Source organism: Saccostrea cucullata, unplaced genomic scaffold (assembly GCF_032062105.1).
Source record: "Saccostrea cucullata isolate Sc308-1 unplaced genomic scaffold, CSIRO_AGI_Scuc_v1 ctg5, whole genome shotgun sequence".
NCBI lineage: Eukaryota > Metazoa > Mollusca > Bivalvia > Ostreida > Ostreidae > Saccostrea > Saccostrea cuccullata.
This window is the reverse complement of record NW_026940631.1, coordinates 961049-1187689: the sequence shown is the minus strand read 5'-3', so window position 1 is coordinate 1187689 and position 226641 is coordinate 961049. Positions and strand designations below refer to the sequence as shown.

The window sequence follows — 226641 nt, the reverse complement described above, 5'->3', positions numbered from 1 at the left end:
TATGATAAGCGTGATAACTTTAACTTTTCTACCGAAAACTCCCCTTGTTCGTTATCTCCAAATCATGTAGCAATATACCCTTTACACCTACATATAGAGTATGTATCTCCCGAACTGATTCAATATGCAAGAACTTACTCTAAGTACGTACAAATTATAAAACGAAGCAAACTATTGACAAATAAATTAATGACACAGGGATATAAACAGAACTGTTTAAAGTAGGCATTTCACAATCTGTATGTTCGATACAATGACCTTGTCAACAATTGCAACATATCATTAAGTCACTTGCAGAGTGACGTTTTTCATTTCAATTGCTATAGGCCATTATTTTCACACTGAGAGGTCTAGAGATTTTTCGGTTTTCCAATCATGGTGAGGAGCACATGACAGTTGTGACCGGTGACATTTATTTTTTCATTTGTACAGGTCATGATTCTAAGGTTTTCCGAAAAAGTACAAAGTAATACATGTTCATAAAAGTATTATTCTACGAGTGAAGCTGGGTTGTGATAGTTTAATAACAATGGAAACATCTTCATCTAATAAATATTTTATTTAACCATGTGATAACAGCTTCAGTAAGTACAGGGCTGGTTTCCTAAAATAAAAATACCTGTGTATATTACTTAATATTAAAAAGGTCCTTCAATAAAAAGTTACTTATTGTTTTTGAGGCGATATAGTCATCTTTTGTTTCACTTTATTAGAACTCTAAATTCTTTAACATATATGTTCAAACAATACAAACTGGGAGCAAACCAAACATGAACCTCAATTAAAAACTTCAGAGGTTAGATCAGGTTACATGTAATATCCATGTATTATCAAAACTCGAAAGTATCAGAGTCCTAACGTTTTCTCTACGTGTTTTTATAAACGACGTAATGAATAAACACAACTCAACTCACAATTGCAATCATAACAATACAAATCGTAAAGAAATCAAGTACATTATACTGTATACAGGGAAATTTTCGCCCCCCGTTTTATTTTTGCCCCTTTCACCCTCTTCTTGATCGGGTGAATTTAAAACGGGGCAAATGCAAATTACACGGCACAATTTCTTAAACAGAACAATGGCTGGGCGAATTAAAAACGGGGCAAACTTGTTCGCAAGTGCAAAAGGGCGAAAATAACACGGGGCGAAAATAACCCTGTATACAGTAGTTTTGAAGTGATAGTAAAAATTAGTTTTAAAAAATCCCATAATAACATAATAATTCATTGGTACAGAGGACAGTAAAAATCGCTAAACATTTAGTAAGCGGTGGTAAATCTATAATTAACTCTCTATAGCTCCTGATTTGTATTGTTTAAATGGACTTGAACTTGAATGTTCATCGTTATCTCGGTATATTTCATTCTGTGGTTAGAAAAAATAATTAAAAATTAAAGTTTCTTTTATTAAATATCTCAAATTGAAATGTAAGGATTGATAAGACCATTGAGTAAGTAAACCTGGAGAAAAATAATATCCAGAATTCAAGCTCAAAAGTCCACTAAGCAATGCAAACAAGCAGCAGAGCAAACAGAACCTTTAAGACATAAGCGGTGGGATCAGGTACCATGAAGGAGTGAGCATCCTTTGCCGACCGGTCCCATCCGCCACGTGCCCCTTGTTATGATCGGGCAATAACGAAAACAATTTCTTTAAATTACGAAATCCTTTTTATAAATTATAGACAATAAAGCAATTTCGCCTTCAAATGGTACATATTTTAAATATAACGTCAAGCGGATTTCTCAGTGTTCGAAGTGAACCAAGTCTATAAAGTATGCAGTGGTCTATTTCTGTCTAAACTGAAAAAGTTTCTTTCATACCAAATTTGAAGCCTCTGTTTTTATACCAAATTTGAAGCCTTTGTTTTTATACCAAATTTGAAGCCTCTGTTTTTATACCAAATTTGAAGCCTTTGTTTTTATACCAAATTTGAAGCCTCTGTTTTTATACCAAATTTGAAGCCTTTGTTCTTATACCAAATTTGAAGCCTCTGTTTTTATACCAATTTGAAGCCTCTGTTTTTATACCAAATTTGAAGCCTCTGTTTTTATACCAAATTTGAAGCCTCTGTTTTTATACCAAATTTGAAGCCTCTGTTTTTATACCAAATTTGAAGCCTTTGTTTTTATACCAAATTTGAAGCCTCTGTTTTTATACCAATTTGAAGCCTCTGTTTTTATACCAAATTTGAAGCCTCTGTTTTTATACCAAATTTGAACAAAGAATTATGTAACAAATATGAAGACTTAGTATTTATACCAAATTTGAAGCCTCTGTTTTTATACCAAATTTGAAGCCTCTGTTTTTATACCAAATTTGAAGCATTTGTTTTTATACCAATTTGAAGCCTTTGTTTTTATACCAATTTGAAGCCTTTGTTTTTATACCAAATTTGAAGCCTCTGTTTTTATACCAAATTTGAAGCCTCTGTTTTTATACCAAATTTGAAGCCTTTGTTTTTATACCAATTTGAAGCCTTTGTTTTTATACCAATTTGAAGCCTTTGTTTTTATACCAAATTTGAAGCCTCTGTTTTTATACCAATTTGAAGCCTTTGTTTTTATACCAAATTTGAAGCCTCTGTTTTTATACCAAATTTGAAGCCTTTGTTTTTATACCAAATTTGAAGCCTCTGTTTTTATACCAAATTTGAAGCCTTTGTTTTTATACCAAATTTGAAGCCTTTGTTTTTATACCAATTTGAAGCCTTTGTTTTTATACCAAATTTGAAGCCTCTGTTTTTATACCAAATTTGAAGCCTTTGTTTTTATACCAAATTTGAAGCCTCTGTTTTTATACCAAATTTGAAGCCTTTGTTTTTATACCAAATTTGAAGCCTCTGTTTTTATACCAAATTTGAAGCCTCTGTTTTTATACCAAATTTGAAGCCTCTGTTTTTATACCAAATTTGAAGCCTTTTTTTTTATACAAAATTTTAAGCCTATGTTTTTATACCAATTTGAAGCCTCTGTTTTTATACCAAATTTGAAGCCTCTGTTTTTATACCAAATTTGAAGCCTCTGTTTTTATACCAAATTTGAAGCCTCTGTTTTTATACCAAATTTGAAGCCTTTGTTTTTATACCAAATTTGAAGCCTCTGTTTTTATACCAAATTTGAAGCCTCTGTTTTTATACCAAATTTGAAGCCTTTGTTTTTATACCAATTTGAAGCCTTTGTTTTTATACCAATTTGAAGCCTTTGTTTTTATACCAAATTTGAAGCCTCTGTTTTTATACCAAATTTGAAGCCTCTGTTTTTATACCAAATTTGAAGCCTTTGTTTTTATACCAAATTTGAAGCCTTTGTTTTTATACCAAATTTGAAGCCTCTGTTTTTATACCAAATTTGAAGCCTCTGTTTTTATACCAAATTTGAAGCCTCTGTTTTTATACCAAATTTGAAGCCTTTGTTTTTATACCAAATTTGAAGCCTCTGTTTTTATACCAATTTGAAGCCTCTGTTTTTATACCAAATTTGAAGCCTCTGTTTTTATACCAAATTTGAAGCCTCTGTTTTTATACCAAATTTGAAGCCTCTGTTTTTATACCAAATTTGAAGCCTTTGTTTTTATACCAAATTTGAAGCCTCTGTTTTTATACCAAATTTGAAGCCTCTGTTTTTATACCAAATTTGAAGCCTTTGTTTTTATACCAATTTGAAGCCTTTGTTTTTATACCAATTTGAAGCCTTTGTTTTTATACCAAATTTGAAGCCTCTGTTTTTATACCAAATTTGAAGCCTCTGTTTTTATACCAAATTTGAAGCCTTTGTTTTTATACCAATTTGAAGCCTTTGTTTTTATACCAATTTGAAGCCTTTGTTTTTATACCAATTTGAAGCCTTTGTTTTTATACCAATTTGAAGCCTTTGTTTTTATACCAAATTTGAAGCCTCTGTTTTTATACCAAATTTGAAGCCTCTGTTTTTATACCAAATTTGAAGCCTTTGTTTTTATACCAATTTGAAGCCTTTGTTTTTATACCAATTTGAAGCCTTTGTTTTTATACCAAATTTGAAGCCTCTGTTTTTATACCAAATTTGAAGCCTTTGTTTTTATACCAAATTTGAAGCCTCTGTTTTTATACCAAATTTGAAGCCTTTGTTTTTATACCAAATTTGAAGCCTTTGTTTTTATACCAATTTGAAGCCTTTGTTTTTATACCAAATTTGAAGCCTCTGTTTTTATACCAAATTTGAAGCCTTTGTTTTTATACCAAATTTGAAGCCTCTGTTTTTATACCAAATTTGAAGCCTTTGTTTTTATACCAAATTTGAAGCCTCTGTTTTTATACCAAATTTGAAGCCTTTGTTTTTATACCAAATTTGAAGCCTCTGTTTTTATACCAAATTTGAAGCCTCTGTTTTTATACCAAATTTGAAGCCTCTGTTTTTATACCAATTTGAAGCCTTTGTTTTTATACCAAATTTGAAGCCTCTGTTTTTATACCAAATTTGAAGCCTTTGTTTTTATACCAAATTTGAAGCCTCTGTTTTTATACCAAATTTGAAGCCTTTGTTTTTATACCAAATTTGAAGCCTTTGTTTTTATACCAATTTGAAGCCTTTGTTTTTATACCAAATTTGAAGCCTCTGTTTTTATACCAAATTTGAAGCCTTTGTTTTTATACCAAATTTGAAGCCTCTGTTTTTATACCAAATTTGAAGCCTTTGTTTTTATACCAAATTTGAAGCCTCTGTTTTTATACCAAATTTGAAGCCTCTGTTTTTATACCAAATTTGAAGCCTCTGTTTTTATACCAAATTTGAAGCCTCTGTATTTATACCAAATTTGAAGCCTCTGTTTTTATACCAATTTGAAGCCTTTGTTTTTATACCAAATTTGAAGCCTCTGTTTTTATACCAAATTTGAAGCCTTTGTTTTTATACCAAATTTGAAGCCTCTGTTTTTATACCAAATTTGAAGCCTTTGTTTTTATACCAAATTTGAAGCCTCTGTTTTTATACCAAATTTGAAGCCTTTGTTCTTATACCAAATTTGAAGCCTCTGTTTTTATACCAATTTGAAGCCTCTGTTTTTATACCAAATTTGAAGCCTCTGTTTTTATACCAAATTTGAAGCCTCTGTTTTTATACCAAATTTGAAGCCTCTGTTTTTATACCAAATTTGAAGCCTTTGTTTTTATACCAAATTTGAAGCCTCTGTTTTTATACCAATTTGAAGCCTCTGTTTTTATACCAAATTTGAAGCCTCTGTTTTTATACCAAATTTGAAGCCTCTGTTTTTATACCAAATTTGAAGCCTTTGTTTTTATACCAAATTTGAAGCCTCTGTTTTTATACCAAATTTGAAGCCTCTGTTTTTATACCAAATTTGAAGCCTTTGTTTTTATACCAATTTGAAGCCTTTGTTTTTATACCAATTTGAAGCCTTTGTTTTTATACCAAATTTGAAGCCTCTGTTTTTATACCAAATTTGAAGCCTCTGTTTTTATACCAAATTTGAAGCCTTTGTTTTTATACCAATTTGAAGCCTTTGTTTTTATACCAATTTGAAGCCTTTGTTTTTATACCAAATTTGAAGCCTCTGTTTTTATACCAAATTTGAAGCCTTTGTTTTTATACCAAATTTGAAGCCTCTGTTTTTATACCAAATTTGAAGCCTTTGTTTTTATACCAAATTTGAAGCCTTTGTTTTTATACCAATTTGAAGCCTTTGTTTTTATACCAAATTTGAAGCCTCTGTTTTTATACCAAATTTGAAGCCTTTGTTTTTATACCAAATTTGAAGCCTCTGTTTTTATACCAAATTTGAAGCCTTTGTTTTTATACCAAATTTGAAGCCTCTGTTTTTATACCAAATTTGAAGCCTCTGTTTTTATACCAAATTTGAAGCCTCTGTTTTTATACCAAATTTGAAGCCTTTGTTTTTATACCAAATTTGAAGCCTCTGTTTTTATACCAATTTGAAGCCTCTGTTTTTATACCAAATTTGAAGCCTCTGTTTTTATACCAAATTTGAAGCCTCTGTTTTTATACCAAATTTGAAGCCTCTGTTTTTATACCAAATTTGAAGCCTTTGTTTTTATACCAAATTTGAAGCCTCTGTTTTTATACCAAATTTGAAGCCTCTGTTTTTATACCAAATTTGAAGCCTTTGTTTTTATACCAATTTGAAGCCTTTGTTTTTATACCAATTTGAAGCCTTTGTTTTTATACCAAATTTGAAGCCTCTGTTTTTATACCAAATTTGAAGCCTCTGTTTTTATACCAAATTTGAAGCCTTTGTTTTTATACCAATTTGAAGCCTTTGTTTTTATACCAATTTGAAGCCTTTGTTTTTATACCAAATTTGAAGCCTCTGTTTTTATACCAAATTTGAAGCCTTTGTTTTTATACCAAATTTGAAGCCTCTGTTTTTATACCAAATTTGAAGCCTTTGTTTTTATACCAAATTTGAAGCCTTTGTTTTTATACCAATTTGAAGCCTTTGTTTTTATACCAAATTTGAAGCCTCTGTTTTTATACCAAATTTGAAGCCTTTGTTTTTATACCAAATTTGAAGCCTCTGTTTTTATACCAAATTTGAAGCCTTTGTTTTTATACCAAATTTGAAGCCTCTGTTTTTATACCAAATTTGAAGCCTCTGTTTTTATACCAAATTTGAAGCCTCTGTTTTTATACCAAATTTGAAGCCTCTGTTTTTATACCAATTTGAAGCCTCTGTTTTTATACCAAATTTGAAGCCTTTGTTTTTATACCAAATTTGAAGCCTCTGTTTTTATACCAAATTTGAAGCCTTTGTTTTTATACCAAATTTGAAGCCTTTGTTTTTATACCAATTTGAAGCCTTTGTTTTTATACCAAATTTGAAGCCTCTGTTTTTATACCAAATTTGAAGCCTTTGTTTTTATACCAAATTTGAAGCCTCTGTTTTTATACCAAATTTGAAGCCTTTGTTTTTATACCAAATTTGAAGCCTCTGTTTTTATACCAAATTTGAAGCCTCTGTTTTTATACCAAATTTGAAGCCTCTGTTTTTATACCAAATTTGAAGCCTCTGTTTTTATACCAAATTTGAAGCCTCTGTTTTTATACCAATTTGAAGCCTTTGTTTTTATACCAAATTTGAAGCCTCTGTTTTTATACCAAATTTGAAGCCTTTGTTTTTATACCAAATTTGAAGCCTCTGTTTTTATACCAAATTTGAAGCCTTTGTTTTTATACCAAATTTGAAGCCTCTGTTTTTATACCAAATTTGAAGCCTCTGTTTTTATACCAAATTTGAAGCCTCTGTTTTTATACCAAATTTGAAGCCTTTGTTTTTATACCAAATTTGAAGCCTCTGTTTTTATACCAAATTTGAAGCCTCTGTTTTTATACCAAATTTGAAGCCTTTGTTTTTATACCAATTTGAAGCTTTTGTTTTTATACCAATTTGAAGCCTTTGTTTTTATACCAAATTTGAAGCCTCTGTTTTTATACCAAATTTGAAGCCTCTGTTTTTATACCAAATTTGAAGCCTTTGTTTTTATACCAATTTGAAGCCTTTGTTTTTAAACCAATTTGAAGCCTTTGTTTTTATACCAAATTTGAAGCCTCTGTTTTTATACCAAATTTGAAGCCTTTGTTTTTATACCAAATTTGAAGCCTCTGTTTTTATACCAAATTTGAAGCCTTTGTTTTTATACCAAATTTGAAGCCTCTGTTTTTATACCAAATTTGAAGCCTCTGTTTTTATACCAAATTTGAAGCCTCTGTTTTTATACCAAATTTGAAGCCTCTGTTTTTATACCAAATTTGAAGCCTCTGTTTTATACCAATTTGAAGCCTTTGTTTTTATACCAAATTTGAAGCCTCTGTTTTTATACCAAATTTGAAGCCTTTGTTTTTATACCAAATTTGAAGCCTCTGTTTTTATACCAAATTTGAAGCCTTTGTTTTTATACCAAATTTGAAGCCTCTGTTTTTATACCAAATTTGAAGCCTCTGTTTTTATACCAAATTTGAAGCCTCTGTTTTTATACCAAATTTGAAGCCTCTGTTTTTATACCAAATTTGAAGCCTCTGTTTTTATACCAATTTGAAGCCTTTGTTTTTATACCAAATTTGAAGCCTCTGTTTTTATACCAAATTTGAAGCCTCTGTTTTTATACCAAATTTGAAGCCTCTGTTTTTATACCAATTTGAAGCCTTTGTTTTTATACCAAATTTGAAGCCTCTGTTTTTATACCAAATTTGAAGCCTTTGTTTTTATACCAAATTAGCCTCTGTTTTTATACCAAATTTGAAGCCTTTGTTTTTATACCAAATTTGAAGCCTCTGTTTTTATACCAAATTTGAAGCCTTTGTTTTTATACCAAATTTGACTACAAATTATAGGCCGTCTACCTGATCAATACATAGGGCTCACGGAGGCCCTGTCCAGTCGACAGCGGATGTTTACTCCTCCCAGGCACCTGATCCAACTTCTGGAATTTCCAAGGGTATTTGCCCTATTCACAGGTTTATTGTTTGTGTGTTTAATTATGGAATGAATTTAATAACAACCCAAATTATTTACTGTATTATCTGGGTGGGGGCAGTTTACTCTTTTTAAACTGTTTTATAAAAAAGAGTAAACTGCTCCAACCCAGATTGTACCAGTATAACTTGGGTTGCTTTTAATTCATTTCTTATAATTTAATTTGTTCATATTAATTTTAAACGTAAAGTCAAGCAGAATGATACGTTTTTGACGAAAGTTATTTTACGTAGGCAACCCAAGTTGTACAATATATATATTTTTTTTTATCCAATTAAATGACGCGTTACAACCAAAATTAAATTATTTGACATTAATCACTGTTTGTTATTTTCACCTTTTATTATGTGAACATGAAAAGTGATTAAAGTAGAGGTACTGTGAGCAAGGAGCTCACTAAATCATACAGCGCCTCCCATATGAATACATGTATAATGGCATGCATATGTCCATGTTTTGCAATGGGAAACCCAAAATATGTGTCGGATCAAAAAGTACAATAGGAGATGCACAATGGCATTATGTGTTATGTAATAAAGATTCTGTGAAAGTTGCGTCAAATTTCACTCAGTGGTATGAGAGGGGTTGCGGATAAGAGATGGGTACCTAAAAGAGTAACAGACGGACGAACATACCGATTACTATATACCCTCCCGCTTTTCAAGGGGGGGTATAATGGAAAAAAGTAAAGTTTCTTATAAATCCTGTTAAGAATATGAATCTTGAACAAGACAAAAACCCAAACCCTTGTAAACACCAACAGAGTTGTTTATCAAGTGTGTAGAAGTAAGAATCCCCGTCGACCGGCATCACCTTCCGTGAGCCTTGTGATCAGAAACCCTTGATCAAAATAAGTTTTAAAACAATAGTCGTATGGGTTGTGCACACACACAAGGTCATCTAGTCCGAAATATCTGACGTTTTGATATTTTATGTGCCAGGGAAAACGCCAGAACCGGCGCCATTACGTAAACTGGAAATTTTGCCGTCTCCAACGAGAGTTGATTTTCGATACTTGTGAACCGAATTAAATGCCGAACTCACAATTAATCAATAGCTCAATGCATCTAGTACTTACCAATAATGAAAAAAAGATATCACACTCCATATTTCGATATAGAAGTTGCAAGATTTTAAAATGCACGAAAAGAAAACAAATCTCGACAGTCAGATAAAATGTTTTCATCGCATTGTAAGTTTTATAAACGAACCATAAAAAACGATGTTGGCGAGTACTTAAAGGTACTTGGACACAGATTTGAAGTTATTTTTTTCTGTATAATATCAGGAATTATATGTTTTAATACCATTTCACACAAAAATTAATCAAAAATCTTATTTCAATAAAAAGATATTATAACTTAAAAATTTTTGGCGGGTTTGATTGACACATCCTTGCACTTTCACAAATTTTAACTTTACTCTTAATCCTTAGGAAAAGTGGCAATCTTGTTGTGTATTATTGGGAAATATTAAAACTTAAATCCAGAAAAATAATTTTATTCAGAGTAGAATTGTTAGAAAGCAAATCTCCTTCACAAGTATCGTCATTCCGTTGTGTACAGAGTTTAGCAAATCGAACACACTCGTGTTATGTACACAGTTTTTGTAAACAAGGCAAAAGCGTGTTATTGTTTGGTGTTTACGATTCACCGGGTGCGTTTAATTGCCAAAGTCTGCTCACCACAACTGCACGGACTGACAATACATTGTGTGTTTGTTTTGCTTTCGAACATGTCTACTCTTAATTTTCTGGATTATAGTACTAATATTTTTCATTAATACACAACAAGATTGCCATTTTTCCTAAGGATTAAGAATAAAGTTAATATTTGTGAAAGTGCAAGGACGTGTCAATCAAACCCGCCAAAAAAATAAAAATTTTAATAACTTATAAATGAAATAAGATTTTTAATTAATTTTTGTGTGAAATGCTATTAAAATATATAAGCCGTAATATTATAGAGAAAAAATTAACTTCAAATCTGTGTCCAAGTACCTTTAAAGTATTGCACTATTGATACGTTGTGGATTTTACATTAAATTCGCTTCGCCAGTTTCGAAAATCGTCCTGAGAATACCGTCTCCAGTTGGAAGCGGCAAATTTCCAGTTTTCGCAATGTGCCCATGATAAATTGTATTTGTTGACGAGGTCATTGTATCGATCTAAGAACTAACGAAATGATGACTTCAAACGAGACTGCTGATATGCTTGCTTCATCAACTTGTTTGTCAATAATTTACCTCGTTTTAGAAATTGTACATGAGTAGAGCATGCTAGCTCGTGCGTATCGAATCAATTGAGAGATTAAAACTCCTTAAATATTAAACAATACAAATCCGGCGAAAAGCAAACACAGGCCTCTAATAAGTGGGATTAGATGCCATGAAGGTGTATAGGTTCCTTGTTGAACGGACTCACCCGAGTATGCTACTTGTAGTGTAGTGTATGGAAAATTAGCGGGAAAATCGTAGACAATTCAGATTCTAAACAATGGACTTACATTGATAATGTAAAATGTAGATCAGTATTTGGCTTAATGATCGATTGTAATGGCTTACAAGGTCATTGTATCGATCCAAGAATTTGCGGATATGATGTTTTCAAATGAGACGGTTGATATTGAATTCGTGTTTGTCAATAGCTTGCATCGTTTTAGAACTCGTTGCTACTTGAGTAAGGAAAGCTGATGACAGAAAAATGGAAGTTATCACGTTTATCATGAATTTTTTTTATGTTTGATCACCATCTATGACTTTTTCTAGTATAAAAATATCTAAATACAAAAACGATGTGTCAGACTCTGATGTGGTATCTTTTATTTCAATTTTACTTGATATATCGAGTCAACATATAAATAGAAGTAACTATTGTTTGTTGATAATAACGTGGGGAATAGTCCTTACACATACCAACACTTTGGAATTTTTGTCCAGAGCACTGCTTCAAGAGACAGGCTTGATACACTACTAAGGGCTATCAGTTTTAAGAATTTATTAAATCATTCCTATGCTATTTCTCTGATAACATTGCCTTTTTGATAATCGGGATTTGATACCCATCGTCTGTCATTAAAGAGTCTTCCATATTGAGGTACTCGCACAAACTGTCATTTTCTTCTGTGTCACATTTTTCAGCATTTCCATCGATACTCATGTATTCCTGTATATCCTGATAGCAATGAGAACTCATATTGTCAGAACATGTAGCTTTGGACCCCACCTTCCTTATGCTTCTATAGGTGTTCATTTCCACGGGGGTAACCTTCTGTTGTAGATTTCCCTGATTATGACGTAACGTCTGCAGTTCGTGACCTTCTACATTTACATCTCGACTGGTTTGTTGTTTTCGAATGATCATAATTACAAGCAAAGCTATCGTTAGAATACAAAATCCGAGAACCATGCCACCGACAGTGAATACTATTTGTAAATGAGAACTGTCAATTATATTCGGCATCCATTTAACTTTTTCACTGCTTTTCTGTCCTATATTTATGGAATTCATTTCAGTCACACTAGCTGTTGTTTTTGTGATGTCTTTTGCTGCAAAATAAAATGTTGCTTTGAATTTATGTTAAAACTGTGTAAAGAACAATTTACACTACTATTGCAAGCAACTTGCAAATATTCCAGAAAAAATTACAAGAAGTGGCAAAGAGAAAATGAACATTGTATGACACCTAACATGTGTTCGGGAAATATCAGTTATTCAAATGTCATGTACACCAACAAGAGTACTTCGGTTCTGAAAATAAAATTTGAATAGAGGCCTAACAATAGTAATATTACATCTGTTTATGTACCCTGCTCGCTTGTGTTCATTAGTAAAATATATTATGATAACTTAAATGATAATAAAATTGTAACCTATATTGAACATTTGTTTTAAATAGATACTATAACAGGCACGTAGCATCGTTTTTGAAAGTGGGGGGGGGGCCAACCAAAAAAAAATTTTTTTTACCTACCTGAAAAAGTTGGCAAGCCAAAAAAAAACAAACAAAAACAAAAGAAAAAAAAAATTAAAAGTTTGCCAAACTCTAAAATCCTATTTCGTGGTGGTGGTGGTGGTGGTGGTGGGGGGGGGGGGGGGGTAGTGGCCAAATTTTTAAAAGCCAACTTACCATCACTTCCAATTTTTTCCCTACAATCCTTGATATCACTATACTATAGTAAAAAGTGGGGGGCCAACCGTCCTTGCAATGAACGTTTACTATAGTAAAGGTAATGTTGGGGAAAAAAGTGGGGGGGGGGGGCCTGGCCCCCCCCGGATGCTACGTCCCTGTATAATTACTTTAAATACCATATGTACTTACATGTTTATATATTTTTAACACTATTAAACTCAAGCAGTTCAATTGTTGAACTTAATAATACTACTTTAAAATACTATATTGCTCATAATGTGTATCGTAAATAAATATATATGCAAGAGTTATGTGTAAACTAGGTTTTTATTTATGAAAAAAATATGGTTGAAACATATTAGTAAATGGTTACAAATATTTAAGAAATGAATTTAATTTTTCAGAATTCATGAGGACACAATGCTTCACGCCGGTATATTTCATGTATTAATTAGCACATCATGATAAGCAGGCGTGGAGCATCGTAGTATAATTTATGTACTTCATAAATTCCCAAAAATTAAATTCATATCTTAAACAGTATTTACATTATATTTCTGGTGACCTGCTACATATTTTTGACATTCAACAATCATGTTCATTTAAGAAAAAAATTGCACTATCTTTAATTTACTACAAATACGCGTACGATGGTGATATTCTTACTTTTTTTTGTTTGGTAGTTCATAAGAATTTTACAAATTTACCTTGTGTGATGTGGAATTTATTTTGATAAACGGACTATGAATATATGCCAATCACAATTTTTATCTCTATAAAAATCAAAATGTTTCCCGTAAGTACTCATCCTTTACATTACGGCTGTTATGAGATATATACGATCACATACACTGTAGTAAAATGACAAGTACGAGCCGGAAGAGGAAGGTTGATTTGATACTTTGATGGAGACAAGAAATCTGTATTACGTGTAATTGAAATAAATAGCATCATTAGTTTTATTCATAATTCAATATTTTTTTAAATCACGAAGCAAACCTCATCTTTGTTGTTTAGTTCATAATATAATACATTTCCCTGGTAGTTGATAACATAAGATAGTATATGTTTAAAAGAGTTCAAAGTTTTTTAAAGAGTTTAACCAGTAGTTTTTTTTTAATCTATCTAAACCATTTTTCGCTTATATTACGCACATTAAAACTATTTGGTACAAGTCACTTTGATTCCTCTGAATTTTGATGAGTAGCAATTTTAACTTCTTTTTTTTTTAATATTTCGATTCAGTTAAATTGAGACAACAGTACACAACCTCAAAATCAAGTCAAACAATTCAACTCAGGAGCAGAGCAAACAACGACCTCCAAAACACGAGAGGTGGGATCAGGTGGCGAGGGGGAGTAAGCATCCCCTGCCGACCGATGTAATATCCGCCGTGTGTCCCTTGTCATGATCGGGAAGAAACGGAAAAATCGTTTACAATTCAGTGTGTAAATAATGGCCTAACGATTAGTAGGAGAAACTTCCAGCAGCATTTGACCGAATGGAATCTTTAATTTGTATCAAAGCTATCTTACTTGTACTTTCCTCCCGACAGCCTGTAACTGGATCACATAGATGCTTGTCGCATTCACACTTCTGTAAACACGTGAGACCAAAAAAAGGATAAACACACACATCGGAACAATTGTTCCCCCAGAGTCCGGGCTCGCATGCTGGAAAATAATAAATTTATCATCAAACCATTATTCTCCAGATAAATGTATATATATCAAGAATTGTTTTTATCATTTTTACGGATGAAAAGGATTTTAAAGGGACAGTTCCTTGAATGGCGTTGGGTAAGTGACAATACAAAAAGTTTTAAAGAACTTTCAATTAACTATTTTCCGGTGGTAATAGATCTAAAAAACAGTTCCTTAAAAGACTTTGGTAATAATATGAAAATTTTCATAGTAAAACTTACCAGAGCAATGTCCATCGACAAATAAATAGTTGATACAGCATTTTCTGAAAGATAATGGTTGATTAGTGCATTCTGTTGAATAATTTATATCAAAAAGACTCGTTAAATAATTTTCTAATCTCAGAAATGAAAAAAAGAATTACAAGCATTGACCATTCGATGCCTTTCCGCAACATCCTTCATCAGCAATAACAAACACGCCAGGCAGACAAACAGACAAGAACAAAAGACAAACAAATGCATGTAATTCCATTGCCGATTCTTCTATCCAGTGATATTGTTGATTAGATATCTAGGCAAATTAATAGATTTGATGAGTCACGTGTCAGTTTGGTGAAATCACAGAGTGTTCGATTATCTCTTACCCTATGTGAGTATTCTTCTATCTGATTTGACTTAACACAGACTCCTGGTTTAATTATCTCACCATTGCCGTTAAGTACCAGACACACTGGGCACTCAATGTGTATTGCATATCCCCTTTTGTAAGTACATTTAATTTAGTATTATTATTTCCTTCCAAATCTGTTTAAAATTCCTAATCAGTGAAATTATGTTTCCTTTTTGTAATTAACATTTCCATCACACTATAAGCACCAAATTAAGGTAATGATATTGGAATATTTCCTAATTAAGTACCTGGGTGTTCCTGTGGGTAGAGTGACGAGAGATTTTCAAATGTGTCCTCTTTTTTCCTCCTTGGCCTTCTATAGCTATTTTGAAGTTGCACTGTGAAATGTTTTAGACCGGGAACAAACTCCAGGAATCCAACCTACGATTATGCCATCATGACTTCATAAACTGTTAACATACTTCGTCAGAAACAGTTTCTTTAAGAAATCTCTACAAAATTTGCCTTGTCATAATAATTTTTTTGACTGTCAGAAACTATTGACCTATAAGTTGAACAGTTGTTTTAAACATGAGAAAGATCTTACAAGTGATAAGTCATCGACAAAATAAACCGTGAGAGGAAGAAACAACAGGATGAGTTAATAACAGTGAATTAATTATCATCCGACAATCATCTACACAGATGACGGTTTTTAATAGGATATGAAAATTCTATATCTATGATTTTTAAAACGCACATTCCTTGTTTTCTTTCCACAGTTGCTGATGATTATGACGTTTCCGCTGAATGAACTGCAGACAATATCTCTTAATTTTAAGACGTAATTAAAAAGTAAATATATAATCTTAATAGATGGTCTAGATGAAGTCATAAATTAAATATATTAATATCATATCACATTCTTTAGAATTGCGGTAAATTTAGTTATCGAGTGGTAGTAAATTCAACAACAGGCCCATGGATCAGAACACTCACTTCAGTTACTATATATAGCGCTTCTTCTTCATCATCAGCAGACTTTCCCCCCTAAATATGAATCTTTAATTACCAATTGTAGCCCTATCTTACCCCCAAGGTGGTCATGATAAACTTTAATCTACACTATCTGAGGATGCTTTCAAATTAATATGACTATCGTGGCTTTGTTGTTCCAGAGGAGAGAATTTAATGATTTTCCTATGTAATGAAGAAAGCAATATATTTTTTTAACAATGCTTGTTTCGTTGGTTTTTTTACATGTGTAAATTTATGCAAATAAAAAAAAAAACATATTACATTTATTTCACTTCTCTTCAAGTAATGCATTTTGCCAAAAAAATTCTCTTAATGTTAGAACAAGCATGCCCTTTCATCAGTCATTCCTCAGTGACCACTGTCTCACTGTCACTGTCACTCTCGTCAATGGCTTCTGGGATGTATGCTACATCTTCAACCAAGTCCAATCAGTTTTTGCTCATTTGTAAACTCACCCTTTCGTGTCTTGCGTAAGCCAATACCAGATGACACTTGTTATATGGGCGCATGTCCCTACTTCTCTTGCACCTGACCTGCATCGACAGTACCACGATGTTTCTACGTCTTCTGAATATCTTATCCAGCATTTATATCTGCAGTTTGATACGTGCCTACTCTTAAATTTCGCAACCAGAAGGCCCGGTAGTTGTTTGTCAATCCAGATCTCATATGTCCCTTCTAGGTTGGTGTGTTCCTGAGAGTAATGTTTTGCTAGTTTCACCTGGTATACTCCAAGGGTTAGTTCTCGGACTTCGTCTTCAGAGTACCTAGGGAAGTCATCTAGTAGGTATGTTCTTGCTTCATCTAACTTTATCCATCTGTGAGACTTTTTATCCAGGCCATGGGATTCGACTTCCTATTGCAAGAAATTGTTTTTTGATAGCAAATGTCGCATTTTTCCAGCCATATTAAGATCACTCTGTTCGTTCCCAGTGCTGTTTAAAAGTGGAATAAGTTCACAGCTAAGGAAATAATACATGTACATGTAATTTCATTCTTTATGTGTGCGACCGTTCATGGTAGCTCAGTCGGTAGAGCGCTCGCTCCGTGATCGGGAGATCGTGAGTTCGAATCTCGGCCGCGACTGACCTAAGTCGATAAAAATGGGTAGCAACTGTTCCTTCGCCATGCGCTCGACACTTTGAAGTGAAAGTTGCGGGTCCTTCGGATGAGACCTTAAAAACCGAGGCCCCGTGACAGCGGCAGGCGTTGGCACGATAAAGATCCCTCACTGTTCAATGGCCCTGAGTGCCGAGTAAAGGTCCAAATTTGAAGCCCTTCACCGGCATATGGTGACGTCTGCATATGAGTGAAAAATTCTTGAGAGGGACGTTAAACAATATACAATCAATCAATCTTTATGTGTGCGTGTGTATATGTATGTGTGCGTGTTATTTGTTAAAGCCGCTTGATCCGAAACAGGCACATATTATCTTACACAATAAAAGTACGTCATTATATAGATAAGATATAAAAATAAATTATAAGATTGATTTAATAGTTTAATTTATTGCAACAATCCTTACATGGAAACCATGGATCAAAAACCTTATTGACAAACAGAAAATTCCTGACAGGAAGTTAAGATCTGTTGTGAAGTCACCTTTGAAAAAAATAAACTTATCGGTTTTATCTTATTATGAAGATAATTCAAACCCGACTATTTTTTCCTTAAGTAGAAGCCTAAGTCATTGAATATATAATCCATAGTAATTTTTATATCAATATGTATATTTAAAGAATAAAGGAATATCCGATATTTTTTTAAAGGATTTTTAGTAATGAAGGCTAAAATATTGTCCGTGTACAGGTATAAGTACTTTGTTGTGAAAAAAAAATGCTCGGGTTCGTTCTTCATGCATGAGATATACATGTAAGCGATAAATTTAATTTTTCGAAGGGGATTTCACGCGTTATCAACATAAGATTATTTTTTGTGTGACCTAACAAAAATCATTTTTTTTAACTTTTGAATTTTGATATCTTTTAAAAGAAAAAGACTGGGGATATAATTTGTAAAGGTGATACAATTTATGGACAGTTATTTTTCAAGAAGAATTATTTTTAGCAATTAGACTCGGACCAAGCGGCTTTAAAAATGACTAAAAGTCTTTCTCATTATACTAATATGTTGACGGTGAGACCGTTAGAGCGAGCGCAAACTCTGCTATTGTTTTAATATTAGATCGGGCTCGTCAAACCGCACGTGACATTTGTGCGTCTAGACTCTGACGTCACATGACGTCGTATGTAAGTTACAAATTCCAAGAAAAAACTGAACAGTGCTGAAAGTTAATGAAAAAAGTTACGTTTACAATTTATCTTCAATATGTATCCATTTAATCGAGGCGAGTAAACTTTTTGTTGAACATTTGCCGTCATTCTCGCGAGAACGCAACTTTGCTAAGTGATGCATTGTGGGTCAAAAATTACTGCAGCAAAAAATTCTAAAGAATGAACCTTTGTTCTGGAAACATTATATTTACCTATATTTATTACAAATGGCGCTGACTATTCTGACATAGTCTCCAATGCACGGAAGTTGTGAATTTGGGAGCTGTTTACCAAGTTATCTCCATGTTTTAATTCGTGCATTCACTGACTCAACTTCCCATCGGATCTGTTTTTAAAATTAGAATATAAAAGTACATAAACCTTGATCCATACAATATCATATTTTCATCATTCAAAATACTAAAGAACTTTATTCGCATATTCGAATATTATTGGTAATAACCAATATTTGCCCCCCAAATCAAACTTTGATGGAGGTATAATTTAATTAAGTTCTTAAACAGAGGATTATATTGTGACCTCAAAGCACTGAATATTTTCATAAGTAATGACGTCATATGTACGTAATGACGTCACAAACATGACGTAAATTTCAGTTTTAATGAATTCTACAAAAAATGTACATATTTCATCGATATTTTGAGTAAAAGTCACCGAGCGCATGTGTGTTCAGGATCAATATTTTGATATAATGTGTAGAATGATAATATCAATGAAATATGTAAATATTAATCCTGAACAAACATGCGCTCTATATTTTTAAAAGCTAAAATTGTTGAAATTTTGTCAATTTTGTCCTCTTCCTGAAAAAAATTCTAAAATTGGACTAGTTTGTGACGTCATAAAAACAAAAATTGCGAATAAACTGCTTTGAAACTATAATATGTTCTGTTAATTTATATTTCTCATACAATTTATTGAATTTAGCACATTTCATGAAGTTTTCAAAATGTAACTTTTGTGGGGGCAAGTATATGCAATATACCGCATATAGTTCTTTGGAAAGGCATATGCTCCCACCTCCTTTCACATTTAAAAAAAAAATAATTATAAGAAAAAAACCTTCGTTACAAGTCGGGAACTATTTGCTTCTTCAGTTGAATGCTGCTTTTGACTTTTCTTTAAGAAGGACGGCATTTCCATGTTGATTCCAAGCTCAGATAATACTCCAGTCCCTGAAACCACGGTCTACAATCAGAATGTCATCTTCCTTGATCCACGATTTATTTCTTAAACATGTTGCAAAAATATGATTCAGGATCTTGGTATCAGAGTTCTTGCCATCAGCCAAATAGGGCCCATCAAGTCCTAATATTGCTTTCTCATCAGCAAAACTGGGGGCAAAAAGTTCCTTTGCGAGTGATCTTGTGTGCGTCTGGATGATGGTACCTCTGGTCACATGATGTTGGAATTCCAGGTGTTGTGGAACAAAGCTGTTGCACAGAGTTTTTCTTGTCACTGTATCAACCACAGAACTTACGAAATGATGACTTTAATCGAGACTGTTGAAATTCTTGTTTCATCAACTTGTTGTCAATAATTTACTTCGTTTTAGAAATTGTTCATATGTAGAGCATGCTCTTGTGTATCGAAGTAACTGAGAGATATAAACTCCATATGCAGGTGATGAAGATACCTGGTATAATGCTGCATAAGTAAGGGAAGTTGACGATAGAAAAATAAAAGTCATCACGTTTATCATAGAACTTGGTTGTTAGATTACCATTAACGTCTTTTTCAAGTAAAATATCCAAATATGAAACAGAAGTGTCGGACTCTGTGGTATCTTTTATCTCAAGCTCATCAGGATATAATATCGTATCGACATAAGAATGGAAATTACCTTTGTTAATTGACAATACTTCGTCGATACATCTCAATGTCGAGTTGAAGGTCGCAGCAACTGTTTTATTCTTTTCACGTTTAAGATTTTGGACAAATTCTGCTTCAAATGAATACAAAAATAAGTCTGCTAATAACGAGGCCCAATTGGTACCATGGGAATTCAAATAGCTTGTTGGAAGACCTTGTCTCCAGGAACAACATAGATACTGTCAATCAGAAACTCAAGCTTCTTTTTGATGTCAACTTCTAAATATATGTGTATACCACTGTACAATCAGAATGGTTTTTAACAAAATAATTTTGCAAATAACCAATGACAAAGTAATTAAATTTACGAGTTCCATTTTTATTGAAAAAGCAGCTATCAATGATATCAAATGAGTCTTGACTTTAATTTATCGTGGGGAATGGTTGTGTATAAAGTTGAAAAGTCAATGTTTTCTAAGCTGTTGATTTTGGTAAAATCTAGTGATTTCAAATTGTTCAAAAGCTCCTTGGAATTTTAAGATGCAGTTTATCATTTGTAAAATGGCGTCGGGCGTTTTTCATACTAAGTATTAGGAAATTATTTACAATGTCTACGTATTTGTCCGTTTTGTGGATCATGACATGGAGTAAATGACGACAGTGTCTGGTCAGCAGGGGATGCTCACTTGATCTCACCACTGATGTTTTCGAGGTACTTGTTTGCTCCGCTACTGATTTGCATAGTTGAATGGACTGTTAAGCTTTGGTCCTGTTTGTTTTTTCCATATATTTCATTGAAAATTAAACTGCGTCTGTGAAAACTTCAATCTTTGATTAATGTTTGTTTCCTTATATAGGAAATATTTGTTTAATTTTTTTTAAAATTATGTTGATGAACGTTATTGTAATCTTAGCTCAAAAAATGACATACACTTTTGTACAAATATTATATGTGTCCGGAAGCGTTTTGTCATTTCAATAGGATATGATGTTGCGTTATAAGGCATACATCTGTCACAATGAAAATGTTGCCAGACAAAATATTGAAATCATGCAATAGTAACGAACGTCACTCATGTCACCTTGTGCTATTACCGTTTGTGTGTGTTTAACGTTTGAAAAGTTTCAGCTTCAACACTGAAATCCCTGAACCTTTACCCTTTATCGTCGAAGGGGAACAAAAATTGTTGATTCAAGCCTCCTTATTCCATGTGTCCGGGGGTTGGAAACAAATCCATCAATCTTTAAAAAGGGTTCTTCTTTACTTCTGAATATCAAGAAGCCGATTCTGTTAGTCATGAATGGGATAAACATGGAACCCTCTACTTACTATAGTACATTATTAAATTCAAGTTCTAGATATTATACTGTGGCTCTATTGATGATATTGAGAAAATGCATCAATTCTTTGAAAGTATTGTCCTCTGCTCCTCAGTTTTAATTACACAAACTAAGAAAATATTGCTATTTTTTACCCAAAAAGTATCTGCGCCGATAATTCATCTGCACCGATATGTATTTATACCGCAATATGGCAATATTAGAGGTACTGGGCATTGAAAAAGTAAATTTTGTAACTAAAACCAAGACCAACCTAAATGGTCAATTTTTTTAAAAAATTTCACAATTTTAATAATAACTTCATCTCCTTGACTGATGAAGAAATCTCTAGGGCAGAAATACAGAAAATATGGGGAAAATGTGGTAATTTGGCGCTTTTCCAGCAAATTCCTTTATAGTCCAATAGTAAAATTTGACAACTTTTGAGATAGCCCCCTTAAAAAATCGGGGTGGTAAACATTCCAGTATTTAATCTTTTAAAACAATAAATATAACAGTAAAAATCAAGTAACGAAAAATTATCAAAATCCGTAGTGTAGAAATAATTAGATCTGCTGGAGATGTTTACTTCTCCGTGGCATCTTATCCCAACTTGCTGTTTTTGAGGTCCATGTTCGCTCTGTTCCAAATTTTATATTATCTCATGGACTTCTGAGCTTGACTTTTTTCGTTATCTCCATATATTCCATATATTTCATTTCATTTCTGTTTTATTAATTCAAGTCGATTTTCAAAAGAAAGCATTACTCATATTGGATTGTTTTGCCTGTTTTATTTTTAACCGTTTTATACTTTAAAACAATTTTAATCTGTTTTGAATTCGAATTAAATTGTTTTGTGAAGACATGTCTTCTTTGAATTCTTTATAAATTCGGCAACTTGTCATGAGGGCACAAGGATCAAAGATAACGGGAGTGAAAATACCCGGTATGTATGTAAACGGTATATACTGCTTGTTTTAACTGGATTTTCCATTATTATGACAAATCAATTATTAATAAAAGCACTAAAAGTGATAATGATAAGTAAAATGAACCATCTTTCAACAAGTATTCAACTTGTTATAATCAAATAAGAAACAATCAATAATTGATCTCCATTTAATGTATTTACAACCATCAGTGGTCCATCGGTTGATCAACTCTTACATGCTATAACATTATTTTTTTTTATCAAGGTTTCTGCAAAGAGAAAAAAACTTTAATGGGAATCTAATAATACTGCTTTCAATAAAAAATTATTGTTAGCTAAGTATCACGTTCGGTAAGTATGTGACTCTATGGTATCACTTCAACATACGAAGGGTTATCGACAATGGTGCGGAGTGTGACTCCCTCTCTAGTCACGGGTTCCATGTAAGTGTCAGTAGAATGGCTAGGGACGTCAGAACGACCTCTTTCGTCAGACTTCCTCAAAGGAGAGACAGCACAGAGGGTCTGATACTCTGATGATTCTCTATAACTCTGCTTTGTAAAACTGGTGCCCACCTCCGCCTCTGTCAAAGTCAACGCCTCCTTACTATCCATATGGTCACAACTGTACATGTTTGTCTCTAAGTCTTTTTGTCTGCCATCATGTTTTATGTATGATGACTGTCCTATGGTGCTGTCTTGTCTTTTCTTCCAGAGGAAGAGGCATACCAGACCAAGAATGACGACGAGGCTGACCCCCAGGGAAATTCCCAGGACTCCCACCACAGAAATCAGCCAGGACTCACTGGTCAGGTCTGGGACGCTCCCCGGGGGTTTCCTCGTGAACGGTCGGCGGATTCGGGACGTGGTCTGCTTAGTGTTGATTGTCTTTGGGACCGATGTTACCTCTGGTCTGTTGGATTTTGTGTTTTGTCCCATACTAATATGGGGGGTTGATAATTCTGTGTGCGTAGTTGCGACGATTTTCTCTGAAAGAATATACTAAATTTTGTTGTTACTTTTAAAGCTCTTTTGAGAACTACTATATGTGAAAACTCTTCAGTAATATTCTAATACTACATCTTTCCAACTGAATGACTTTTGTCTTTCGAGCATTTTCATGCGGGCAAAATTAAAGTTTAAATGTTTTAAACAACTGCTGATTCACATGTTGAAAATATAATAACATAAAAATTAACTTGAACATTCTAATATTACAATAAAAAGTAAAACTTAATTACATTGTAAGTGTTTACTGTTCACAAGGAATATGTCGCCAAATAGGCTTTAAACCCGAATTCCTTTCCTGCTTTTGTCAAAAAACGAATTTCCAATTTATGAAAATAGCAAGTTTGTTTCCTACTTACATATATAAGCTCTTTCAGTAACATGATTTAAATAATTTCATAAATTTATTAAACTTTCCATTTACCATTAATAGTGTGGTGTTGATTATTTCCCTGCGCTGAAGTCTCTTGTGATGAGGACATTATAACGGTCTGCGCTATGTACGATGTCACTGAGGTCTCTGAATTTATAAATAACAATCGTAATGACAAAAATCTTCATTAAAATCATTAAACAGCTGTCACATATTGATTTCATCAAGTATCTTAAGTACATTCCCCTCACACCCGAAAAAAATCCCTAAGAGGTTAGTTGCACAGCTTTATTGGACTTTGAATCACTGAGAGATAAGTGCAGATCATTGGAAGCGGTGGAATCTACTGACATGCCATCGCATGACATGCCTCCCATTAGTATTTGTCCATACCTTTCACAGTGCATCCTAATGCAGGGTCACAATCCTTTTCTGAACAAGTAGAGCACAATTTAATGCATAAATCTCCATAGTAAGGATAGCTACAGTTCATACTGCAGTTAACGCCCCATAATCCTGGATCACAAACTGTGTAAACAGATATACCGGTATAAATCTGAAGTACCACACAAATAGAAATCTATTAATTTTTTCATATTACTTCTAGAAGCAAGTTTTTTTTAATCCACATGTACATGTAGTTTGTGCATATCATAAATTAGGGTTCCGTTTAAAATAGATATATCCTAACCAAGTGTATCTAAATTTTATAAGTATTTATGCATGTACATTGTATTTATGGATTTTATATTAAAAATGTGTCGATTATAAAAATTGAATCAAGCATCACAATCATATTAATTGAATTATTATGAATTTAATTGAAATTTTATATTTTACCTCGACAGGTTCCATTTATGAGTTCAAAATTATTGCAGCATTTCCTGAAATGAATTCCACACAGCTAAATCTAACAAAAAACACTTCACCTCAGAGATTTCTTTTTCTTCTTTATTTTCCAACAATACTTTCAAAATAATTCCAATCCCTCATATATCAACATCACTTATAACCTGGGGAAAACTATCGCCTGTATGCATGTACAGTGTTTATGTCTCCAACTTCTTCGCTATTCAAGAGCACACTTTGAATTGATTTAAGGAATAAATCTTATTTTTCTATTTCATGATGTGATCAATCGATTGGCTTGCGTGATAATTTTACGCAAATTATCACGCAAGCCAATCGATTGATCATCGTCATGAAATATTGAAAAATCTGACAGTTATTCCTTATATTTACATGCTCTTGATTCCACCAATCCACGTGCTGCAAGCCCTGCTTCTGTCTAGCTATTTGTCGCGCCCTGCACGTGATTTTTTTTAACCGCGCCTATACCAGTACATCGATGGAGAAATAAAGTACATTGACCTTTTGTAATTTTATCTCGGACAAAGACACTGGAAATGTAAATATTAATTTTTAAACAGAGTCAGGCTACTCAGTTGATGTAACTGGGATAATGACCTTACTAGAGCTTTGTTTTGTTCTGAATTTGACGAAGTAATGTTCTGATACATAGGGTTTACGGTGAGCGTGATCGCGGTCAACGGGGGATGTTTACTTCTAGTACTGGCACTTGATCTAACCTCTGGAATGTCAAAGGGTCCATGTTCATGTTATGTTCACAATTGTATTTGCAGAAGTTTTTTTTAGATCGATCACAGCACATGTTCGTTATCTGTCCTCTTTTTCATATTCTGCATACTAGTGACATTAGCTCCGAGGATCATTTTTATTTGACCAGAAATGTGGAGATTTAAAGTAAAACTTTTAAGTTAACTACAGTATCATTTTAGTGTGTTTGTGAAACACTGATGCCCGCGTATGGCAGCTTATGGTGATGGTTGAAGTTTCTCAGATGCACGAACACCTCCAAAGTCAAAGTCAAAAGTGTTCGTATCCAAAGGAAGATCCTGGCATAATGAATACATCTGTGAAATATGAAAACCCTGGTGCTTATTGTTCAAAAGTTATGGCCAAGGTTAAAGTTTTTAAAAAGTGGGTAAAATTCTAAGGTCAAGGTCAGATTTGTTGGTGTCCAGATGAAGGTCTTGTCCCAATGAATATACCTATGAAATTTGAAAGCCATAGTTATAACTGTCAAAAAATTATGGCCAAGGTTAATGTTTGGTAATTGTTTTGCTAAATTGCGTCAAACTCAGTGTCAAGGTTAAGAGAGGTCAAATTTGGTGGTACCCAAGGAAAAGTCTATACGTGTGAAATATGAAACCTATAACCTGGCCCACTCAAAATCACGGGCGAAGTTAAAGTTTTTGTGGACAAAAAGACAGATAGACAGGCAGATCGACAGACAAACGAACGGATAAGACAAAAACTATATACCACCGAATCTTCGACTACGGGGGCATAGAAAGTTCTATGAAGGGAAGTCCTAATGATAGTTAATGAAAATACAGGTGTCAAAGTGTGTTCAGAAGAAAACTATATTTAACTACTAGAGTGGATTTTGCTTTTGATTTTAAGGCTGTTGTTCTGCATCCAAGGAATTTTCAGGAACCTGTAAAGGGCCACCCTTTGATTTTTGTCCCCTGCTTTAGCCAAAGCGAGGGTGCATTATATCTTATTCGCCCTTCAGTCTGTCGATCCGTCTGTCACAAAAACTTTAACCTTGGTCATTACCACTTTTGAATCAGAAAAGATACGGCTTGATCAGCCAAAAAAAATTGGTACAGTGTATGCTTTAAATTTTTTAAGAATTACAATTCCTATAAGAACTGCGACTTTAATTTATGGCCCAGTAAAAATCCTTGACACTTAAAAAAGAACCTACCAACAAGATCCATTGTTGTATTGTCCACAACATCCGAAGTCCGCATTACTGTGGCAAAATTCAACACACATATAAATAATCCAAACTTTTCTAATCATTTCTAATTAGAGAAGTGGGAAAAAAGCGCCTCATTGCGAGCCGTCTTTCCTCCCTTTGCTTGTATTTGTTATGCACTTTTCCCATTCGATACTTTTTTCCCCAATTCATCGTTTATTTCTATTTTCAACTCAACAGCGGAAACAAAATGGTCTGGAATACTTTTTGTTTCCTCGAAAATGCTTCGATCACCAGCACACTGTACCAATGCCAAAATACCAATCCTCCTTAAATTAAAACTTAAAATACGTGTAGTGTCATCAGGTGACTTCAGATCCGACGGTCTCAAGAGTTTCGCTGTGTGTGGACTCGTAATCTTTATGAACATGTCATAATTTATGTACAAAGTATTCTATATCATAAGGTATTTTACTTTCAATGATGCTTTTAAACAAACTTGTGCAGTCTTCCAAAATATGATTTACCAAAGCTATTAAGTATAATATTTTTGTGAAAATTCATAATTATACATTATTGTCAATCTTTGGAGCAATATGAATGTACGGTGGTATATTTAGGACACGCAATTATTTTTTTTTAAATACCAGAAAAAAATTATCTTGTGAAAACGACATAATTATCTTGTGAAAACGACTTATTATCTTGTGAAAACGAGATATTATCTTGTGAAAACGACTTATTATCTTGTGAAAACGAGATAATATCTTGTGAAAACGATATATTATCTTGTGAAAACGACTTATTATCTTGTGAAAACGAGATATTATCTTGTGAAAACGAGTTATTATCTTGTGAAAACGAGATAATATCTTGTGAAAACGAGATATTATCTTGTGAAAACGACTTATTATCTTGTGAAAACGAGATATTATCTTGTGAAAACGAGATAATATCTTGTGAAAACGAGATATTATCTTGTGAAAACGACTTATCATCTTGTGAAAACGAGATATTATCTTGTGAAAACGACTTATTATCTTGTGAAAACGAGATAATATCTTGTGAAAACGAGATAATATCTTGTGAAAACGAGATATTATCTTGTGAAAACGACTTATTATCTTGTGAAAACGAGATATTATCTTGTGAAAACGACTTATTATCTTGTGAAAACGAGATATTATCTTGTGAAAACGGGATATTATCTTGTGAAAACGACTTATCATCTTGTGAAAACGAGATAATATCTTGTGAAAACGAGATATTATCTTGTGAAAACGAGTGAAAAGGACTTATTATCTTGTGAAAACGAGATAATATCTTGTGAAAACGAGATATTATCTTGTGAAAACGACTTATTATTACGGTGGTATATTCAGGACACACAATTATTTTTTTTAATACCAGAAAAAAATTATCTTGTGAAAACGACATAATTATCTTGTGAAAACGAGATATTATCTTGTGAAAACGAGAAATTATCTTGTGAAAACGACTTATTATCTTGTGAAAACGACATATTATATTATCTTGTGAAAACGAGATATTATCTTGTGAAAACGAGATAATATCTTGTAAAAACGAGAAATTATCTTGTGAAAACGACTTATTATCTTATTATCGAATTTTCCCCGTCCCTAAGCACCTGTGGTAACTAAACATTTGTCTGGAACCTTTTTAATTTATGCGTAACAAGTAATTTTTATTTGCCCCCCCCCTCCCTCCCGAAGTTACATTTCTTTGTTGCCCCCCTCAACGGATATTAATTGCTTCATACAGGCCTGAAAATCTTTGTCACATAGCGCTTTCATTCTAAAAATATTCTAATATGAATTATTTCACCATAATTTAGTTTAGAAAAAAGAAAACAAAACTATTTTAAGTATACATTCTGATTTCATATGCTCTTGTGGTAACAAGTGGTAAAATAAGCACTGGAGGAAAACAAAACTGCGGGCAGAAAATTGAGGAACAATCACTTGCGTGCATGAACACTGAGGTTTTAATGTTTGAATAAATATGTTATGGAAACAATTTTGATATAAAAATTTTCTAGAAAAGGGACAACTGGAAGTAAATGAACGCATTCTTGAGTAAGTATTTTCTGAGACAGATATCATGCGCGGATTTAGAGGGGGGATTTCCGGGACATACCCCATCCCAACTGAGATTTTTTTTTAGACACGATAACTTGCCAGAAAATCAATTCCTTGTCTATTATACCGTTTTTTTGTCAATCGAATTTTAGAGATTGTTCCTCCACAGTATATGAAAATTGCTAGTATTTTTTTTACTCCAGCATGTTCGAGGTTTACGCTGAAATACATGTACTTTTGACTTGGCGCCGCGTAATGTTCAGTCATGTATATACCGAGTGCATGCTCTAATGTAAAGGGCCAATCTCTAAAACTTGACAAAAGCGGAAAATATAAAATATCGAGGTATTGGTATGACGAACAAGGAATTCATGTATATTTTGCTTAGTTTTATTTTCAGTAGGGGGGAAGGGGCAAAGTACATGAACCAGTCGTCAGGTACTTGTGATCTTGTTGAGTACTGTAACAAAAATAAAAAAAATAAAACTTTCCCTCAAAACGGTATTGCGGATATAAATACCTGAACTAACAAATTGAAAAATGCAATTTAAATTGAAATAAAACCAAGAAATTCGTGAGATAATTTTATAATTAATTGTAGCCTAAACTGGTCTATGTAAAATGTCGCTTACAAATATTTATAGTGTTTCGTTTTTATTGGGCTCAAAACCATCTCTTTTTAAATTGAATGTCCATATTTCCCTCAATTTCAGGTGCGTAAGAATTTAAACATATAAACATGTCTTGTTCCGATTTATTGGTACAGTTAAAAGCCCACATGGCAACATTTCGCAAACAATAATGTTCCAAACATGACAATATAGCATCTGTCAATATTTTTTTTTCTCGGAGAGCTACAGTTCTGCAGCTAGCACTTCCTATTTCACGCCATTTCACGCTGTCTCTGATGACGTCACGCAACAAGGGAGATAAGCGATTTACAATAAATGATCCATTTGCCTCACAGGTACGTTTAAACGGCTATTAGTGATGGAAATTGGTGACAAAAAATTAGATAGACCTCAGAATGTCATTCATACGGTGGTATATTTAGGACACACAATTATTTTTTTTTTAATACCAGAAAAAAATTATCTTGTGAAAACGACATAATTATCTTGTGAAAACGAGATAATATCTTGTGAAAACGAGAAATTATCTTGTGAAAACGAGATAATATCTTGTGAAAACGAGATATTATCTTGTGAAAACGACTTATTATCTTGTGAAAACGAGATATTATCTTGTGTAAAAGAAGATAATATCTTGTGAAAACGAGATATTATCTTGTGAAAACGACATATTATCTTGTGAAAACGACTTATTATCTTGTGAAAACGAGATATTATCTTGTGAAAACGAGATATCATCTTGTGAAAACGATAAGATAATATGTCGTTTTCACAAGATAATTATGTCGTTTTCACAAGATAATTTTTTTCTGGTATTAAAAAAAAATAATTGTGTGTCCTGAATATACCACCGTAATAATAAGTCGTTTTCACAAGATAATAGCTCGTTTTCACAAGATATTATCTCGTTTTCACAAGATAATAAGTCGTTTTCACAAGATAATATGTCGTTTTCACAAGATAATATCTCGTTTTCACAAGATAATAAGTCGTTTTCACAAGATAATATCTCGTTTTCACAAGATATTATCTCGTTTTCACAAGATGATAAGTCGTTTTCACAAGATAATATCCCGTTTTCACAAGATAATATCTCGTTTTCACAAGATAATAAGTCGTTTTCACAAGATAATATCTCGTTTTCACAAGATAATAAGTCGTTTTCACAAGATAATATCTCGTTTTCACAAGATATTATCTCGTTTTCACAAGATATTATCTCGTTTTCACAAGATAATAAGTCGTTTTCACAAGATAATATCTCGTTTTCACAAGATGATAAGTCGTTTTCACAAGATAATAAGTCGTTTTCACAAGATAATATCTCGTTTTCACAAGATATTATCTCGTTTTCACAAGATAATAACTCGTTTTCACAAGATAATATCTCGTTTTCACAAGATAATAAGTCGTTTTCACAAGATAATATCTCGTTTTCACAAGATATTATCTCGTTTTCACAAGATAATAAGTCGTTTTCACAAGATAATATCTCGTTTTCACAAGATAATAAGTCGTTTTCACAAGATAATATCTCGTTTTCACAAGATAATTATGTCGTTTTCACAAGATAATTTTTTTCTGGTATTTAAAAAAAAATAATTGCGTGTCCTAAATATACCACCGTAAAAAGGCATTAAATACAAATTACATGTATGTATATTCGTTAGCTTCTGCGATGATCCCTTGTCATTTGTGTTATTTTAATTTCCACTTTCACCCTTACCGGCTTCGTACGAAACAGAATCGGTCGAAGAAGAATCAATTTGCGTACTTTCTTAACTCAAATATACAAAGCCTATTCTGAAAAGACAGATCTACGCATTACTCTGATATATCAACATTTCTGTTCCCCAAAATTTGCCATAATTTTAGATAATCAAGAGCACTTTTTACTATACTAATGTAGATATATTTTGTCGAGTGTCTCTAATGACGTCACAAAAAGGGGAAGTAATTCTATTGATGAACGTTATTTTTAGCGATATTTGAACAGGTAAATAAAGAAAACAACGAGGTTTAAAATTAAACGAATATTGTAATTCCTTCTCTTTAATCATTGTTTACAACATATATTATATACAAGTATATCCATTTCCTTGATATTTGACCTTTAATTTACTTATTGTACGTTTACAATGCAATTGACAGATACTTGTATTCAGACTTTTCTACGTCAACATAGAACACGAGAAAGTCGACTGAAGTTTATTTTAAAAAATTCTTTTATACTTTAACAGTTCTGTAAAATTTAATTGTTCTGTAAAAACTCTAAGAAACAGAAAAGGAGATTTTTCATACGCCACAGTTCCGAAATATAGTTCCTGTTAGATTTCAATCTCAGTTTACTATTTCTATTCAAAGTTGTATAATTATAAATAAGGAAACTACTGTATATTATTTGAACAATTTAGAATCTATACACTTCCCAAGGATGCTTTCACATAAATTTACGCTTTTCTGGCCAAGTAGTTATAGTTCTTGAGAAAATTTTTCTAAACAAGAGGCCCATGGGCCACATCGCTCACCTGAGAAGCTTTGACCATTCTGTTCTTTACCAGATTTCCCCCTTTTAATACATAATGCATCCCCACCCTACCCCACTGATCATAATTTAGACATTTTCAAATTTACACTACCCCATGATCCTTCCATGTGCAAATAAGTTTCAGCTTTTCTGGCCCAGTGGTTCTTGAGAAGAAGATTTTCAAAGATTTTTCCTATATATTTCTATGTAAATCTTTGATTACCAATTGTGGCCCCGCCCTTCCCGCGGGGGTCATGATTTGAATAATTTAGAATCTACACAACCCCAGGATGCTTCCACATAAATTTAAGCTTTTCTGGCCAATTGGTTCTTGAGAAGAAGATTTTCAAAGATTTTCCTATATATTTCTATGTTAAATTTTGATTCCCCATTGTGGCCCCGCCCTTACCTGGGGGGTCATGATTTGAACAATTTAGAATCTACACTACCCTAGGATGCTTCCACTTAAGTTTCAGCTTTTCTGGCCCAGTGGTTCTTGACAAGAAGATTTTCAAAGATTTTTCCTATATATTTCTAAATGGCCCCGCCCTTCCCCTGGGGGTCATGATTTGAACAATTTAGAATCTACACTATACCAGGAGGCTTCCACATAAGTTTCAGCTTTTCTGGCCCAGTGGTTCTTGAGAAGAAGATTTTCAAAGATTTTTCCTATATATTTTATGTAAAAATTTGATTCCCCATTGTGGCCCCGCCCTTCCCCCGGGGGTCATGATTTGAACAATTTAGAATCTACACTATACCAGGATGCTTCCACATAAGTTTCAGCTTTTCTGGCCCAGTGGTTCTTGAGAAGAAGATTTTCAAAGATTTTTCCCTATACATTTCTATGTAAAACTTTCATTCCCCATTGTGGCCCCGCCCTTCCCCTGCGGGTCATGATTTGAACAATTTAGAATCTACACTACCTAAGGATGCTTCCACATAAGTTTCAGCTTTTCTGGCCCAGTGGTTCTTGAGAGGAAGATTTTTTAATGACCCCACCCTATTTTTGTCTTTTCTTGATTATCTCCCCTTGTGAGGAGACTTGGCCCTTTATTTTTAAAATTTAAATTCCGCTTCACTCAAGGATGCTTTGTACCAAGTTTGGTCAAAATTGGCCCAGTGGTTCTTGAGAAGAAGTCAAAAATGTGAAAAGTTTACAGACGGACAGACAGACGGACGGACGGACGACGGACAAAATGTGATCAGAAAAGCTCACTTGAGCCTTCGGCTCAGGTGAGCTAAAAAATAAAATTCTTTATATTTTAATGTAAAACTTACGTTCCCTATTGTGGCCCCACTCTACCCCCGGGAGTCATGACTTAGAATCTACACTACCCCAAGATGTTTCCACATAAGTTTCAGCTTTTCTGGCCCAGTAGTTCCTGAGAAGAAAATTTTTAAAGATTTTTTTTATATAGTTCGGTACATGTTAAACTTGGATTCCAAATCGTGGCCCCGCCCTACACCCAGGGGTCATGATTTAGACAATTTAGAATCTACACTACTTCAGGATCCACATAAGTTTCAGCTTTTCTGGCCAAGTGGTTTTGAAGAAGATTTTTCCTATATATTACTATGTAAAATTTGATTCCCTATTGTGGCCCCGCCCAACCCCCGGGGGTCATGGTTTGAACAATTTAAAATCTCACTACCCCAGGATCCTTCCACATAAGTTTCAGCTTTTCTGGCACAGTGCTTCTTGAGAAGAAGACTTTTTAATGACACCACCCTATTTAAGTGAGCTAAAAAAACATTAAACCAAACCAAACACGGACCTCTAAACAAGAGGCCCATGGGCCTTATAGGTCACCTGAGCATCATGCAACAACTTTCAAATGATTGAATTCATGTTCATGTTTTAAGCTAGATGCTATGGCATTCACAATTTTGAAAGAGGCACCACTGCTAATCAAAACTATACACTTAGCAATTGTTTAGTTTGTTTACTTAATACCAATAAGCAGGGTAGGGGAACAACAAGAGGCCCAAGGGCCTTGAATCGCTCTTCTGATAAATTGTACAACCTATCACTTGTATTTGAAGCCTCTAACCCTAAGTATCCTATTAAAGACCCAAGTTGCATCACCTGACAAAGTTTGATGATTCTTAGCCAATTAGAACTCCTTTTTGGTCTACATTCTTGGAAATCACAAAATGCATCAAGTGACAAAGTTTGATAATTCTAAGCCAATAAATACCTGAGATATTCAAAAGTAGGTCACTTTGACTTACTCTTTGGTCAACATTCTCAGAAAACCCAAGATGCATCAACTGACAAAGTTTGATGATTCTTAACTAATAAGTACCAGAGATACTTAAATATAGCCATAAAATGTCGAAAGTAGGTCATTGTGACCTACGTTTTGGTTGACATTTTTTAGAGTCCCAAGATGCATCTGCTGACCAAGTTTGATAATTCTAAGCCAATAAATACCTGAGATATTCAAAAGTAGGTCACCATGACCTACTTTTAGGTCGACATTCTCCGAAAATCCATGATGCATCAACTGACAAAGTATGATGATTCTAAATCGATAAGTACTAGAGATACATAAATATAGCCATAAAATGTCAAAAAGTAGGTCACTGTGACATACTTTTTGGTCGACATTCTCCGAAAACCCAAGATGCATCAACTGACAAAGTTTGATGATTCTAAGCCAATAAGTACTGGAGAATACTTAAATATAGCCATAAAATGTTGAAAGTAGGTCATCGTGACCTACATTTTTGTTGACATTTTTTAGAGTCCCAAGATACATCTGCTTACCAAGTTTGATAATTCTAAGCCAATAAATACCTGAGATATTCAAAAGTAGGTCACCATGACCTACTTTTAGGTCGACATTCTCCGAAAACCAAAGATGCATTAACTGACAAAGTATGATGATTCTAAACCAATAAGTACTAGAGATACATAAATATAGCCATAAAATGTCAAAAGTAGGTCACCGTGACCTACTTTTTGGTCGACATTCTCTGAAAACCCAAGATGCATCAACTGACAAAGTTTGATGATTCTAAGCCAATAAGTGCCGGAGATATTTAAATATAGCCATAAAATGTCGAAAGTAGGTCACTGTGACCTAATTTTTGGTCGTCACTATCCGAAAACCGAAGATGCATCAACTCACAAAGTTTGATGATTCTAAGCCAATAAATACCTAAGATACTTAAATATAGCCATAAAATGTCGAAAGTAGGTCACCGTGACCTACATTTTGGTCGACATTTTTCAAATTCCCAAGATGCATCTCCTGACCAAGTTTGATGATCATGGGTTTGAAGGTAATCAAAATATGCCTTTTAAACAATTTGAAAACAAATGCCTGCAAAACTCTAAAAGTAGGTCACAGTGACCTACTTTTTCTTAAATATGTTTTAAGGTCCCATGATGCAGCAACTTACAAGATTTGATGATTCTAACCCTTTCAGTGCCTGAAATAAAGGGATTAAATGTTTTGAAAAGGATAAGTCATAAAGTTCAAAAAGTAGGTCACGGTGACCTACTTTTAAGTTGACGTTGTTCAAGGACCCAAGATGCATCAACTGACTAAGTTTGATGATCATAGGCCTTAAAGTATCCAAAATATGCCTTTAAATCAATTTGAAAACAAATGCCCGCAAAATTTAAAAAGTAGGTCACCGTGACCTACTATTGAGTTAACATGATGTGAAGTCCTAAGATGCATCAACTTACAAGATTTGATGATCCTAGTCCTTATAGTAAACAAAATATGAACATTTTTATTAATTGTAAATTTAGGTCAACTTTAAAGTGACCTTGAGACCACGCCCTTTGCCCCAGGGTCATGCCTTGAACAATTTTTAATCTTCAACATATCCTGATCCTTGTATGTAAGTTTGGTGAAAATCTGCCCGGTGGTTCTGGAGAAGAAGATTTTTTAGCAACCAGTGCTTTTTGTTTTGTTTTCCTGATTATCTCCCCTTGATTCAGGGTCCCAACCCTTATTTTAGTATAAATGGTAGCCCTTGGGCCAAGGATACCCTGTGACAAATTTGACACTGATTGGCCAAGGGGTTCTTGAGTTATGGCCCATATTCTAAAAAGTTAACGCACACCGCACACCGCACGACGCACACCGCACAAATGGCCATAGCATTTGCTCTTTGAGCCTTTGGCTCAGAAGAGCTAAAAATGTATGTCAACTAATCAGTAATATTCAGCAATAATCAGGAGTGCTCCTTAACCACACATTAACCCCTGACCCAAGGTCTACACATTGCACAATTTTTGAAAAGGCACACTTGCTTATCAAAAATGTTGATTAATACCAAGGAGCAGATTTAAAACAATTCATTTTCAGTATATAAGTAGAGCCCCCCCCCAGCCCATCCCAATTTTGGTATTCCTGACACAGGGGCCTTGAAATTCACAATTCTGGAAGAAGAGCCCATCATAACTATGTAAATAGTTCATCTGCTTATTATCCAGGAGTAGAGAAAAAGAGTTTCATAGATGTAATGTATTTTCACCATATAATCATTAAAGAGCCACATCCTAACACCATAACCCCTGACCCTGGGGCCATAAAATTCATAATTTTGAAAGAGGTACTCTTGCTCATCATAACTATGTACTTAATTAGTTTATCTAATACTCAGGAACAGAGAAGAAGATTTTCAAAGAAATAATGCATTTTCACTATATAATCAATAAAGCCCGCCCTAACACCAGAACCCCTGACCCTGGGACCATGAATTACACAATTTTGGTAGAGGCATTCTTGCTCATCATAACTATTTACTTAGTTAGTTTATTTAATACTCAGGAACAGAGAAGAAGATTTTCAAAGAAATAATGCATTTTCACTATATAATCAATAGAGCCCCGCCCTAACACCAGAACCCCTGACCCTGGGGCCATGAATTACAAAATTTTGGTAGAGGCATTCTTGCTCATCATAACTATTTACTTAGTTTATTTAATACCTAGGAGCACTGATTAGAAGATTTTCAAAGATTTAATGCATTTTCACTATATAATCAATAGAGCCCCGCCCTAACACCAGAACCCCTAACCCTGGAGCCATGAATTTCACAATTTTGGTAGAGGCACTCTTGCTCATCATAACTATTTACTTAGTTAGTTTATTTAATACTCAGGAACAGAGAAGAAGATTTTCAAAGATTTAATGCATTTTCACTATATATTCAATAGAGCCCCGCCCTAACACCAGAACCCCTGACCCTGGGCCATAAAATTCACAATTTTGGTAGAGGCACTCCTGCTCATCATAACTATGAACTTAATTAGTTTATTTAATACCCAGGAGCAGAGAGGAAGATTTTCAAAGAATTAATGCAATTTCACTAAATAATTAATAGAGCCCTGCCCTAACACCAGAACACCTGACCCTGGGGCCATGAATTTCACAATTTTGGTAGAGGACTCAATGCTGATTACAATCATACCAACAGTTTGACTGCTTGATGTCCGGGAGTAAAGAAGAATACCGTGAAATTCAAACATTTTGTTCCCATATTCTATTGATGCTACATGTCAAAATTTGAGTAATAAATTGGCTCAAATGTTCCAGAGAACAAACTGTATGTTCAAAGTATGGCCAGCACACAACGGACAGATATAGATAGCAATTGACTTGGGTGACCTAGAAATGGGGACCCCTAGAAATGTTTTAAAATGATAGTACAAATGAATCTGTCACCCTTACAAACTTGATACTTCCTTTGAATCAAACTCGATTTTACTTCATACTTTATTGATTTGATCTGTAAATAGACCAATTAAGAATATATCAATAACAATTTGGCACCAGGAAACTACAATAAAAAAGATGCTTTGAAATAACCTCAGAAAAGTTTGGAGTACACTGTCACAGAGTTAGGTAACATACTCTCTTATAGAACACTACTGGTAATTACATGTACCTATATTTATTGCTTATTAATGGCAGTACCTCTGCTATCATCAAATGGAAACAATAGGCTGTGTAAAGCATTATTCAAGTAACAATGTACATTCATTTGGGTTTTTTCTCTTAATTATGTGTGGACTGACACTTTAAAATTGACTGAGCTAAAAAATAAAATTCTATATTATTCAAAAATTTTACAATTTTTTCATTGAATTCCACAACCAAAAAAAAAACTCCTGCAAGCAAAATCTTAATAATTCATTTTTCTCATCCGGATAATCTTTGGGTTAATCCCTAGTTTTATTGACCTCATGGCCATGGCCCGGTTAAAATGTCTCTGTGTCTTCACTTCTCCTGGATCATCAAAACTGGCTTCTATTGAGGTAATGACTCCAAAAATAACTCCCAAGACTAAAAACAAGATAATAAAGAGGGTATACTGTGTCACTGTTGGACTTGGAGTTCCTTCCATTTCCCTGAGATGAGCTTTTGCGGGCTGAAAACCTGGATTAAGGTCAAGGGCATGTGTAAAATGTAGTGCTGCTTCTTGGTAATGTCCATAGGCTTTCAAGATTTCTCCTAGTGTAAAATGTTGAAGCCATGTATTCTGAGTGGAGGTTTGCATGACTAGTGAACGTCTTGTCAGAAATATTGCGTCATCTAAATATTGGAGATTAAATAAGACCCGTGCCATATTAAGTAAAACTTCTGGGTTGTTTGGGGACACTGATAATGCTTTTCTAAAACATTCTATTGAATTCTGTGTGTTTCCTTTAATTCTCCAAAAATTCCCTATCTGGTTATACACATTTGCCGAGTTTGGATCCTGTAAAATATAAAAACATTTTATTTTTTAATCACAGACTCAAAAAATCTTTTACTTTCTTTTCTTATACATGTAATCAAAAACTTACATCTTTTTTCATCTTTTTAAGTTTTTCCTCTAGTTCATTAATATCTACATGTGAGCCTTTGCTGCCCTTTTTCTTGAAGATAAGTGCGACCTCCGGCTCTGGTATATGACTGTGTTCGTTCCGGTTTGCTATTCCCCGTAGGTGATCATACTGGGTGTGGTTTACAGCCTTCCCACAGCTTAGTTCTGTCTTCTTTTTCTGATCATCTCTAAAAAATTATGTGTTCTTATGAGAACCAATATTCCGGATCAAATTCATGAAAAATTATGTTTAAAATGACATTTAGAAATTCATTTGTCCTTAGTTGAAAATAAACAAAGTATCTTAATTATGTAATGTATCAGAATTACGGTAATTGTAGATATAACTGATCCAATTTTATTTTCAAGCTATCATTCATTGTGTCACAAACATTTTCAATGTAATTGAGGCCTAGAAAAAAAATATGTTTGTTTCCGCTTTCCCGACCGACCCTAATTTATAGTGCCGACCCTAAATATTTTTTAATGCTTTTGTCCCATGGTGTGCAAGATTTCACCCAGGGTACTGTAGTCTCCAACTTTGCAAGTTTTTCAAGACAGAAAGAAGTTTGGGTCACCTTTCTATTATCAATTTAAGTCACAGAAATGCTTAAAAACATCATTTCTTTTGTCATTAATGTTACTTCTGTACATGTTTTTAATTTTTGATTAAAGAAGCAAAAAAAAAATTTTTCCAAAAAAAAAAAAAAATTGCCGACCTACCTACCCTATATTTTTTCAGCCTGAAAGCGGAAACAAACATATTTTTTTTCTAGGCCTGATGTAAATTGCTATTTTCTTTTACAATTACAGATTTATCAACTGACACATTCAGTTACCATATGGTGTTCAAGCTTAGCTCTAAAGCTCGACGCCATAAAAATATTAAAAGATTGGCCATTTTGTACACTTTTTCAGGAAACAAGGAAAATGATGCAATTCATGATGGCATAATGCATTGACTAGCTAGAAAATTATATGTCATTTTTTGATAGATATGCAGTCATCAATGGTCTAAATGAATGATATGTAATGCATTAAGAAACTAATACTAAGCAGTTCATTCTTTTAGAGGCGGGTCAAAAGGTTTAAGTATGTGTTTTACTATGAAGTTACCATCGTTGAAGTTCAAATAAGTGGAAAGGCATAAGCGAAAATCAAAAACAAATACATTGACTAGAAGGTGTTACATTGGCTCTTCCATTAACTGTAGCTTACACGAAGGATATTACATGAGTTTAAAAACATAAATCGCATTTGCAGTCAAGGAAAGGAGTTAACAAATCCTTATTTTTTGAAAGATATAGTCTCATAACAGTGTGTGCAAACAAATTTTCATAAAACACTAATGTGCATTACTCAATTTGTTTGCTCACACCTTTGCAGTTATGAGAAAAACATAATTTATTATGTTTCAAAAAATAAGGATTCAATACTTAATTGAAATCAGACCATAAATGTAGGAGGAGTAGCATTTTGAAGTGTATCAGAAATATCCATTTTTAGTAAACATGGCGACACCATAATGGCATTCGTCAAAATCTAAAACCGATCTCTACAGAATATCTATATGTAACAGGAAAGGACAAGAGGTACGGCTGGACTGAGAATCGAATCCTTATCAAGAACCCTTGCATCTCCAGTCAAGTGCTCTGCCAATTGAGCTATCCGGGCCGATATCCATGGACCAAACCATTCCTCCCTCCTTATATGGTCTTCGCCCTCGAAGACGCAACCCAAGTTCTAATTAGCCCCTGGCAGGACTTTCACCTGCAATCCCAGGGGTGGTCAATGGCACCAAATCTGTAACAGGAAGGGAGGAAATGTATGGCTGGACCGGCAAATAAATCAGGGACCCCTGCATCTCCAGTCAGATGCTCTACCAACTGAGCTATCCAAGCCAATATCCACGGCTCAAACCATTACATATATAATTCTTTACTATAAGTTACTTCATCTTGTGTACCAAGTGACAGTCATATCAATTAATTGAAAAAATTATAGCAAAACTGTTGGAGGAGTAACATTGTTTACAGACGGACAGACAGACAAGCATCTTCATTTCTATCACATGGTCATGATCGCAGATGCTCTTCCAGTCTCTGACCAGTACAGCTTAAAATACTGATAACATCATCAGATCATGTTAGTATGATGATGATCACTCAACAGTTTTCCCGCGTTTTACACTAAAATAAACAAATAAAAATTGTCATGGAAGACTTTAAACTGTAAACAACTCCTACGTACTCGTTCGAGCAGTCCTTATACCGGTGTTTATCACAATGTTCTGTTTTTCTCATTATTCGCCACTGTCCGTTTTCTACCACTTTGTTGGTCAGAATGTTCATCAACTCGTCCGTCTCCCCATCTGTTTGGTCACTGCTCTGTATCACCTTTCCCTCGTCTGCGCTCAGTTTCCAGTGGTTTGACCCTGCAGAACTTCTAGAATTCGAATTTACAATTTGCATGGACACTATGTACAGTGCCATGTACGAGACACTAGGTAAATCGTAAGTCATTTTCACAGTTTTCAAGCTATGTTGACAGTTTACTTTCTGACAGTTGACATCGTGTTTTCGTCAATATGGCGGTCTTTAAAGCGCCATCTGTGAAGAATTTTTCCAATTTTCAAGGGGAGGTAAATCTTATATAAATTTCATCAAACCACAAAAAAAGGGGGGAGTCCACCAAAGAATGTGGATCTGAAAGAGGGTATCGGGGATAGAATCCCATTTGCATAGTTTTTTTATGAGGAGAAAAGAGAGGGAAAAACAAGGAAAGGGGGTCTCAGAGAGAGAGGGAGAGGCTACTGAGTTTGTATTAAAATACATGTGTTATCAATGCATGCATGCATGCATTTTTAGCTCACCTGAGCCGAAGGATCAAGTGAGCTTTTCTGATTACACTTTTCCGTCGTCCATCCGTCTGTCTAGCTGTCCGTCCGTCCGTCTGTTAACTTTTTACATTTTTGACTCCTTCTCAAGAACCACTGGGCCAATTTTAACCAAACTTGGTACAAAGCATCCTTAGGTAAACGTAATTTTAAATTGTTAAAACAAAGGGCCAAGATTCCTCACAAGGGGAGATAATCAAGAAAATACAAAAATAGGGTGGGTTCATTAAAAAATCTTCTTCTCAAAAACCATTGGGCCAGAAAATCTGAAACTTATGTGGAAGCATCCAGGGGTAGTGTACATTCAAAATTGTACAAATTATGACCCCCGGGGGTAGGGCGGGCCACAATAGGGAATCCAAGTTTTACATAGAAATATATAGGAACAAACTTTAAAAATCTTCTTCTCAAGAACCACTGGGCCAGAAAAGCTGAAACTTATGTGGAAGCATCCTGGGTTAGTGCAGATTCTAAAGTGTTAAAATTGTGACCCCCCAGGGGGGGGCAAGGTCAAACTGCAAAGGTATTATAATGGGGAAATTGGGTAAAGAATGGTATCACCAATGCTACTCAGGTGTGCGATGTGGCCCATAGGCCTCTTGTTTTTAATTATGAAAGACCAATGAAACACTGAATTAAATATACTCATAAACATATAAAAATCCATATTTATTCGATCAAAACAGAATTATAATTAATTGGATTGTATGAAATTCAGTTTTAAACAAAAAGCTGATTTTCAAGCAATATATATATATAAAAAAAAATATGAGCTGCATTTGTGAAGTCCTGAGCATCTTACCTTCCTTTTAAAATGCATATACGTGTATGTGCTGTCATATAAAAATCTGCTTGTAATTAAAACATGATGAAAAAATTATGAAGAATTTTTTTTTTTTAGATTTCTCTTTACTTTATGGAATTTTTTGCATTCTATAAGAAAAATACTTGAAATGTAAAGGATGACAATCATGGTGTAATTTTGCTTTATTCAAAGCTTATAAACAGTTCTCTCATTGCAAATATGAATAGCAGAAGTCTTAAAATAATTCATTTTGTCATTAAAATAGTTAATATGCAATATTACAAAAATCACTAAATGAATTACGTCCCCCGACTTCAATATGATTATAATGCCAAAGACCATGTTTTGCTCTGGAAGTGGGAGACGCGAAAAAGGGCAGATCAGATCGTAAGATAGGAAGTCACAATGGCTATATGCAATAATAATCAAAGTACTGAGACAGTACTGAAAGACGGGGTCAACCGTCAAACAATTTTCATGCTAGATTTTACAAATGTGATTTTTTAACGAGTTTTGATAATTTTTTTTAAATTAACAGACTAAAACCAAAACTGTGAATAATATAAATTTGCGTTTTTTATTTAATTTGAAGTAGAAATTTCAATAATTGGTAAGTCTAGAAACCTGTTTGAATTGTCCGAATTTCACCTGGTCCGAATTAATATTTCACCGGAAGTAAACAATGGATGATGCGTACGCAGTCGTAATACTACGCAGGAGAGTACTTTGTTTACTAGTGTGTTTTACAATTAATATTGAGTTTACGTTTACAAAATGCTTCATGAATTTGATTAAAAAAAAAGTTTATATCACTTTCTTCTGTTTGATACAGAATGTTTATTTTTTGATCAAAATAATTTCTGCGCTCTTTCATAAAGCGTAGATTTAATTCATGTGTTATCACCACGGCTTCCTTTTTGAGGGCTCTGACAGTAAACTAATAGACGGGACGTGACCCCGTCTGAAAATGATAAAGAATCTGTGAAGGTTTCATTAAATTTTATTCAGTGGTACAGGAAGAGTTGCTGATAAGAGCTGGGTACCCTTCAATATATTACAGAAAGAATAGCAGTGTCATTTTTTTTGCTATGGGAAGCCCAAAATATGTATCCAACCAAAGAGTAAAATAGGAGATGCACAATGGCAATATATAACAAAGATGTGATAAAGATTCTGTGAAAGTTTCATCAAATTTCATTCAGTGGTATGACAGGAGTTGCAGATAAGAGATGGGTATCCCAAAGTGTAAACAGACGGACGGACATCCCTTTTACCAATACCCTCCTGCTTTTCAAGTGGGTATAATAATAAAATGTTTTGCTACATTAATCTTTGACGATTACCCAAGTAGAACAGACAGTACCTGGACTTTTATACCACTGCTAGAAATGCAGGAGGATACATAAGTGATTGGGGTTTCTGTACGTCCGTCCGTTACGCTTTGGGGTACCCATCTCTTATCCGCAACTTTTCTTATACTAATGATTGAAATTTAATGAAACTTTCACGGAATCTATATTACCTAGTGCCATTGTGCACTTTTAAATTTAATTTTTGATCCGACACTTATTTCAGGTTTACCAGAGCAAAACCACAGGCCTTCAGATCGCTTTGATCTTACCGACATGTGTTTTTTTTTATACATGTCGGCAAGATCAAAGCGATCTGAAGGCCTGTGAGCAAAACATTAATTTCGCCATTATAATAATTTGGGAGGTGGGGGTATCATTTATAGTGAGCTCAGGTGTGTTTAGGACCGAACTTCTTTCAGTACCAAATTTTTTTCCAAACTTACAATTAATTACTTACCTTTTTTTGCAACGTGCCTGTTGAAAGTAGGGGGACTAAACCTACACCTTTAATACTCAGGAACAGTGAGAAAAAAATTTCAAAGAAATAATCCATTTTTAATATTATCTACAGAGCATCCTGTCCCATTTCCAATTTTCATGACCCATGGGCCAGAGTTAGTATTTGCTTGAACATCTCTATATGGTGCAATTAAGATAGGCATTGCATTTAACCACATTCACAAATGTCTGTGAAACAACAAAGATGATACCCAGTACTTTTACAGAAAATAAAAACTTTCATAAGATTTTAATGGTATTTATTCATCATCAGCTTCTAATTTGATATTGTTTCCAAACTTTGCATACAATTTCACTTTGAGATCTTGAAGTAGAGTTTGTATAGCTTCACATTGTCGCTCTAAGTCTTTCATCTCTTCCTGTGTGTTTTCCTTCGCTTTTTCCAACATCTCGTTAGCACTGTCTACTGTTAAGCTGACAAATACTTCTCCTATCTGATATGTAATTTATGAGTTAAGGAATCAACAGTCAAACAATGCAACTATGACAATTTCGCTGACAGTCTTGGCTATGTTGTTGGGAACAAAGATTAGGTAAACATTTATATAGATATGCTGACATCAAGAATAACATTTAGATCTAGATCTGAAATTGAACACTAGTATATCATTAATATCCCTGAGGCAGCTTTCAAAATCATACTGCATACTTTTCATTTAAATAAACACCTCAGAATGATGGGGCTGGCACAACTTGCGACCTCTCTTGCTAAATGATTAATTTCTATAAATACTTAGGTTTCACTTTACAGTTTACACCACATTAATATTGTTTGCCAGACTCGTGTGAGCATCAACATACAGTAAATCTTAAACACATAAAAATTTATAATAATGAGATCCTGTGCTTGCAAAATTTTAAATGGGATTTATTACTTTTTTAAGGTTACATACATAAAATAAACAGAATTTGTGGAAAAATTTTCATGCTTATAATTCATAAATACCATATAATTACATCTATCTTCAGTATCTTGTAAAAATAAATGTTGTCAAAAATTGGTTATCTTCAGTACTTATATCATTTTTGAGTGCAGTTTTTATGGGTTGGGTGGGGGGGTGAAGTGTAGGGCTGGGACGATACAGCTTTTTCTATATCGATACGTATCACAATATTTGAGCCACAATACGATATGTATCACGATATGTTGAATTTCTTATAAAATCTTTTGATGTATTGAAATAAACAATTTATTTCTTTGCATATAAGAATAATTTATTCAAAATAGTTGTTTATATGATGTAGAACAAAAATAATTTACTCAAGTGGTATTAATAATTATTCATTTCATATCTATATTTATATTTAGCTTATTTTTTTTATATATTAAACCCCAAATGTTAAATAAACAAGGAAAGACAGAAGTCAGATTTTTGGGGCGATATTTCGATATTTTTTAAAATGTATTGATATGTGTATCGTCCTCACATATATCACGATATCTCGATATATCATCCCAGCCCTATTGAAGTGGGTAGGGGTGGGGTGAAAAACTGCTTTAAAAAAGATCTCAAGTTCATCCTTACAATGTAAATATAAGTCCAAATGTCAATGCTTTTAATTTTAAGGATATGGGACTAATTCATCATCTAACATCATCATCTCGTCTCCAGCATCCTCCAAGTTCTGTAACTCTTTCTGAGGAAAAAAAATTAAAATATCCTACATGTTAAAAAAAATCCTTTTTCATTTCTGAAAATGTTAAGGTATAAATATTTAGTTTCCTTTAGAGTAAATTAAAAGCAATTTTGATTTGCTTTGAACATACATAAGGTGGGACAGTGTGTTACCTTTTTATTCTCTAGTTCATCCTTGAGATCCTGAAGTTTAGCGTTATTTCTGGCGAATTTATTGATTTTCTGTTGATCATCATAGGTGACCTGGGTATCCGGGTCCTACAACAGAGAGAGAGACTGTCATTATAGGTTAAACACAGAGCAAGATGTTCAGTAGAGTTAATTTGTCAGCAGTACAAACAATCTCCCGTGCAGAGTTGTCCTTCATTCTCTCTCAGACACCTCTGCAATGGGCTCACTTCAAGATTTTTGACATAACATATAAAACATGATATTTGCAGGATTGCTTCAAATTAAATCAATAGTTCTGGATTGATTTGAGTTAATATTTATCTCAAAACTTAAGACATAAGCATAAAAACTGAATTATAATGAATTAAAACTAACACACTATCATTTCTTGTGTTTATCACTGTGATAAACGCGAGCGAACGACAGAGCTGAATGTATGAGTTGATGGTAGTGAGTGCAGTACTTATTGCCCATTTTTAAGTTCTTTTCCTGCTAAATGACGCCATTAGTCGGGATTTTATTTCTGATAAAATAAGCATGTTAAGATAGTATAACTTTGGATTGAGCTGATTCAATATCTTCATGAATCAACTCAGGTGAGCAAATAAATAGGATTTAAATATGATTGATCATGGTGATGGATTAAGATTTCGTGGATTTCTCCTATTTATTCCTATGGAAAAGATTGATCCCTATATTTTGATTGTGTTGGACCTGCATGATGGATCAGTTATAATTATAACTCGAATTTCCTGTAGGGATTCTTTGGTTGATCAATTTATTTAGTTGATACATGAAACAAACATAAAATTCCAAAAAATCAATTTATTATTACTACAAGCATGCCCTAGTCATGATTTTTTTTTCCACAAGCCATGCTTGCAAATGAATGGCACTTCCCAATGCGATTGGTCCATCTTTTTTTTAGCAATTGTTATTTGTTAATGACAGAAAAATTCTTAACATTGATTAATTCCTCTGTAGTATACTTACTGAATCTTTCATCGAGTTTGCCATAGCAGTGTGAAAAATATTTTTCGACGACTCAAAAGGCGCACTTGTTTCATAAGCCGGGTCAAGCCGGTTAATATTCCGGAACCGGGCAAGTCACTTGTTTCAAATATATTTAAGCCGCCGGGCGGTCAGAAAGTAGCCCGGATCGCCCGAAAAATTTCGAGCGGCCAAATGAAAAGCAATATGGCGGAAAACGGAGGTAGAAATGTTATTCGTTTTTTATCATTTGTCGTAGTCTCGGTGTCAATAAACAAACATTACTGAGATAATAAGAGACTTTTGCAACATATTTGTTTACATTTGCACGACAATTTTTTCTTTTCAATTTTAAAGCTGCTTTTCAGTTCTGTGGGTAACGAGACCCCATATATGCTCCAAATTCACAAATTGTACATTGAATGGAACTAGTAAATAGATAGTTTTCGATAGGCCTGAATTTAGCGAAAGTTACCTCCCGTTGGCCGCCATATTGGAGGTAGACTCAGTGATTTTCCCTCTTTGTCTTACCAAGTTTAAGAAACTAAAGCAGAAATATTTGGTGGAAAATCTTTATCAAATAATTTTTCTTCAATAAAGGAGGCTTCCAAAAATTTATATACTTCAGAAAAATAATGATTTCTAATTCAGAATAGCAAATATAAAAATTTTAAATTGGTTGAACAATGAAGGAATATGAGTGTTTGGACCTCCAGTATGGCGGCCAACGGGAAGTAACTCTTGGTCAATCGAAAACTATCTATATTAAAACGAAATATATCCATTAAATCGTTGTTCTCGTGCGTTCAGATAATTTTTTTTACAGCAACAGCACCAATACCAGCCAATCCGGCTTATTTTTCACTCGTTTCAGCGACACTAACCGGGTCAATATGCCATGTGATAAAAGTGAACCGGGTCATCGCCCGGCTGTCTGAAACAAGTGCGCCCAATTGAAATCCAGAAAAGTACTATAACATTCAGACCGAGTCCGATGTAAAGGAATTGTTAACTCGGACAAGGAATATTGGAAATGTTTTTGATTTTTACAATTATTTAGCCAGTTTTCAACATTTTCTTGACATTTTTCATGACATGAAATTATTTTCTGAAAACAAGTTATCGCTTTTTTTTAAAATAGAAATTGTGTAAAAGATTTCTTAATCATGTTAATGTAATTTACGACATTTTCAAGATCGAATTGTCTGAGATTCTGGTCCGAATTTCCGAATTGTTCCTGCACTTAGAGGGAAGATGGATAAATTACTAAATTAGATATTAAAAAAAAAATCAGAATGTCTAAGAATTCTCACAAAGAACATCTGTCGTCATATTTGATGAAACATCGTGTGAAGCCTCGGGAAAATGAGTGAGTAAAATGAATATGAGATATGAACGGCCTTTTTGAGTTTTTCTCATTGTAACCAAGGAAGCTTTCATTTTATTTACCCATGAAAAATTGAGGACATTATTTATTGAACTTATTAAGTTAATTAATGGTGATTGAGCAGATACATATATATGTGACAATGTCTCTGGTTTGAGGAACTCTCATCAGGATAAAATGCTTTTTCAGGGGAGACAAATCTTTCAATAAAATGGCTGTTTCCCCTTTGATTTTTCCATTCCAGTCTTTCTGCGTGCATTTCACTTATTATAAATGTTATAATATTATTTATGTTCAAAGAATGTACTGTTTGGGAAATATTTTTATTAAATAGACCTCTGTTTCAATGCTATGAGGTGCTGAAAAGTTCGTATTTCACCTATTCGATTCATACTATGAGGTGTTTTGATATTTACTATCAAAAAAATGTTATCACTCGATCGAATAGTTGATATCACCTATTTGAGTAAGTGATATCATTCATTCAAATTGAATAATAGGTGAATATTTGAATATTCGAATATTAGTGATATCACTTATTCAAATAACTGATATCACCTATTTGATTTAAATTGGTGATATCACCTATTCAAAAAGGTGATATCACTTATTCGAATAGGTGATATCACCTATTCAAATAAATATAGGTAATATCACTTATGAGGCACCATTTTGGTAATTTACCGGCAAAAATTGATATCACCTTTTCAAGTAGGTGATATCACTTATTCAAATAGGTGAATAATTAGTGTTTTCCCTAAGAACCGACTACCGGCAAAAATGACCGCTTCAACTGACAAAAATGCCGCTTTGAAACAAAAATTTGTTGTGAGGTCCACAGAGATTCTGTTCATAAACCTTTGCCCAAAGCCTGTTATAATTGATCTCTAACATTTTACTTTGAAATAAAGGGAAAACACTGCACTCACTGATATCACCTATTGGAATAAGTGATATCACTCATTCAAATTGAATAGATGATGGCACAGTCAGAACCTTCGATGAATACTACCTCAAATCCAGTGAATGTGTAGTGTTAATGTGAACCATCGGCAGTTTTATAGTTTACAAGGGGACTACATGTATATATATATACCGGTACATGCAGATAAATAATAATAATTATAAGTATTATTATGCCCCCTCTCTGAAGGAGAGCAGGGTAATACTGTTTACCCTTCTTTGTGTGTCTGCCTATCTGTCTGTACAATTTCGTGTCGAGGTTTTCTCAGCAGCTACTAAATACAAATGCTTAGCCTTGAAATTTTAGCACTCTCTTTGTAAAGACATGCCACATTGTGGGATTTTTTTGTACAAATCTGATATCAACTTCTTGTTTATCCATGGGTCTGTCCATACCAAATTTCCATCACAGTTTCCTCAGCAACTATTCATTACAGATGACATTTTGTGCTACTTGATCATATAAGCTCTTTCTCCTTTGAGAGGATATTTTCACATCATAGTGGGGGTATTATTATTGAGCATTGACCAGTTTTACTGGGTCAGAAATCAAATGAAATGAACATCTTTTTTAGAGTACACACAGACATACACATATATTATAACTCTAATCCAATTAATTTTCTTATTAATAGAGCAAGGGGTAAAATGCCTTCCAAAGAGAGCAGGAAGATGTCAGCATCAGGAGAAAAGCTGGCTCAGACTAACAGTAAAATTACTGGACATAAACCAATAAAGAGGGGCAAAATAACAATCCAGGAGTAAGTACTGGATATAAAACAATAAAGAGAGGCAAAATAACAATCTAGGAGTAAGTACTAGATATAAACCCATAAAGAGGGGCAAAATAACAATCCAGGAGTAAGTACTGGATATAAACCAACAAAAAATGTATTACTTTATTACCAGGTACTTGACTGCCTTCAAATTGAAGCAGCTATAGCACCCAGCTGCTAGACTAGATATCTAGGTGTATGAACATAATATGAAGTTACATTTGTTACAGCCATGAAATAGTGGGGTGGGACTACCTGCTTTTCCAAACCTAACATTCATTGAAAGACTGGTTTCCCCCTTCTCCCACTTTATGCATTTTATGAATATTTTTGATGTATGTGTATTAATATAAATATATTCCGTGATACGAGTATTTGAAAAGAAATAAGCATAATGCATGTTAAATTTCATTGGATTTTATTGTCTTACAAAGCTTTGTGTGAGATTATGATAGGTCAAAGGCTATAATTAACATTCAAAAGCTACATGAAATTTTTTTCCATGCAGCATTCCAGGTGAGATCATGATGACCATATTTAGGTACCTGTCACCTCAAGATCTGATGCTGGCATCACAAGTCTGTAAATCATGGCACAGCCTGGCTAATGATAAGTATGATGGACGTCAACACATATTTGACATATATATGACATCATAAACTCTACTTTCATAAGAGTTTTAATTGTTTCAGTACAAAACAATGTTTAACAATAAGTGTCACAGATTGTTGAGGATTATATCAAGATCTTACAATCAACTTTATATTTTACAGTACTCTCTGGAGACCAATACTAAAGAAGTACTCAGGGACTAAATCAGATAGAAGTGACACAGAGGTCAACCCTAAATCCATTGAGAGCTTAAAAAGGGACTGCTTGACAAGGTGTGATTAATCATCTAACTGATTCAGACTTCTTGACAGCAATTTTTGATCCACAACATTTATTTTTTGGTCATTATATTTGAGACATGGATTGTTTCTGAGTAAGGATATATGTCCAGAACTTGACTCAGGGTAATTTAAACAAGGTCAAGGTCACTGATTTTAGAAAATTCTTAATTAGGCCATAACTTGAATTTTAAAAATAGTAGGTTATATGTACTATGACAAAAGTTGCTTGTGACAAGGACAGGAAACCAACCTGCACAATAGTCATTTAGTCAAGGTCATTGAATGAGATGTGTAAAATTCTAATTCATAGCATAATTTTTAAATGAAGTAATTTTAGTTCATACATACCTTCAGGATTGATTATGATCAATGAATATGCCATGACCCCTAAGGTCCTATCCTGCATCTACCAGTAAAGGAAATGCAAGTTATATATATACCAGTATATTTTTAAGAAATCAAATGAATATAGGTGATGGATGACATAAAATTAGACAGCATACTGTGGTACAAAAATCAATTTTTTTCCAAATTTGGAATGAAACATCCTTTAAAGAGAGGTTTGAGGGAATTTGTCTAATTCCAAGGTTCCCAAGAGGTGGAACCAAGGTCTCAACAAGTGCAGGGATAGACATTAACAGTTGCCTGATTGCTAAAGACAAATAAAAAACCAATTTCTGAAAGTCTCAGAATGCAAAAATTCCTTCTCCTCTGTAACATTATACAGAATCTAGGATAGATGCAAGTAAAACCTTTCTTCAGACAAAGTAAAAAGTTTGACATAGGTAATTCTTCTTGGATAATCACATCAAGATGTTTACATGTCAACGTAAATCTCACCAATTTCTTTAGAGTTTGTCATGTTTATACTTTGTTAACTTACAATGTCTGTGTTTCTCTTGTTTTTTTTGTTTGTTTGTTTTTTAAGATGTATTTCTGTTTTGTAAAGATGTGTTCAGCAGAGAAATAAAAGGGTCTTCAGGCTTTTGAGAAAAAGGAAGAGTCCCTACACAGGTCTCCCAGAAAGTAAGGAGGTGGAACAAGCACTCAGGTACGTGGGAGAGGGAGGCTAAAATAGCCCTCCAAATTTTGAACTATAAAAATACATGTATTAAGTATAACCTTGTTATATAGTTAAAAAGAGCAGGTCAACACATGAATGTAAACTGTGCTCCAGTAGTTTTAGTTAGGAGAGGTAGGTAGATATTATGGACTGTAAACGTGAAATAATGAACTTAAACTAATTCCTACCATTCGTGAGGTCCCAAAAATATCATTGTAAAATATTGCCTCCTAAAGATTTATGTGTTAGGGGAAATACAATTTAAAGATGTTATAGCTGAGAAATATTGAACCCCCTTTTAAGTAACACAGGTCAACTCAGTATTATTTTTTTCATTGTCTACATTTATGGTAAACTTTGGCATCTTAAGCTATCATATGTTGAATATAAGGTAAGTGGTACAGAACTGGAAGATTGAGGTTAAAATTTAAGCTACAATTTTAATATAATACAATTTCGTTAACCTTTCAATATTTTATCATTTTTATTGCTCCCTTATGATGTACTAATTCATGTTTTTAAATGAACACATATATTTTCTTTTTTATGTATTCCATCAAGAATTAAAAAAAATTAATGGACTGTGTTCTGACTAGACAGAACTACATCCAATCAAAATTTGTTTTAGGACAGCTGGTGTGATCTTTGAACTGGTAATGATAGATAAAGATGATAGGGAACATACATTAAGCCACCAGGATGTGTTTTTCCACTCCATGTCTGTCAGCATTCGGTGGTTTGCCTTGGAGTTGCCATCTATAAATAGCATCAAGGAGTTTCAACTGTATTCAAGGAATCCTCTCTTTTATAACCAAGACACTGGGAAACCTGTGAAAGAAGGGTACATCAGTACATCTTTTGGTGTTCTTCATAATTCTTCAAAATCTAAAATTTGAATTCAGGTCATGTTTTTAAACTGAAAATAACATATGCATGTCTTCTTGACATAAATTAAAAAGTTTTGTAAATAATTTCAAATTTCCAGACCATATCAGAGGTCCCTGTTACTCACACAGGAGGTAAAGTGGGAAGATTGGAGAGGAAAGGCAATAGGAGGGGATGAGCTTATCAGTCTATACAGCCTACCCCAGGGACTGACTATAGCTATGTATAAGGTATATAGCAGGGGCTGACTATAGCTATGTATAAGGTACAAGTATATAGCAGGGACAGACTATAACTATGCATAATACAGCTTACCCCAGGGACTGACTATAGCTATGTATAAGGTATACAGCAGAGACTGACTATAGCTATGTATAAGGTATGCAGCAGAGACTGACTATAGCTATGTATAAGGTTTACTGCTACAGGTTCTGACTATAGCTTTGTATAAGGTATACAACTTACCCCAGGGACTGACTTTAGCTATGTATAAGGTATACAGCTTACCGTAAAGACTGACTATAGCTATGTATAAGGTATACAGCTACAGGGACTGACTATAGATTTGTATAAGGTATACAGCTTACCGTAAAGACTGACTATAGCTATGTATAAGGTATACAGCAGGGACTGACTATAGCTATGTATAAGGTATACAGCAGGGGCTGACTATAGCTTTATATAAATATACAGCTTACCCCAGGGTCTGACTATAGCTCTGTATAAGGTATAAAGCTTACGCTAGAGACTGACTATAGTTATGTATAAGGTATACAGCTACAGGGACTGACTATAGCTATGTATAAGGTATATAGCAGGGCCTGACTATAGCTTTATATAAATATACAGCTTACCATAGAGACTGACTATAGCTATGTAAAGGTATACACTACATGGACTGACTATAGCTATGTATAAGGTATACAGCAGGGACTGACTATAGCTATGTATAAGGTATACAGCTTACCATAGAGACTGACTTTAGCTATGTATAAGGTATACAGCTACATGGACTGACTATAGCTATGTATAAGGTATATAGCTTACCCCAGGGTCTGACTATAGCTATGTATAAGGTATACAGCAGGGGCAGACTATAGCTCTGTATAAGGTATACAGCTTACCATAGAGACTGACTATAGCTATGTATAAGGTATACAGCAGAGACTGACTATAGCTAGATATAAGGTATACAACTTACCCCAGGGACTGACTATAGCTATGTATAAGGTATATAGCTACAGGGACTGACTATAGCTTTGTATAAGGTATACAGCTACAGGGACTGACTATAGCTTTGTATAAGGTATACAGCTACAGGGACTGACTATAGCTTTGTATAAGGTATACAGCGTACCATAGAGACTGACTATAGCTATGTATAAGGTATACAGCAGGGACTGACTACAGCTATGTATAACGTATACAGCAGGGACTGACTATAGCTATGTATCAGGTATATAGTTACATGGACTGACTATAGCTATGTATAAGGTATACAGCAGGGACTGACTATAGCTATGTATAAGGTATACAGCTTACCATAGAGACTGACTATAGCTATGTATAAGGTATACAGCTACATGGACTAACTATAGCTATGTATAAGGTATATAGCTTACCCCAGGGTCTGACTATAGCTATGTATAAGGTATACAGCTTACCATAGAGACTGACTATAGCTATGTATAAGGTATACAGCAGAGACTAACTATAGCTAGATATAAGGTATACAACTTACCCCAGGGACTGACTATAGCTATGTATAAGGTATACAGCTACAGGGACTGACTATAGCTTTGTATAAGGTATACAGCTACAGGGACTGACTTTAGCTTTGTATAAGGTATACAGCGTACCATAGAGACTGACTATAGCTATGTATAAGGTATACAGCAGGGACTGACTACAGCTATGTATAACGTATACAGCAGGGACTGACTATAGCTATGTATAAGGTATACAACTTACCATAGAGACTGACAATAGCTATGTATCAGGTATAAAGCTTACCCTAGAGAATGACTTTAGCTATGTATAAGGTATACAGCTACAGCGACTGACTAGAGCTATGTATAAGGTATATAGCAGGGACTGACTATAGCTTTATGTAAATATACAGCCTACCATAGAGACTGACTATAGCTATGTATAAGGTATACAGCTACATGGACTGACTATAGCTATGTATAAGGTATACAGCAGGGACTGACTATAGCTTTATATAAATATACAGCTTACCCCAGGGTCTGACTATAGCTCTGTATAAGGTATAAAGCTTACCCTAGAGACTGACTATAGCTATGTATAAGGTATACAGCTACAGGAACTGACTATAACTATGTATAAGGTATATAGCAGGGACTGACTATAGCTTTATATAGATATACAGCTTACCATAGAGACTGACTATAGCTATGTATCAGGTATATAGTTACATGGACTGACTATAGCTATGTATAAGGTATACAGCAGGGACTGACTATAGCTATGTATAAGGTATACAGCTTACCATAGAGACTGACTATAGCTATGTATAAGGTATACAGCTACATGGACTGACTATAGCTATGTATAAGGTATATAGCTTACCCCAGGGTCTGACTATAGCTATGTATAAGGTATACAGCAGGGGCAGACTATAGCTCTGTATAAGGTATACAGCTTACCATAGAGACTGACTATAGCTATGTATAAGGTATACAGCAGAGACTGACTATAGCTAGATATAAGGTATACAACTTACCCCAGGGACTGACTATAGCTATGTATAAGGTATACAGCTACAGGGACTGACTATAGCTTTGTATAAGGTATACAGCTACAGGGACTGACTTTAGCTTTGTATAAGGTATACAGCGTACCATAGAGACTGACTATAGCTATGTATAAGGTATACAGCAGGGACTGACTACAGCTATGTATAAGGTATACAGCAGGGACTGACTATAGCTATGTATAAGGTATACAACTTACCATAGAGACTGACAATAGCTATGTATCAGGTATAAAGCTTACCCTAGAGACTGACTTTAGCTATGTATAAGGTATACAGCTACAGCGACTGACTAGAGCTATGTATATAGCAGGGACTGACTATAGCTTTATATAAATATACAGCCTACCATAGAGACTGACTATAGCTATGTATAAGGTATACAGCTACATGGACTGACTATAGCTATGTATAAGGTATACAGCAGGGACTGACTATAGCTTTATATAAATATACAGCTTACCCCAGGGTCTGACTATAGCTCTGTATAAGGTATAAAGCTTACCCTAGAGACTGACTATAGCTATGTATAAGGTATACAGCTTACCACAGAGACTGACTATAGCTATGTATAAGGTATAAAGCAGGGACTGACTATAGCTATGTATAAGGTATACAGCTACAGGAACTGACTATAGCTATGTATAAGGTATATAGCAGGGACTGACTATAGCTATGTATAGGGTATACAGCTTACCACAGAGACTGACTATAGCTATGTATAAGGTATAAAGCAGGGACTGACTATAGCTATGTATAAGGTATACAGCTACAGGAACTGACTATAGCTATGTATAAGGTATATAGCAGGGACTGACTATAGCTTTATATAGATATACAGCTTACCATAGAGACTGACTATAGCTATGTATCAGGTATATAGTTACATGGACTGACTATAGCTATGTATAAGGTATACAGCAGGGACTGACTATAGCTATGTATAGGGTATACAGCTTACCACAGAGACTGACTATAGCTATGTATAAGGTATAAAGCAGGGACTGACTATAGCTATGTATAAGGTATACAGCTTACCATAGAGACTGACTATAGCTATGTATAAGGTATACAGCAGGGACTGACTATAGATATGTATAAGGTATACAGCTTACCATAGAGACTGACTATAGCTATGTATAAGGTAATCAGCTACAGGGACTGACTATAGCTATGTACGAGGGCCGTTCAAAAATTACGCGGACTTGTTGCACAGAAAAAAATAGTTGACAACATAATCGGGCAAAACGTCACACATAATATAAGAATCTTTACCAATATAGTCTTCAAAATTTCATATCAAAATGTTGTAAATTGGTATCAATTTAGAGTGATTTATCAGGATATATCATTAAGTCACGGAGCAGCAAAATCTTCGACGTCACAGGAATTATAAAAAAAATATGTAATTGGTCTTTCATTTTCTCAACCTTTTCCCAAGAGTTCATGTACAGTTTGAGTTACCTTATCCACTCAACATCTAATCACCATTTCTTGTCAAGCTTAAAATCTATTAAGCATGTAAAGAATATTCTTTTTTTGTTTTAAAACCAAAAACTGCAGGTATTTATGAGATATAGTGTGATATTGGTGACTCACAAACACGTTCTTTACAGTCCGACAAAGTTTTCGTCGATAATCTTCTTCCCGTCCTCTCGTATAGCCTTTAAACAGAGGTCTTACGGTCTAAAATTTCAATTTGCTTTTTTGTGGACTAATGTCACGAATACCCTGGTTTATTAAATGTTTTAATATGCATATTTTGGATCTATGTTGGCGATATCTCGAGCATAATACATAATTTAACAAAAGTTTGGTGCGCCGTTAATTCAGGAGACGTCATTTTCACAGTCGTTTTCACGGGAATCGCATCAGAGAAAAACCTCTATATTTCTGTTAGTACTTGAAATATCACGTCAGAAATCTAAATACATAATAATAGAACAATTCAAAGATATATTTGAGAAAATTGTCGAAAAATATCACGATTTAGAGAAAATGAATGAGTTAACTTATGGATTCCGCATGCTTTTGCCTCAGATTTTTTTGTCGTGCGCCGTACCTCTCCATCAGCGATATCAACATACCGATAATTTTAGTAGAATTTTTTTGAAATACAGAAATTTTGCCCAAAATTTATTGGAATCGATAAGATACATATTTCTGTGAAATTTCATAACAATATGACGTCTGTAAGAGTAAATAATAGCCGAGTCCGCGTAATTTTTGAACGGCCCTCGTATAATGTATACAGCTTACCATAGAGACTGACTATAGCTATGTATAAGGTATACAGCTACAGGGACTGCCTATAGCTATGTATAAGGTATACAGCAGGGACTGACTATAGCTTTATATAAATATACAGCTTACCCCAGGGTCTGACTATAGCTATGTATAAGGTATACAGCTACAGGGACTGACTATAGCTCTGTATAAGGTATACAGCTTACCCTAGAGACTGACTATAGCTGTGTGTATAAGGTATAAAGCAGGGACTGACTATAGCTATGTATAAGGTATACAACTTACCATAGAGACTGACTATAGCTATTTATAAGGTATACAGCTTACCATAGAGACTGACTATAGCTATGTATAAGGTATACAGCTACAGGGACTGACTATAGCTATGTATAAGGTATACAGCAGGGACTGACTATAGCTTTATATAAATATACAGCTTACCCCAGGGTCTGACTATAGCTATGTATAAGGTTTACAGCAGGGGCAGACTATAGCTCTGTATAAGGTATACAGCTTACCATAGAGACTGACTATAGCTATGTATAAGGTATACAGCAGGGACTGACTTTAGCTCTGTATAAGGTATACAGCTTACCATAGAGACTGACTATAGCTATGTATAAGGTATACAGCTACAGGGACTGACTATAGCTCTGTATAAGGTATACAGCTTACCCTAGAGACTGACTTTAGCTGTATGTATAAGGTATACAGCAGGGATTGACTATAGCTATGTTTAAGGTATACAGCAGAGGCAGACTATAGCTATGTATAAGGTATACAGCAGGGACTGACTATAGCTATGTATAAGGTATACAACTTACCATAGAGACTGACTATAGCTATGTATAAGGTATATAGCTACAGGGACTGACTATAGCTATGTATAAGGTATACTGCTAAAGGGACTGACTATAGCTATGTATAAGGTATACAGCTTAACATAGAGACTGATTATAGCAATGTATAAGGTATTAAGCAGGGATTGACTTTAGCTATGTACAGTGGAGCCTCATTTATCCGGACACTTTGGTCCCCTGTCAATTTGTCCAGATATGTGAAGCATCTGAATACCTGAATCACCAGTTAAACAAGACATAATAACATTTTAAAATTCTGTTCTGATGAAAAAGCGTCCAGATACTGAAGCATCCGGATATCTGGCGTCCAGATATCTGAAGGTCCACTGTATAAGGTTTTACTGCTACAGGGCTGACTATAGCTATGTACATGTATAAGGTATACTGCTACAGGGACTGACTTTAGCTATGTATAAGGTATACAACTATAGGGGCTGATTATAGTTTTGTATAAGGTATACAGCTTTAAGCAGGGGCTGACATAAGCTATATATAAGGTTTATAGCAGTGGCAGTGGCTGACTATAGCTTTGTTTAAGGTATATAGCAGGGACTGACTGTAGCTTTATATATATATACAGCTTACCCCAGGGACTGACTATAGCTTTGCATAAGGTATACAGCTACTGGGACTGACTATAACTATGTATAAGATATACAGCTTATCCCTGGAGATGACTGTAGCTATATGCAAGGTATATAGATACAGGGACTGACAATAGTTATGTATAAGGTATATAGCAGGACTGACTATAGCTATGTATAAGGTATATAGCAGGGACTGACTATAGCTGCGTATAAGGTATACCTTTAGCACATGAACTGACTATAGCTATGTATCAGGTATACTGTTTAGCACACGGACTGACTATAGCTATGTATAAGGTATACAGCTACAGGAACTGACTATAGCTATGTATAAGGTATACAGCTTACCATAGAGACTGACTATAGCTATGTATAAGGTATACAGCTTACCATAGAGACTGACTATAGCTATGTATAAGGTATACAGCTTACCAAAGAGACTGACTATAGCTGTGTATAAGGTATACAGTTTAGCACACGGACTGACTATAGCTATGTATAAGGTATAAAGCAGGACTTACTATAGCTATGTATAAGGTATACATCTTACCATAGAGACTGACTATAGCTATGTATAAGGTATACAGCTACAGGAACTGACTATAGCTATGTATAAGGTATACAGCTTACCATAGAGACTGACTATAGCTATGTATAAGGTATATAGCTATAGGGACTGACTATAGCTATGTATAAGGTAAACAGTTTAGCACACGGACTGGCTATAGCTATGAATAAGGTATACAGCCTACCATAGAGACTGACTATAGCTATGTATAAGGTATACAGCTTACCATAGAGACTGACTATAGCTATGTATAAGGTATATAGCTACAGGGACTGACTATAGCTATGTATAAGGTATACAGTTTAGCACACGGACTGACTATAGCTATGAATAAGGTATACAGCTTACCATAGAGACTGACTATAGCTATGTATAAGGTATATAGCTATAGGGACTGACTATAGCTATGTATAAGGTAAACAGTTAAGCACACGGACTGGCTATAGCTATGAATAAGGTATACAGCCTACCATAGAGACTGACTATAGCTATGTATAAGGTATACAGCTTACCATAGAGACTGACTATAGCTATGTATAAGGTATACAGCAGGGACTGACTATAGCTATGTATAAGGTATACAGTAGGGACTGACTATAGCTTTATATAAATAAACAGCTTACCCCAGGGTCTGACTATAGCTCTGTATAAGGTATAAAGCTTACGCTAGAGACTGACTATAGTTATGTATAAGGTATACAGCTACAGGGACTGACTATAGCTATGTATAAGGTATATAGCAGGGACTGACTATAGCTTTATATAAATATACAGCTTACCATAGAGACTGACTATAGCTATGTAAAGGTATACACTACATGGACTGACTATAGCTATGTATAAGGTATACAGCAGGGACTGACTATAGCTATGTATAAGGTATACAGCTTACCATAGAGACTGACTATAGCTATGTATAAGGTATACAGCTACATGGACTGACTATAGCTATGTATAAGGTAAATAGCTTACCCCAGGGTCTGACTATAGCTATGTATAAGGTATACAGCAGGGGCAGACTATAGCTCTGTATAAGATATACAGCTTACCATAGAGACTGACTATAGCTATGTATAAGGTATACAGCAGAGACTGACTATAGCTAGATATAAGGTATACAACTTACCCCAGGGACTGACTATAGCTATCTATAAGGTATACAGCTACAGGGACTGACTATAGCTTTGTATAAGGTATACAGCTACAGGGACTGACTATAGCTTTGTATAAGGTATACAGCTACAGAGACTGACTATAGCTTTGTATAAGGTATACAGCGTACCATAGAGACTGACTATAGCTATGTATAAGGTATACAGCAGGGACTGACTACAGCTATGTATAACGTATACAGCAGGGACTGACTATAGCTATGTATAAGGTATACAACTTACCATAGAGACTGACAATAGCTATGTATCAGGTATAAAGCTTACCCTAGAGACTGACTATAGCTATGTATAAGGTATACAGCTACAGCGACTGACTAGAGCTATGTATAAGGTATATAGCAGGGACTGACTATAGCTTTATATAAATATACAGCCTACCATAGAGACTGACTATAGCTATGTATAAGGTATACAGCTACGTGGACTGACTATAGCTATGTATAAGGTATACAGCAGGGACTGACTATAGCTTTATATAAATATACAGCTTACCCCAGGGTCTGACTATAGCTCTGTATAAGGTATAAAGCTTACCCTAGAGACTGACTATAGCTATGTATAAGGTATACAGCTACAGGAACTGACTATAGCTATGTATAAGGTATATAGCAGGGACTGACTATAGCTTTATATCGATATACAGCTTACCATAGAGACTGACTATAGCTATGTATCAGGTATATAGTTACATGGACTGACTATAGCTATGTATAAGGTATACAGCAGGGACTGACTATAGCTATGTATAAGGTATACAGCTTACCATAGAGACTGACTATAGCTATGTATAAGGTATACAGCTACATGGACTGACTATAGCTATGTATAAGGTATATAGCTTACCCCAGGGTCTGACTATAGCTATGTATAAGGTATACAGCAGGGGCAGACTATAGCTCTGTATAAGGTATACAGCTTACCATAGAGACTGACTATAGCTATGTATAAGGTATACAGCAGAGACTGACTATAGCTAGATATAAGGTATACAACTTACCCCAGGGACTGACTATAGCTATGTATAAGGTATACAGCTACAGGGACTGACTATAGCTTTGTATAAGGTATACAGCTACAGGGACTGACTTTAGCTTTGTATAAGGTATACAGCGTACCATAGAGACTGACTATAGCTACAGCAGGGACTGACTACAGCTATGTATAAGGTATACAGCAGGGACTGACTATAGCTATGTATAAGGTATACAACTTACCATAGAGACTGACAATAGCTATGTATCAGGTATAAAGCTTACCCTAGAGACTGACTTTAGCTATGTATAAGGTATACAGCTACAGCGACTGACTAGAGCTATGTATAAGGTATATAGCAGGGACTGACTATAGCTTTATATAAATATACAGCCTACCATAGAGACTGACTATAGCTATGTATAAGGTATACAGCTACATGGACTGACTATAGCTATGTATGAGGTATACAGCAGGGACTGACTATAGCTTTATATAAATATACAGCTTACCCCAGGGTCTGACTATAGCTCTGTATAAGGTATAAAGCTTACCCTAGAGACTGACTATAGCTATGTATAAGGTATACAGCTACAGGAACTGACTATAGCTATGTATAAGGTATATAGCAGGGACTGACTATAGCTATGTATAGGGTATACAGCTTACCACAGAGACTGACTATAGCTGTGTATAAGGTATAAAGCAGGGACTGACTATAGCTATGTATAAGGTATACAGTTTAGCACACGGTCTGACTATAGCTATGTATAAGGTATACAGTTTAGCACATGGACTGACTATAGCTATGTATAAGGTATACAGTTTAGCACACATTCTGACTGTAACTATGTATAAGGTATTTAGTCACTTTATACCATACCGCCAGTGTATTTGAGTTCCTGCAAAGTAGAGCAACACTAAGGGATTAATTTGCCGGGCATCTGTATTTAGTCTGCCCTTCTGTCACACCTTATATCTTGAAAAGTATTAGATGGAGGGGTTACATGTTTTACCCTTTTACTCCTTGCCCTTGATGGATAACATGCCCTCAACATCAGTCAATATTTGTTTAGTATCCCATGGGTGGATGTCATATTGGGAAGAGAATGCATTAACCCATCAGCAAAGTCTCTTGTTCATTGTATAGATTTAACCCTGAGCAATGCATTAAGGCATTTTTTGTAATATTTCTTAAAATGAGAACAGAAACCTATACTAAGACCTTAATTACTTTGTTTTTATCAGGGAGAGGAGGAGTTGGCCTTTGTTTCGTTTGCCCTGTCTTTGGATAATTTGGTTCAGAAGTGTATTTATGGAACACCAGAGGAGTATGTTTTTTTCGTTTATATATATACAAAATCATACTGCAGAAAATAAAATTTTCATAACACCTAATTTTCATAAGATAATTCTTTGGTTTTTAAATTTTAAATAATATTTAAGAATACAAACACGTGTTGTATGCAAGAATGAATTTTTGCAGGTCAGGTGTCACAGAATAATGTGAAATAAAATTCTTGCAAATAAAAAGTGAATTACAGTACCTTTTAAAGTTAAAGAGTAAATTTTGTATATATTTATTTTTGTTAATTTTCTAACAAACACTTACAGATGTATATACAAATCAATTTATGAGCTAACTTTTCTTTGCAGACCATTTTCAACACCTGATGATAAATGTGTAGATCCTGGAATGAGCACAAGGCATGGTAATTGATGTTCAGTATATGAGAAAAAGTTTAAACATTTGAAAAATTTTACAGAACTCTACTGTATACACATGTACTTGCCTGCTCCACAGTCTGTATGGGTACTCCTAAGGAATAGATGACCCCTATTGATCTTGAGGTCACAAGGTCAAGGATAAAACTTTTAATGAAATAGGAAGATACAGTAAAATCACAAATTTTCACTGGGGTGTAATTTTCGTTATTTTCAAGGCATGAAGAGACCCATATATTCATGTTAAACACGAAATGAAAGATATTACATGCATAACTACTCAACAATTCATCCATGAAATCAAATTCCCACAAACCAAGAGTTTTTCCTCAATCTACGAAAATTTGACCTCACGAAAATATATGATTTTACAGTATTTTAAGAAACCGGACAAACTTTGTAGACTGGCACCCTTAGAAGTATATTCCCATTGATTTTGTGGTTCCAAGTCAAGGATGAACTTCTCTAAATATATGAATATGATTTATTATTCCTTTGCTTGAAAAAAATCAGACTTGGTAATTTAGTACCTGCTATGAAGTAGATAACCAAGCCTATTGATTTTAATGTCACAGTACCAAAGGTAACTTCTTTGGAAATTTAAAGATATTGTTCATTCAGTATCTGGAGAAACTCTTGATAGTAATCAAACTTGGTACAAATGTATCCATAAAGAAGTAGATGACCTTACTGATATTGAAGGCAAACAGTCAAAGGTCAATGTCAAACTTGGATATAAAAATTTTGGTTCAGTATCTTAGTATTCAGGATCTTATAAAAGAACACTTTGCTTGACAGGAATTAAACTTGGTACACTGATATCACTAAGAATAGATTCTTTATTGATTTTGAGATCTCAAGGTCTGAAGTCAAGGTTAAACTAAAACTCTGGATGCATGAATACATTTTCTGCACAGTAATTTTTTATTCCTTTGCTATGAAAAAATCAGACTTTGTATATACTTGGACCTTTAATAAAAAGAAAATCATCCCTATTGATTTTGGGGTCATAAGGTCAAGGGTCGTCCTTCTTTAAACATAAGAGGATTTTGTCTGCCTGTGAACACAGCCTGTGACAGACAAACCTGGTACTCTTAAAGGGTAGATAACCACTACTGATCTTTTACCAGAAGGCATATAATGCCACAGTATAAGGTAAACATGTTTATACGTGTATATGGAATCTTGTTAATTGAATACAAAGTAAATTTGGAGCCAGCAAGAAGGGTGACTGTTGCATGCGTAAAGACTAATAATAAAATTTTTTGATATATATATTGAAGACACAAGTGGCATTCTTATTTAAATGAAGTGCCTACTGATCGATTTTCATGCAATAACATTATACAGACATTGAAATTTAAAGTTGATCCTTTTCAATACTGCCACATTACTTGTCAGTCACTTTATTATACCATTGTTAAAACTGCTTTTTTGTAGGTTTATTGGGGTACCAGTTAACTGTACAGCTTAGATCCCTGAGGAAGGCACATTGGGATGACCAGTTTAGGAATATTGACTGTAAAGATGGAAGCATAGATGGAGGATTTGCCATCTTTTCAGTTGTACGTCCTGACCAACGAATAAAAATAAATGTAGAGGATTCCTTGTACCCTTGGAAAACAGATGCTTTTAAAGGGAAAGTGAAAGTAAAGAAATTTACATTTTTTAAAAACTTCTACTACATAAATATGCATTCATGTGAGAATTAAGACTCTGAACTAATTTAATTTACATGAACATTGCACAGTTAATGTTGGGTTATAGATGGTAGACTGGGCTATGTGTGATAACATTGAATCAAGATCAATTTAGCAAAGTCAAGGTCCCAGAAATTTCATTGGAAATTGGAATCATAAAATTAATGTATACAGACCATATCATTGCAATGAAGAATTATGAGAAGAACCAGGGAAAATGGTTGCTTATGGCAAAGAATGGTCTTAACCTTGAAAACAGGGTCATCATAATTTGAGGCATAAAATGCATTTCTTGAACATTAGTTTTTAATGGAGAAATATCATAAGTTCATAATTAATAAAAAAAAAAAAAAACTGACACATGAAAGTTTGTTTTAAAAATAAATTTTAACACTTTAAACCAAGGTAATTTGCAAAAAGTCAAAGTTCAAATACAAGATTATTTTTGCCCTGTTTTATTTTCACCCTTTCCCATTATCAAACAATTTTACCTTGTTAAATTCACCCAGGTGTAGATGTATTAAAAAGGAGAATAGTGTAGTCTTTGAATTCACCCCAATTTAAATTCGCCTACTGTACATCCGATAAGGGCACACAAGCTTAAATTGAAAAAGTCATGGTCAAAGGAACTGCACATCTTAGACTATAAAAAGTAAATAAAACCAATAGAAGCTTAATTTTGATACAATATAGTACATGTAGTTAGTTTTGAGTGGGGAGTGCATTTTGGCCTTGACTTGATTCTGGCCTACTACTGTAAGTCTACTGTCAGGTTGAATATGTCCAGATAGCCAGCTTCACAAAAAACAGAAATGACCTGGAGTAAACAATTGTGATTTCAACTTATTAATTTTTCTCTTCACAGGATGTAATGGTGTTGGATCTAACCATGTTGGATGAAGGAAGCAGTGTTTTTTGGACAGCAAGGTACATGTTCATGTCTATCATATCTCACCAGCAGAATTAAGAATAGAATAAACATTGCCATGTACAATACTTAGAACAGTAGACCTTGGATTTTTTGGTATTTTAAAAGATGTATATTTTTTTCAGTTCTTTGGTGAAAATTGAAAGGAATAAAGACATTTCAAAAAGTATGTGATCTATTTACATTTGGATTTCTTTAGAAACAATTCTTACCATTATTTAAAACAAAAGTTTATTAAATTGTTGTATGTAACATGTTCTTAAAATATTTAGCACTCATTTGGCATAAGTATACAATAACTCTCAGTTTTACATATTTCTTCAATGTTTTTTTTTTTTTTTTGTATAACAAACAACGTACTTTCATCTTTAAAAACATGCCCTTCAATCCTCTAGCTTTGCAATACTTTTTTATAAACAGAATGTATCATTATCTATTTGATGTTTTCATTATGCTGAATAATTTTATTACAGTGTTTGATTTTGACTACCGATACGATGGAATCATGTCAATAGAATATGCAGATCAGAAAGGGAAAATATATCTTCAAATTTGTAAAGTAAGGGATTTTCAAAATGCATAAAATTTCATTCATTTTGTAAACTGTGTTAAGTGCCATAATGATTTTAACTTATCGGTTCTTTTTGTCAGATAAATATTTTAATAGAATGCCTTAAAAGTACAGGAAAATATCCATATCACTGATAAATTATAATACCATGTTAATCATGATATTGCCATTATGATACTATACCTATGTTTTGATGTTTTAAATTACCTGTTTGTTTAGATGGACACAGGAGAAATGTTTCTGACCAATCTGACTGTAAGAATTGCCTTAGAGATAATTAATGAAAGATTTGGAACAAACTATAAATCAACTGACAAGTGATCTGTGATAGATTCGGAACAAACTGTAAATCAACTGACAAATGATCCATGATAGATTGGAACAAACTATAAATTGTCTGACAAATGATCTGTGATAGATTTAATCAAATCATAATTCATCTCACAAATGATCAGTGATAGATGATTCGGAACAAAGTGTAAATCAACTGACAAATGAGCTGTGATAGATTGGAACAAATATAAGTCCACTGATATTTGTACTTATTTATTCTGTTATTTTTTTTTTATTTTACCATTAAATCTGTTTTTAAAATTGTTGTTTTGTGGTTTGCTCAACTTTAGAAATAATATATATAGCAAATTGTATTCTGGATATAAGTGCAAACCATGCAGTTCTAATTTTTATCAAGTCTTTGATCTCACTCGAGATGTCAGTTTCTGAGAGAACAAATTGTTAACAGGTCCAGTCCAAAGACTATTTCTACCTACGTAGCTATTAATAGCTACCTAGGTATTTAAAGCTACCCAAAGTAGCTATTTTTACCTACTTTTTATAATTTCTGCATTTTGCAGCACAAAGACCAAACGGCGCAACATGATGAATACCATATCTTTTGATACTGTCACACTAATGATGAATACGACAAAATTTTGGCCAAAACATGATTACTTCCTGAATCGGCAATTTTACATTTGTTTCTATGCAAAATTGATAATATACGAAGTAATCATTTTTTGGCCAAATTTTTGTCATATCCATCATCAGTGTGACTGTATCAAAAAATTTTGTGCTCACCATGTTGCGCCGTTCCTTCATTTGGCCACAAAATGCAAGTAACGCAGAAAGTAGGTAAAAATAGCTACTTTCGGTAGCTTTAAATACCTAGGTAGCTATTAATAGCTTCGTAGGTAGAAATAGTCTTTGGACTGGACCTGGTTAACAGTCAGTATTAATCTGACCATTATAACTGATTATTACTTTTTTATTTCTATCATGCTCAAAAAAGTGTGTTTTCATAAGATTAAATTAAATTAAAGACTGTCTGCAATCAGCACATTTCTATGGAATTGTATTGTTCCCAGTTGAAAATATGTTTTGCTATGTCAATGCATAGGAGATACCAAGTTGTATGAACAGGATCATTTTAATTATGAGATACTAGTAATACAAGCATCTTCTAGTATATGAGATACCAGTCAATAAAATAATAAGTCACATTACAAGATACAACTGAGATACATGTATATACTAAGTCATAAAACAAGTTTATAAGCAGAAATACGTACATGTAATTTGTTGTAATACCTGCACCAACAAACTAAGTTGTAAGAATGAGATTATATTTGTAATAAGTGATATGTACGAAAAAAGCTTCAATTATGTCAAATGTGGTTCATATGAGTTATTTCATGTGTGTGACTTAATTTCTTTTAATTACAACATATCTCATAACTTATGACATAGCAAAAAATATATTTTCCACAGGCAGCAATATCCTAATTCTCTTCATTTCTACCCGTAACATGTTGTGAATATTCAACGAAAGTATAACTAAATGTGTTGCACTTATGTTTTGTTAAATCATAAAGCTCAGACATCTGTTGATGGCATTAATAAAGATAAAAGTTTGTCACATGTTTCTTTTATTCATGTAATTTAAACATAAGCATGTAATACAACTTTAACTTTGGTTGAGACAGAAAATATAACAATACAAGCCACATGTATGTAAACAAACCCATCATATACATGACAATATAGTATCATAGATAGCTTGATGTCTCGTACAGATTGTTGTAGAAGTTTTTAAAGTTCTTGATGGTCAGCTACAATGCAGTAAGCAACATATTTCCATGAATATTAATAAATGATTTTGGAGAATCACAGCTCAAAATTGCATCTCAAGAGACAAGAGATCAGAGAGGAATTACTAACATTGTAAAGTTGTTATACATTGTTACAAGTAATGGCGTACAAACAGTACATGTGCAGCTGATATTGGAATACTTGACCTACGTCAAAAAGTCGATGAAGACTAAGCCTGGTCTCAGCATTAATTTGTTTTATATGAAGACTTTCTCACTAGATAATTCTGAATCTTTTCAAAGTGCAGCTTTCTTACTGAGAGAGATTTTAAAGAATTTATTTTCACCCAAATACGCATCTATTACGCATCTATTAGAAACTAGTCTTGTGAATAAGAAGTAAGACCCTCAATACTATTTTATATGTATGTGAAATACTGTATCAGTGGAATCTTTAATGAGACACAAATTTAATGTTTATTTAAAAAAAAAAAAAGTCATACATTTTAGTGAGAAGTAACTTTAGAAATTTTGTGATGCCTTGAAAAGTAACAGTTACTGTAACCTCATGTGTGGGAAGAAATTGTTAACAATGATTTAAGCAATCTCAATATACCCTTGTTTAAAATGCCAAAATTGAATCCTTGTTAAAACTTTCGTAGATACAATAATTTGCTGGGTGGTTTACTTGGTCAAAGGCACAACGAAAACACCTGCATATTATTATTAAAGATAAAGCACATAAACAAACTATGATAAAGATAGTACCATCATATATGTGTATTAAATTATAAAGTAACCTTTTCTATTCATTAATGAAACCAAAAATACAGAGAAGTAATGAATGCACTCTATTCACATAATTTTAAGGATTTATAAAAACAAGAATGACATTTATAATGTTTCTTTAATTCAAGACAAATTGCTGCAGTTCACAGGCAAACATTTATTATGTTGATTTCATCAGTTTCACACAAAAAACCATGTCAACAATTGCTTCTTCATGTGAAATTCACCTAGAAAACTCTCTTTTATTACATATTTTTTAAAAACTTTTTTTCCTAAGAAACTAAAGAGTTGAATTCTTGTGAGGTACTAGAAAAAGTGTACATAATAGCAAAAATTGTACAAATATTACAAAATTAAACAGTTTTATATAAAACCTTTATTATGTACAATCAAATACAAATACATGTAATAAGAAAATAGTTCATGTTTTCTTACACCTGTGTTATTATAACCCATCCAATGTTTTATAAACATAGATTTCAGTCAATCACAACGTAATCTCTCATACCTCGCCTGACAATTATTATGGCACATCATTCCAATTATGTATATATTTAACTTTTTTATTCTATTATCTCTATAAAAATTTTCATGTCTTTAAGTTGTGAAAAGAGAGAAGCACGTTTCCGACGTAATAGTCATGGACGTAGGCTAGGATGGCAATCGGCTGTCCCAGAATTAACGACAACCAGACGATCATGTTTCCTACCTGATGACGCCCTTTACAGAACTTTGCTGTCAGCATTGCTAGTGGTACCTGAAAGGTTTGAAAAATATTCAATATTTATGAAATTCATGTTGATAACAAATACATGCAAAGTTAAGGTCTAATCTATGAAATCCTTAGTAGGTGCGTATGCCCTTACCTGTCCAAGCATGGCAGTAAAAGCCCAGACCCGGAACATTCTCAGAGGAACACTAAGTAAATACTGTAAAGGAAAAAAAGGCTCAATGATCAACAATGCTTCAGAAAATGATAAAGATTACTATCGCTACAGTACACAAATGGTTCAGAATTATGGTACATGTCTTTGTACATAGTTAGGCTGATTGAAGAACTCACCTCATGGAAAAAAGCTGAGGTAGCAAACACTGCCACAGAAGCCACTTGTTTTGATACGCCTCGTGAAGAAGGGGTTTGTATAAATGTCTAAAAAAAGAGGAAGGCTGTATAGCTAGAAATATACATGTGAAATGTGAATTAAAGTTTCATTTTTATCTATAGAAATATCAATTACCTGAGTGCCCATCTGTGGACAGGTCACATTTTAACAAAAGACTTAGTAAGGTCAGAGCCACTCAACAGAGAATGAAGACTTTAAAGTAATGTCAAAATATCAGAAGGGGTTTGTATAAATGTCTGAAAAAAAGAGGAAGGCTGTATAGCTAGCATAGACTATACATGTATGAAATGTGAATTAAATTTTCATTTTTATCTATAGAAATATCATATATGGAAAGTTATTAATGTTTTGCTAATTACCTGAGTGCCCATCTGTGGACAGGAATATTCCAGTTTTGCCAGAATTCAGAGATTGAATCTGAGTTCCTGCCAAAGAAATCAGTGAGTGAAGACTCCATAGTAAGGTCACATTTTAACAAATTACAATCAAGAATGCCACTCAACAGAGAATGAAGACTTTAAAGTAATGTCAAAATATCAAAATAAGTTACAAAAGAAAGCACTTTTTGAGGGAGTGAAGAGTGTAAAATAAAATCAGACAAAGTCCAGTACGGCTCTCACCACCAGTCTTTGTAGAATTCTCTGTCTCCAAACCTCAGCAGTTCTGCTGTAACATTTAGGCAAGAATGGAAGAACCAATAGAAAAAGATCAGCCATATTAGGTGGTTGGGAATCTGGAACACAGAGTTATTTCATTATAGATGGAAAACTGACCTTGATAATCAATTAATACATGTGTATTTAAAAAAAGTGTTAAAAAACTTTTTTAGAATTCCAACCTTTGGATTGTTATCAAATTCAGCTAGAAAATCCAAATTCAGGATAGACATATGCATGTAATTTTCAAAACAACAGTCTGTGTCTAGCAGCTAAACATCATTTGTAAAAGGTGTGGTGACTTACAGATAATTTCAGCAGTCTTTCAATCACTAATGGAATTTCCATGTCAGTTAATGGTTTGAGGGAATTGTTTACTGTTGGAATGATCCACTGTAACAAAGAGCCAGTACTGAATGTAGACATTAAATTTCAGCTTGCCTCTCTTATAACTTTCACTTTATTACTGATGTCAGAAAATTTTCTTTGCTTCATTTAAAAAAAAATTAAAGATGAGTCTTTATTGCACTACTCTATTTGAAGTAAGGTAGATGTGAGATAATTATGTATCCTTACCTGTTGTACCAAGCCTGTCATCAGCTGAGCCAAAACCATCTGAAACGTGTAAGATACATACAAATAACATGTCAATTTCTCTGTAGATAGCTCTTAATTTATGTACTAGACATTTCACATGAAAGCCATTTGTTGCCTAATCTAATTAAAATTATATGTAAGATCTGCTTGCATACTTGCTACACTTACCGGTACATCTCATAGAGGGTCATGTCAGAGGTCGAATTCGGAACAAATTCTAGACTTATTAGCTTCAACAAATGTACCGGTACATGTACTATGATTTTGCAAGCAATGATTTGATTAGTTGATATAATTTGACCTCTGATGTCACCCTCTATGGGATTTTGTTAGAAGTTAGTGTAGCGAGTATGTGAGTGGATCTAACATCTTATTTTAATTAGATTGTTTGTTGCTTTACCATTTCTATGATTCTTTTAAGCAAAAACCTTTTCCTAATTCTGATAGTTCTGGGGAAGTTCAGTTCATAGCACAGAGTAGGTGCACAAATAAAGTAGTACATATCTGAAAATGAAAAAAATATTTATGGATAGTATGTGTGCTGAAATAGATAACTTCTTACATGAAAGCAAGATAATTGCTAGTAAACACGAGGCCTTTGATCCGCAATGCTCACCTGATTCAGAATGGCCCCTGCTGTCTTCCATTGGCATATTTTTTTTTATAATTCATGTACATGTTTATTTTCTTAAGTAAAATCATGATCACTCTTATGGCCCTATCCAACCCCATAGGTCATTATTTGAACAAACTTGAATTTATACTACCTAAGGAAACTTGAAAAAATGCCACTAAATTTCCACCAATCATTAATTACTTTCTCTTGTTTAAAAGAGGGTGTGGCTCTTCATTTGTACAAACTTGAATTCTATTTAACACGATGCTTGATGGTAAACATGGAAAATGGTTAAAATTGGCCAGTGGTTCTTGAAGAAAAGTAAAAAATGTGAACAATTTACAATGGGTTGACAAACAGACCACTGGGCAGTCAGATGGATGGACAGCAGACAAAATGTGATCAGAAAAGCTTACTTGAGCTTTGCGTGTAGACCTCTATGACCAGATTTTCAAACTTACCACTTAATGTGAGATTATCCGGGTAACTAACAAAGGTTGTCTTGACATCACCATTCACCATGTCTTTTGAATCTGTATATAACAAAAAGAAAGGTCAGAAACAAAGACAAATCTAAACTCTTTTGGAAGATGTGAAAACCCAGAAGTACTGTGAGTACTGAGGTACAAAATGAGGTGCACATTACAAGTAAGTAAGCTAGGACTATCATTTTGTGACTGTGATGCGTACAGTACTTCTACTTTGTATATTATGTATATCAATTACATGCTAGAGTTTATTAGCATTTATAAAAATCTCCATTTGCTATAATCTTCTATAGTTTTCTTTTTTTTATGTCAGGTCAAATTCACCTATCTTAACTATACTCAATAACTCAATAATTCATATGAAATATAAGATTGTTTATAGGATATAGTTTATAACTGTTACAGTTGAATCCTCGGAGACCAGACACAGATACCTACCCCCTGGTTCTGACATGCTGACGTGTCTACGGATTGTTCTTTTGACCTCTGACCTCTTCTGGCGACACCACATATTGACACAAACATAGGAGACCAGCTTCAGGAAGACCACACTGGAGACCCCACAGGTCAATACGGAAAACCCTGTATCATACAATTAAAAGTGATATAGCCTGTATCACACAATTAAATGTGATATTATATAAATATAGCCCTTTGATGAGGTTGATCCATAGATATATCCACTTCACAGAAATTCATATCAACTGAGCACAAAGTAAAAGGTCGATATGCTTTTCTGTGATGTCAATATACCTATGGATCGACCTCATCAAAGGGCTATATTTTTTAATATCATAAAATTAAATCTGATATAACCATGCTTGATGTACATGATGCAAGATTCATTTAAGGAATGCTTTTAAGTTTTGTGTGAGTTATTGGTGTGTGAATCACACAGACTTGTCACGTAGGCATATTTCATGAAGCACGCTAGTGCTTCATAAAAAATATGCCTATATGCAAGTCTGTGTGATTCATACACAGATAATTCACACTAAACTTCAAAACATTCCTTATATTTACATTTTATTTACATTTTACATGTTTGGAAGCACCAAAAGTATACTCAATATTTGAATTTCTTGCTGCCCTATATCGTTAAAGTTTTACTAACGTCGCTGTAGCCTTATTATGATGTCACGTTAACGCACGTTTCTCCATGTATATTTCTACACGTTAGTATACACAAAAATGACTTTCAAACCAATTTCACAGTTGGCTTTGTAGAAAAACACAGCGAATGTAAATATTATGGTTTTGTAGACTTACCTGGGTTAGGGTGGACATATAGAATCACGGTGGCTGGCACTATCAGACACAACAGGAGGTTGGTTACATTGAAAACCAGCCCCACCTTCTCTGGCAGCCATTCCTATCACAAGAGTATACAGTTATTGTCAAACAATTTTCATTCACAATAAAGATTTTTTTCCCTTATAGTTATGAATGCATGAAGCAATAATATTTTATTCAGAGTTATAAACAATGACTATGACTATTTACAAGTATTAATTCACATTGAAAATATATAGGTATGCAATAGCTCAAGTTTTTAACAAGTTTTCAGCATTCAACAAAACTCTAATTATATAAACACTTATAACAAGTTTTCAGTATTCAACAAAACTCTAATTATATAAACACTTACTTTTGATAACAAAACTTCCACAGTAAATGTTACCAATATGTAAATATTTGTACCTAAAAAAAAAATAGAATCTTGTTCATAATGTATAAAATATTATCTAATATACACTGTAAGTTGACAAATAATAGTTAATTTACTGTTACCTATTAGGGCTGGGACGATATATCGAGATATCGATATATCATGATACATGTGAGGATGATACACATATCAATACATATGAAGAAATATCGAAATATTGCCCATGAAAATCTTACTTCTATTTTTCTTTGTTTATTTAACATTTGGGGTTTAATATATAAAATAAATAAGTTAAATATAAATATAGATATGAAATAAATAATAATTAACACCATTTGAGTAAAATATTTTTGTTTTACAACATATAAACAACTATTTTGAATAAATTATTCTTATTTGCAAAGAAATAATTTGTTTATTTCAATGCAAAAAAAGATTTTTTAGGCAATAAACATAGAGTGATACATATCGTATCGTGGCTCAAATATCGTGATACGTATCGATATAGAAAAAGTTGTATCGTCCCAGCCCTATTACCTATGTATAGAAAGTACCAGGTAGACAAAGACTGAATACTCACATAACAGAAGCAATGCATTTGGCCAACTGTATGGCTCTGCTAAGAAATACTGGATAACCTTGAATGGGTCAATCAAAATTCCATACCTGCAAATAAAATCAGTTTTGATAATAAAGAATAAAATAATGAACTTCATTTGAAAATAAAGTTTTGAACATGATGAAAAAGCAATTACTAAATCAAAAGTGTACTATTTAAAAATTTCATACTTACTTCAACAAATTCTCAATTAACAATCTTGCATTGGACAGCACCTAATAAACATGATAAAAATTGTGTGTATATTTAATGGTATCAAAATCAATTTAAAAAAGTATTGATGTTGAAACTAGGTATATTATAACTAGCTGTACTTGTTATTATTTTAATTTTCAAATGTGTATATAAACTGCACTAGAAAATGTTTCTGACATGTGTCATATGTAAAATGTCCCTAATATTCATGTTCTACTGTGGGTGAATAAGTTGAGGCAAAATGTGGCAGTGAAAACCAAAATGTTTACAAATAATGTAAACCTTTGGTCTTAATTTTTGCTAGAGTATTATGCAGCAATTTTTTTTCTTGACATTAATCTTTTCACACAAGCCATTTTTCCCTCAAATGCAAAATTCACACTTCTTCTATTAAAAACATTACTTCAACAAAAAATTTATACTTTTCTCCCAGTCACGTTGACCTTTTGAAAATGTCCTTAAATCAAGCGTTTGTCCACTTTGTGTTGTTAGGTTCTAGGAGTATTCTATTTATCAAGGACTGACAAGGAGGTTTCAATTTTTCTCCATGTTTTTGCCCCATGCTTGTATTTTCATTGATTCCATATTCAGTTTGGCAACTGATCCCCCCTCTGATATTTTAGAGACATATGTTTCCTTGCTCCCAATTTCTATAGTTTCAATGAACTTTTGATTGTGAGTTTGTTTTCTCCATTTTTCATTCACTTTAATTTCAATGACCTTGGTAAATCAAGAAAAATGGAAATCATTTGGCAAAATGAATTGAGTGACATAGGAGGGACTGATTGTTTTCAGTAAACAAGTCTGTTGTTTTTCGTTTAGTTCTAAATCTGTTGTCCTTGAGTAAAATTTGACGGGCCAGACATATGCGCTGTATGTTACCTAATCACTCAAGGTAGATTATTGAACTGATTATTGAACTGATAACAGCCAGGATCTTTAAAATATCTCTCAAACTAAAATCTCAACAAAACACCTTAATCTGAAGTTCAAGATTGCAACCATAAATTGTATATCAACTTGAGATAGCAAGAACTGGGTCTAAAAAAAACTTAAGTAGAAAACATGCAGCTCAATCGGAGATATGCGTGACTTTGTTGTCCATAACACTTTAAACTTAACAAAATACTTTAATCAAATTAATATATTCTAACCAGGAAGTTGATCAACACTTATATGATGAGACATCTATAATATAATAGAGTTGCTATTTTTATACAATAATATGCAAAAGTATATATTGCATAAAATTTCATTAAATATTACATTGCATATGGGTTAGAGTTCAATGCCTATTACATGCACAAACATGACAAAGTTATATTTAATGTTTTGATTTGCAGTACTTATAATAAGATTTTAATTTTATCTAATATTTCTAATGATCCAGTTGAGTTAAAGGTAAATTCTTATCAATATGAAGGCCTCATCAGCATAATTTGTGTTGAGACCATTCAAAAATTGCACCTGTCAACTTCAAGGTTAATTTTAAAACCCATTGCCTTGGAACAACTCACAAATGTAATTTATTTCCTAAAAAGACTGTTCAACTTTCTATGTAAATAAAGTGTCTTTATTCTATGATAAAACGACCCTGACACATGTATAACCTCTTCGTCAGCTGTTTTGCTAGCTTTTTTTTCAAGGTCTTGTTTACGACTAAATCATTTTTAAAGTTAAAAGTGGGGATCATAATCAGTAAAGATCTTGACATTTATGCAAATTTTCTCATGCTACATTGTTTATCATTTTACATGCATTAAACTCCTTTTTTGTTTTGTAATACATTCAAGAATTTTCCAGAGAATCAAAACTGCAGGAAAACTTTAATCAATCTGCAGAGATCATTAATATTAAACTTATCACAGTAATTATATAAGCCTTAATTTCCTTAACCTTTACTGACAGGTATTATAAAATGCCTGCAGGTCAAGGCAGTGGTCAACCAGTGTTCACGCAGTTATCAACCTGTTACATCATGTTGATGCATGGGTATAGAATTCAATATACTCTAATTAAATCAACATAAAAATAACATACTTATATTTTATCACTTTTACCTGTTGACATATAGTCATTCTCATCAACAGTTGTCAATTTCTTAATACTAAAACAGCAGGTATGTGATTGCATGTATAATGTATTGTTGTATACTATCACTATTTAGCAGGTCCAGTCCAAAGACTATTTCTACCTACGTAGGTATTAATAGCTACGTAGGTATTTAAAGCTACCCAAAGTAGCTATTTTTACCTACTTTCTGTTTTACTTGCATTTTGTAGCCAAATGCAGGAACGGCGCAACATGGTGAGCACATAATTTCTTGATACAGTCACACTGATGATGAATATGACAAAAATTTGGCCAAAAAATGAAAACTTCGTATATTATCAATTTTGCATAGAAACTAATGTAAAATTGCGGATTCAGGAAGTAATCATTTTTTGGCAAAATTTTTGTCGTATTCACCATTAGTGTGACCATATCAAAAAATATGGTATTTACCATGGTGCGCCGTTTTGTTTTTTGGTCGCAAAATGCAGAAATTATATAAAGTAGGTAAAAATAGCTACTTTTGGTAGCTTTAAATACCTAGGTAGCTATTAATAGCTACGTAGGTAGAAATAGTCTTTGGACTGGACCTGTTTAGCACCTGACTAAGTATTTGACCCCCTCCCCCACCCCCTTCCAAGAAAAAAAAGAAATAAGGAAAATTTCTACCCCTGCAAAATAAACTGCATAATTCACAATTTATAGTAACTATGTTTGAGAAACTTTACCCAAAAAATCTTGCATTTACTTTGCCAGCATTTACTTTACCACTGCATTATCATTACAGTACTATTCATGTATAATAGAAAACAAAGTGCATTTTAATTTATAGCCCATATTTTAGATGGTGCAAATCAGTAAACTTTTAAATAAAATCTAATCACTTACCAAAAGGAGAATGCAAAGATTTAGTAGACCTCTGTAATTTGTGAATCCACTGTCAGTTGTAAATAAAGAGTCTGCATGCTTGTGGATTCTGGAAATCATTTAAAATATACCAATACTAGTATTTCAACAATTTTACAAGCAAAAATAAATTAACGAATGCAAACTTCATACAGTCTTTCATGCAGAAAAAACTTTTTTCTGGGTATTAGAAATAATTGATGAAAGTGATCATAATTTGAATATCACATAAATTTTGAAATGAGCTCAATGATTTAGAAACATCAATGCATGCACTATAAACACTGTATGTTAAACACTGCATGTATGTTGATTAATTGATTTACTGATTGGCTATAATTAATAACCAGAGTCTGAGGTATCTCTGCTTTACTTCAGAGTTATAATAAACTTTATGAAAATAAACACTGTGTGTAAAATACTCTGTAAGTGTAAAAGTGCTCAATCAAGAAGAACTTGGAATTTAAGGGAACAATTTTTCACTCTGTATTAAATATATTTGAAGAAATGAAGAAACAAACTTGAAACACCTGGAAATTTTGTCCATAAATCAATGAAAAAAAAAACAACTTAATTCCATTTTTTAAAAACATGACTTACAATCCCTTAACTTTCAGTGATGACAAGACATACTCTGGTTCCAGTAGAAATGATGGAGTCCACTTAGTCCAAAAATTAATGTATCTAACTTCATAATTTTGTTCTTCATCTTTTTCTTCTTTACTTATCTCTGATCTTTTTTCATTTAGTTCTATATGTTCTTCACATTGATTGTTAAGGTCATACTTATTTCCAGTTTTCTCATTAATATTTTCAACTTGATTTCCATCACATTTCTTGCAAGTTACATCAGCTGCAGTTGCAGTTGACAAGGAATTAATATGGTTCCTGTCTTCTTCTGAGTCACTGTGTTCAGATCTTTTTCTCTTGTAAACATTTTTTGAATTAATCTTAATTTCAGAATTATTGTTAACATCACCTATGGTAAATCTTTCGTGAAATTTGTAATTATCTGTACTCTCAAAAAATCTTCTTGATTTCCTCTGCAGTCCATCTGGAAGGTCACTGTCTGAAATCCTATGGTCTTCAATCAACATTTCCCTGAATTACACTCAACTATCAAATGCAGTAAAAGAAAATTCTAGTGCATGAAGTATGCAGACTCTTCTCTATTGTGCAAAATTTCAACAAAAGATTAAGTGCATTAATATTTCCAATATTCAAAGAGCTCCTTTCATAGTTTGTAGAAAAGTGTTCAATGGGAAACAAGACCAAGATTTAATATATGAGAGGAAAATTGTTTACATGATTCTGACAAAAGCATTCGGCATTAAGTGCACGTGCAGTCACCAGTGATTGGTCCTCAAGACACATGATACATGCGTGAGAGCTATTTATATTTTGGAATGGTCAACGCGTGGGATTTACCTTTGCCGTAACTGAACCGCGACGCGGTCAGGTGTCAACAGACAACACGGAGTAGGTAGCTGTGTAAACAACTAGATCTACGTATATTTAAAATTTTAACAAACTTACGGTTTATCTGGCTCGTTTTCCTTATGCCTTTGCTGTTCTTTGCTGACGGCTTCAACGTGATTAAAACTTATTGTTCGCCGAAGACGAGTACTTCCATCACTTCTGGGTTTTTTAATTCCGGACTTTGTTGCCATTTTTACCGGAAGCACTCATTTAATGCCTGCTTATATCATGTAAAATAAAAGGGAATATCATTTTATCTAAATCATTGACCATTGATTCCTAAACAGATACATTGTAATCATTAATATTTATTGAAAATTTCCACAAAAAGTATAAAATAAAACGTTTTACTTCCTCTGGGTTATTTATCAATCAGCGATTTTTCAATGATATAAGGGTCGAGGGAGAGCTGTCTGCTCATTGACGGTAGGGATATTCATATATGACGTGTAATAATAATGTTTACGAGCAGATATGGTGATTGAAAGAAGAGTTAGTAAATCAAAAAGAGACAAATCAATACGGAGAATCAATTCATTGGACGCAGATGATGCGGATTGTGTTCAAAGTTCAATTGATCATGAAGAAGGTATCTACAACGTACCTGAATAATACATTGAAAATCTGTGCTATAAGTTGTAACAGTTACATGTATTTTATGAGATACTGATAAGTATTGAATGTAGTGAGTTAATATAAGTCACTTGTCAATGACTTTCAGATTTTTTTTATGCCACTGATGATTTGCAAAAATGGCATCAACCGTACAAACCAATAAATGTACTAACATTGAAATTTAATTTTCCAATTTTACCACAGTTCCTAAATGAACATGATTAATTGAATGTAAGATTTTAAAAAAAAAAATATTACAGTCAACATCAAAGGGCTAAAAATAAGCTGGCCTTGGTACACCGGTTGGCATGGTTGGTTTTGCGCTGTAAGCATATACATCTACAGGACTTAATTTAACAATATATATTTATGATATTGGTTAAGATAACCCAGGGAGGAGGGGGATTTGGGAAGTCAATAAATTGTAATCAAAAGTTCTGGAAACTGTCTTTCATTCACTAAAATATAACCTTGAGTGCTTGACTGTCAGTGATGGCTACTGAGGAATCATTTAGATTTCGTGGTGGCGCAGTATTCATGGAATTTATGGGTACCACTATACATATCCAGAAAGTTACATCCTTCACAAATTACTATACTAAGGTTTGAAAGCTCTATTAACTTTTTAGTTATGAGTGAACACATTGAAATTACGTACCCTTGAAGTAATGTTGTATATAATTCAAGCAATTAAAGAAAATTGGCTGCCATGAATTTTGATGATTTCACAGTACATGTATATTGGGTTGATATAGAGAGGAGCAAATGTATGGCTTCAATGGGAATCAGAATGAGACCCCTGCATCCCTAGTCATGAGATCTACCAACCGAGCTACTAGAAGCTGATATCTATGACCCAAAACAATACATTCCTCCCTCCTTAAATTATCCTCGTGCACATTCAAAGATACAACCCAAGTTCTTATTGCCCTTGGTGACCCTTTTACTCACTCCTATTCCAGGGGTGGTCAACAGCAGCAAATCATGAAACAGGAAAGGAGAAAATATAGGACTTGACAAGGAATTGAATCCTAGATATCTGTGTCACTAGTTAGAGACACTTAACCAACTATGCTTCTTAGGACAATATCTTGGCAAAACCATTACAACCTACAGGGTTAATTGTTATGTTCAACTGAAAATCTTCATTGGTATATCCCTGCAAGTGATTCCCAAGTTCAAGTTTTGGAGATTTTTTTTCAAAAAAAAGTTTTCATGATTTATTTAAGATTTCATTGATTTCAGATTACAGTGAAAAAGAACAGAGTATCCTTAAAGTTTTGAGTAGTGGCATTGTCGACGTTGAAGGATTGAGAGAGTTTGCTGTCAGTCCAGGAGGACTACTTAATGATGATATACGAAAAGAGGTGTGGCCCAAACTGCTTAATGTTAATGTCACTGACATTCCCCAGAAACCAAGTAAGTTATCCTTTAAAAAAGTCTCCACAAATATCTTCTTTTTTTTTTTGGTTAACACGTATGAGCATTATGGTTGTATAGACTATATAGCAATAAGAATTAATGCACATTTATTTTTCAATGCAACTATATGAATAATCAGTTCTAATGAACGATTTTGAGCAGAGAGTAGCTGATATATAAATTAGTGTCTGAATACTTTTGTAGCAGTGGAGGTTTTACATGGACACAGGGATTATACACAAGTTGTTATGGATGTTAACAGGTCCTTAAAAAGGTTTCCTCCAGGTAGTATGTTTTATATAATTGAAAAAAGTGTTTAAATCTTTTTAAAAAGATGTTTATCTTCCAAATATTTTTTTGTAGTAGTCAAAAGATTCATCGACAGCTCCTACCAATATGTGAAATTAAGATTGATATTTTATTGGGGAGCTCGCTCAGTTCATTTTATTTCAAAGACTTAAGGATTTTAATTTCTTGTCATAAATTTATTTATGTTATGCAACATCCAATATAGTTTAAGTGAAGAGTATAACTTGATGTATAAGTAAAGCCTAGGGACATTTCAGGTATGGATGAAGATGTCAGGATGTCTTATCAGGATCAGCTGGTGGACCTGATCATGCGGGTGTTGGTACAGCACAATGAACTTCACTACTATCAGGGCTATCATGATATTTGTGTCACATTTCTACTGGTTCTAGGGGAGGATCTAGCTTTTGCCATTCTTGATGTATTGTCATTAAAACATCTCAGGTGGGTCAAGTGTGTTGAAAATGAAGCTTTTTCATGTACATGTACTAGCTGTCTTTTTTTTTTATCTCAAAAAAGTTAAGAATTAAATAATTGATTAACAGATATAAACTATAATAATAAACCGTTGTACATGTATTTAGTTGAATCATCTAGAAATACACATAAGAATATTTATATTTGCTGTGTTTAATCCTACTGAGCCAACTGTGAAATTGATTTCAATGTCATTTTCTTGTATACTCACATGTAGTAATACATCTCAATGAGGCTAAAGAGACGTTATTAAAATATGATGATATAGAGCAGCAAGAAATATTCAATTTTAGTTTGTATTATGTATTTGTTTCAGGGACTTTATGGATGCCAACATGGACAGAACAAAGCACATTCTGAATTACTTGTATCCAATTGTAGGAAGGGCTAATCCTACACTGAGAAACTTTATGGAAGAGTAGGTTAAATTATATTATTTTCTGCTTATTTTGTATGATTTTTATTTTTACTGTCAGTACGTGTGCTATATCTATAATTCCTACAATACATTTGAATAAACCCAGTTTCTGAGAAAGTGTGCAGTTAATAACAGGAGACAGACTTTGATGTGAGGCACATACCTCAAGTATCTGTATCATTAAGAATGTCATAAATATTCCCTACAATTTCAAAATATTGTTCCAAACAGCAAGAGAATGACAAAATAATTATTATAATGCTTTAAAAAGACAAGTTCATCCTACATAATTATTTCAAATGCAGCCTGAATAGTATGAACTGCATGTAAAATTTCCATTTTGTAGTACATGTATACACTATTCTGTATTTCTGTAGGTCTGAAGTAGGAACTGTTTTCTGTTTGAGCTGGTTGATCACATGGTTTGGTCATGTGTTAGGTGACCTAGATTCCATAGTGAGACTGTATGATTTTTTCATGGCATGTGATCCTCTAATGCCTATTTATATGGCAGCGTCTGTAAGTACATGCTAAGTGGATGTACAGTGTTTCCTTCAAAGTTTTGCAAGAAGTACAGACTTTTACAGTTAACAGCATATTTTGATATAGTTATAATCAAACCTGCATTATTTTTGATGACATAACATTGAAAATAATTTAGCTGCATATATAGTGGTTATAGGTACATGTACATGTATATGAATTGTGTTACACGGAGGCCCTTTTGTATATAGTGATTACTTACTGTAAGATCAAATATAGTACGTTATCAGCCTCTGTGATTTGTTCGGAATGCCAGCATGATTCACCTACATCAATCATCAAAAAAGATTACGATGGGAGCATGATAACATAGGTACATGTACATTGTAACTTATAACATATTATTTTGGAGGGTATACAATATCCTTTCAATCCAATTTTCCATAAGAATCAAATAAGTAATAAGAAAAACATTCATGAAGCAAAACTTGGCATGAGGTTGGTAAAAGTGGGACAGGAGCTAGGGTTGTGGATAGTGTGATTGCCCTTCCCTTCCTAGACAAAGTAAAGTGTGCTTTCCAATGCCCAATTTTTAATCTTTTAATTAACCTTTATTAATCAAAATTTTCGTATCACAAAATAGCTTCCTTATATTGTCCTAATATGAAAGTAAGCCTTTGATTGTGAAAGTCAGTGTTTCTTGCAAAAAATATTCTCCAATCAGTAAATGTTTAATATGTTGAATTTAAAAAGCATTAAACTTCTTAATAAAAAGCTTTTTAAGTGATCTAAGTGATTAAAATCATACAGGCAATATTTTTCTTTATTATGAAATATTCAGACAAATTTTATGTACTGTATTAAATCATTTGAATGGTTCCCACAGATTAATGTATTGGGGTATACTGTCAAACACCAAGAGAATTATAAATGAAAATTTCCTGAATTTTGAGATTTGTATGATATTTGTAGATTGTGCTGTACCGTGAAAAAGAAATTCTTGCCAGTGAGTGTGAAATGTGCACCTTGCATGGGATGTTGTCTAAAATACCAGACAATCTGCCATATGAACAATTAATTGTAAAGGCAAAAGATCTGTTCTCAAAATTCCCTCCAAAGACAGTTGCCAAGGAAGCATCTGAAATTCACGAACAGAAAAAGTATGTTTTGTGTTTATAAACTTCACACAGTTAAAACAAATTCTACTCAATTTCATATTTTGAATAGTTTCATTCATATATAGGGTAAATAGTGCCATAAACACATTATTAAAACAAGCACCATCCACACTGGGTTTCAATGAAAAACAGTGAACTTTATTTTATATAAAGGATAAATATATGGCATTTGTTATTTTGTTATAAGTCCTATACCACACTACAATATTTCCATGTTTTGCAGACGTGCTCTCTCGCAGCATAGAAGGAGAAACATTGAGAGGATGAGACAGGGCCATCAGAAGGGGGGAGTGTTGAAGAACTTGTTGTACCTTGATGGGGACAGACTGTTTATAAAGGTGACATTGTGGACTCTTGTAGGGGTGATTACAGCTGCAGGGTTAACATGGCTCAATCATTATTATACCCATGATTATAAGTCATGATGTTAGAGATTTTGATGAAAAGTCTGACTTTTTCTGTTGCTTTCTGATAGATCATTTAAAGAAACATTGTTTTGATTTAGGAAAATCTTGTTAGCTGGTCTTAGAGGATCTCTGACCAGATTTGTTGAAATCATCATGTATTGAGCTTTTGTGTCTTTATTTTCTCATTCTGTGCATTAATTTTCCAAATAGTCCCCTTGCAATTTTTAGTTCTTTTTAAAGTTGCAGGAATTTTTTTTATTAGTTATACATTTATCTATCATTAATTAAACATGTCCAATTCACTGCTTTAATGAAATTTTAGCTCTGCTCAAAGACCAACAGGGCTTAAATGTTGGTTAAGTGTATCTCTTTTTCAATGAATAATTTTTTGAATACACTTGCCTGTAACTCCTCGTACAGTTTGAGTTTGAGCTAAGTTAAACTTGGTACTCAAATACATTACACTAAGATGCATCATTCTGAATATGGAATTTTTAATTTGATTAACCATGATGCCAAGATTTGCTGAAAATTGAAAATTCACCAAAGTTCTTTCAAAACTACTTTTTATAGTTTTGGAGTGATTTCCATAAAATATTACAGAAGTAAACTACACAAAGATGCTCATTCAGGAGTTTTGGAGTGAGGTGAAGAGTTGTCAGTGTTACCAAAAGTAGATATTTCAAAAAATATATGTATTTCAAAACATTGCTCCAGCATGCAGTCTTGTTTACATTAATAAACCATGATACACAAGTTGACAAGAACAATACTAGTATGCAGATTTTGGTGTGAATTTGATTTCATGGAATTAAATGTGTAGGTTAAAGAGTGAGGATACATTATTCCACTATTACATTGTACAGGTAGAAACCAAAAGAGTTAAAGTTTCTCTGATCAACAGCTGCTCTATATACTTGGGTTTTTTTTTTGTATTTCTTTTAAAAATCTTTGAAATTACCGGTATACACTACATGAATTTTACAATGGTACATATTATTGCTTTTGTCTTCCATTTGTTTTGGCATTATAAAAACTGTATATCATGATGATCACTATCTATTCATTTTATTCAATTTACCAAGTTTACCCCTTAATAGTTACTAATTTTGGAAGCTGTGCATCTACAGGCACCTTACCAATGGATGAGGTAACCCCCTCCCTCCCAGCCTCTGAGAATTTTTATTAGATACAAAAACTTATCAAATATACATGAATTCCTATCCTTTCTTACCTATATTCAGATATCTGATATAATTTTCTGCGTTTGTTGCATTTTAGAGTGACCCTTTACCGTTTATAGAAATACTAGTATTTCTCAAAAGCTGAGAGGGGGTTTACATCATCTATTTATCAATTTGTCCAGTGCCCCTAGAAGTTGTAGCTGGGAGGGGACAATGAACTTGCTCCTCATAGCCAGTAAACACATGTATAGTAGGTACATATCTTCATCTTTAAAATTATCTAATTGTTACATGATGATTTAGGAAAATATAATCTCTGATATGAGATAAAGTTATGAAGTGTTCTAAATTGTTGATTCATTCTAGTCGCCATGTGGTTTTATCTTCTTATATCAGCTGGTGTACATGTACTTGTTTGTACCTGTAAAATAAAGTCGTTTATGGGCAGCAGTGATGTCTATATTCCTTGTTTGTTATTCCTCCCATACTCTGGTATTTGGTTACTGTTATCATTACTACGTGTGTCGTTGAATCACGATTTTGTCAGTTTTTAAAAAAAATTTCTAATTAAACTAATTGCACGTGTTAATAATACGGTTTTGAAATTTTTATGACAGATATTGATAAACATTTGACGGACATTTTGTATGTGTTTACCATTAATTTCCATTAAAAAAAATGAACTATTCTTTTTCATTGGGATAGCACTGAAAATATTGTATGTAATTTATTTTCATAATAAGCAGCTTCTAGGTAGTACACCCTATCTGTTTGGAACGTCGTCTCTGTTGTATCCATGTATTTATCAATGGAATAGACTGTAATTGATGCAGAATTTTGTAATATGAATTTTGTTGAATATAGAAAGTTTTAAATTAATTATTATCTATTGTTGTTATGTCACCTTTATGTGGAATTAAACAAAATAATGTTATAATAAAGTCATTATTGTGCTATGTCAAAGATGTAGACAATCATTGGAGAGGCTTTGGGGATATATTAGGGTCCTGTAAGTTTTAGTATACAGCAAAACTTGTTTAGTACGAACACAGATATAGCGAAGTTATTTTGGATCCCCAGCTATATAAATTTAACGAATTCCTTATATGAATATAACGAATTACGGAATTAGCGAAGTAATTTCATAGGTCCCAGTGACTTTGTTATAACCATGGTTTACTGTATAGGAAATATTAGATTTGATTCTAGGCTATGATAAGGTAAAGGAATATTTACTTCATTTTTTTTCTAGGTAGTAAATGTACCGGTATTAAAGTTTTTTAAAATGGAGAAATGTTTAAATGTTTTATTAAATTTAAATGTTTTATTAAAAGTCCCAATGGAGAAATGTTTTATTAAAAGTCCCCATGCAGACATACATTCTAGATTCAAAACAGGCATCAGCCTCTCCTTGTAGAATAATAATCAGCTATCAACATTAAAATGTCTCTGGTATTGAGCTATTATTAGATGTATGTAGAGACCGTAAAGAAAGAACTTATTTTAAATAAGGGCTCAGTCCTTTACAATCTGAGTTTAGAATGTTAAGGTCAAATTTTATCTAACCATATAGTCCCAGACCTTTAATAAAAGTGCAGACTTTTACAATTTTATGTTTGCTATGTATGTCTCAAGGATTTATTGTTTACAAGATAAACTTTTTATTCTCAAGGTTGAGAAAATTGTCAATTTTATGGTACATAAATAGACTAGTGGTTATTTGAAAGTCAAGGATATAATTGCAATGCAAAGTACATTTTGTAATTTGAGCAACTGTCACCTTGGAATTTTGGGCACAATTTTTGGGGGATAAAACATATTGGTGTTTCTCTTTCATTTAAAAAAAAAGGGTGCAAAAGGATGCATCTTTCTACAACTGTGGTACAGCATTATCTTGATTCAGTTATTATCACAATGTCAGGGGTCCTGGGTCAACACAAGCTTCCAGCTAAAAAAATATATAAACTATTATATTGCTTATTTTTTTAAATTCTGATTTAGGTCACCCAGCCCCAATTTCCTTCATAATCTTTCTGCATGGTTCGTTTTTCTAGGAAAATTTTTGTGATTTGGATTCAAGATATAATCATAATTTACATAATGGTTTTTGTTATTTATACTTAAAAATATCATTGACCCCCCTTTCTCGGACAGCTACTAATAGTATTCCATTTGTATACATTAACCTTTAGCTTCTAAATATGATAATAAACAGTATCTGCAGTATTTGTTTAGAAATTCTAAGCAAAACACATTTTGATAAAAAATTATTCAGATGAAGGCACAATGCAATTCATTCAAAGTTTACAGTGTACATGTGCAACTTAATTACTTGTAAATATGAGATTTATTCTTGTAATTCTTTTAGGGGGACTGAGAACGTTGTAGATCTTACTTAAAGAGACAGACATCCTCACTTTCTGACACAGACGTGTTATCTCACATCATTGTTGATTTTTATTTCATCTTTATTTGCATTGTTGATAAATTAGATAACCCTACATATGTTACATTACATGAAATCCTTTTCAAGGATATTTATTCTGTCTAATCTGGTAAGGAGTGGATCAGGCAAGTCCCATGCACCTTCCCTTTTTTGCCCACAATTTTTAAGTACTTTTAAATTTATAACTTGCACGGTTATGTAGGCAGAATATAATGGCTTCAACATCCCTCCTTCGAAGAGGTAAACCCATTCTGTAGTTCAAAAATATGTGTAACCACCCAAAGTAAGCCATGTGCCCCTTTCATGCACGTTTGTGTGTGTGCTGCTGGACTTTTTTTTTTTGAGAACGGGGAGGGGAGGAGTTGAAAGGAAGTGTGGCCCTTCATTTTGACAATTAAAATTTTCCTATTACCAAGGATGCTTTGTACCAAGTTTCGTTTAAAATTGGCCCAGTGGTTCTTGGAAAGAAGTTGAGAATGTGAAAAATTTCAGGAGAAGCAACAGGTGATCAAAAAAGCTCACTTGGGCTTTCAGTTGTTTGAAAGAGGCACAGTTGCTCATCAAGGAAATTTGGTATACAGATCATTTTGTGTTACTTATGCAAAGAAAATGAACAGAAACTGCAAACAATTGAGTTTTTCTTAGTCCAACAGGCATAAGTCTATCCAAAATGGCTCAATCATACCCAAAACAGAACTTAACCTAGATGCTCTTATGATAATTAAATCTGTATATCAAATTTCATTTCAATACGTGCAACGGTTTTCTGCCAAGAAAATGATGGAAAACTGATAATGGACCAACAGACAGCAGCAAAGCAATATGCCCTCCCTTCTTTGAAGGTCGGCATAAATATCATGTACTCGGTTTAGATTCTGAAATTTTTTCAAAATTAAGGGATTGTGATTTTTTTTCTGAAAAACGGGTATAGATTCAACTTCAATTTGTTAATGTTTTCCAATCAAAATCTTCAAAAATTCTCTTAGCAAATGAAAATTCAGTAAAGATCAAATCTTATGAAAATCCAAAATATTCTTTGTGATAACTTTAGGGTGAAGAACAGGGTGAATTAATGCAAGAAATTTCATCACCATTCACCCTGATAAATGGACACCGAAGTTAAAGCACCAACCCCTCTGCACCAAAAAGCAAACAAGCAAAATCTAAAGGCACTTAAAACCAAACTTGCCTATTTTCCCCTCCCTATAGGTACTACTAGTATTAATGAAAGGCCACATTTTAATGTTTCCATTGGGTTTATACAACTGCAATAGCCTTAAGGAATGTTTATATGATGTTTCAATTTTCAAGTTTCCATAAATAAAAAAATAATACTTATTTGAGCTACTTATGACCTTGAAATAGACACTTACTAGGCTTTAAAATTGCAAAGAACGAGGGCACTTTTGATTGGCATTCAGCAGGAATCTGGGTGTACTTGAAAAGTGAAAATTTTATCAACATGTCACTTGAAATTTTAACATTTTTTTATTTATCGGGTTCCTGTGAAATGGGAAAGGAAAATTATTTTCCTGAAAGTGAATTTTAATTAGCTAAGACCAACTACATGTACCAAGCTCCTTCAAAGGCAATAATTCGACAGGTCATTTCTCAGTCTGTCATATTAGCATTGTTTCTCATTACTGGAAAACCCAAGATTTATTCAAACCCAACTCGTTCCCCTATTAGCCAAGTACAATCTTGACCATATTACACAATTTGATGTTACATTGTATTTGCTTAAAAAACAAAAACTTGTTCTGCAAAAACTTCATAATTTATGAAGCTATGAATAGAGAAATAAGGACAAGTAGATCCCTCCCAGACAGGTTACACAATCTGCATACAGGGCAGCCTTGAATGTGGTCAACACAGGGTCATCTGGGGACACCTGTTTGTATAACACACAGTCAGCCTTGAATTCACATAAAGAGGGGCCTGATAACAATGTATACAAAACACTAGTTTGTATTACCTTGGCCCAAGTTGATCCCGGAAGAAAATTCTGTATTGATAAATTTAAACCCATAAAATAAACAAGTCACATTCAGGTATAAGTTTACTTCAATGAGTGGCATTAGCAGCTGTTATACCAGTTTATCACCATATATGCTCTAATTATGCTGATATTTAGAAAAACACTTCTACCCTGCCCAATACAACAAGAAACAGTAACTGGTATCAAAATCATGCCAATGATGGATGCACTTTGTTTTAAAACATGGTGTTGATGCACCCAGCAAAGGCTTTATTTAATAGTCCAAAATCTTGAAAATAAGTCACACAAGTCCAGAAAGAATTCAATTTGCAGCAAGACTTATATTGAATACTTAGTTGTAAAGTTATTCTGCATCTATAATATTATAAGAAATTAAGTATACACCAATAAGTTAATCTCAAGAGAAGTATGCAGGATATGTAAAGGGTGTTAAGAAAGTTCGTTCCACATATTTCTTTTATTTTCGAGAAGAAAAACGATAAGAAGATATTTACAATTTGTGATATTTCATGTTTGCAGAGTCCATTCTTGCTACTGATAAGGTTTTAACTGTCTTTTGTTGAATCAATAAGAGGAGGGCAGGTATTATAATAGATGAAGTCTGTTCAGAAAAATTAGAGATGGCGCATATTTGTGACGTATATTCATTACACATGTCAAAACATCCTTTCAAATACTATGCAAAAATTATCAGATCTGTGAAAAATTTCAAAATGACACAGCTGTTCTTTTGAAAAGTTATCTATCGTTTTTATACCTTCACTCATCAGCTTGTCTGACGCAATATAAGCTATGAAGAAACAAATGTAAATTATCCTTTATTTTTACTCAAAATGACCAGCATTTCTATCATTCGGGTGCTCTAAAGATGTTACATATATTTTCATATGGAAGAAAAATTCTATAATTTCTTACAAGAAATGAATTGCTACAAATCTAAAGCACAGTCTTGTGATTGTGTCAGACTTGAAAATTTATCTTTTTAGTTAACCACTACTTTGAAATTTTTGAAAATATTTCATGATGGAACGAACTTTCTTAACACCCCTTAGATCAAAGTGTGTCCACTTCTCTAGAGAATATTAATAGGTCTAGTGACTGAATTGTACGTCTGTACTTCTGACGCATGCATCTCATTTAAATTATAACTGGAACTAGAGGTACTGTGAGCTATGAACTCACTAAAGGATACCTCCCCTCCCAACTCCCGTATGGTTATCACTGAAAAGTCCATGTTCTGGGAGACCCAAAATAAGTGTCAGATCAAAAAGTAAAATAGGAGGTGCACAATGGCACTATGTATCAAAGATTCTGTGAAAGTCTCATTAAATTTCATACAGAGGTAAAAGAGGAGTTGCGGATGAGAGATGTGTACCCCACAGCATAACAGAAAGACGGATGCACAGAAAGACATATACAGACATCATGATCACTATACACTTTATATATACCCTCAAATTTTTCAAGAGGGGGTGGGGTATTATAATTTTTGGAAATCATTCCTCAGCATAGTATTAGTAACATATTTTGAAAAATTGCTTTATCTGTATTTTAATCACATATTATAACAATATCAAGAAGGCAATTCTGTTGTCTCACATTTTAATGTCATCTAACACCCTTCTTAACATCAAAATACTTTCATATCAATCCATCCTTATGAGCTAACTTAAGCCTGATTGAATGTTGATGTCTAGGAAATCAATCTAATCTGCACTATACGAAATATCTTATTTTGCTTATAAAATTATTCTTTCAAAAGAGCACTTATAAAGTTTGTCACTCTGAAAACAGAGCATTAATGTCCGAGACAATCCGGTGACCTTGAACAAGCATCCAAAATTTTACAAGTCCTAGCATACAAACATGTACATATATCTTCAGTTTTTAGGGTATCCTTGATTTATTTTCATGTCTCAGTCAGATTTTGGTGATCACCCCATTCTATTTATAGAATCACAATATCATCACTTTGATCCGAGCTGGCCTTCACTCTTTTGGCCTTGATCGCCTCAGGATCTTGGTCAGCTTTGCGTTTTGTTCCAGTTTTGATTGCCTCAATATCGTCCACCACCATGACATCGTCTTCTTCTGAAAAGTAGGGCAAAATGGTGAATGAAGTTTTAATCAAACATTTGAAGTAGTGTAGATCTAGCATGTGGCAAACACACATGTTATAGAATTTCACAGAATTTATTAAAATATGCCCATAGAACATGAATTGGGACCCACCCAAGTACACTACTTTCTTTTCTGCTCTAATCTTATTTAAGGAATATAAACTGTCTTATTTTTCGATTTCATGATGTGAGCGATTGATCATCGTCATGAAATTTAAAAATAAGACAGCTATTCCTTATATTTTCATTCTTTGATTCCGCCAGTCCAAGAGCTCCAAGCCCTGCTACTGTCTAACTGTTTGTTACGCACTGCACGTGGTTTTTTTTTTTTTGAGCAGCTCCAATACATTGATGGGGAAATAAAGTACATTTACAATTTGTAATTTTATCTTGAACAAAGACATTGGAAATGTAAATATCTTTAAAATAAAACATAGGTAATCAAAGATTACGAAGCTCACCTCCATGAATGTTATCAGTGTAAGTAATACAATCAGGTATTAAACCCTGGAGTCTCCAAGTTGTTAAGTTTCAAACCTAATTTTCATTACTTTTTAATTTACTTCTTTTCACAATTAATTAAGGAAATGATGAAAATTTCTATTTTTTAAAAAATGTCATATTTTTACTAGGTCTGTAACCTCCCCCCCCCCCCCTCCTTCCCAGGTGAAAAAAATATAAACAAGAGGACGTTTTCTGTCAAGAGTTGGCTGATATCAATACAATATCAAATTAATTGTGTAATTCCAACATTTTTTTTTCTTTTTTTAAATGGATACTACCATAAGCTTTAAACATTACAATTTTAAAACAATATCTGTGTCAGATAAACATAATAAAAAAATTGAATAACAAAAAGTGCATTGCATTGTTGAGAAATCAGATGTAAGTATGCCTTTTCTTAAAGCTTGTGTCGCGAAAAGTGGCGAAAAATATTTTTAGTCCAGTGGGAGCCCTGGTAAGTAATGCAAATCTCACATCATATTTTCTTAATATCTAGTATTTATCCCAACAACAATATTCTTGCAAGTTGTGTTTAACCCCTTATATTTACATTTGCAAATGTTTTCCTTTATATAACACTACTGAAAGCAAGCGTTTTTATAACTGTGTAAATACAGGTATGGGGTAATAGATGTGCGTTTGGATAAACGTTCGACGTAATTTCTCTGTGACGTCATAAAGGGTCGACGCGTGTTTAGTGGATTACATACATGCCGTTGGGTTTGAAAAATTACCGCATTTCACGTGTTAAAAGTAACAATCAGGCAAATATAAAGTATGAATAAGTCACAAATGTACCGGGGTAAATATAAGTAATAAGGTATCATTTTTTGAGTTTTATTGAGATGTAAAACGGGTTGGCACATGATCAAATCTTCCATAAAGCCCTTCGGGCTTTATGGGATTTGATCACGTGACCAACCCGTTTTACATCTCAATAAAACTCAAAAAATGATACCTTATTTCTTAAACATGGCATATACACATTTCTATGCATGTAGCATGAAAAACATGTATAGTGTAAACCAATATTCATAAATTTGTTAATACTGCAGATATGAGGGACTTCAAGTTCATTGGGATTAATCTGTTCTCAAAACTTTAATCTGGTCTCTTGTATGGAAAATATAGGTCAGATTCAGCATCCAAAGCAAGTCTGATAGTGTCCATCCCTAGATGCATCATCCATGCAAGTTTGGTTCAGGTAGGGCTTATAGTTACTTGGGAATGAAAATGTAGGTCAGATCCAGCATCCGAAGCAAGTCTTGTAGTGTCCATCCCTAGATGCATCATCCATGCAAGTTTGGTTCCGGTAGGTCTTATAGTTACTTGGGAATGAAAATGTAGGTCAGATCCAGCATCCGAAGCAAGTCTTGTAGTGTCCATCCCTAGATGCATCATCCATGCAAGTTTGGTTCGGGTAGGTCTTATAGTAACTTGGGAATGAAAATGTAGGTCAGATCCAGCATCCGAAGCAAGAGTCTTGTAGTGTCCATCACTAGATGCAACATCCATGCAAGCTTGGTCTGTTGAGGGCTTATAGTTCCTTGGAAATGGACCTGCTCCAAAAACTTTAACCTGGTCACTCATCTGGAAAATGTAGGTCAGATCCAGCATCCGAAGCAAGTATGGTAGTGTCCATCCCCAGATGCATCATCCATGCATGTTTGATCTGGGTAGGGCTTATAGTTACTTGGGAATGGACCTGCTCCAAAAACTTTAACCTGGTCACTCATCTTGGGAATGGACCTGCTCCAAAAACTTTAACCTGGTCACTCATCTGGAAAATGTGAGTCAGATCCAGCATCTGAAGCAAGTATGGTAGTGTCCATCCCTAGACGCATCATCCATGCAAGTTTGGTCTGGGTAGAGCTTATAGTTACTTGGGAATGGACCTACTCCAAAAACTTTAACCTGGTCATTCATCTAGAAAATGTAGGTCAGATCCAGCATCCGAAGCAAGTCTGGTAGTGTACATCCCTAGATGCATCATCCATGCAAGTTTGGTTCAGGTAGGGCTTATAGTTACTTAGGAATGGACTTGCTCCTAAAACTTTAACCTGGGACGCCAACACCGACGCCAACGCCGGGGGTATAGCATAAGCTCGTCTCGACTTTGTCGGGGTGAGCTAAAAATTAGAATAAGAAAAAGATTTAGGTTTTTTTTCACTGATACTGGTACCTTTAGTACAGTTGTCTTCTCATCTTCGCTAGCCAAGGGTTTCCGATCCGAAATCTATAGATCGGAAACCCTTGGCTACCAAAGATGTAGAGTAGATTTCGGATCGGAAACCCTTGGATAGCGAAGATGTTGTCTTCTTAGCATGGTATGTAATATTGATTCACCCTATACATATCTTTAGTTTCAACTTCATTCTCTCATACATCTTACAATAGCAAATTTAAACACTATCTCATATGCAGATATGATTACCCTCATGGAGATTTAGCTGTTTATAAAGGCGTTTAAAGTATTCCTTTATGGAAATTTTTAAAAAGGCTAAGAGAAAACTAAGTACAAACTAAGGGGAATAATCAAGATAAGGTTAACAAGAGATGTTTGTAACACACTTATGCCCCCACCCATAAATTTGATTTTTTCTTAAGTCCAAGGGGCATAACTCTATCCAAAATGACTCGATTGTACCCAAAACAGAACTTGACCTAGTTATTCTTATGATTAATCTGTATACCAAATTTCATTTCAGTATGTGTAGCTGCTGCAAAGAAAATGAATGGAAACTGATGGTGGACATCAAACAGCAGCAAAACTATATGCCCTCCCTTCCTCGAAGGCAGGCATGAATATTATAATAAATTCCAAAAGGTCTTGTCACAAGTATTGCATATGTGAAAAAAAGAAAAACCTGTCTCTTCTGGAGCAAAGGTTATGTCCAAAGAGCTAAATTCTAAATTAAAACAAGTGAAATCAAGGTCAAAGGGAAGGACAAGGTCAGAAAATCCTGATAATATTGAACTGCTCTTACTAATATTGTATCAATTTTTCAATTTGTTAAAAAATATGTTGAAAAGTTTCTTAAAAAGACAACATGCGGTATATTGCATAATTTTGCCCCCACAAAAGTCATATTTTGTCAATTTCCTGAAATGTGCTGAATTTTTATATATTGTATGAGAAATCTATATTAACAAAAAATATTATAGTTCCAATGCAGGGTGTTGACTTATATAGCCTGTGCCCGTTGTCCAATCCATTTATGTATTATTTTATAAAAAACAAAAAAGTCTGTGAGCCAGATAATAATGCTCACTAGTTAAAGCCCCACTCTGATGTGAACATACATTATCATGTTAATATACACAAGTTCAATTATGGGCAGATGCACAGATAAATAGGAAATTGAAATCAGAGACATATAAAAATAAATCCCACCATATGGCATGTCTCAACAAATTATGTACTAAAATTTTAAGCATCTGCAATGAGTAGTTGCAGAGAAAACTGCAACAAAAATTTGTTATGTATGGTACGGACAGACACATGAATAAACAGGAAGTTTATTTGATCAAAAATGAATTCCATTATATGTCATGCCTCAGAAAAGAATCTGCTTAAATTTCAAGCACCTGCAATTAGTACTTGCTAAGAAAATTGTGACCAAAAATTTGTTACACACAGACAGATGGACAGACAAACAAGGGTAAAACAGTAAACCCCATCCCACCCTTCTTCGGAGCAGGGGTACTGTATAAGTATGTTACAATCAAAACAAGAGATGTTTGTAAAACACTTATGCCCCCCTCCCCCACAAATTGGAATTTTTCTAAGTCCAAAAGGGCAAAACTCTTGTCAAAAATGGTGTGATCATATGATCATACCCAAAACAGAACTTGACCAAGATATTCATCTGACTAATCTGTATACTAAATTCCATTTCATTGTGTGCAACTTCTTGCAAAGCAAATGAATGGAAAGTGCAAAAATATGGAATTTTTCTAAGTCCAAGGGGCATAACTCTGTCAAAAATGGTGTGATCATACCCAAAACAGAACTTGACCTAGATATTCATCTGACTAATCTGTATACTAAATTCCATTTCAATATGTGCAACCTCTCCAAAGAAAATGAACGGAAAGTGCAAAAATATTGAATTTTTCTAAGTCCAAGGGGCATAACTCTATCAATTATGGTGCGATCATACCCAAAACAGAACTTGACCTAGATATTCATCTGACTAATCTGTATACTAAATTCCATTTTAATATGTGCAACTTCTCCAAAGAAAATGAGCGGAAACTGCAAATAATTGGAATTTTTCTAAGTCCAAGGGGCATAACTCTGTCAATTATGGTGCGATCGTACCCAAAACAAAACTTGACCTAGATATTCTTCTGACTAATCTGTATACTAAATTCCATTTCAATATGTGCAACCTCTCCAAAGAAAATGAGCGGAAACTGCAAACAATTGGAATTTTTTTAAGTCCAAGGGGCATAACTCTGTCAATTATGGTGCGACCATACCCGAAACAAAACTTGACCTAGATATTCATGTGATATACTTGTATACCAAATTTCATTTCAGTATGTGCATCGGTTATGAAGAAAATGAGCGGAAACTAAATGGACCGACAGACCGACAGACCGACCGACCGACCGACCGACAGACAGCAGCAAAGCAATATGCCCTCCCTTCTTCGAAGGGGGGCATAATAATAGAATTTAGTATTTTTGTAAAACTGTTTACAAACAGATGGATGATGGAAACCTTCACATCACCTTAGCTCTTGATTTTAACCAGAAGAGCATAAAATAAACAGTCAAGTTTAAAAATTAACTGAATAAGGAAAAATTAGCAGGCTAGAAAAATGTGCTTTGTTTGCCTGGGCTGAGTGAATTTTGGGGTCCAACTTAAAATTTCCTTCTGCCAAGTTTATTGAGGCTAAACACGATTCGTAAAAGGAATTGTCCGTCGAATTCGATTGGTATCTCGCTATAACTGAAGAACCCTATATATAGAGCTGATCACTTTGTCACTGTTCAGTGTAATTAATCGTCACCGGTGAAGATGGACTTGCTGAAAATCTGTTTATGCCTATTTACAAGTCGTGTTAATCTTTAAAATCTCAATATATCAGAAAGAACATTTTTTTAGGGATAAAGAGCCTTGGAAAAGAGAGCACTAAAGGCTAGGTATATATATATATATATATATACTGACCCTCTTCCTGGTCTTTGGTAGCTCCGTTGTGATTGGCTGTTTTTTCCTCCTCTGGTTTGGCCTGAAGCTCTGATAAATCTCCCACTACATCAAATTCCTTCTCCTCCTCCAACTTCTCCCTGTCAACAAAACATAAACAAAATACAAAAGAGGTTCTCTGTTGAAATAGACTCTGTAAACAGAGTGCAGACAGGCAAGGAGTAATTTAATATTTTTGAAAACAATACACTTTGGCCTTGCATCAAAGGCTTCAATGCAGAACATAATGAATTTGTTCAGTTATGAAATGGGTACATTGTGTCTGTATAATTTAAAGTATGACAAAATTTAAATTATAATATTATTAAAATAATTTTTAATCCTTATTTTAAAGTCAAAAATTTACATTCATCAAAATTCTTAATTATACAGTAAGTCTTTTTCATATCCAACTAAAAAGTTATCTTTCAAATCTTTTTTCAAAATTGGCAAAGCAGGGATTTACATCCTGTCAGACTAAAAATAGTAATTTTTTAAAATAATTACTTACGTGTGAGCTATTATCACTTTTAATTCATAATTTTGTAAAAAGTCATCACACTTAAGAATGCTGCCATTTCCTATATGGAATTCACTCAAAAATTTATCACTGTTTTCTGAAATGAAAAGCAATTCATCATTACATCATTACTTTTGAATCTAGAATACATTTTTCAGTAGTCTAATTATACTGATGTTGAACTTCATTCATCATTTCTTTACAGTAACTGTAAACCGACTTTTATCACGTGTGAGAAATATCCGAGAGTTTCACAACCTACTTTAAGTCTCAAATATTAATTCCCGGAAACAATTCATTTTGCTTTTATTTGAGAATACTGTGAAATCACAAATTTTCGTGGGGGGTTAATTTTTGTTGTTTTCGAGGTATGACGAGACCCACGAATTCATGTCCACCAAGAAATGTAAAATGTAACATACATAAGTACTCATTAATTCTTGATCCACGAAATCAAATCCCCACGAACTAAGAGATTTTCCTAAAACCACGAAAAATTTGACCGAGAAATAAAAATATGTGATTTTACAGTAATGTTTCCTCAGTCACTAAAAATAACTGTCGTGGATTGTGGAATGATTCCATATGGACGAATCACAAGTATTATTTAAGTATATGAAGGGCGGGGCTTGAGGCGAGAGCGATAGCTCGAGCCGGTTTACAGTGTATCTCTGATACAGAGAAACTGTATTCTAAATGACTTGTGACATGACCTTTCTAATGACCTCACCAATTTACATTCATATTTGGGTACATATCTCTCAACCAATCAGATGATTTTAGCAGAAAGTTGATTTAGTATCCCATTTTTAAGCAGTCGCAACTGAAATGCCGAGTGAGGTGGACGTGCAGGTAATTATTTACATTTATATCTTAAAAATAATTATTTGAGGGATGCATTATATAATTTGTTTTCCAAAAAAATTATTTAGATTTAATTGGGTAGGTTTCTTTTTTTTCTCAATTCAGCTCTTGCTGACATTTTTTTTTATTTAAACTATGAATTAATGCAAAACATTTTTAGATATAAGAATCATATTTTGAAACAAAAATGCTTCGGGATATCGTATACTGAGAGAAATCTCCGACAATATCCTCTAACCTGTAATCATATACAAAATTGAAATAAACAGATGAAAGAAAGGGGGGGGGGATTTTACTTCAAGTTTTTAATAAAATGTAGAGTCACCAAAGGGGGGTCAACACACTTGCCCCCCCCCCCCCCCCCCCCCCCCCCACCCAACTTAAATTTTTTTTTTATTTTTTCGCTTTTGTAAATTATTTTTGCCAATCGTATATACATACTATTTTTAATTTATCAACAAGTAACGATTTCACGCACATAGTGTCTTGTTTGATTACAAACCTACCCCCCCCCCCCCAAATACGATTTTCAGGGGTTTTTTAGGGGGGTCAAGGTAGTCCTTTTTGATCTGCCCCACTCCCTCCTTTCTAAATTTTTTGAATCCGACACTCATGTAAGTTTATTTTGTAAAATTTTATTCTTAATAAAATCACCTCAAATTTTGAGTAATTACTAACAGTGCTATCATGCGAATTGAACGATTGTTGTGTCTGAATATGAAAACAGCTTTCCGTCATCGCTAAAAATAAACCGTACTGTATCTTTGGTATTTTGCAGATACAGTACAGTTTCTGCTCATTTGCATAAGAAACGCCCACAAAAAGTGTTCTGTATCGCAGTTACAGTACGGTTGACTTCAAAGGAAAACTCGCCGGGTCATGTCACAAATAAAATATGAAGCAAGTAATAGTTGGTTTACAGTAAGTTTACAGAGAACTGTAGTATACCTTCTGTTTCTCCCTCCTCACTTGAGATGAGAATAGTTCCTAAAAAAGAAGAGCAAGAAAAAATTTGGCTTCTGCACAAGTTTCCAGATACAAGAGCATCATTTTAACTATTGAACTTTATCTCCTTCTAGATGCAGTATTTCTTGGAAAAACTAACCTTTTCCATCATCAATTTCTACATCTGGGGCCACCATCCCTATGGCATTCTTTAAGATCTGGAAATAAAGCAAAGGCAACACTAGAACTGATCATTACTCAGGTAATAAGTATTACTCTCCATTCAGATTACGATTACAACACTAGTTAAGATTTATCATGCACTGAGCGATTGATATATAATCTTTTTATTTCCTATGAAAAATTGCAAACAAGTTATTTATAATGTACTAAATCTACATGAACATTGACAGAATAAATCTACATGAACATTGACAGAATTTCTTCTAACTTAATAATCCTGTTAGCTGTCAATGTTCGGAAGTTGGTCAGTATACAGGGTGTGTATAAATTCATACCTTGTCTTCCAGTGTCTTGTCTGTATTTGTTTTAGTATGGAGTTGGACAGTATACAGGGTGTTTATAAATCTATACCTTGTCTTCCAGTGTCTTGTCTGTATTTTGTTTTTGTATGGAGTTGGACAGTATACAGGGTGTTTATAAATTTATACCTTGTCTTCCAGCGTCTTGTCTGTATTTGTTTTTGTATGGAGTTGGACAGTATACAGGTTGTGTATAAATTTATACCTTGTCTTCCAGTGTCTTGTCTGTTTTTGTTTTTGTATGGAGTTGGACAGTATACAGGGTGTGTATAAATTTATACCTTGTCTTCCAGTGTCTTGTCTGTATTTGTTTTTGTATGGAGTTGGACAGTATACAGGGTGTGTATAAATTTATCCTTGTCTTCCAGTGTCTTGTCTGTATTTGTTTTTGTATGGAGTTGGACAGTATACAGGGTGTGTATAAATTTATCCTTGTCTTCCAGTGTCTTGTCTGTATTTGTTTTAGTATGGAGTTGGTCAATATACAGGGTGTGTATAAATTTATCCTTGTATTCCAGTGTCTTGTCTGTATTTGTTTTAGAATGGAGTTGGACAGTATACAGGGTGTGTATAAATTTATCCTTGTCTTCCAGTGTCTTGTCTGTATTTGATTTTGTATGGAGTTGGACAGTATACAGGGTGTGTATAAATTTATACCTTGTCTTCCAGTGTCTTGACTGTAATTTTTTCTGTATTTAGCACCACCGTCACTTCAGGTTTGGATGAGCACACGTAACACTTTGGACTGGGTTTGTCAAGAGCACATGGCACCAGGAGTTTTTTCCTAGGATTTGGTTGTCTGTTTAAGTATATCTGTTAAAACAATATGGGATATCAATGATCTGTCAACACAATACCTGATATAATTGATTAGTCAACACAAAACTGATACCAATGATAGTCAATACTAACATTTTATAATACATTTATTTCAAAGATGTGTTAACCTATTGTTAGATATTAAAAACATATGCATCTGACGATAAAAAAAAAATGAAAATAAATGTCAGACCTATAAACACCTTTCTGGATATCAATAATTTGTCAATAGAATAATGGATATCAATGATCTCTAAAGACAAAACTGGATATCTATGATCAGACATCAATGTTCTGTCAAAACAATATTGGATATCAATGATCTTTCTTCACAATATTTACATGTATATAATAGTGTTGTGCTTTGCATGCACTATGCCTAAATAGTAGTCAGGATTTAACGACAAACCACCATAAACCACCACTGACAGACAATAAGCCATACATACTTGTTTACAATCCTCTATTCTTCCATTTAAAATTTTTAACCCCTCCATCACTATAAGAGCTGCTATGATTGCGTTTGTTGTTGCTATTGCAGGTATAATGTTCCCAGCCATTGCTGAAAGTTCAGGTCATTTCAAAGATTAACTCGTAAAAATAGAAGATGATTTAAGGAAGTCTCCAAATACTACCAATACTACCCCTTTTATATACCTGTACATACACTGATCATTTTTAAAGCACTTCATTAAAAAGTCTAACTTTGATAAAACATACAATGATAATTCTCAAAGCACTTCTTAAAAAAGTCTCTCTGATTAAAGCACTACAATACACCACTTTCGCTGTAATATTTTTTTCTGTATCATGACATTTTTTTCTATTCTATTATAATTTGCAGCTTAGTATTAAATACATAAATCAAAGGAATATTCTTTTTAAGGTTTTCTTTGAGCATTAACATTTTTTTTCATAACACATATACATGTATTATCTTCCATTTTGTAAAACTTACACTTGATGTCAAATCTAGTTTTCAAGTTGATACCAAATATGTGAGATCTAATGTTAGCTGTGCTTGCCACGAAGTCCATAGCTAGGTCATCATCCTGAAACCACAAAATAATAGTCCTATAGTATCTTCCCTGCTACTGAAACTGTTTTACATATGACCCATAGTGAGATAGTGACTGACCTTGTCCCAGATCAGCATCCCGTTCTTGCCCTGTTTAGCGAACTCCTTCTTCAGTCCGGCCAGACAGTCGGTGAAGACGTCGGCACACTCCTTCATCGACCAGACTCTCTGATCCCTCATCACACTGGACGGTTCTGAAGACTCTGTAAACATGTCAGGAATAAGGGTCTCATTATCACTGGTATTAATACTGCAAAATTGGAAATTTTAGTGAGAAGCAAATTTAGCAATTTCTCAATTAATTTTTAGAGATTCAATTTTAGCTATCTCAGCACCCTTGCTAATAGTGCCAAAATTAAATTCTTGCTAAATTTCCACTTATACGGTAGTTATTATTAAACAAGAGGCCCATGGGCCACATCGCTCACCTGAGCACTGTGGCTAGGAAAAAGTAGAAATTGGTTTATTATTGAAAAGTTTAAATCCAAAAGTAGTCCCATGACCAATCATGGATTTGCTATTCTTTAGAAGATGATTTTTAAAGAATTTTCCTATATATTTCTATGTAAAAACTTGGTCGGCCATTGTGGCCCCACCATACCTTGGGGTCATGATTTGAACAAACTTTGGTTGGCCATTTTGGCCCCGCCCTACCCCCAGGGGTCATGATTTGAACAAACTTGAATCTACACTATTTGAGGATGCTTCCATATGAATATGCTGAATTATGGCTTTGCTAATCTTGAGAAGAAGATTTTTAAAGAATTTTCCTATATATTTCTATGTAAAAGTTTGGTCGGCCATTTTGGCCCCGCCCTACCCCCAGGGGTCATGATTTGAACAAATTTGAATCTACACTACCTGAGGATGCTTCCATATGAATATGATCAATTATGGCTTTGCTATTCTTGAGAAAAAGATTTTTAAAGAATTTTCCTAGTATATATTTCTATGTAAAACTTTGGTCGGCCATTTTGGCCCCGCCCTACCCCCGGGGGTCATGATTTGAACAAACTTGAATCTACACAACCTGAGAATGCTTCCATATAAATATGATGAATTATGGATTTGTCATTCTTGAGAAGATTTTTAAAGAATTTTCCTATATATTTCTATGTAAAACTTTGGTCGGCCATTGTGGCCCTGCCCTACCCCCAGGGGTCATGATTTGAACAAACTTGAATCTACACTATCTGAGGATGCTTCAATATAAATATGATGAATTATGGCTTTGTCATTCTTGAGAAGAAGATTTTTAAATAATTTTCCTATATAATTTTTATGTAAAACTTTGGTCGGCCATTTTGGCCCGGCCCTACCCCCGGGGGTCATGATTTGAACAAACTTGAATCTACACTACCTGAGGATATTTCCCCATAAGTTTCATCTTTCCTGGCATTGTGGTTCTTCAGAAGAAGATTTTTAAAACATGCCACCAAATTTTCATTAATTCCCAATTATCTCCCCTTGAATGAGGGTGTTGCCCTTCATTTGAACAAACTTGAATCCCCTTCACCCAAGGATGCTTTGTGGCAAGTTTGGTTGAAATTGGCCCAGTGGTTCTTGAGAAGAAGTCGAAAATGTGAAAAGTTTACAGACAGACGTACAGACAGACAGCTAGACAGACAGACGGATGCTGGACAAAATGTGATCAGAAAAGCTCACTTGAGCCTTCGGCTCAGGTGAGCTAAAAATCCACAAGATTTCAATTCTATTCATTCTCAAAAACACAATTTAGAAATTTCAAATTTGATTGTGTCCCTGGGTCAAAAAATTTCAAATCACATCATAATGAACAAACCTGAATGAGGTAGTTTGTCAAAATCCAGAGGAACAGGGGGTCTCCTTTTCTTCCATAAGGTCTCCATTGACAATAGATACTTAATGTCATCCCTGAATAACTGTACATAAAACTTAATGTAAAGTCTTCATTCTTAGTTTTAAGTATACTTTGGGATCATTTTAATTTGTGTGGTGGGGGGTAGGGTCAATAATTGTGGCCAATGAAAATTTTAATGTTTGTGGAAACTTCATTTCATGGATGCCTGTATTTAAAGTAGAAACAATGTACTAAAAATGCTGACAAAATCATGAATCATCAGGATACATTCACATATGTAAGGTTTCCAAACAAAATCCATGAGATCAAGCCCCCACAAAAAAATGTGGATTCCACAGTAAAACATGTTCACTCACACTGCAATATTTATTTTATGCCAAATCCTTTTTTAAAGTTTGATATGACTGTACGATATATTTACCTTATTAAATATCTTCTTTGCATCGTATCCAGTTTCTGATGCCCAGGCTCTTGTGGACTTCCTGTCTATGCCCCCTGCAACATCAGCCTTCTTATCCTGTGTCAGTGCTGTCTGACCTGCCTCAGCTGTTTAATACAACAAGGTTGTACTGGTCAATCTTGTCTATAAAATACAGTACAGTCAACGCGGTTTATGCATTTACCGCGCACCCCCGCGGTGTGAATTTCATCGCGGTTAGTACAGGTGTCTCAGGTAAAAACCGCGTGCCCCCGCGGTTCAGTAATCCAGGTAAATCACACCGTCGCAGTGCATCTTACCTATTACAGGTGAAAAAACAGTCTTTGTCTAAAACGCGAGTTACCTCCCTTTGAAAATATCAACCAAAACAAAATAAAACGAAATTAATGATATTTTAAAATTTATAGTCGTTGAAATATTTGAAGTACAAAATGAAAATTTATTTTTCTTAAAAAATATACTCTCGTGTATCTAAATAATTATAACAATCGTCAAAGCAATTTTCAAATAGCGTTTACTAATTCTTGAACTACCTTTTTTTTTTAAATGTGTTCATTCTATTTATATCCAGGACTTTCGATATAAATTACTGTATGTGATATATTTATACGACAATGCAAGATAAAACACCCAGTGTGCTATTCATGATATTCAGTATTAATTTATATTTTCGTTGCGTTTTTTTTATTTTAATAGTGGATTGATTAAAGAAACGATCTATCGGAGTGTAAATTCAGTGGGACTATAAATGAAAGTGTTTTAAAATTATTAACCTTCAAATATAGGATTATAATACTCAGATTTTTATTTAATCAGCATTCTCCGAGTCGTCTGTAAAGTGTCGTTCCTTTATTCTGAAGCAATGTTCTTGAAATCAGTAGGGTGTGTATGTGTGTGTAATTTGATGGCCTACCAATCCGTAGAAGATAAAATAAAATTACATAATGTCTAGAGCTAGACCTGGTACGCATACTTGGTCCTCACAGCTGTACACTGGACAAGGTGCGATCCCCTGCACCAGCCCTACCCCTGGTGTACACGTGCGTGCGTAAAGCGGGTCAGTAAATTTCATCTGTCGTACATGTTTAACATACTTCACAATGACATTTACATTGATAATATAATTTAATATATATTTGAATTAATTATTTAAATTTACGATATGCAGATTTCCATGATTACTTTCGTGTAAAAAGTCAATTTTGATGTAACAATCATCCCCCCTTCCCCCATATTTACTTGCACTCTATTAATGTGTCTTACACAAAACTCAGCACAATCACAACTTTGGATAGGGGGTTATTTACCCAATATCAGTAGATAGAAGCTAAGTTGATTTAAAAAAATATTGTATTCATGTATGAAAATTCAACCAAAACAGTGCAAAAAAAACTACCATGCTTCTTACTGCAAAATTCTATTCTGACTTTTTACAGCGCGTTAACAATAATTTACTGAAAAAGAAATTCATAAACACCACAAACAATATCGGAACAACATTTTATGTGCATTTTGCATTGGTAAGTAATTTTTTTTGTCCTTGTTAGATCTAGTACATGTATACACAGTGTACGTGTAGCTGCACGGACTAATCGTGGTCTCCTTAGTAACTGGTGGATTCCTGTGTATTGTACGCGTTCAAGCGGAGAGGGATTTCCTGTCTCACAGTGACACTGTACTGGGTATAATTTCACACCTTTGCGGAAGATAAAGGATTTGGATTTTCGCAACATTTTGACAGTTTTGAAATATAAAATCATAAACCGGGTGGATTATAATTTTTGACACCCCCCCCCCCCCGCCCCAAAGATTCCCCTTCTGCCGTCTGCATGAACTTCATTTTTTTTTTTAAACATATGGTTGTATATTTCAAAAACATTAATTTTACATTTAAATTCACAAAGAAGAAAGACTGATCTTAATAAATTTAAATGACTTTCCCTGTATATGCATGGTCTTCTACAAATTCAAAAAATTGGAATGTTAACACCGAGGGCTGTTATATATGTACTGTGTACATGTTCCTACAAAATTACGACAAGCTAAATATTAATGTATTTCATTGCGTAGTTAATCCCATACGTTGACAGGGTAGGCTATAGAGGTGTACATGTAAATGGTAGAAATAATATTAATTCTTTTACATATACATGTATAGCAAAAGGATGATATATCAATTTATTATGAACGAACGTATGCACAACAAAGCACCCCGTTTCATCTTTATATCATTATTATACGGAAAGAAAACTTTAAGCTTTCTCTTATTTTATTTGCACATTGAGAGTTAATTAATTAAGTAACACTCTAAACTGCATACAAATATTTCTACTACTCGGTGTTTTCAGTTAACACGCTATTCTCATGAACATTGTTCGTACTTACAAGAAATTACTTGTATGCTTTCAAGCCGAAATGCGTTGCCGTTTAAAATGAGTTTTGCCGATTTAAAAGAACAAAACAAATAATGATACGAGAGAGAGAGAGAGAGAGAGAGAGAGAGAGAGAGAGAGAGAGAGAGAGATTTACCGCACATTGCCTATAAACATGTTTCAGAATATCTAGCTCTTCCATCCATCGAATATTTATCGAAAATGTATGCGTTTCATTGTGAAAGTGATACACGGTATATAGTCATTAACTGATTAATTTAGAGAAATAAAGTATATGCTTATGCTGAGGATATAATTATTTTTTTTAAAAACATGTTTTAAAAACTAACATATATCAAACATCAGAATAACTTGAAAAAACAATTATACGCTATTTGTTTTTTGTTGGGTTTTTTTTTTTAATTTTTTTGTTTGTTTTTTGTTTGTTTGTTGTTTTTTTTTTAATTCTTCGGGTAGTAGTTACATTGTATAATATTTCTAATAGCACCATTTTTTAAAACTCAAAACCTGCAATTTTACAGATCGACCGAACAATATTCAGTTATAGATATTATACGGCCGTACAGGTAAAATAAATCCGATAAGCCAGTCAACGGTAAGTCACACCGCCGCGGTCCATACCTGGCTACAGGTAGGACCGCGATGAAATAACCGTGGGGGTGTATCGCGGAAAGGATCAAAACACCGCGGGGGGAGCGCGGTTTAATGCCTAATCCGCGTTGACCGTACTGTAACTACCAATATGTATAATACAAATGAATTCTGGGTCCTCTGTCTCACTATACACTGAGATACTCACCTGTTAACTCTGGGTCCTCTGTCTCACTATACACTGAGATACTCACCTGTTAACTCAGGGTCCTCTGTCTCACTACACACTGAGATACTCACCTGTTAACTCTGGGTCCTCTGTCTCACTATACACTGAGATACTCACCTGTTAACTCAGGGTCCTCTGTCTCACTACACACTGAGATACTCACCTGTTAACTCGGGGTCCTCTGTCTCACTACACACTGAGATACTCACCTGCTAACTCTGGGTCCTCTGTCTCACTATACACTGAGATACTCACCTGCTAACTCGGGGTCCTCTGTCTCACTACACACTGAGATACTCACCTGTTAACTCGGGGTCCTCTGTCTCACTACACACTGAGATACTCACCTGCTAACCCTGGGTCCTCTGTCTCACTATACACTGAGATACTCACCTGTTAACTCGGGGTCCTCTGTCTCACTACACACTGAGATACTCACCTGTTAACTCGGGGTCCTCTGTCTCAATATACACTGAGATACTCACCTGTTAACTCAGGGTCCTCTGTCTCACTACACATTGAGATACTGACCTGCTAACTCGGGGTCCTCTGTATCTGGCGAGACATCTTGATCTGGGTCCTCCTCTCCAAACAGCTGACTTTAAAAAAATTGAATTTTATGACTTTCAGCTTTACTATATTATCAGTACAAATCATGTATAACTGTTTAATGATTTCCAATTTACATTAATAAAGAGAATACAGTACATTCACAGTGATTCATTCCTATTTGTAATTGAGATGTCATAATGAGTACTGTATGTTTCACTCTACATGTAATATGTAATACACTTAAACATCTGAACATTTCTAGAACTGGTATACAGGCCAAATACTCACTTAAACAGATGTTTTGCCCATACCACACAGTGGATGGTCTCTGAAGGTGTGTTTCTAATGGTGCATCCTGGGAATGTTTTCTGTGGAGGCTTTGGTTGGCATTCATAACATTCTGTTAAACCCTTTGAAGTAAAGATAGTCTTTATTTAATATTCAGAACCCAGTTATTTATGTTTGAGCTTAATAATATACTTATATGTTTTCTTGAAATTTGCATTTTAGGCGATTAAAAGTTTTTTTCTCTGTTTAGCGTCCACCCATCTTTCACAAAACCTACCTACCTATTCGCAAAAAACACACGAGCCAAAACATAAAACACAGGCTTAAAAGTCATAAAAATGATGCCCTTCAAATGATTTGATCTAACTAAACTGCTTTAATAGAAGAAATATCTATTCTTAAAGCAAAAACAAGAAGCAAAAAAAAAAAAAAAAAAAAAGCAAAAAACATTAAGCAAAAACAAGGGATTAAATTCTTAAATATATCCAATATAACTTACTGTACAGAATTATTTGGAGAAATTGACAAAATTCAAAAATTTCGACTAAATTAAAAAATTTCAGGACTCCTGATGTTGTGTATTTTTTCTTATATAGGGTGTCAAAAACCAAGGCGCACGTGGACGCTAAACAAAGACCAGAAGTCTCTGTCGAGACTGAAGCTCTACTGGTTTTTACTTTAAGCAAAGGAAGAGAAAAGTAGCAGTTGGGAATACAAACTTTACAACAGCAATAAACAGAATCAAAGTACTGAAAGTACTCATGGGAGTTGAACATGGTGATCTGAAAGATCTCACAGGAAGTAGAGGAACATTTTCATGCTTTCAGATTTAAGTCAGCTAGAACTAATTTGTTAGGGATACAACACGAAACATTAAAAATAATTTCAATTGCATTTGAATAGCAAAGATCATGGGACTGTTTTTAAATTAGCTGCTCAACACTCAACAGTATTATGATGTCACAATGAACATAAAAATTGAGAGGCAACGTCATGCAATAAAAATTGCGCCAAAAACACCTGAAAATATTGTGAGAGCAAAAATTGTACTTGTGTTATCAAAATTTTTATCATACAGAATAAAATAATAGAATACGGGGTATATTAAAAAGATGATTTTAAAGTATATATAAATGTATATCTGTAAAAATAAGTATCACAATGTCACAAAAATGTTCATAAATCCAATTCAAAGACAGAAGTGTTTCCTTTTGTTGATACCAAATGGTATATTTGTGTTCAACTTTTTCTTTCAAAGATTTTCTCTATATTTGCGGTAAATGTCATTCTTATACAGTTTTTCAATGCACATTATATTATAATCTTCTACTGTATGTACACCTGAATTTTAATGAGTAGCCACAGGATCATTTGTTTCCCTTCTAATTAAAGACAAATTCAAAACATATCAAAGACTTTAACATAGGTCGCGGGTTTAGAAGGCTTTTGAAAGTGTTCGAAAACATATCATGAAAATTTCCTATTTGATTTCTCTACCTTTGATTTCCATTCTCTGAAAATTTTATAAAATTCGTCTGCACCGTTTTTGTGTAATTGAACTCCAAAGATGTCATTGTTGTAGTTAAATTTTCAACGGTATTCTATTGAATTATATACTGTATAGGGGATTAATTTCACGGGTTGTAATTTTCACGTTTTTCTCTCATCTGACATGATCGCGGTTTCTTGAATTCGCGGAATTGGTTATATATAATAAAATTTACCTCCCTTGTCTTTATCCGTTTAATCCATACCATAGCATGTTAAACGACATCAATCAGCGTTATGTCTTTCTTTCACGAACAGCAGGGTAGGTTAATATAAAAATGTTAGATTTAATATTAATAATTAATTAAAACAAGTGCAGTTATTAACAGTTCTTCACTCTAAACGTCAATTGCAAATGACTTTCCTTTAGATGCTATTACGATGAGTACATGTGCACCCAAGATCTTCAATACAATTAACGCGGCGAAAAACCACTGGACGGAAATAAATGGTTTATGTAGTTCGATGAAATAATATCCTTCCACATCTTCAGTTAGTTCGATATTTATATGAACGATTTTTTAAAACCAAATTGTCGATAAAAACCAATATGCATGATAATACAGGTACCAAATACACGTGGTAACATTAGTAACGCACGGGTAATCAAAACCCATGGCCCACGTGTTTTGATTAAGGAAACATGTAGCGTTGGCTATTAAAACAGCTTTTGAATATCTGCTGATTTGAATTAAAGTAAAGCGTGATAATTAAAATAACTGAATGACAAGTACTACTCGTAATTACTGAAATGGCCATGTACTGCATGTACATGCACATCAACCTATCGTAGTCTATTCTCAAATTTCCAAATAAAACATGGAGATCATTGAAAATTTATTCACTGTTTCTTGAATTCACGGATTTATTAACACCGTGAATATAGCGAATATTTACACCGCGAGTTATTTTCCCCCTGTACAGTAGGAAAAACGTCGTTTTTGGCTTGTTTTCAGGCAAGGTTTTGATTAAAAAAGTATCAATAACTTTTAAATCGTGCAGACGAATTTGTTTATCCTTTGGTATTTAAAAATAGAATTGATTTGAAATAAATCTATGTGAAAAAAAATAATATGTCTTCGGGTTCATTTTCTCGTAATTTAATTGTAGATAATTGCTTTTATATTGAAAAATGTAGCATTTTTAAGAACAACGTCATAAAATGTCGCGACGTCACGCGTGACGTCGTGAATATCGATCCGGTATACAGAGCAAAAACAAAAATCACACAGATTTTAAGAAAGAGGAAATTCACGTATATCTGCTTTCAAATGACCAGTATCATAATAATTCAATAAAATAATTATTACACATTTTTCTCTTTAAGCTTATTACGTCTAATATTAGTGAAAATTCGCGTAAAAGGCGTAAACCAACAACCAGTCCTTTAGTTTCTCTTTTTATTTTCTTTAATGTGTTTATTTCTTAATGTTTCTTTTTCCCTTGTTTTGATTTTCTTCATTCGCCGATTCTCGCCGGAATTTGCAAAATAATAGTGTCCTTGTATTTACCTTCTGGAAAAGGCAGATCCCCCATCCCCGTTGAAATCGTAGATCTGTGATCTAAGTTTGTTTGAAAAGTCATAGGTATGAAGATAATTTATAAGTCAAGGACTACTAACCCCCACCCCCCCTGAAATATGTTTTTTACGCTTTCAATTTATATATCCTTTTCTTTGGAAAATTCAGCAAGGCTATCAAATCAACAATAACTTCTTATGAATCAATATCCGCCAGATAATATCCTCCCGAGTGTAAGTATTAATTAATGCATTCAGTCTATATATTGAAAATGTTTTTATTTAAGCTTACAACAAGAGGCAGCAAATAACTAAAATAAATCTTAACTTGATTTTATTTTATGCTTATACGTATAAGGATAGAAAACAAGAGGCCCATGGGCCTTATAGGTCACCTGAGCATTATTCAAAAACTCTCCAGTGATTGAATTTGATCCATGTTTTAAGCCAGATGCTATAGCATTTACAATTTGGTCATCATAACTATACATTTAGCAGTTCCTTAGTTTGGTTACTTTATACCCATAGGCAGGATAGGGGAACAACAAATGCATTTCAACTAAGTAATATTCAGCAATAATCAGTAGTGCCACTACCACACATGAACCCTTGACTCTTAGGCCTAGATCCTCACATTGCACTATTTTTGGAAAGGCATCCTTGCTTTTCAAAAATATTTGATTAATACCAAGGAGCACATTTCAAACAATTCATTCATTTTCAGTATATAAGTACAGCCCCCCCCCCCCTCTATGGTACAACTGACCCTGGGGCCTTGAAATTTTCAATTCTTGAAGATTAAGGAATACTCATAACTGTATAGGTAGTTCATATGCTTAAAACCTAGGAGCAAAGAAGAAAATATTCAAAGATTTAATGTTTTTTCACTATACATGTATAATCAATACAGCCCCGCCCTAACACCAGAATCCTTGACCCTGGGGCCATAAAATTCACAATTTTGGTAGAGGCACTCTTGCTCATCATAACTATGTACTTAGTTAGTTTATTTAAAACCTAGGAGCAGAGAAGAAGATTTTCAAAGAATTCAGGTATTTTCACTATATAATCAAAAGAGCCCCACCCTAACACCAGAATCCCTGACCCTGGGGCCATAAAATTCACAATTTTGGTAGAGGCACTCTTGCTCATCATAACTATGTACTTAGTTAGTTTATATAAAACCTAGGAGCAGAGAAGAAGATTTTCAAAGAATTCAGGTATTTTCACTATATAATCAATAGAGCCCCACCCTAAAACCAGAACCCCTGACCCTGGGGCCATAAAATTCACAATTTTGGTAGAGGCACTCTTGCTCATCATAACTATGTACTTAGTTAGTTTATATAAAACCTAGGAGCAGAGAAGAAGATTTTCAAAGAATTCAGGTATTTTCACTATATAATCAATAGAGCCCCGCCCTGACACCAGAACCCCTGACCCTGGGGCCATAAAATTCACAATTTTGGTAGAGGCACTCTTGCTCATCATAACTATGTACTTAGCTAGTTTATTTAATACCCAGGAGCAGAGAAGAAGATTTTCAAAGAATCCATGTCTTTTCTCTATATAATCAATAGAGCCCCGCCCTGACACCAGAACCCCTGACCCTGGGGCCATAAAATTCACAATTTTGGTAGAGGCACTCTTGCTCATCATAACTATGTACTTAGCTAGTTTATTTAATACCCAGGAGCAGAGAAGAAGATTTTCAAAGAATTCATGTCTTTTCTCTATATAATCAATAGAGCCCCGCCCTAACACCAGAACCCCTGACCCTGGGGCCATAAAATTCACAATTTTGGTAGAGGCACTCTTGCTCATCATAACTATGTACTTAGTTAGTTTATTTAATATTCAGGAGCAGAGAAGATGATTTTCAAAGAAATAATGCATTTTCACTATATACTTATTTAGCCCCGCCCTAGCACAAGAACCCCTGACCCAAGGGCCATGAATTTCACAATTTTGGTAAAGGACTCAATGCTGATTACAATCATGCAAACAGTTTGACTGCTTGATGTCCAAGAGTAAAGAAGAAGATTTTTAAAGATTGCATTAATTGTAGTGGTTTTGGCCTCACCCCCCAGGCCCCAGGGGGGCAGGGATCATGAAATTCACAATTTTTGTTCCCCTTCACCCATAGATGCTTTGTGCCAAATTTGGTTGAAATTGGTTCAGTGGTTGCAGAGAAGAAGCTGAAAATGTTCAAAAGTTTACGACCGATTGACGACGAACGACGTACGACGGACGACGACGGACAAAAACAGATAGCAATAGGTCACCTGAGTGACTCAGGTGACCTAAAAAGTGGAATTTTTAGTGGAGTAAATGGGAGGATGACTTAAACATTATTTTTATTTGGCGTAATCAAAAGGCAGATTTTATTTTGTTCTTAGACTTTCAATGTATACATATTACATTGATTCTACTGAATGAACATGGAAAGCAATGCAGCGAATAAAATATGTACATGTAACTAACAACAATGCATGCCATTACTTACAAAGGCAATTGGGGTACATGTATCGAACCCCCCCCCCCCTTTCTGTTTTTCTGGGGTTTTCCTATTTGGATGTTTAATATGTATTGCATGTTATTAATAATGTTACCCTTTTATCTCTTTACGCTGTTTTTAAATACATGTATTTCGCTTTCGACTGATACATAAAAAGAGACGGCTTGCAATTTGTTTTTATTCTCGATGTTTGCCTCAGTTAATCTTCACTTGATCACTATCTAAAGCTTAGAGAATCATGGAATATGCAGACATCGATAAATTTGAAACACGCTCTTCTTCCTTTTCAGATTTCCATTTATATAATTCTTTATGTGCCTCCGATTAGTAAATATTTCGATTAAATCAACATGCACATATAGGGTGAAGTTAAAATTCAAAAATAGGAAAAAGTTTACTCACCCCCGGCATTAGCAAGTAAAAAATGGAAAGGAGGGAGGGGGTCATATCGTACTTGCCTGTGGTTATTTACAAGAGGTCAATGCCGCTCAAAAATGTATTAGTTTATGTTTCATTAGTATTACCTCGGTAGTGCCTTAGCAGTTTTTAATTTGTGATCAACCTGTATCTCGATTTGTCCGAGATTAGCACATATACCGCTTCATAACTGAGTTCGACTTTCCATTGGTGCATGAGCAGAGTTTTGGCGCTGTTTACGGAGATAAATGAGAACAAAGACATGCATGCCACATCTATGGTTATGTAGATAAATTATTGTAGAAGACAGTGGTAATAAACAGTTTGTTAGCGCATTTCCACTAAAAGTGTAAATGAGTGCTTTTCTGAGGAGGGAGTACCGAGTGTAATTCGGAGTTAGATAACCTGTTTTATAATCATACTCATTTAATATTTATTAATCATATATATGATACAAGGGTTAAAATTTATTTGCAAAACAAGTACATATGTGCTCTCAGAATAGACCCGAGAAAATGCGATTGATAAAACATAATGAAACGCTTTCTAATACTTTCAGTGATGGTCAACGAATCAAAATGAGCCTTCATTATTTTTGATAACTTCAGCATGTTCTATGTATACTGTTACACTAAAATGCCATTTTCAACAAAAGTTATAGCCAGATAATGTACTGAATTTTCCCTTTCTCACCGTGACGTCATAATCAGATGTGCACAAGAAAGTCGCCCAAATCATATAGATTGCGTACCCAGTTTTAATGACGTCAGCAAACCCGCGACCTACGTTAAAATCATCTTCTAACTGGCTATGGAGATATACTATGCATCAAGATTACTTGGTTTTTAATGTCAAAATAGATTCAGAGAGAAAAGGGATGCACAGTTAATGTCAATTTGTAGTCAAGAGTGTAAAAATCAATCATGTCAAATAATGACGTTGATCATGTTTTTTAGCCAAATTGAACTCCAAAAAACAAATGCTGGCACAATCAAGCGAGGATATCCCCCAATGTATAAATTCATTTGCAATAATATATGCCTTGAAAGCTGCTGTACATGACATTATAAAGTTATATAAACAAGACGGATTGAATTACTTACTCAGCTCTAGAGAATCTCCTCAAAATAAGTGTACCAGGTAGAGGAAGCCGATATTGAAAAATTATGACGTTGTCGGACGTCATGAAACTAAACAGCGCCGGCGCCGGGTGATCATATAATGTCATTTCTATTTTATAATAATTTGGGAAATAATGAACGTATCAAGCTAAAATTTTTAATATTTCTTTATTTTTTGTTGTTTTATGTACCTTATAAATTTTGTAAGCTCAGACAACATAGTACTAATTTTATAGCCTCAGTCCACGAACTTTTTGATAACCCCACATATATATATAAAACCAGAAGTCTCTGTCGAGACTGAAGCTCTACTGGTTTGAACTTATAGCAAAGGAAGAGAAAGTACTTAAGCAGCTGGGATTTGAAACTCTATAAACAGCATTAAATAGAATAATGATCGTTGATAAAGTCTCTTTATGTTCTTAGTGTAGTCTACTTGTGTGCCAAGTTATACTGAAATCAGACCAAAACTGTAGGAGGAGTAGCATTTTGAAACAATTTTACAGACATTTCTATTTTTAGTAACCACGGCAACACCATTCATCAAAATTAAATTCGATAAACAGAATTATGTATCTTAGTGTATTCTACTTGTGTGCCAAGTTATATTGAAATCAGACCAAAACTGTAGGAGGAGTAGCATTTTGAAACAATTTTACAGATATTTCTATTTTTAGTAACCACGACAACACCATTCATCGAAATCAAAAACCGATATACAGAATTATGTATCTTAGTGTATTCTACTTGTTTGCCAAGTTATATTGAATTCAGACCAAAACTGTAGGAGGAGTAGCATTTTGAAAGAATTTCACAGAAATTTCTATTTTTAGTAACCACGGCAACACCGTTCATCGAAATCAAAAACCGATGCACAAAATTATGTATCTTAGTGTAGTCTACTTGTGTGCCAAGTTATACTGAAATCAGACCAAAACTGTAGGAGGAGTAGCATTTTGAAACAATTTTACAGAAATTTCTATTTTTAGTAACCACGGCAACATTGTTCATCGAAATCAAAAACCGATATACAGTATTATGTATCTTAGTGTAGTCTACTTGTGTGCCAAGTTATACTGAAATCAGATCAAAACTGTAGGATGAGTAGCATTTTGAAAGAATTTCACAGAAATTTCTATTTTTAGTAACCACGGCAACACCGTTCATCGAAATCAAAAACCGATATACAGAATTATGTATCTTAGTGTAGTCTACTTGTTTGCCAACTTATACTGAAATCAGATCAAAACTGTAGGAGGAGTAGCATTTTGAAAGAATTTCACAGAAATTTCTATTTTTAGTAACCACGGCAACACCGTTCATCGAAATCAAAAACCGATAATCAGAATTATGTATCTTAACGTAGTCTACTTGTGTGCCAAGTTATACTGAAATCAGACCAAAACTGTAGGAGGAGTAGCATTTTGAAAGAATTTCACAGAAATTTCTATTTTTAGTAACCACGGCAACACCGTTCATCGAAATCAAAAACCGATACACAGAATTATGTATCTTAGTGTATTCTACTTGTTTGCCAACTTATACTGAAATCAGATCAAAACTGTAGGAGGAGTAGCATTTTGAAAGAATTTCACAGAAATTTCTATTTTTAGTAACCACGGCAACACCGTTCATCGAAATCAAAAACCGATATACAGAATTATGTATCTTAGTGTAGTCTACTTGTGTGCCAAGTTATACTGAAATCAGACCAAAACTGTAGGAGGAGCAGCATTTTGAAAGAATTTCACAGAAATTTCTATTTTTAGTAACCACGGCAACACCGTTCATCGAAATTAAAAACCGATACACAGAATTATGTATCTTAGTGTAGTCTACTTGTGTGCTAAGTTATATTGAAATTAGACCAAAACTGTAGGAGGAGTAGCATTTTGAAAAATTGTTTACAGACAGACGGACGGACGCCGGACGCATTACTATCGCATAAGCTCTTCTGGTCTCTGACCAGTAGAGCTAAAAAAACTTGGAAAGGCCTTATGTTGTTGCTCTATAGAAATTGAAATATGGCGGTCACCTTTTTGATGACTGTCACTTGTCCGAGGTAACCGGCTGTCCCGCTCTCTATCAGGGGTATGTCTGCAGCCAGACACATTCTGTTAACATGGTTTCTGGCAGCTGTCAATGCCCAAGAGGAAAACTTAACAAGAAATTTTTTTAAACATTTCTGCAATACATCACACACAACAGAACTTTGGTATTTCAAACATTATCTGGAATACTAAGGAATTACTTTAATTCATGGGGGTCAATGTTTGTAGGTAAGCAAAAGTTTGTTGGTTGTGGGAATGTAGTTTTGTGGGTAACTGGTATATTCAGATGGTTCATTGAATAAAGTATACTGTCTGTAAAATTGTTCATGGGGATGTAAATTCGTGGATAAGGGTGACCGTCAAATTCTACACACACTGCATGTTCCTACACAACATTACTGATTCCACGGTATCAGGGATGTGTCAAAGTCAACTGGATGTTTCAGGATACGGTATAGTTCATTTACATTGTTATAACGAAAATTGGACTTCATAATTTAACATAAAGAATTCTTGAACAAGTGAGATAAATAGATGAATAGGATGTTAGGTTTTAATCAGTTAAAAATGTTTTTTTTTTTATATCTCAGTATTTGAGCCGTTGGCTTCCCAAAAAGTATTTGAAGTACATACCTCTGTTGTCCAAGGCATTCATGACCATGTCAAATTTCTTGAAGAAATCAACACCATAATCAGAGCTAAAAGATGAATATTTTAGCTATAAAAATTTCCAAAAGATAACGTTTTAGGACAAACTTTAAACTTAGTAAACTGTAATGGATCATGATGGATGGAAAGTTTAACAAGAGGCCCATGGGCCACATCGCTCACCTGAGCACTGTGGCTAGGAAAAAGTAGCAATTGGTTTATTATTGAAAAGTTTAAATCCAAAAATAGTCCCATGACCAATCATGGCTTTGCTATTCTTGAGAAGATGATTTTTAAAGAATTTTCCCATATATTTCTATGTAAAACTGTGGTCGGTTATTTTGGCTCCGCCCTACCCCCTGGGGTCATGATTTGAAAAAACTTGAATCTACACTAGCTGAGGATACTGCCATATAAATATGATCAATTGTGGCTTTGCTATTATTGAGAAGAAGATTTTTAAAAGAATCTCCCTATATATTTCTATGTAAAATTGTGGTCTGCCATTGTGGCCCCGCCCTACCCCCGGGGGTCATGATTTGAACAAACTTGAATCTACACTACCTTAGGATGCTTCCATATAAATATGATCAGATATGGCTTTGCTATTCTTGAGAAGAAGATTTTTAAAGAATTTTCCTGTATATTTTTATGTAAAACTGTGGTCGTCCATTTTGGCCCCACCCTACCCCCAGGGGTCATGATTTGAACAAACTTGAATCTACACTACCTGAGGATGCTTCCATATAAATATGATCAATCATGGCTTTGCTATTCTTGAGAAGAGGATGGCTTTAAAGAATTTACCTATATATTTCTATGTAAAATTGTGGTCTGCCATTGTGGCCCCGCCCTACCCCCGAGGGTCATGATTTGAACAAACTTGAATCTACACTACCTGAGGATGCTTCCATATAAATATGATCAATTACGGCTTTGCTATTTTTGAGAAGAAGATTTTTAAAGAATTTTCCTATATATTTCTATGTAAAACTTTGGTCGGCCATTTTGGCCTCGCCCTACCCCCAGGAGTCATGATTTGAACAAACTTGAATCTACACTACCTTTGGATGCTTACATATAAATATAATCATTAATGCCTTTGCTATTCTTGAGAAGAAGATTTTTAAAGAATTTTCCTATATATTTCTATGTAGAACTGTGGTCGGCCATTTTGGCCCCGCCCTACCCCGGGGGTCATGATTTGAACAAACTTGAATCTACACCACCTGAGGATGCTTCCATATAAATATGTTCAATTATGGCTTTGTTATTCTTGAGAAGAAGATTTTTAAAGAATTTTCCTTAAATTTTCTATGTAAAACTTTGGTCGGCCATTTTGGCCCCGCCCTACCCCCGGGGGTAATGATTTGAACAAACTTGAATCTACACTACCTGAGGATGTTTCCACAAAAGTTTCATCTTTCCTGGCACAGTGGTTCTTGAGAAGAAGATTTTTAAAACATACCACCAAATTTTCATTAATTCCCAATTATCTCCCCTTGAATGAGGGCGTGGCCCTTCATTTGAACAAACTTGAATCCCCTTCACCCAAGGATGCTTTGTGGCAAGTTTGGTTGAAATTAGCCCAGCGGTTCTTGAGAAGAAGTCGAAAATGTGAAAAGTTTACAGACGGACAGACAGACGGACGACGGACAAAATGTGATCAGAAAAGCTCACTTGAGCTTTCAGCTCAGGTGAGCTAAAAATTGTAATAAATACGAGGGCCGTTCAAAAATTACGCGGACTTGTTGCACAGAAGAAATATTTGACGACACAATCGGGCAAAATTTCACAAATAATATAAAAGAATCTTTACTTATATGGTCTTCAAATTTTCATATCAAAATGTTGTAAATTGGTATTAATTTTGATTGATTTTTCAGGACATACCATTAAGTCACGGCGCAGCAAAATCTTCGACGTCACAAGCATTATAAAAAATATGTGATTGAGCTTTCATTTTCTCAACATTTTCCCATGAGTACCTACACAGTTTGAGTTACCTTATCTACTCAACATCCAAAAACCATTTCCTGTGAAGCTTAAAATCTATTAAACAAGTAAAGAATATTCTTTTTTTTAACCCAAAACTGCTTATGAGATATAGTGTGATATTGATGACTCTCAATCACGTTCTTTACAGTCCGGATAAAGTTAACTTTTCGTCTATAATCTTCTTCCCGTCCTCCCGTATAGCCTTTTTACAGAGGTCTAACTGTCTAAAATTTCAATTTTCTATGTGTGGGCGAATGTCACGAGTAGCCTAGTTTACTACGTTTTATTATGCATATTTTGGATCTATGTTGCCGATATCTCGAGCATTACACATATTTTAACAAAAGTGTGGTGCGCCGTCAATATAGGAGACGTCATTTTCACAGTCGTTTTCACGGGAATCGCATCAGAGAAAAATCACTATATTTCTGTTAGTACTTCAAATATTACGTCCGAAATCTAAATACATAATAATAGAACAATTTAAAGGTACATTTCAGAAAATTGTTGAAAAATATCGCGAATTTTAGAAAATCAATGAGTTAAATTTTTGAATCCGCATGCTTTTGCTTCAATTTTTTTGTCACGCGCCGTACCTCTCCATCAACCATATCAACATACCGATAATTTTAGTAGAATTTTTTTAAAATACAGAAATTTTGCCCAAAATTTATTGGGTATCTTTAAGATACATATTTCTATGAAATTTTATAACTATATGACGTCTGTAATAGTAAATAATAGCACAGTCCGCGTAATTTTTGAACAACCCTCATATAAAGTAGGCAAAACATCACTTGATTCATCAATATATTCAAGGCTTAATAAGTGATATTTCTCATTAAAGTGAAAATTTTTTAAGGATTAACAAGTGTCACAAGAAAAGGCAATATTACCTCATTATACTGTCATGATATGCCACAATTTTTGCATTGGGATTGAAGCTCATAGCACTCTCTTTTGCAACCTATTGTAAAAATATGGTAATTCAAAATGGATGATTTATAAATGATTCAACATGTTAAATATTACTGGAATTTATACACACACTGAGTAGTAAAAAATGCTGATTCTTCTGTCTGAGATATGACTGAAGCCTCGTAATAAAGTCAAACTGGAAAACCCACATTAAGTATCATATTAGCATGCTAAAATTCATATCAAACCTCAAGTAATGTTTTAAAAAGTTGAACTAAACTGAGAAGCTATGTTTATATTTCCAATGTCTTTATTTCTTTACCTGAGCTTTTGATTTTCCAACATGTTCCTTCCGAAATAAGAACTGTCTGTTTAAATTGCTGACATCAATTGTGTCTAAATCAATCTACAAACGATAAAAATGTATTATAGGTATCTGATTAAATGTACATTTTGTATTGCATGGTATTTCAACTTCATATTGAAAATACTGAATTATTCTAATATCAGTATATATGGTACAGCAGTACAGTATGCCTTTTCTTTTGTTAATGTTTATATAATTATAAGACTGATCACCAAATGGGATCTTAAGGTTAATTTCATGGACCTATATAGACTACATCTGACTTATGCATGAACACCTGACACTCATGACTTGTATATGAGTATATTACATTATGACTATTGAAAATGAAATACAGTCAAACTTCGTTATCTCAAACCTGATGGGACTAAGAAAAAACTAGGGATGGGTATCACCAAAAATTCTGTATCGCGATATATCACGATTTTCCCCCCAAATTATCACTATAATATCTTGATATTTTTACAAGCAATTTTTACAATGACTTTAAATGAATAGTCTTTTTTTCCTTAAAAATATACCAGAAAAACAAAATTTCACTTTTTTGAAATTTTCATGTACTGTACATTAAATTAATCATGTTTGGATGGTAAGATGCCATTCTTTTCACCTTTTATAACATTTTTTTAGACTTACTGTAATTGTAATTTGAAAGATTGAACAAATAAATAAATAATTTCTGGACTTTATAATGTGTACCTAAATACCGGTATTGAGGTCTCCGTATCACGATACATATCACGCAATAAAAAATCGCGATATATCGGTATACTGATAAAATCGCACATCCCTAGAAAAAACTTCGAGATATCAGAGGATTCGAGATATCGAAGGTAAAATACTTTAAGAATTTGAGGTCGGGACTTCTAAATCACTTCGACATATCCATGGTATTCGAGATATCGAAGTTCGAGATGTCGAAGTTCAACTGTTCTACACTGTGGGAATCAGAATTTTTTTTATCAGGGAAAGTGATACCAGGTCGATATTTTAGCCAATAAGGTGTACTACATGTTTTTACCAAATATATGAAGCTATTTCTTATTTCCCAGTACTTCTCGGGAAATACCGTCCTGGAAAATGAGTATTTCCCACTTTTACGCCAACCCTGAAGACTGTGCATCATTTCAAGGATTTACAACGTCATTACATTTAATACTTTTTTAATAATGAAAAGAACAAGGGTCTTTTTTGGCCTTGTGAATTTCTGATAAAGTGAAATGAATTACATTTAGCTGTCAGACAATGCTTAAAATATCTTTTAGACCCTTGGATTACTGTGTATCTATAAAAAATTTAATACATAAGTTTTGGGCTAGTCATTGCATTACTAGTGAATTAGTGAATGGCATTATTTTCTTTATATCTGTGATAACTGTGTATCTATAGATATTAAAAAATTTTTAAAAACTGTCAGTCTAGTCATTGCATTAGCATGCCAAGAATGGCATTATTATTCCGCATATCTTGAAAAGTGGCCAATTTTAAAGTATCTGTGTGTTTCTTATAGGAGTGGCCTGAAGTACCACTCATCAATGCAGCACCTGGGTGAAGAGAAAATTCAGACTTTGGATATTGATCCAATTGATTTTTTTCCTCGCAGTTACATAAAGTGCCACATTCATTAGAGAAATGCATTTTGTCACAAACTAGGTTCTCATGGTAACAAGAAATTCCAAGAAAAAAATAAGCTCACCTTGATTTTAAATTTTAGCATATTAAAAATAGATTAAACATTATTGATTAAAATTACCACTGTGCAGACTTAGGTTTGGTAATGCAACATATAATTACATCATGTGACGTCAGAGTCTAGATGTAACTAATGTCACTTGCGCAGGGTTTAAACTTAACTGAAATTTCCACGAGCCATGTGGGCTCCTGACATTTCAAATTTAGTAGCCCACTGCTAAATTTGTTAGCCCACAGTCTCTGTGATTTTTTTAAAAAGCATAGATACTGGGACAAAAAGTAGATACAAATGAAATTTATATATAAATTCATCTGTTTAAAATTGGAGTTCTTACTTTATAAAAATCAGATGTCATATAAATATTTAATCAAAGGAAATAAAATTGTATTCAATAAACATTTTTTACGATTTTTACTTGGTAATACATGTATATAAATACGTAGCCCTGGTACATGTCTTCAACTGATAAATTGACAATGACACAATAAAATTTTCTAGGTTAAATATTTTAACTACAACATATCTGAAATAGGTGAAAACACTTACTATTCATATGACTGAGTAGTTGGGAGTTATTAAAATTGTATATCTCTCACGTATCAACCATTTACAGAGGGTTGGAGGAAATTCGGATTAGGAAAAAAGACGATCGTTTTAGGGAATTTCACAAATCGTTTAGTACTTTGAATGGAAAAGATGAAGGATATTTACGAACAATAGGGCCATACTGCTGTGATTTATTTCATTTTTCTGTAGTTTTAAATCAAAAACCTGCATAAAATGTCTGTTTTTCAGTAAGGGGACTGGGAATGAATTCGGCTCCCTGCAGAATTTTTATTCGCCACGTGGGCGAGCAACTTACAAATTTTATGAGCCCACACCAATTTTTACTCGCAATTTGCGAGTGGGCGAGCGTTAATTTTAAACCCTGCTTGCGGTTTGACAAGCCCGCTCTAACATAAAACTGTGCCCGCCCTAACGGTCGCACCTTCAACATATTAAAGCAATGTTAAAAGAAAATATTCTTCCTGTTGTTGACAAGTTTCATAAGTAGAAAATATCACAATGTAACAGGTCCAGTACAATCTCTTGATTTAGCTATATAGCTTTAAATAGCTATATAGCTTTATTAAGCTATTCAGTATAGCTTAATTTAGCTATTTTACTACACTTTTTTCTTAAAGGTGTAATTTTCTCAGTATGTACAAAAAAGCGCACCTTGGTGCAGTGACGATATACAACTTTGAAATCTTCTTAAAATAGTGCATGTAAAAATCACTCATCAAATTACGTCTCCTTGAGAGACTTTGTACTCAAAGTTCTACAAGTTTTGGGGCTATATAAAGCAATTGATACAGTTACTTCTGCAGTGATATTATAATGGAGACCAATTATGTTCAACAAGATAATTGATTGGTAACAGTTCAGCACAATGAGAAGCAATCATACTTATCCTTGCCTCAAGGCACCCAAGGTAGTGGACAGTTAGACTAACAATAGAAATTTTCTTTTTGCTTAAAAGTATTCAAAAGCTGCAAAGTAAGAACTATCTTTGATTTAGGTTGTTGTTTTGATAGCCCATGGTACAAATACGTAGAGTCAGATACATGCGACTTTTTGTTTATTTTCAGCAAAAAACATTTTTGTGAAAAACTGTACATAAATAGCTAAATAAAGCTATTTTGAATAGCTTAATAAAGCTATCTAGCTATTTAAAGCTATATAGCTAAATCAAGATATTGTACTGGAACTGTGCAAGGTAATTTAAGGGGGATGTCCGGCCACCCTTAGTGCAGTAAGAACAAAATGTAAACATTTCTTCAAATGGCTAAAATACATTATATTTTGATCAAATTTTAAGTCCTAATGATAAAGATACAATAAATATGCATAACTGAATGCATATTGTGCATGTATAATCTATACTCATGCAGAAAAATGCTTTTGATATGCTCTTTAGAACTGCGCAGCTACAGAATTCAGCAGAGCCTTAAAAAATCCAAAAAATATGCAAAGCGTGCATTAATATTCTCTCTACAACCATTTGTTGAGAAAATGTCTAAATTTTGCACTTTTCAATGGTAATTTCAAGTTCAAAACATGGTACTGTTGTCTTCAAAATGAGTGTAAAAAACCATGAAAGTAGTTCATGGATAGCAGCACGTGGTCTATTTTTAGCACAGAATTTTGTTTTCCAGACCTCTTCTTAATACGGAGGCACATAATAATCTTAAAAAGTGGAATAGAATTACAGTTGCAAAATGTTTCAAATGATAAGCACACTTTGAAATGAGGAAATGTGTTATAGTGTGGCTTAAAGTAATTAGTATTATTATCAAACAGTTGTTAAATACTTGTTGGTATAAAAAAAATTCTTAAACTCTTTGATTCCAGATAAGGAAAAATGAGCGCCATCAAATTTAAAAAGTCTGCCACAGATAACTTATTTTATCTATCAAATGAAACACAGAGAAAATTGGATCAGTCGGCATGGGATGCTCACTCCTCCATAGCACCTGATCCCACCTATGATGTTTCGGGGTCCGTGTTTGCTCTGTTCTTATTTTGTATTGTTTTATGGACTTTGAGACTGAATACTGTTTGTTATCTCCCTATATTCCTTCTAAACACAAAATCGATATGAATGACCTTGTTTTAGTACCTACTAGTATACTGTGTCAAAAAACATTTACAAATTTATTCACATGCATCGAAGTACCATTTGAATAGGAATGAAATCATTCAGCGTGGGTTAGGAGATTTACTGAATGAAAAATACTTTTTTTTCTATTTGCCCATATTGTCAAAATTACAATTTTACAGAGTAAAGAAAAAAAATCAACATGATTAATTATTTTAGACCATCTTTAAAATGACGCTTGATGGTCCTCCCAACTCAGGGGAAAATTATTGGGTCCGTATTTATAGGTGAGAAAAAAAAAATCTTCCTCAAAATTTAAACATATTTGTTGACGAAAAAAAAGGAAAAAAATATCTTGTAATGGAATGTAAACAAAAAAATTGAGTCGGGTCATTTCTGGAAGTAGGTCGGGAGAAAGGGCAACCAAATATTTTTATAAAACGTGGTCTTAACAATATACGGCTATAGTACATGTTCCATCACATACTTAGTAATGCAAAATTTCTGAAGCATTGGCACTATTCTGAAAAACAAACATAGGGTTTTCGGGGGGGGGGGGGGGGGGGGGGGGGGGTAGCCTCTCACGCTTTTTTTTGCGAAGATAGGCATAGCATAATGCAATGAACCTTTCTTTGTAAACATTGTGCTCGCTTCTAAATTTCAAAGAAACAACTCAATGTATTTTCCCAAACTTCGTATGTTAATGAGAGCTTACAACATGGTCAACATAATGAGACGTGATGTGTTTTTATGTCCAAACATTACTCCATACAATGTGTGGGTCATCGCAAACAATCTAGCTATTTATGTGAGGTGTCTGAAGGAAATCCTATAACTGACTATTTTTTCTATCTAACTGCTAAAAAACATTGACAGGTGTACCAACTTTTCGAATGTAATACATTTAATTACAATTTGTTTTTCATGCACGGCATATCGTTTAACATTTTCAAATTAAAAGCTAAGTATCCTCCTTGCAGAGCCCCATTTGAAAATAACTTCTATCGCCAGAGAAAAGAGACCGGCCGTAAACACATATGTTTAGGACATTTTTAATCTTTTTTCTTGAGTTTTGGAGAAACCAACAAATTATAAAGACTTGTTCCATGAAAAATTAAATATAATCATGGTAATAAACGAATCTATTCACATTAGATATATGCACATGCCAACCACGTGCTCAGTGGAATAATATGAGCGAGGAAACTCGAGCTTTAAACAGAACAGTTTTTCCCGATTTGCTGGTTTGGGGTTAAAATTGCATTTTTTCATTAATAATTTCAAATAATAATTTTCACAAATATAGTTATATAACCTTAGGATTATTACTTAGTAATTTCTTGTTTTGATGTTGTTATGGTCGCATTTATTCTAAATTCAATGTTTTTTTTTAACTCTGTGTGACAGAGGAATGGCGGACGCAATAAACATATGACCTCAAGAAGACCCCCATATGAAAAATGAAATTTACAAGAATTATGGATAATAACAAGAAAAAAGCGAAACAAATGGTTGTAGCCATATTATCAATGAACCGAACTGACATCATTTTCGATGCATTTATCATCTCGTGAATGCTGTAGCTGCGCAGTTCTAACCTGATTAATTTCCTTCTAATTAAAACAAAATAAACTTAATTATTTACTAATTTTGGTCTCTAACAGTAGGTTATGAGTACATTAGCACTTTGAGTAACTTTGGGCTAGTTTGGTAGAGTATTAAGAGCATTCTTGGTATTTCTTATTTTACACCAGACTTGATCAAATATGGCTTGTACATCCCCCTTAAGGATATTGCGAATAATTATTTGATGATATTGCAAATAATTATTTGAAGCAAGGACCTTTATACTAACAGGATAGTATAAAGGTCCCTTTTAGAAACTTATATACAATCTTTTGTTTCAGTGTAAACTACACACTTTACAGCAATACTAAATTTAATGACTTATGAATATTACTCTAAGATAGTGAATTACCACCGCTATATCTTGAAACCCTGTAAGAACTAAGTTCTTTAACAATTCACAGCCAATTCCACCAGCTCCTACAACAAGTAACTTGCAAGAAAGGACGTTTTTGCTTGTTGTTTCACCCAGCACACCTAAACTTGCCGCCATTGCTCTTGAATAATGGAATCTCGACCCCGACTCGTTATATGAAGAAAAAGCCCAAACCCAGCTTAAATGACGATAAATATCAGTAAATAAATAAATAAATAAAGAAAGAAATAAACCCTAAAAGTTTCTTTGAAAATGTTATACACCTAGAGATCTAACACAATCTAACTTGGCTGGCGAGATGGCGCGAATCACTGCACGACTTCCCTGTAGATGTCTCCTCAGAAGGTTATTAAACAGACACAATATACATGCAGATGTTGAAAATTTTTTACTCTTTTATCTAGATCTTAGTTTTTCCTAAATCATACGAATGTAGGCTAGGCTAATATTAATTTATCAAACGTAGCGATGCCCGTTCACGTCATTTGATGACGTAATAATAACGTTACGTTATATACCTATTCAGACGTTGTTCGAAATTACAAGAAATATCGTGCAGTTGCTCTTTTTTTTAACTTTTAGAGGGAAACATTGGCAAATTATTTTCTGAAAATAGGCGTTAGGAAGCATGGAGTTCGAACCCCATCTTCCAAATTCGGATGGACATATAATCCGATTTCCAGTAAAGCTGAGAAGGATCATTGATACATGTGGATCAGGAGCCATAAAGTGGAACCATGATGGAACAATCATAAGAATCAACAAGACATTGTTTGAAACTGAGTACCTAACTAAAGACCATAGACCATTCCAAACGACCAGTTTCAGCAGTTTTATACGTCAGTTGAACTTTTACGGATTTCAGAAAGTCAACCAAAGAACCTTTGCCAAGGGCAGTGAGAATGTGGATTCAAACGTGTTTGATTACAGACATCCACATTTCAGAAAAAATAACGCAGATCTGTCCCTGGTTCAGAGAAAGAATAAATCAAGGAGGCCTCGGAATTTTGAAGATGCATTTGCAAGAATCATAGAACCTTCTTCAAAGGTATGAAATTGTTTAGGGGGGGTGAAATAACAAGATTCGGGTATATTAATGTTCACAGTTATGGTTATAACATTGTATCAGTTTATTAAAAACACAAAAAAATATTAAATAATTGATTGATTATAATTATATGACCTGCTGCAGTTTTTAAAATAGATTGATATTATTTTAAATAAGTGTCATGCTGAAATATGCATTCGAAAAAGTCCACTGGTAAAAAATGATAAATATCTTTTTGTTGAATATATGTAATAGAACTTGACAGATTGTTCTTTCAGAGTCTTGGGACATGGCTGCCATTTCGATCTCTTCCAGATGACTTAAAACCGTTGCCAAAGGAAGGTAACATTTTTCACTGTGTACAAATTCTACTCGGTTATTTAGAAGGTATATTTATTTTCGCGAATACCATCATTAATGATTTAGAAACTCGTAAATACCTCCAATATTTGACAAGTACTATCCATAATTCAGAAATTCTTGATATATAGTTTTAAACATTGAATCCAAAATACTTAAATTTTTGGCGAGTTAGTATTATCCATAAAGCAAACTGTATTCGTAAAATAATTTTAATTCTTGAATCATAAACACTTTTAAAATTGAATTTATTTCTATTTTGGCAATGCATAGGAATAAAAGATACACTATTAACATGATTAATTTCGATTATACTTACGTATTTTAAGTTAGAATTATTTTTCCGGCATGCGGTCTTTGGTAATTAGAGAAGGGGATGGGCAGTATAGCTGTCCGTCCGTTTGTATATAGCTGTCTGTCTGACTTTCGTTTCCGCTTGATATGATCTCGAGAAGCTTTTGAGCTTTTGCAATAAAATTTTAAACAGCAATTAACTCCCTCTAAAAAAGAAACCTATTGATTTTGAGGTCAAAAGGTCAGGGTCATACATACATACATAAATTAAGCCTGTTTTGACACTTTCGTTAACGCGCGATATCTCCAAAAGCCTTTGGATTTTTGCAGTGAAATTTTTTACCATAACTTCCTATAGCTTACCCCTACTTACTTCGAGATCAAAAGGTGAAAGGTCAAGGTTGTGAATTCATGTATTCTGTGTGTGTGTGTGTGTGTGTGTAAAACTTTCATTTCCGAGAGATATCTCAAGATGCTTATAAGCTTTTGCATTACTGTTACCCCCTATGGTCCCGCTTGCCCTTTTTAAAGATTTACTTATTTTAAGATCAAAGTGAGTGCCCCCTTTACATCTGCGCATGCTCTTCTTCTTTCCTTAACGGAGGAAACAGATTCTCTGAATTAACTAAGTCTCCAAATATATTGCAAAATTATAGGGACCCCAAATGACAACTTGTTAACATGCGTCATGTTATTTTGTCTTTGTTTGGCAATTCCTATTTCCAAAGAATACTTGTAGTTTTATTAATTTTGATCAATACCTTACAATTTGTATGAACTTTTACACAAGTTATTTGGAGATTTTTGAAAGTACGAGATTGCGCCCTGCAGCGTTGTTTCAACTTCGAGAATACCTATGAAGGTAGCAGCATTTATAATATGCAAACAAAATTCGACTTCGTTTCCACTTTGAATTATAACAATCGTTTCAATATTGAGAAAAGGTTGAAAACAAATTTGTATAATTATTAATGTATATTTTTATATTCTCTCGATGGTCAACAAACACGCCAAACATGTGATATGGATTTTGAAAGGGTGAGGGACAAATGAAAACTTAAAAGTTACCTGAAAACATTTTAGCCCCCCTGCGATACTGCCTTTATCTTTATGCATGTTCAATGTGAGGATACACAAAATATGTATGTCGTTTTCACTGTATATAACTGTAAATGTACGAAAATCCATAGAAATCACTTTCTTTGGTTAAAAAAATATATATTTATATTTTCGCGTTATAACAGAAACTTTTTCGTAATTTTCGCGAATAAACATGAAACTTTCACGTAGGATCCTTTTTTAAAATAAACAAGTATGATGGGACACTGTTAATAACTAATTTATCAGGTGGAAGGGGTCTTGAATTTCCTGCATAATTTATATACATGTATATTAGGGAGGTATATAAAGGTTATGCTTTAATTTGCAAAAACTTTGCAGTTATTCGTGGTCTCACATAAAATTCTTGTCCTTGATTTAATTTTTAATGGGTACACCACTACAAAAGCATATTTTTATTTTAGGTATACTATATACATGTACTAATAATGAGATTTTACTTTCAATTCTGTATAAATGTGTACATACATGTAGTAGATAACAGATCTTACAAAGACCATGTCATCTGTTTCAAATTATTCTGAATTTTCATATCTAAAGGACACATCAATATACTCTGCTTCAGTCCGAAGTCCACCAGAAACATATCAGGTCCAGGTATATGTGGTAGGCCAGGACGGCATCCTTGTTCCTGTAGAGACAGCCACGGTACTGAGGGGTGGGGCTGTAACTCAGCCAATCCCAGACACTCCATGTGACCAAGCAATACCCATGCCAAACACGACTCAACTTACAGAGTCTCTGCCATCCATTCATCCAAGTAAATTAATTCATGATTTATTTATCTAATATCTGATCATTGAGAATCTTCTTTCTTTCACATACTTTTTTTTTTTTTACAGAAATCTTGAAGTCTATATCAATTGTCGAAAGAGAATATACATGATAATATTCTTTGGATTTGAAAAAATTATTTTAAAAATCTTTATTTTTTTCAGTTGAACCAGATGCCCACATTTCCTTGGAAACAAATTCTACAATTCTTTAGGTCAGGGAGCTCAGCTACTGGAGAGGCATCATGTATCAATTACCCTGCATAATCCCAGTCCTCCTAACATGAGTCACTGAACAGACATTTAGTGCCTTATAACAAAGAAACTTAGATATCAGACTGTTTGTAGAAAAGAAATTCAGAAAATTGTCAGGACAACTTTCTTCATTGAATTTAGAAATATCTTGTTCCAGAGGAGCAATGGGAATAAAAATATTCATTTCAATTTGTACATATATTGTTTTATTTTTGATGTATTTGCAATTAATATATAACATATTCTAGCTGTCACTTTTCTGTAACACAACGCCCACTAGCTGTCACTCTTCTGTAAAACAACGCCCACTAGCTGTCACTCTTCTGTAACTCGGACAACGCCCACTCCTTGTTGTCAATTTCCTCCTTCAGTCTCTGGTACTCTGTTACTAGGTCATCAAATTCACTCCCTAAGGATTCATAAGTTTGTAAAGTTTTTGTCACATAAGTCTTACTTTTATCTGCTTCTTCTCTTGCACTGTGTAATGTTTCTCTAAAAAATCAAAACAAAGAACTGAAAACAAGACAAATCAACACTCATACATGCAGGTATTTACATAATTTATGTCAGTAAACAAAATAAAGTATCATGAAGCAACCTTTACATAAAACATTTTTTTTTGTATTGCAGCATAAACATATGTTTACATTTATTTTTTTAAAATAAAGAATTTATAGAATACTACTATGTCCAGCTTTTTAAAAAACAATATATGTAAGAGTCCTTACTTTATTTTAAGCAGAGCTTTTGTAGTTTCCATTGTGTAGGTATCGCACAAAATCTGCAGCTCTACTAACCTGCATCAAATAACAAACGGGGATTTACATTCACTGCGCATTACAATACCGTATGCCCGTTTTTTTTTCACGATGATCTATTTTTCGCTTTTTCTGTGATCATTTTTAATTCACAAAATATTAAACACACAGAAATTATGTCAGCTTTAATGTGACATGAAAACATTAACATTTTAAACAAAAAATTTTCAATCATAAAAAATAACTTGTGAAAAATAAAAACTGTACAAATCAACCCCTTTTTCACAAAATTTCCAACACACGAAAAAACGGAAATACGGTAAAATTTTATCCAAATGCTTAATATACATAATTTTTAATAGATATGAGAGAGGGAGTTTTGGGAGGTGACCTACTTGATTTTGAGACACAGTCCGTCACACTTGGCCACCAGCCACTCAGCCGACACCGTGTCGTGTTCTGTCTGACTCTGGAGGCGGTACCTTGAGATCAACTCCTCCAACAGGTGCAGGGAGTCCAACAGAGTCTGAAGAACCCAAATAAACACAAGCATACTTATCTATTGTCAGAACATTTCAAGTTAACTGCCTCTGTACAGATTACTGGTTGGATGCATTGCTAAGGGAGATGTATGATAAAATCAGTCCAAAGCTTTAATGAACAGAGAACACAGATTTTGCTTTCATTCTACATTTTAATTGAGAATGGATTTAAACTGTTAACTAAAAATGTAACAAAGCACCAGGCAGGTGTATTTTTATAGATATGTCCAGCTGTCATTGTACCTGGTAATAAGTCTGAAACTGTTTCTCTCTGACGCTGTACAATCTCTCTAGGTGGTGTTTGTCTTCGTCTAATTTTCTCTTCCGTGACTCCATCAAGGCAGGTAACTGGGAAGATTTTGCTAAACTGGGACTGCCATCTAGCATAGAAATATCACACAGTTAAAAATCAATATACTTGTATGTAGTTATATTTTTTTTAAAAAGCATGCATTTTTTTTACACTGATAAGAAAAGGAACTCCTGTCAGATAATACAGAGAGTATATCTCTTGGACATAATACCATATAAGCAGAATTTTTTCGCCAGGATTTAATATTGGCTAAAAATTAAATACCATTTTTAAAGGAGAAATAGCTGAATTTGCGTCTCGCTAAAATTTCCACTTGTACTGTATGTTACCTAATATGTTTTCCGTTTCCTGGAAGTTCTGTAAATTTTCACATCTTGCAGCCAAACGTTCCTCTATCTGTGGAATCAACTTTTGTTGGAGGTATGACAGATTCTGAAAATGTAATAGACTATAAAGTCTTCTACAAAATATAATTTTTTGTCAAATTCATATCTCAGGACCCTAGTAAATTTAAAATGCGATATTTATTGTCATTGTACCATTGTTTATACATTTTTATGTAAGTAAACAATAAATCCTACTTTTGTATGGGGGTTCTGACTGTGTATGCTTTCTGCAGTCAGGCCCAGAAGGCTGACCTTACAGCTGGGATCTGGACTACATCTCAGGTAATCTTCTATCTCGGACAAGGTCAGACATTCCTGTAGCATTGTTTGAAACTGAAAGACAATTCAACACAAGGATTTGTTAAAATTTAGCTAATCTGCATACAATGCAATAATAATGTGATATATTTTTTATTTGAAACAACCTCCACACCCTTTTTTCTACTCAAAGAGGAAATTAAATATGCTGATCAGTTACATCATTTGCCCAGTTGTAGTTACCTGTTTGCCATCAGGCGACTGAGCCACATCTTGGCCCAGTTGTAGTTAATTGTACCTGTTTGTCATCAAGTGACTGAGTCCTATCTTGTCAAAGTAATAGTAACTTTACATGTTTGTCATCAGGTGATTGAGGCACATCTTTGCCCAGTTGTAGTTACTTGTACCTGTTTGCCTACAAGTGATTGAACCACATCTTTGCCCAGTTGTAGTTACTAGTACCTGTTTGCCTACAAGTGACTGAACCACATCTTGGCCCAGTTGCAGTTACTTGTACCTGTTTGCCTACAAGTGACTGAACCACATCTTGGCCCAGTTGTAGTTACTAGTACCTGTTTGCCTACAAGTGACTGATCAGAACCACCTCTTGGCCCAGTTGTAGTTACTATTTTACCTGTTTGTCATCAGGCAACTGAGTCATGTCTCTGGGACTCTTGTCTCAGTTCTATTAGTCACATCTGGGCCCAGTTCTAGTTACTTTTACTGGTTTGTCATTAGGTGACTAAGCCACATCTTGGCCCAGTTGTACCTGTTTGTCATCAGGTGACTGTGCCACATCTTGACTCTTCAGCTCCAGGTCTACCAGGAACTCCTCTATTTCTTTGTAAAGTATGTGTTGTAGAAGCCAGGTGTGCTTTTCATGTCTCAGCTCCTCCTCTGCCTAAAATTTAACATGTACTCCTATATTATCATTCAGATTTATTGTGAACAGTATAACTAAGATATACCCAACCTGAAAATTTAAATGAAAATTTCCTATCAAATTATATTACAAAATAATTACAGAATAACATACATTCTTCAGGATTTGTAAAAAGATTTAAAATATGTATTAACATGTATAATTCTAAGAGGTGTAGGTATTTGGAAGATGATCAAGCCTTTTCAGAATTGCATTTGAAGGAAAAATGAAAATCATAGGATTCTTTTTCAGTGTAATTTGATGCTCAGTACAGCTGTTATGTTGCAACAGTGTGTGATATCCACGAGACAGAAGTCCAATTTAACTTACTTGTTCAAGTTCCTGCTTGATGTGAAGACTGGTCCCCTCTGGGGTAATCCTTTGAGATAGTTGTGTAAGTAGATTGACCAGTTCTGGGTACTGCTGAACCTGAGCTGCTGTTATATCTATTGGGAGGGAGCTATTCACTTGAAAAATGGAGAATTCATTCATTAAATGTCACATATTGTATTTCTTCTACAATATTCATGAATTCACCAAGTGTTTAACAAGCCAGTGGTTATCTCTTTTAAAGCAGCACTTTTATTTACTATGTCCTTTGTGTATTGTTTCCTACATTTGTTTTACACATTTTGTAAAACTCAATTAAAATTATACAATGTCACCACTGGAATCAATCTTTTTCTATACAGTAATTGATAGAATGAATTTTGGCTTGAAATATTCAGTGTGATTATTACAATATATATAGCTATTGTTGTCTCTGTGACTACACATGCACAAGCAAGGGAGAAAATATGAAAAAAAAAAGATGGATGAGACCACAATTTAATTTGTACCAGACCCCCCCCCCCCCCTGAAAGGCCCTCTTGATAGTTGATAGGTAAGCAAAGTTCGACCTCCAATTATTTGCGATGGATTAACTTTCAATGTACTGGTAATATGTTTACTTATTGTATTTCATACTTAAAGTGATGTACCCACCATATTTAGCCTCAAATCCTTATAATTCATGTAAAAATTCGAATTTACTCTGACACTTTCAAAGTTCAATAGACGCAGACCTTATATGAAAATAAATCAAAATGAAAATACAAATATTCATATCTTATTGCAAAAAAATATAACAAATCGTATCATATTACATCTTTCCGCAGCCTTCTCAGATAAACTACTAGTTTGTGTTGACATTCTCAAAGCTTCAAAACATTCCCGCCATTTTTTTAGATAAGTAATTTGTACGAAGTGTATTTTCCCGTATTGTCTGATAATTATACATTTAAGATATAGAGAGTATAACCATTCAAAAAATAACATTTACGATAAGTTAAGTTAAGATTAAGAAACTTTAAACATATAAAAAAAAAAACAGTAATTCAGATATTTTTTCAAACGATTGATGTACGAGTTATTACCTTTTTACTAACTTTATTACCTCCGCATCCGAACTCTTTAGCAATGTAAACATTCTGACGTGGAAGGTTGGTCTCACCGGAGATTTACGATGGTTAGTAGTCTTTCGATCGAAATATAGTTGTTGCCAGTCATAGGAGGGATGGTATTTTTTGTTTGAAATAATGTCCTTTTACTATTTGAGAATATTTTCCTTGTTATATGAATATCTACGTTAAATCTACATATTTCGAATTCCCTCTGTTTTTCCTTGACCACCGTTCAATTGAAATGCAATCAATTCAGTTGAAATATAAGAGACATATAAAACCATTTCTTGAAGACATAGGCGTCGGAAGCAAATTGGAAGTGGGGGGGGCTAAACCAACGAAAAAGGGGAAATTCCAATTTTCAATGCCTATATGCCTATATTATGTATATATGTGCAAAAAAAAGTAGGAGGGAGGGTGGCTAAGCCCGCCCAAGCCCCCCCCCCCACCTCCTTTCCGGTTCCGACGCCTATGGAAGATAAGTTAATATTTATATATTGTGTTTTGCAATCTTATGTACTGAATTTATTTAATCGTTTTAATCTGTCTTATTCTTGGTATATATCAGGTCCAGTACAATCTCTTGATTTAGCTATATAGCTTTAAATACAATATAGCTTTATTAAGCTATTCAAAATAGCTTTATTTAGCTATTTATACACAGTTTTTCACAAAAATGTTTTTTGCTAGCAAAAAGTGGCATGTATTTGACTCTTCATATATGTACTATGGGTTATCAAAACAACAACCAAAATGAAAGATAGTTGTAACATTGCAGCTTCTGAATACTTTTAAGCAAAAAAAGAATTTCTGTTGTTTAAGTAACTATCCACTACCCTGAGTGGCAGTGAGTGCATTAAGGCATGAATAATTAGTGCTGGGTATCGCGACTGAAAAATCATATCGTGATATATTGCAATATTATATTTTGTATTGCGATATATCACGATATAAATATTTAATAATTTTTTGTTTTTCGTCAAGGTTAAATGAAAACACGAACTCAAATTACATGTATTTTTCGAGTTGATATTCCAATTGCCTGATCGCGTTATGTCGGCGAAAGTGGCAAAATAATTTTTTTTGTAGCACAACTTGTTGAATTCATTTAACGGGTAAGTTATAACTCTCAGATTCAGCTTTAACATGAAGGGGTTTAATATAACAGTTGTCGTCATTTCGGTTTTGAAAGAGACGTGTCTCTTGATCACACTTCACGTCGCTTGCCGCCATATTTTACCTTGAAAGGGGCAAATAACTCTTTTTGTAACAATTAATAGTATATTGAACCCCAACCGGTATTCACAAAAAAATACCGCGATACGTATTGTGAAGAATGAAATCGGGATACACCGGTTAACTAGGGGTGAAACGATACGCCTCCTTCAAGGTTCGATACATATCGTAAAATTTGGTCTCGATTCGGTTATTTTCGATACGATACATTTTGATAGAAGGAAACAGATTCAATGTTGTTTTATGCTACCTTTTACTTAATCTAGTAAAATAATTTATGTGCAAAATGGATAGAATGTATCAATTTAATTGATTTGACTGTTAAAAATTATTTTACAAACTTCAAGTCCACAAAAATTTACATTTATGAACTAATTATACAGAGGAGCATGTTTATACTTATGCCAAACCCGACTGAATGACGATCCCGACTGAAAAACGAACCAAACCGGAAATAGAGATTTTGTACCGTGTATCAAACCGACAAAAAATACTGCGATGAATTGATACCGCGGTGAACCATTTCACTCCTACGGTTAACCGGTAATATTGAACAGCACTATGAATAAGTATGATTGCTTCTCATTGTGCTGAACTGTTACCAATCAATTATCTTGTTGACCCTAATTGGTCTCCTTTATTATATCGTTGCAGAAGTAACTGTAATAATTGCTTTATATAGCCCAAAGACTTGTAGAACTTTGAGTGCAAAGTCTCTCAAGGAGATGTAATTTGATGAATGATTTTTACATGTATTATTTTAAGAAGAGTTCAAGGTTGTATATTATCACTGCACCATGGTGTGTTTTTAGCTCACCTGAGCCAAAGGCTCAAGTGAGCTTTTCTGATCAAAATTTGTCCGTTGTCTGTCGTTGTCGTCGTCGTCGCTGTCCTTGTCGTAAACTTTTCACATTTTCGTCTTCTTCTCAAGAACCACTGGGCCAATTTCAACCAAACTTGCTACAAAGTATCCTTGGGTAAAGGGGATTCAAGTTTGTTCAAATTTTTTCCAAGGGGAGATAATAATGAATAGAAAAAATAATGGCATTTTTAAAAAATCTTCTTCTCAAGAACCACTGGGCCAGAAAAGATGAAACTCATGTGGAATCATCCTCAGGTAGTGTAGATTCAAGTTTGTTCAAATCATGACCCCCAGGGGTAGGGTGGGGCCAAAATGGCCGATCAAAGTTTTACATAGGAATATATAGGAAAAATCTTTAAAAATCTTCTTCTCAAGAACCACTGGGCCAGAAAAGATGAAACTCATGTGGAATCATCCTCAGGTAGTGTAGATTCAAGTTTGTTCAAATCATGACCCCCAGGGGTAGGGTGGGGCCAAAATGGCTGATCAAAGTTTTACATAGGAATATATAGGAAAAATCTTTAAAAATCTTCTTCTCAAGAACCACTGGGCATGAAAAGATGAAACTCATGTGGAATCATCCTCAGGTAGTGTAGATTCAAGTTTGTTCAAATCATGACCCCCAGGGGTAGGGTGGGGCCAAAATGGCTGATCAAAGTTTTACATAGGAATATATAGGAAAAATCTTTAAAAACCTTCTTCTCAAGAACCACTGGGCATGAAAAGATGAAACTCATGTGGAATCATCCTCAGGTAGTGTAGATTCAAGTTTGTTCAAATCATGACCCCCAGGGGGAGGGTGGGGCCAAAATGGCCGATCAAAGTTTTACATAGGAATATATAGGAAAAATCTTTAAAAATCTTCTTCTCAAGAACCACTGGGCCAGGAAAGATGAAGATCATATGGAATCATCCTTAGGTAGTGTAGATTCAAGTTCATTCAAATCATGACCCCCAGGGGTAGGGTGGGGCCAAAATGGCCGATCAAAGTTTTACATAGGAATATATAGGAAAAATCTTTAAAAAAATTCTTCTCAAGAACCACTGGGCCAGGAAAGATGAAACTCATTTGAAATCATCCTCAGGTAGTGTAGATTCAAGTTTGTTCAAATCATGACCCCTGGGGGTAGGGTGGGGCCAAAATGGCCGATCAAAGTTTTACATAAGAATATTTAGGAAAAATCTTTAAAAATCTTCTTCTCAAGAACCACTGGGCATGAAAAGATGAAACTCATGTGGAATCATCCTCAGGTAGTGTAGATTCAAGTTTGTTCAAATCATGACCCCCAGGGGTAGGGTGGGGCCAAAATGGCCGATCAAAATTTAACATAGGAAATTAGGAATATATAGGAAAAATTTTCTTCTCAAGAACCATTGAGACAGGAAAGATGAAACTCCTATGGAATCATCCCCAGGTAGTGTAGATTCAAATTTGTTCAAATCATGACCCCCGGCAATAGGGTGGGGCCAAATGGCCGATAAAAGTTTTACATAGGAATTTCTAGGGAAACCTTTTAAAATCTTCTTTTCTGGTACTTTAAAGCCATGCTTAGTGATATTTGTAGGGAATCATCCTTAGGTAGTGTGGATTCAAGCTTTGTTCAAATCATGACCCCCTGGGGGGTTAAAATTCAAACCCCCCCCCACCCCCCCCTCAGTAAACTTTCAGTTCTGGTCTGATGTGTGCTTTTTCCTAGCCAATTGCTCAGGTGGGCGATGTGGCCCCTGGGCCTCTTGTTTGTACATACTGAGAAAATTACACCTTTAAGAAAAATATGTAGTAAAATAGCTAAATTAAGCTATTCTGAATAGCTTAATAAAGCTATATAGCTATTTAAAGGTACTTGGACACAGATTTGAAGTTATTATTTTCTCTATAATATTACGACTTATATATTTTAATAGCATATCACACAAAAATTAATTAAAAATCTTATTTCATATAAAAGATATTAAAGATATTAAAATTTCAAATTTTTTGGCGGGTTTGATTGACACATCCTTGCACTTTTACAAATTAATTTTATTCTTAATCCTTAGGAAAAGTGGCAATCTCGTTGTGTATAAATGAAAAAATATTAATACTACAATCCAGAAAATTCAGAGTAGACATGTTCGAAAGCAAAACAAACACACAATATATTGTCAGTCCGTGCAGTTGTGGTAAGCAGACTGTGACGATTGAGCGCACCCGGTGAAATGTTAACATCAACAAAAACAGAACTTGTGCCCTGTTTACAAAAACTGTGTACATAACATTAGTGTGCTCGATTTGCTAAACCCTGTATGCAACTCTTAGTTCGGAATGCCAATACTTGTGAAGGAGATTTGCTTTCTAACATTTCTACTCTGAATAAAATTATTTTTCTAGATAAAAGTTTTAATAATTCTCATTAATACACAACAAGATTGCCTCTTTTCCTAAGGATTAAGAATAAGGTTAAAATTTGTGAAAGTGCAAGCATGTGTCAATCAAACCTGCCAAAAAATTTGAAGTTTTAATAACTTTTGAAGGAAATAAGATTTTTAATTAATTTTTGTGTGAAATGCTATTAAAATATATAAGTCGTAATATTATAGAGAAAATATTGACTTCAAATCTGTGTCCAAGTACCTTTAAAGCTATATAGCTAAATCAAGAGATTGTACTGGACCTGTATATTTAATCCTTAAACCACTGTGCAAAAAATATTTGGGTATTGCTTGTACAGAGGCAAAGTAACAGGAAGCACGAAAATTGTTTATAGACAACACTGAAGGAAAAGAATCTAAAATAAAAAACAGATACCAGGGTATATTAAATTACTGGTATTTTGTAGGACTACTCAAAATTTCTTGATGATAATTTTGATGCAAAAGAATGGGTCAATGCAGCCTTTGGATCACAGAAGGACCCAAGTACTGCAAAGGATGTGGGTTTGACTTATTATATATATAAATCACTAGAAAAACAACAATATGATTTGTGTATGTCCCAATGTGTCGATTGTAGATACAAAGACACTAGTGGAAATTTAACAAAGCACCAACAAACATTAGAGATTGCGAAGTTTTTGGGTCAACTCTGTTTCTTTCTCAGATGAAAGAAAAAGTTAAGAAGTCATAAAAAAATGAAATGGAGAAAAAACTAGCTCTGCAACTTAACTTGTTATTTCAATTGCAGCAATATGCAACAACATTGGTTATGAAGCTTCAAATGTTCATTCAGGTATTTATTATTAGTCATTTGTGTTTGGAAATTTGTTGAATGTACATGTATAACCTTTTAAAAATATATTTTTAAAATTTTGGATTTCAAATTTACATGAAATATGAAACATGGACTATTTCTGCACTGTTTTCTGAAAATTTGTATCTTACAAACAGTGTAGTACTTTTACATTCTAATTCATTTATTTAGGAGGTGAACAACATCATAGAAGAAACAAGTCAGCAGGCTGTTCAAAATTTGCCAAGGTGTGTTTTATCATTATGTATGACATGTTATTCTTAGCTGATTTCATCATTTAGGAAAAAGCATTATTCTCTTTTATACGAGGGCTGTTCAATAAATAATGTCCTGAACTATATAACATACATTACAGATATCATATGACATTAAACTTGACTTTCTCTCATTATTGAATCTTTCATGAATTTATAACAGTTTATGTGACCACTTTTCATCACATAGTTTCATCGTGAGAAGCTGGGAAACAAGGGCTTTTCAAGACACTGCACTTAAAATGAATGGTAAAGAATCAGTAAACTAGAGTGAAAATAAAAGCTTCATTATAGCTGCCGTAAAACTTGTTAAAAATCCCAAAGAAATATTCACTGAAATTTACAGCAACCAATGCCTGTTTTATAGACAAAAGAGCAGGTGGACTTCAATGATAAAAAATTATATAATGGGCATCAAAAATGGGTACCCTCCTTGCCAACAAAAATTATAACAACTTATGTACTGGTTGCCAAATTTCAACAAATAATATTTGATGATGTATGATTCACTTTAAGACACATAGCAAATTTGATAGACATCATATCGGGAGTAGTTTACACTGTTTTCAAGAAACGTTTGATGGTAAAAAAGCTTGATACTCAAAGGTCACCCTATATTTTGAAAAATGAGTGAAAACGACAGCATATACGAAATTCTTAACAATTATTTTAAAATATCAGTAATTTTAGTTATCCACGTTTGTTTTCTTTTCAAACAGATATTGGAACATGAATCTATTGATTAAAACCCTCAAAACAAAATTTACCATAAGATGTACTCGATAAAAACGGCGAATGTTTGACAAGAGCACAGGTATTCAAGAGCACAAAGACAGATTTATATGTAATCTTCTTAAAAATTAGTGGTATTGTTGTTCAAATTTGTATCCGGGGAGACAGTTTAATTTCTGGAGGAGTCTAAAAAAGCAATTTTTTTGCAAAAAATCAAAAGGTTTATTAGAGGAAGGACACAGAATCAGGAATCCACTACATTGAATTTCTTCAAGACAGCGTCCAAACCTGCATGCCCTGAAGAGTAAAGGGGTTTTCGGGATAAACAGAAAGTTAATGTTTTTTCACATTAACAATATTCGCCAGATCTTTGACCTTTTGACTTGTTTCTATTTTCAAACTTGAAAAAACACCTTTCAAAGGGAAGAAACAAGTCCGGGAAATCACTGGATCTGCCATTTTCCAGTATACTAAGGGTCATACCCAAAAATGAGTTCTAAAAACAATCAGAAATTGGATAAAAAATATTACGGACATGTATTTTACTTAAAAGAGATTAATTAGTAAAATCATGAAGACTAAATCATTGAAAAGCGTCTTTTGCTTCTTTCTGAGCACCGAGGACATTATTTATTGAACAGCCCTCGTAAGTGTCAGATGCTTCCTTACAATTTTCTCACTTCATAAAAAAAAAAAAATAACAAAAAATCTTTATGGTTTGTCTGATATAACTGTAAATTTTATGATTTAGGGTGACTTGAGACTAATTTGTACACTTTTCTGATATAAATGTAAATTTCATGATATAGAGTGACTCAAGACTAATTTCTACGCTTTTTCTGATATAATTGTAAATTTTGTGATTTAGGGTGATTCGAGAGCTGGACGCGGTCAGACAGGAAGCTGCCCTCCTTCAGGATCAGATGACAATGGTCAAAGAAGACATTCAGAAGGTACAATTCATTATAAACACTGTTAACTTTTGGGGTTTTTTTATGCCTCGCCATGAATATGGCAGGGGCATATAGTGTTTGTCATGTCTGTCTTCCGTCCTTCCGTCACACTTTGCATTTAGCTCTGTTCAAAGCTAAGTTTCAAAGAAACTATCCAAGATAATTTCATCAAACTTCATATGTTGATAGATATTGATGAGAGCTATGCAACTGCTTCAACATTTTTTGACCTTGACCTTTCCTTTGACCTTGACCTCACTTTTCTTAAATTAGTGTGTTTAGCTCAGTTTTAAACATACCATTCAAGATGGTGTTATCAAACTTCACATGTTGATACAAATTTGCACGGATGATGCATCTCAGGATGAACAATACCAGACTTGCTTTGGATGCTGGATCTGACTTACATTTTCCAGATGAGTGATCAGGTTAAAGTTTTTGGAGCAGGTCCATTTCCAAGGAACTATAAGCCGTACCCAAACCAAACTTGCACGGATGAAGCATCTCAGGATGAACAATACCAGACTTGCTTTGGATGCTGGATCTGACCTACATTTTCCAGATGAGTGACCAGGTTAAAGTTTTTGGAGCAGGTCCATTTCCAAGGAACTACAAGCCGTACCAAAACCAAACTTGCACAGATGATGCATCTAGGGATGAACACTACCAGACTTGCTTCGGATGCTGGATCTGACCTACATTTTCCAGATGAGTGACCAGGTTAAAGTTTTTGGAGTAGGTCCATTCCTAAGGAATTATAAGCTCTACTTCGACCAAACTTGCATGGATGATGCATCTAGGGATGGACACTACCAGACTTTCTTCAGATGCTGGATCTGACCTACATTTTCATTCCCAAGTAACTATAAGCCCTATCTGAACCAAACTTGCATGGATGATGCATCTAGGGATGGACACTACCAGACTTGCTTCGGATGCTGGATCTGACCTATATTTTCATTCCCAAGTAACTATAAGCCCTGCCTGAACCAAACTTGCATGGATGATGCATCTAGGGATGGACACTACCAGTCTTGCTTCGGATGCTGGATCTGACCTACATTTTTATTCCCTGGTAATTATAAGCCCTTTCTGAACCAAACTTGCATGGATGATGCATCTAGAGATGGACACTACCAGACTTGCTTCGGATGCTGGATCTGACCTATATTTTCATTCCCTAGTAACTATAAGCCCTACCTGAACCAAACTTGCATGGATGATGCATCTAGGGATGGACACTACCAGACTTGCTTCGGATGCTGGATCTGACCTATATTTTCATACCCTAGTAACTATAAGTCCTACCTGAACCAAACTTGCTTGGATGATGCATCTAGGGATGGACACTACCAGTCTTGCTTTGGATGCTGGATCTGACCTATATTTTCATTCCCTAGTAACTATAAGCCCTACCAGAACCAAACTTGCTTGGATGATGCATCTAGGGATGGACACTACCAGTCTTGCTTTGGATGCTGGATCTGACCTATATTTTCATTCCCTAGTAACTATAAGTCCTACCTGAACCAAACTTGCATGGATGGTGCATCTAGGGATGGACACTACCAGTCTTGCTTTGGATGCTGGATCTGACCTATATTTTCATTCCCTAGTAACTATAAGCCCTACCGGAACCAAACTTGCATGGATGATGCATCTAGAGATGGACACTACCAGACTTGCTTCGGATGCTGGATCTGACGTATATTTTCATTCCCAAGTAACTATAAGCCCTGCTTGAACCAAACTTGCATGGATGATGCATCTAGGGATGGACACTACCAGTCTTGCTTCGGATGCTGGATCTGACCTACATTTTTATTCCCTGGTAATTATAAGCCCTTTCTGAACCAAACTTGCATGGATGATGCATCTAGAGATGGACACTACCAGACTTGCTTTGGATGCTGGATCTGACCTATATTTTCATTCCCTAGTAACTATAAGCCCTACCTGAACCAAACTTGCATGGATGATGCATCTAGGGATGGACACTACCAGACTTGCTTCGGATGCTGGATCTGACCTATATTTTCATACCCTAGTAACTATAAGTCCTACCTGAACCAAACTTGCTTGGATGATGCATCTAGGGATGGACACTACCAGTCTTGCTTTGGATGCTGGATCTGACCTATATTTTCATTCCCTAGTAACTATAAGTCCTACCTGAACCAAACTTGCATGGATGATGCATCTAGGGATGGACACTACCAGTCTTGCTTTGGATGCTGGATCTGACCTATATTTTCATTCCCTAGTAACTATAAGCCCTACCGGAACCAAACTTGCATGGATGATGCATCTAGAGATGGACACTACCAGACTTGCTTCGGATGCTGGATCTGACGTATATTTTAATTCCCAAGTCACTATAAGTCCTACCTGAACCAAACTTGTGTGGATGATGCATCTAGGGATGGACACTACCAGACTTGCTTCGGATGCTGGATCTGACCTATATTTTTCAAACAAGCAATTCAGCTGCATCACTATTAAAGATATTCTGATCAAATTTTATACACATACAAATTTTCATGTTGCTTTACTAATATATCCTCGGCGGGGCATTCTTGTCCTGTGGACATATTTCTAGTTAATAAGCATTTTAAACTTTGTTACAGAATCATTGTGCTTATGATAATCAAATTTATCTTGTAGGTGGAACATGACACATCAAAGTCTATGCAGACACTTTTGAAACTAGATGCTATCAAATCTCGAATGACATCAGCTGCTGAGGCACTTAAAGTGAGTAAATGGAAATCTATACCAGTTAAAAGCAATCTGTGCCAGCAAAAAAAATCTACATAAGTTAAAAGAAATCTATATTACTGGGTAGTAAAAAGAAAACTTCATCAGTAAAAGGAAATTTTCTTCAAAATACCGTATAAGCAGAATTTTTAGCAAGGATTTAATTTTGGCATTATTAGTGAGGGTGCCAAGATTGCTAAAATTGAATATCCCTAGAAAATTATATGTGCTTTATTTGTAATTACAGCTTTTTAGTGAGCTTTTTAAAATTGCTAAAATTACATTTCGCTAAAAATAAAATACCAGTTTTTAAGGATGAGTCACTAAACTTGCATCTCCCTAAAATGGGTCAACTCCAATATAAGGGTATGTAGTTCCTATGCGGAAGCTTGTATATTTATAAAAGTAGTGATTCGGTTCTACTGTCGACCGTGGACAGTTGACATTTAATCTTTTCTACTGTCAACCAGGGACAGTTGACAGTTGACATTTAACCATTTCTACTGTTGACCTGGGACAGTTGACATTTATTCATTTCTACTGTCGACCAGAGACAGTTGACATTTAACCATTTCTACTGAGGACCGGGGAAAGTTGACAGTTGACATTTAACCATTTCTACTGTCGACCAGGGACAGTTGACATTTAACCATTTCTACTGTCATAAATAAGTGAGATTAGGATTAGTCTCGCATAAATAACTGAGATTAGGGTTAGTCTCGCATAAATAACTGAGATTAGGCTTAGTCTCACACTAATAACTGTGATTAGGGTTTAGTCTCGCATTAATAACCTGTTCCCGGTTGAAAGAAGAACACATGGAAGTGTCAACTGTCAACCGTGGACCTGTCCCCGGTCGACTCTAGAACATATGGAAAGTGTCAACTGTCAACCGTCAACCTGTCCCTGGTCGACTCTTGAATATATGGAAAGTGTCAACTGTCGACCTGTCCCCGGTCGACAGTAAATCAATGTGTGGAATGTAGAAATAATACACCCAGTAAAATTACTACAATATACTAGTACAGGGATGTATGAATATGTTAATATTGTATGAGTTAAAGTACTACTTTATCCTTATATTTAACCATTTCTACTGTCGACCGGGGACAGTTGACATTTAACCATTTCTACTGTCATAAATATGTGAGATTAGGATTAGTCTCTCATAAATAATTGAGATTAGGGTTAGTCTCACATAAATAACTGAGATTAGGGGTAGTCTCTCATAAATAATTGAGATTAGGGTTAGTCTCGCATAAATAACTGAGATTAGGGTTAGTCTCGCATAAATAACTGAGATTAGGGGTAGTCTCTCATAAATAATTGAGATTAGGGTTAGTCTCACATAAATAACTGAGATTAGGGTTTAGTCTCTCATAAATAATTGAGATTAGGGTTAGTCTCGCATAAATAACTGAGATTAGGGGTAGTCTCTCATAAATAACTGAGATTAGGGTTAGTCTCACACTAATAACTGTGATTAGGGTTAGTCTCGCATTAATAACCTGTTCCCGGTCGAAAGAAGAACACACTGGAAGTCCACTTATACGGTATTTCTGTTGAGTGTCTACACTTTCAGTGTATATGCAGTGACTGGATTTTAAAAAAAAACACCCTCATGTTCCTGGATGGAAAATGAATTCAGATTTTATCCCCTACAGACAGAAAATTGGGGCATATCATTTGGACTTACTTTTTCAGAGATGTTGTCCATTATTTTGTGTACCTCTATCATATATTGGGGAAAGATGAAATCCTCAAATTTTGGCAAAAATGAAGATAAAAATTTTTTATCTTTCAAAGTCATGCTTTAACTTAAATGTTTGAGAAAGGGCTTACAAAAATTTTGCACTTATGAAAGGCTCTTTGAAGACATTTTGTTTTCTCTCTGTAGGAGGCTGATAATTGGACGACATTGAGCTCAGACGTAGAGGAAGTGTTCCAGTCCAAGGATATTAAAGCTGTATGGCTGTCTATCTATCACTTTAAAAAATCCTGAAAGAAGTTGTTAACTTAAATACAAAACACACGTCTGAAACTAAAAAAAAATTATTCAGATGGAGAAAGATCAGACATCATTAAAAGTAACTTGTAAGAAAAGGCTGAAGATAAAGTAATAGATCTTTCCTATATTAATTTAGAAATGTGTATGTAAAGACCTTACTGTATGTATGTAAGGCCCATAATATATCAAAATTTCTACTTTGCTCTACAGATAACCTCAAAACTAAAAGGAATGCAGAATAGCTTGGTAAGTTAACATCATTTACTAAGGTTTGCTTTCACATGGCATAATTGATGCTGAAGAGTATTCATGGAAGCTAGTATTCATTTTTACAGACCTTTCATTGCTACTTTTTCCGTACAGCTGATGCTGGTTGAAACCCCTGACTATGGAGACAGATGCCAACATCTGGAGACTTTAAAGAACAGACTGGAGGCCCTGTTAAGTCCCCAGCTAGTGCAGGCTTTTAACACCCAGTCCCTGGAGGCTGCTCAGATGTACACCCAGATCTTTACAGACATAGATAGACTACCACAACTCTATAAGTACTACACAAGGTGTCACAAGGTAAGTTAACAAAGTACAAAAGAATGTGACAAGTTCTATACAAGAATGAAGATGTCATAGGGAATATTACAAAATTAAAAAAATGAAAGTAACAAGTGCTTTTCAGGATGCCAAAGGGTAGGTTATCAAAATGCAGTGGTAGGTCACAAATACTGCATAAGTCTTCTCAGAGTAAGTTATGATAGAGGATGATTGAGGTACTTACTAGTACCATCAAAATTATCAAAGAACAAAGGGAGGTAACTACTAGTATCGTCAAACTTATCAAAGAACAAAGGGATGCACTACAAATGTTACAATTAAATCCCTTTGGTTCAGTGTCCAGACCATCTTTACAGTGCCAGGGGTCCTGAGTCAACACATTGCCTTTAGCCAGCATATTTCATTCAGTGTTCATGGGCTGATTGAAGCGACATATTTTGGAAATACATGTACTGAATACTTATCTAACTATTTATGAAAGCTTAAATTTGATTGGTGCTACTCAATGAAAAAAGCAAGTGCTAAAATATCTAATGAAATATGTCAGGGGTCCAACAGCAAGGTATTGACTCAGGACCCCTGGCATTGCGAGGATTTGTCCAGACTTAAAAACAGAATAAAAGTTTAGGAAAGTTACAAACTACAGTCAGTCATGTGTCTGTCTAAGATTAAGGACCCCTTGTTCTTAGGCAGAATTACTATTTGTGAATACGATTTATAAATTGTCATTTTTTGCAAATGTAGGTGGCATTGTTAAGTACGTGGAAGGATACAATGGAAGCGAATGCTGATGACACTCTGAAAGAATGGCTGACAGAGTATTATGACCAGCTCCTGTCAACATGGCACACACAGGTGAGGTCCTCATCTGTAGTGTTTTCTTACTTCATAGAGCAATTGCTTATCCTTTCAGTTTGAATATTAAATTTTTGTGAAATGTTCAGTTTCTTTATTTGTCTGAATTAAAAGAATTCAGTTGTGATTATAATGTATGAATAAAATTTTTTGTAAATTTGAAGATGAAGTGGTGTAGACAGGTGTTTCCTGATCCTGTCCCCATAGTCTGTAACCTGATCACAGAGTCCCTAAAATCCCTGGATCCTCCCCTACATTCCTGTGTTAATCTGTACATACAGCACAGAGACACACTGACTGGACTCACAGAACTCAAACAGGTAAGGATATAGCATGGAGACTCACAGAACTCAAACAGGTAAAGATATAGCATGGGCTCATAGAACTCAAACAGGTAAAGATATAGCATGGACTCATAGAACTCAAACAGGTAAGGATATAGCATGGACTCACAGAACTCAAACAGGTAAAGATATAGCATGGACTCATAGAACTCAAACAGGTAAAGATGTAGCATGGACTCATAGAACTCAAACAGGTAAAGATATAGCATGGACTCATAGAACTCAAACAGGTAAAGATGTAGCATGGACTCATAGAACTCAAACAGGTAAAGATATAGATAAATAGAACTCAAACAGGTAAAGATATAGCATGGATTCATAGAACTCAAACAGGTAAAGATGTAGCATGGACTCATAGAACTCAAACAGGTAAGGATAAACCACTAAAAGCATGGATGCAAGACTCAATATAGACTCAAAGAACTCGAGCAGATTAGGAAAAAACAGGGACTCAAAGTTGTCAAAGAACCTGAGCAGGAAGATAAAAAGCTTATAAAAACAGAAAGAAAAGCTAAGTAACTCAAATACAGTGCAGTAAAAATTGTTACTTTATATACATGTATATCTGTGAAACAAAGCAGGCATACGGCCATAAAATTGTAAATTTGAACCCAGGCTATCAGATGACTTAGGGCAACAAATCATGAAAATGCTTATTCAAGTGCAGCATAGAAAATCATTAAAAACCAAAATCCTATGAAAATGTTTATTAAAACTTTTAATGGTACAATACAAAAGGGAAATCAGTGCACAACGATAAACACTCCATTAAAAAAAACTGCAATTTAGTATTATTGTCCAAACAGATATTTAAGTTTTGATTTATAAAATTTGTACTTGTTTTCTTCATATAGCCAGAGCTGGACTCAATTCAATCTCAGGCCTATACATGACTTATCTTTTTAATATATAAACCAAAATGTGATTGAAGCTCAACTTTATTTACAAAACAATACAACCAGAGACACAGGTCTAGAACCAAAGATGCAAGATACTTTAATTTATTAGAGGTCATTTTTTTTTTTTTGAGTGAAGAGTTCCATTAGAAGAATGTATATATTTGTTTTGATATTTTATAGATAACGGAGAGATTTGCCAGGAGTATAGAACAAGCTGTGGAAGCCAATATGAAAGGTTATTTGATATTATCCCATTCTAAGAAATTTGAGGATCTTTTTTTACTTTTATTCAATGTATTAATGTTCTCCATCTGCAGCCGAAGATGTTAGTCATGTGACCAGCTTGGATCATCTGCTCCTGGAGTTATATGCCCCTTATCGTCAGTATATCAGCACCTATCAAAGTTTGGAAGAAGAGAAGCTTGGCAAAGATTTAGAGTCAATAAAAATGGTAAGAATATAAAGTCCTGAATAAATAAATCACAACTTACAGTCACTTACCTGACTTGAGAAATCCTTAATTTTTTGAGTGCCTCTGTGTTGCTTTCTTCTGCAGGACCATGAAGAAATATTTGAGACAGTCCAGTTGTTAGCCAGATCAGTCAATAAATTGTTTAGTTTTGCAGAGGAGGTAGGTGTGTGGGTGTGTTTCATGAATCAAAGAAGATGAATATAATATAATTGTGTATATTGTATGATGGGGTTTTTATTTAAATCTTTTGATTTTAACAGGCTAATAAGAGATGCCTGAATTTGACCAATGGCTGTGGATATTTGTTTATGATGGATGCAATAAAGGTAGACTGCTGTATGACCACAAATACAATTCCCATTCCAAATTATCTTAACCTTTAACACATTTTTCTTGGCATTTTTAATGTCATTTATCTGGATTCTAGTCTGAGTTGTGACATGTTGTACCTTACATACATAATATTTTAGTACGTGTAATTATTGGTCCTTACAGACATATTTTAGTAACTATTGTAAAGAATTCCGAAGGGTACTGACGAATATTAAGGAGAAATGTCGCACAAGTCGGAGAGCAGGAGAGGAGGAAGATTGGACGCACTTCCAGCACACACTCAGAATCATACAGACATGTGGTAAGGGGGAGATACACAATAAGAATCATACAGACATCATCATATGTGGTAAGGGGCACACACTAAGAATCATACAGACATGTGTTAAGGGGAGCCACACACTAAGAATTATACAGACATGTGGTAAGGGGGACACACTCAGAATCATACAGACATGTGGTAAGGGGCACACACTTAGAATCATACAGACATGTGGTAAGGGGCACACACTTAGAATCATACAGACATGTGGTAAGGGGGACACACAGAATCATACAGACATGTGGTAATGGGGAGCCACACACTAAGAATCATACAGACATGTGGTAAGGGGAGCCACACTTAGAATCATACAGACATGTGGTAAGGGGGGCCACACTTAGAATCATACAGACATGTGGTAAGGGGGACACACACTAAGAATCATACAGACATGTGGTAAGGGGAGCCACACTCAGAATCATACAGACATGTGGTAAGGGGAGCCACACTCAGAATCATACAGACATGTGGTAAGGGGGCACACACTTAGAATCATACAGACATGTGGTAAGGGGAGCCACACTTAGAATCATACAGACATGTGGTAAGGGGAGCCACACTCAGAATCATACAGACATGTGGTAAGGGGCACACACTTAGAATCATACAGACATGTGGTAAGGGGGACACACAGAATCATACAGACATGTGGTAAGGGGCACACAGAATCATACAGACATGTGGTAAGGGGGACACACAGAATCATACAGACGTGTGGTATGGGGAGCCACACTTCGAATTATACAGACATGTGATAAGGGGGAGACACACACTAAGAATTATACAGACATGTGGTAAGGGGAGACACAAACTAAGAATTATACAGATGTATGGTAAGGGGGAGACACACACTAAGAATTATACAGATGTATGGTAAGGGGAGACACACACTAAGAATTATACAGATGTATGGTAAGGGGGAGACACACACTCAGAATCATACAGATGTATGGTAAGGGGGAGACACACACTAAGAATTATACAGACATGTGATAAGGGGGAGACACACACTAAGAATTATACAGACATGTGGTAAGGGGGAGACACACACTAAGAATTATACAGATGTATGGTAAGGGGGAGACACACACTTAGAATCATACAGACATGTGGTAAGGGGAGACACACACTAAGAGTTATACAGACATGTGGTAAGGGGGAGACACACACTTAGAATTATACAGACATGTGGTAAAGGGGGAGGTTACACACATATAATAATAGATAATAATAAAGACTTGGTTAGAAGAAGACAAACACATTTAAAATTATACAGACATTTGGTAAAAAGGGGCAGAATCAGTCAGGTTTTAATTGTAAAAATTACAAGATTGTTTATAAAATTCTAACAGAATAGTAAAGTTTTTGCAGAAACTATTTTGATATTTATTAACAACAATTTCATGTGTATGAACTTTTATTTCTCTTAATCAGGTGATTTAATCATGCATATGGATGAGCTTGATGGAAATATTTTAAGTAGCATGATGCAAACAATAGCCCATTACACAAACCCTAGCTCTCCTATCAAGGAGATAGGAAAGCTCAGGTAAGTATCATAATTTATATTTGTATGAAATACTAATATAACGCATGTATCTAATATTACTGTGTTTTGTGAAATAATTTTGGAAATGGTAATTTTATAACCTCTAAATATATAAAGATTAACACAGGGTGATAAAAATACTGTATAAGTGGAACTTTTAGCAAAGCATGAATTTAGTGATTAAATGTCCTTGAAAATCGGTAATTGATTTTAGCGAGAAGTAATTTTAGTGATTTTTTTATGAACAGAACATTAATGTGGATTAAATTGTCAGCAATATTTTATTTTAGCCACATAAACACCCTCACTTAAATGCCAAAATTGAATCCTTGCTAAAATGTCTGCTAATATGGTACTCCATATTGAGTAGTTAATCAGAGTTTTTTTCAATATTAAGTTTTATTGAATGTTTAATATTAGATCAGATCTGAATGGGTAAGATTTTTATTTATTTTCTCTCAGTCTTATTGTCCCAGTTTACTGACTGTGGATGGACATTATTGACCTGTCTATCTGTCTTTCAATTTACAACTATCTGTGGGTTAAGTTTGAAAAATTTTAAATGTTTACAATTCAATTACCATGTCTGCTGATAAGGATTTTAATGAAAAGGTACATATTTGAGTGTTCAGTATTGGTGAGGGACAACACATTTATTAAATGAAAATTATGTTTTACAAATGCATTGTGTTTCAATCCAAAAAAAAAAAATGTTAAGATGCTTTTTGGGTGAAGAGGGATGGTATCTGGTTGCCTGGTATTGATAAAGTTGCTATAGTTACAGGACCCAGGATGGTACATGTATCAAAGACTTTAGTTTTCTGTAACTGTGTTTGACATGAAATTTTTTATAAGTAACTTTATCTCTCCTTTAATCTTGTGCAAGACCATGCTATTTCAATATTTCTATAGTAAAAATGCCATGTACATTGTAAATTTCAAGAATGTGTTTGTATAATCTTTTTGCTTGGCAATATCAAAAATAAGCATGAAATGTTATCTATATTTCTCTCATTTTAAATCTCTCCTTCTTATCAGTTCAGGAATATTTTTCCTTTTATTGAATATTAAGAATATTGATCAAAGTTATTTAGAAATTTTACAGTTTTAAAATAATTGTCCTGATTAATTTATTATACTCACATGGACCGGTACTATAGCGAGTTTCATCGGACATTTCGATTTTTTATCGGTTTTGCCGGTAGGACCGATAGTTTTCAGAAACTCTGTCATAATGTTTCATATAATTGTTCTAAAGGTGAATTTTTCCTTTAAAATGATTCAAATTCTATTTTAGGAAACTTTCAGATATTTGTTGTAAAATTTAGCGCACTTAAGTCTTGTATTCAGCAGAATGACAAAAAAAGATAGCTGTCTGGAGAAGACTTTTCTGACTGAAGTTTATCCACATCTGTGTGTCTGTCTGTTTACTGACAGTCTGATAGTTTTTCACGTTTGATTTCTTAACTAGAACCTATAGATGGTTTTTAACAAAATTTGCCACCATTCATTCATGGTAACTACAATAGAGGGAATTCATTTTTTTCTTTCCAAGGGCTACCAAGGCTACCAAGACAAATCAAGAGTTGAGTTATTTAAAATCTTAACTCAGCAAACTTGAAATTAAACAATACTATTAAGCTGGCATATTTGTTTTCTTCTTTTTTAACTTCAGTTGTGCTTGTGGATACTAAGAAATATTAAAGCTCTCTAGCATTTTGTATTTACAAGTTTATATTGATAAATTTTAGTATGTGGAGTAAACTACCAAACTTAACAATTTTAATTTGTCATGTCAATGTATGTTTGGAGTCATTAATATTAAGAACAATGTACACAAATATTTGCATGTTTGAAGACACATTCCATTTAGATGCATTCATGACAAGGTGTATATATATTCTGTATTACAGATTTTTTGGAAAAGTGTCAGCATTGGAGGCCCATGCATCTTTATTCCTGAGTAACCCTCATGACATTGAGAATTTGGAGGGCTTGGTCACCAAACTGGGTGAAGGTGAGAACAATAAGATTGCATTTCTAGTTCTACCAGGTGAAAATACCCCTGTATACAGTATGTTTGAAGGGAAATACTGTAAACCAACTTTTATTTGCGACAACTTTATTTCGCAATTTACCAGGGAAAACCTAGTTCCCGACGACTTATTTTCACGATCAAGCCTTTTCAGATATGTTGTTAATAGACACATACACTTTAAGGACCGATTTGTGGTGAGAAATATTCACGAGGCTCTCGCGAACCTTGTGAAAATTTCTCGCATGTGAATAAAAGTTGGTTTACAGTATACTGAATGTTATTTTTAGATTTTACACTGTAGATTGGTTCAAAAAATTAATAACCTGAAACAAATAATTGTTTTAGCAATAAAGTATTTAGTTGTCAGGGGTATTTTCATACAGATACTTTCAAATACTAACATATGTTAAATGTTTTTTAAATGTGAGTTTTATCTGTGACTTGTAGGTGACCTGCCCTCTGTATTAGAGGACACTAAGAAGGAGTTGTGTAAGCTGAGTGAAGACGTCCACAAGTTTTCTTTTGACATTGTGTTCGGTACTCTGAGGGGATATCTCGCTGACGTCAGCAATATGGAGGTCAGGCTCTAAAAGGATGTCAAGGAATTTAAGGCCAAACAAAATATCCTGATAAAGATTAACCTAAACACAAGACGCTGATAAATGGTTTACTTTGTTGTTAATTTTCTGTATTCAGTGATAACTGAAGTATTTTTTCTAGATATGGACATCAAAGAGTGCTGGCGGTGCCCTGACCTCTGACCTCCCCACATTTAGCCTCTCTCCACAAGAATATATTACAAAAGTAAGACAATCACTTAATGTCAAGCAACAAGTTTAGTAGAGTGGCTATTAAAATCTTTATAATTTGTAAGTAAACAAGATTTAATGTTTTGATATGATCACACAGGTAGGGCAGTACTTGATGACGTTACCCCAGCATTTAGAACCTTTCACCATGCAGGACAATCCTTCAGTATTGGTTGCTTTGAAGCATGGGAAATTGCCCTATACTGATGAAACAGGTATATATGTTGTTGCCATACTGATACTTATACAGAGTACTTTTCTCCTTTGAAAGTGCATTGCACTGTGAATAAAGGTATTCCAAATAAAACATTGTAGATTTCATGATTTTATATATTTGAAGTTAACAGACATTGTTGAAATCATACCTATTAAACAATTGTTATTTTTGGACATTTATGGCTTTAACAGAGCTCCCAGAACAAGTGGCAGACTTGTGGTTGGAGTCCATAGCCAGGGGGACAATGCACCTCTACAGTGAACAGATCTTGAAAATCCCAGAACTATCCAGTCATGCTACAAAACAACTCATAACAGACATAGGTACTAAATACTATCCTATAAAACTAAAAAAAAAACCTCAAAGCAGACATGGGTACTAAACACTATCCAGTCATGCTACAAAACAACTCATAACAGATATAGGTACTAAATACTATCCCATAAAACTAAAAAAAAAACAACTCATAGCAGACATAGGTACTAAACACTCTCCCATCATGCTACAAAACAACTCATAACAGACATAGGTACTCAAAACACTATCCAAACTATCCCATCATAGTAAAAACAACTCATAACAGACACATAGGTACTAAACACTATCCCATCATGCTACAAAACAATTCATGATAGAATAGATACTTAACACTATCCCATCATGCTACAAAACAACTCATAACAAATAAAACTAGTTCTAATTGTAACGGGGACCGTTACAGATGTTCCCCAAACGCTCCCAACTCCCTTTTTGTGCAAATTTCCTTTAAAACTTTTTTCAATGTGCTTAGTATCGCAGGATTTCATAAAAGAATTTTAAAAGCTACAATAATATCACTGTTTTGTCATTTAACGCATTGTTCGCAAACGCACGTTCATGCACATGCAAGGTGATCATAACATGTTGTCTAAACCATTAACATATCTTTATATTCCAGAAATCAATAAAAAGTCATAAAAATATAAATTTTACCGTTTTTCAAACATATTGTTCATTTTACGCATTGCGTGTGCGCATGTGCATGCAAGCACGTCCTTGCATTCAATTTTGATACCAATATCATGTAGGAATCCATAATACCTATTCATATTCTAAACTTCATTCTGTTTTGTTGAGAAACAAGAAAGACATAGGCATGTAAAGTTTCAGCCAATGAGATTGCAGCACACGTGGATTTATGTGCTTTCATGATAATTCTTATATATCATGCTGTAGATCTTCATAATATGTGACTAAGTTCAAAATTTCAAAGGATTATGACGTAAAACAAGAAAGATATTGAGACTTTAGTTTCAGCCAATAGAGCAAAGCGCACGTGCAAAGATCTTGCAATTTTGACCATGTCATCTTGTCCATACTACTTCTATATTCATGCATTGTGAGTTTCAAAAAATTCCATCAATAAATAGAAAAGTTACGACTTCATCCATTATCTTTGTAATTTCACATGTTGCACGTGCGTGCTCTTGCCAGCACACGCGCATGTACGAGCTTTCATGAAAATTATTATATATCATGCTGTAGATCTTCATATTGTGTGACTAAGTTCAAAATTTCAAAGGATTATGACGAAAAACAAGAAAGATATTGAGACTTTAGTTTCAGCCAATCAGAGCGAAGCGCACGTGCATGCGCGTGAGAACTTGCTATTTTGACCATGTCAACACGTCTATACTACTAATATATACTTATATTATGAGTATCAAAGCATATAATAAAAAAATAGAAAAGTTACGGCTGTATCACGCTCTTGCAAGCACGTGCGCGCAAAATCGTTCCGCAAATGTACATAACATGCCAAGGTTTCACTTAAGTCGGACGTGTAGTTTACAAGATCATTCGCAGAAAAGATTTTCCCAGGAAGAAGAAAAATAATAATAATAATAATAACTAGATGCGTTCTTGTTGCTAGGGCAACAAGTAGGTCTTCCGACCGACTTTTCTTTAGAGTTCTATGCTGCGTCATCCCATGAAATAGATTTCAGAATATATGTTTTCGTTTACGTTCATTTACAGTAGTTTCACAACACAGATCGTGATTGTTCCAGGTATTTCACAAAATATCTCCAAATATAGCTTTTAAAAATCAGCAAAATGTTCCACACATGTTATAAAAGAGTGAAAAGTAATTTGCAACTGAAAAAAGACAAAAAGAAAGAAAAAATTTAGGGAACGCCTCGAGCGAGATTCGAACCCCCGACAGTAAGACAAAGTTTGCTTCGGTCATATCTTTGCAATAATCAAACAAATGAAGAAAATGAAAACATATATAGATATCTTTGAAGACGCTCTATAAACCCTGTAAATCCGAAAAAAAAATATTGAAAAACAAAAAAGTTGAAAATTTGGACTTTTTGAATTCACTTCCGTTTGCGACCGGAAGTAGGTACGACAAAAAATGAAGGACGTTCGGCACTTCTACATGTGATGTTCTTTCATGTCCATAAGTTTCAATGTCATATCTTTAGCCGTTTTCGAGAAAAGTAGTGTACAAAAATCCATTTAAAAAATACAAATTTCCCCAAAAATCGCGAACGGACGAAAATTTTGAAAAAATGAAAAACACGTCTGGAGATATTAACCTGATGCATCTTTCCTGTAAAAATCTTTGAAATCCGTACAGTCACAGCTGAGATATCGCCATAAAAATGAAAAAAAGAATAATAATAATAATAATAATAATAATAGGAAACCGACGGAAAACAATAAGGTCTTCATCGGAAGACCTTAATAATAAGAAACAGAGTAAAAACAATTACCCCAACTAACATAATTACTAAACTCTTCTAGACTATCCCATCATGCTACAAAACAACTCATAACAAATATAGGTACTAAAAATTCATTGATTTTGTAAAAATTAACAAAGTGGTTTCAGTGAAAATTGTATTTTGTTTAAAAAAAAAAATCAAAGAAATGTAAATAAAAGTTTGTTACTTCTAACTTCAATTGTGATAATTAAAAAAATATATATTTCAGCAATCAGTGTATACATGTATTTCAGGTGGTTCTCTGTTAATATTACATTATGTTGTAATGGCTGACTTTGGTTTTTTTTTGTACAGATTACCTGTGTAATGTATTGGATGACCTTGGCCTTTATGCGTCAGAGACCTTGAGGAACATTGACACCCTTCTGAAGGCCCCACAAGAGGAATATTTAGACACTGCAGAGTCTATGCCACAGCGTCTATCACACGCCATAAGCAGCATGAGAAACATTGAACTTTAATCTTCATTTGTACAGTGGAATCTCTTACTAAGTAAATATATTTATCATGTGTTATTCTGGTGTTTTTTTTTTTAAATTAGATTCAATATAGATTCTTATTTTGCAGTATAGGGCCATCTTTAAAATTTTTTTGATTGTCCTCTTCCGACCAACTCAATAAAAATGGCTGGACTCAAAACTTTTTTTTTACATTCCATGGCCTAATGGGAAAAAAAAATCATTACAACATGCAATGTGAAATTGAAGCATATTCAAATTTAAATAATAGACTGTAATTTTAAAAATGTTTGATAATTCTTATTAGTTCAGTGTATTAGATTGTGAAGTGGAAAACAAATTTTGTAGGTAAGCCCCCCCCCATCCCCCGAAAAAAACTTAGGCCACATTTAATCTAATATTCACATGCAAGCATCCTCATTTAGTCTAAAAAGCTGATTCAGGTTTGTTCAAATCATGTCCCCTGTGAGTAGAATAGGTCAGAACTACAGGGGATCATCATTTTTTACAGGAATATAGGAGGAAATATTTAGTAGAAAAGCTCCATAGTGACTCAGGTCAGCATTTAGCCTCATGGGCCTCCTGTAGAAGATTTCCACTTCACTACATGGGGGCTGCTAACACTTGTTGTTTGATCTTATAAAAACCATTATGCATACTTAAATTCATATTTGTAAATTTATAAAGTGATCACATAAAATTGAGGTATGTTACTGGCCCCTGTTTCCTAGCAATGCCTTATCTGGTATTTATTTCTTTGAGTACAGACTTAAAATTCTGGGCACATCTGTGTCATTTACCTGTGCCTAATTACTGCTCTTGCAAAAAAGGCACGAAAGTTTTGACTAGGCTCCTTTGAATGAAGATTACATAGGAAGACTAGAGGGAACGGTCCCTCCACTTGATTTCACTTGTACTATACAGATCTGATGTCTGTAAACTTACTTCTGTGTAAACATTGATTGATTGCAAGCTGGATTGTGAACTGAGACCTGTTAAAAAATACAAAACAAACCTAATTACATACGCGGTTTCCATAGCAAGTTTTATTGCTTGATGGGGAAATGGCGTATTTCCTATTGATTCGATTGAATCAGACTGTAACAAATGAACGGCCTTCTATATACCTCTGATAATTGAGAATCAATGAAGTTTTTCATTGATGTTCTCCACCAACATTATTCATATATGTTTGTCTGCGCATATCTCATTTCAGTGAAAAATAATGCTTTTCAAATACTTTATATCTCATTTTAGAGAAAATAATCCTTTTAAATAATGAAACGTAATTTTAACATCATGCAAATTCAAAGAATGCTGATCCTTCACTTTCTGTGTCCTAGTGGGTGGTATGTCATATATGAACGCCCTATGATATGTCATTCAAAAGTATTCAACCAAAGTTATAATTTTTAGGTCACGTGAGTAAACAACTTGATGAAATAAAATTTATAAAATTTCCAAAATTTTTGAAAGATGTGGCCCCAGGGTCTGTGATTCCCTTGGGATTGGGTGCACAACTGATAAAGTGGAAATGGATTTTCTCTTTATTACTCTGATCTACCTCTTGGTATTAAGTAACCAAAGTAAGCATGCTAAGTGTATAGTTATGATAAGCAATGGTGCCTCTTTCAAAATTGTGAATTTTATGGGCTATGGTTTAATCAAATTCAATTGTTGGAAGGTTGTTACATGATACTCAGGTGACCTATAAGGCCCATGAGCCTCTTGTTGAAAATTAGGTCAAACATGAAGGCCAATGGGTCAAAAATCTTGCATTTAGCCTGCTTGGAAACATCTTGTTACGAGAAATTCACATGTCAAATATGCAACTCCTGTTGATCTCTTCTCGGTCAAAATTTGTAAGGAATTTTAACATTTTTGAGAAGTAGGTCAAAACTTCAAGGTCAATGTCACGGGGTCGTAAATCGTACCGTATTTGAATAGGTCTTGTCACAGATAATATTCATATGAAATATGAAAGTCATATCTCTTCTAATTCAAAAGTTATGATCATTGAAGGTTAAAGTTTTTGTGTCAGACTGGCAGACGAATGTGATTAATGTCGCGAAAGCCGGGGACTATTTCGCCTGAACTATTTGAGAAATACTCTACCGTATTCTTTATTACGTACAATTTTAAATAAAATTATTATACCTCTACTGATTTTTCCCCAAATCACATTAGATCAATAATATACAGTTCAAAAGTATATCATTGAGGGAGTTCCGGTTAGCAAGATCCAAGTGCCAGGACTATATGAAGTATTCAATTTATGCCATATTTATTGGGAGTAATGGGCGTCAGCCCTTATGCATCAAGTATTTGCTCAAAGAAATATTCATAAACAAGAAAAATGGTCATTTTCCGCCAAAAACTTATACAATATTCGAAAATTACTTCATTTCCCCTGTAGTATTTTTAATTTATGCTCAAATTAATATGTAGACAACTAAAAGAAGAAGATGTGTTTGTGAAACACTGATGCTCCTGTATGGCAGCAGAGACATAAATAACTAATGGCGATGGTTGAAGTTTCTCAAATACAAGTCAAACTCCAAGGTCAAAAGGTCAAAATTGTTGGTATCCAAAAGAACGAATACAACCGTGAAATATGACAGCCCTAGTACTACGGTTAAAAAGTTTTGGTCAAGGTTAATCTTTTTAAAATGGGTCAAACTCTACAGTCCAGGTCAATAATTTTTTATCCTGTCACAGTAAATATTCATGTGAAGTATGAAAGCCTTATCGCCTTTCTAAAATGCGTTATTACGCCTTTCCAAAAGGCGTTATTACGCCTTTCCAAAAAGCGTTATTACGCCTTTCCAAAAAGGCGTTATTACGCCTTTCCAAAAAGGCGTTATTACGCCTTTCTAAAAGGCGTTATTACACCTTTCTAAAAGGCGTTATTACGCCTTTTCAAAAGGCGTTATTACGCCTTTCTACAAGGCGTTATTACGCCTTCCTTAAAGGCGTTATTACGCCTTTCTAAAAGGCGTTATTACGCCTTTCTAAAAGGTGTTATTATGCCTTTCCAAAAAGTTATTATGCTTTTTGAATAACCATTATTTTGCATTTAACAGGCCCGTGCTTTTAATAACCCCCCCCCCACACACACACACACACACTCCAGTGGCCAAATTCGTGGGGGAAATACTCGGTAAAACTTTATTTAAATGCAATAATTTGTCACAGTTTTACATACTGCAACAAAATGTTCAGGAACCAAGAAACCAATAGTTAATTATGATATTTAAAATGTAGACTTTTCCTCAAAAGTGTGTATGTTTTATGTATTACTGGCCTACATGAAAAGGAAAAGGAAAAGGCGTTATCTTATGTTGATAAATATAGAAAGATTTAATAATTAAAACCATCTTTATTTATGCAATTCTCTGTATTCCTGCACATCTCACTGACAACTGTTTGCATTCGTATTAAGAGAAGGCAACACTCTACTTGTGAAGATCTAGAATATAGGCAGACTTATCTTGGAGCTTTGCTTGCCATGTACAGTGTATTAAAATTTATGTCATTTGAAGATATTTTTCTTTTTTCTTGGAAAAAAGCAGGCAACTATTTGCATGGCTATAATGAGCAATTGAAATCAATGACCCTTGGTAGAGGTGTGCCTGGTATGAAAGAAGGACTTAGTTGGTTCAACATTGAAAATATATGACGCATTCAAAAATCTTTTTTCCTGGAAATCTAATTGCTATCTGTTTAAATTATTTTTTGAGAAATTAGTCCTATATCTAATTGTGAAATTCATGTCATATGTTTAGCTATGTATTGAAAGTAAAAGGCGTAATAACGCATTTTGGAAAGGCGTAATAACACATTTTAGAAAGGCGTAATAACGCCTTTAACGCCTTTTGGAAAGGCGTAATAACGCCTTTTAGAATGGCGTAATAACGCCATGGAGAGGCGTAATAACGCCTTTTAGAAAGGCGTAATAACGCCTTTTGGAAAAGCATAATAACGCCTTTTGGAAAGGCGTAATAACGCCTTCTAGAATGGAAAGGCGTAATAACGCCTTTTAGACAGGCGTTATAACGCCTTTTGGAATGGAAAGGCGTAATAACGCCTTTTCAAAAGGCGTTATAAAGCCTTTTTTCGCGTTATTACGCCTTTTCGAAAGGCGTTATAACGCCTTTGAAACGCCTTTTTAATTTTTTTTTCTCTCTAGATTGATCCTAATAGGCTTTCGTAAATCAAAGACTAGTTAAAGCTTTTAAAAGATAAAACAAGTTTTCACCGGCATTAATTTTATGCATCAAGGCTCGCAAAATAATTTGATATTTCAATCATCCAATTACCGTCTAATAGAGGTCGGTAGCAACGGTTTTTAATGTTTGGGGGGGGGGGGGGGGCTCTGACAAAAAAATCTGAGTACGTCAGAGCTGTGCCACACGTGAACCATCAGATCTGTTTTACCATGATAGATTTCTTCCGTATAAATCGGAGATAAAATTATACAATTTTGCTTTGAGACTACAATCCATTGGCGTCGGAAGCAAATTGAAAGGGGGGGAGGGGTGGCTAAGTTTTAAAAAAAAACAACTATACCTTCAAAAAAAAAACAGACAAGCAAAAAATAAACAACAAACAAACAAAAAAAGGGAAATCTCCTTTTCCCAAACACCTAAACCTACGCAGAATGTTCAATGTCTCTACTAAGTTTATGTTTGGAAAAAAAAGGGGGGGCTAAGCCCCCCCCCCCCTTCCCGGTTCCGACCCCTATGCAATCAGTCACAAGTTGGCAGATCATTGTATTAAATGTGAACAAACCTACATGAATAGACACTCCACCTAGATTTTTTTTAATAACGAATTTCGATCGGTTAGAAACACATGCATATGGTCCACGTATTGCAGTCCTTTTTTAAAGGACAGCAACTTGTTTCACTATACGGAAGCGTATTAGTGCCACTTGCACACTTTACTTTTTTTTAATTTCGACACTTTAATCTGTAAATTTTACACTTTAAAGTGTAAATTTTACACTTTAATCTGTAAATTTTACACTTTATTATGTAAATTTTACACATTAATCTGTAAAATTTACACTTTAATCTGTAAAATTTACACTTTATTGTTTATCCACATAGTCAATTTAGCATCTTCACACATCCTCAGTAACACATTTTTAAGCCAATAAAATGTTAGTTTAAGCAAATTTTCTGAATTGATAGGATTTATAGATTATATAACAATTGTGTCATCCATATATTATTTATGTGAAATTTTAAACTTTAACAGGCCCTTTAATCTATATTTTTACACTTTAATCTGTAAAATTTACCTTTGATCTGTAATTTGTGCATATATGTCTGATATTCTTCACTTTATATTCAAAGAAAATTTTACTTTAATATAAAACATCAGAATTAAATTTTATCATGCAAATTTTACACTTTCTGTTGGCTTAGAATTGTGTTACATGAGTCAATGTGTGAAGATGCTACAATTGACTATGTGAATAAACAAATAAAATGTAAATTTTACAAATTTTCTGAAGTGTAAAATTTATAGATTATATAAAATTGTGTCATCCATATATTAATGTGTAAATTTAACAGATTATATGTGTAAAATTTACACTTTAATGTGTATAATTTACAGATTTATAGTGTAAAAATTTACACTTTAATATAAAATTTAAATTTAACATGTAAAATTTACAGATTGTGTTAGTGTAAAATGTGTGAAGATGCAAATTAAAGTGTAAAATATACAGATTAAAGTGTAAATTTTACAGATGAAAGTGTAAATTTTACAGATTAAAGTGTAAAATTTACAGATTAAAGTGTAAAATTTACATTTTAAAGTGTAAAATTTACAGATTAAAGTGTAAAATTTACAGATTAAAGTGTAAATTTTACAGTTTAAAGTGTAAAATTTACAGATTAAAGTGTAAATTTTACAGATTAAAGTGTAAAATTTACAGATTAAAGTGTAAAATTTACACTTAAAGTGTAAAATTTACAGATTAAAGTGTAAATTTTACACTTTAAAGTGTACATTTTACTGATTAAAGTGTAAATTTTACAGATTAAAGTGTAAAATTTACACATTAAAGTGTAAAATTTACAGATTAAAGTGTAGAAATTAAAAAAAAGTGAAGTGTCCAAGTGGCACTAATACGCTTCCGTAATAGTGATATACCACTATTATAGCGGAATTTACGTTTCCCCCCAACCTGTAAAGTTTCTCAATCGAGCAGGAAAAATAAGGTCCAAAATCTTGTAACCATTATCATCGGGAATGAAGGAGGTTATGTGTGTTTGTGTTGGTGAGGGAGGGTGTATATGTGTGTTTGTTTGTAAATAATACAAAAGCAGATGCAAATTCTTCTTAATACCGGGACATACATAGATGCAACTATCCATGGAATCAAACAAATGGAATATATAGAATCATATCCAGAATGGTTGTCTTTGGATTCCCTTTGACCAGATTGTCATATTATGAAGCAATGAGGTATTGTGTAATCACTTTCAATTAATCAAAATGTCAATCAATGTGAACCCTGGTCCACATCCATATATAGTGTTAATTTAAAGGCAGTTAGATGATCAGTTGAAAGGATCAATTCATCAAATATCAGACGCTATCGTCAGCAATACAATAAATATTTATCTGCATAAAAATACACCTTTGTCAACAGCATCATAGAAATAAACTTGTGATGGAGAATTTACGTGCAATGCACTCTTTCATGCCTCAGGGCATTATGTTTTAATGAGAAAGTTTGTTAAATGGTAATGGTTTAGTAATATCTCTTTGTCCATCTTTGTCCTGGAAATGATACCTTGATTTTTCCAACATTCATTTGAAAATTTAATTAATAGATTACATATAATACTCTACATGAGATTTACGCAAAATTAATGGCAGTAAGGGATATTAAAAAGAAACACCCGAGAGGCTAAAGCAGAAGAACTGAGAATGAGTGACGAAAATTAAAGGCATAACGACGTCATCTGTGCGCCGTTGGACAAAACAAACAAGTATATACTGACAAAACGTCAGAGATACTCAAGCTGTAGAAAGTCAACTAGGAAGTGTCATTAATATCCTAAAATGGTATAAGATAAGGGCTGTCGAGTAAGACTCGAGTTCAATCTTCTGTTGAATAAAATACATGTACATGAAACAAAATTCATACATTGCATTTAATTAGAATAGATATAATTAATGGTACTACTTTTTAAGATGAATTTACTTACTCACTTTTAATAATATTTTATAGACCATAGGTGCCGTTTCTTAATTTAATGAAATATTTTTTTATCCTGATACACTTCAAACTATATGTGCGTTTGTTTTCTATTTTTACTTTTTTTTTTTTTTTTTTTTTTGTGGCTGTGCGACATCCGTATGAATCCAAAAGAAGTTATATAGGTTCTGCTACCAAAGCTGAAGATAACTAGAACGATCTTTTGAAATAAAAAAAAAATACGAGGGGGAATTTATCATTGATGTTATGCTATAATTTTACTGTCCTTCAAAGTGCACATGCACATCATTCTCAGGCCCGTGAGAAGCAATTTCAATATGGGGGGTACAACCATACATTTTCTGGCCATGCATAGTAGAATTTGTTATTGGGGTGACCTGCGTCACCTTTCAGAGTAAACAGTGGAGTCCAATGATGCTTTGTCAGCGTCTGTAAAAGTTAGAGATTCCTACGCAAAGGAAAGCGCGAAATCTCTGTATAGAAACTGTTAAGCTTCACTCGTTGTTCATTCGCCATAGAAAAGAATCCGACATTTAACGCTTAGTATCTTTGAATATACAGATTTTTTCAAAATAAGCTTCATTTTTGTTTCTAGAAAAATTTTTATCTACAAAAATAATATCTTTTCGTGTATTTTAACTGAGTGAATCGATGACTTAGCATCGTTTTAGATAACTCAAGCCCCTCTAGGGCTTGAGTAATTACGTGGGATGTTTTTATTTTTAATAGTACAGTGTATATTATATAATTGAATGAAAGGATGTATTCGCTTTAACAAAAGAATTGACCTATAGGAGAGAACAATTTCCCGGAAAAAACGACATTTAAAAATCAATCTTTATTTGTTGTTTTCTACCGTATATATGTCTAAATTTTTCAAATTTTTATTTGATACCTCAAATGTATTATTTACAACTTTACAATAAACCTCCAAAGTTGATCGAAACACCATTTTGTCGATAAAAGCATTGATTTTTGCATGAATTTTGGCCTTGAAGTCCTTCAGGGCAGGCCTGCCCCTAAATAAAACTGTGATATTTTGATAGGTTAGGATGTAAGGAATAAATTAAGATAAGATTTTTTTAGGGGCACCCCTGCCCTGGGGTCGAAATTCATAAAAAACCTGTAAAAAAATAGGGAAACCTGATTTTCATCACCTGCTTGAAATTTATGCCCCTTATTTTTATAGTCAGACTAGCTCAGATGATATAAGCGCTGACTTTTGCACCTTGGATACTTTCTTTTTAAAGTCGGGGGTTCGAATCCACCTGGTACAACACTTTTAAACTTTTAAATTTCGTCTTTTCAAAGACTATTTAGATTTTTTATATAGATTTGTGTATTTTTCCTTCAATTATCTATCCTTTATGCATGCCCATTATTGATATATAAGAAACACTAAAGAGATATCAAATCGTAACAATCCAATGTACAGTTCTCAGTCAGGCGGAACGAACCTCAGTATAAGCACACTTTCTTCGAGGACAAGAATAACTCACTCTGTGTTACTCAATACAGGTATTCTTGGCAGCATTGAGCTGCAATGAATTTCAATTGTATATGTTCCTTATAATTAAATCACATTGATTTTGGCTACATATTTCAGTAAATGCACTCCCTTGGATTTCATTTAGGCCTATATAATTTGCACACATTAATGACATGTTTTATTATATCCACGGATAAATGGCCTAGACATGAAGAACAGAATTCAGAGACAGTAGACACTACCTTTATGAACCATGAGAAGTAAAGACAAATATCAATTAGTACATATGGAGATAAACTCAGAAAATCAATGAAAGGGTTCCTCCTACCTCTACTAACTGAAATAAAAATTTAGGAAAACAAATTATTATATGTATTTAGCCTAATGTCATTAATCGGAACGTAAATCGACAAGCTTTTTGTAGAGAAAAAAACCAAGCCCGGTCCTATAGGTCAGATCCCTATTTATAATGAAGTGATCCTTTCAAAATAAAAATCAAAATAGATAGGGGGATTGAATAAATATTTCAATTTTTTGTGATAACATTTCATTAATAAATGGCGCCTTTGAGTGAAATTTCAAAATACACTAGATTGTAGCATGCACTGTTACAACTCAAAATGTAACAAGCAAATTCAAAGAGCTGTGGTCCCCCGCTTTCCGTGTCTTTGTGGGTGAGTTGTCATTTTTTATGACATATTGTGTCTAATATAAACACCCTATCATATGTCATTTATACTCAACAAAAAAAGTTAAGGGCCACTTACTTTTTTGAAAGTTTTAAAAACTACAACTATTTTTTGTTGCACTTTTTTGTTTTATCTGGGTTTCCATACATTTTTATGAATTGTTATTCAAACACACTCTTGATTTGTGCTCCATTTCTGAGATTTTTGCTAATTGAACATTTTGCTTTATCCACATTTCTGTGATATTGGCTGTATTGTATACTCATTGGCAACCTCAAAAAGGAACAAGATTCGATAATTTGTACAATATTTGTTGCTTTTTGCCATTTAACACGTTTTCATGCCTGAAGGAAGACATCTGACGGTAGAAGAAGCCGCAAGGGCCATTGGAATGCTTCAAGCTGGATGTTCACAGCGTCATGTTGGAGCGCAACTTGGTGTAAGTCATTCTGTTCTGTTGGAACGATACGAAGAGACTAATACCGTCAAACGGAGACCTAAAAGTGGTCGTCCAAAAAGTACAACTGTTAGACAAGATAGACAAATATCACTACTTGGAAAGGGAAATCGAATGTCTTCAGCTGTTGCTTTGAACAGAGAGCTATCTGCAGCAACAGGTATAAGGATTTCCACACAAACCTTGAGAAACAGACTGCATGACGCGGGATTACGTACCAGAAGACCTGCTGTGCGCCCACCTTTGACCGTGGAACATCGCAACCGTCGCCTCCAGTTTGCTCAAGACCATATCAACTGGGACCATCATCATATCCAAGGAGTGTTATGGACTGATGAATCCAGATTTTGTCTGGATTTTAATGATGGTAACAGACGAGTATGGAGGAAGAAAAAAAGAGAGGTTTAAGGGCTGCTGCATCACTAAACATGACCGGTTTGGTTGTGGATCAGTCATGGTTTGGGCAGGTATCAGTTACGATGGTTCCACAGACCTTTATGTCATAAGGAATGGATCGCTAACAGGTGTCTGTTACAGGGATGAGATCCTTGCATCAATTGTTAAGCCTTACGCTGGTGCCATCCATGAAAATTTCATACTGATGGATGACAATGCCAGGCCCCATCGTGCGAGAGAGGTCAATCAGTACTTAGAAGAAGAAACAATCGAAAGGATGGGTTGGCCAGCAAAATCACCTGACCTGAATCGAATAGAGCATGCATGGGACATGCTCCAGAAGTTAATTTTAGGAAGGCAAAACCAACCAAGCACGCTCCGTGAACTCGAGTTTGCTCTTGTTGAGGAATGATCAAGAATTCCACAGGACGACTTCCGAAATCTAATCAACAGTTTTCCAAATCGATGTCGGGAAGTAATTCGGGCTAGAGGCGGTCATACAAAATACTGAAAGTAACGTTTGTACTTTCCAGGTTGTTTAAAACCCTGAAAACACGACTGTTGTTTCCTCATGAAATCCTGTATTGATGAAAATTCTTGTTGTTTCGACAGTTTAATGTTGTTACATGTTGTTCATTTGTTTATTATAAGAGATTTATAATTGTTTACATTTAAGATGTTATTTGTTTCCACCACCTTTACAATATATGTTGCAAAAATTAAAATTCTCAAGTTGGCCCTAAACTTATTTTGTTGAGTGTATTTAGAAATTATCACTAAAGTTGATTTTTTTTAAAATAAGGTCAATCGTGAAGGTCAAGGGGTAAGAAATCATAGCATGCTCGGAAATATCTTGTCACAGGTAATGCACATGTCAAATATGAAAGCCCTATCTCTTCTCAATATAAGGAACAAGATGTGTTTGTGAAACACTGATGACCCCGTATGGCAACATAACGAAGATTAAACTTTTCTTAAATGCAAATGGAATACATTATTACCCAAAATAGGGTTTTCTCACAAGAAATACGATTGTGAAATACAAAATCCCTAGCACCACCTGTTCAAAAGTTATGGTCAAGGATACATTTTTGAAAGGTAGGCCAAACTCCAAGGTGAAAGGGTCTGAGTTGTTGATTTCTTAAGAAAAGTCACAAGTAATACATAAGTGAAGGATGGAAACCCTAACGCTAACCGTTCAATAGTTATGGCCAAGGTAAAAGTTTTTGAAAAGTAGGTCAAACTCTAAGGTCAAGGTCAAAGGATCAATGTTCTTGGTATCCAATGAAAGGTCTTCTCACAAGGATTACATATGTGAAGTATAAAAGCCCTAGCTCTTACCATTCAAAAGTTATGGTCAAGGTTAAAGTTTTTTCATATCAAAATACAGAAATCTCCAAGGTACAGGTCAAAAGGTCAAAGTTGTTGGTATGCAATGAAAGGTCTTGCCACAAAGAATACATATGTGAAATGTGATAGTCCCAGTATCTACCGTTCAAAAGTTGTGACAAAGGTCAAAGTTTTTGAAAAATAGGTCAAACTCCAAGGTCAAGGTCAAAGGGTCAAAGTTCTTGGTATCCAATGAAAGGTCTTTGCACAAAGATTACATGTGTGAAGTATAAGAGTCCTACCCCTTACTATTCAAAAGTAATGGTCAATGTTAAAGTTTTTTCATAAGTACGGAAATCTCCAAGGTCAAGAGGTCAAAGTTGTTGGTATCTAATGAAAGGTCTTGTCACAAAGAATACATATGTGAAATATAAAAGTCCTAGTATCAACCTTTCAAAAGTTATGGCCAAAGTAAAAGTTTGGAATTTTGTGTTAAAGTGGGTCAAACTCCAAGGTCAAAAGGTCAAAAGGTCAAATTTGGTGGTATCCCAAAAAAGGTCTTGTCACAAGGAATACACATGTGAAATATGAAAGTCATAGCTTCACTAAATCAAAAGTTATGGGCAAGGTTAAAGTTTTTGTGACGGACTGACAGCTAGACAGACAGACGGACAGACGGGTGAGATTTAATGTCCCCTCGCTTTCGCAAAAGCAGGGGACAATAACAACGCAAAATGGGGGATTCCCAGTTTATTACATTTTGCGTTGTTATTCCCGGATTATTACATTTAGCGCTCGATGATCTCAATGCAAAATGTTTTAGCGCAAAATTTACGCAGTCATCCCGGTTTATTGTCCCCCGCTTTCGCGAAAGCGAGGGGACATTAAATCTCATTTGTCTGTCTGTCAGTCTGTCTGTCTGTCCGTCCGTCACAAAAACTTTAACCTTGCCCATAACTTTTGATTAAGTGGAGCTATGACCTTTATATTTCACACATATTTCTTTGGGTACCACCAAATTTGACCTTTTGACCTGAACCGTAGTTTGACCCAATTTTACACAAAAAATTTACACTTTTACTTTGGCCATAACTTTTGAAAGGTTGATACTAGGACTTTTATATTTCACATATGTATACCTTGTGGCAAGACCTTTCATTGGATATCAACAACTTTGACCTTGGAGATCTCCGTACTTATGAAAAAACTTTAACCTTGGCCATAACTTTAAAACGGTAAGGGCTAGGGCTGTCATACTTCACATGTGTAATCCTTGTGAGAAGTTCTTTCATCGGATAACAACTTTGACCCTCTGACCTTGACCTTGGAGTTTGGCCCACTTTTTAAACTTTTGATTGAGAAGAGATAGGATTTTCATATTTGGCATGTGCATTACCTATGACAAAATATTTCCGAGGTTGCTATGATTTCTGACTCCTGCACCTTGGCCTTTACGATTGACCTTATTCTATAAAAAATTCAACTTTGGTGATAATTTCTAAATGACATATGATAGGGCGTTCATATTTGACATCTCATCCACAAAGACACCGAAAGCGGGGGACCACAATTCTTTGAATTTGCTTGTTACATTTTGCATTGTTATTACATTTCGCGTTGTTACAATGTACATAGATAAATAGAATCACATCGGTTGAGCGTTTGACTCCATATTAATTTATCTTCAACAAGAACTTGTTTGTAAAATAAAATGTTTATGAAACTAAAATGCAAATGGATAATCACTTCGAACACTTTGTCAAAAACATTGAAACCCCTAGTGTGAAATGGTATGCTTTCATCTGACAATTAATTGTTCAAAAACTCTCTTGTGATTGATATATCTTTTGTTCCGCTCTTTCCTGGCACATCATATTTCTCTGTTTTTCTCCCTAATGTCTATGAATAATATATTTATTGAGATAGAATTCCATTAATTGTTCAATAATTTTACAAGTTTATAATAAACTGAAAGTTCTCAAAGGTATATGAAGCCGATATTGACTGAATTATAAAGAGGTTTAACCCACAGGCACTTGACGTTACTTATTTTTAACCTGTATTTTATTGTCTCTGTTATTTTTCTGAATGTTGAAGTTCCAAAACATTTTGCAGTACCAAAAAACCCGATAAAACCAATTAATTTGAAAAAAAAAAGACATAAAAAAAAAAGAAAAAATAAAAGTTGAAGACTGCAAAAAAATGTGTCAAGCTCTAATGGCAGTGATGAAACTTTTCCTTGAATTATTTCGATAATAAAAAGACGAAAAGAAAAAAGTCATTCGTAATCATCCCCCCCCCATCCTTATCAGTCATTTTTACACTTTGTTAAAGCTGAACACGACTCCTAAATAGGCATACGCCATTTTCGATATCATTATCTACGATATTATCGTTTTACAAACAGCGTGACAGTTTGCTTGATAGGGCGTGCTAAAATTTTATATGCCCATTATCATTTTACTCATCGATTGGACGATTGATTTCAATGGAATCAATAATACTTTGCATATGAAACAGAGAACCCAACAATACCACTGACAATACTGACCAATCGTTTTGAACGACATGTTTACGAGTATGCAGTAAACAACAATAACATGTGGACGGACAAAGCAAGTTTTACAACCTAAAATGATAGCTACATTAGTACAACAGTAGCCGAGTAGCCTTGCTTACTAATTCCATTCTTTGAGTTTTCTTATACATGCACGTAGGCCTACATAAAACCCCATGCGGTCAAATCAAAACAAATATAATACACGCGTTTTTTGAAGACAGAAAGCGATCTTAGACAGACCACGTGTTGCTGGTGAGTACAAATGCCGCACTGGTGAACAATCATTCAATGTGATTGGCCGATATTATCAGGATATTGTTGTATTCTGGGCTTCATATGCAAAGTATTATTGATTCCATTGAAATCAATCGTCCAATCGATGAGTAAAATGATAATCAGCATACAGAATTTTAGCACGCCCTATCAAGCAAACTGTCACGCTGTTTGTAAAACGATAATACATCAACACCAGGCTATACTCTTCAGATTCGTCACACCTGACTGCTTTATTGTCACGGCGACCCGTGTTCGTGCTGGTTATCTTGCATTACGTATACTACGCATGCATAAAAGTCAGTTCTTTTTAAAAATTCTTGACAATTTATTCATTTTACAACGCAATCCGGATATATATTCCTATGTTTCGGAATTTGCAAGATAAAGTTTCTCGTTAACAGGTAATTTTTGTTAAGCAATTGGATTTGAAGGATTTTACTCCAACCACTCTTTAAGCATTTTCTATGACATTTTCTGATGTTATTTTAAAAAATGCAACAGTTATTCTTTTGTGCGCAGGTTTCGAACTCAGAAGGATTTTACTCCAGCCACTAGCTCAAACAACGCGGGTCATAAATGACCGAACGAAATTATATATTCCGTTGGAATTTCGTGAGTGAAATTTTGTGCTAAAGGTGGAAAAAAAATGAATATTTAAAAAGCGTAAAGCCCAAGGTTTGTGTGTAAGAAAACGCATGCTTCTAATTTTTCTTTTGTGTCCCTTGGATTCTATGTATGTTCAGTGGATCAGTCATTGTGAAATGAATCTATTATAGCAATAAACGGTGAATTTTGGAAATTTACGATTGGAGCCACAAATGCGTCTACAATCATGAATGTGAGCCATTCAATTCGCTGTGGATTATTTGTGCCATTTCCAATAGGATTTTTTGTGAAATATTAACTTTTTATGCCACTAATTTCCTACATTTTGTTCATATTTTAAAAATTGTTTGATTTGTCATTGCCTTTTAAGTGCTGTTTATTTATTTGCCTCGCTCTTTGTTCTCATTTGAATGTTACCTGTACCTGTCCAATAAGTTCAATCTACAGGTAACTTACTGGACGGGGTGCAGGACAATAACAAATTTATTGAACCAGGTTTTAACAAAAGATGACGTCACAATTTTTTTTTTAACTTTGTTTACAATTTATTGCAGTTACGTGTACCTGTGTTTGTTTGCATACTGCACTGACCTGTACAACTATAAATTTCTTTGGTATTTTACTTTCCTGCATTAGACGAAGTATTACGTTATTATTGTCACTACCTAGTGCTGTATAGCATACATTCGTCTACACCGGTGTCGAATGATTACACTGAACAGTGAGAAAGTCCGACCCTTAAATATACATGTACAGGGGTCTGCAGGTATAGCGATTCTCCGAACAGAAATGGCGGACACATTCCTTTTACGAATCGTGTGCAGCTTTAATTATGTACATAAGACTCAATCCAAAAATAGCCGTACATGAGCTCTCTCCACCCAAACTTGTATACTTCACCTGAAGTAATTCATAAATATTGAATAGAAGATGAAAATCGATCTCGCCACTGTGAACAAAACATTGCAAATCTACTGCACTGTTAATAGAATCACAACTTTGTTGACCCTGATGTAGAATTATTGATTGTAAAGCAGAATTCTACAAGAAGTTTGGCTCAACGGCAAATCAGATTTACATGTTGTAGTGGGTCTCGACTTCAGAAAGGACAAAGAAAAGCAAGAAACGACACTTATCTAAGGTAGGTTATTTTAATGTTCTTTGCTTAGGAATGAAAGAAATATTTACTTTTTTATTTATTTAAGGCGATGAAGTTTGTTGATCACTACAGTTCTGCTAAATTTCTTCCACCAGTTAAAATCAAGCTTTTTCAACAATAAAGACCTTTAGAAAAAGGTTTTTTTTCGGCTTTAATTTCCTCGCAATTTCTTTGATTATTCATTCCAACGGTCCTTCGTATGAGATTGTACGTGTCGTGATAGGTGCTTGACACGAGAGAGATCCTTCACTGCGGAGACGAAGTTCTCGTTGCAGCTGTAAGCGTGTAACATCAGTGAAACAATCCCAAAAGAACGTAAACATACAAACAATCTAGATCCATTGCAAATAAATACATGTATAAAGAATTAGAAATTCTAGGAAACGCTAAGCAGTGTAACCAGTACCGCTTTTAGCTCACCTAAGCCGAGGTCTCAAGTTGACTTCTCTGATCACATTTTTTCTTGCACCCGTCTGCAAATTAATTCTATGAAATTCAACTTCTCAAAAACCTCTGGGTTGATATACCCAAAACGTGTCACAAACCATTTTTGGGTGAAAAAATTATTTTATCTAATAACACACCTATACCTATTTTGTATACTTGATACATTGTATTTCTCGTACTTAATTAAAATGGCGAGTGATCGGTCTGAAAAACAGCAGTTTTCGACATCCATTAAAAAAAACATATTTCATCGCCTCTTTCATGAATGAAAATTGATAATAACAAGGGGTCCATCAGACTTATATAAAAGCTAGAATGCGTGTGGTCATTCGATGTTTCAGGTTAATTATATATAAGCCAATCCCAAATACCAACAACAATATACTTTTCTTTTTTAAAGTGAAAAATAAAGAAAACAGAATAATATTTGAAAAAAAAACAACTTAACATATGCAACATTTACAAACAGATGAACAACCAAGGATGTTAACATTAATATCAATCACAAGTTAAAAAAAAAGATAAAACTGAAAAAAAGATATCTATTACTAATTTTCTTCATAATTATATAACATGCAAATATATCTTTAATAATGCTCGTAATAACCGTCTTTAAACTGTGTTAAATCATAAATTATCTATCAACAATCTGTCTGCTGCGTGGGTTTGAGTTTACTGGGGTCAAGGCCGATTTGCCGGATATATTGATAAAGGTCACTCTTCACTCCGTCCGTCACGCCACTTCTGTCACGTGTGAGAATCCAAAGCACCTCTACAATTACAACAACAAAAATGTCAGGACCAATTATTTTTCAAATAAATTCTTTCATGTGTAGAAATATGTGCGAAAGAGAAGCTTATTCAATGTCAGAGTCTATATCCTCCCCTTTGTTTGTAACTGATAACGAAAGCATATTAAATTTTAATCGCCAATTTAAAGACGCGTCACAATCTGACTTGTTTTACGGACTTTACTGTTGATCTAATATTTAAAGGAAAAATCGTAATAAACCGGTCAGTAGCATTGATTTATTAAATTGACTTACTTATTCTCTTCGACATCCAGGCACGTAGCAACGGGGGGGGGGGGGGGGGGGGTGGCACGGGGGCAGCCCCCCCCCCCCCACTTTTTTCCCCAACATTACCTTTACTATAGAAAATGTCCATTGAAAAGATAGTTGGCCCCCCACTTTTTACCACAGTATATTGATAGCAAGGAAATATAGGAAATAATTGGAAGTGAAAGGAAGTTGGCCTTGAAAAACGTTGTGCCCCCCCCCCCCCACCCCACCCCCCGAAATAGGATTTTCGAGTTTGGGCAACTTTAATTCTCGGTTTATTTTATTATTTTTTTTTTTTGCTTGTCAACTTTTTTCAGGTAAGTAAAAAAATTTTTCTCAGGTTGCCCCCCCCCACTTTCAAAAACGATGCTAGGTGCCTGGACATCACAAGAGTGCAATTGTAAAAGAGTGAACAAAATAGAGTACTACATGTACAATTATTCATGTGAGCAGCTAATGTTTAAATATTAATTTAGAAATTCTTACCCGTGTGTGCTTTTCCAAAGAAGATATTAGTACAAGAATAAACAATTGAATACTGGTCATAGTCGGTCTTCAACACCCAATAGGGACCATTAGAAACTGTAAGGAAGTGATGTTTCAAAACTTTAAAAAACTTAGACGTAATTGACAGGATTCAATAATTAAGAAAGGGTCAAACGTTAATTCAAACGAAAAAGTGACCCTTCAGTGGGCCTCATCGTAAGGTTTACTTACATCTCCCGAAGCTGACCCTTAGCTTGGCGGGGTCACCGGCGGCGGGGTCAACTGTAGCCGTTCCTGTCACGGAAGAGTTACGCCCCGTTCTGAAATAAGGTCAGGGTCATTTTTGAATTATTATTTCAGGTCTATATGCTTGATGATAAGTACCAAATAACAGTGAGGTAAATCTATGTATATTTTGCTGTGCAATTACCAGTGATTAGATTGCTGCTTTTAGAAGATTTTAAAGTATACGAAAACTTGTAAGAAATGCGATTAAAAGTTGAACTTACATAAAATTAATTCCTGAGTTGATGACCTCAATGGTGCCATCTGGTTTAGGGGAATAGGATGCTGCAGAACACCTTAATAATTCCTCAGCAATGAAAAAGTAACGCTCAAACTCGTACCAACTACCGTAATACTGCAAGATCAAAATGGTAAAATCTTTCAAGTTCTGCCTTCTCAGATCCGGTGTTTCTTTTTAAAAAAGAATTTAAATGATGTCATCAAAATTTCACTTTTCTTGTCTCCACCCTAAAGAACCCCTTTCACACATGGATGATTGGAGACAATTGAAATCGCCTCAGTGGTTCTGGGAAATAGGGCTTGTGAAGAAAAGGGTTCACAGACAAGATAATTTTTTGCATGATTAAATTTTGTCGCCAGTTGCGTATTTGCTTGAGAAAAAAATAGTGTTATTAAAAAAACTTTTGCTTGACCAGGTTGACAATGATTTCAATTTTTATTATTTATCGGTAACGGATAACTTGGTGGGGTTACAATTGCCATCATGGAACAGTTATTGTTACTCCCACTTAGGTTATTTAAATATTGTCCATGATTGACGATGCTGATATCACATGGACTATTGTTCTCTCTCTCTCTCTCTCTCCCTCTCTCACACTTAAAAGACAAAATATTTCACAATCAATACAACTTGCCTTCAAATTTTAGGATATTTTACACTGGTGTGTAATATTGTCATCTGTATTAAAACAAAGCCATCACACATTTTACCCATAGCAAGATTCAGTTAGAAGGGGAACTCCTCTTCGTGGGGGGGGGGGGGGGCACAATTCTTTGAATTTGCTTTTTTTTTTTTTGGCATGTCAGATTTGATATCTTAAAAATAACGTGAAAAAAATCTTTAGCGACGTTTTTATTTTCTTTAACAAAAAGAAGCTGTTTGTTTTATTTGCTTTGTTGTTGTTTTTTATAGTGATATTTTTAGATAATTTTAAACTACACATGTAATAGCAGCTTGTACTTACTTGATCTACATCGAATTCACTTTGTACTGGTACATCCGGGCACCCTCCCAGCCTAAATACCTGGGCCGAGGTATACCCCACAATGGAGAAAAGACAGGAAATAAGAAGAGTTTTCATAATTAACAGCTTAATTAACAATCTAAGGCGAAACAAAGACCCGTGGCCTTATATATAATGTTATCCTGCGTAGATTGTTCCACTGGACTATGATCGTTACGTCATCATGTTTATTTGTTTATCTGTTAATCATATCATGGCAAACATATGTATTTTATATCTCGAACCAAGAGGAAATTGCATCTCTTGCAAAATGCTAACGAATTATTTTTCAAAAACTGTAATATTAAAGATATTTGAAGTGTGTATATATAAAAGTGTTGATTTGATAGGAAAAGATGCAAAACTTGAAGCTGAAAAAATTAATACAGAATATAGAAAATCTGCCCACATGCATTATATTTCCCCTATCTCTTATTTAAACATTGAAAGATTTATGAAAAATCCAATAACCATATTATTAAAAAAATATAAATCAATTGCAGTCGAAAATATAATAGTAAAATAATGCTGAAATAGCTTGATTTTTTTTCTCTTTATGATCGAAACAACATATGTCATTTTATCATATTTCAATACGACGGGAATATCTGCTGAAATACATCCATCGACCTAGTTCAATTCTGAGTAAAAATAAATCTTTAAATTATTTTTTTTTATTTACTTAATTTAGCACTAGTAATTGGTCAAAAAAAATATGAGGATTAATATTGTGCATACTTGCTCATTTATTCACGTGTAGGGCCGCATGTCTAAATTGTTGTGGTGCAATTATTAGAACGGAACGAAGTAACAAAAGGAAGTGGTTAATCGTTTCCTCATATTAGAGAGTTGCGTCAGGGATGTACATCTATTGACCAAATAGTCCCTAAACGTTTTTTTTTATATAGACAGATAGGATTAGCTCATTTGATGCATGTGCAGGTTTTTTGTTTGTTTGTTCTATATGTCCCCGTAGTCGAAGATTCAGGAGCATGTACGTAGTTTTGCTTTGTACGTCCATCTGTCTGTCTGTTTGTCTTCCTGTACTGTAGATTCGATTTTGTTCAAATCATGACCCCCGATCAAAGTTTTACATAGGAATATATAAGAAAAATATTCTCACGAATAGCAAAGCCATGATTGGTCATATTTTTATGAAAGCGTTATCAGGTAGTGTAGTTTCAATTTAGTTCATATCATAACCCCCAGAGTAAGGTGGGGTCTTAATGGATGAGCAAAGGTTAACATAGGAATGTAAAGGGGAAATCTTTTTAAAAGCCTTCTTCTCAAGAACAGCAAAGTCATGATTAGTCATATTTATATGGAAGCATCCCCAGGTAGTGTAAATTCAAGTTTTTACAAATCATGACCCCCTGAAGCAGGACAGGGCCACAATGAATGATCAAAGTTTTACATAGATATATATGTGAGGAAATCTTTAAAAAAAATCTCAAGAACAGCAAAGCCATGATCGGTCAACCGGGGGCGGGCTTCGGGTAGGACCTCAATAAAAGTTCAAACTTAAAGGGTTAAAAAAACACAGTTAGTCAAAGAAATATGCAAGCGTCCTGAGTAGGTAGTACTAAGTGTAGATTTAAGTATTTAAATTTGTTCAAATCATAGCACTCTCCCCTCTAAGGGTAAGTTGGGACAACTATGAACTTAGATTTAAACTTTTCAATACTGAACTGATCAATGTTTTTTTTCTTAGCCACAGTGCCCAGGTGAGCGATGTGGCCCATGGACCTCTTGATTTTTTTTTTATTTTTGAATGGTAGTTTTGATATTCCTGAGATATTATATATATATATATATATATATATATATATATATATATATATATATATATATATATATATATATATATATATATATATATATATATTATTTATTTATTATATGATTGAATAATTTCCATCTCTCTGATTGGCTGATATCCAACTATTTTAGAAAAATACTACGTTGTTTTGACCTGCACGTGACGTTCCAGGTGAATACAAGGATTTATTTCCTCTACATTGATCTAAAAATAGATCGGGAAATTCCAAATTGATACAAATCTTTTTGGAAAGCTATTTCAACGACCATGACTTTTTTTCATGTGAACAAAACATATGCGAATATATATATTTTCGGGTGAGGGTGGTAAGAGGGGATGCAGGGACCCCCTCCAACACTTTAACTGAACAACAATTTTTACTGTTTGGCTGTCAGTGTTCTCTGATAATACTTCTTCATTTCAAAATCTATCCTATAAAAACTGACACATTTTTTTCATGGCAACTAAAATTGATAAAAAAAAATAAAAAACATTTCAAATTGCTACAACTAGTAAGGTTTATTTACATTTTAATTTTGCTTCTCTCTTGTATTTGGCTATGACTTAATTAAATGCAAACAAGTAATGAACTGTATAATTTTATCGGTGAATCATATAATAAAACAATTACTGCTGTTTTTTCGGTCAATCCAATGATTTAGCCATCTTCGAAGTACAATAATCACCTCGCCCTTCGGGCTCGGTGAATATTGTACTCCTCAGATGGCTAAATCATTGTATTGACCATATATATATATATATATATATATATATATATATATATATATATATATATATATATATATATATATATATATATATATATATATATATATATATATATATATATATATATATATATACCTATATATAATTCGGGCTCGGTGAATATTATATATATATATATATATATATATATATATATATATATATATATATATATATATATAGATATACTATATATATATATTTTCTCAGATGGCTAAATCATTGTATTGATATACCTCAAAAACAGCAACATATATATATATATATATATATATATATATATATATATATATATATATATATATATATATATATATATATATATATATATATATATATATATATATATATATATATATATATATATATATATATATATATATATAAAAATATATATATATATATATATATATATATATATATATATATATATATATATATATATATATATATATATATATATATATATATATATATATATATATATATATATATATATATATATATATATATATATAAGAAAAATCCAGTGTTTTGGTCCAATGAAAAAAAGTCAGAAATCACAAATCTCGAAAATCATTTTAGTACTATATATATATATATATATATATATATATATATATATATATATATATATATATATATATATATATATATATATATATATATATATATATATATATATATATATTTTCTATCAGAGATGGATCTAATATTTATTAGAGGACTTGAAGAGAATTAATGATCGATCCTGTACACAAATATTTTTAACTCGCGTTCATCCTCTCTCCTCCTACATGTATATCCTAGGATTTCCTGTTATTCAGATTTTCTTCTGTATTATTTTTCAACTTTAAATGAATGTTTCCAGAGTATGATATCAGAAGTTCGCGACCAGTGCAATATTTTTTAAAGTAAACAATTTTAAACTATAGTTTATGTACTCGCAGAATAAGTTGGATTTGACGAAGAATTTCGTCGTTGTTATATCAGTATGTTTTTTTTTCAATGGATTTTTTTCTAATGCATGATATCAATCAAATTTCTTCAGATCCCTTACGGTACGGTAATAGACATTTTTCCTTGAACCAACCACATGAACTATTTGCAATCGTCTCCAAAGTGAACCAACACACCCTTTTCTCCAAAATGCGCACATCGACTTCAAACAAAATGCGCATTTCGATTTTAGACAATCTTGCTGCAATGATATTTCTTTATCTTAAGTAAGTGCTCTTAGTAAAAGACAGGCATTACGGCATATAAAGTAGTGGACCCTTGACCATATTTCACACATTTTCCCTGCAGTTCTTGCGCTCATCTACTCTTGTGCATCGCAGGAAGAATATATTCATCCACTGGCTGACACATGCACGCGCAGTGAGTCTTAGTTCCTCTCTGTATACTAGTATTTTATCAAGTAAGAATCAGAGAAGTTTGACTGAGGTTTATGTTTGGTTAAACATTTGGTTCAATGAACTAAGTCTATTTGATCCTTTTTGCTTTTCACGGGGACAGAGACACCTTTTGGTCTTAAATGAAGCAGGAAAGGCGATTTTTTTGTCCCTTAATTAATACCCGGTATGTTAGTTCAAGGTCATGAAAGTGGGCATCTAAAGTTAGTTTCCACAGGGCAGAAACGTATTCTTGTTTCATCTGTTTGTTTATTCTGTGTAAAAAACGAAACTAGCTAATAATGTGATTGTCGTCCATTTCCTATTAAAGGATGGTTTTTGATCCAAGGTCATATTGAATACGTCATTGCAAAGTTAAGTACAAAAATTATGACAAAGCTGTAACTCTGAGACTGAGAAAAAAATCAATGTGTACAATATTGTCACCCCTGACCCAGAAGTTTTAGTACAATTCTCAGTTAACCTTGGACTTTCAGTAAGTTGTGGTATTCTCGACGTTACATAATCAACGTCTGAAATTTACACAGCCTTTCATTCACTGTTGAAATATACGTTCCGGCGAATGTCAACGAGTGTATCAATGATCCAATGATAGCGTTTCGGACGACAGAGAGGTGGGCTTAAGTCGACTCATTGTTCCCAACAACAATTTTAAGTTGCTGATGTTATTAATGTCTTAACCAATGAGAGTCTATACGCCATTTGAGAGACGTAAATTACGTAGTGTCGAGAAAGTCACGTCCTACTGAAAGTCCAATGGTTTTCTGAGAATCGTACTAATCTCGAGAGTTTAGGTCACGCAATCACAGAAACTCGTTTCGTATAGGGGGCATCCCTACTTATTTTTACCACAAGGTATACGTACCTAACTCAATTTCAGGCACCCCCGCTTCAAGCTTGTATTTTGTTAATATATCAAACATAACCTACTTTAAAATGACATCGTTCGCTTCGAGAGACTTTTTTCTTGTCAATTAAATCGTTTCAGAAGAATTTGATCGAGCCCCTTTACTGTAAACCACTCATTTTTTCCTCAAAAATTACCTCGATACAAAGTAAGACATTTCCGGTAGTGGTTATATAATTAAATAAAACCAGACACTTAATTTCTAGCATTTCATTCCATACAAGTATACGTACTTTAGAATACATACCTTTCCCAATGATATTTATACCCCCCGCTTGAAAAGTGGGAGGGTATATAGTAATCGGTATTTCCGTCTATACGTCCGTCCGTCCGTCCGTCTGTTACGCTTTGGGGTACCCATCTCTTATCCGCAACTCCTCTCATACCACTGAAGGAAATTTAATGAAACTTTCACAGAATCTTCATTACATATTGCCATTGTGCACCTCCTATTTTACTTTTTGATCTGACATATATTTTGGATTTTCCAGAGCAAAACATGGACACTGCCATTATATTTATATGGGAGGCGGGGGTATCATTTAGTGAGCTCATTGCTCACAGTACCTCTAGTTTCAAGATACCATGGCAACAGCGGATGCTATTAGACATTAAGATTATTATTCATCATCAGGGGGTTTGGTTGTATTTTGTTTAACATCCCTCTCTAGAATTTTTCACTCATATGGAGACGCCACCCTTGCCGGTGGAGAGCTGCAAATTTTGGAGGTATCTTTTTCGTGCCAGCATCTACTGCGACACGGGACCTCGGTTTATACGGTCTCATCCGAAGGACCGGTCTCCACGTTCCACAGTGGGATTCGAACCCGCGACGTAAGGATGAACTCCTTACTTCGCGACTCTAGAGGATACGCTCTAACCACTGCGCCACGCGGGCGACTTACGGGTTTGAAGAGATATCAAAGGATAATATCCTAGTGTTATTCTAAGAAAAAAATAACTTTTTTTTAATTATTAGAGATTATGTTATTTATGATACAAATCCTGTTAAGGCAATAATTCTTTAATCGTCGCACTCTCTATCCACAGTTGTTTTCCGCTATGGTTCCAATACCGTATTTGCCCGTGTGGCGCAGTGGTTAGAGCGTCTGCTCTAGAGTCGCGAAGTAAGGAGTTGATCCTTACGTCGCGAGTTCGAATTCCACTGTGGGACGTGGAGATTGGTCCTTCGGATGAGACCGTATAAACCGAGGTCCCGTGTCGCAGTAGGTGCTGGCACGAAAAAGATCCCTCCCTGCTCAATGGCCATGAGTGCCGAGTATAGGACAAAATTTGCAGCTCTCCACGGTCAAGTGGTGGCGTCTCCATATGAGTGAAAAATTCTCAAGAGGGACGTTAAACAATATACAATCAATCAATCAATCCAATATCGTCTGTGGAACGTAGCGTGAACGACAACTCTGGATAGAGAAATTGTAGCGGATGTTAAAAATAGGAAGGTGCCATATATATATATATATATATATATATATATATATATATATATATATATATATATATATATATATATATATATATATATATATATATCTCACTGATAATATGCTCGTTCTAGATAAGAAATGGGATGGGAATCCTTACAGAGACTTGCGTAGCTATGATTGCAGCTGTTGTCTGATTTTCACAGAGTAATATCTCTAATATTATATAGACAACCAGACTCTATCATAGGTGGATAGAGTAAACTTCATCAAATTTATGGTTACTTTCTAAACCCCTCCCTTAATTTTGATATGGATCAAAAGACAAAATTAATGCAAATTGCTATTTCAAACAATGAAATCTGCTGTCTCTGTGGTAAATCGGGATTTTTTTCTTAGGCCATATTTATAAAGTTAAACGTAGACCTTAGAAACAAAACTCCTAAAGTGCAAGTTCACCAGAACGCCTTACCTGAGAATCATAGCGGTAACATAAAATTATAATGGGGTCAACTGGTACTAGTTCAGGCAAGGTTCTTGGTTTTGTCAAGGCCTGGTATTCAAATGGTCAATTAATATTGTAAAAAAAAGAAGAGAGACAAACCGAGTTAAATTAACTAAAACATGATAGGCAGGTGGTACCATGAAAGAGAAGACACAAGCATCCACCCAATGTCTTTTGATGGAAATTATCAATCAAAGGAGTAACCCCCCCCCCCCATTTTGCTAGTTATTGAAACCCACGAACGTAATGCACCCATAAGTGGGACGCCTCCCATACGCACATACACACAAACACAAAACATTACACCCTTTGGTCTGGATTGTTTTTGTTTTCTCTTGATTTTCAATTGGCGTGTTTTTGTGCTTACGTATCTGATTTTCTGAGAATTGAAATTCAAAACTAGAATTTTCCATAATGCATTTCACTGATAAACTTATTCATAATTTCTAGTAGTATAGATGCAGTGAATTCCATTGGATGACGCATGCATATCGAGGTCGTTATGGGTGGAGACATCATCTCTTTGACTTTAATTTTTCATTCTAATTTCTATTTAATCTCCAGAGAGTATGTCACGTGGAAGCTTCTAAAATATGATATAAAAATGTAAATTCAGTGATCAAATTCTGTTTGCATTAGGCTTTGTTACAAAATACACTGTAAATCATATTGTACGTGAATGGCCTACCCCTTAGGTCACAGAGACAGTTGGATGTCCTGACGACACAGCAAAGAATCGTGATTGAATTCTAAATAGATTTTTTAAATGGACGCAGTATTTAATCGTATATTAGTTAGGACTGTGTTGATACAAGTATATTTACATTTTATTGAATTAATTAAACCGTGAGGAAATTCTATTCTCGGAGGAGTACTCGGTATGATCAATGCTCAGCCCTATGTAGATCGGGGTTAGTGTCAGCTTACCTTTTCCACATTTCAGGTGTGTATTTGTTAGTTGGATCCCTGTAGCCTGAACAGGTTAGTTTTTTAAATGTTATGTTGTCTAACAGTTTTCATGTTTGATAAACACAAAATAGGAAGGGCTGGTAACTTACATTGCTATTTTTTTTTACATAAAACTTTACCATTTTCGTGTGTTATATGTAAATAGGTAAAAATATTTTTGGTTGCGTAAATTGTAGCAGAATTGTTGCTGTTCACAGATGCTTGAGTGTCTCAACGTATAGTGGCGTACTATTTTGTGTGTTGTGTGTGGCGTGTATATATTGGAGTTTCTATGATATAATTATTACACAACGTTGAAAAAATTATGGCATTTTTACATGAAAAAAATATATTGAATATATGTATTCTGTTTTAAAGCACCCACTTTGTGATTATTTTTTTATGAGGTCTAGATATGATAACTATTTAAGGTCGAGATATTTAAAGAAATGGATGGTTTTATAGAATTAAATTAAAGATGCCATTTACGGTTTATATGGATAGCCATGTAATCATTGAAACGTGTTTTGTTGTAGAGTTATGTTAGCAATTCACTGCCATTCTTGCAATGTTTCATAAACTGACTAGAATCAAATAGGAGTATCAGGCACGTAACAACAGGGGGCAGGGGCCTGCCCCCCTTTTTTCCAAATATAACCTTTTACTATTGAAAGTGTTCATTGAAAGGCCAGTTGCCCCCTCCCCCACTTTTTGTAAGAGTAAGCTAGGGTCAAATAAGGGTAATGTAGTATATTAGGAAGAAAATTTGGTACTGAAATAAGTTGAACCTAACCCCCCCCCCCCCCCCCATCCACTTCTCCTCCCTAAATAGGATTTTCGATTTTGGTCAGTTTCCTTTATTTTCTTGTCAAGATTTTTTCAGGTAGGTTGAATTTTTTTCTCTGGTTGCCCCCCCCCTTTCAAAAACGATGCTACTTCACTGAGGTGAGTCTCGTAGTAGTACGTAAAGGGATTTTCAGAATCGTCTTTTACCATAGAATATATATATGCTTTCAACCAATTTGGACACAGTATATCCGTACCCATAGTAACAAGACTTTTCCCTGGGTATAATTATTTTTTACCTTGACCTTTGTTTGACCCACTTTTAAAAAATATTAATATTGGTCATAACTATTGAACAGTTTGCACTAGGGCTTTTAAATTTCACAATTTTTTTTTTCTGACAAGGCATTCCTTTTGGGTATATCAACAATTTTGACCTTTTGATTTTGACCTTAGTGTTTGAACTGCTTTTGGAAAACTTAGCCCTTTGCCATAGCATTAGAACAATTGGTGCAAGGACTTTTATATTTTGCATCCGCTTTCTTATGACCATTAAGGACTTGCGTTCCATTTAGTTTGGCTCTTCGATCTTGACCTTTATGTTTGATTCACGTTTAGAAAACATGAACATTGACCATAACATTAAAATGGTTAGTGTTTTGGGCATTCATATTTTCCAGGTATGTCCTCTGACTTATAAGTCCTTTCTTTGGGTAACAACATTTTCGATCTCTTAACCTTGGAATTCGATTAGCATTTTTAGAAACTTTAACATTCGCCATACGAGGGTATCAGTGTTTCGCAAACACATCTTGTTATATCAAGAGACATAAAAAGTACTTATGTCATATAATATACATTTTGCTTGTCAACTTTTTCAGGGGTATCTTCCTCTCACTTTAAAAACCGTTGCCTGACGTGTCGATGAATTCACTGTATTGATATACGATACCTAATACTTCAGGGATCCGGACAGGCATACTAAACAGATCGACCTTTGCCCTTTTCAAATTCACACGCATGATATGTATAGTTAATACATGTACTGTATGTCACGGGGGAGTGAATTTATCACATTTATTTTATCCTGTGTTAATGTCACATATGATGTTCTTTGGGTCATTTACTTCCGAAATTTTCAACAAAAGAAGCAACTTAGATCATGTTTGAGAGCTTTCGACTCTCGACTAAATATGTGTTTCTTGAGATACATGTGTAATATGGATCTCTTTTATGAAATAAAAATTCACCGATTTCATTTTAGGTCTTGTGGGTAACTCGGGGGATCGTCATCTTGCGTCGTTCGTAAAATTTGGAATATTTTTAAGCTGGTATGGTATGATTTGTTTTTTGAAATCACATAATCGTTGAATAATACTGTACATGTATTTAGTTCAGTATTACATAAACTGTTACATGTATCCTTGTTCTGGTCACGATTAACCGTGAAGTTCTCACTTCTCAACGACCAGTTCCTGAAGGGAAACAAGGGTAGACCAGGATACAGCCTAAGGGGATAGCATCTTATGGGTAACCATGGAACTCTATATATACGGAGTTATCAATTCACACACGCTGTCAGCCTTGCGAAGACTTTTCGATGTTTTACTATTGTTTAAGTAATTTTTGTAATATTTTTCTGACCCCTACATTGCGGGACGTCGGGCATGGTTCAGTTGTATAGGAATGTTCCAAGGGCCAGATGGATGAGTGCATTTACCGATGAACACAACAGCTTACCGGGACGTGTATGCTTGCTTTTAACACGTATATACAGAAGCCTACCGGTACGTTTGTGTTTTTTTTAAAGAAATGTATTAAATTGTTTTCCAACACATGAATTCTTGTTTGTAAGAAATAATAGATATACAATTTTATATACAATTTTATAATACATGGATATAAGTCAATCTATAGAACAAAAACAATTGTGTTTACTTTTGAAACTCTACCTCGTATCTTTGATAACTAAGTAAAGGCTAAAAAAAAGAACTAAGGCGAAATGGCGAATTTCTTATATACTAATGTATAAACAAAACTTGTACATGTTTTAGTGATTTTTAGTGAATCACAGTTAAAAAAAATAAACATATCTGTCATGTTGATTTAGTACGACATTTTCACTTGGAAAAATAACGATCTGGAAAGCAATAACTATTATGTACTTCCTGTATAAACCCAAGAACAACAAAAAATTGGACGGGCATTTTTTTCTGGTTTTTCCGTTTAAATTGTGTACATAACCTTAACAAACGTGGATGACACAAACACGTAAGTTAAATATTTTTTTTAAAAATCTTTTTAAACCCACGAATAAGGTACAGTGTATCTATAATTAAAAAAACAATGTGGTATAAACTTAAAATCTACATATAACAAAACCCCCAGTGTAACATTTAATACATCGTTTCCTGCTTCATCATGAATCAAAGCAAACAAAGAGAAGTCCTCTTCCGTATACACATGTATGATTACATACCGGTAATATGTAAATTATACAAAAACACGTTTCTTACATTTCTGTAATTTTTTAGGAAATCTTGGGTTTTATATTTGATGATATGACAAGGAATACACGGTGGGGTGTGACCGGTTGACAGGGGATGCTTACTCCTTTATTATTTCTGTGAGGAGCACACTGTGGGGCGTGACCGGTTGACAGGGAATGCTTACTCCTTCATTATGTCTATGGGGAGCACACGGTGGGGTGTGACTGGTCGACAGGGAATGCTTACTCCTTCATTGTGTCTGTGAGGAGCACACTGTGGGGCGTGACCGGTTGACAGGGAATGCTTACTCCTTCATTTTATTGAGAGGAGCACACGGTGGGGTTTGACCGGAGGATGTTTACTCCTTCATTATGTCTATGGGGAGCACACGGTGGGGTGTGACCGGTTGACAGGGGATGCTTACTCCTTCATTTTATTGAGGGGAGCACACGGTGGGGTGTGACCGGTTGACAGGGAATGCTTACTCCTTCATTTTATTGAGGGGAGCACACGGTGGGGTGTGACCGGTTGACAGGGAATATCTTTTTCCTTCATTTTATTGAGGGGAGCACACGGTGGGGTGTGACCGGTTGACAGGGGATGCTTACTCCTTCATTTTATTGAGAGGAGCACACGGTTGAGTGTGACCGGTCGACAGGGAATGCTTATTCCTTCATTATGTTTTCGAGGAGCACACGGTGGGGTGTGACCGGAGGATGTTTACTCCTTCATTATGTCTATGGGGAGCACACGGTGGGGTTTGACTTGTTTACTCCTTTTATGTTTAATGTCTGTGTTTACTCCTTCATTATGTCTATAGCACATGTATGCGTGACCGGTTGACTTTGTTTGCTTATCTTCATTTTATTGAGAGGCAACACACGCCTTGGACAAGTTGCATCAATTCTTTAACACGGTGGGGTATGAAGGTTACTAATGCTTTATTCATTTTATGTGAGAGTTCTAGCACACTAGTAGTACAATCATTTATTCTCTTTTCTATTACCAGTGAAAGGATGTTACAGTAACTTTAAATTTTGTTTCACATTTTATTATACCACACGGTGGGGTGTGACCGGTCGACAGGGAATGCTTACTCCCTTATTTAATGTCTGTGTTTGCTCCGTTCCCATACACTGTATGTATTGCTCCGAGAGACTTTGTTTATTATCTTCGTGTTGGCTCACATGCAACCACGCCTTGGACAAGTTGCATCAATTCTTTAAATGAGTATTAAGGTTACTAGCTTTATTAAGTATTTGACTGTGAAGTTCTAGTATACTAGTAGTACAATCATTTATTCCCTTTTCTATTACCAGTTAAGAAAGGATGTTACAGTTACTTAAAATTTTGTTTCACATTTTATTATACCTAACGCAACAAGATGCGGGAGGTATAATGTTTTTGACCGGTCCGTCAGTCAGTCAGTCAGATTGTCAGTCAGTCAGTCCGTCAGTTCTGTTTTCTTTTTTTGTCAGCGCAACTCCTCATAAACCGCTGCACAGAATTTGATCAAACTTTGCAGATACTAGTAATTAGGACACAATGTGTAGACGTGCATATTACCAGGAAATTTCGATTCCTTTATTTTTTCCGGGAATTTCCGCACTTTCCAACTTAGATTTTTGGCAATACCTTGATTAAAGATATGAACAGTTTGCAAGCGTATCCCCTCTTTAACCGCCGCACGGAATTTGGTCAAACTTTGCAGATGTGTAGATGTGCATATGATCAGGAAATTCCGATTCCTTTATTTTTTCCGGGATTTTCGGCACTTTGAGTTTTGGGGGAGCGTGGGGTATGTGAGCTTGCTCACTTTTTCTTTCATTGCTGAGGAACTGAGAAAAAAAAATTTATTCAGGTTTTTCTCCTGCTTGAATGCTTTATAGTAATATGAAGCTTACATGGTCCATGCATTCAAACCGCGCGAGACTATCAAATTAGAATTCCGCATTTAATCAGCCATAAAGAGTGAAACACGACACAAAGGTCAATGGCTGTCTTCTTTTTTGAATGTCTTTAAAACACGATGATTTTAAAATATTTGCATCGATCCCCCCAAAAGTTATTTATAACCCGGGAGGACCCATTTTACCCAGATTGAATGTGAAAAAAAGAAAGGTGTGAAACGGGCATGTGATTTAAGTAATCAGTTTTAGGAAAGAATATCTTAAACAAATGGTGTAATACGATCGCTCAGAAAATGCTGAAAAAATATTTGCTTGGAGTAGTTTAAACTTAGGGCGTCGTTGGGCAAGAACAAGTAACTTTTGTGAGAAGTTGGTACGTAAAATTATGTTTTGAATACACGAGGGATAAAACATTTTAAAGGAATACCAATATTTAAATGTAAAGAATTATTAATGGATTAATTCCAGGTACATGTGTGTAAAAGTGGTTCAATTTAAAAGAATGCTGTCCATAAACTAGTAAACGTATACATGTAGTTCATTACAAATGACTTCCGCATTGAGTATGATAATTTCGAAATTTACCTCAAAGATAAAAGCTTCTGTTTGAGAGTGATCGGATTGCCCATCAGTACACTGTACACTCCACGCCTCCTGTTGCTCAGCTTTGTTTGTTATCGAGAACAAAATAACTCGGACAACATTTATAGCAGCTGAGACCTCCAGTGATTGTCAAGTTATGAGAGTGAATGAATAGAGTGAGTCTAGACAGTGTGGTCATTACGATTCTTGTCAAAGTAAGTCATTGATTAAAAAGAGTAAATTAAAATTTTATCATTTTCTTCCATTTTAAAAATGAAAATGTTTACAGGGCCAGTAAATAATGTATTTTTATACCGCCCTTGGGGGATTGAGCTTTTGAAAACCAATAGTTTATTGTGATAGTACTGAAGAAAAAAATGACAATTTTAAATTCTTAGTTATGTGCAGAATGTACGAAGTTTTATTTTATTACCGAACATGATTACCTTGGTATTTGACCCATAATATGTATTGCAGGAATAAAAATTACAGTTAAACAGAACTTATTCAAAAGAGGAAACACGTTATAAAATGCATTCCACTTACGTGTATATATTCAACATTGTATATTTGAATACTGCAGAAACTAAACAACATGTATTAAGAGACCATCTGTCATAAGTGAACTTTTTTCCTTTCTTCGTTGGATGGTCTATTTTAAAATATAGGTATATGATTGTATTCTTTTTAGGCACTTTTCGGTTGCCCTGTGAATATGTGGTTGCATATATTGTATAAAGCTGTGCTTGGAGAAAATCAGGAGATGAACCCAGATGATTTTTAGTACATGCTAATTATTTTTTCTAAATATTGCAAGAAATGGCACCTTAAGGTTAATAGTAAGAAAACAAAAGTTGTAATATTTGGAAAAGGGAAAAATAATGGCCCTTAAATACATTTGAAGGCTCCAAGCTTGATATAGTCGATAACTTTAAATATTTGGGTGTTACATTTTGTAAAAGAAATTCTTTTAATCTAAATACCAAAGAATTATATGATAAAGCTACTAAAGCTATGTACTGTGTTATTGGTAGATGTAGAAATCATAACTTATCAATTGATTGTAAATTAGACATGTTTGATAAAATTGTCAAACCAATACTTTTATATGGATGCGAAATGTGGGGTTTTCACAATATTAAACCACAGTGTAATAGAGAAATTACACATAAAATTTTGTAAACATATTCTGAGCTTGAAAACATCAACACCAAACTTAATGGAGAACTTGGTAGACACCCTTTATCAATAATTGATATCAAAGTTAGAACGATCTCATTTTGGGGTAAACTCATTAATGCTCAGTGCTCTAAATTGTCAGCAAAACTTTTATGTACATTGAAATTATATAAGAATCCATGGTGTGACAGAAAATTTTAAATAAATGTGGATTGACTTATGTTTGGTATGAAAACTCAATTAATATATCTTGGCTTTAAAATAAAGTATATACCACTCTTTTAGATCAATTTAAACAAACATGGCTTAGTAAAGTGCAAACTTCCCCCAAAGGTTTGAACGATAGAATTTTTAAAAAATCATTAATCTTTGAAGACTATTTGTTGAATTTGCCTCCAAAACAATCCAAGAAATATTGTTTATTTAGAACTGGGAATACAAAATTACCAATGGAGACTGGTAGATGGTTTAACATCCTTAGAGAAAACAGAATTTGTAAATTATGTAACAGCAATGACATTGGGGATGAATTTCATTACTTATTTAAATGCACTGATGTGTCTATAAAGAACTCAAGAGTCATGTATTTGTCAAAATATTTTTATTTGAATCCAAATATTTTGAAATTTGAAATGTTTATTTTGAATGTAACCAATACTAATCAACTCTGCACGATTTGTAAATTGTTAGATATTATAATTGAGAGAGTTAGCTCTCTTGGTTGATATTACTCTGTTGTCCCTTCTTCATGCATTTAATATTTCATGTTCATTATACTGTACATATCTTCTCTTCACTGTTTTGTCAGTTATGAGAATAAAGTTCAAGTTCAAGGAGCCATACAAAGGTTGTAAGCCGCAAGAATACTTAAAACAATTAGTTAATTGGGTAAATTATGCAAACTAGAAGATGATGGTCTGCTCTAGAGCTGTTTCCCTTGTAGAAGTAGAGAGTCGGGTCCCGTATGGGCATTTTCACAAAGCTTTTTTCTTGTAATTGTATTCGAAAACTCACTCGGTTCTTACTCTATGAAAATAATTACTGTAAACTGATTTAACAATAAATTATAATTATATCCCCATTAGGTAAGGCTGAGACTTCCTAGATCCTCGCAATATAACTCTGCTCAAGATTACGCATTTAATAGTGTTTATATAGGAATTTAAGTCTGATTTTTATTTAGGTTGGATAACGCCCTTTTTGAGACAAGTACACTAATGGTAAAGGCCACACAATTTTTGCGATTGTGACGTTTAAGCTCTAAAATGTACATATATTTAGAGACAGTATATCCACATTTATTTAGCATTGTTTCAGATGAAAAGTGTGTGTAGTATAAAATAATGATTCCTTAAAATTTGTTTCAAGCCAAAGGAAACAATTAATGGAATTGATCAACAAAATGAATTTTTCATTAAATGAATAAAAAGGACTTCTTATTAAGTTTTGTCCATTCAAGCCCTATATCATAAACAAAGTACATGTACATATGTTAAAACTATCTTGTCCATTCACGCTCGAAAGATGAAGAACGCGTAAGAAATTAATTTAATTAATCTGTTTGTGGTAGAAAACAGTGGTTTAAAAACTAGAAAACCTTCACTATTTTCACAAGACCAGTCTTGACGAACAGCGGGGGGTATGTAAATCAGCTGCTAATTGTAAAATCGTTGTTAGAAGTTGTGTAATATCGACGTTGGGTATTATTATACATACAATCAAAGAACTTCAGTCGTAAACAGTTATTTATTGACACTGGGGCCAAAATAAAAAATACCTTTGTTTCCCCTAACGCGACCGACCCAGTTAAATCGCGCCGACTGAAAAGATTTTTTAAATAAGATGATTCAAATATTTTTTTTATTGTTAACCAAGTTTTATAAAATACAATTTCATCAATATCAGTTTTTATCAAAACGGCCGACATTGTTCTACTGTGATTTTCAAGCATTTGTTGGAAACAAAATGACGTCCAGATGTGATTACAAGGCATTAGCTCTTCATAAAACAATGGCGACGTCTCAATCTTATGCTTTTAGCTAATTGGAATTCTTCACTCTTGAAAACAATTCGATAATAGAATTTACCATGACTAATTAAGTGTGTTTCGGAGGTGCCTTGGCGTCTCCATGTGAGTGAATAAATTTCCGAAAGGGACGTTAAACAACAAACAAACAAACAAAAACCTGTCTTTGAATTTTAAGGTATGTAATACATGGTAAGACCCGCCTCATGAGTAGATGAGGGGCCCACCTAGTGAACACTTCATTCAATTTCACTGCATTTTATTTAATTTTGAGTTTTGATCTAATAAGCAGTTCATCTATATTCCTGTGTTTACTATATGCCATTATGGAACCATAGGAGTTGTTGTAAATATGTCTGCATATTCATCCTGATAAATATTATTCAGATGTCCTTTCTTCATGACTTTATTTAGTGGTAAAACGTCTTGAATATGACATTGTATAGCACTTTTATCATTTGTAGATTCGGTTTCGTTCAATTAAATATTGTTAAAATATTTTTTCCAAATAGTTTTAAAATTTGATTCAGCTTTCTGAGACGTCCAGTGTACTTTTCTTTAATTAGGCCCTTGAAGATCGGTTGTTTCTTTGCTTTTAATCCCTTCGAGATTTTTTAGGACGACATTTAAACATTTCTCCATTGCTCCAAATCACTGCAAATCTCATCGCCCTCAAAAAAATACATTGATCGTCTATAAGCTCTGAAGGCTGATGGAAGATTTGTCTTTGCGTATTTGAGAATCTTGTTTATTTTATCTTGTCTATTTTATTTCAATTGATATAAATTTAATGGCCTGAGATATTTCACAGTTCAACTAAATAACAGTTGTGAATTAATAAATCATGAAATTTGCTTTTAAACGGCATATCTACAATACTTAGCATTTTGTTCACAAATTGCTTTCTTTTGTACTATTCTTATTTATAAACTTAAGGTAATTTTCCATTAAATTTTAGAATGTATTTCAAAAGCTGCTGTCAGAAAATAAAATTGTTTACCTACCTACCGACCCAACTTGAGAATTTAGGGTCGGGTTAGGGGAAACAAAGATATTTTTAATTTCGGCCTGGGCTTTTACATTTTGACTTGTCAACAAGGCACACATTGGAAGATACAGGTGGGTATTGATTTAAATCCTATACGTACACGTGGTACAGAATGCAGCTGAAATAATGATTGTTGGAACATCTGGTCATTGTGCACTTCTTCTAAGAAATATTGCTCTTCACGTCGACTCTAGATTTCAGGTCTATACTTTATACATTTTCTGTTTTTTAAGGGTTTATTTAAAAAGTCTATATTCATGACACAACTGTAATTAAACCGAAATTTCTGGACAACGTCGCGAATTAGAGTCCTTGTGTTCAGGAAATGGAGGAAAATGTTAACGAATCTAAAACCAGGGGAGATGATGCGATTTTATTGAATTCAACGTTCGATACTTTATGAAAATTTGAAGTAAAATTATCACTGTAAAGTTATGATCAGCGGCGATCGTTGTCTTACCCCTTGGGTTTTATTCCACTAAAAAAAGCTTTGTATTTCATTGATGTTTATAAAAGAAAATTACCTGGAAGCACTAAATTGTTAGCGATATATCATGAATAGTCTATAATATGTACAAAGGATACGTAACTGTAGCTCCAAGAATGTATGTCTTTGTATCAATGGATAATTGATGGCTTCCATGTTTGAGTGTTTTAACACTATCAGTGGATAGTTGATGGCTTCTATGTTTGAGCGTTTTAACACTATCAGTGGATAATTGATGGCTTCCATGTTTGAGTGTTTTAACACTATCAGTGGATAATGATGGCTTCCATGTTTGAGTGTTTTAACACTATCAGTGGATAATTGATGGCTTCCATGTTTGAGTGTTTTAACACTATCAGTGGATAATTGATGGCTTCCATGTTTGAGTGTTTTAACACTATCAGTGGATAATTGATGGCTTCCATGTTTGAATGTTTTAACAGTATCAGTGGATAATGATGGCTTCCATGTTTGAGTGTTTTAACACTATCAGTGGATAATTGATGGCTTCCATGTTTGAGTGTTTTAACACTATCAGTGGATAATTGATGGCTTCCATGTTTGAGTGTTTTAACACTATCAGTGGATAATTGATGGCTTCCATGTTTGAGTGTTTTAACACTATCAGTGGATAATTGATGGCTTCCATGTTTGAGTGTTTTAACACTATCAGTGGATAATTGATGGCTTCCATGTTTGAATGTTTTAACAGTATCAGTGGATAATGATGGCTTCCATGTTTGAGTGTTTTAACACTATCAGTGGATAATTGATGGCTTCCATGTTTGAATGTTTTAACACTATCAGTGGATAATTGATGGCTTCCATGTTTGAGTGTTTTAACACTATCAGTGGATAATTGATGGCTTCCATGTTTGAGTGTTTAAACACTATCAGTGGATAATTGATGGCTTCCATGTTTGAGTGTTTTAACACTGGTTGGCTTGTTTTGTTATTGGTTTAAAACGTAACAAGTTTTGAGGTACATGTATATCTTCAAAGTGCAATGTTCCTCTATAATCGGGGATCAGGAAGGGGAATACAGTCTTTCAGTTTGTCTGTTGACCCCTATTGACCTTAACCTTGGTCATGACCTTTGAAAGATTGGAGCCAGTGCTTTCGTATTTCACAATTTATTCCTTGTATCAAGACTTTTTTTGTGGGATACCCAAATTTTTTACCTCATAATTTTGGATTTTAAACTACTTTTGAAAAACTAAAACCTTGTCTTGAAATATAAATGATTGGAGCTACGAATTTCATATTCCTTGTGATTAGATCATATTTACTACCTCTCAATTCATTTTGAAATTTCACATTCTTATCAAAAGATTTAAACTCAGCAACGAGGTGCCATGTGGCATGTTCACTGTCTTTATATGAATCAAATTGAATATTTAATTTCTTTTTGGACATAATATAATGATATACAATATCTGGACTGCAAGAATGTGGGCGGATAAATATGATACTCTTTTAATAGAAACATCAATAATATGTAACTTTTTTTTGTTTTACATACTGACTTATATGTGTAATTTTATAATTTCAGATTGTTTTCATGGTTCAGGCGATGAAAAGCTTCCTTTTTCGAGTGTTCCTGACGTGTATCTTTCTAACGTGTACGAGTATAATTCTGGTCACTAACACAGTGAAAACCAAATTTGAAGGACCTCGCTACGATCTGAAAGAGCCTTCCAAAGTCTATGGCATCACGAAAAAAGACATGACCCCCACAAACGCTTCTACCATGCTGAACGTGTCCAAGACAATAACCACGCCATTTTATGCACACGTTACCTATATAACAAACCCTTCTACAATCTGTGATTCTTTCAAAACTTATAATGGAACCAAAATATTAATGCTTGTAAAGTCTTCTCCAGAAAACTTTCATTTACGAAAATGGATACGTTTTAAAAGTCAATTCTATAAAGATTTCAAGGATGCTGTGAAGACGTTGTTTCTGTTGGGCCATTCCGCCTCTAGAGATCCTGATATCCTGAAGGAAAGCCGAGCGTACGGGGACATCATCCAGGGAAGCTTCCAGGACGCGTACAGAAACCTGACCTATAAAACGGTGATGGGATACAGATGGATGAGCGAGTACTGTAAGGACTCGGAGTTTGTCGTGTACAAAGACGACGATTTTAAGATTAATATTGTTAATCTGATGAAGCACATTAAGGGCCACAAAGCACCACAGACCATGTTTATGGGAAATCTAGTCAAAAAGGGACGCATGATATATCGTAATCCAAAACATAAATGGTATCTTTCCAAAGAAGATTATCCTCAAAATGTTCTTCCGCCCTATTTTCCTGGAGGTGTTTACTTAGTAAGCGCAACCATTGCCAAACAATTAGTTTCAAATTTTCACTCAGTGAAATGGTTACCAATTGATGATGTTTATATCGGACTTGTTGCACAAAAATTAAATATTACCCTCACGCATTCAAAACTATTTGAATTTAAGAACTGTGACAAATTCCATGCAAATTTGGCCTGTAGAGAGTTCACAAGACCCCAAGAGGTGTTGGATGCGTGGAGGACCATGACTATTTATGACATTGAACACAAGAAAACAAGCTGATGTAAACCGCATCTAGTACCATAACGCAATACCTCATATACGTGCAATATATATAGTTACAATACTATGCAAGTCATTCCCATCTGTTGGTCGAGTCGAAAAGCAGAATCAAAGAATTGCCCTTCAAAATGCCCGAGTCAAATGTATAACCCCGCTAATGACAGCCTGATATACCAGGTAGTTGAGGGCTACTCGAGCGGAGCGTGGTATTTATGGCAATAAAACAATCAAACGAACACTTATTTATTAATGTGAGCGTCATGAACTTGCCCATTTTCAAAATAAATCTTTGATGAGAACATCTTTAAAACATTTTTCTTTTGAATGTTAAAAGCTGCTGATATTCATAATTGCATACAAGTACACCACAGACCCACTTGGGCGCCATTTTATTAGCTCTCCTGAGCTCAATTCGCCTTTCTGATCACCCGTTCTCCAGTGTCCGCCCGTCTGTAAACTTTCTCAAGAACCACTGGATCAATTTGAACCAAAGTTGGCGCAAAGCATCCTTGGGTCAAGGGAATTTTAATTTATGCAAATAATTGGCATACATTCAGCTTACTTCTAGTAAGAGAAAATCAAGAAAAGGCAAATTAGGGCGGGGCTATTAAAATCTTCCTCTCATGAACCACTGGACCAAAAAAGTATGCCACAATAGGGGATAAATGTTGTACATTGAAATTTATTTTTAAAAATCTTATCAAGACTAGAAATATGAAACCTACGGAACCTTCTAGACATAATGTAGATTATTTATTGTTCAGTTTTTGGCGTAGGACAGGGGCCACAATAAAGGATCAAAGTTTAACATTGAAAAAATCTTCTTTAATATAACTTGTGCACAAGCAGAAACATATGGAAACTTCCTAAAGTAGATTCTAAACTGTTCAAACTATGACCACGGAGTTTAGGAAAGGGGCCACAACAAGGGAATTTAATTTTTTTCTGAAGAACGGTAGAGCTAAGGTAACTTAGGTGGGCGTTGTGGTCCAGTGGCCTCTTCTAGAGTTAGGGTTTAACTTGCATTATAAAGATGATAGTAATATTCTACCAAACTGGAGCTTATATAACGTGTAAAAAAGTCTTGCAAATTCACAGGAAGACTCAAGGAGGATCCGGGCACAAATGAAGTTTACCAGCCTCTGTAGCATCCTGGATGTCCAATGCATATTTGACGTAACGCCCTTAAGGAATGTGTTAAAAGAACGTATGAATTGCACAATACTAGAAGGAGCATAGAGGCTAGAGTGAATATGGAACATACGAAATGTTTTTGTTTTTTTTAAATAAGGAGCTTAGGCTAAGAGGCCCAGGAATTGTTATAGAAGTATAAAAAAGGCGTAGGGATTGTTATTGGGGTAAATTAGGAGCGTGAGGAAAGGGATCGTAGGGAGTGTTATAGGAGTTTATAATGAGCGTTTGGTAAGGGGCCAAGGGATTGTTGTTGGGGTATACATGTATAAGATGCGTAGTGTGAAGGGTAAGGGAACTAGGGATTGTTCCAGGTGTACATATATTCATTAAAGAGCGTAGGATAAGGATCCTAGAGATTGTTTCACGAGCCGAGTAAATAAGGAACATAGTGTATTGGGCCTAGGGATTGTTATATGAGTATAAAAAGAGCGTAGGGTAAGGGGGCTTAGAGATTGTTTTACGAGACGAGTAAATAAACCCCATAGTATAGGGGGTATATGTATTGTTATGTGAGTATGTAAGAAGCTTAAGAATTGTTTATAAGTAATCAAGGAGTGTAGGGAAGGAGTTTAGGGATTGTTATGAGAATATATAGAGCATAGGGTAAGGGCCGGCCTATGAGATTATTATAGGAGTAAAAACGGAGTGTAGACAAAGGAGTATGTAAGGAGTGTAAGGAAAGCAGCCTAGGGATTGTTATAGGAGTAAAAAAGGATTGTTTGGGAAAAAGTATTTGGGATTGTTATAGGAGAATATAAGGGTAGGTGGACTATGTTATTGTTATAGGAGAATATAAGGGTAAGTGGACTATGTTATTGTTATAGGAGTATCTAAGGGTAAGTGGACTATGTTATTGTTATAGGAGTATATAAGGGTAAGTGGACTATGTTATTGTTATAGGAGTATATAAGGATAAGTGGACTATGTTATTGTTATAGGAGTATATAAGGGTAAGTGGACTATGTTATTGTTATAGGAGTATATAAGGATAAGTGGACTATGTTATTGTTATAGGAGTATATAAGGGTAAGTGGACTATGTTATTGTTATAGGAGTATATAAGGGTAAGTGGACTATATTATTGTTATAGGAGAATATAAGGGTAAGTGGACTATGTTATTGTTATAGGAGTATATAAGGGTAAGTGGACTATGGAAGCCATATTATATAGGAAACTGTATTGACTGGCACTTGGAGACACAATTTACAGAAAAGTTATAAATACGTTTCAGTTTCACCAATGGGTGTACACAGGGATACTTAATTAGATATATATATATATTTTTTTAAATCAGTTAAAGCGCCTCGAGTTTTCATTATACCCCCCGCTTGAAAAATGAGAGGGTATATAGTAATCGGTCTGTCCGTCTGTCCGTCCGTCCGTCCGTCCGTCTGTTACGCTTTGGGGTACCCATCTCTTATCCGCAACTCCTCTCATACCACTGAAGGAAATTTAATGAAACTTTCACAGATTCTTAGTTATATATTGCCATTGTGCACCTCCTATTTTACTTTTTGATCTGACAGATATTTTTGATTTTCCAGAGCAAAACATGAACACTGCCATTATATTCATATGGGAGGCGGGGGGGGGGGGGTATCATTTAGTGAGCTCATTGCTCACAGTACCTCTAGTTTATTTATTACTTTTAGTGAAATTGTAGTAATTTTTTTTCTGACAAAAATTGAATGCTTAATTTAATATGATAGTAATATGGCGTAGGACAGGGGCCACAATAAAGGATCAAAGTTTAACATTGAAAAAATCTTCTTTAATATAACTTGTGCACAAGCAGAAACATATGGAAACTTCTTAAATTAGATTCTAAACTGTTCAAACTATGACCACGGAGTTTAGGAAAGGGGCCACAACAAGGGAATTTAATTTTTTTCTGAAGAACGGTAGAGCTAAGGTAACTTAGGTGGGCGTTGTGGTCCAGTGGCCTCTTCTAGAGTTAGGGTTTAACTTGCATTATAAAGACGATAGTAATATTCTACCAAACTGGAGCTTATATAACGTGTAAAAAAGTCTTGCAAATTCACAGGAAGACTCAAGGAGGATCCGGGCACAAATGAAGTTTACCAGCCTCTGTAGCATCCTGGAGGTCCAATGCATATTTGACGTAACGCCCTTAAGGAATGTGTTAAAAGAACGTATGAATTGCACAATACTGTAAATTAAGAAGGAGCATAGAGGCTAGAGTGAATATGGAACATACGAAATGTTTTGTTTTTTTTATGTTATGCCAATGCATATTTGAAGTAAAACAATTTTTTAAAATGCTATTGTTTTGGGGTAATTTCAATATAACTTGGCACACAAGTAAGGAATGTGGCACACAAGTTAAATAATTCTGTGTATCGGTTTTGAACCGTGGTTATGAAATTTCTGCGAAATTCTTGCTACTCCTCCTACAGTTTTGGTTTGATTTCAAATTATAACTTGGCACACAAGTAGACTACACATACTTGCAAATTCACAGGAAGTCAAGGAGGATCCGGGCACAAAAGAAGTCCAAGCAATGTATTTGACGTAACGCCCTTAAGGAATGTGTTAAAAGAACCTACAGTATCGGTTTTTGATTTCAATGAACGGTGTTGCCGTGGTTACTAAAAATAGAAATTTCTGTGAAATTCTTTCAAAATGCTACTCCTCCTACAGTTTTGGTCTGATTTCATATTACTTGGCAAACAAGAGAATACACTAAGATACATAATTCTGTGTATCGGTTTTTGATTTTGATGAACGGTGTTGCCGTGGTTAAAAAATAGAAATTTCTGGAACATTCTTTCAAAATGCTACTCCTCCTACAGTTTTGGTTTGATTTTATAACTTGGCACACAAGTAGAAAACTAAGATACATAATTCTATGTATCGGTTTTTGATTTTGATGAACGGTGTTGCCGTGGTTACTAAAAATAGAAATATCTGTAAAATTCTTTCAAAATGCTACTCCTCCTACAGTTTTGGTCTGATTTCAATATAACTTGGCAAACAAGTAGAATAAAGATACATAATTGTTATCGAATTTTAATTTTGGTGAACGGTGTTGCCGTGGTTACTAAAAATAGAAATGTCTGTAAAATTGTTTCAAAATGCTTCTCCTCCTACAGTTTTGGTCTGATTTCAGTATAACTTGGCACACAAGTAGACTACACTACGAACATAAAGAGACTTTATCAACGATCATTATTCTATTTAGTTTCAAATCCCAGCTGCTTAAGTACTTAAGTTCAAACCAGTAGAGCTTCAGTCTCGACAGAGACTTCTGGTTTAAATAAGGAGCTTAGGCTAAGAGGCCCAGGAATTGTTATAGAAGTATAAAAAAGGCGTAGGGATTGTTATTGGGGTAAATTAGGAGCGTGAGGAAAGGGATCGTAGGGAGTGTTATAGGAGTTTATAATGAGCGTTTGGTAAGGGGCCAAGGGATTGTTGTTGGGGTATACATGTATAAGATGCGTAGTGTGAAGGGTAAGGGAGTAAGTGGACTATGTTATTGTTATAGGAGAATATAAGGGTAAGTGGACTATGTTATTGTTATAGGAGTATATAAGGGTAAGTGGACTATGTTATTGTTATAGGAGTATATAAGGATAAGTGGACTATGTATTTGTTATAGGAGTATATAAGGGTAAGTGGACTATGTTATTGTTATAGGAGTATATCAGGAGCGTGGGGTAAGTGGCCTATGGAATAGTTATAGGTCTAGCTATGTTTACCTATACCTTTATCTGATGGTAGACAGACAAAATATTTGATCATTCAATCAAATGTTTACTATACATAGAGACCCTTATCGGACAAATCTGCAAATTTAAAGAGAAATGCCATTCATTAATTTTCAATATGAAAACTGTTAGACTTCAACGAGATTATCGAAGAACTGTCATTAGATTAGGTTATTTACGGAAGCCATATTATATAGGAAACTGTATTGACTGGCACTTGGAGACACAATATACAGAAAAGTTATAAATACGTTTCAGTTTCACCAATGGGTGTACACAGGGATACTTATTTAGATATATATATAGATATTTTAAAATCAGTTAAAGCGCTTCGAGTTTTCATTATACCCCCCGCTTGAAAAATGGGAGGGTATATAGTAATCGGTATTTCCGTCTGTCCGTCCGTCTGTCCGCCCGTCCGTCCGTCTGTTACGCTTTGGGGTACCCATCTCTTATCCGCAACTCCTCTCATACCACTGAAGGAAATTTAATGAAACTTTCACAGATTCTTAGTTATATATTGCCATTGTGCACCTCCTATTTTACTTTTTGATCTGACAGATATTTTTGATTTTCCAGAGCAAAACATGAACACTGCCATTATATTCATATGGGAGGCGGGGGGTATCATTTAGTGAGCTCATTGCTCACAGTACCTCTAGTTTATTTATTACTTTTAGTGAAATTGTAGTAATTTTTTTTCTGACAAAAATTGAATGCTTAATTTAATATGAGAGTACATTTTTCCGATGACATATAAAAGAAACAGGCTATAGCATTGATTTCTTTTTGGGTTCTAGACTACAACCTTTGAACAGGTCAAGAGAAAACAATGGTCTCGAAGTTGAATTACAACTTTGCAGCGGTGTGAACGAACGCTCAAGTAAAATTATCCTCTTTGTTCAAGTGTGTGTGTGTGAGGGTGTGCGTTTTGAACACAAGACATTAGCCATAAATATGACACCATGAATGTGTAACGTATTGCTGTACAAGGTAAATACGATCAATTCAGAGGGATTGCTCAATGGCCTGTTAGGTGAACCGTATCGATTTTTTTTAGGTTAGCTGTTGTGTTTAACTTCTGCATTTATCGGGTGTCCATCAAATATCCCCCTGGAATTCAGTGCTACCGTGGATTTGACTTAACATGGTTAGAAGGCAGGTATTCTTTGTAACTAGCTTAATTATTTAAGGTTTTTAACGAAATACAATGCATAAATATGGACTTATAATGAATATATAGATTGTGATCGTTATACATTGTAAAAAACGTGAATACATGTAAACACACCACTGCAACAATGGGGAAATCCCGGAACTGATCACTATATTGGGGGGGGGGATCCATGTTTACGATGTTTATTTGTACGTACCGTGACAACCACTTTTACTTTCATTTTCTTTCTTTAATGAAAAGAGATATTGATTTACCGCAAACATTTCCAAATTTTATTTAACCAGTGTTAATTGCATATTGCAATAGATTGAAAGAGCAAAGGAACACGGGGCATAAAGCTGCATGGATTTCTCTATATCCAGCCGTGAGCGTGCATATTCTATTTTGACGTTGAAGTCAGTGACTCTTTTGAATTCTTCATTTTTTATACCATTTAGGACATATGAGTATGAAAAATATGTTTTATTTTGATATAAAGAATTGTCGAATTGTTTCGTTTAATCAAATTTAATTAAGGAATCACTGTGTATTACGGGCGTTATGCATAAATTATCATCCCATGTTTCCCACTATTGTTGATGTCCCTGTCATACTATACTAACTAGACAGTGATTCCTTATATTTCCATTTCATTGTGAAATAAAATTGTAGATTTAGACTTTAAAAATGCAGACATAGATTTAAATTACACGAGGATTCCCATCCCAATTTCAATAGTCCTCGCCCACTGACGTCAAACACAACGGCAGCCGCACGAAATTTTCATGCATATTTGGCCTCCTTAGCATCAGACGCAGAGACAGATGTGCACAAGATTTGCATGCATATTAGGCCTCCTTAGCTCCTGACCTATTGACCTGCCTAATTTACATTCCGGTAAAATTATCAAAAAATTAACTCCGCTAACTTTCAAAGAGTTATCATAGAGAGAAAAATTAGAAATGGAAATACTTCGCTCTAACATTTTTAAATGAATTTGTGATAACAAATCAATCTTTAAAATTTCAGCAAAAAAATTGCTGGAATTTGTCATATTTCCACCCGATATATATAAAAAAAAATGTGTTTGTGAAACACTATGCGCCCGGCGGCAACAGAGTTCGGAAAGCTATTTTTAGCATATAGGTCACAGTCAAGGTCACAAGGTCATTGACTTTGGTGTCATTTGAAAGAGCTTAATTAGTGGACTATGCATACCAAATATGAAGTTTCTATCTCCTATATGGTTCAAAAGTTATGGCGAAAGTTTGAAAAAGCTGTTTTAAGCATATACGTTATAGTCAAGGTCACTAAGTCATTGACCTTGGTGTCATTTGAAAGAGCTTTATTAGTGGAGTATGCATAGAAATATGAAGTCTCTATCTCTCATGGTTCAAAAGTTATGGCGAAGGTTAAAGTTGACAACAGACAGACAGAAAAACAGCTAAACAGATAAACAAAAAGACGAAACACAGACAAGACAAAAACGATATACGCCTCGGATCTCTCGATTCGGGCGCATAAAAATACAATATACATCAATAGGTTACCCACCATGGCCGAAGAAAAAAATGTTCAAAGACAACAAAGATTTGACGAATAGAAATCACTGGTGCGTACTTAAATGGGAAGAACACATGCGAAGGAAGTATTCAATTACTTCAACATGGTCTAATTTGTCGTCTTTTCCAGAATAGTTTTAATATGAGATTATAATAAAACACACATTTCTCGTTAGTTTGAAATTTGCCCCAATGGCGAACAATGTCTCCCTAAATATGATACATTAACCAATTCATGGAATCCTGTCCAAAACTGGGTCACATTTTTTTTTTCAACTACTCAAAGATGTCTAGAACTAATAATTATCTGATATTACCTGTTTCACAATTACCTTATTTCGTAATCACGTAAAATCAGTGTGAAAATAATGGCCTAATAAGTATGATAAAAAAGTCAGTTGACGTCATTGGACTTTATGATTTATTGTATTTGCCGCCCGATGTCATTCTGTCTACCATACCATTAACGAAATGTCGACTTTAAACAAGACTTATTTGTCAATACTAGTAGCTTTCCTCTGTGTTTGTATGCAGAGCTTGAATTGCTCTTATATCGAATTGACTAGTAAACATATGCCATTGATAATCACATTTATCATGAAGTTTTGTTTTTAGGTTACCATCAAAATCTTTTTCTGGTAAAAAATTAAATTATGAAATAGCTGTTTCCGAAACTGTGGTATCTTTAATGGGATATATGTATGGGACTTGTCAACAGGTGATACTTACTCCTTCATGGCAGCTGATCCCACCTTTGATGTTATTAAAGGCCTACGATGACTGTGATTTTATTGTTTCAATCCTTCATCACTGTTCGTTGTCGCCATATTTCTTCAAATTGACATGAAAATGAAAATTGCATAATTTTCCAAAAAGTATCTGTAGAAAGAAATGGTCTTTAATTTTGATAAAAATCGAGCAATTTCGCCTCTCGTCTTGCTGAGCAAAGAGTTTCGATAAAAACTGTCTGAAGTAAATTTGATGAACAATTACAGGGGATACCTTTAATTAAACTTTATATTTCATTAGCATAAATCATCCTGACATACAATGTGTGAATCATAGGTACATTAATTATTACTATATAAAGAGATCCGAGAGACATTCTCAACAGGATTCGGAAACCAACTTCATCCGTATCCTAAAATTAACATGACAGTAATAATATTGAAGATAAAATTGTCTTACTAAATAAATTTTTGAAACGATGTGATATGTACATGTACTATATAGAGAAAATATTTAAAAATTGGAATCTTTCAACATATAAAATGATATCAAAATTGATCTTTTTTTCCTAAATAGAGGCTTTATGAAATATCGCTATATTCTCTTGCTTTTGTAACCGATAAATTATAAGGCAGACTTTATTTTAAAAAAAAACTTTTGTGGCTGTCAATTCGTCATTTGGATATATCAATTACGTTTTATCAGTCGACAATATTTTTATCATTTGTACATATATATCCCCACTTTTATTCAATATATCCGGTATCATAGGAATGGAGTATACAACATGATGGGGTGCAGTAGATCGTCTTTATAGGATGCTTAATATTAAAATTCTTAATAGGACTGAAGAATATAGATAATCTGAAGTATTACTGTGCACCAAAGTACATGGAATTTAAGAGCCATTCTCTGTAATGACTTGAATTTTTATATAGGAGCTGTGGCACGCATAGTCTCAGAATTTCTCTAAACTCTCTATGATAAAAGTTATTGATACCCTAAACTGAAATCAGGCAAAAATTGGTTGCTATGTTTTATAGTTACCATGGCAACATGTCTTAAAGTTCGAAAAATGGCATTTTTTAACATATTTAGAGCCCCATAGTTAACATTTGCGGCAAAGCAAACAATTGGCAATGACTGTTTCCAAAAGTTGAAGGTCAGATGTCTCAAATGCATGATAAACATGTTTGGTAAATCAGCTATTATATACGTTACTATGGTAACAAAGTATTCAAAAGTAAAAAAAAAATCATTGAATTTTATAAAGTCATACACGTAAAAGTAAAAAGCAATTATAGGATGAAATGTGACCAAATAATGGAAAAAAGAGCCTTGAAATATATACCAAGAACAAAATATGATATTTCATTTTGGATGGCAATGGTTGCCAAGGTTTTTTTTTTACCACAGAGAGCCTTCAAAGTAGCACTCTGTATGTTTAAATCTGATCCTATCTTTTAAAAAAGCACATTTCCTCATAACTAATGATCAATTTTCAAAGATGTTGGTGTGCTCCTAGTTTTCCCATTTTAAAAAATTCAGATTAGATTCTTTAAATAGAGCGTTGCTATGGAAATAAGCAGAAAATATATGGGTAAAAAACCTGAAAAATATTTTCTTTCCTTGGATACGTACCCTTAAATGTAGATTCCCAAAACTTTTATGATTGATATTTATTAACAGCTAACCTGACTTTTAATTTTGACTATCATCCAATCTCTAAGTGGATGAAAGAAATTGGCACACAGGGTTTAATATTGATATAAAGTTCACAAAATCGAACATTTTCCCTTCTTGGTAACCATAGCAACAATGTTGTTTTCTTCATCAAATTTTATCAATATATGATATTCAACTTCAGTTCTAACAGATAAGTACTATTCAAGCTGAGTCCTTTAATTTGTTTCTTGATTATATGGCAATTTAATTCTTAATGCAGCGAAAAAATTTCACTTTTAAGCACTGGTACTTTGTTTCCATGGTAACACTGCAAAGTAGCAATTATACCCAATTTTTCTTATGGTTTTGGTGTTGCAAGGTCCTAAGGATGCATATTTGCAAGTCTTGAATTTTTATGTTTTTCCTCAAGACAGTAGCATTAACCCAATCTTAGTTACTGGTTTTGCATGGTTACACTGTGTTCCCATGGCAACCATAAAAGTTATTTATTGAATAATATTGCTTATACTTATATAGGCCTACTGAAGGTCAAACATTTTCATTATTTTTCTTAAGTCGTTGATTGAGTTTGAGCATGTAACACCTACCATTAGTGAATATGGAGTGTTTTTCAGCATATTTCAGCATTTTAAATGTATTCCAAATGTACCCTTGATTACCACTTACTTAGAGATATATTCTAAACAGTTTCTTTACAGTATAAGTGACATCAAGGTGTCATGTTTTTGTGAGAATGGTTTGTTTGCCTTTTCTAGGTTTTATTAAGCCACAGTCAAGATTTAAAGTGGTTGAAAATTTCGATTTTTCAATTTTTTCCGGCTGTTGCCATAGCAACCGAGACACTTAGCAACGAAATTTTGTTTGATATTTGTTTCTGGTGTCAATTACTAACCATGGGTGAAGTTTCATCAAAATCGGTGACCATGCATGGCAACGAAGTTTAAGTAGTTACAGAGAATGGCTATTAATTAGTTTGTATTTGTAGATTAACCTACCTGATATAGATTATTTAAACTAATTTTATCGCACCTCTGAACTTTGAATGAATTCTCTTGATATTTTTAACAAGTTTTTCAGATAAGATCGTTTGATGTATTGTTTAAGATCAAGTCTGCGTATTCAACTGATCTTCTGTTACGTTGTAAATTTTTAATTTATCGAGTGGCTTTAAATACCAAAATTATCTAAATGCATGGCATAGATGTCGATAGAATGAATTAAATTAAATACAACCATGAGAAGAAATCGTATTTTCATTTTCATTTAATTGAAGTTTGGGACAGTGTAAGATATGAAAGTTTTTAAAAGAATCCTCGGTTGAAGAAAATGCTTGCATGAAAATGAGTAAAGGGTTCCTACTGCTCTAGAAAGCCCCCCCCCCCCCCCGAGACTTTTTCTAGTATGTATTATGTAACAAAACTGTCTCGAGCTCTCTATTAAGACAAAACACACCGAAAACTGAAAAAAACTTGACAAGTAAAAGATGGTGAACATGTTCCGTCGTGTTCCTTGCACTAGCCTGAAGTCCATGATTTGAACAAAATTAAAATTCACGTAGAAGGAGTATTGTGTTTTTTAACTTGCTCAGATGTCCTTTTATATTTTTCATTAAAAAATGCCTCCACTTTATTTTCTGTTAGAGGAACATCCATTGATAAGTAAAACTCAAAAATTGTCTCAGATCAGAAAAACCAGATAATGTATCCGTATTATCTGACAATTTAGTTGTGTCTTTAGAAAAAAAAATGAGAAGAATACAACCTGAAGCAGGCATAACTTTAAGTTATGAATTATTCATGAAATAAATAAAATATAAAATATTGCAAATATTATTGAAAACAATAAATCAACAAGAGGCCCATGGGCCACATCAATCACCTGAGAAGCTTTGACCATTCTGTTCTTTACCAAATTTCCCCCTTGTAATACATATTGTGACCCCACCCTACCCCACTGATAATAATTTAGACAATTTGAAATCTACCCTACCCCAGGATGCTTCCACATGAGTTTCAGCTTTTCTGGCCCAGTGGTTCTTGAGACGAAGATTTTTAAAGATTTTTCCTTTATATTTCTATGTAAAACTTGAATCCCCATTGTGGCCCCGCCCTACCCCGGGGAGTCATGATTTTAACAATTTAAAATCTACACTATCTCAGGATGCTTCCACATAAGTTTCAGCTTTTCTGGCCCAGCTTGAGAAGATTTTTCCAATATATTTCTATGTAAAACTTTGATTCCCCATTGTGGCCCCGCCCTACCCCCGGGGGTCATGATTTGAACAATTTAGAATCTACACTACCCCAGGATGTTTCCACATAAGTTTTTAGCTTTTCTGAACCAGTGGTTCTTGAGAAGAAGATGTTTTAATGATCCCACCCTATTTTTGTCTTTTCTTGATTATCTCCCCTTGTGAGGGGACTTGGCCCTTCATTTTAACAATTCAAATTTCCCTTTACCCAAGGATGCTTTGTACCAAGTTTGGTCAAAATTGACCCAGTGGTTCTTGAGAAGTCGAAAATGTAAAATGTTTACAGACGGACAGACAGACAGACAGACAGCTAGACGGACTGACGGACGGACGACGGACAAAATGTGATCAGAAAAGCTCATTTAAGCCTTCGGCTCAGGTGAGGTAAAAATGACAAATTGGAATTCACCATAAACTTTTCTTTTTTTGATGCAGAAGTGGAAAGTATCGCCGTAAACTCAACATCAGGAAATCAAGTGGAGATGGACCGGGGGCCGGAAATGTTTTCATTTCGTTTTTGCTTCTCATGACTTTTTCTGTTTTCTATCTCATCAGTTACTACAAAACCAAATCAAAGCCTCGTCCAGTACAAGTGGATGAAACACCATTGACAGAAGAGGACATAACAAAATATTATAATTTCACACAATTTAATAAAACCCATCCAAGACTTCATTACATCCTTTCCCCTCTTAGTGTTTGTGATGGGTTTAGGACGGAAAACAATTTCTCTCGTACATTAATTATTGTGAAGTCATCAGCGGAAAGTTTTCACATACGAAAATGGTTCCGATGGAATATAAAACAACAGAAAGACATAGATAACAATTTTAAGATAGTTTTCCTTCTAGGACAATCTCCATCTTCCTCTATGAGCGAGCTTATAAAAGAGGAAAGTAAACTACACAACGATATGATTCAGGGAAATTTTACAGATAACGGGAATATTACCACGTACAAAACTATCATGGGGTTTAATTGGGCTCTCAAGTATTGCCAAAATTCTCAGTTTCTCCTTCTCCAAGAAGAAAATTTTAAAATAAATTATAAAAACGTGATGACATTTCTGGAGAAAGAGGATGACCCGGAGTCTCTATACGTTGGAAAATTAATCCGAAAGGAACAAACATCTAGTAGTAACCCTGACCACGTCCGATACATTCCGAAGGAGGAGTACCCTCTTCCGTTTCTTCCGCCCTATATTGCAGGTGGTGCCTATCTTGTCAGCATGAACGTTGCCAAAACGCTTGTGTCAAATTTTGATTCTGTGAAAATGGTTCGCGTGGATGACGTGTTCATGGGGCTTGTTGCAATGTTAAGTGACGTCATTTTAGTTCACTCCAAAAAAGTAACCCTTGAAAATTGTGCCAAATTCACAAAGATGTTAGCATGCAGGACATTCACTTCCGCGGAGGATATTCTCGGTGCATGGGAGGAGTCATTTGAAATCAATTTCTGAGAGAGAGAGAGAGAGAGGGAATGTTCGGCATTATTGAGTTATGTGTATATTGACTATGTCATTTCCTCAGATAAACTATTATAGGCATTATAAAACATAAGAATACTTAATGCATTTTCTTATTTTAAAAATCGAATCAGTTTTTAAGGAAAACAAGATGTGTTTCTGAAAAACTATGCGCCCGGCGGCAAAAAAGTTCTGAAAAAGCTATTTTTAGCATATTGGTCACAGTTAAGGTCACAAGATCATTGACCTTGGTGTCATTTGAAAGAACTTGATTAGTGGAATATGCATACCAAATATGAAGTCTCTACCTCTCATGGTTCAAAAGTTATGGCGAAGGTACGAAAAAGCTATTTTTAGCATAGAGGTCACAGTCAAGGTCACAAGGTCATCGACCTTGGTGTCATTTGAAAGAGTTTCATTAGTGGAGTATGTATATCAATATGACCCTTGACTTAATGGACTTGCAGTATTTTTCGGAAAGATGCGAATGTTTTGTATGGCAAGCCCTTTTGCTATTTATTCGGTAAATAAAATTTATCTTAAGGACGCTCTAAACACTGCACACTAAAAAGCTATATTTATTGGGTAGTTTTATGCAGTTAGAGTGATCTGCCCTTAGATGTAAAATTAAAGAAATAGCTATTTACTGTTAATTACATAATTTATAAAAGATTAAAATATTTTTGGCATATATAAGACCAAGAGTATTATTTAATTAATTATTTTCATTTTTTCCAGAGAGATGATTCTCTTACAAATAGTCCATTGTCTTTGAACATTTTTTCTGAGGCTATCTCTCAACTTTATATTATGTATGTTTTTCTGAGTCCAAAAAACAGTTTCTGTTAGTGTTTAGAGCTTCCTTAAAATTATAGAGATATTTCTCATTTTAGAGAGATATCTCTTAAAAAATAGAGCTATCTCTCAACTTAAAGAGATATCTCTCATTTTTAAGAGATATCTCTATGTGAAAGAGATATCTCTTAAACTTAGAGAGATATCTCTTATACTGAGAGAGATATCTCTTTTTATTAGAGAGATATCTCTTCCACTTCAAAAGATATCTCTTTCTCCTTGAGAGATATCTCTTTCGTGAAAATAGAGATCTCTCAAGGTTAAAGAGATATTTCTTTCACCTAGAGAGATATCTATTTTACTTTTGGAGATATCTTTCCAAGTTAAAGAGATATCTCTGAAAGTAAAAGAGATATCTCTCTTAGTTTATCTTAAGAGATATCTTAAAGTGAAAGATATATCTTTCAAAAGTGTCTAAAAGAGATATCTCTCAAGCAAAAAGAGATATTTGTTTTCTCTCTTCATAATTTTTATTTGAATTCCATTTAAAATGACTTCTCCCTTTACCGGAAGTCATCTTTTTACTGACGGAAGAACATTAAAGTATTTTTAAATTCGACATGTTCATGATATTTTGCACTATAGCTTTACCAAACATCACAAGTAAATCAGTTTTGTCTTGATTTCAAATTAGAAATAGTTGACTATTTCATGAGCTGAGAAAATTCGGTCCTTTACATTTAAGATTATAGTATGTTTACTTTCGTTTTCCTGAGTATTAAACTTTTAGCATTTTTATCAACGAAGCTGCCATTATTGCAGCCCGGAGGACCGGGCTGCTCTATACATGTAAGTTTAAGTGTTGGTATTTGGGGATTGAGGTGGGAGAAGTTATTCAGAATTAAAGGTTAAACATTCTTAAATTAATATTATACATTTTTGAAAATAGGTGATGCATGTGTCTGGTTTCAATTTATATTTTATGCAGCCAACATTTACTTGAGGAATTGATAAAGTTTAAAAGGGTATCGTTTTTGTTCGATTTTCATCCGACTATAAGTTTTCAAACTATTCTGGACTATCGTCTCCATCATCTACACGCATGTCTTTTTCATACATATCGAAGCGGTTTGATGATCAAGACTCATTTCCACTGTTTACTTTATTTATTTCCCGGGCGACAATTGATGGTTACATCAACGTTTTCTTGTTATTTGTTGTTTCAAGTAAGGGATTTATAGCGTTTTTGCCTACACAGTACATATATTATTCTGGGTAATTGTTTGCTCAGTCTTTTTTCTTATAACATCGACACTATTCCAGAGACTTTACTTCCTGTTTCTCTTTTGTTTTAAAGTGGAGAATTAATTATTCTATTTTAAGCATAACTGGAAAAGAGATATCTCTTTAGCTTATAAAGATATCTCTTTTTGAAAATCTAAAGAGATATCTCTCTAACTAAGAAAGATATTTATCTCTTTCAACCTTGTTAAAGAGATATTTCTCTAACTTTATGAGATATCTCTCTTGCTTAAAGATATATCTTTCTAGCTTATAAAGATATCTTTCTAAGTAAAAGAGATATTTCTCTTACAAAAAGAGATATCTCTTTTCTTTAAAGAGATATCTCTCTAAGGTATAAAGATATCTCTATAAGCTAAAGAGATATCTCTCTATGCTAGAGAGATATCTCTCTTATTGAGAGAAAATTTTTATTTCACGAATAAATAGTAAAAGGGTTTGCCATTGTTTTGTCATAAAAGTGTACTTTTAAGGTATAGTGGGTCTTGCTACACGTTTTAGTAAACCAAAACATGCATACATGTATTTTATTGCAAACTTGTAAGATATGATTATCTTAAAAAAAAAAAAAGGAGTGAAGCCCCATTCATACTGAAAAATTTTGTTAAAGGTCTTAGAAATTGATCTTTTTTGTTCTTTTTAGTGTGTGTGTTTTTTTAAAAAGGCAAATAATTTCAGTCTTTGTAAGATTTTTGTAAATTATAGGGAGTTTACATTAAGTATACTTTAATGTTAGGTGAATATCAAAGAAAATTTGGATATACAATGTAATTGATATTTAATTTTTCACTTGAGTCTTCATGTTTGTCGCATTATAGTCACTTCGTCCGCCTTATCCCCCATCTTCTTTTCAGAAAAGTTAAGACAAGTGAGAGATTAATTCCTATTCTTGGATAATGTGAAAGTTAATTAACAAATTTTTTTTTTGGGTGAACTTAAAAAATGCGTGTACTTTATGTGCTTCTCTGATTTATAGAATTTGCATTTTGTATAAGTAAGCAAAAAAATCGATCGATCGTCAGAATGATGGTCTTCCATAATCTGAGTTTACTCCCAATGTTTGTCTACAGCAATGAGATCAATAATCAATTATGGATTCCGCAATCAAAATATTATTTCAAGCTTGGACAAACTAATAACCAGATAAATATCAAAATAATCAATGACTGAAAATAATGTTCATTACATAAACCTTATATGATAAAAGGAATTATTTATGACCAGAAAAACAATTCTTTTAAAAATAATTCTCATTGTCTAAAGTCTGAAAGTAATTTTTTAAAAAGGTATCCGGTGCATATTTTGCTTTAAGGTGGCTAATTACATCCACAGTTTATTTTAGATTTCAATACAGCACCACTTATAATGTCGATGTCAAATATCCAGATGGGGGTATTGATATCATAAATATTTTTTATAGAATTTTTTAGTTTTTGTTTATTTTAGTTAAATGTTTTATTTCAGGTTTATTATTCACAGAATTTCAGAACTTTCACTGTCAAATGATGGGCATCTTCTTAAGACAAGTACACACAGTGAAAATACCTCATAATACCTAATAAAAATTTTATTAAAAAAAAATAATTTTCTCCTAGAAAACAATTAATGTCATTATCTTTTTAATCTATGCATAAAACATTTAAAAAATGTGTTCTGAAGAGACAAGGAATGTATTTCAATGACTTACATGTGTCAAATTGAATTTTAAACGAAATGAAAAATCCAATTTAAAAAATATTTGGTATAAAAAGTCCACTTTCAAGAGTTATCTTTCCTTATGTAACCAGTGTAAGTAATTAAATGTTTCAGTTTCAATGTTTTAATTATTTCTATTATGTGTGTTTACGTTTGTGTTGTCATGTGTGAATTTCCAAGTGTGAGTGTTTATGTTTGTTTGGTGATGTATTTGACCATTTCCGGTTTGACTAGTTTCTTTCTATTAATAACTTTTTACTAACTTTCCCGCGGATAACAATATTCACGCACACTCGGCGCTACACCCTTGACGGGATCGTCATATCTATCTACAGTAGCTGATTTATATAGTGTGCCTGGTAAATATATTTATCACTTATCTATTTCTTATTATATTTGTAATTTAAAAGTAAAGTCAGTAAGGATTTGTAAATGTTTATTAATTATAATGACTTTATTTCAGGTTTTTCTTATATTATTACCGTCAATAAATATACTAGTCAAACTACCATTGACTTGATTGTGTCTTGAAGTAATAATGAACCCAAGTATTACCGACATGGTCTACACTAATTAGCCAAGACTCAAAACACGATGGAACGTTTGACATCACATTACATCTAAAATTCAGAATAAAGCTTTAAATTGCCAGAGTATACATTTAAATCAATAAAACAAATATATAAATTAACACCAACACAGTAAATAAAATCAAATAAAATTTTAAAACAAGGTTGTAGATTTTAACTGGCATACATGTCTGTGATTGATAGAGTTCACTGCATGCATGGCTATGAAATTGACATTACTTGTTTGGCGAAGATTTGACTGTTGCTTTCTTTTGTTTCTGCCTTAAAGCAATTCTTCTTGGTTTATGCATAATGAATCCGGTACTTTGTTTTCACTGTTTACAACACCGCATGTTTCATCTATTTTTAAAGCGTTTTAAAGGTCAGGGTCATATTATAGAGGTACCTATACAACTCGTCCCCTGAGCAAACCGGTCGACACAATGGAGGTTTATTTTTTTGTGTAGTACGTCATCAAAAAGTGGTGTAATGAGCCTCCTTAAAAAGTCTTTTAAAACACTTTTACTCAAAACTAGAGGTACTGTGAGCAATGAGCTCACTAAATGATACCCCCCTCCCCGCCATGAATATAATGGCAGTGTAGTGTCCATGTTTTCCTGTGGGAAACCCAAAATATGTGTCGGATCAAAAAGTAAAATAGGAGGTGCACAATGGCATTATGTAATTAAGGTTCTGTGAAAGTTTCATCAAATTTCATTCAGTGGTATGAGAGGAGTTAAAAGGTGGTTACCCCAAAGCCAGATGGACGGACAGACGGACGGACATACCGATTACTATATAACCTCCCGCTTTTCAAGCGGGGGTATAATAAAGAAAATGTTTATTATACGCATTCCATAAATTAGAGTCTAATTGATTTTAAAAAGGAGCCGTTACATAAAGTTACCATTTTGACAAATAAAAAAAATTATGAATTGATTATTTGAGCACCAAAACAAGAAGTTCTTGAAACTATACATATATTTGTTATAATTTGATGCATTAAATTGCAAAGTTCGCCTTGCAAAATTTAGAGATATCGATTTTTCTTTAAAGATTTTTTAAAGGTAAATAACTTAGATAATAACATTGAACTAGAGGTACTGTGAGCAATGAGCTCACTAAATGATTCCCCCGCCTCCCATATGGTTATACATGTAATGGCAAAGATCATGTTTTGCTGTGGCCGGGAAACCCAAAATATGTGTCGGATCAAAAAATAAAATAGGAGGTGCACAATGGCAATATGTAATAAAGATTCTGTGGAAGTTTCATTAAATTTCACGAGTGGTATACGAGGAGTTGCGAAAAAGAGATGGGTACCCCAGAGCGTAACAGACAGACGGACGGACGTGCAGCTAGACGGACGTACGGACATACCTATTACTATATACCCTCCCACTTTTCAAGCGGGGGTATAATAAAATCAAATATTTCTTAAGGAGCTCTAAACACTGCATTCTAAAGAGCTCCACTTAGGATAGTTTTATGCAGTTACAGTTATCTGCCCTTAGAAGTAAGATTTTTTAAAAAAAAAAATTATTTACAGATACTAGTACATTAAAATATTTTCAGTACTATATAAGACCAAGAACATTATTGAACTCAACTATTTACACTAATTTTACCAATGTAAGTTAAAAGCAGTGATCTCTGCTCACAAATAGCCCATTCTCTTTGAACATTTTCCTTGCAAAAATAAGGCAGGTTCCCTATGTTATAAATGAAGGCATATAAAATAATAATTATAAAATAAGGCAGGTTCCCTATGTTATAAATGAAGGAAAATGTCTCAATACTAATTTTCTACTTTACAATCATAGAAAGGTCAATGCGAAGGAATAATTATTAAATTATTTGTTTACAGGATATAATAAATATAACAAAACTCTTCATACAGAATCTGTTGGGTTTGACGCCCTTAATGCAGTAGACGAACGAACTCGTACATGTTCCACTCGAATGACGGAATCCAACTTGAAGAAGATACGGAGAAGAATTTGTCTGACTTGTCAGTCTCGAGTGACTCTGTTTCAAATTGTATGCGTACTAAATGAATTGACTGATTAAAAATGAAATAAAGTTGTATTTAATTGTATAGTGTATATACTCCCCTGTAGTAGAGTTCGAACCCACTGCACAAAGATTAACTCCTTACTTCGCGACTCGGGAGCAAAAGTTCTAACTGCGCCACTTTGGCGAAACCGGAAGTCGTCAGAATACGTATGTTATTTTAAATTAGTTTTGCAATTTAAGAAATTCAAAACTATCTGTTATAGATAGTTTTGAATTTCTTAAATTGCAAAACTTTAATGTAACATGTAATACTTGAGTATTTGGTATGTATATGGCCATGCCCATTTGCAGTTCACTAGGATAAATCGAATCGACATATTTATGAATTTGACTACAATGTTATTGTTAATTAAAAAAGTTGATAAATACGAAATTTGAAATTGAAGCACACACGAAGAGTTTTCTCATTTAGTAGTTTTTGAGTGCACATATTATTCATATTATACTTCCATCAACTGAATGTTGTTTCCTTTTTTGTTTGAAAATAGATCGCTGTTATCAATTTATGAACAATGGAATACTTAAAACCAGTTAATCAGAATGATTTTAAGAAAGGGTCTTATACATGTATAGGCAATTTCGCCACGTATTATACACATATGTGGATCATATGTGGCGAAGTTGCCTGTATACCATTTCTAGTTATAACGCAATGTTTTCTCAACTATAATAGAATCCATTTGGACAGTTTTTAAAAGGATTATGGTATTTAAAGTAAACCCTCTTTTTACCTGTGTGTCCTAGGTAAATGTTGTTCAACGACGAAAGAAAAATCTCTGTTTAAAAACCGAGAAAACTTTGATTGTCAAAGTGTCTAGTGCACAACTGAACCCAACTAGCAAAAGGCATTTAATTTTGAAATAACCTGTACGCGAGAAAGGTCAAACACAGTGTGAACCAGTTTTTAGTCTAAAATTGGAGATATTATTTGTTAAAATGAGAATGGTAAGACTCGCTTTTCTTTTTGTCAGCTCTATATATCTTGCTTTAAGTTCTGCTGTAAACACGGAAAAAAGATTGTTAACAGACCTGTTTAATGACTACGATACGCAGCTGAAACCAGTGAAAAACTACACGGACGACATTTTGGTAGGAATTCAAATGTTCCCTTTCCTTATTCGTGACGTGGACGAGAGGTCGCAGACGTTCTCCACTTCGCTGTGGATCGGCTACAGCTGGATGGACGAAAACCTGGTGTGGAGTCCGAGTAACTATAGTGGAATCACTGGACTCCGAGTTAGTGTGGAAAAAGTCTGGATACCCGGAATATGCATCATCAACGAATTCACAGATCAGAAATGTTTGAACTTCGACGAAAAGGGGATGGCTTTCCTGATTTCTAATGGTTTGGTGTACTACCTGAAGCCCCTAGAGAGCACGATACAGTGTAAATTGGATGTGACTGCTTATCCTTTTGATGAACAAATGTGTACGTTTATTTTTTATCCTTATTCAAACATAGCTCATGACTTTGGGTTTTCAGTCAATCTGACTAACATCGACCTTACCTTTTACGAAAAAAATGAGGAATGGGTTGTTGTTTCAACCTCCAAATCCTTTCCTCTGGACGATAGAATGCCGGGGTCTGTTGTTCGCACAGCACGTCTAAATTTGATCATTCAACGGCTCCCTAGCTATGTCATCATTAACATTTTCATCCCAATTTTTATTTTGTCAATACTGAACCTTCTTTGCTTCCTATTACCAATTGAGTCAGGAGAGAAAATGGGAATGGTTCTAGCCATTTTTCTGACCTTTGCAGTGTTTGTGACACTCATCAGCGACTCTATGCCAAAGTCCTCTGTAAACCTGTCTATGTTTGGTAACTACGTAGCCGGGCAGTTAATAATCAGTGGAATGACAATCGTTTTGGAAACTATTGTCATCAAAATTTATTTTAAGGAATGTACACCCCCACCAGAGACGAACGACGAGCATTCCTTTCATAAATATTTCTATAATCAACAAGGAACTGACTGTTATGATGCAGATCGGTGGAAGCGGTTCGCCGTCAAATTAGAACGTTATTTTTGTGGTTTTACCGTTTTAACAACAATGGCGACTGTCGTTTACCTGATTATAGGCCTAACTGTGATGCGTCCAACTGTCAGGCAGTGAAATCTTACTCTTTGACGAAAAACTACAATCTACCTCTAGAGTTTTACTAGTGCCAATCTACAAGGGGAAGGATGCGATCAGCATCTCCATAAAGATTGTATAGTATTTAATATGGGGTTATCAATGACATCACTGCAGGGTTTTTTTGTCCAAAAGAAGTCATGTGTTCCTCAAGAATCAGAAGTTCATTTCTGTTACAAGCGATTTTTGAACAGCAACTGGAAATACAGTATATTGTCTGATGTTAACAATTGTTAACGAAGTTACTGAGAACGAAGATAAAGTTGTAAATGGAGAAACTTGGTGTTATTGATGGAATCTTTCTAGAGAAACCTGGTTCCCTGAACTTCTCTTACATCTGAGGCCCTGTGTCACGGCAGACGTTGGCGCGATAGATTCCTCACTTCTCAACGGTTTCAGAATCTCATTCATATTTAGGGACATGATAAGGAGTATTCTGTAAAATGTTCAATTTAGCCCTGGTGGCGATTTCCGGTAAAAATGGGATGTTTTTTTTCTAGAAAAACCTTGTTCCCTTTATACTCCTCTTTAAGTTCATTTTTTGCATCAACCCATTTATCTGTATCCTGTATATATGCAACAAGGTTTTGGAATGTTCAATATACACCCTGTAGTCGATAGAGGTACTACATTTTTCTCTAGAAATCTGTTTCCTCTGGACTTCACAATATATAATTCTGACAACGATCCTTAAATAAAATGACTTTTTGAAAATAAGTGTGAATTATTCGAAGTCCTTTAAATTGGGAAAAATGTTGTTGTACATTTTAGATACTTCCCCAAAGCCAGGCTTACAAAATTACACTGTTAATTGTTGAGAAGAGAGTTTTAGGGAATGGAAATTTTTGCACAGGATATAGACAGTGAGCTAAAATCTGTTTGAATTGAAGTCCAACAAAAGAAACGGAGAAACTGTTTACATAGTAGGTTAAACACAGATTGTCCATTAAAAAGGCCACTAAATTTTATTTGAGTTGGATAAATAGCTTCAATCTATACTCGGATCAATTTTAGTGAAAACGTTAAAAAGAAGAGACTCAATCAACAAAAACCAGAATGGCCATAATTGTGTAATCAATCAGAGGTTTCATTTCCACACTTCCTACATTCTTCTTAGAGAAGTGTACAGCTGGCTATCGCCTTAATCCACGGGAATGTAGGCGAAAGCCTGTCCTTTTCTCTAAAGAGAATACCACACTTCCCCATTATTTCCAAAGACTTTCAATTCATTCTCTATTTTGTTGTTAATAACGTCATTTCTTTAACACCCGATTCTTATGATATCAAATGAACATGTAGATGTATTTTTCTAAATCCGTGTATTATAATTAGCATTTTTAACAAGGTTTTAGTTGGTGAAACAAGAATATCAACAGTCTCCTTTAAAGTCATCAATTTGTAAGTTCTATGGTCAATACAATGACCTTGTCAGATAATACAACCTATCATTAAATGGAATGCTGACTGATGTTTTTTTTTCTAATAATTGTAAGGTCATTACACACTTTTTTTTTTAGTGTTGTTGTTTTCCCGATCATGACAAGGAGCACACGATAGGTGTGTCAGGTGGACAGGGGATGTTTACTCCTCCATGGCACCTGATCCCATCTCTGACATTTCTCCCGATTTGTATTGTTTCAATGGCCTTTAAGGCTTGACTACAGATGGTTATCTCCCCTTTGTATTTGTTATATATCATTTTGGGAAATTTTATTGATACATATCGGAACTTGTCATGGCCGCGCGATAAAATGTAAAAGAGGAACTAAATGTATATGAATTAATGTTTTGATCTATGCCAGGAGAAAATTGCCGTATACTAGTATGTAGATAAATCACAATATAGTATAGATCATTATTGCTACTGTAGTTTCAATCAGTATAGCGTTAACTTTGTGTATGAACAAAAAAGTTCTTACAATAAAATACTGTAGAAGTACTTTTTCCGCGTGGTATTAATTTACGCTGTGTACGCGGTCACAAAT

At 34.1% G+C, this 226641-nt stretch overlaps 14 protein-coding genes and 1 pseudogene across 22 annotated transcripts; 7 read left to right on the top strand and 8 right to left on the bottom strand.

Annotated features, from left to right (window-relative positions):
• Positions 1-11293: 11293 nt before the first annotated feature.
• On the bottom strand, positions 11294-15513 carry LOC134255727 (uncharacterized). Its single transcript, XM_062738237.1, has 6 exons — positions 15185-15513; positions 14911-15025; positions 14689-14837; positions 14546-14589; positions 14157-14294; positions 11294-12037 (listed from the first exon to the last, which is right to left on the bottom strand). Exons 3-6 carry the CDS (start codon positions 14796-14798, stop codon positions 11505-11507), a joined length of 825 nt encoding a protein of 274 aa, XP_062594221.1. The 5' UTR covers positions 14799-14837; positions 14911-15025; positions 15185-15513; the 3' UTR covers positions 11294-11504.
• A 6935-nt stretch (positions 15514-22448) lies between these two features.
• LOC134255725 (uncharacterized) lies at positions 22449-26574 on the bottom strand. Its single transcript, XM_062738236.1, has 5 exons — positions 26449-26574; positions 24495-24538; positions 24048-24182; positions 23706-23801; positions 22449-23262 (listed from the first exon to the last, which is right to left on the bottom strand). The coding sequence occupies exons 1-5, from the start codon at positions 26544-26546 to the stop codon at positions 22640-22642; spliced, it is 996 nt and encodes a 331-aa protein (XP_062594220.1). The 5' UTR covers positions 26547-26574; the 3' UTR covers positions 22449-22639.
• Positions 26575-37453: 10879 nt separating this feature from the next.
• LOC134255775 (uncharacterized) lies at positions 37454-41138 on the bottom strand. The gene is made up of 3 exons (XM_062738298.1): positions 40788-41138; positions 38518-38725; positions 37454-38429 (listed from the first exon to the last, which is right to left on the bottom strand). Exons 1-3 carry the CDS (start codon positions 41057-41059, stop codon positions 37854-37856), a joined length of 1056 nt encoding a protein of 351 aa, XP_062594282.1. The 5' UTR covers positions 41060-41138; the 3' UTR covers positions 37454-37853.
• Positions 41139-44326: 3188 nt separating this feature from the next.
• Positions 44327-46994, bottom strand: LOC134255732 (prefoldin subunit 4-like). Its single transcript, XM_062738244.1, has 4 exons — positions 46911-46994; positions 45900-46004; positions 45684-45747; positions 44327-44551 (listed from the first exon to the last, which is right to left on the bottom strand). Exons 1-4 carry the CDS (start codon positions 46932-46934, stop codon positions 44349-44351), a joined length of 396 nt encoding a protein of 131 aa, XP_062594228.1. The 5' UTR covers positions 46935-46994; the 3' UTR covers positions 44327-44348.
• A 1137-nt stretch (positions 46995-48131) lies between these two features.
• LOC134255733 (F-box only protein 15-like) lies at positions 48132-67648 on the top strand. The gene is made up of 14 exons (XM_062738245.1): positions 48132-48276; positions 49893-50018; positions 50542-50646; positions 50807-50917; positions 51876-51977; positions 52618-52830; positions 52975-53104; positions 63305-63387; positions 63713-63768; positions 65222-65430; positions 66347-66408; positions 66535-66575; positions 66883-66968; positions 67200-67648. The coding sequence occupies exons 1-14, from the start codon at positions 48203-48205 to the stop codon at positions 67299-67301; spliced, it is 1500 nt and encodes a 499-aa protein (XP_062594229.1). The 5' UTR covers positions 48132-48202; the 3' UTR covers positions 67302-67648.
• A 1240-nt stretch (positions 67649-68888) lies between these two features.
• LOC134255741 (diacylglycerol O-acyltransferase 1-like) lies at positions 68889-80469 on the bottom strand (annotated as a pseudogene).
• Positions 80470-80630: 161 nt separating this feature from the next.
• LOC134255742 (TBC1 domain family member 20-like) lies at positions 80631-87629 on the top strand. The gene is made up of 8 exons (XM_062738254.1): positions 80631-80846; positions 82118-82291; positions 82499-82579; positions 82861-83047; positions 83397-83498; positions 83876-84017; positions 84954-85141; positions 85383-87629. Exons 1-8 carry the CDS (start codon positions 80732-80734, stop codon positions 85582-85584), a joined length of 1191 nt encoding a protein of 396 aa, XP_062594238.1. The 5' UTR covers positions 80631-80731; the 3' UTR covers positions 85585-87629.
• A 5278-nt stretch (positions 87630-92907) lies between these two features.
• Positions 92908-129720, bottom strand: LOC134255752 (SUMO-activating enzyme subunit 2-like). The gene is made up of 18 exons (XM_062738264.1): positions 129537-129720; positions 123180-123263; positions 122836-122906; positions 119927-119991; positions 119278-119378; positions 110120-110241; positions 109811-109878; positions 106049-106173; positions 105589-105688; positions 103848-103990; positions 103668-103761; positions 103159-103271; positions 102548-102703; positions 101509-101566; positions 101352-101390; positions 99531-99636; positions 99002-99120; positions 92908-93286 (listed from the first exon to the last, which is right to left on the bottom strand). Exons 1-18 carry the CDS (start codon positions 129675-129677, stop codon positions 93144-93146), a joined length of 1848 nt encoding a protein of 615 aa, XP_062594248.1. The 5' UTR covers positions 129678-129720; the 3' UTR covers positions 92908-93143.
• A 368-nt stretch (positions 129721-130088) lies between these two features.
• Positions 130089-133569, top strand: LOC134255738 (heat shock factor protein 5-like). The gene is made up of 4 exons (XM_062738249.1): positions 130089-130608; positions 130887-130950; positions 132947-133141; positions 133320-133569. The coding sequence occupies exons 1-4, from the start codon at positions 130189-130191 to the stop codon at positions 133367-133369; spliced, it is 729 nt and encodes a 242-aa protein (XP_062594233.1). The 5' UTR covers positions 130089-130188; the 3' UTR covers positions 133370-133569.
• Positions 133570-133629: 60 nt separating this feature from the next.
• LOC134255737 (HAUS augmin-like complex subunit 4) lies at positions 133630-137807 on the bottom strand. The gene is made up of 9 exons (XM_062738248.1): positions 137734-137807; positions 136919-137055; positions 136436-136567; positions 135604-135741; positions 135352-135454; positions 134953-135089; positions 134563-134693; positions 134138-134206; positions 133630-133901 (listed from the first exon to the last, which is right to left on the bottom strand). The coding sequence occupies exons 1-9, from the start codon at positions 137777-137779 to the stop codon at positions 133718-133720; spliced, it is 1077 nt and encodes a 358-aa protein (XP_062594232.1). The 5' UTR covers positions 137780-137807; the 3' UTR covers positions 133630-133717.
• Positions 137808-138025: 218 nt separating this feature from the next.
• LOC134255751 (conserved oligomeric Golgi complex subunit 7-like) lies at positions 138026-161734 on the top strand. 2 transcript variants are annotated; one of them, XM_062738262.1, is made up of 24 exons: positions 138026-138095; positions 142948-143040; positions 143292-143336; positions 143529-143584; positions 145212-145296; positions 147961-148050; positions 149951-150019; positions 150272-150307; positions 150425-150628; positions 151355-151465; positions 151630-151785; positions 152889-152943; positions 153026-153159; positions 153265-153339; positions 153441-153506; positions 153676-153814; positions 155270-155384; positions 155805-155819; positions 157298-157401; positions 157870-158000; positions 158143-158226; positions 158332-158446; positions 158640-158771; positions 161514-161734. In XM_062738262.1, the coding sequence occupies exons 1-24, from the start codon at positions 138093-138095 to the stop codon at positions 161678-161680; spliced, it is 2280 nt and encodes a 759-aa protein (XP_062594246.1). In that variant the 5' UTR covers positions 138026-138092; the 3' UTR covers positions 161681-161734. The 2 variants fall into 2 exon arrangements, with proteins under 2 accessions (XP_062594246.1, XP_062594247.1); XM_062738263.1 differs by lacking the exon at positions 155805-155819.
• Positions 161735-177681: 15947 nt separating this feature from the next.
• Positions 177682-202609, top strand: LOC134255795 (beta-1,3-galactosyltransferase 5-like). 7 transcript variants are annotated; one of them, XM_062738332.1, is made up of 3 exons: positions 194417-194766; positions 195059-195190; positions 201268-202609. In XM_062738332.1, exons 2-3 carry the CDS (start codon positions 195143-195145, stop codon positions 202306-202308), a joined length of 1089 nt encoding a protein of 362 aa, XP_062594316.1. In that variant the 5' UTR covers positions 194417-194766; positions 195059-195142; the 3' UTR covers positions 202309-202609. The 7 variants fall into 7 exon arrangements, with proteins under 7 accessions (XP_062594320.1, XP_062594318.1, XP_062594314.1 ...); XM_062738331.1 differs by having other exon boundaries at positions 194986-195190; XM_062738336.1 differs by lacking the exons at positions 194417-194766; positions 195059-195190 and adding an exon at positions 177682-177863.
• LOC134255797 (apolipoprotein D-like) lies at positions 178697-181552 on the bottom strand. Its single transcript, XM_062738338.1, has 5 exons — positions 181366-181552; positions 180385-180515; positions 180107-180195; positions 179876-179971; positions 178697-179100 (listed from the first exon to the last, which is right to left on the bottom strand). The coding sequence occupies exons 1-5, from the start codon at positions 181480-181482 to the stop codon at positions 178970-178972; spliced, it is 564 nt and encodes a 187-aa protein (XP_062594322.1). The 5' UTR covers positions 181483-181552; the 3' UTR covers positions 178697-178969.
• A 5528-nt stretch (positions 202610-208137) lies between the features above and the next one.
• On the top strand, positions 208138-216526 carry LOC134255781 (beta-1,3-galactosyltransferase brn-like). Of its 2 annotated transcripts, none has more exons than XM_062738308.1 (2): positions 208138-208224; positions 215051-216526. In XM_062738308.1, exon 2 carries the CDS (start codon positions 215142-215144, stop codon positions 216072-216074), a length of 933 nt encoding a protein of 310 aa, XP_062594292.1. In that variant the 5' UTR covers positions 208138-208224; positions 215051-215141; the 3' UTR covers positions 216075-216526. The 2 variants fall into 2 exon arrangements, with proteins under 2 accessions (XP_062594292.1, XP_062594291.1); XM_062738307.1 differs by lacking the exon at positions 208138-208224 and adding an exon at positions 208232-208389 and having other exon boundaries at positions 215051-216511.
• Positions 216527-223459: 6933 nt separating this feature from the next.
• On the top strand, positions 223460-224635 carry LOC134255810 (neuronal acetylcholine receptor subunit alpha-3-like). The gene has a single exon (XM_062738353.1). The coding sequence runs from the start codon at positions 223460-223462 to the stop codon at positions 224633-224635; it is 1176 nt and encodes a 391-aa protein (XP_062594337.1).
• Positions 224636-226641: the final 2006 nt, after the last annotated feature.

What these genes read in the sequence shown, in the direction of transcription:
- LOC134255727 (XM_062738237.1), bottom strand. Translation starts at nt 14,798, where the DNA reads ATGGAATTACATGCATTTGTTTGTCTTTTGTTCTTGTCTGTTTGTCTG. An exon ending in GCATCGAATGGTCAATGCTT is followed by an intron (nt 14,590 to 14,688) that starts GTAATTCTTTTT and finishes ATTATCTTTCAG; the next exon opens with AAAATGCTGTATCAACTATT. An exon ending in TGTCGATGGACATTGCTCTG is followed by an intron (nt 14,295 to 14,545) that starts GTAAGTTTTACT and finishes ATTATTTTCCAG; the next exon opens with CATGCGAGCCCGGACTCTGG.
- LOC134255725 (XM_062738236.1), bottom strand. Translation starts at nt 26,546, where the DNA reads ATGATTAGAAAAGTTTGGATTATTTATATGTGTGTTGAATTTTGCCAC. An exon ending in ATTAGGATGCACTGTGAAAG is followed by an intron (nt 23,802 to 24,047) that starts GTATGGACAAAT and finishes TTATAAATTCAG; the next exon opens with AGACCTCAGTGACATCGTAC. An exon ending in TCAACACCACACTATTAATG is followed by an intron (nt 23,263 to 23,705) that starts GTAAATGGAAAG and finishes ATATTCTTTCAG; the next exon opens with AGAAAATCGTCGCAACTACG.
- LOC134255775 (XM_062738298.1), bottom strand. Translation starts at nt 41,059, where the DNA reads ATGACTTACGATTTACCTAGTGTCTCGTACATGGCACTGTACATAGTG. An exon ending in TATAAGGACTGCTCGAACGA is followed by an intron (nt 38,726 to 40,787) that starts GTACGTAGGAGT and finishes ATAATTTTTTAG; the next exon opens with AGATGATCAGAAAAAGAAGA. An exon ending in TTAAAAAGATGAAAAAAGAT is followed by an intron (nt 38,430 to 38,517) that starts GTAAGTTTTTGA and finishes TATATTTTACAG; the next exon opens with GATCCAAACTCGGCAAATGT.
- LOC134255732 (XM_062738244.1), bottom strand. Translation starts at nt 46,934, where the DNA reads ATGGCAAACTCGATGAAAGATTCA. An exon ending in ATGAACTAGAGAATAAAAAG is followed by an intron (nt 45,748 to 45,899) that starts GTAACACACTGT and finishes TTTTTTCCTCAG; the next exon opens with AAAGAGTTACAGAACTTGGA. An exon ending in GTTAGATGATGAATTAGTCC is followed by an intron (nt 44,552 to 45,683) that starts CATATCCTTAAA and finishes ACTCATAAATTA; the next exon opens with CATATCAGATAGGAGAAGTA.
- LOC134255733 (XM_062738245.1), top strand. Translation starts at nt 48,203, where the DNA reads ATGTCTAAGAATTCTCACAAAGAACATCTGTCGTCATATTTGATGAAA. An exon ending in GGCAAAATAACAATCCAGGA is followed by an intron (nt 50,019 to 50,541) that starts GTAAGTACTGGA and finishes TTTTCCATGCAG; the next exon opens with CATTCCAGGTGAGATCATGA. An exon ending in TGGAATGAGCACAAGGCATG is followed by an intron (nt 63,769 to 65,221) that starts GTAATTGATGTT and finishes GCTTTTTTGTAG; the next exon opens with GTTTATTGGGGTACCAGTTA.
- LOC134255742 (XM_062738254.1), top strand. Translation starts at nt 80,732, where the DNA reads ATGGTGATTGAAAGAAGAGTTAGTAAATCAAAAAGAGACAAATCAATA. An exon ending in CTTAAAAAGGTTTCCTCCAG is followed by an intron (nt 82,580 to 82,860) that starts GTAGTATGTTTT and finishes GGGACATTTCAG; the next exon opens with GTATGGATGAAGATGTCAGG. An exon ending in TTGTCATTAAAACATCTCAG is followed by an intron (nt 83,048 to 83,396) that starts GTGGGTCAAGTG and finishes TATTTGTTTCAG; the next exon opens with GGACTTTATGGATGCCAACA.
- LOC134255752 (XM_062738264.1), bottom strand. Translation starts at nt 129,677, where the DNA reads ATGGCGGCAAGTTTAGGTGTGCTGGGTGAAACAACAAGCAAAAACGTC. An exon ending in GGTTTCAAGATATAGCGGTG is followed by an intron (nt 123,264 to 129,536) that starts GTAATTCACTAT and finishes TATCGTTTGTAG; the next exon opens with ATTGATTTAGACACAATTGA. An exon ending in GAATAGAGGATTGTAAACAA is followed by an intron (nt 102,704 to 103,158) that starts GTATGTATGGCT and finishes TTGTTTTAACAG; the next exon opens with ATATACTTAAACAGACAACC.
- LOC134255738 (XM_062738249.1), top strand. Translation starts at nt 130,189, where the DNA reads ATGGAGTTCGAACCCCATCTTCCAAATTCGGATGGACATATAATCCGA. An exon ending in AAAACCGTTGCCAAAGGAAG is followed by an intron (nt 130,951 to 132,946) that starts GTAACATTTTTC and finishes ACTCTGCTTCAG; the next exon opens with TCCGAAGTCCACCAGAAACA. An exon ending in TCTGCCATCCATTCATCCAA is followed by an intron (nt 133,142 to 133,319) that starts GTAAATTAATTC and finishes TATTTTTTTCAG; the next exon opens with TTGAACCAGATGCCCACATT.
- LOC134255737 (XM_062738248.1), bottom strand. Translation starts at nt 137,779, where the DNA reads ATGTCAACACAAACTAGTAGTTTATCTGAGAAGGCTGCGGAAAGAT. An exon ending in TCAAGCAGGAACTTGAACAA is followed by an intron (nt 136,568 to 136,918) that starts GTAAGTTAAATT and finishes GTTAAATTTTAG; the next exon opens with GCAGAGGAGGAGCTGAGACA. An exon ending in GGACTGTGTCTCAAAATCAA is followed by an intron (nt 134,207 to 134,562) that starts GTAGGTCACCTC and finishes TATTTGATGCAG; the next exon opens with GTTAGTAGAGCTGCAGATTT.
- LOC134255751 (XM_062738262.1), top strand. An exon ending in AGTCCAAGGATATTAAAGCT is followed by an intron (nt 150,020 to 150,271) that starts GTATGGCTGTCT and finishes TTTGCTCTACAG; the next exon opens with ATAACCTCAAAACTAAAAGG. An exon ending in TTATGATGGATGCAATAAAG is followed by an intron (nt 153,507 to 153,675) that starts GTAGACTGCTGT and finishes TGGTCCTTACAG; the next exon opens with ACATATTTTAGTAACTATTG.
- LOC134255797 (XM_062738338.1), bottom strand. Translation starts at nt 181,482, where the DNA reads ATGAAAACTCTTCTTATTTCCTGTCTTTTCTCCATTGTGGGGTATACC. An exon ending in AAGGGTCAGCTTCGGGAGAT is followed by an intron (nt 179,972 to 180,106) that starts GTAAGTAAACCT and finishes ACTTCCTTACAG; the next exon opens with TTTCTAATGGTCCCTATTGG. An exon ending in CTTTGGAAAAGCACACACGG is followed by an intron (nt 179,101 to 179,875) that starts GTAAGAATTTCT and finishes TTGTAATTGTAG; the next exon opens with AGGTGCTTTGGATTCTCACA.
- LOC134255795 (XM_062738330.1), top strand. Translation starts at nt 191,662, where the DNA reads ATGGTTCAGTTGTATAGGAATGTTCCAAGGGCCAGATGGATGAGTGCA. An exon ending in GTATATACAGAAGCCTACCG is followed by an intron (nt 191,782 to 201,267) that starts GTACGTTTGTGT and finishes TTATAATTTCAG; the next exon opens with ATTGTTTTCATGGTTCAGGC.
- LOC134255810 (XM_062738353.1), top strand. Translation starts at nt 223,460, where the DNA reads ATGGTAAGACTCGCTTTTCTTTTTGTCAGCTCTATATATCTTGCTTTA.